Source organism: Anguilla anguilla, chromosome 9 (assembly GCF_013347855.1).
Source record: "Anguilla anguilla isolate fAngAng1 chromosome 9, fAngAng1.pri, whole genome shotgun sequence".
NCBI classification, from domain to species: domain Eukaryota; kingdom Metazoa; phylum Chordata; class Actinopteri; order Anguilliformes; family Anguillidae; genus Anguilla; species Anguilla anguilla.
Window position 1 is genome coordinate 32,869,305 of NC_049209.1, and position 230,000 is coordinate 33,099,304.

The following is a 230,000-nucleotide window of genomic DNA, read 5'->3' on the forward strand; positions in this document are numbered from 1 at the left end:
AAGATGGTGAGAGGCGGACATGTGAGCGCTCTATCGATCAGCAGGGGTCACTGTTGTTCGATGGGATGCGGTCATCCTGGCCAACTGAAGCCCTCCCACCCCTGGGTGACGTTAAGAGTCAATTGTGCAACGCAAGGCACAGTTAGCACTGAAAGGGCCCGATTCCATATCAGTGTGGGGGGCCGAACCATGAACTACAACAGGGCCTTATCAGGATGATGACATCTCCCTCTCCTATCACTGCAGAATGTTTAAACACTCCTGATGGGTCGTTAGGCTTGATACACCCTGACGGTTTGAGTGTCCATGGACCAATCGGATTAAGGGAAAGTCTGCCTAAAATCCCCCCCGTACAATCAAAAATGTTTACGTACCTGCTGTTCATCCCATTACATCACAGCGTGACTGTTTTCCTGTAAAAATCCCTGTGTCAAGTTTCAAGAGGACAGCCCAGTTCAGTGACCGTGTCACAGTGTGTATGGGACCATTTCCTGGATATTGGAGCATGCAACAAGGAATTAACCATCTGCAGGGCTAGTTAAGTGAGCACTGGACCAGACAGGATATTAAACGGTCGCTGAAGCCAGGCGCACTTCCCGGCCCGTTACTCTCCGCTTTTCCGGGGCTGTTGGGTCATGTGGTTTCCCCGGATGAGAACGCCAGGCTGCTTTTAAACCGGAACGTTCCGCAGACACTTTGAGGTGTCATCAGGCTCGCCTCAGAAAGAGGGCGACGGAGAGGAAGACGGAGAGATAGAGACGGGACAGACTTCAGGACAGCGACCCAGAGCGGTGAGACCACCCGATTCAATTTCCTTTGTGACCTCAGCAAAAGCCTCACAGAGCGCTGTTCTTCTGGAACCCCTGCTATTTCTCACCGTCGTGCCTCCGATTCGAGACTGCGGATTGTGTCCCTGGCACTACAGCTTCACAAAACCCCTCACTCCTGGAGGGGTAGTGCAATCACAGGGGATTACACGCTACTTTGTGTCCCAAGTAACCCCACCCACCCCCCCCCCCCCCCCAGTGTTCACTGGAAGGGGCAATCATGGGTTTGTTTTTAAGACAAAACAAAAAAACTCCAGTGCACCTTGTACAGTGATGCTATGCCTCCAGATGTTGTACGCATGGATACGCTGTTACTTGATTATTTTTCAAAAGCAATCATTTGGTCAAAACCATTTCCTGACGCACGCATTTCCTGAGATGGCCGTGCTCAAGGAAAGAAGTGCCTCCCTATATCACCAGAACGACATGGGGAGAGAGAGGCAAATTACTGCATGAGGGAAAAAATACCTCAAAGCGAAAAGCAAATCGACAGGACTGAAAATGGTCTGTGCAATTCCATTTTGCAGGGGAGGGGGAAAAATGGCAAAATGGTCTTCATATCACTTTCGCTAGCTACCCTCAGACACCCCAGATCTATTGAAAACGTGGCCAGTTGTCCTCAAAAGGGGAATGTCAGCTCGGCAATTTACCTTCCCTCTCAGAGGCCTCTCAGTCTCTGTCCGTTACGACGCCTCGTCCGTAAATTTGGGTTCGAAAAAATACAGTTTGACAAGAAATAACTGCCATGAACCGTAGGTCCAATTTCCATCTGTAAGTAGCTTGGTAAACGATAGGCATGAAGTAACACAGGCAGACCCCCGGGTAGCTCCATCTATACCACATCACCCGGGCCGCTTACGAACCGAGAACGCTCCATATAAAAACTGACTTTATATGTTCATAACTTTGAATAAACATTAATAAATCAATCTTCTCATGTGTATGGTCTCTGGAGGCATAGCACTACAGAGCAAGCTGCTGCATTAAGTGCATTTTTCTGCTTTAAGCCACAAACTCGCTAATGCCTCTATGCTGTGAACCAGCAACTCATCATAAACTTCTGAAATAAATAAAACGTCCTTCATCGCTGACAAAAAAAAAACCCATCAGGGCCAATCAAAAACATACAACAAACATTTAATAATATCAACTCCAGAAAACGAACCATCCCTTTAATTCTGTGGTTTTACTGGCCACAATTTCCATCTCATGCAGTCGTGGCTCATTTTAGTCATTGAAAAGCGACGATCCTCGACGGGCAGAGTGGTCTGTTCTCAGGCCAATGACAAAAAAGGGAAGAAGGCATCCAGTGTACTACTGCGGATCATGGGGGAACACACAGTGGCATATGCCACAGTGAACCGAAAGGTAGGGTTTTCAGATGCCTGGTCTTGGAGTGGAATATATGGTTTTCCAATTATTTGTACAGGTCCAGTTAGTGGTCCCAACTGGACAATATAATGTCCGATCTGAGTAACTGATTGAAAAAATGACCGTTACTTTGAAATTAATTCTTATCTCAACCACCCTCCCCAGTCCGCTCCACCATCGCTCCCACCCCGTTCGCCATTAGGTTTCCAGCTGTGCACGTTGTCCGGTTTTGAATTCTGAACCTGGCAACCCCACCTAATGGCGGCCTGACATTTCAGACGTGCCGCAGCTTCACCTTCACGCGACATGGCGCCCGGACCGCGCGCGGCTTCCTGAAAGCCAGCGAAAGGGCCACGACCGCCACCGAGGCGTGCGGCCGATGGCGGGAACGACAGCCATCTGGCTTCTGGAACGCGGTACATTTACGCTGCGCGTGTGAATAACTCCTGCCTGCGCATCTGCCATGACACAGCTCCTGGAGACGGCCCGACTGCCTCAGCAGCCCAGAGCCCAGTACCGGAGCTCTGGGACGCAAGGCTTCACGAACCCCCAAACGGGCCGTCGTGTGTCATCTGGGCACACGCCTGGAAATCGGCAATTACATTTCCCCCGGACACACGGCAAGGCTATTACAAGTAGCAGGAAGGACACAAGATGATTCACACGCACACAAAACCACGTACATGCCAGAGACTGTAAAAAATGGTAGGCCTACATGCACGCACGCGTACAAACACACGCGCGCGGACGCAATATATATAACAGAGCCCTGTCAGCTCCTCCTCCTCCTCCCAGCCCTGAGACGGAGAGGCGATGACGGAAGAAGGCGGCAGACAGTTTTTTTTGTTTTTTTTTCATACCCTCGTTATTCAGACAGAACAATTTTTGGGGTTTCGCTTGACAACCAGACTTCGTTTTCGAAGCAAACATGCCGCGGCAACTGAGTTGCAGTTCCATCCAAGACAAAGAAAATGGACGCAGGAAGTTCTGCGCACATTCTGAGAATATTCTTCTGAACCGAGGCCAAAGCTGCCTGCAAAACGGTTCCCAGAAGGCCGGTGATTCGGCCGTTCCACTGGCATATGAGATTAACATCACAAAGTACAATCTATCGACTGTGATTTGACAAAAATACCTCAATGTAGGAAAACCTGTTTTTGCATTCAGGAAAATAAAATTCCAAGGTTCGCATTATTATATTAACGGTTTGTATCAAACGGCTATTTTTCTCTGACCAAATGCACTGTTGTAATATTTCAAGTACAGTTGTTTCGACAATTCCAGACATCAGGTTAAGGCATAATATCAAGACCAGGAGGGTCAGCTAAACCAGTTTGATCACTCACTACAGCTAGACTAGAGGTGCACAACTCTTTTCCTGGAGGGCTGGGGTATGCACTGGTTTTTGTTCCAACCAATTATTCTGGTGTCAATACACAAGCTTCCTGAAACGGCAGTTGACGACTATCAAAAATTTCTGATTGAGTCTTGTCCAGAGTGACGTACACAGCTAAAGTTCTTCACATGCAATCCGGGAATATACCATTGTGCGTCACTGCTGACCTTAAAGCAATGACACATCTCCGATAACAAAGACAACTTTATCTGATGCTTTTAGCAGCAACGACCAGCAGAGTTCCTGAGTAGTTTCATTCTTGGACGGTTTTAAGGCTCAAAATTTTGCTTAAGCGGTTCTGGTTAGGAACGTTGCTCAATGACAGTTGCTCAGCTGGGAATGGAACCCACAACCTTGTGGACACAAGATCAGTTCTGTAGCCTCTATGCTTGATTAGTATGTAACCATATCCAATGTAAGATAAATCAGGCACTTTTTCATCATTGTTAGATAGCTGGATTTATGCCAGAACAAAGGAAAAAACAGGGCAGTTTTCTGAAGCAAAATGAAAAACTTTCCAGTAAAATAGCATGTCCACATGAGAACCACGCTGAGATCATACATGCTTTTCAGCTTAGACCAGCCTTTGTCAGCAAGTACATTTTTTTTTTTTTTTTTTACACTGAAGTCATTCAAGTTCAGAGCCAAGGCCTGAAAGCTACAACGGGCGTGGTCCCACCCCCAGCTCCCTCAGATCCATTTAGAGCAAGAAAACAACAGCTGTAACCCAGGTAGTTCAGATAGAGGCTCTTCTGTGTTCAGCACATAGATGCAGAAAATGAGGCTGTTTGTAGGACAGCGGTCCCTCAGGACAGGGGGGGATGGAGATGTCTGCTAGGCCAATGGAATGCTACCGTTAGAATGATTCTGCAGGGCGCTCTACAGGCTCTCCTTAAAGGCCCTGTATATCACCGTGGGGGGGGAGGATCATTCCAGGGCAGGCTGCAGCGAATACACTGAAGCTTCATTTAAAGACTGTAAACAGCAGTTTAAGGAAAGGGATTCCTACTAACCACAGGCCCAGGTGAGGTAACCAAGGAGTGCAAAATTGCTGTTTTTGCTCTATGTAACGATAATGTTAACATAACAATACAATTATTCCTCACTGTCATGTTCAGTAATATGCTTTCATAATAATGCTTATATTTAAGCTAATAATAATCGCGCGTCATTTTCTCTAATTTATTACAAGCCGATTTGTCCTTGCATTTTCTAGAGTACTCTTTACTGGAGTATTTTTTTGTGCCTAAAGCCTATTTTACTGCAGCAGAACCGCTTAAGGTATTATTTCAATTACATTCTTTTTCTAAATGTTTAAGACAAACAAAAAGAATAATCTTTTAAAATAATAATAATATGGCAAGTACATACCTTATATTTAAAATTTTTATGCATTTATTAAAGCTGGATATTTTACTGAATCACTACTGTACCCAAGCACACAACCACAGCACTCTACTGGGAAGTCGAACCCGCAACCGCCAAGTCCACTCAGTTAAGTGTGCGACTCGGGGTGTTTCTGGGAACACCCAAGGAGACCAAGCCTCAGGCTTTTGGCCGAGAGAAAACAGAGCTTTTAATTTTCCTTTCAGATCCAGTTCTTAGTAAAAACAAGACAAAAGCGGGCTGTGGAATGGAGTAGAGCCACACAGCGAGGAGAGAGACAGAGAGAGAGAGAGGGAGAGGGAAGGGAGGGAGAGAGAGAGAGAGAGAAAGACAGCGATGAAGAGAGACGGCACAGGAGGGAAGAGAGAAGGAGGGAAGGAGGGAGAGGGCCGTCTCGTTCGTTTCTGACTCCACTCGTGAATATGGGCGCAATGTGGGCAGGGGAGGAGGAGGAGGATTATTCTGCTCAGCTTTCAGAAATCCGACAGAGAATTCCTTAATTCAGCAAAGCATCGAGAGCGAGACTCATTCCGCTCCGCCAGACAGACAGCAGGATGGGGGGGGGGGCTGCCAAGTGGAAAAATTCCACTTGAAAGCCACGGGGTCGGGGGACAAGTATCGTACCCTTTCTTAATATTTCGGAAGGAAAACAAAGGCGAGTGAGGTTTGTTCTGCAGAAGGAGGTGAAATATTTATACAGTCATAATTCCACTAGACCCACAAACCTTGTGCGTACAGCAGAAACAGCACAACCCACACAGGATGAAACCGGGAGACAGGGAGAGGAAATGCGTGTTTGGGACTGGTAGGTGCCCGGAGGATGTGTTTAATAAACTAAAGCACATTTGTGAGAAAGAAAACTTTGCTCCACTTAAAGAGATACATATGTTGCTGCCCTCAACTCAGAGAATTCTGGGAGGGGAGGGCAGGGCTAGTCTATCCATATAATAGTCCACACAGCGCAAGCCCCTCATAAGCATAACGGATGTAGGAGTAACCCCAAATTTATAATGATAAAAACGAACTCATTCCTTTTCAAATGCTATTTAAATACACAATATACAGCGTACTCCATTTTGTAAAAATTACTTTGACTTTCAAATGTTATTTAAATACCCCGCACACACCGTATTCCATTTCTAAAAACTATGTAATGCTCAGTCAAAACATGAAATATTCATAGCATGAACAGCTAATAATGACATGTAATTAATCTTTCCTTTTCAACGTAATTATCTAATAAAGGTCATTTTAGCTTAAAACGCGTGTATCCTCTTGCCTACCCGACATCTAACGGCCGTTAGGTAAGCAAGATAACGAGAAACAAGTGTTCTTCAATACGGCAGTTGAAGAACGTGGCCTGCTTCAACTGCACGCTACTCCTAAAGTGAACCAAAGCAAAGCCCCGGAGGACCTGGCGGATACAATTAGCCCGTGTTCAGACGCTTCATTGAATTACAGTCCACGTGCTATGAATTCTCTTTCATACAAATTGACCAAAGTCTGTTTTGCTATACAGTACGGGGTTAACTGCTGGTTCTTGTTGAAAACTCTTGGACTGAACCTCCCAGAATACCATCTGGGAAATGTTTTGTGACTTTTTTAAATGCATCCCAACTCACATGGATAGGAATGGGTTTTCGTTATTTAGCCAATTACCCTGGGGCATTACAAAATGTTCGGATTAAAATTTGGGATTTATATAAAGTGTAATTTGACCACAACACCAAGGGACCCCGCCCCCTCACTCTGTGATAATAGCCATGGATCTTTTATGACTGAGCACGGGTCAGGAACTCAGTCTAACATCTCACCCATTTAAAAACATCCCATGTCTGCCAAGATGGAATCAGTAAATTTGGGAATATTTCAGGGGGGGGGGGGGGGGTTGATCAGCTGTTTCAAAGCTCCCCTGGCAGCCAGGTGCTTGGATACAAGTTTATCCTGAACTGGGAGACAGGCCAAGCGACTCGTTGCACATGGAAAATTGTGTGAGAATGTTAGCCGTGTTTTACTGCACTGCACAAGGGCTTCCACAAAACACGTAAACAATGCAATATGAACAGGGACCACAGCCATGTATCATATTATAGGGGTAGAGCAGCCTAGCCCTCCTCCCAGAATTCTCTGGGTTGAGGGCAGCAAGAAGAGGCAGGAAGTCCACCCAAGAGCTCGCACATTTCTGCCATAGAAAAGTCATCAAAGACAGAGTGAGCGGGAAGGGGCGGCACAAGTACTCCCCAGATCAGGGGCGGGTAATTCCGGTCCCGGAAGGCCGGTGCGTGTGCAGGTTTCTGTTTCCACCAATTACCCCGGCTAAATGAGCTAATTGGCGGTATACACAAACACTGGTTCACTCGTACATCAGACCACAGCTAACATTTCCAATGGGGACAAGAACAGTATTTGGCTGTCATTCATACGCTCATCAAGAAAGGTAACAAAAATGTCAGATGGCGTAAATGTTAGGGATGATTCAGTAATCAAAGCCTGAAGCTGGCATGAAAACCAGAAACGGATTCAGTCCTCGCTGCTCATCTCTGCTCCAGATGAAGTGGTTTGAGTCGGTTCAGGTCTTACTAGAAACAGGTTAGCCAGCAACAGAAGGCCAAACAAACCTGTCCCCCATAATGGCTCCAACATCCCTGCATTGCTGTGCCATGCTACACGACAACTTGTCACTTCCTGGAGGATATATGACACCTCAGGTCACTTCCTGGAGGATACATGCTCAAAACACCCATTTTCACGGCCAACATATTTAGCCAAGATTTTGTTGCGTTTGTGAACCTGTAAGATGGGAAGTTTCTCAGCGTCACGACACAGCCTAAGGGATTAAGACGTAATGCACAGAAGAAGGAGCCGACGTTTAGCGAGTCCCCTCTCCATTGTCACCCTCTTTAACAATCTGTCAAGTCTTAGTGACAATTTGCCGTCTGAAACTGGCAGTTTCTGTGAGCTGTGGGTGCAGTCATCCATGTTGTTATCACAACAAAGGCAGCGGATGAAAACCATCACTATGCCCGGTATCTGTTGTACTCATCAACAGCAACCAAATTAACCCACGGCATATTGAACATACTATTTAACATCTGAAAACACACACACACACACACACACGTACAGAGCTGTGTCAACTTGATTGTCTCTGCAGCAACCTCCCATCTAAACACTTTTATTCTGTTACAGAAGGACCTCTGTACCTAAAACAGGGGAATGAGCATCCATATGGGTTTATAGACCTAGAATAGTCTCGCAATGCGCACTTTCAAACTGGTGTAATGACAGCAATTCTGCTGAGTCATGTTGCGTTTTGCTTGCTCGCTTGCACACATAGTCACACGCACACTTGCACACACGCCAAATCCAACAACCAAACTTAATATCGTTCCTAAAATTTGACTGCAGGTAACAGCTACCGTCCCGGTCCCTAGGAGCCCATACTGGCCGCGTCCTGACAGCACTGCGGATGCTCATCTTCTGCACGGGATAGGCCACTCGGGTCCCGTTTCGGCTCCCTCTGTCATCCGCACGTTTTTATTTCTCTCTAACAACCGCGTCTGCGTTCGCCTTCAGAGCGCTCCGGAGACTTCAGAACGACGCTTTTAGCAGCCTGGAGCCAATTTGCGGCGGGCATTTTCGGGAGGGATCACAACTGTCTAACGAGCATGTCAGGAAACGGCACCCTTAACCCAGTCACATGCAGCCTCCCTTTTCCCCGTTCTGTACGGCGCTAAAATCAGGAGTGTGCAAAGACAGCGAAATGCCGGCCTGTGAAAAAAATCTCTAAACATTTTACTGCACCCTTTGGTTCTGTTGCTCAAGTCTTCATTCACTTAAGCCTGTTTTATGGCTCTGTCAACTCTCCAAAAACCTTTCTGGAACAATCCATCATTCTTCCACATAACATCTCAGCTGAGCATTTTTTCACTTGTAAGGACCCCACCCTTCCAGCTGGATCTGTTTATAAACCAAGTATGAAACCCAATGTAACATATTTCCCCTAATTTCTTCCCCCCCTCCTGTGCTTTCCACCGCATAACAGGTGTCCAGATGAACCTGAGCAGTGGACGCTTGTTTAAAAAAAGTCAACTGAGCGGAGTGCTCAGCAACCGTGACTAAGGGCAAAGTCACACATCCTCCAACAAGATCACCTGTCATCGTGCTTGCCTCCCACAATCGGCCACTAGTGGGCGTGTTTTCCATTTTTAAAACAGTCCTCCTTAAATGTATATCTTCCGGTCGCTCCGCCCACTTGCCTCACATTGCCAACTATCCCAGCATGCCTTGCGGACACAAAAATTCCCAATGAATTGAATGGAGGCGATTACAAAGTCGCTTCTTTTCTTTTGCCATTTTTCTCCCATTTTCTTCCCGATTTAGTCGTTATACCAATTCTGCGTGTGAATCACGGTCCTGCTCGATGTGCTATCCTCTGTCTGGGGATGGTTTAGACTACCACATGCCTCCTCCGATACACGTGGAGTCACCAGCCGCTTCTTTTCACCTGACAGCGAGGAGTTTCACTGGGAGAGCGTAACGTGTGCGGAGGTTCACCCTATCGCCCCCAGATCCCCTCCCTGTTGAACAGGCACCCCGACCAACTCATACCCTCACCGGCTTCCCATCCGCGAACACTGCCAATTGTGTTCGTAGGAACGTCTGACCAAGCCGGAAGTACCGCTGCCGGGGATTGAACCCGGGTCTCCGCGGTGGTAGGCGAGCGCTTATAACAAAGTCACTTCTTGTCGGAGGATGTGTGGCTTCACCCGAACAGGTCCCATGCAGGGCAGTCCCTGGCTGGCCTACTGCTGCTTTCAGGCTACTACAATGCACACACTCCTGAGGACCCCATGCCACCCTTCACCGCTAAGAAAAAGCATCTCTCTACCTCCCCGTCACGTGCCACCATAGCTGATTAACGCTCAGCCCCACCGTTGCGTTTCCTTGCTTAATTTAGCACCTCTCAGCCGTTCATTATGAAAAATGCTGCTGTAGCTCGAAGAAAAAGCACAGAACAGGGCAACAAAACTAGAGCAGCATCTTGAATAGTGATGTGCGATATGGAGATTTAGGGCCAATGTCAAATAACCATACTGTGCGGAGGATTTACATTGCCATGCAAATGCAAAACAAAATATTTCTATTTGTCTATTTTAATTATTAAGCAGAGAGCTTCCGAGTCAGTACAGCATTGCTCATGAGTTTACCTGACGTAAAAGATACATTGAAAATAATAATCATTACTATGAGTAAGCTACTTTTTGAACATGACATTTTCATTTACAGAATCAACATCAAATTAATTTTACGTAGTACGTCTTGTCATCTTATCGACCGATCACACTGGCCATACTGTTTGCATCTGGATGATCCCAATGCTCCTTTTTAACCACTCTTGGTCTATATGGATACACCACTCAATACTAGGGTGCAGCCCTAGTCTTGAATCTATTTTTGCAATTAGCAGGTTTATGTGACACAAGTCAGACTTCACAGATAATCAAATTAGACGTATCCCATAAGGAGCAACACACCTCCCTCGCAGCTAAAATGTCAGATAGTGTAAATGTTAGGGATGAGTCAGTAATTAAAGCCTGAAGTTGGCTGAAAACCAGAAACGGACTCAGCCCTCACTCAGACACCAACATTGGGTTTACTCCAAGTATTATCATCTTAGGGAAAGACGCATTCGGTAAACTTAATTAATTAATTTTAATAACCACATAAATAACTGGGGGTTGGGGGAAGACTAATCTAGCACCATACTGCATTTAATTCATAGCCATCTATTCACCTTTGTTTTAATACAGCATTGAGTGTTTTATTTATTCTTTATGAGCACATTTCCTGACGGTGATTTTGTGGGTTTAATTGAATCCAGCCCAGCCCTAATCTCTTTAGGCTCTTAGAAAAAGAAGGCTGATGTAAGGATTTGAGTAATGGCTTTAAAATTTTAAAAGGGATTAATAAGGTAGACCAGCAAGACCACTTAAAGCTTAAATTCTATGAACAGAGGGGCACAGGTGTAAATTTGTTTAAAATTGATTTTTCGCTGGCACCAGAAAAGTAGGTCTGGTGCTTCCGGTGAAGAGATTTAATTTGCCAGGATCTGTACCGTCGGGAGTCCCTGGGATTCTGCCAGATCGGTCTAGATAGAGACAGACTCACTGAACATAACCGAAAAATAAACCAATAAAAAGCACGGCCCACTGGTTCATATCACTAATATCTCTCAGAAGGGGCTTGCGTCAATTTCTAGGTGGGAGGTCAGCAACCAACGGCTTTCTTACCTTCAAAATGTTCTTCCTTGGGAGCAGCAATAGCCTCTGAGCTTTATTTTCCCCACATTACAATAATAGCGAGAGACAGTGAGTCACCATATGCAAAGTCAGGCTGACCGTATGCTGTGCTTACATACAACAGACCTCTTCAGCATTGCCTTTCGAATGCTTTAGAAACTACACTACACAAGCATTTTCGACAGCCAACCGCCATCCGCCCACGAGCGCAGCGACGCAAGTGGACGACGCGGAAGCAAGCGGGGGCCACCGACGCTCTCGGCCTACGCAGTCAAGCGCCGCCGTCGTGGACGTGCGCGAAGGGGACGAGCTTATCGGCAGACGCACTCAAATGTTTAACCGAGCAGACGACCCCGGCGTTATTCGCGCGGCCTTGTTGAGACGGCTCCCACGTCTCGCCTCATCTGAGAGACGGATGGGCTGCCATTCGCCATTTATCAGGGGCGCGGAGAGACTGAAAGCTCGAGAGAGAGAGGGAGAGGAGAGGAGAGAGAGGGAGTGGGAGACATGGGAAGAGGGAGGGAGAGGAGAGAGAGAGGGAGACAGAGAGGAGGGAGAGAGAGAGTGGGAGACAGAGGAAGAGGGAGGGAGAGGAGAGAGTGAGTGGGAGACGGAGAGGAGAGAGAGGGAGATGGCAGGAGGGAGAGAGTGGGAGGGAAAGGTGATCTTCACTGTCTGATACACAAGGCAGTGGCAGATCCTTATCCAGCATAAGCTCAACGACCAGTCTAGCACAGGTGCAGTGACCACAGTCTAGCACAGGCGCAGTGACCACAGTCTAGCACAGGCGCAGTGATCGCAGTCTAGCACAGGCGCAGTGACCACAGTCTAGCACAGGCGCAGTGATCGCAGTCTAGCACAGGCGCAGTGACCGCAGTCTAGCACAGGCGCAGTGATCACAGTCTAGCACAGGCTCAGTGACCACAGTCAACAACAGGCTCAGTGACAATAGATAAGCACAGGCATGGAGCTCACACTCTAGCACAGGCTGTGACCACACACTAGCACAGGCTCAGTAATCACAGTCCAGCACAGGCTCGGTGGCCAGAACTTAACACAGTCTCATGACCACATGACCCTCAACAAGGCACTGTGTGCCCTTTAAAGCAAACACAACAGCTACAGTAACACAAACTTCATGCTGCCTACAATGAGAGTGGAAACCATGGGAAGCCACCCTCTCTCTGCGTTATGACCAATAATAAGATGGAAAAGGCTGCTGGCTTCTGAGGAGCTCTTACCTCCCTTCAGTCAGGGACGGAGGCTCTTCTGGGCTGTAGGAGCTGATCTGAGGGCAGTGGTGCTGCTCCTAACAGCGGAAACAGTTCCTTCTTCCGGGCACAAACATGTCCCCCTCAAATCTCCCACAGATCTGGTTCAAACCTTGAGAAACCTGCAGTTATCCTGCAAATATAACAGAGAGAGACAGAGATAGAGAGATTAAAACTCAATTCAACCATAAAACAGGGAGGAATCGGCACTATACTGACCTTCTCTACCACAAAATCGGACCACAGGTGAAAGCACCAGATAATATACAGCCAATATACAGATTTCCGTTCCATCGACAGAAAAGACTGCAAGATGCGAAAAGATTATTTTGTGTGAGGATGTCCTTAATGGAGTATAAACATACATTCGTCTTACACATTAATACCAGCAAAAGTACACTTGCCTAATTACCCTGAACAGGGGAGTGAAAGTTAATTCCCGGAGGGCCGGCAAATGTGCAGGTTTTTGTTCCAGCCAATTACACTGGCTTAATTGGCCCAGTTATTTCATTAGCTGCATACACTTACACTGATTCATTTTCCAAAAATTCACTGAAGGTAAACATTTGAGTTCCTCCTTCAGATTACAAAGATAGTACGATATGTATACACACATACACACATACACACACACACACATATATTATTCTAGAACATAGAACAAAATATGTCTGAAATAACTCACAAAAAGCAGTATGCACCTGACAATATTTTTTTTTTAAAAAGAAATAAAAAATGGGCCAGAGAAAGCTAGTGGCTAGAGGAGACAGGCTTTGTTCTGTTCGCAGCCTTTGGCAGAAAGGTCCCGGTGGCTCAGACTCAACAGGTGACCTTTTCACACCCTGATCTCTCCGGGCTCCCTGCATCGCTGATCTCCACGCTGAAGACACACACTCACTCGGCCCACGGACAGGTACGGCACAGCAGCGACCTGCTATGTCACAGTGCTAGGTCAGCATTGCCGCACAACAGGGATGGGCTAACATCCAGTAATACCACGGTAGTAACACTAGGGAATATTTAAAAAAAACACCATAAAAACCATTAACACACCATTAATGTACATGTGTTAAGCTTTGCATTAAATGGCATGTCTTTGCACAGCGATACCACAGCTTTTAAAAAGCAGCAGGAACTGTTTTATTGCACCTCGCGCCCAAGCTAATTAATTCCAATATTTTACAAAGATTCCAAGTAATGAGGGATGCCAGTTTACCAAGGGCAGTTCTCACCTGCAATTCAGTCTTCCCTCAGCAATAGGGCGCTAGAGCCGTCTTGTCAGCCAATTAGCACATTGCCCCTCCCTGCTAATCTACATAAATTGCTTGCCAATTAAGCACAGGTGATGACTGACAGCGATGCTCCCAACACTGTCTGACACTTTTAAATTGGACGCAATTGATTTACCTTCCAGGACAAATAAAACGCGCAGAACACAATTGTCTGTGCCATCTGTTGACTTGTCTGCAAGCATCTATTCTTGTGAGTCATCAGCCCGAGGCACACACTTCTCTAGTTGTTTTTCTGGGAATTTTTACTTGTCTATTTAGAAACGCATGTAATTTAGGACCGCCATCTTTCTCAAGAGGAATGTTTGCATTCAAAAACTCATCGGCCAAATATTGGACATTTGTCTGCTGCTCAATTTTTCCCCACAGAAGATTCCCCCTTGTTGTTTATTTGGGATGTTTTGATGCAATTGTCGGTCTATTGTTTTTTCTGCGGCAGCATGGATTCATTGCAAACTTTGCAAAATAAATTGACTCCATCAGAATGGAGTACACCAGATGTGGGTAAACATTAGGTAACCTTAGGTAAGGTGAGTACTGCTCCGTCTGTTACAGCAAGATGGACAGGAGAACGAATGCAACCGTGCACTTCTGTAATTAGCTAAAACAAGTTTCACCACTTTAAGCCTGTGCAATTAACCACAACTACTATTCATTAGGAGACCCCTTAATTAGAGACATCCTACTGTACACCATTTTAAATAGGCTAGCTATCGGGGCACCGTGTATTCCAGGTAAGTTTTGAAAGCCTTAAAAAGTATGACTTTGGTGACTAAGCACTTAGCCAAGCACTCTGAAAAATTGGATGCAAAGACCTTCAGTGGCAATGGCTTCTGGCCTTCCATGTCCTTTAAGGACACATCGCTACCCCTGTTTGCTGTCCGGTAAAGATGCTATATGAAGGCTACACATGGTAGGCTTGCTACTTTGTCTCTAAAATGCAGTTCACAGAGAGATTGCCTTTTGAACAGGGACATCATAAAATTGCCGTCCAAGCGCTAAATTGAGCGATTGTCAATATCAATTATTCCGTCAACAAGCTTATTTTCTCATTTCTTTGCTCACAAGAATGGGCAATGCAGGAACCGCGTGTCAGCTTTCTCAAGCTGCATTTTCTCATACCGATTTTCTTTATTTTCCAAACCAGTTTTTTAAAGGGAGATGAATCAACACCGGCCCTTTTTACCCAATCAAGCTCAACTCCGTATTGCACTTGACAGGTTTTGGACCAGAGAGTGAAAACACGCTTTTACAGATTTAGCTCTGGCTGCACATGACTCCAACCTGCAGAGGATCCCACTTGCACGGATCCAAACGGTACTTTTCAAACAGGCACATTACTGAGGTCTTTTCATGTCTGTCTTACTGCGTGGGTGTGTGTGTGTGTGTGCACGCGTGTGTGCGCGTAAATTAGAATCAATACAAATAAATGCATTTTAACGTAATGTAATGTCTTATAATGAAATAATAATGTAATGTTTTAATTTATTTTTCTCATGTGGATGCTAAATTTGTAAATGGATAACTACAGGCAAAACGTTTCAATAAATGATACAAGCTCGCACCCCTAACATTTACGACAGGTAAATGGCTTTTAGAAGAGTGTCACGGTCCGGATTTGAACCTGAACTTTATGGTGACAAATCTGACTCCTTACCCATGACCATGTGCTGTGTACGAACAGATGGGTTTGCAGCTTGATTACGTTCACAACTGTAAGCGTGGCAGGGATTTTGTACGGCAGTATACTTACAATCGACTGCAAGACAACCACTTACCAGAAAGTACACAAATAAAACACCACCAATCACCTGTTGGCATTTGCACAGAACAGTGTGAAGGCAGCTCTAAGCGAAAGGGGAACACTTAGAGGTTAATCAGTTCTTAAAGTGTGATAATGAAACCCCCCCCCCCCACCTCAACACCACCAGAACACAACAGACGCTCGTGCTGAGGTTGCTTCCTCTTCCCAAGTTCACGGAAAAGTGTCACCCGCTTCGCTGGTGCCATTTTTATTCAGTGTGAGAGAGCCGGGGAGGGGGGGGGGGGAACGGGGGGTAAGGAAATAAAGTTGCTAAATTCCGCATTGCCTCGGGGGTCCGGGGGTCTGTGCACAAGGCCGGAAATATAAAGTAAGAAATGAGCTTTATGAAACATTTATGGCGCTCAGCTGAAGGCCATTCTCCATGTTACATTTTCTTCACTAAATTAAAACATTCCCGCCATTATATTCCCCTCTCGGATGGTTCTGGAAGAGTACTCAAAGGCCTCAAAGCCAGTGAAGAGAGTACATTACTGAGAACAGTCCGCGGTGTTTGTTTGCGTTCGCTCGCCGCGGTGCACATACAGAGAGCAGGTCAGAAGCCAGCTCAATATGTGGAGATGAATGGTCCTCACAGATTATAGAACAACAGTAGCCTGTTCTGCTCAAGATGATTTTGGGGAATGTTAAATCTGCGCTCCTCTGGGTATAGCTGGGCAGGCTGTACCAGACTGCTGGTCCTCTAGGCTGTCTGAGCCGGGTTTATGAGATCTAATCACAGTCCTCACAGCGCTGTGGTGAACACCATATGACGCCGCAATGATGCGCACACACACACACATACACATACACACACACACACACACACACACACACACACACACACACACACACACACACGCGGTATACAGACACAAACACACAGATGCACAAACACACAGACACATGCAAGCTTGCATGTGTGGTCATACAAGCACACAGACAAGCGATGTTCATGACGGGATAGAATCAACATCAAATGCCCGTTAAAGATGACTATTCAATAATTAGACCTGTTAACAATGTTTATTTAATACATCTACTTCAACTTAAAATTGGTTTTGAGTTGTTAACACAAGACAGAAAATGCCTCATTACCTAAAAAAGTACAGCAAGCGTAAGTATTAAAAGCTTATCTCAGGCATGAGTAGGCTTATGCTATGAAAAGCTATTTCAATGACATTTCTCAAAGCCATCTGAGAAGATTGACGGTAAGTCATCTACAAATGACAAATAGCTGTGGGAAGGCTTTCTCCCATAATAGCAGATCTGCTTGAATCCTCCGGTATAATAGAAAGTTTTGGATATGAAGAAAAATATTTACCTTACAGCAAGTTATTATCTCTTTGTTTGATAAGTACTCCCTCATGTACTCACACATGGCACACATCCAGGATCAGTTCAGATGGTGCCAACACAACAGAACTGCATACGCAAGCAGCAGTGTGCATCGCAAGCTCCTGAAAAGCAGGAGAAGGGGGTTGGGCTGGGTGCATGAACAAAGATTACCCCCCAATATTATTCTGTTGTATTGGGTGATACAGTCAGTGTCCCCTACAAAAAAAAAAACCCTAAAAAACATTTTCTGTTTGTTGCCCCCCCCCCCCCCCCGCCACAAAGTTGAAATGTGGCCTATGTCCTTGGCTGGGTGTGGGCTTGTGAATGGACAAAAAAATTCTCCATGTTTCAGAAGTCATGGAGCCTGAAGAACTGCCCACAATCCACACTCCAGTGGTTCCAGCTCTTAACAGGAGACACAGAGGGGGAATGGAGACGTCCCCTGTCTACTATGTCACTGCTAACAACCAAGAGTTTCCTCTCACACAAGTCAGCAGTGTGGAGCAGTACCACAGCGACTTCCCACCAACCGCTTTACCCCAAACACGGCCTTCTCCCTTTACTCTGGCGAGCAAGTCTTTCGGTTTCAGCGCACTTTGTATCGGCAGTACAAACCTTGTGGGAGCTCACGGACAAAGAAAGGGACAGTTTCCCTGTCTGTAGCTCTGATGGAGAGTCCTGCTGTGGGTCACCCGGGACCATGCGACTCCAGCCTAGGCCCCGGCACGGTGACTTTACTCTACCTATAGGCCAGACTGCATCACGGTCACATGGGTGCACAAACCAAGATGAACCAATCACAGTCCTCCATGATGAGCGGTCTGACTGACCCTGAATGAAAATGAACCCTCGGCTGCCTATTCCCGTAAATCAGAATCAGATTAAAGTCCGAACTGAAGCCGTTGTGCGAGATGCCGTGGCGAAGAGCTTGCGGGTTTTTGAATATCGCCAGGCCTGTGCGGTCCGGCTCGCACAGTCCGACTGAATTAATTTACCCTCGGCTAATCTCGTCCCAGCTCTGCGGCCACCTGCGCTTTCGTTCGATTGGTCCAAAAAACACGGTCTCCCCCCCCAAAGGGGCCGCAGGAAACACAAACAAACGAGACTAAAACCCAACCAGTCGCGTTTAGCCAACACACCTGTTTGGGGGTCATTCAAAAAGATATGTTAAATCACATTCTGCATTTAGCAGACACTCTTATCCACAGCACCAAAGCTGACATCTGGATGTGTGTGTTTTCCTTGAAATGACACTCCATTATATATAAGCCACTGAAACATAGGAAAGCTTAATAAGGAACACACCATGTTTTTAATAAGAAACAACATTTTTTCACAAAACATAAGAAATGCGCACGCACACACACGCACACGCACACGTAAAGACAGGTATCCACACACACACACAAAGACAGGTACCCACACACATACACAACCTCACGCATACACACATGCCCGTGAACACAGACGAACGCGTCAGAAATGCGCTTGCTCGCGCGCAGTAAGAAATGCAGCTCCACCCGCAGGGGATCTGCAGCGGCGTGCATGTTGTCCGTGCAGCCTCGCCGAATCACAGGGGGGCTGCTCAGAAACCCAAGAACACAGAATGAAAGGAACAGGAGGTCTTATTCAAATGACCCTCTCTCTCTCATTAGCATGTAGCTGATGCTCTGCCACCCGCTCAAGGCAAAGACAACCATTTAGAAGCTGACCCCAATAACCCCCCCCCCCCTCCGCCTACAGCAGTCAGTGCATGAGACACAAGCTCATCTGTACCCCCCCCCCCCCCCCCAACCCCACCCTCAATGCCTCCTAACCTCAGGAGTGTTACTGACTGTTTGTGTGTGTGTGTGTGTGTGTGTAATGCCAGAGGTGCCAGAAGCCACAGGCAAAGTGGAATCTATAATAATATTATTCAGGACATATAGCAGACTATGGAAAACAACAACTCATTACTGCATGGGTTCTTTTTGTTTCAGTATGTTTTATCGCATTCATTTATAACAGTGTGTGTGTGTGTGTGTGTGTGTGTGTGTGCACGCGCACGCAAAACCTCCCGCTGTAATTCACCTACAAGCCCAGGGGTTAAACCGTAATCTCTCCTTTTCTCTCTCTCTCTGACCTCTGTCTCTCTCCAGCCCTCCTCTCTCCCCCAGACACCCACCCTTCCTCCTTTCATCTCCAATATGCACACACAAGGCACAAGGGGCACTCAAAAAAACAAATTAAATTTGGGACATCGGGTGAAGCCACTGCCAGAGGTAGCAGAAGCCACATGGGAAATGGAATCTGCAACATATTATGCAGGACTTAAAAAACAAGACTATGGAAACAGAAACTCATAACTGCACGGGTTCTCTTTGTTTCAGCACGTTTGTATCGAATTCCGTTATGATAGTCTACTGTTCTTGCGGACAAGATCATAATTTGCTCCAAGCTCCATGAATATGGATAAAATGCACCTCATAGAGTTATGTAATGAAAGCCTTATCTGCAGCAATACCATTAGAAGACGCGCCAACGTATGACACGTGCACGGCTCAGGACCCGTGGAGTGAGTCCTGTTTGGCGAGTACCCACAGCGCGAACGTGCGTGTGTGCGTGCTCGCTTTTCCCCCCCGCCTCTGGGGAGGAAGCACATTTACAGGGGCTTCACCCCAATACCCGAAGCAGTTCACGGTTGTACCTCGATGTTGGGGTGGGCTGTGGCATTACCCGTGAAAATAAGGACGGCCTGCTGCTGGTGTCCCGTGACACAAACAATATCGACCCGCGTCACTGTCACTAAGCGCGCAAGTGAAGAGACAAGAATTCCACACAATCAAAAGAGTACTGGCAGAGGCATGGTGGCTAGGCTAGCTGAACAGCGCGGGCGGGCGCACAAATACGGTTAAAAGACTAAGAGGATCGCACTAATGATGACAACGCGTCTTCTCCGAGCAGTTTTAACGCAAACTACAACTGCTTCCGGTTGACTTCCAAGCGTTCCCTGCCGGAAAGCTTTCTTTAAATATCCACAAACGCTTCTATCCTAAAAAGAGGAGTTTGCTTTGTTTTCGCCCAACGCGCCTCTGTTAGAGAGTGATAAGGCGAGGCAGTGTGGCCCTTTTGCAGACCGCACTTATTTTCCCCACTTGGCACGCTCGGCCACATGTTCTCCGGAGAAAGAATGAAAAACGACAGCGCGGCCAAAAAACACAGCGTGCGCTTTCAGCAAAACTAACCGAATAAATAAATAAATATAGCTGTGAGCAGCAAGCCAAGGATCCAAGCATAAAGGTCTTTATATGCAAAAAAAAAATAAAATCTACAAAGTCATTTAGCTATTTTTTTTTTGTTTTACTGTAATTATGCACGCAACTACAGTTAAATAAAGTTTATGGTTTATATGTCACAGTTTGGAAATAAAGAAAACAATTCTAGAGGTTTCGCTGGCCTTTTTTGTTAGACCTCTTATACCTCAAGATATTATCATGCCAATAAACTATGATATTTTTATTTAATAAGTTTCATTTTAAACACACTGTTTTGAAAAAAATGTATTGGTCAAGTAGTCATGACAGATTGACAGTGCACAACTGACAACTGTAGTTTCCTGTTCCTGCATCACTTTTTTTTAAAAAAGCATGCATGGAGATACAAGGCTTTTTAGAGATGCTTTCAGATTCTACAGACAATCCAGATGTTCAGCTCCATATTCTAAACAGCGAAAACTAAAACATTTCCGATGTTGACGCATCTTATGAATATTCATGAGGAGATGTGCTCACGGCCAAAACCGTGACAAAGCGGATGTTCTATCCTTGAACATGGATTTCACAAACAATCATAAGCAGTCATATAGCACCTGAAACTGCTACCAGCCGGAACCTCCAGTACTTAGGAAACAGAAGACAGCAAGAACGCAGCAGTCAAACAATCTGGTTCATCTAAAAAACCAGTGCAGTTCGTCACATAAATAAATAAATAAATAAATCAGACGGAAGGCCGCAATCGATGCTTGCGACTGCGGGTAATGTGTGTAGGTTCGTTCTGGCATTAGGTATGGGCGGCTCGTTTCTCCCACTGAAGTCGGACCTAACGCACTAGCACCGTCGTGCCCCGCGAGGCAAATTTCAATTTCCATTTTGATTGAAATTCTCATTTACCGGCACGCTGAAGAGGCTGCACGCCGAGCCAAGGTGGACTGCTGGAGCCGTTTAAACAGCAAAGTTCAGTCAACAGAACCGGGGGCACACGGGCGGCAGCGAGTTCAAGGTAAATTTCACAGGCCGACACAAGAAAGAATCTCTTGACTCTGTTATAAATGCATGGAATAATTTGCCTGGATTTGTAGTGGAGAAGGAGACGGGGACCCTGGGACCTAACTCTGCGCCAGGTTTTCTCTGGATGAAAGGTAAATGAGTACTTGCAGACACAGTTAAGTCTGAACGTTCTCGTCGAGGTTCTTTGTTCTGATCAGAGTCCCTTTGCAGCCGCAGTAGCAAAAAAAGCAGGCTTCAGAGATGGAAGAAAGGTCATGCTGACTGCTAAACACTTTCTGTCCAGCAGGGGCAGCAGAAAGAGATGGAGAGCACAGCAGAACTACTCCTATACCAAACCCTTCTTCAGCTCACACCAGTCTGGACTTGCCTTTAAACCTGGGTCCAACAACCCCTACAAGCGGACAAACACCAAAATACACTTACTTTCCAAATCTCTCAGGGGGGGGGAAATGAAAATTCATAGCCAGGCTACCTTCCACTTTATCAGCAACGACAAGCTACAGGGCTCCAGACTAACTTCTTACATCGGTTGCACTGGTGCACCTAACTTTTTCATTTAGGTGCACCAGCACATAATTTAGGTGCACCCAAAATTTTTCACCGCGCCTTTTGGCACCACAATAATACATTTTAAGCGTTACCTTTTTCGTCAGTTCCCATACACATTGGTAATTTCTTAATACACTATGTAAATGATTGTAATCAGGAATAAAGGTGCAGATAAATGTTTTTTCTTTATTTAGGCTAAATCACAGCACAAACAAGAAATCGCAATAACCTCAATTGTTTAAAAAATAAACTTAAAAAGTGCTGATGTTTAAAGTGCTTGACAAACTCAAACTTATTTGAGTTTGATAAATAAATCAAACTCAAATAACTCAAAAAAAAGTGAGCTGCTCCCGGAGGAGTACATGGCGCGGTTTCACACATACATGCCTTATTTTTTTCCCCACCCACATTCAGTGAAGAAGAATATCAGGGTCAGAGCCAGTCAGAGACAGAGTAGGGGTGGGTCTTTGCAGAATGCGGGTGGGAAAAATAAAAAACGCTACACATATACACACACTGTACTACGACGGAGTATTAGGGCCACACTGAAGGGGGGGGGGGGGAATTCTGAGATTTCGAGAATAAGGTCGTAATATTACGAAAAAAAGTCATCTTATTACAAGAATAAAGTTGTAATTTTACGAGAAAAAAATCATAATATTACGAGAATAAAATCGTAAAATTTCGAGGAAAAGATAATGTGGTGCTGATGTGCCAAAAGATTAAGTATTTTGTTATTTGTGAAACCTATACTAAAGTATAACTTCACAAGATGCTCCACCTTCCTCATTTTAACGCAGGCGACTTTTTTCTCGTAATATTACAACCTTATTCTCAAAATCTCAGAATTTTTTTGCCCTCAATGTGGCCCTAATACTCGTAACACACAGAGACAGACCTGCTAAATGTCAGGCACACCGGTGCGACCAATGAAAATGTTTAATCGCACTTGACAGATTTTTGGTCACATGTGCGACCAAAATGGTCGCACTCTGGAGCCTTGAGCTAGGACCTCTCTTCCATTCAATGGTGTCAAGCTACCATGTTAAATGGAATCCTGAGTGGGGTGGGAACCTCGATAAATTAGCTTTAACGCTACCTACTGTTAAGTTCCACACGACGACAGTTACAATTTAAGGCAGGGTTCTTTTATAGAAGGCACTAAATCAAAGAGTGCTTGGAAAACGAAAACCTGGGGTGTCACCACGGACCCAATCAGCTTGAAGCTTGACATTATGCAAAGCAAGAAACAGCAAGTAGGATTTTGGAAAACAGATATAAAAGCTACCATGTAGGAAAAAAGAACTGTGCTGTTAACAACGGTAGCAGGTAGAACATTGTTCCCTCAAGCCAGGTCTGAGTTGCTTCAGTGTACGTGTAGCTGTATAAATGGGTACGGTGTTATAAAAAGCCCCTCTGGACCATCTGCTTACTGCCTGTAATAAACAAAGTGTAAAAGGAGGTTAATTAATGTTATAAAATATATAAAAGAAGGTTAATTCATATAAGAATACAATCTTCAGACTCAATATTTCAATGGCTATGTCCAGGTCTGGGATCCACACTACAAGAAAGACAGGATCACATATTGTGAACACATGAAGCCAGACTTAGGCTAACAAACAAATTAAATGTGATTAAGGAAATATGGATGATATTTTTCATTTTTAGAAAGGATAACTTCAGCTACAGAAGATACATCTATCTTTTCCCCTGAAATAAAAGCAACAAGAAACGCACAAGAGGAAATCTAGAAAGCACTTTTTTTATTTTTTAAAACCAAAAACAGAACATTAAGTTCTACTCTGAAGACCACATAGATGAAAATCAACAAGCCAGCGTAATTTATGGTGCATGTAAATATTATACTCAGTACTGGCATTGGGGTCTGTTGGCTTTTAACTAGTCCGGTATCGGCTGTAGTGGGAGGAGGAGGGAGGGCGTGCCGGAACAACCGGTCCGAAAGACGTGCCAGCGGCACAGACGGAGAGCCCGGCGCTGACCCGGCTGCTTCCGGAACGCTCTCCCCTGCGCGGAAAACCCAGAGGATGCGCTGCAGGTCCAATCCGACAGCAGCACAGATTAGTCTGGATCCAAGACTGGGTGTGAGGCTAACAAGCTAATTCTAGGTCTGGTCTGGTCTGGTCTTCCCCCATTGCTCTCACTGAAGCCAAACCGGTTTTATCACCACAGTAAAACCAGATGGATAAAGACCAAACAACAGTGCAGGATTATCATAATAAAGGTACTATGATCTGATGACAGTAATAATACTCACAACACAATTTGTCAGCTACAGCTTCAGAAACTAAGCGCATGCCGCTTTCATCACATCGAACGTAACTTCATAAGCCAAGAGATAAGCTAAGAATACAGCCGCTGCGGCATGAGACAGCGAGAGAGAGAGAGAGAGAGAGAGAGAGAGAGAGAGAGACAATGTGGCCATTACCACACTGTTAATTGCATTGTTGTCGTTACCACAATGTTGTTTGTATTTCATATTGTTTGTATTCCTATTCCTGTTTCTGTGTGTACGCTTTGGCAATAAGTACAAATGTATTTCATGCCAATAAAGCATTTTGAATTTGAATTTGAGACAATGAGAGAGGAAGAGAGCGGCAGAGAGAGAGACGGCAAAAAAAGAAAGAGAGAAAGTGAGGAAGGAAGTGAAAATACGAGAAAGTGAGAGACTCAGTAAGAAAGAGAGAGAGAGAGACAGCAAGTGAGAGAGAGAAGGAAAGAGAGCGAGAGAGAGAGGGCAGAAAAAAAAGACCTGACAGACAGTGTGAAAGTTTGCTTGGTGGTCTTCTTGGAAGAGCTGATCGATGTGGTCAGCCAGGTCTTCTGGCAGTTGACCTCGCATAGATGACAAACGGCGTTGCAGTTATGCAGAATTTGGCACTACGCTCTACGTGTGCAAGAGAGAGAGAACAAGAGAGGGAGGGGGAAGAAGGAACAGAGATGCATTTTTGGCCAGAATTCAGAGCACGCACCCTACACAGGCATGTCATCAGAAAAGGGATGGGATCAAATCCCCTCCGCCTCCTCAAACCCTCCGTGACACCTCCACCAGCTCCATCACGTCGTGACATTTCACCCCACAGCACCCTTTTCACCCCGATATTGTACCACCCACGACCACAGCAGAAAATTGGAGCCTTGAACTTTTACAGTGAGGGCGCAAGAGGGGACGAAGGACATAAAATGGCTGGCCGCAGGCGAGCAAGTGTAACGACCTTTTGCGACCTCTTCAATTTGCGTGAGGAAAGTCCATTTGCCTTAAACCCAAAAGTAACAAGTGTTAATAAAAGCAATCCGCATTTCAAAAGAGCAAATCAAAGCAGGTTACAAACCCAAAAAGTCCACAGGGCCATAAAACTTTAAAAGATTAGCAGGTAAAAACAACAGCTGCTTCTCGTTTTGCGGTGGGGACACTGGATGTAAAAATACTCGACAGGGTAACGGATATCGAAACTTAATCATGCAGGTCTAAGACGGAAAGGTAGGCTTAAACGAGGAAATCAGATGCTTACGGTCCACTGAGAGAGACGGGGAGCACTGAGCGGCGAAATTCATACGAGCGTCACATCCGCTCACAACACGCAGCGCTCGCAGTTACTGATAACGATCCTAAGAGCAACGGCACTCACTACAGTATCAGATTGCATCCAGGGCTTGGAGTGATCAGGTACCAGGTCTGAGAAACAGGACCTTGCTGGTCTTACATTTCGCCACTGACAAGCACTTTATTTAAGAGTGAACTTAAGTGCACTCCGAGACCAGGAGGGTCGTGTGCAAATAGAAGCAACAGAAATTAAACAGAAGACAGAAAATACGAGGCACAGAAAAAAAGGCGCCTTCCACCTCCGAACGCATCGACTCGAGAAGAGGGGAGAGCACAATTCTCTCTCCATTGAATAAAAAAACAGCGGGGTGTCGTCCCCCCCCCCTCCCCCTGAGGATTTTATTAGCAAACAGTCGCTCCAGTGTGGGTTCCCAGGACATGGGGAACAATGGAAGGACTTCAGTGGAATGGGACGTTCAGAGAGGCTCGCCGCGAGCCAACACCTTCAGCCCTCTGGCAGAGAGAGCCGCCGCTGGCACCACAAGAGTTATCTTTATTTCACAGCGAAAAAACGGTGTGCCAGATTAAAGCGTCCCCTGCCTTGCCCCCCGCCCCCCTCCAGTCCCTCGTCCCCACTCCCGCCACCCCCCAAACCCTGCGCACAGATCAGAGGACGAGGTAACTCAATCCCAGAAGTTCTTCTGTTGGAATGCAAAAGCCAAGCAAATGCAAGATTTGAAATTACCACAACAGAGGAAAAACCCGTCGAGAGTGAAGTAGTTCTGAAATTCGGATGCAAACATAAAACACAAAGTTCAAAGAGAGAACTAAAATCCAGATTTTCTCTGCTCTCACTCACCCATCCCCCCCCCCCCCCCCCCACTCAGTTTTTCAGAAACTCCCAGAGTCCCTTGTTTGTGACGTCATCTCCAAGCCGCTTACAGGAAAGGTTGCATGCTGTGCTGTCGGTTGTTCTCCAGCTACCAAGAACACAGATGGCTGAAAGAACCTTTTTTCTTAACATTCATTTAATTCAGGAAACGTTCCAAATATTTCCCTTGAATATATTTTCAGCCAGGGGTGTACCTTGTGAGCTACAGTAAATTAAATTGCATTCATTACATTAAATTAATTTACCAGACTCTTTTATCTGACTTACAATGTCGGAGAGCATAAGTGCATTCACCTGATTCGTGGAAGTAATGGTGCCAGACCTGGTGAACAACATACCCCTGACCAGAGGGTACAAGTTTAACCTCACTAAAGCACTTGATGCAAATGAACTACACAAAGCAAGAACCAAAACACAGAACCTGAATAGATACAGTTAACATCTACCCAAAAAGAAAAAACAATACAAAAAAAAAGAACAACCTGAACTAGTACAAAAGGTTGGAGTGTTAGTGGATGAGGACGGGAGGGGAACCGAAATGGAGTCAGAAGATACACAATGATTCTTCTGTCCTGACCACCGTGGGAAGTTCATTCCACCACACCAGGGCCAGTACAGACAGGAATCGTGACTGGGAGAAACCGACCAAGCGGGAGGTGAGGTGCGGGTGGTGGGGGAAGTAGTTGCCTTGAGGTTGTGGAACAGAGGGATCTGACCCCGGGTGTAGGGTTCGAAGTTTGAGCGGAGGTGTGGCAGAGCCGCTCTATTAACTGCCCCGGGGGCTAGTGCCGAGGTTTTAAACTTCATGTGAGAAACAGAAACAAACAGCCGCTGAGGTAAGATGAGGAGGGGTGTAACACGAGCACGCCGGGGAAAATTGCGGGCGAGTCGCGCGGCTGCATTTTGCATTAGCTACAGGGGTTTAGCGGCACAGGCAGGGATACAGGGAACTTCAGTGGCCCTGGCGCGAGAGCACCGGGAGTCTGGACTAGGAGATGTGTAGAGTAGGTGGTGAGGAAGAGGCTGGATAGGTTAGTATCTGCACTCCCGACACACTGCCGCTGTAATGGACAAAGGACAAAGAAGGTCAAATATCTAAGGTTACCTCTAGGCTTCCTGCAGTAAAGTACTCTGAGTTAGCTCACCTACAGCATCACACGGCTGACTGGCGAGGACTTGGTGCGAATGAAAAGCATTTCAGTTTTCGCCAGGTCGAGCTGTAGGCTGCATGATTCAATTTGACAAGCGAGCTCAGATCTGCAAGGAGATCTGTGTCAAATGGAGGAAAGAAGTAAAAGTTGAGTCTTTTCTTTCAATTACCAGTAGTGATCATTAGATCAATTCCCACATCAACATTTGAATGATAAATGGACTGCATTTATATAGCCCTTTATCCAAAGTGCTTTACAATTGATGCCTCTCATTCACCCATTCACCCATTCACACACACAGTCACACTCACACACCAACGGTGAAAGGTTGCCATGCAAGGTACCAATCAGCTTGTTGGGAGCAATCAGGGGTTAGGTGTCTTGTTAGGTGTCTCAGGGACTCGCCCAGGGCGGGGGATCGACCCGGCAACCCTCCGACTGCTCTTACCTCCTGAGCTATGTCGCCCTTGTTAAGATCAGTTAAGAACACTCTAATCACATATTTGTTAAATATCCAACTACCTAATACCTAAATATCCAAATATCCAATATCCAGAAGATAGAAAATGGAAATGAACCGAAACTGTGTGTTGGCCAGTGGCTGACAGGGTGGGGGCTGGGGGGACAGGAGACCTGTTCACAGTGAGACAGACCCCACAGAGGGGCCAGACAGCCGGAGTTTCCTCTGCACTATCTGTCAGACTCCCCAAGTTAATTTGCAGGCCACCGTGTGCTAAGTCAATCGGTCAGCCGTACCCTCCAAATCCTCCCTGTGCTTAAACAACCCATTTAATCTAATCCCACTTGCAGAAGGAGCCCAGTGCTAAACAATCCTCCCGGACTGGCTGCACGCAATTACTGGAGAAGGAGAACCACGCTGGTTTCCTCATTCATTCGAACTGTGTCTTCATTTAACCATTTGCCTGGCAGATGCACTTATGTGGACCGACTTAAAGGACGCGTATTTGAAATCATTCATCCCCACATTTGCACATTTTACCACTGTAAATCTGGCCTGTTACCATGATCAAAGGTAGAGGCCTTGGAAAATTTCCCTCGTGGAGGATCTACAGAGCACGCACTCCGTCTCGCTCTCACTCCCCCTCCGCCCTCCCCACCCCCCCATACATTTCTGATGTCAAATCAAACGAGAACCCCCGTGTATCTTTTAATCACACCAACCTTTACCGACAAGCGTGTGTTTGCCGAGAACCCCTGCTAGCAACCACTAACCCTTAGCAGGTTTTTTATTTTTATTTTTTTAAATTTTAAGTCAGCGTTCATTACTATCAATTACCAGTAGTGATTGTTACATCAGCATTAGTATGATCAGTTAAGGACTTATTTGTGACCTCTTTGTGGCACATTCCAGAAGTCTTGCACAGCATCTTTTAACTTTACCTGTGTAACAGGCTAATACTGCACTGGCTCAGAGTCAAGAGAGCCAAGACTCTAACACCTGGTGCATAAAGGATCTATGAACAGATCACCGCATTGCAATTGCATAGTAATAATGAAACATTTACAAGAACGCTCACCAAAAAGAAACTCATCCATCTTTTTTCCCCTTCCCTCTTTCCTTCTCTCCTCATCGCTCTTCTTCTCCGTGCCAAACCTTGAGTGGAATTCTGAATGTAGAATTGCAGGATGAGAGGTGAGCATGCCCGCGGTTTCAGGCCACGCCCACTGCTTGTCGTTTCCTAGAGACAGAGTTCTCTGATGGGCGTGTGGGAGACAACGGCGTTTAAAGGGGAAGTGGGAAGTCGCTCATGCATACTGTACTTTACGCAAATGTCTGGCCTTTTTTTTTTTTTTTTGAACAATGATTCTGTTCCCATTGGTCAATTTGCAGCTTGTCCAGGTCTGCTAAGGAGAGGACGCGGGAGGTTGTAGGGTCTATGGCTTTGCAAAGTCGTCTGGGTCCGATCCCGCTCAAGAGACAGACTTAACCCGGCACGGCAAGCGAGCATCAGTACGTGCGGCCGGCGGTGGAACGAAAAACCGCAAGACGCAGCACATCGGGACGTCCCCACTCTCTCACGTACAGGGGCAGGGAGAGGAGCAGCAGCCAATCACAGCAGAATAGGCTTTTTCTAAAACGACGACATTGAAAAAAGGTTCCAGGATCCATCGTGCCTCGCGAATGTGCTATAGCGCTTAATCAAAAGGGAGCGATCACCCTCCTCCTGACAAACTGTGCAAGGAAAACACGCCAGGGTGAGACGATATCGTCTGAGTGCAGCCCATTTATTCGGGAGACGCTCAAGATTCTGACACAACCTCCGGCTCCACTTTCAGACTGAACGATTCTGACAATCGGCCTGCGCAGTAATGTCCCCCAGTGTTCTGCAAAATCAATCTGCGGGATGGGCGGAGAGAGGGGAAAATATCCGAAAGTATTTGATCAAATAAATGCGAACTCAATTGAATGTGCGTCCAGAGGCCTTTATCGTCGAGCGAAGGAGAAATGAAGAGTATGATAAAACAGTAACAAAGGCGCAGCTTGTTTCTCCGCCCTTAATGTCCTGAGCCCAGGGCGAGGGATTTTATGCAGGGTCAAGAGGTCAAGTTCACAGTGTTCCTTCGCATTGCAAACACATAAACAGGCATCTGCAGTCAGCCTTCTTGGGAAAATGCATGACAGCGCAAGCTAGCCTCTCTTTCAAAAGCTCAATTTGTTTACCACCTGAGGGGGTGCTAAACTTCGCAAGCGCTAGCCCCAAATCTTAGTAATGGAATTTTTCCAACCAACATACCCCTAAACCACCACTAGCCTCTTCATTCCTAGCATTAAAAAAGCATCCAAAGTGAATTCCTACGCAGCTGAATCACTGCAACAGATTTCCAGTTGAAGGGAAACCAAACAAATAAGCTAAAACCGAAACAATGCAGGTGAACAGTTTTAAACATTCCAGGGAGCTAAATTTAGTTTAAGTAAAAGGACAGAAAACTTTGCAACAATTAAGACTTTAAAAGAATCATTATTGCCTGTTTTCTGACCTCAGAGGAATATGAAGTAGGCACATATGACAGATTATTTGTGTTGTGTCAGAGACTAGTGGCGTTCGCACTGCTCCATTTCTGAAATTGTGGGGGGGGGGGGGGGTTGGGCAAGAGCACAAGCCCCACCAATTTACCACCAATTTTGTGGTAAGCAATACTCCACCATCAAGAGCGGTCCTCATTGCTCGGCAAACAAACCTGATGTAGCCTAATACTTCAGGTGCACCGGGATTGAAACAACTCTATTTCACAAACACCGATGAACAATTTTGGACCTACAGGCCTCCCTTGTTTCCTGACAAGGCAACCCGTCTGAGAAATTTCACACTGAGTCGTCCGACGGACAGCTGCACGGAGGAATATTTGAACTGGAGAGCGTCGCGTGAAAGTTTAAAACCTTTTCACAAGTGACCGAAGATGTCTCTCCACTGAAGAGATACACACACTGAATGTACAAAGGGTTCTATTACAGACCACAGATTATTTCCCCAAATAAGGTTTGGCCTTTCCATAGGTCCAGCCGTGTGTCACCTGACATAGCAGCATGACGGCACCTGTTCGTCAAACACAAGGGATGAAAATGGCACTCCTAAAACATAGCAGTTTGAGCACTTCTAGTCTTCCTAGAAGCAGGTTGCTTAAAATGCCTGTTGGAGTCTTCCACTCAGTACACTGTCCTGCATCCAGTTAGATGTAGGGCCTAGTTAGATGTAGAATGGCTCAAACTGTTTTTTTGTTTTTTCTGTGCCAACTACAAGATGCACCATCTGCAAATATGCATATATATATTTGCATATAACTATGGCAACCATACCATGCTAAAGCCCTAAAACAAAAGTTCAAACTCTTTTAAGTTGAAGCTTGTGTCTGCAGGGCACTGGTATTTTCATTAAATCAGTCTCCAGAATGAATGTGCATGAATGTGAATGTGTAATCCATTTTTACCATCTGAGTTTCTTCCAGAACTACATGTGGACTTTCGGTGGCTATTGTGCCTAAATATACATACACTCTTTTTCTCACCTGATGTTGTGGTGGCCATCAGATATGCCTTCCTCTTTTAAATGTATGTCTGGATTCCACAGTTCTGCCAAATTCATCCACACTTCACATTTCACAGGGCCTAAGCACCACAGTGTGGGCCATGTAGGCTTTTGTTCCAACCAATTAGCTGAGCTTTACAGATCCAATTAGTTAATCAGCCCTTTAAGTTTATTTACACATGTGCATTTCTCTTAAATAACTGCACTGCCGTACCAGAGTAGAGGGTGCATGGGCAATATTCAACTGTAATTATCATTCTGCCTGAATTTTCAAAAGGTCAACGCAAGTAGGCAAACAATATGCTTCAAAAAAAATAGACTGGCTACAGAGTCCACACACCTTGTTTTCAAGACCTACATTGGCAGCGGATTGTGAATAAACCACAAAACTCTGCAGACTATGTGGCTCTCCATGACTGGAGTTTGAGTTGCCTGTGCAAGGAGCACTTTCTGGGAGAAAAAATTAAATAAAATCTAAAAAATACTTTACCGCATGTCATAACTGCTTGCTAGCTAGTGAACAAACATTGGTATAGTGAAAAGACTGCTAGCACACTGTACCTCACTTCAAAAAAAATAGCTAGCATTACCCATCCTGCAGTCTAAACACGTAGCCTACACCAATACAGCCAGACCTAGCTAGGCTACTGCTAGTTACCTGCCTTCACTTTCTTATGACACTATAGACTTTCACTCTCCTAAATGCACTAGTTAATGGTTTAGTAACTAGTTAGCAAGCCAATGCATGGCTAGTTAGCTTTTTCTTTTTTAAAGACAAAAATGTTTATCTACATAGCTGGCTACTTTGTGAGCCAACTAAATTACATTTAAACAAGACATAACATTACTGCCTTCCAGCTGAATACATGAATGTATCAGCAAGCTAGCAGTACATCTACAAACTCAAATATTTCTGCATTCTGTATCTTATCCTTTTTAGTCCTAATCCATTGAGACCTACACAGGTCAGATTTAGGTCTGCCGGCCAGGCTGAGATGAGCCAGTCAGTGTTCACATTTTGCATATCCATGTCTAGGAAAACTATCCATTTGAAGAAAGGCACTAATACCTTTAGCTCCTTTCCTGAAGTAAAATTTTCCTCTCTGGATATTGATGGGACCACCATGCATGTCTGTGTTATTGTTGAGTAGTGAAATTATATTATTTGGATAATTAAGCTAAGTCAAACTGTTTTATACTTCAGAATTTAATAAACTGCACATCTATACCAGAGTTCTGAAACAGTGGTCCTGGAGGGCCAAAGGTTCTGTTCGTTTTTTCACTTTATAAATCAGTAACCAATCAATTCAGATCAAACCAATAAAATCCGGTGAGGTTATTGTGTTATCAGTTGTGATATACCTGATCAGCATATTTGAACACTTAAGTGCTAAATAAAATTGAGAACCAGCACACTCATTATGGCAGTGGTAAACAACCCTGTTCCTGGAGATCTACCATCCTGTAGGTTTTCAGTCCAACCCTAACAAAGCAGACCTCAACAGCTTGACATCTCGTTGAGCTGCTAATTAGTAGATTCAGGTGAGCCAAATTAGTGATGACATTAAAATCAACGGGATGGTAGATCTCCAGTAACAGGGTTGGTTACCACTGCTGTGTGCCAACAATCCTAGGGTTGAGGTAATGATGACAACACCAGAAAACTTAAATTTGCCAAGATAATGTTTTGTGCTCCAGGCTGCAGGAATGCCTATTTTTTCCTCAAAGGATGATTTTATAAATGCTTGTCCATTGCAACCAAAGTGTGGTGAGCATTCTAAACCAAAATGGCTGCTATACATCACCATGATGGAAGTGTAGTGATGTCATATTTCAATTAAAATGTGTTTTCACACAACTGTATCCAATATTATTACTATTTATCAGCGGCACACACTAATTTCTACCAAGTTAAAAGATTTAATGTTGTCAATAGTCTTTGCTAATAACGATTTCAAAATGGTAGGTTTACAAACATGTGGAAAGACTCGTCCAAGAACACTGACCTGTCTTGGCCCGCATCATGAAACGTTACCTGCGTAAGAGGCGCCTGCGTGCTCAGAACCACTTGGGAGCCAAAACTTCAACTCTAACCCCTGGTGTATAACGGATCTATATATACATCCATATCTATATTTACATGCACAGTACTATTTAGCTGACATCGAACTCATCATCATGTTCACTTCAAACGTAAACTTGAATGTCCATTTTGACTACGCAGAAAATTGTGCATTGCTTGTCAGGGTCAGGGCAGTGATATTTATTTCAGTGCAAATCACCCAGCTTTGAAGTAACTCAGCTACTAAATATGCATTTTGATAAGATACAAATAGCCAGTCCCTGTTTCAATTCCAGCCAAGCAAGCAAGCGTTATCAGATTTTCTAATGAATACAGTCTGCAGACAAGGCTTAAGATTTTAGTTTATCTAACCAGCTTAAGAATTGTAGCCACTTGGTCAAATAAAGGGTGCACTCGTTGTATTTGTCTATTGATCGTTGTCGAGTTTGTTTGTAAATACATGTTGTAAGTTCAGTGTTAAAGGGAATAGCAGGCTATGTATGATACAAACAAGTTATTGCTAAATTGAGAACTTTTCCAGGACCAGCGAGGCTCATTAACAAAACCCACGCAAGACCAGCACGACTGATTTGCAAGCACTATGAATAATATAAAAGCTATTCAGTCGGGTCTAGTTTTCCACAATTAAATCACATTTACTAGCTAGCCGGCTAACTAGCTAACTCAATTCACTGATGATAGCGCCAATCGCATGTGCTGTACATTTGCCGAGTTAGCAAGTCGCTAATGCTCTCAAAAACAAAGCATGTTATGGTTAGCTATACGGCTAAAGAGCTATACTGCTTGCCATGACAGTTTAAAAGACCATTGCTCCAATAACTGTTTGCGATCTAGGATATTGTGCCGTTAAATCTACACCTATCCAAGACGGTTGTTTTTCCTGGAGTAATCTCTTAAGAGATCCTTGCGTGGGTCTGTTTGACTTAGACCAAGACTAAGAGACCCCGCTGTCTTTTTTGCTGGAGCCAGCCAGCCAACCATGTCGGGCCGAACCTAGGTTTCTCTGCGAGCGTAGAAAAACGATACTGGGTTTTTGTAACGCCGAGTCGTGCATGCAGTCTCTTCCCACGAATACAGCCAGCCAGCAAACAATCCAGGCTACATTCACGCCCGTTCAAATAACCAAACCAATTTCTTACCCACTTGGAAGGCTTTTGAGAAAATCACGGCCCCACAGTTCTCCTCCAATGTAAGACTTTTTAACGCAATGTCCAATGCTGCAAGACCGCTCTCAAACAGAGGCGTCCCGGTTCCGTGATGCGTGGACTGGTTTTGTAGGAGAATGGGTGAGAGGTTTGGCTGTCTCTTGCTTGCCGCTGCAGCGCTTTACTTTTGCAGGCATGATGGTCGGTAGAGGGCGCGAGAGTACCCAGAATTTACCATTCATTTTTGTGCGGCCGGTTATGGAGAATGTTTCCTTGGCACCGCCCTCTCCTCCTCTATGCAATGCGATTCTGATAGATAGATAGATAGATGGATGGATAGATAGATAGATAGATAGATAGATAGATAGATAGATAGATAGATAGATAGAACATTTCATTTAAAAAGGCGAGGCATCACAGAACAACGTGCTCTATTTGTAGCCTACTGATGTAGGCATTCCAGCTCCGACTATTTTTTGGTTTGTTAATCCTTTTTATGTAATGTCCTTTTTCTCTAAATCTAAATATGTACACTTGCATGTTTTTTTTCCAATAACACAACAATGTCTCTGATCGATTTGTTCTGATTTTTCAGCCCAATGACGGACTGGTTTATTGGGATTGACACTTCTTTGGTCCCCATGTTGAGAGACAACAGCAACAAATGCAAATTCCACACCTAGAATTAACTCTAGAACTTTTGTTTGCTGTCTCTAGCCGAGAAATAGCTGAGAAGCCCACTGCCCCATTACTTTTACTTCCCTAAAATGAAGGGACTATGCATGAAAAGGGCTGTAATTCCTACACAGATAACCAATATGGATGTAAGCATCCTCAAATTAAAGCTCTGCACTTTAACATTATATTCATAGTTTTATTTCAAACCCAAGTTGCTGGATTACAAAGCCAAAACAACAAAAATGGTGTCACTGTCTCAATACTTTTGCATTTAATTATCCACGCATATTTATAACTATAATGCGCTCGTGCATGTAAACTTTTTTATTTCTGAATAATTTACCATGTGACGGAGTACATTTCTCATGCAAAGTGGGGTGCAGATGGCCCTTTCATTTAATGCCATGTACTCATGACTTTTTAAAAGACCAAGAGCAATAGACCATATAAGTTCACCGGTCTGGACGTAATGTGAAACAGAAGACCCTACAGTCCCTGCCTCACAGAATCCAGTCCTCAAAAACCAAGTCACATCCTCTTCATAAGCTGTGATAGCTAGAGATGGGCTGTCCTCAATGCTTTCTGACACTTGTGGGCCAGGCACTTCGATGACTCTTTATGAGCTTCCAGAGCAATTTCCTTGTCCCAAGTAAATATCTATCTCTGTAAATGGATCATTTGTAAAGCAAATTATTGGATACCCTGGATATCCCTGGGTGCAAAAACGGAGATATGTTTTAATAGATGTATACAGTGTGGAGTGAAGAACAGAAGCCTAGTGCTTCCGGTAATCAATTTCTCCACTGTAATAAGGGAGTCCTTTACAATCATTGGCTATTTTCCATGTGGCCCTAATGAGCACAGCGATGAGGCAGAGGAGAGTCAGGAGCAAGTAGTGCAGTCGATCACCCGGGTCCATTCAAGGGAACATTGCTGGTGGTTTGTTGGGTGGGCAGTACTACCCCCCCCCCCCACCCCCCCCCCCCCCCCCCCCCCCCCCCCCCACAAAACCCCCCCTTGTAATGACCTCTGAAAAATGCTGGAGTTCTTCTACTTCCTAACCCTGATGTTGTCATCCTGTAGAGCATTCCAGGTCCAACCAATCAGGAGGCTAGACTCTCCTCAGAAAGACATCACCCAAGTGCTGTCCTCCATTCAGTCTTGCAGTCTTTGTCAGTGTGTTATGTGTGATGGATTGGCAACCTTTCCAGGGTGTATTCCTGCATCTCACCCAATGCATGTTGGGATAGGCTCCAGCACCCCAGTCGACCCTGACCAGGATAGGTGGGTATAGATAATGGATGGATGGAAAATCCAGCATATATATATTGCAGACATAAATAGGGCAGATTAAATACAATAACCATATATTTTCCATGGATGGATGCGTAATGGATGCGGGGAAAAAAACATTAAGTCATAGCTTATATTCAAAGTAGAGGAAGGTCACTCATACTATTTATGCTTAGCACATTTATGATAAACAAATATCATATCCCTAATAAAATAATGCTTTAACACATTTTATATTCTCCACCCTGTTATATTCACCAGATTGAGAAATAGCACTCTCTTGGAGAGGGTAAAGAGGATGAGTCACAGATATTGGCAGGCCAGTTTTTAAAAAATGAAAAATGCTTTTACCAGAGACCTGTGTGTGTATGTGTGTGTGCGTGTGAGCGTTTATGTATGTATGTATGTATGTATGTATGTGTGTGCGTGTATGTGTGTGCGTGTGTGTGTGTGTGTATGTGTGTGTGTGTGTGTGTGCATGTGTGTGTGTGTGTGTGTGTGTGTGTGTGTATGTGTGTGGAGATGGGGTTAATTTTAATGAGAAACGCATAAGCGTTATTGATTCACAGCATGATGACTTAAACTGCATTATCCGGCTGTCTCCTGAGTAACTCATAGAGCAGGTCTGACGAACTGCCCGGCACTACAAATGGGTTTCCATGATTGATCATCAGCACCTTTAAAAGCTGTTTGAGAGCCAGGCTGACATGGTCTCTAAACCAAACCACAGCACAGGGAATAACAAATAACTCCACGGGTGAATGCTCATGTAATTGAAGACGTGAAGTTGTGAATTAACCGGAGAATCTGTGAGAGGAACCTCTTTTTGTTATTTTCTCTCTTTCTTTCTTCCACTTCAAATGAATGTGCCTGACCGCACTCATGTGACTCCAAATGTCACTGATTTGATTAAGACAGTGAACTGAAGGCAGACCTGCATCATGTGACAATAGTGTCCTTTTAAGACAGCAGATTCTCAGGACCGGGGTTGCCAAAGTCTAGTAATTGCATGCATTCGTGTGGCACTGAAATGTGCTCCACGCATCTTCTAAAATCCCTTCCATTTTGTTTTAAATTCCTCTGTCTGGCAACCTTGCACAGTGCCCAGGCCTTGTTACCTCCTGTGGTCACATGACGTAGATTCACAAAATGCAGCTATGAGGCAGTGTTGGGATAACTCCTTCTTCAATGTAAGAAAACTCACCCCCTGGCCCCCACAGTGTTGGGATAACTCCTTCTTCAATGTAAGAAAACTCCCCCCCCCCCCCCTTCCAAAATAGAAAGGGGGGGTGTTCCTCAACGGCTTCATAGTTTTCTTTGTTGTAAAGATTGCAAGCTGTGCTTCAGAGACCTCTCGCGTTGTGGAGGAAGAAGAGGCCGTGGTAATGCAGCACCACATTTAATGAGGCAAGTCGATATCGGATGTAACACTGTGGTTAGAGCCCTTGGCCGGGGAGTGCTGGTTTTGACAGGCTTCTGTTTGCCCTTGAGGAACAAGTCCTACTGTTTTCAGCCAGAAGGTTCTGGAAGCATTGAACTGTGTAAAGTGGACGCAGCCTTCACCATTGTAAGGTGCCGCGAAAGTGACACTTGTACCAGTACCTTCGTAGAATTTTTTTTCTGTCATGCCACCTGTCTTTTTAGCCTTGACCATTCAGTTGGGCAGAGGAAGAGGTGAAACAGGAGCAGCTGAGAAGGGGAGGAGGGGTGGAGGGGTGGCGGGGTGGGGGGAGCAGCATAGGAGCAAGTCTTGTAAACCAAAAGGTTCTGACTTGAGGTTCAGTGCACATTGTACTCTCAAGGTACTCAACCTGAATTATTTAAGTAGATATACAGCCGTACAAGTAATCAAGATGGAAAGAAAAAAGGATTAAATTATATCAAATTGCCTGGAAAAGGAAATAATGCGCATGATGAGTGGGTGGGTTTTGATATTATTTCACAAGGCAAACTTTCAGTTTGAAAGTTTGAGAACTGCAAAGGAGAATGTGGCCACTGGTGGACTTAGAAGTGATTGGAAGGGACATGTGGGCGTGGTCATCCACACAGAGGTTATGTTTGCAGATTTTACCCGACCCTGGTCCAGGCGCCACACTGTCTGCTTTTCAGGCCCGGATTGGCCATTGGGTTGTTCGGTATGAGTTCCAATGGGCTGGCCCATTCCAATCCAAAGCGGGCCATTGGTCTGGAAATTTAATTTTTAAAATACTACATATTACCTGGCATGGGCTGGCCCTCATCATCCCAACAATTTTATTTGGGCCTAAGTTTGATTCAGGCTGCATCTCTCTCTGTGTCTCCTTGCTCTGAAAGGATATGTATATATATGGAATACCTATTAGAAATATTCATTTAAAAATAGAAGACATTGAGGAGTGGGTGGCAAAGGAAAATGGATGGAGAGATGGTGGTGGAAGATGTGTGCGACTGTTCAGTTTTGTTTATGAAAAATATTTGTACTCTTGTTTGTTTCCACATGATAATAAACAAAAGCACAAATAATAATATGTCCTTCAAAGATATCCTTTTACAGGAATGGAAAATGCTGCAGTATATTGTAAATCTACGGACAGTTTGGAAATTACAATGGTAAATATATTCCACGGCAATGTTAACAAAAAAGAATAATTTCCAGATGTGCTCATTGCTGCAATCTTTGCTACAAATCCAGGAGCATATGTTCCATTAGAACACGTGCTATCAGTGCTGCTTCGCTTCACAACACAGTCCAAAAGCTGAGCTTGGACAGGCATGATTCAGAGAACACAAGTCATGTGCAGCTTGAGCCAGCTAACTGTGGGTGCCTGATTGACCAGTAGGGGTCACTGGTGATCAGGGGGACATGATGACCTATTCTCTTATTTACATGTTCTTAAACAGTTCTTAATTAGTTGAGTGCTTATACTGTAGGTCCCAATAATTTGAGGCCTGAAAAATGATGAGAAAGACGATGAGTTGCTCATACAATGCTGTTGGTGAGCTGAAAATTGGTGGGGCTGCAAGCTTTCCTTTAAAATGATCATTGGTCTCAACCAGCTTCCATTAATTTTTCTTGATTGAAGTGTGCCAACGATCTGACAAATCAATTGACAAGTAACGCACAGCTTCTTCACTTTGTGTTATTAAATGAAAAAGATACACCACTCTGTTAACTACTGCGTTAGCTTTCAGCAAAACCAGCAATAACAAAACCTGTGCTTCAGGATGTTTAAAATCTGTGCATCTTTACCATGAATATTCTCTGAGTGTGAGCACGGAAAAGGAAGAGGTCTACATGTATCCACGGACAACGTTGATAAAATGTGCGCAATTACTCGCAAAATGGCCTAATTGAGGTGAGCTGGCTATATCTGATGGTTTTGAGTATTTTGTCAATTAATCGTCGTATTGATAATCTAGGAAAATGACTGAGAACAGGTCGAGACCAATAATCAGTTTCAGAGGAAGTTTCCAGCCCCACCAATTTTCAGCTCACCAACTGCCACTATGCTCTTTGACAAGCATGCCTATCTCAGATTTCTTCTGCAAAGAACTAACAGCACCTAGCTGTCAGATGATATCAAACTGAGATGAGTGTTCAGCTAACCGCTCAGTCACACCTAACAGCGAGCTAACAGTGCCTGTACAGGGAAACTGGGATCAGATAAAACCTCTTTTCAGCCTGGCAAGGATTTAGGAGATCCGTGATCCACAGTGTCTGAAAATCACAAATATCTGAAGAACAGAAGCTGATCCTTCCACTCATTTCTGGAACCCCTTCGCAGAGGGAATGAAATGAGTCCAGGTCTGTTTAGACAATGAATGTATCCAGACAAAATGGAAGAAAAATGAAACTGTAGTTTTCTATTACATTAATGAATAATGAAAGATAAATTTGCCGATGGGTAATATGTGGTAATGGATAATATTTTACAGGAAAGGTTTTTTTAAATTCTATTTCATCACACTGTTCTAATATTTGTTCCACTGCCTTAATATCTGTAACTCGACAGCATTGTAAATGAGGATCGTTCCTCAGTGTTTCTCGAGATGAAATAAATGTTGAATGAATTAATGAATATGTACAATATGAATCAAAAGAATAATGAGATGGAGTTTTGTATGCGCTGGAACAGGAATGCAGAACTATGCCTTTCATTTGGATCCTGACAGTCGAAAGCACATGTCCAAGCTAAGAAAACCAAAAACACCAGCATATTTTCCCTTTGGTGAATCCATATAATTTCTTTGTAAATTCACTACTAAGTGTACTTATGCAAGCAGTGCAAGCCTACCCATATTTCAAATGAAATAAGAGCAGATGATGGTTGTATATTTATTCAAAATGAATTCCTGTCATATCCTGTCAGGCTACCTCCATTCTTCCAAAAGAAAAAACACGGAGCTGTCTGTCATCATCACATAACCTTGGGGGAGGAGCATTAACGAGGCTGACAGATGGTAGAATTACTGATTAATGCTGAAAGACAGCATTAGCGAGTGTTACATAACCTTGAAAGTGTTGCACCAGGATATCTCTTTGCTTAAGAGGTAGCATATCTCAAACGGATTTCCTTATTAGGAACATTATCTCTTGAATTGTAATTACATTAATGGACTCCCCTTTGTTTTGCTCAAGCAAATTTGGAATATCATATTGTATTAGTAGACCCATCTCATCCCTACTAAAAAAATATTCTCAGTCAGTTTGGGAGAGAGTGGACACGCATACACTAATCTCTAAAGAGGGCACTGCCAGCAGCTGTTGGTCCTTTTCACTGTGCAGCCACTGGCTGAGCCATGCAATCATTTGGTTGGAGGAACATGCTCCACGTGCAGCTGTCGCAGGTGCAGGACAGGCACCTGATAGGCTGAAACATAATGAGGAGGAGGAGAAACCCACAAACTGGGCGATGCAATGAGTGCTTACGAGACGCCACATGGCGTAGATTTGGATATCGAGCCATGGGACACATTCATCTCCGGACGAGACATCTTAGCAGGACGGAGCACCTGGCAGCACCTTACATCCATTCCATTTCCTGTTTCATGTGTCAATTTCCACGGTGCACTTTGTTACAGTTCCATTGTTTAGATAGCTGGATTTAGCAAAAGGTGATCAATCCATTTATTGATTCATTATGTGCATTCTAACTGACTGTAACCTTACGAGCACAAAAGATAAGATCGTTCCAGCATTCTAGTGAGGGAGGACACAAGAGTGCTGTACCTACAAGGGAAACTCCGAACACCATATATCACTATAGTCATGCTGCCGCAAGATCGCTCGAAACAAACAATACGGCAAAGATAAATCATCCTCACTTTTCACAAGCAGCTGAGCAACGGCAGACTAAAATATTCCTAACTTTCTGAAGCACCGGCTCATTAACATACTTGTGTGGACATGCCATGCGATGCCTTCATGTTTGATCACATGCCTTGTGATTGATTGGCTTGCCGGCATCGCCATGTCAAGATTATATTTAGTCTGCCTTCGGAATGTTTAGACTGCATTATTATTCCCTCTGGGGATGCTGGGAGTGCGGGTGATCTAAATCCCACATCTCCACCTCATCCATCATCCCCTTCCTGAGTTCCCAGATTCCCGTGCCATAAACCTGAAGAGAAAGAAGCCAGTCCATAACCCACATACTCTGTCATTCCATCATTTAAACCTTTGAATAGCAGGATTTTTTGGAATGTTTTTTTTTTTCTTCCAAATTCCAAGTTGGTGTTCTAGAACTCCATTGCTTTTGATTCCCAGATGTGATTGTTACATCAGCATTAGAATGTTCAGTTAAGAACATTTTTATCACATATTTGTGAACTTCCACTTTAAAGGGTTAAAATAGGCATTGAGTAAGGTCCAGGGTGAAAGGCAAGCAGGTGGATGAAGGACTGGGAGAGAAAGGCTCACATCGTATGACAAATCGAAGGCACAGGATCGAGCTCACATCAGAGCTTTAGCAATTCTGTCTGAATTGAATTACTGCTGGTCCATGTTGCTGTACTTTTTCTCCTCTTCCAGGGCGCCATCTTCTGCAAGGTGACAAACAGACGTATGGAATCTCAATCTCATCTGTTTCTAACACTGCCCAGGGATGTTTGGCCTGGAGGGGGGTGTAATTGTAATCAGCACAGCTAATCACAGACAAACTGATCAAGGCCTGATCCACATAAAGGAAAGAAATCCAGCAGTAATGTGTTGTTTAATTCCCTCACCCTACTGGAGTACACACACACACACGCAGGCACACATGCACACACACACACACAGATGTATGCATGAACACACACACATACTGCACCTTCTTGCCAAGTATTAGGCTTGCCCAGTACTAATCCTTAAGTTTGTTTCACAATCAAATTTAGGTTTTGATGTGGTATAAAAAGCAGTCCTGTGGGGACCTCAGGTGTTGGCTGATAGGAAGCTCTCTCTCTCAAAAACATTTAATGGAAACAGGTTGATTGGCTTATTTGGGATGGGAAGAGCCCTATTGAATAGTCTAATGAAAGAGCTGCGATCATTTTCAACCACTTTCTCAAAAGGCACTACTTTAGTAGTTGAATTTCAATGGCATCAAAGCACTGGGCTGCCCAACCTCCACCATCCCCCTCCACACACACGGACTCATGCATGCGCGCACACACACACACACACGGGCTGGCTTTACTTTAAAAGATTTCTAGAGAATGTACAAGATATGCATGATAGAGAGCAAATACCAAATGGCCTCTGCTCTAATTCTGCCTGTGTGCTGTCTTTTCATAATTCCTGCAATGGAGAAACATGAGTTCATCAGTTGAATGTATAGGCCTTTCAGAAACTGAACAGGAGGAGGCTACATATTAAGCTAAACACAGAATAATAAATATTTCAATTTCAAACTAACTCCTCAAATGGACATTTGTTTGCAAATACCTATAATTCACATCTATATTGATTTAACTCTAAAACAATACACACATCCATTCCAGGATGTTCCTCTCTGCTGGAAAGAGGTTTGCGATTTTCGAAAGCACTGCTCATAAACTGGCGATTGTCCTTTTGTTTGTTTTTGTGAAAAAAAAAAATCAAATGAGTAAATGAGGTAATTAAACGAATAATTCCCTAAGCAGATTGTCATCACTGAACACCGTTGGTGGGCGGTCCTCTACATTTCTTTGTGTTGCATTCTGGGAATCAAGCAGATCTTCGCGGAAGAGGTGCATTTTGGGAGGACTTAATTGAAGAAAATGGCGACGTCTTTAGGAGCTAACACGTACAACAGGCAGAACTGGGAAGACGCGGTATGTTTGAAAATAATTTTATTTGTTTCGAATAAACGGCATAAGCTGACTATGAACTTATTAGTTAATAGATATGAATTATTAACTATTATCGTGGGAACTTGATACCTAGTTGGCTAGCAGAGGTAATGAGACGGGGAATGTAGCTAACGTTACGCTGTGCATGCTTCCGAGCTTACACAGAAAGAAAACATTAGCCACATAAACGTTTGAATGTCAACTCATACGTTAGATGGCTAGTTAACTAACTTACTCATGAATTGGTTTGTATCACATCATATTTAGCTATGTAGCCATTCTCTTTCATGGGCGACGTTATGATATTAGTCTGATAGCAGAGCTAGCTACCCGGTATAGCTAGGTAGCCACCCGTAGCTTTTTTGCTACGTATGATAACGTTAAATAACGTTAGCCAGTTAGACTCGCCGAAAAACAATGGTCTGGGTCTGGTTAGTCTAACTATATTCACTGTTCCATCAATGAAGGTTGAGCAGCGGTGGCACATCGAGTAAATGAGCGAAACGAAGTTCCGTTGATGGCTCATCCCTTGCGTTTTAACATCAGATAAGTCTAGCTAAGTAGCCTATCTACGTTAGCGAGTTATGTGCGAATCCATAGCAAGGTAATTATTTGTGAATTGAGACAAACTAAATGTAAATACGCTCGATCTAAAATTTAACGGTTGCTAAATTTACTAACTTTGTGTCTTAGTTACCATGGTAGTATATTATTAGCTGAGCTAACTGTTAATGCATAATCTTAATGCATTTAAATCATTGGACTCATAAACAGGGGACTTATTGCATGTGTAACGTCATGGAAAAGATTAGGAATTCAGAATATATATTATAACGTATGATATAATTTAGTTTTAATTAGTTAGCCAATACTAGCTATGGATTATCCTAAGTGAGAACGCCATGTTACCGATAGCTGTGTTGGTAACGTTCCATCAACGTAGTTGAAGTGCAAAAATAACAAACGAGGAATCTCCAGCCTGTTTTACATTACACGCAAGACACAAAAAAATTGTTTAGTTCCAATGTCAATGCCACGGAATAGAATTGCTGACGCAGTTCTGACAGGTGATTCTGTGGATGCCAGACATATGTTTGGTGTCAAGGTTACCGGACCTAAAACCTTGGGCCTCTTGCAGCTTCTCTATGGCGTCCAGCGTTGCCTGGCGTTTGGTATGGGATGCGCTGCCATGCCCATGGATGTTTTTATATCGCATCACGTCGTCGTTCTCGGACTGAGCTAAAGACCCCTGCTCTTTCTGCTCTTTTCCGAAGTTTATTACAGCATAACAGGCCAAAGCAATGCACACATTTCATTGTATTTACTGCATTACTTAACACTTAAAGTAAAAGTTTTAACTCTCCGCAGAAAGGGCAGATGGAGTAAAACAGAATTGATCAGTGGCTTGATCAGTGATTACTGGCTACAGTGCTAACTAGGCAACATCGCCACTAGTTAATGTCTGTAGAAACTGACCCTGGATCATAAACTGGGTTTTAACGTCACTATTAAGAGAACATAATTGCAAAAATTGTGTCAGAAATAATTGTGCAGCAATCCAGGTAAATGCATACCTACAGAAGTAAAATTGATCTAAAGACGAGTGGGCTGGTTTTGACTGTAGATGAGTATAGGTGCCTAAATGCAAGACTGCATAAGCTTTCAGATATTCAGCCTGAGATGCTTTGTAGTACCCTGGTATTAAATGAATAGAAATGAATCCTCAAACTCGGCCATCATCTCTCCCTCTGCAGGACTTCCCCATCCTTTGTCAGACCTGTCTGGGGGAGAACCCCTACATCCGCATGGTAAGTGGGCAACTCCCAATCAACAACCCTTAAGCCCCTCCCACAGTGAGATCCATATTTATTTAAAGTAGTAAAACAAACTGGAGTTGGTCACACTGTAGGAAGAAAAATAAATAAATAACTGACTCAAGTCTGAATGTGAGATGCTGATTGTAACTCAGTGATGACGATAACTTGAATGAGAAAATTGATAGAATTGGTCTTGCCACAGAGAACCAAATGACCTGGAATGATTAACAGCTGTTCTTTGGAGTACTTTATAGATGCTGTGATTACCACTCATTAACAAGCCTTTTGTTTGTTTGTGTTTATTCTAGACCAAAGAGAAGTATGGCAAGGAATGCAAGGTAAGGAAATTTCCGAACTGGAACATGATTTTATTTTATGATTGGGCCGTGTGGCTGTTTCCATGTTTGTTTGGGCTGTGTGGCTGTTTCCCTTTTTGTTTGGGCCGTGTGGCTGTTTCCCTCTTTGTTTGGGCCATGTGGCTGTTTCCATGTTTGTTTGGGCTGTGTGGCTGTTTCTCTGTTTGGGCTGTGTGGCCGTTTCCCCTGTTTGTTTGGGCTGTGTGGCCATTTCCCTGTTTGTTTGGGCTGTGTGGCTGTTTCCCTGATTGTTTTGGCTGTGTGGCTGTTATCCCCATTTGTTTGGGCTGTGTGGCTGTTATCCCCATTTGTTTTGGCTGTGTGGCCGTTTCCCTGATTGTTTTGGCTGTGTGGCTGTTATCCCCATTTGTTTGGGCTGTGTGGCTGTTATCCCCATTTGTTTGGGCTGTGTGGCTGTTATCCCCATTTGTTTGGGCTGTATGGCTGCTTTCCTGTTTGTTGAAGGTACTCCAGAGGTGTAACGTAGCTGTCGCGGTCTGTTGCAGATCTGCGCGCGGCCCTTCACGGTGTTTCGCTGGTGCCCGGGCGTGCGGATGCGCTTTAAGAAGACTGAGGTATGCCAGACCTGCAGCAAGATGAAGAACGTTTGCCAGACGTGTCTGCTGGATCTGGAGTATGGTGGGTCTCCCTCTCTCTCTTCCTTCCCTTTCTCTTCATTGCATATGGTACCTCTGGGCACCTGTTTACCTGATATAGGGGGCACTGCTCTCATCACTAAACCTATTTCCAATGTTTCTTTCTTTTCCATTTATAGCTTTAACAGTGATATGTGTACACAATGTTTTGTGTATTCAGGTAGTGGCAAATAATATGGAAACTTTTGTGTAAATGGCCACGCAACGTACATTGGAAACAGGAGCTCCCACACAGATTTGGTTACTGACTTAATTAAGCTCTTGGCATCCCAGCATACTCTGAGTCGTGTATAAAAACGCTGTGCTGGTTTGGTTGGCGGTAATTCTAGCAAGCGCGGCTGGAGAATGAGACCTCTGTGACTTTGATAGAGGGTTGATTCTCCGGCCGCGTTTAGCAGGAGCTTCAGCGATGGAAAGCGGCTCGACTCGCTGATGCCTCATAGTTGTGACGTCCGTGCATTAGTTTGAGCTCCGAGGCTAAACGTTCAAGCATCCGTAGGTCCAGTTGATGGAAAATTTCATCGAGAACCGTCCGTCAAGAACGAGCAGTCAAAGCCAACTAGCATGTTTGTGAGTTGTGTTTTCACGTGTACTTTATGATGTGATGATTTTAAAGTATGCAGTGATGTGTTTTTTCCCCTCCCCCCTCAGGCCTGCCGATTCAAGTCCGCGACACAGGGCTGTCAATCAAAGACGACATGCCCAAATCGGACGTGAACAAGGAGTACTACACCCAGAACATGGAGCGGGAGGTAGTATTTTCGGAGGGTCTTAACCCCCACTTTAGCGGGATGCTCCTCGTCACCGCCTCAGCGCGGCTTTGCTAGCGCTCATTAAACGGTTATTTCGCGCCAGGCTTTCGCGTGGGTGTCAATCCCCCCCCATTTTTCAGAGAGCTCATGTGAGAGTTTACACAGCAGCTGTCACCAGTAAGGACAGCTGGGTGCAGTCTGCTAAAAATACATGTCCAGTTTGTCCAACACGTTCCCACCATGCTACACCCCCCCCTGGGAGGGAAGGGGGGGGGGGCAGGGGGTGTTTGACCACCGCATTAGTAGGTATTGTTTTGTATTAGGGGTGGTGATGGAGTAGTCTCTTTCTCTATGGGTATGCAAATCTTCAAATTGGTTTGTGCCTTTTAAGAAAGTAATCCTTCCCCTTTGGCTGGTGCCAAGGTAGCAGTACTGAAGATTAACATGGTTTATGTCATTGGTTATTGGCAGGGTTACTTGTTGGCTTGAAATCTGCTGGTGTTTCCCTTTCAGAAATGTTAATTGTCGAAATATAGGAAGGTAAATTATAGTTCTGGGCAGTGTGGTTTGGTAGTTCATTTTGACTGACAGTCACGATCAGTATAATATGAGCATAAGATGTCAACAGAAACCCTTAGCACAGTGGTTCCCAGCCTTGTTGCTGGAGATCTACAGTCCTGTAGGTTTTCTTTTCAACCCTAATTTGGCACACCTGACTGCAGTGCTTAGCAGCTCAGTGAGATCTCAGTGAGATCTGTTGAATGGGGTGTGCCAAATTAATTTTGTTAAGGTTGGAGTGAAATATCTACAGGATGGTAGCTCTCCAGGAACAGGATTGGGAACCTCTGCCACAGAAGATGCAGGCTTTTTTCTGATAGCATTATAAACCTGAAGCAGGGGCTGTGGGCTGGGCTAACCTCTGTGCGGGGGTGGGGCCAGATGACTGACACACGCTCCGTCTCCGCCCCCGCCTCAGCTCCAGAGCTCGGACGGGACGCGGCAGGTGGGGCTCCTGGGCAAGGTCCCGGGCTCCAGCGACATGCTGCTGAAGCTGGCGCGGACCACGCCCTACTACAAGAGGAACCGCCCCCACATCTGCTCCTTCTGGGTAAAGGGCGAGTGCAAGAGGGGCGAGGAGTGCCCCTACAGGTGAGCCAGCTGCCACGGCGTACCCGGCCCACAATGCAATAGCCAGGGTCGTGTTCCTCACTGCACACAAGAAACGCCTGCTAGCCTAATTAGGGAGCTACGAGATTGTGTATCATGATGTTATGTTGATGATTTTTGCTTACGTACCCAAGAAACAATTTACGTGGCCTCAAGAAAAAATTTGCAAACCAAAAAGCCTGAAACTATAATCAACTTGCCATTTACACAGTGCGCAAAAAAAAAAGTACTATTGACTGTTCTAGGGTATTGGTTGACTTTTCCAATGGAGGACAAATTTGGACGACTGCTTAAAATAATTATTTGGCCATGCACGCACACAACGTACAAACTTTACTTCTTAACAGGTGCATCAGAAACCCTTTGACATTACAGTAGTTCTGTTATACTTGCGTAATTACAAAGCTATATGCATTTTGTAAGGGTGTGTTTTGTCTTAGTGATTTGATGCACTATGCCAGGCTTCTGTCCTCCCATTCATAGATACAGCATGTGTAGGCTTGACAAACGTACTCACATTGTCATTAGTTCAGGGACGTCAGACGAGATTCCCCAAAGGCTTGATGCAAATGCTCATATTCATAAGACTAATTACCCGGGGCTTCATTAATTAGCTGTGGAAAAAAAGTGTGCCGATTCATTTCCCCAGATCTTTTTGCAGTGAAATATGTTGGTACAAATACAGCATGTAATGTTATCAGATGATGCTAAGCAAAGATATTTGGGTCAATGAAGAAATCAAGAGCTACTTTTGATGGGGAGTGATTGGGTGGGTGGCAAGCATACAAACCAGCCCGTTTAGAAATTTAATTTGACATTCCTGCCTTAACCATCTGAAGAGGTTTTTTGTTTTTTTCAGTCCGTGTTCTAGAACTCCATTGCTTGCAGTTTCCAGTAGTGATTGTTAAATCAGCATTAGAATGTTCAGTTAAGAACATTCTAATGACATATTTTTGACTCATGACCTCACCAATCCTTATTCAATTTATTTGGTCATCCCGTGGAATTTTCTACAACTTTCCACAACACACAGTCTGCTCCACCCCACCACACACACACACACCACTCTCCAGTTCACTTTTACATTTCTGTTTCAGTTCTGTACTTTTTCTGAGGCCTTTATGCATCTTCGCAAAATAAATTCCATTCATTTGTCCCAGTACGTCAGTGACAAACATAAATCCCTTAGTCGCTCCCGTACCCTGCTTAATTTGGGCTTGAATTAATGATGTTTATTTTTAAAAACGGTCTTCAGGCACTTTTTTTTTCAAAAGGTGTGCATCTTGCCACTCATAAGAATGAGTGTTCCAGTCTGGCAGGACATTGTTTCCTGTTGAATAATGTTTGTGTCCCGTTAATCGCAGTTGGAGAGCATATAAATCAAAGAGCCTCTCAGTTGTAGCCTAATTGAATCTGGCAGCTTTTGCTGGATGTGCTCCAGCCTTGCATTGTGTTCTCCTGACGATTAATTATGGCAGGCCCAGTGAGGAGTTATTGCGTGTCCTCGATGTCCAATTTGCGGTTTTCCTCTAGTTTCCCGTCTTTCATGGCGTGTTCGACATTTTGTTGTACTACTTGAACGATGCATCTTTGCTATCGAAGATTTGCATTTTGCTAGTCATAAATTTTGAGCCGCCAGCTGCACTTTAATTGTACTTGTTACAGCAGAAACCTTCCCAGGTGCACAACAGTGCCGACTAGTGGCACCAGGGTCAGAGAACTAGTCAGCTTTCAGCCCACTCGTGGCCTTAAGTTTGGGATGTTGCAATTAAAGCAGCACAAGTTCACCAGTGAAGTAGCAACAGTGTGTTGTGTTAGTCTGCATTTGCATATATACTCACATTACTAGTTCACTAGTTACATACACTTCTTTTCTCTAGTTTGCTAGTAAAGCCAATGTGTTAACTATTTAGGTCACCACATCCATTAGTAAACTAGTTGTACTAAGTGGACTAGTTTACACAAACCATGATTTACTATTTAACTGGTAAGAATTCTGATATAACAAGTACAATACAGGTGCAATTAGTGGCTCAAAATGAATGACTGTGCAAATCCTTGGTATCAAAAAGGCTTTGTTCAACTAGTAAAACAAAATGTCAAACTTGAAAAACAGCCAGTGGGAAACCGCAAAATGTCAAACGTGAAAAACAGCCAGTGGGAAACCGCAAAATGTCAAACGTGAAAAATGCACATCAAGGATATGCAATAAATCCTCATTCAGCTTCCCATTATTAATGCTTCCTGGTTGACTTGCAGTACCATTGAAAGCACACCAGATGGGGCTGTTGTACCTTTTTCACAACATTCCTATTGTGATGACCGTAGCCAAGAAGGTCGTCATCCAGCGCTGGGTACCTCCCTATGATACCTCCTCACATGATATCACTGAAACTGGTTGTAGTGTTTGTTAGATATTTAGTTCCCCCCTCCCTGAAGTAGTTTGTGTGACTATATGTTTAACTTCTGCTTTGCTATTTTTACACATTAATGCTTTTATGAAATGCACAAATGTATCATGCCTTTCATGGTCAAGTAATTCACTCTGTATGAGAGCACTGGCTAAATAAGTAAATGTAGTGGTAGAGTTCAGGGTACTAGCAGTCAGTATGTCACCGTGTCCTTGTGTCTGACCTTCACAGGCACGAGAAGCCCACTGATCCGGACGACCCGCTGGCCGACCAGAACATCAAGGACCGGTACTACGGCATAAACGACCCGGTCGCCGACAAGCTGCTGAAGAGGGCCTCCACCATGCCCCGCCTGGACCCCCCCGAGGACAAGTCCATCACCACGCTGTACGTGGGCGGGCTGGGGGACAGCATCACCGAGTCCGACCTCAGGTGAGGAGAGGGGAAAGGGGGGGGGGGGAGTGGTCGTCCTGTGAATTTGGGGGCATTCACAGTGTGTGAGTGCAGCCCCTGGTTGGGTATCAAACCCTGATTGTGTCTGTAGTTGTTCTTCTCTCATTCCACACCAGGCTCTGGTTTACTTGTGGAGTTGAAGAGCAGTGAGACACAGTGAAATATTCAGTGTTAAATAAACTCTCACGGAGTATATACGGTCTGTATTGGACTCGTATGTACTCTGTAGGAGTTGAACTAACACTACATATGTTTCTGTGGACAAGCCTATGGTTATGACTGGGAATGCAGAACTGGCAGAAAAATACTAAAATCTGGGTTTGTAATTAATCTATGTATAAATGTGTTGGAGGTCTCGATGCGGTCCCAGCACTTTGTGATTTGAACCAGGAGGGTACGTAGCACATGATTGAACTGAGGGAAATCCACCAATCAGCTTCTCACTCTGCAGCTACTGGCTGCTATTCATAAGACCTGGAATGACTCAAACTGCCATTCGTTTTACAGGCTTTTTACATGGTACCTTGCATCTACAATATAAGGTGGATGTGTAGTTAAGGTTTTTTATAGTAAGCTGGCTATTGCTTCCAATTATTAAATAATAGAAAGGAGATATAATGATAAATTATTATATACAAGAAAATACAACAGTTTGTGATGTACCTATTTGATGTTCATCATAGATGGTCGGCGCTAAAATTAGTGACACATGACTGCGGTGTGCTGACTCGACCCGTTTCCCCCCCCTACAGGAACCACTTTTACCAGTTTGGGGAGATCCGCACCACCACCATCGTGCAGCGGCAGCAGTGCGCCTTCATCCAGTTCGCCACGCGCCAGGCCGCTGAGCTCGCCGCAGAGAAGTCCTTCAACAAGCTCATCATCAGCGGCCGCAGGCTCACCGTCAAGTGGGGGAGGTGAGCGGCTCCTCGTGCCCGTGTCCCGTCCGTGTGTTCCGTCTGTCTGTGCGTGCGTGCATCCCGTCCGTGTGTGTCTAATCCATATGTCCTGTCTGTCCGTCTGTGCGTCCCGTCTCTGCATCCCTGTGTAATGCTATATTTCCTGTTTGTGTAGAAGACTGCATGATTTGCAGCCTGCAGGATTTTTTGTTTGTGTAAAAGGGTGTAGAGTGTACTATACTGACTGGGGTGTGCAGAAGGGCTGTTTGTTGACTGACAGTCCAACTGGGAGGGGCTGCACGTTGATTGACAGTCTGACAGGGAGGGGCTGTATGTTGATTGACAGTGGGCAGGCACGGTGGCATAGTGGTTAGCACTGTTGCCTCGCAAGAAGGAGGTTCCGGGTTCGAATCCGGGTCTGACTGGATCCTCTCTCCGTGGAGTTTGCATGTTCTCCCCGTGTTCGTGTGGGTTTACTCCGGGTACTCCGGTTACCTCCCACTCTCAAAGACATGCATGTTAGGTGCGCTCCTGCAGTTGCCCTTGACCAAGGCACTGGCCTCAGAACTGGAGTTGGTCCCTGGGTGCTGCACTGTGGCTGCCCACTGCTCCTAAGTAACTAGGGTGGGTCAAATGCAGAGGACAAATTACCCCACGGGGCTCAGTAAAAAAGTATATCTTATCTTATAGTCTGACTGGGCGGGGCTGTATGTTAATTGACAGTGAATGGGTGGGGATGCATGTTGATTGACAGTGAGTGGGCAGGGCTGTATATTGATTAACAGTCGGACTGGGAGGGGGCTGTATGTTGATTGACAGTCTGACTACAACCTCTGTTCCCACAGATCTCAGGCTGCGCGGGGTAAGGAGAGAGACAGAGACGGGGTCACCGACACGGGACTCAAACTGGACCCTGTGCCTGGCCTGCCAGGAGGTATGTGTGTGTGCGTGCGCGTGCGTGCATCTGTGTGTGCGCGCGCAAGAGTGTGTGCAAGTTATGGATTCGCTCCATGTGGCCTGTATCTCACCTCTTAATTGTGCCTCCCCCTGCCCCTCCCCCCAGCTCTGCCGCCGCCCCCCGTATCAGAAGAGGAAGCCCCGGCCAACTACTTCAACCTGGGTCCCAGCACCTCCCCTGCAATCATGAATATCGGCCTGCCCCCTCCACCTGGGGTAGCCCCACCTCCACCACCAGGTAAATACACCACGCCCTAGATTCTCCTATACTGGGTCTCTCATCATCATCATCTCTGCTACCTGAGAACAGTAGGCTCTGGTTGCTAACAGGAGTTTGTGGTGCTGTATTAGAGTGCAGAATAATCATGACCCTTAGTCAAATTGTTATGTTTCCATTTCACTGGAGATTATGTTAAATTTTAAGAACATGGATCACAGTCTCTGGTAGGTCTGTGCAGTCTGTGGTTTCACCCTGAGCTTAGAAGGTGAAATGCAAAATGGATTAGTCCAAAAAAAACATTCTGCAGTCATAGTCAGACTAAAAGATGGCAGTGCTTACTACGTCAGGGTTTCTGTTTTGATCATACACAAATGAGCAGAAGCTCAGTTTTGGGCAGAAAATCACCTGTCATTTTCAAGTGTGATATACTGTAGGTAGACTTTCAGCACCAGAACAGTTCTTCAGGGATGAGTGAGGTCTCATGAACCAATTAACAAGCAGGTCTCTCCACCAGTCACTAGTTTGAGCCAATTAAAATTGTCCATTTGCGTTCTGTTATGCAGGTTTCGGACATCCCATGTTCCATTCCATGGGTCCCATGGGAACCGCTCCGCCCCCTCCCATGGCCATGAGACCTCCGGGCCACATCCACTACCCTTCCCAGGATCCTCAGCGCATGGGCGCCCACGCCAGCCGGCACGGCGGGTCCTAATCTGGCAGGCGCGCCGTGCGCTTCCCGCGTTCAGACTGCCGATTTACATTTTATCCCTTTTTCTTTTTTTGTATACCGTAATAAAAAAAGTGGAACGAGACTGAGTGAAGCATTGTTGTAAAATTAGCTGAAATGATTTTTTTGCCCCCAAATAATTGTCCTTTTCAAAAAACTTGAGAAATTGTTTTTGTCTTTCAGGCAGGAAAGATACCCAAACTGCCATGCACACCATTAACTGTTATTGATATGAAGGCTCACTCATATCAGGAAATAGTCTCTGAAGACAGTACGTGGTAGAGTTCTTTGCTCCACAGAAAGGGCTCATTAATATATTTCACGCACACACACCCGACACTCACACACTCACACACACGCACACATGTATGGAGCTGTACAACTGAGATGTTATTCTTCAAATTTTCTGGAGGATAATGAGTATCCATACAATGTTTTAGCTCTGTTGAGAGGTGTTGATGAGAATGTGAACTTCGACCACGGAAGGTGACATCACACCCAAGAGCTTGAATCGGAATGCAGTTCTTCCCGTACCTGGGGACCGTTGGTCTTTAGCCTGCCGAGTGAACTGTCTGCATTGTGTGGCTGTAGTTCCAAACCTGGAACCTTCCAGACCTAAGTTGTATTTGCCACTTGTGTGTGTGTGCAGCTTCAGCGTTTGGACTCTGCAGTGGGAGGAAACGGCTTTACAGTGTAGTGTACACATTCAGCGAAACTGTAAAGATCATGTTTTATTTCTTAATGAGGGAAAGCAGTCTTAGGAGCTAACACACTTGTATGATCTGTTTTTCTTTTATCCATTTTGACAAATTGTACCCTTTTTTTCTTTTTTTTATAAAATCAAGAATTTTATATGTTGTCCTTATTAAACATCCTTACCATCTTTTATTTTGTTGTCTTTTTTTGGGGTTGGTCTCATTTGGCCAAATCGGCAGATGTTTTTTTTTTGTTGATTAGTGTTAAGGTTGATTCCCTTCGGTAGGAGAACCTCGCATGATGTTGCATCAAAGAAATATCAGTATCAAATGGACCCGGAAGCCATAATGTGACTTCATAGGTGGGCTGAGAGTTGACCAGCCTATGGACTGCACCAGAAGGTTAGCCCTTCATTGTATTTTGGGCACATTTTAAGTATTTTTTAATTTATTTTTAAAATCCCCATTAAGTCATTAATGTTTTTCCTTATTTACTCCCCACCTTCCCCTTGCTTAAATTTTTTTGAATTTTTCATTATTATTATTTTAAACTCAATAAATATGCCATTAAATTGAAGCCAGGTAGCAGTATACATTTTGTCTATACACTAGACCCTGTGGGGACTTCACCACATGCCAGGCTGTACTGTTAATGGCTGAAACCTGATGAACTTTAAGATCAATTAAAAAAAATACAATTTTTAATCATGGTGATTTCAACTACATGTATAATGCAGTCTCCATTTAATGTGGGTGAACTAAGATGTTACTTAGGGGTGGGGTGAGTAGGATCAAATTAGCAGCACACTTGTACCTTTTGACCTTCCTGTATAACTAAAGTGGGAGTCCTATATTTAAATCTACATACTTGATTACCGCCCATGGCACTGTGACGTGCACAGCATGTAAATATACGTTTTGGCTTTTATTTGAATTTAATTATTGAAATGGTGTTTTAATGACCTTTTTAGAATAAAAGGAAGTGTTTTGTAATGTAATTATGGTTAATGATAATTGGATTATTCCTTATTTGGAGTATCAGAGCGCAGTTGCAGAATAGTGGATCGTTAGTTTTGTGGATGCTGGTGGTCTTCTGATGTACGTCTGTGTTCTATGCATATCAACTTGAATAAGGCCTTTTAAATCAACTAAACATTACTGCTGTATCATTCTTTGGCTTTATGTTTCCCTTGCGATGAGTGAAGCAATCTGTAGGGATTCAGTCTATTGTTTTTTTTAGTTTTTTTTTATTTTTATCTTTGAGTGCATTCATAAATAATTTTTCCACTGGCTACCAACATGGTTACTCTCATGAGCTGTGCTGTGTTCCGAACAAATACTTGCAAACTAAGCACTTTTGCACATGAAAGTACAGTCGGTACTCTCAAATATACTGATGAGTACATGTGCAAGTATGCGAGTGCAGTATAAACAAATTTGGTTATATTTGGAAGGCATTTTACATGTCATGCTGCTATTAACAGTAAACTGTGTAGGTCAGGTATGTATATTAAACTCAGACATGTTTATTAAACTCTCTAATGTATTTCAAAATCAACCTTCAATATTCTTGTTGATTAAAAACTCAACTTTTTTTCTCTTTTTTTTTGCTTAGTATTTAGGTGTCAGGAAAATACTTGCGTAATAACTTCTGTACAATCAATTATTTGTTACTGCTCTCCTTTTCCTGAATTTGTATAACCTTTTAGCAGGGACTTCTGGGGACTTTACACTGCAATGCATGCTGTGGGTTTCCATCCTCCAAAATTCACAAGAAATAATCTGGGGACATTGTACATTTGCACTCACGTACAAATTTTTTAAACATTACCTGATATGTCAGCCTGAAGCGTCCATGGTTCTAAGAATTCTGGGTAGTATGCAAGTATGCGCTTTGGAACACAGCTGGCGATTTGCATCGTGAACGGAAAAAGGAAAGCAGGGGGTGCGTTCTTCGTTCAGTCTTTTTGGGGACCGCTTCCCTATCACAACTCAGGGGATTCGCCCCACCCTTGGGGGGCGCGGTTGAAGTCAGGGCGGTGGCACATGCGATTCCAGGCCGGGTTCGACTCTTCGTGGACCTCCATGAGCTGGAACCCGGGCGTTCTCATGTTCCCTCCAAAAGGTGTCGGGGCTCTGGGAAAAAATGGAAGGTAGCCCAGTTCAACTAAACAAATGATTGAATTGCCATTGCCTAGAAACTGCAGACTGGTTTCAGATGGTATATTTACTGCCATTACCAGGCTTTGTAAATATAAATGAATCTGATTTACTTGTCTCAACCTGCCTATCTATAATATTTCATTTATAGACCTCCTATCCATTACTTAAAATTATTCTCTTATTCAAAGTGATTTGAAAAACTACGATATTTACCAGTCGTAAAAATCCTGTCTTTTTTCATTTTTTTGCAATAAAAGTTTGCATCCAGCTCAAGAACTGACAAGTCTGCCTCACATAGATTAGCAAGTGACACGTCACGTGATTGACTTTAACACATAATGTGTCTGGCTGGAAAAAGTACAAATTCTAAAATGTACCTTCTCAGTACAAACATGATTATGTTAACAACGACCTAAGACACTGCTATATATGATGTCAATTTATGCCTGAAGTTTGCTATCAGTACCCCATTAGAATGGATGGATTGGATCTGACTACAAGTAAACAGAACACAAGCTGTGGTATAGAGATGCCATTTAGCTGAGTGAAGCCCAATGTTATAAGATTACAGGTCAGTGCATATGCTGTACTGATTATTATTATCATTAATATTAATATTATTACGCAGAAACCAAAAATATCCCTGAAATTGCCTGATCGTAAGAGTTTTACCAGTACTGTCCCATTCGTACATAGTTTATGCTCTTCCAATATTACATCGGTGGAGCGTCTGACAAAATGTTTTTCTCATATCTGGCAGGCAGGGGCGTATTACGTGAACGTTTTAAAATGGAAACAGGACTGAACTGAACATATGCCTGCAGAAGATCGCAGGCGCGGTGGCCGAATGGGACGGAAGCTGAGCCAAAATTCCCAACTTTATGACGTGTGCACGTCAGAAGAGCAGAAAAAATACAGCGGACCATTCAAGCTGAACTCCTCGTTTATTAAACGAAACGTTTGACCTGCTACAGAATGTTCTGACTATTGAATAGTGAAAGAATAGCTTGTATCTATAGTGTGGACCTGGGCATGAAGCTTGGGGTTACAGTAATAAATCCACCGATATGCTGTGGTGGGCTCTTTGTGGGGGAGAATCGAACGTCAGCCCTGCCTGTCTGAATTGGAAAAGAGGCGTGCCAGGCTTGAGGGTGTCTTCTTTCCCCACCCAGGGAGCAGATGGTCCCAAGGCCCTGTGGCACGCCAGAACCGGCTGGGTTTCACAAGAAGGGCAAGGGGGAAACTCGACCCAGCGATCCAGCAGTCTGGGACGTGGAGTGGCCATTTTTTTATTGAGTGCTCATTTCTTTTAAATTAGACTGATTACCGCTCCTTGGGTGTGTAATGTCACCGTACACTGTAAGGATTGGAACTCCCCATAGCCTATTTCAGGTCCCATGGGGGAGATGGAGGGGGGTGTTGGGGGTCCCAGAATAACACTGAAAGCTAACTGCTGCATGTTCTGCCTGAGGACTTTAAAGTTGGGGTTATACAAGGAAAGGACTTGTATAGCCCCCCCCCCCATCCCCACCTGTGTAATGAGGGTATAATCTATGACAGATTTACAGATCAAAGGAGGTATGTGGCACCCAAGTATCAATCCACTTGGCTCATATTACCTGTTGTTTTCATGGAAGCCTGACTGGTTCAGAACTTTATATTGCAGTTCAGGGCAAAGGAAAAGATGTATTATTTGATTCTGAATTTCTTTCCAGCTTCTGCTTCTGCTAACTCATTTTAGCAAGACCAATCATTTATGTTACCTGCCGTATTAGCTAGAGTTATTGGTAAGCTAGCAAATGACAGCTAAAGGGACTGACCTGTTGAAGCACTTGTAGGTGACTTTGCGGGGAGCTTCAGGGAGTTGGATGTTCACGGTCGTCACAATGTTCTCGCGGTCACTCCAGCTCTTCTGCCACGGGCAGTGGTAGGACTTTGGGATCACGGTGACGTTGAACCTCTCATGGGGGACCTCCTTCAGAGGCCCTGAGTAGCCTGAGAGGAAGGAAATCTTCCAGGTCAAAGGTCATGTAGATGATTTACAACCATGTCCACTAAAGGAAAAACAGTGTGCATTAAAATGGCAAAATTGAGTCCTTGCTTTATTTGTTGTTAGAATCAGTACAACAACCCGATCATTGTTAACCTGATCCCTTTGTCGTCCCTTTGTTAGCATGCGCTGGCACGCGGCTGCCGTCTCCATGGTTACCTGGAGCCAGGACATCGGGGCTCCCTTTCTTGGCCATGCTTTGTTGCAGGGATGCCAGCATGCCAGTCTTCCCACCCGGTCCGGAGAAGTTCTTCATTTGGAAGTTATCTGATTGGAAGTTATCCGCTTGGAAGTTGTGCTTCCCGTCCTGCATCCCGTCTGTGTGTGATTGGCCCTGGGCTGTCTCTCCTGCCTGTCCTGTCTGGGTAGGCAATTTTAAAAATTGGATTATTCATTTGTATATATTTTTTTTTCTTTTAATTTGAACAGTCCTGGTTTTCTTCTAAAACCACCATTTTGAGAGAGACCAGGCCATGAGAGAAGTGTGTCAACATTAATGTTGCATGCAGATTATTCCAATTCCAAGCCTAAACCCAAAGGATAAGAAACTAGTAAATCTTAAAAATAAAAAAAGAAACCCACCAGGTTCTTATTTCTGGTCATTACGTGGTCGTCTGGTTGAGTCAACACAGAATGTTCTCACGAGGCCACTGGAATGTTCTGTCAATGTTATAGCATTGGCACTACGATGGCGGCGATATTGTGAGAACGTTTTGTGTTAGCTAGGGAAGCAGCTCGATGTGTTGCACTGGTCTTGTTAAATGGTTCAGGAAGCTCAAATGACAGAGACTACTTTGACAGAGATTCATGTGGAATGAAAGTGAGGATAAGATCTGATGAAAAGAAAGTGGGTGAGTGACTGACATGGCCCCCAGGTTTCGACGAGCTGCCCGCGTTCTCCAGGGTGAACCTGTTCGCTCTCTTCTGTCTCTCGTGATACATGAGCGAAGCCCTGTTAGCCTTCAGCTCCAGTTCCTCCATCATCACATCTTTTGGCACGCTGATCTTCCGGCCCAGGTCCAGATGCACTGAGACAGACAGACACACGCACACATACACACACACACATATGCGCATGCACACGCACACACCCACACACACACACACACATGCACAAACAAACAAACACACACACGCACGGACACACCCACGCACACACACACACACACACACATGCACACAAACCCATACACACCAGTAAATACTCACAACACTTTGGCAACAAGACTCTTAATTAATATTTCATTATATTTCAATATTTAATATTTCAATGAGAATAGGAAACGAATCCAATAACTTAATTACTTGACTATATCTAATCACCCATGCAGCTAATACAGCCCTCTCAGAATGAGAGTCCAAACCTTGGCTCAGTCACAATAACCTACAGCAGCATTAGGGTTGGTTAGGAAGAAGGTGTTTCTGGCGAGCAGTCATGTTTTAAGGGTTCACTTCCTTGTTCTGTTAGCCCTGCTAGTCACATTTTAAAATTAGTTTTGCCCACACACCCATCTGAAATCAGATTTCGATATGTGGTTCAGCTTAATAGTCTTCAGCAGATGGTTTATATATAGACTGATTGTAAGTGTTTTTTGTTTGGTGTAGGCAGCGACATACTCCCACGGCCACTCCAGGAACACACAAAAAATTCAGAGAAAGGGGCAGGCAGTCAACAGAAAAACTCTGCCCCAAATGTTGCTTTTAATGACTGACCCTTTGACAAGCAGTAAACAAAAAGAAAATAATAATAAAATAAATAAAAAATATATACATATAGCGCTTACACTCCCTCCAACAAATCACCAAACTGTATAAGCTATGAGATGTTCTAGTTTGCCGTCATGGTATTACACAGTATCCCCCAATCCTAATGCCATGATCCCAATGCCATTTCTAAAACATAATATTAATATAATTTCAACAATAAGTGTTTTTTTAGACTGATTACAACAGTAAATTAGTAATGAATGTAAACACAATTAGTTGATAGGTAGTGATTTATTATTTTACTGATAAAGAAATAAATTTTTATATAATGTGTGAAACATAGTAAAACAAATATGGAAGGATGCCTTTACATGTTTTATTTCAGGCACATTCCTGTGTTTATCCTGTGACAATTCTAAAAGGGTGTCAAATCCAGCACAATGTCATAAAACCAAAGCTGAACTGATTGAACTGATTAGCAGTACAGATAAACACATAAAATGGAGGCAGCTGAGGTTCAGCTTTCAAGGATAGGTGCACATGGGATGAGTGAGTTCATTTTTAGAGTTTCACAAGTAAAAACAGGTCTAGTACACCTGTTGAGGTGAATACAAAATAGTCGTACCTTCCTGAAGGTCTCCGTTCATTTCCACGGCCTGCAGTTGTCTGTTCTTGGCCCGGTCACGATATGTTAGATGAATCATCTTCTGTCACCTGTTTGGGAGTTTATTAAAGAAAAATCACTGACTATGCACGCAACACTTGCCTTGTACCCATTCTGTGTGTACATGTTCAGTGCTATGCAAGGGTTATGCAAGTAGAAAAAAATATTAGACTACATTAAAGGTTGAGGGTTTATGATGAGAGTAAATACTGAGAAACAATATTAGCCTCTGTGATTCTAAAATGGTACTCACTTATAAGCGCACAGGCACAGCTAAGACGTTAATTGTTACTAAATTATTTATCAGAGGCTCAAATGATGAGCTGAATCCAGAAAGAAAAAAAGCCTCAAAAACTATAGAATACCAAAGCAAACGCTTTGTGTGAAATCTGCAATGGTGTAATGTTGCTCTTAGTGTTAGGAATTATGAGAATATTACTATGATAAAAGCTAATGTTGCTTTTATGCCATGAGGAGTACATTGATATGCTCAGGTTATTATTATTATTTTTTTATTTGGTGTCCAAAGGGATCATGTTGATTTCCCTTCCTAATTTGGACTGTCAAATTGACGGCACAGTGAAGACATGTGGTGTCACCAGCCTGCTTCGTTACACTCTGAAGCCCACAGCCAAGCTCACACTGATTTGGAGGAAGACATTTCGTATGCAGTAGCTTTGGCATGCTGATTGACCAGTGGGGGTCACCAGAGAGCACGGAAATGCGGACACCTAACCATCTGAACCCTCCCGTAGCTTGGACAATGCAACTGGCAATTGTCCATCACCCTGTGGGGCTACCAGCTATAGTCGACTCTGGCATCCATCCGCCACAGCCTACAGCCTTAACCGCTATGAGCCACCCAGCAGCCCCAAGGTTAGTACTAATGAGCGTAATCATAATTTTACTGTCCTATGTACTTGCTAAAGCTTTGACCAATGCTACACACTTCAATATAATAATCTTATATAATAAGTGCTTTTCATACAAGCATCCCAGAATAGATTTTCTAATTCAAATATATATGTTTTAACAATCAAATATATATATATATATATATATATATATATATATATATTTATATATCATATATATTCCCTATATATATATGTATATATAGGCCTATATGTATATATCTAGGCCTGATGCTGTGTCCCTTTTATTCCAGAGTTTTTGCTCTGTGCTCATGATATTGTGGTCTGAGTGATATGTGACCTACACAGCTCTGTGTGAAAAGTTCATTATCACACGGGAGTTCCAGCTGTACGAGTTTCCTCTATGTCTGCTCTATAACACCAAATCCTCTTTATAGTGAAACTGTACACGTATCTGCATGCGAAAGTAGCAAGGGGGTGATCCCAGCCAGTCTGTTTAATTCTGATACCTAGGGTGGGCGTGAGCTATATGAAGAAGGGACAAAACACTTGTGCCTTAAATAAAATAAAACAGCCAAAAATGACTACAACATTTAACATAAGTTAAAAAAAAGAAACAGGAGTTTTCAGACTTACTCTGGGAGGGTCAATTTTGAGGGTCCTGGGTCAGATCAAACGGTGTCCCGTCCTGTTTGGGTGAAGGGTCCTGTCTGCCCCTGTACTCCTCTCAAGGAGGTCTCTAACTTGGGTGTCTGAGATCAACAGAGCAGGATAAGAGATCAGGCTCCTCCAGGTTAGGTCAGCTGCTTATTTTAGTCAAGCCCGGGGTCTGCTCTGCCTTGGGGTAATGGACTGGAATTTACACCCTCTCCCTCTCCTGCTCTGGCAGTAAAACTACGACTGAAGGATCTGTGCTCGTATCGCCTGGAAGGACATGACGGTCTCTCTGTGTATAAAGCCCAGAGTCAACTGTATAAATGCCTTTATACCAAGCCAAACATTTATATTCCTTTATATCAAGTCAACCATAATTATTCATTTCTGTCAAGTCAAACATATGTATTCCTTGATATCAAATCAACCATATATATTCATTACTGTCAGGACAAACATATATTCATTGATATGAAGTCAAACATATATATTCCTTTGTATCAAGTCAACCATATATACTTATTAAGATCAAGTCAGACATATGTATATATTCCTTTATATCAAATCAATCATATATATTCACTGATATCAAATTAAACATATATTTATTCCTGTATTTCAAGTCAACTATATATATATTCCTTAAAATCAAGTCAACCATATATATTCATTCATATAAAGTCAAACATATATATTCCTTTCTTTGTTTTCCTTCAAGCCTGGATTGCCCAATCACAGTCATATGTCATATTATTCCATTCTCTGTACTCTGAGAAGGTATGAGTGAAACCTTAGATATTTAGTGCATGTGATACCTATAATTTGAGTGCGTGTAAAAAAAATACTGTGTCATATGTGTCATGGCAACACTCTGGGTGGATGTAACATTATACCAATACTCTGACTGTAATACTAATACTCAGGAATATAATACTGATTTTCTCAGAGGATGTGTCGTTGACTCTAGTTGGATGTGGTATTGATACTCTATTCCATTCATTTTATTTTATCAGGAAAACCTAAATAAGATCAAAATGTCTTTGACAAGTAGGATCTGATACACTCTCAGAAAAAAAGGTACCATTCAGTACCGAGAAAGGTACAATCGCTTGTCACTGTGGCAGTACCCCTTGAAGGTACAGAACTGTACCTTTACCAGAAAAAAATATACCATTCAGTACCTAGATCATCACTTGTCACTAGTACCTTTAGAAGTACAGTTTTGTACTTGTACAGAATTTGTACCCTTGTGTACCTTTATTTCTGAGAGTGTATCAAATACATATACAATATGTAATTTTCATGTCATGTTGAGATTTTCTTGTTGATTGCTCCTCATTGCAAGAAGGTCATTCTACTGATGCTCTAAGATCGTCCAGACTATTGTTTAGGTCCACATGTGTATTGGGAGATAATAAATGTGTATTTCTCAGTCGATTTCTTGAGCAAGTGTGAATCGAACAGAGCTCTTGTTCATTGCAAATTCCTTGATTTCCATTTGCCGGCATTTTCTTTCAATTTTCTCAAGACATCATTTTGACCAGTCAAAACAGAATTACAAATATCTTCAATTATAATTTGGTATGTGTGAATGATGATATCTGTGATGTCATTATAGATTATAGATGATTTTGACTAGTCAAAATGTATTCGCAAATATCTGGAATTATCCTTCTTACCAATCAGATTCTTACTGCAGATATCTTGATTTATCATTCGGACTGGTCTCATTGTAATTATGACTTATCGAAATGCATTTGTAGATAGTATAAAATGTAATTATGGATAGTCCTGTTCCAAATACCTTATGTTTCTGTTTCTACATTAAAATGGAATCAAGATGCAAGGAACAGAAAGAACTATAGAGCTTTTAATTGTTCGTACATAGAAACAGACAACACATTATACAGTTACATCATATCATACAGACTATACTAATTTACTTCAGTCTCACAGACACTGAAAGTCAGAGGTGTCCAATTCGATCAACATTTCGTCCTTAACTGGCTAACAACTAAATTCCAATTATTTTTTATTAATTTCCCTAAACACAGTTTGGCAAGTCCAGAAATCGCTGAAATTACTTTGCCAAAGTTTTAATTTAGGACTTTTCATTTTAAGTCAAGGTGAAGGAAAAAATGAGATTTTATCTTGATCTTAGAAATTATGGTCACTCAATTCGTTTGCAGGGATCATAAAATATGTAACTGAGGGCTTGGCTTTTGAATAAAAATAATAATAATGACTTTTCAATAGTATATTTACAACAAAGTAATAAAAGGTAAACAGAATTTGTAAAAAAAAAAATTGAAGAGGGGCTTTTGCAGAATGGAGCTTTAGGTTGCTTTTTTTGCATTTACAATGTTGCAGGAAATCCAATTCATGCCATCCTGTAAAGCGAAATGAAAAATAATTAAAAAATGAGCCAATCAACCAAACATCTCACCAACCAAATATATTAACGACAATTTGTACTGTAACAAATTAACAATCAACAGTTTGCACTGTAAGGAAAGGTCAATTAGACAAATACACAGCTATACCAATAACATTATCTAAGAGGAAATCCAAGGAAAGAAAGAGAAATAAGAAAGGATATCTAAAGGGGTTAAGGGGGAGCCATGATGCAGTCTGAAGAGGTGGGCGCTTAGTCTGCATCCAGCAGAATACGGGCAGCATCTCTGCTGTTCTAACTGCATTCCTCATTCCACCTCTGGATGGGAGGGTGGGTGGGTGGGTTGTGGGGACAACAGATAGGAAGAGTGTCCTGGGGGGTGGGAGGGGGTGAGTGTGGTGCAGATTGAGAGGTTTGGTAGATGTGTAGAGCCTGATGACCCTTTGGAGGTATAATAGAGCGGTCCCTTTATCTGCCTGATTCACTAGCAGTAGCACCACAATTTCCAATTTGATGTGCCGATATAGGCAGCCAGCTGAGGAGGGAGATTAGAATGGGACAATTTCTGCGGTTTTGTTTTTGATCTCATTACAAAATTGCTACGCTGCGAGCAGGGTTCAAACCTGCGCGGGGAGACCCCATTGGATTTCAAGTCCAACGCCTTAACCACTCGGCCATCGCAGCTCATGCTATTCCCTGGATAATACAAGCTGGATATTCTTTTGTGGCATTTCAAAACCTGTGTGAAAAGTGTCACCAGAGAGACTGGCAACACACACCATACATGCGACAGACACGTGTAGATTGGGACTGTACTGTGACTGCATTCTTGGATAGTCTCAATATGTTACATTGAGAATGACCTGGCAATCTCTTTTTCTTTCTCAGCAAAAGACCAGAGACCCGGGATCTTTGCAAAGCTGCTTTTCCCTTTGTAAGAAGCGCTGTACAAACAAAATTGAATTGAACTGAACTGGGCATTCATTGCAACAAGGCTTCAGCAGTCAATGGAAGTGGAAGCTTTGGGACCTCTAGAGGTTATCTGTGGCATGGGTCCTTCTTTGAGCGACCAAATGATTGACATGTAATAATCTGATATCATGATACCATGTGGCCAGCTCCCAAAAAGAGTTTTCAGAATGCTATTTCCCCCCACAGACTAGACTTTTTGATTATTCCTGAGAAAAAGGGTCACAAGAATTACACAATTTGTTACTTTTTCATATTCCAAAATGTAAAAAATATACAGTATGCTTTACTAGGTAAAAGTATAAGAAGTGGCCCAATCATGTGGGATAGTAATGAAATGAAATATCATTCAAGAGGCTATTTATTTGTACTGAGGGAAAAAGTGTTATTTTCAGTTGTTTGGTTTTAGTTATATAACTGATATTTATGGCTTTTTAGTTATTATTTTTAGCTGTCATTGAACAGTAAAATTTAACTTGAAATTAGCCTTACTAAAATGGCCAAGATTAATGGACTGATGTGTTCAAATGGCTATGAACTTTGAAATAGAGATTTCAGGCTACCTCTTTCAGTGGAGGAAAATTCAGGAAATTCCTGCCTAACTGCTTGTGTTGCTGTAAGCCACATAATCATTTGTGTGTTAATAGTGCCTTTCCCAATGTTAACTGACTGCAGGTGAAGTGCGGGGAAGGAGAAGCACAGGTCCACTGAATTTCAAATTTCCATATTTCCAAAAAGGTGCCTGAACCTAGCACAATCCCAGTGACATCACTCAAACCGACAGGCATTACCAGCACAGAATGCTCATGTAAATTTTTAGGCTGCCACTGTTCTGACACAGAATATTCCCATTGCAAGCAGCGAGCAGCAAGCCCCTATATATAACTCATGCCATGGAGTCCCTAACACTGAGCAACAGCAATTCAAATAGCTGCGTTTTATTTTTATTTATATATGTGTATATATATATATATATATATATATATATATATATATATATATATATATATATAGTATTGTAATCCATGCTCAGTAATAAAAAGGAAAAAAGCCAAAACAACAACAACATAATAATAATAATAATAATAATAATAATAATAATAATAATGCCCACCTGCACGCCCTCCCCTGACAGTGCCGAGCAGGCCTGGATCTGCCATTTGCGGTCCCGGTACGTGTGCAGGTTCAGTCCCTCGGCAATCTCACTGGCCGGTGACGCCGTGGCGAGGTCCTGCTTATTGGCAAAGATGAGCACGGGCACGCCCTTCATGTTCTCCTCGTCAATCAGCTCCGAGAGCTCCTGTGATTGGTCAAACAGTGGGGAAAGAGCACTGAAATAAAACATGCTTTCTTGGAGAATCCTAGAAGAAGAAATGAATGCTGTGCCACTTAAGTGCCTTAATTTCATTAACAACGTTTTGACTTCAGGTCTACATCAGGGTGTATTTTTAATACAGTTGCTTGACTCTTGAAGCTTTAATCACTTGTTTGAACCAGAAAACCTTGCTCTTAAAACAACATGTTTGTTTTGAATCAGTGGAATTGATTGAGGTCACTAAATCAAGTACAAATTCTAAAGAAAGTAGAAATGGAAAATTCCAAGCCTGCTAAATTCAATGGAATTAATGAGCTGAGGTGATAAAACAAACACAAATATTTATCGAAAGAAACGAATTGTCACTGATGGGTATCTCTTACCAGCCCTGTCTCTTCAAAACGCTTTTTGTCAGCACTGTCTATGACGTAGATCTGAAAGGAAGAGCAATTTCATTTGGGTTTTCCTTTAGCACGCTGATGAACTGACAATTTTAACACATAGAAATTCAGCTGACTCACCAACAAATCAGTGTTCTCCAAGTATTTCTTCCAGAACATCCGGATCTTTCTCTGTCCCCCAATATCCCACACATTCAATTTCATACCATAGGAGGTCACACTTTTTATGTTGAAGCCCTGTAAGAGCAAGAAATAACAAATGAACTAATGATGAACTAAAATCAAAAAAAGAGGAGGAAGATGTTGCCAAACTGAAAAAAAATCTCGTAGTAAGTACTGTGCAGATATATTGGAAACGAACTGAATTTGAATTAATTTCCTGAATTGAATTGGACCTGGTACGCACTTTCTCAATATGACAACCTTGGTCTCCTCCTTAATGACACATTCATTGAAATTTTGTCCTACATTATGTTGTGACCTACACAATCCTATTTGGAAGTAACACATTTTATACCTGAATGTGGTCATTTTCTTTCTTGTGTCCCAATTTCCTTGTTTCCAAATCAACAGAGAATACTAAAATGCTCAGCAACTGATTTCACATTTTAAATCCTTCCCTATTTTTAGTTGTCTTGCTGGTACCTCCTGTTTCCCTGATCTTAGTGTGTTAAGTAATCTTCAACCCAGGGATTACAGTCCCTGCACTGAACTCACTATTATTAGTGCAGAACCCCACCCCTCCTTCCTAGGGAAATGATGAGTCTGAACTGAGTGGTGTGCATGTTAATACAGTGGTGACATAGCCTTGCACACAAATGCCTGTCATGTGATTTAAGGTTATATCGATTTTATAGAACATTTCTAGACTCAGACCTTATATACATGATTAAATTCACATTTTAATACAATGTTGGCATAGCCTTGTGTGAAAATTCCAGTCATGTGATTTAAGGTTATGTTGCATTTATAGAACATTTCTAGACAATGGTCATATACACAATTAGTTAATAAACAAGTAAATGCTTTATTAGAAATACATTAGATACTGATACAATGTTAAAACATTTCCAGATCCCAGTTGAATTTTCAATCAACCAGGTTAATAAACAAAATTAAATCATGTTGAAAAAAAATTATGTTCTGCAATATTGCTCAAAAATGTTTTTTCAGAAAAATGTTTCCTTTACAGGAAATTATTTTTATAATATGTGTAAGTGATAAGTTACAGGAAAATATTCATACTGAAAAGGTCTTTACATTTTTTTTAAATCCCTTTTTTCACTCAATTTAATTCAATTCATATTTAAACAAATTATAATACCTAATTTCAGTTGAGCTGCACTAGTGCAGTGCAGTTCCTATGATTCAAGTGCATATTATGTAAGGCAAGAGGATGTAGGTGAGGTGCAGGCAGGAAATGTAAATGAAATGGCAGTGGGTTTTACATTTTAATAATGATGTTGAGCCAGGATTACATTTTTCATTCACGCTTTTACACAGTACTTCGATTTCTTTTTATGGCTGGCAGTGTCATGATGACACATATGGTCGTTAATCTCAGTGACAGAAAAAACATGAAGTAATTTTGGTCTTGGAAAGGAAATACACAGTCCCACCATTGTGATTTAGAACATAAAGCCCTGAGACATGCTACAAAATATATCAAATGAGACACCCAGAGTTGTGTGCCTCTTTAGTATCAGGCCTTCAACTGCCCGGTCACAGGCAAAAAAAAAAGCAAAAAAAAGAGCTCTTGAACATGGCCTCCATAATGGCCCTTCAGGCTATGACCTTTGAACCTTTCAACTGGACTGTGATTGGCTGATAAAAAAAATCTGGCCATGTTGTCACTTCTTTGCTCATTAGATGCTCTCATTTATGGCACTTTACATTTTGTCTGTTCATTTACTGAAACATTATATTCTCTAAAACAAGGCTTAGGGACTTCTGCAAGAACACAACAACAGTGACTTGACCCACACACCCAGGACTGAACTTCAAAAATGCAATGTAATATTCTTTTGAGAAATATATTAGCTTTTATCATTGAAATGTTATTCTTTTTGTGATGGAAATTCTGCAAGAACATTCTATTTAGTTCTTCATTTTGGTCCTAGATCTTAGTTTTGCATTCCCACTGAAAACAGGGACTGAATCTGAAACAAGCATGATTCAATGACAGCAACGTGGGGGCAGTGTAACATGCTTACTGTTGGAACTGCTATCTCAGTGAATTAGCTATCATGAGAGTGATTCACTAAGTGAGCCAGTTAGTGAATAGCCAGTCACTCTCTTTCCTCTTTTTCCCCCATTTATCACAGAGCAAAACCTCTTTTTTCATGTTCTGAGTGTATGGACGCATCTGCTGTCTGTCCTGGCCCCTCGCTGGTGGAATGACCTCCCTGTGGCAGTCAGAACAGCAGAGAATCTGACTACCTTCAAAAGCAGACTAAAGACTCATCTCTTCAGGCTGCACCTCTCCCCACCCCTCCATAGCCTATAGTTTAGCTCAATGTACCTAGTTAGGCTAATACGATCATGTTAGTTTTTATTTGGCAGGATTGTTTTTATCTGATTCTGATTAGGCAAATGTGATTTCAGTGCTAGTTTGTAATTGGCAGGATTGTTTGTTTGCTGAACAGGTTACCCTACAGGGTTGGAGTCCTGATCTATGTGGTCACTTCTGGCACTACGATCTTTACTTCACTCTAGTGTGTTTCTTTTGCACCTCTGCACCTTGAACTAATGCACTTGTTGTACGTCGCTCTGGATAAGAGCGTCTGCTAAATGCCTGTAATGTAATGTAATATGGGACACTGTAATTTTATAAAGTTCCTTCTCCAATCACAACCAAAAAAAGAAAACAGCTAAGCAAAGGAACAAAAAAATTGGATTGTTCTACTTTTGCGAGCTGTTGTGACTTTATAATCCACACAAAGTGGCCCACTTATTTAAGCTTGTTGAAGCTTTGTGTGCACGTGCTGGTCTCTTTAATCATGGCTCTGGTAGCCAGATATGCTCTCTCTCTCTCTCTCTCTCTCTCTCTCTCTCTCTCTCGCTCTCTCTCTCTCTCTCTCTCTCTCTCTCTCTCTCTCTCTAAAAGCTTGTTTTGCTGACATGGTTGCCTTATTGGCTGGCATTATGACACAGTGGATTTGGCACACAGATAGCTACAAGTTCAAATCACAGGTGTGACTAAAGCTATTGCACCCTTTAACAAATATTCCGAAATGGAATCTTCATCCATTGCAAAACGGTATAAAAGGACAGCAAATGAAAATGTAAAAAATTCCCAGGGTAAATGCTAGTACATAATAACTGCTAATATATAATAAGTGCTATGATAGTATGGCATTACATTAGCGTTTGGACCTCACCTGTGTTGGCGTGATTGTGTTGACATCTTCCGAGGCAAGCCTCTTCAGGAGGGTTGTTTTGCCAGCATTGTCCAGGCCCAGAAGCACTATCCTTAATTCCCGTTCTGTAGTCCCCTTCAGCTTCTGAATGACTGAAAACAAACCCTGAGACAAACATAACAGGTCCGTTGATAAAGAGCTTTAGAAAAGGAGACCAGACCATTCACCCCACTGAAGCTTCTAACTTTTTTGACTGTTTAGAGCAAAGCGCGTCAAACTCAAGTCCTGGAGTTTTGCCGTGTCTGAGCGACTTACACAACATTTTCACATAGCATTTACATTGAATCCATTTATACAGCTGGATGCAATGTAAATGCTATGGATCTTTTCTCTCCACCACTGATACTGCTGACATGTATCAGAAAATATATCAACCACAGCCAGCATGCGTATGAGTGTACTGAAAAATAAGTAATATATTCCATATATGTATATAGAAATTATTTTTGCTGAGAATTCTATGTTTCACATCCACAAATTCATTTGTTGTGTTGTCGTTAAAATCCCTCTCACAGACAAATAAAAAAAAAGAAATGTTACATTAATTCACCCAGAGGATCAAACCCCTGTACAGTGACGCTGTCGATTATTATCAATTTATATCCATGTACACATTCTCTCTCTGGTATGAATAAGACATTTGGTGCCCATTCGCACAGCTCATTAATGTAATGAGATTAATGGGAACAAAGCAATCCCAGGCATTTACATCTGTACAATGTGCAAATATAACTGACAGAACAACACCTTCTGAAATAACTGCATGCTTTAAATACTTTTGCAAGCCCTCATTAGACCCTGAGAATTAACTTCTGAAAATGTAAAATGACAAATCTTTGGAGACATTTATAACGACAGTCACCCTTCTGTGCTGCCTAAAAGAAAGCTATTTCTCAGAAAATCAGGCTTTTCAGGGATGAAGATGTGAAACGGGCACTTAAATCCCATATCACATCTTCCCCCCTACGCCCCCCCCCCCTCCCCTGGCACATACCTTTTGAACCTCTCCCATTGTGAGCAGTGTTCTCTCAGAGGCAGAAAGAGAGACGTGGCTTCATTCTGCAGCGAGCCCCACAGGTGAGTTTGTTCTCCAGGACAGCCCCCCCTCCCTCCCCCTCCCACGGTGTAGGCTCCTCGCTCTTCTACTCCCCGGTGCCACCTGTCCCGAGCACCATGACGAACGCGGCGGGGTCCTGTCCCATGTCATCTCCTCTGGAGGATTAGGAGTCCACAATTAGCCTCCCTTCTTCCTTCCCCCTTCCCTCACCCCTCCCCCCCTCAAACCCCCCCCCCCCCCCCAAACCCCCCAAATGCTCCCCCCTGACCCGCTGCTGTCTTAAAGACTTACCTGGATTATCCCTTTGCCACCTGTCAGAGAGGGAACCACAGAAGCTGACTGACACCGTGCCACACACCCACAAAGATGAACTCCTTCACCTGCTCTGCTCTTCCTTTTAACTACTTTTCTTGAGATTCCCAGTGTACAGATCATTAACAGGGGGGGGGAAACAGCCTTGTGCACTAGTGTGCTTCTTCAATGCATGTCCTTGTTTTAAAAATCTCAAAATCTGCATTATTAATCAAAATCAATATCTATTTAAAGCGTACAACTTGTCATTAGAACATTCTTATTTTCTTCCCTCATTTTCACCCATGTGTCACAGTACAAAGGTACATTTTGTCTTCAGTTATAAAAACTCCAACTGATCAACAAAATTTTCCAACCGCCGTGAACAACATTAAGTGGTGTACCCTATCTGCTTGGAACATGCTAGGCTTGTCACTGCGGAACACAAACCTGAATTTTTATATCTATATTCAGTATTTCTTTCACATGTTATACATTGCCATTGTGGCATGTTAGGTATATAACCTGTAATGTCTTGTTGGGTATCTGGGCAGGCTAGTCTTGCATGGGGATTATGTTATTCAGACCCATCTGGTGACAGCAGCTGTCATTTGCGTGACCTGTGGCTGTTGCTGTCAGCTGCACAACTTTACTGCTAATGACCACGTCTTATCACCTCTCACCTGCACACTAACCACACCTTACCACCTCTCTCACCTGTACACTGACCACACCTTAGCACCTCTCTCACCTGTACACTGACCACACCTTATCACCTCTTTGACCTGAACACTGACCACAGCTTCTCACCCCTCTCACCTGCACGCTGACCACACCTTATCACCTCTCACACCTACACACTGACCACACCTTATCACCACTCTCACCTGTACACTGACCACACCTTATCACCCCACTCACCAGCACACTGACCACACTTTATCGCCTCTCTGACTTCCACACTGACCACACCTTACTACTTCCCTCACCTGCACACTGACCAGGTGGGGAGGGTGTGAGCAGCCTGTCATAATCACCAGTATTTCTGTGTCAAAGGCATGCTTGTCTACTTGGTCAGTGTTGTCAGTAGCTGGGTTTACATGGAGCCTAATATTCCGATTAAAATTGGTTTAAAAGCCCAAGCAGAATGAAGATGCTCCATCTAAACACCTTAATCAGAATAAACAGGCCCAAACCAATTGAAATTTCAATCGGTTGCAGAGGGGTAGTTTAAACCTTTTCATAAACCGATCAAAAGAAAAATTGTACCATGTAAACGATGAAACTGATTATTTTCTGGCTGCGTTCTTTCAGCGCATGCCCACCGTCTTGACGTAAATGCATGGTGACGTACGTTTGTCTCTACTGAATCAAACACGTGATGTATTCATCACTTTTGCGCATGTCATACAGCTGTTCCGATTGAATGCGTCGGCGCATGTAAACACCAGACTGTATTAGATCACATCCCATGTAAACAGTTGACCCGAAATCTTCAATCGGAATGATTTCAATCAGAATGAAAAAAAGTACACATGTAACCGCAGCTACTGAAAGTGGAAAATACACATAAGAAATGTGTGTTTGTAGCTAAGACCACATGGTGGCAGTAGTGTGCAACTTGTCACTGAGCACTTGTTTACATACCAGTCCTGATATATCTTGCCTCTCACAACTCACATTCACACAATATAGTATGGCACGTGGTCAAAAGGGGCAGAGCTTAGATAGGAGAAACATGGCCGTACAGTGATGGAACTGGAAGCTTTTTTGCAACGACAGTGATGGTTTCATTTATTAATTGCATTATTTTTTCATGGTTTACCTGTTTTTTGCAAAGTGATAAGGTATCTGGAGTAGAATATTATGCTGTGAACAGCTGAATGTCCTACTGCGATTATAATGTTGATGTCACAATCACTACTGGTAATTGAAATCAATGCAATTCTAGAACACTGACTTTTTACATTTTTTAATAATGTTCCAAAAACCTCCTCTTCTAAGGGTTCATTCCTGACAATCCTGCCCTGGTGGTTTAGAACACATGCCTGCAAACTGCACGCAAGGTTAAGCTCCCTCGGCCAGAGGCGCAAGGCAATTTCCCATTCAAAACATCCAGTATCCCCTGCTGCACCTACACAGGCATGTCAAAGGATTGAGATGAAGTTAAGGACCATTTGCTAAGATTAGATCAAAATGCATGCATGTCTTTCAAATATCAAACAAATCCCAAAAACAAAACAAGAAAAAAAAACTATTTTCGTTTCCCTCTGTCTGACAGAACATATGAGGCTCAGCTGACATCAGTCCCGGAAGCCCTGCAGTCAGTGCACTGCTCGTATCTGCCTCCAGTACTATTTTTACATCCGCAGCCCTGTCTGTGACAAACACAGCCATTTGAAAGCATGGCTTTCAACACAAATCTGAAGTGGGGAGTAAATAACTTTGAATTTACAGTTCCCTGACTTCCAGACAGCTCAAGGGCTTCATAAATTTAACTCACCATCTTGCTGTTTATATCAGAGGAGAAGCTTTTTCAAGTCTTTCCGCTAAGCTCTGTTGACACAGAAATTGAATTTCAGTAATAATGATCCTGCTCTTGATGTAGCAATTAAATGAGGTTATTGATTTATAATAAAATTGGATTAAAATTAGGATTGGATTAAAACAACTTTGGTTTATTTATTTTTTAAATTGTTAAAGGGCCAATGACATGCAGTTTTCAAACAGGTAAAAAAAAAATCAAAATTATTTTAAACCTATCACTGCAATTTGTTTACTTCATTGATCACACAGATCCTTATGAGATCCTGTAAATCCACTCATCCATTTTGTCTTAATAGAAATAAATGTAGTTTCATGAATAGGAAATTGCTAAGTCTGAATTTCTTGGGGACATTATTGACTGGCACCCCGTGGCAGACAGGCCATACAGCAGCAATAAACACAGAGCTCCACAAATTCTTAGCAGACTAAATCTTAAACCATCATCTTATCAATTCTCACAACCCTTCAAAAAAGGGGTGGGAGCAGTTACATAGCGGAATATGAATATGTTTTAATTGTTATTTTTGTAAAGTATTGGCTTGGGACATTAAATATTTACGTCACCTCATTTGTGCTAAAGGAAAGGCACATTGACTTTGCCTTGAAGGCAAAGTGGCATTCCGTTCTTAAAAAAAACACTTTGGCAAGTCTCTGGCTGCTGCACCTCCATTAATGCTGAATGGCTTTCTAATGGGGCCTACTGAGAGTTAGAGACTCTCTAACTCTCTGTTCTGTTCATCAGTGGGAGATAAAACCGCAGGACAAACAAACATTTGGCTCTTAGACGGATTTGAAAACATGGGCGATGGCACAAATGAATAACCCTCGAATATTGCAGAGCTGCATTGGAGGTGCAATTTCCTCACTAATGAACAATCAATGCTGCTCTGAAAGAAAATTTAATAACTAAAAGTAATTTGCAACCAAAGTTTATCTCAAGAACAAAAATTAAAAAAAAAACATTAAAAAAATTCCTCCTTGCTTTGACTCACGTTAATGGTGAGCACTTCCTCTTAATGGGGAGCCATCTGTATCTTAGCAACTGACCACCTTCCAACCAAAGTACTGTAGGGAGACTTTTCATGAGAATAGATGTGCTTGAGGGAGTTCAGAACATTATTTATCAGTAAATCAGCCATCCACGTTTCATTCATTTGATATAGCACTTTGGGGTAAAGCAAACACTTCAGAGAGTAAAGCATTGTTTTAAATTATAGCTAAGCTCGTAAGTTATGAGCCTAGAGAAAGAGGCTAGCCATAGCGCTTTGGCAACAGAAATGAAATTACTTGTGTGATGCAAGCAGAAGCAACGAGATGTCCAAGTCAGACAACTTAATGAGACCCCTCAGCACCTCACTTCCTCTTTTGAGTTTGCATGTTTGTGCAGATCCAGGGTAAAGTCTTTAAGAGGGTACGGGAGCAGTGTAGATGTTGTTCCACAAATTGATGGCCATAGCCATCTGCACAACACCAAGGGGCTGACAGGACTAGGCTGAAAATTAAAGCTTTCATATGTAAATAGACATATATACTACATGGTCAAAAGAATGTGGACACCCCGTCTAATTACTAGGTTTGGCTACTTCAGCCACACCCTTGGCTAACAGGTGCATTAAATAAAGCATACAGCCATGCAATCTCCATAGACAAACATTGGCAGCAGAATGGGTTGTATTGAATAGCTCAGCGATTTTCTACGTGGCACTGTTATATTTTACCATGCTATAGCTTCCCCGGTCAACTGTATAGTAAGTGCTGTTATAGTGAAGTGGAAACATCTAGGAGCAACAACAGCTCAGCCGTGAAGCGGTAGGCCATACAGGCTCACAGAATGGGATCGTAATGTATGCAAAAATCGTTTGGATCAGTTGGAGTTTTTCTGTCCGTGGCTGCAACATTCACTATCGAATTCCAAACTGCCTCTGGAGGTAATGTCAGCACAAGAACTGTTTGTCAGGAGCTTGATGAAATGGGTTCCCATGGCCAAGCAGCCGCACACAAGCCTAAGATCACCATACGCAATGGCTAGTGTCAACTGGATTGGTGTAAAGCACATCACTGCTTCTCATCCACTTGTTACGGGAGTGCCGCAGGGATCTGTACTGGGTCCTCTGCTGTTCTCCTTATACACCAGATCTCTTGGTTCAGTCATTAATTCACATGGTTTTTCCTATCATTGTTATGCAGATGACACACAACTCTTCTTTTCTTTCCCCCCTTCGGCCACACAGGTCAATGATAAGATCTCTTCCTGCCTGGCTGACACTCCACCTGGATGGCCAGCCACCATCTGAAGCTCAACCTCACCAAAACTGTGCTGCTCTTCTTCCCGTACAAGACCTCCTTGCTTCGTGAACTCTCAATCACGGTTGATGGCACCACAGTGACTGCCTCTCACTCTGCCAAGAGCTTGGGGGCGGTCCTGGATGACCAACTGGACCTCAAGGAGCACATCAAGGCAACATCAAGGTCCTGCAGATTCCTCCTATACAACATCAGGAGGATTCGACCATACCTGACGATGCACTCCACCCAGCTGCTCGTCCAGGCTACGGTGACCTCTCGCCTTGATTACTGCAACTCTCTCCTTGCAAACCTGCCAGCTTGTGCCATACAGCCACTACAGATGATTCAGAATGCCGCTGCCCGGCTCATCTACAACCTCCCCAAATTCTCCCACGTCACTCCTCTGCTGCGATCACTTCACTGGCTACCGGTCGCTGCCAGGATCCGATTCAAAGCCCTGACCCTTGCCTACACTGCCACCAACAGGACAGCCCCCATCTACTTGCAGGACATGACTCAATTCTATGTGCCTGCTCGACCACTCCGCTCTGCGGCAGCAGGGCGTCTTGTAACCCCTCCCACCCGCCCAAAGGGATCACAGAGCTTCTCCACCCTAGCTCCCCAGTGGTGGAACGAACTCCCCGTCCCTCTCCGAACCTCCCCCTCACTATCCATCTTCCGCCGTGGCCTGAAGACTCATCTCTTCAGACTATACCTAGAATAATCACCACCATGCTGCGTGTATATATATATTTAAAAAAAAAACAAAAAAAAAAAACAAACCCTTTTTCCTGTCACTTGTTACATGTTGCCCCATCCCTGCACTTCTTGGTAAATTGTATTTGTCCTAATACTGTAGCTTATTCTTCTGCCTAGTTTGGCTTTGCAGATGTTAGACCAGGATAGTGTTCATTGTTCTCGGCTAGAAATAGCTGTACAAAATAAGTAATTGTACCTTACTGAACCCGTGTTCAGCAGTTGTCTACGATCATGAAAATGCACTTCTTGTACGTCGCTTTGGATAAAAGCGTCTGCCAAATGAATGTAATGAACATCACCATTGGACTCTGGAGCAGTGGATACATGTTCTCTGGAGTGATGAATCACGCTTCACTATCTGGCAGTCTGAAAGACAAATCTGGGTTTGGCGAATGCCAGGAGAACGCTACCTGCCCAAATGCATAATGCCAACTGTGAAACTTGGTGGAGGAGGAATAATGGTCTGGGGCTGTTTTTCATGGTTTGGGCTAGGCCCCTTAGTTTCAGTGGAGGGCAATCTTAGTGTTACAGCATACAAGAACTTTCAAGAGAATTGTGTGCTTCCAACAGTTTTAGAAAGGCCGTTTCCTGTTTCAGCATGACAAAAAAAAAAAGAAAAAAAGTGAAGTCCATAAAGAAATGGCTTGCTGAGTTTGGCGTGGATAATCTTGACTGACCTGCATAGAGCCCTGACCTCAATCCCATCAAAAATCTTTGAGATGAACTGGAACAGCGACTGCGAGCCAGGCCTTACCGCCCGACATAAATGTCCGACATCACTAATGGTCTTGTGGCTGAATGGAAGGGAATCCCTGCAGCCAAGTTACAAAATCTAGTGGAAAGCCTTCCCAGGAGAGTGGGTGCTGTTATAGCAGCAAAGTGGGGACCAACTCCATATTAATGCCCACGGTTTTGGAACGAAATGTTCAACAAGCCTCAATGGGTGTGATGTTCGGGTGTCCACACACATTTGGCCATGCAGTGTATATTAAGCTTTTATAAATATCATAGAACATCTTAGCTGCTAATAGACCGGAGTGCTGTGACTGAGTCATCCTCAGAATTAGTTTTTTCACAGAACTGAGTCCGCTGTCAGATCGTTGGAGACTTCTCGAGTGATTACCTGTGAGTCACATTTTGCTGACGCACATGCTCTCCCCTGTAAGAGCTGCTCTCACTTTTAACGTGACCTGCGATGCACCAATTCTTTGTCCTCTTGCTTTCCACCCCAGCTTTGCTAAGCTAGGTGAGTCACAAGAAACTCTTTTGAAAAGAAAAAAACAAAAACAAAAACAAAAAAAAAAACACCTACGACTTGATTTGAATACCACACTCTTAACTACAAAAGGATGCACTGCTATAAGAGCCACGGTTGTTGAAAACCATGTAAACTAGTCTCCTTTTGATGTACTGTCAACCTTTGAAATCATTTAAGCATTCAAACCTTTCATGGGCAGGAGGGTTCAAATAAACAACTGCCTAATAAAGGGTTCACAACTGAAGGAGTTTGCGGTTTGTTTAACTTGCCTTTTAGACAGACACATGAATTCACTTTCCTAGTTGCATTACCCTATTTACTATATACATACCTTTGACTGTGTCACTTGTAATGAGCATTGAGCTGGAAAAGGAAAATTTCAATTTTATTTTATATTTAATGGACAATAAAGTTTTCTATTCTATTCTATTCTATTCTATTCTATTCTATTCTATATATACAGTATATATATGTATATATATATATATATATATATATGCTTTATATGTAGCCATACTGTAGATAGTATGTAACTAAGTATAATTGTCATATATTGGTTTTTTCTCAGAGTGCATCACATGGCATGGACTGGGAAGAACAGTGATATTTACCTCGAATGAATAACTTTGAGAGACTGCGTAAGGAACAATCTCTGTAGACAGAGAAAATCCAACATTGAGCTATTTTTTGTGTGATTCTTCTATTGAGAGGACACAAAAGCATAAACATATATTTTTTTAAAAAGCATGTTTTTCAGTGAACAAAAATGGATAATTTCCTTCTTTATGCCAGGAAACAAGTCTAATTATCCTTTAATTATGCTCTTACTCTATTATCCTACATTCTTTGTGACATTTCACTTACAGCTGGCTCAGATTTTGTTATTGAGAATGCAGAGCTGTTGCTTTTCTACTCACATTTGTGAGTGACAGACAAGTTCTCATTATGTTGTGCCTTATGATGGTGTGTCTTTCAGATGCAATTAGCCATACCAATAAATGATTCAAATTTGCATTTTACAATTTGCATTTAAGTTATGTTGCAGACATCTTTAGTCATACAGACTTACAATAGTGTATTTAACACAGTGAACAAACTAGAGATTACAATAATTACACAAATGTTCACACCTCGAGACCTGGGCTTTGAATTAAAAGTAGACAAGAGTTCATTTTTATATTTTATATAGAAACGCTGGGGGGTCGCCTGAATATAAAGGTTCTCAGACATTTGCAGAAGGCAGCCAGTGAATCAGCCTTCCTGTCTGACTGGGGGAGGTCAAAACACCATCAGGGGAGGAGGGCAGAGAAAGGGCCAAGACGGCTGCTGGGTGTTCAAAGAGATGAGACAGCCAGCCGGCGAGAGGAGGCCAAAGCGAGAATTCTGATTGGCGTGTACAGTATGATGTAACCATTTGTCTGAAGAAAGAAAGGGACAGTGCCATCATTTTTGTCACGGTACGGGGGTTAGGACCCAGGCGCAGAGTGGGAAAAAACACGAAACTCAAAAATGTAGATACAAATAAAGACTTTACTTACAAAACAAAAAAGAACAAACAAAAGGCCACAAGGGTCAATTCCAAAAGAAAACTAAAAAAAAAAAAAAGACAGAGAACACGTAAAGGAACTCAAAACACTGAAAACAAGCAAAACCAGAAACTCTTAAACTCTTAAAAAAGCATAGCAGAACAGGGAACAGAAACAGTACGGGCAGAACACAGACAGGGCAGAACACAGGCAAGTCCAAATGCAGGCAGGAAGAACACAGCCAGACGGAATGCAAGGCAAGGCAGAACACAAGAACACAAGCAGACAGAAACACAAATGAACGCAAGGAACCAGCACCCAAGTTAGGGAACAAATAATTAAAATAGATAAGGGTAACAAGACACAGGTGAACTCAAAGAACAATCAAACCAGAAAGGGAGGGGATAACAAGACACAGGTGGGAACAATAATAGAATAATGAAAACCAATAATACCATTAACACAGGGAGGGAGAACGAACTGAAACACAAAACTGAAGTGCTGACATCTGGCGGCCAAAAGGTGAAAAGCAGAAACAGAAAATACAGAACCATGACAATTTACAGCTTTCGAATTGAATGTAGGCAGCCAACCGGAAACCAATGAAGTTTCAAAATAATGAGGCATGAACAAATTTAGGCTGGCCGAAGACCAGGGAGGTAGCCACACGTTCTGCAACAAGGCTGTTTTTCTTTGTCCAGCAGTTACAGTAGCCCTGATGAGAGAATAGGAGAACCTGTACAAGTAGCTCTGTGGCCTCTTGGGTGAGGAAGGGGTGCATTATTCTAATGTTGTGAAGGGACAAACTGGAGGATGGGCTGATTGCTGTGATGTGTCCTAAAAGCTCAGCTGGTAATCCACGGTTACGAAAGGTCTTAGCTCTAGGTTCATTTTTCAAAACAACTTTAAAGTTTTAAAAGGGTAGAGTTCACACTTTGGAGGTTTGGAGGTTGACAGTTGAGAGCAGCTGGTTAGAGAAGTGATATATGACAAGAAAATGTGACTGAAAATGTACTGAAAACTATATTGCCATCATAGGACACATCCCATGGAAACAGTTCTTATTGTATGTCAGGAGAGATTTTCGGTGCCATGTCACTTGATGTTTCTTTACAAACATATTATCTTTTTTTTACCTAAGAACCACACAAAAAATATTTTTTTGAAAATATCAAGGAGAAAATGCCTCATATAGACTTTACATAAATCACGAACATTTGCCTCGGTTCAGTTGATTCATACCTCTGGTAAAGATTCCTGAATAATCTATTGGAGACTGGGTGTGGTAAGGTGTTGAAATGAAGAGGTCAATGTAGAAAATGGATACCAAATGCCTCCAACATCTAATTTCTATCAAATTTCCATAATTTCAAATCTATATTTGTCTCCAATGACAAGGTCAATGATAACATAGTAAAAGTAGTCAGAAGAGACACAGACAAGGATCTGAAAACCTTGTTCTGTGCTGCTGTGGTTGCTCCTACATCCTACTGCCAAATGTTACCTCTCGAGTTGCTGAGAAAAGAACGGCTGGTATTCTCTCTTCTTCAAAACCAGATGAACTGAGGTTCACACTTTACAGCTACGTGTGTTGGGAAATGATGTGAACGATATCACGGATGCTACATTCGGTCTGCATTCGATCTCTTTCGGCTTGGAAAGAAGATCTAGAGAGAGATGCCATGATGAATGCCCACGGCTGATGAGAGATGTCCTAACCTGCACTGAAGACTGAGAGGGAGAATGGAGGATATGACATCTTCATCAGATCCTCACTGACTCTCGTGAAGGTGAGTGTGTTGCCTTCTGTTTGCTTGATCTGTTCATCCAGGTACCACTCAATCCAATCATAACCTTTAGGTTTTGCTAGGATGCATGAATCAAATGAAAGGGCAAGAAAGCAAAGGAAAGAATGGGCTGAATACATCTATTAAATATGCTTACAAGAGTTTAGTTAGTTTAGCAAATAATCACTTTAAACATGGACTGAAAAAATATGAAAAAATATCATGGGAAATTTTCAAAGATGATTCAAAAGAAAAGCCTCCTGGATGCCAGGAAAAGTCAGTCTGAAAGAACAATAACAGTCTGAGACTAGAGGAGGAACTAAGCACTGTTTCTCAAAATGTATTGTTTGTATCGTCTATGGTTCATATTCTCACATGCAGATGTAAGTAAACATAATTGGAGCTTTAGAGTACAGCGAGCTAGGTGCCTGGGTGGAAAAGAAGTATAAGCAATCTTAGAGCCCAGATTATCATTTGAGTAAATGTTTTTAAATCAAAGAAGAAATGAGGACAAGTAATACACGAGTGCACAGCCCACACAAGTTCCTCTTGTGGCATGTTGCTAAGGCTGCTTCCTGTTCAGACAGGAAGTGCCAGCAGACACAAGTTTCTAGAAGAGAATGTTGTAATGTGTCATTCTTTTGCAATATTTTCAATGCTGTGAGTTGTTTGGGATTTTCGGATTCTGTTGATATTGGAGCCACGTTCAGGAACTCTCAAAACCTTGGAGTGCGCATTGGTCACGGGGTGAGTGTCAGTTTAGTTGTTGTAGTTTAGTTGGTACTGCGTACCATCTTATTTGTCTCATTTTGCAAAGAAAATAAGTACACTGCAACCCGGTTGGTGGAAACGCTCACATATTCTACCATTCACCCAACAGGAACTTCAGTTAAAGATGGAAAACCATCATTGCAGATTTTGCTTTTACGTCAAATTATTTACAGATGTAATTATTAAATAATTCAGTGTAACTGTATTTAAAGCATGACTGTTTCTGACCATTTCATATTTTACCAATGTAATTGTCTCCTTGGGGCTGCTACACACCTTTCATAGATATCTACTCACTTTGCGTGACATACATTATTGTATCTCAAAGTGACTAGATATTAACTGATTGAATTGTTTGTCACTTCCTTAGCAGTTGTCACCAAACTACCACTTCATTCAGAACTACTGGCTACTTTTCAGTAATGATAGCTGGAGTGGGATTTGGGGTAGGACTATTCAACATTTGACCTTCTAATGCACAACAATTTCATAAAGCTATTTTTTGTGTAAGACAATAACCTATTTAATACAATTGCTTTATGGCTTTTAATGTTTCGGACTCCACTGAGAACTGAAAATAGTTTCTAAGAAGAATGGGTGTGGTTTCATCACAGCATTCAAAGGCACGGCAGGAGCATGTCAAAGTAGTTTCTTATGGAGTCAAATCATTGCCAAAATGAGGAAATATGAATTTCTAATGCGCATTTCCCTACTTGTATTCTTGAATGGACAATTTGAATTTGTCCTTTGCAGTACATGGTTTGTACTTTAAGTATACAAACCTTAGATTTATATTTTTTAAAAAGCACATTTTTTTCCAATTCATTTTCAAGTATTCAAATGCAGGTACTGGAAACTGGCACATTTGTCACTTCTGTCCAGAATGGATAGGTTGAAAAAGAAATAAACAAAACCTCATGCCACCAATCACCGTGCCGAAAGGTTTGTGGTAGTGTCATAGTGTTGTAATATTCCATGGTCCGATATATTTTACTGAAACCAAATGGTAATGTTTTCATAACTATCTTAATAAGATAATTAAGTATTGGTTTGAAGTTGCATTATAAATGAGTGAAAATGACAAGCCCTGGATGATGGTAAATCCAGCCTTTGCTTTGTATCTATTTTGCTATGCAGAAATCCTTTGAATCTCCAGAACCTGGCCATTGCTTCAATATAAATTACCTATGGCCAGACCTTTCATTCTTTGCTATATCTCATTGCATCTTTTCATTACATTGTAGGTATTTAGCAGACACTCTTATCAACTCGATCGAGCGACTTACACAACTCTTGCATAGCATTTACATTGCATCCATTTATACAGTTGGATGTATACTGAAGTATAGTATACATCTGTGGAACTCACCTGCATCCTGGTACTCAGACTCCAGCCTGTCACATCCCGAAGTCTCACTTTTGTGAGATGGAGCGTGCTCAGATCTGTTTTTGGTTTCCCTTCGGTTAAGGCAATTTCTCCCCTGCTCTAGAGTTGTATGATATAGTGAACATAGCGCATGTGCTAATTTCCACTATCAGCTCACTGAAGATTGGTGTACGCAAACATGCTCATCTCTGTAGTTGTTATTCCTTTGTTATTCCCTGTCAGAATACAGGGCATGCGGTTGTTCCCTGCACTTGGAACTGTACTTCTTTCTAGGGTTTTCGACATAGGCTACTTGTTCCTGGTTATGGTTATACACTTTGTTGTACGTCGCTCTGGATAAGAGCGTCTGCCAAATGCCTGTAATGTAAAGTAATGTCAGAGGTGGAAAATTCAGGTTCAGGAGGTTCGCCCCAGTATTTTATCCCAATGGCCTGGATTGGCACAATTCTTCAGCTCGGAGGTAGCAGTAATTAGTGAAATCAGTTGGTTGAGTTGATGGGTGGAAGAAATGCATGGCAGAACTTTTACCCTCCGCTAGACCTTCCACTTCTGTTCACTGTCCCAGCATGGACTCTCCTTTGTGCCATTTTTTATTCTGCTTGTCAGCAATAAAAATGTTTGTTTCAGGACTTACCGTCATGCTGATAGATTAATCCAATAAAACTGGGATTAGATGGAAGAAAGGATTTTCATCACTGACTGCTTTTAGGGGAGTATGGTGTCCTTGCTTGCACAGTGGAAGGTAGTTAATTAATGTGTACACTAAGCGAAACTGTACATGTTAGATGCTTGCATTGCAAAGTGACAAGCTGAGCTCCTGGTGAATCTTTGGCCCAGTGAAAGTAGGTTATGCAGAGATGTTCCGAAAACAAAAGCCGAAGATACAGTTTGAATTAGGCAGACACAAAATACCACCAAGAACTGGCTTGCTTTATAAATATTTATCCTTCCTGTTCTTTATCACGTGAATGTATATCTGCTATTCACAATTTGTGGTTCATGCACACGTTCGCTATCTGTTCACACTTCTGTATATAAATCTTGTGTGTCATTAACCTAATCTGATGAACATTTAATTTAGGTAGGTAGGTGGGTGGGGGATGGGGGGGGGGGGGGGGGGGAGGGTTCATGAAGGGCTTTAAAAAGAAAAACCCTGGGCTTGAAAAGCATTCATTTCCTGAATGCTGACCCCTGAGCCTTGGTTTAGGGTGGCTTGAGCGTTCTGCTCTATTCCTTTCCACCCCTGCTTCTCTAATTAGAGTTTGTCACCTTGTTTGGGTTAATGGTCTGTAGGCATGCAGAATTCACTCTGCCTACAGACCCCTTCCGCGCTGATTGGTTCAGAGTTCGGCAGGCGTGTTGATTGCGTTAACTGCGGCACCTGTTACTTAAGGTGTGGGTTCACAGAAAGATGGTGCTTTAGTGTCATCTACACACAAGAGCCGGTACTGGTAACCCAACAGTGCTTTTCAGCGCTTTGTACCTTACATAAAATTCACGTCCAAGAATTATGCCCATAGGCGTTAATAATCTCTTGCGTGAAAATTATACAAGCGAGGTATCTGGTTTAGCACGTCCATGACTCCTTTCGTCAGGATTATCACGGGGTAGAGAGTTAGGAGGAGATCAGTTCTGCGAGTTGTGCAGTTAGTCCTACGGAGGTTTTTGAGTGTAGTGCCCAGAGGTTGGGTCTGCATCAGCTCCCTCCGTTGGGCTATTGTTTATTTTATTTTTGTTCTGAGTTTTGGAGAACCTATCTACTCCTCACCCTTGGTAGGGAGTCCTCCCTTTGAGGTTCCCTTATTTAGTTGGGATATTCCCGTGGAGTGGTAATCGTTTCTGTTCGTTTATCTTTACCCTTCCTCGATCTCGGAAGAGATTTTGTGGCGTGCTCAGTTTTTAGTGAGACGCTTTATTAAGATCCCTGTTCAGTTGCGCTTGGTCTCCGTCTCCCAACCCTTACACCCTGACCCCAGACATGCTTGGTAAACGTACACTTTACCATATTTGTAATGGATCTTCTCTTTCTTTTTGTTCTGGCAGGTCCTGGCAGTGTCCGACGGTGGTAAGATTGGCATTTTAATGACCCTTTAAATTATATAAAAATTGAGGTGCACACAAAATAGTTAATTGATAGAATAGTTTCATTATTATTATTATTATTATTATTATTATTATTAATAATAATAATAATAATAATAATAATAATAATAAAAAAGATTGTTATTATTTTTTTATTTAAAAAAAAAAAAAAAAAATCTTTATTTTATAGTGCTGTGAATGAAATATTCATCCTTTCTGAGCTGAATGGAATAAGTTTAAAGGACGATAGTGAAAATGCATTGACGTTAGATGTCCCTGATTGCTACGTGTCAGACTACGTGCGCTCAATGTGAAACCTTTTAGGATGTGGTCAGCCTGCTGCTGGATGATCTAAACGTTAATGTAGCAGCAACTTCCTTTCGGTTTGGCCTGAGATCACAACACACCAAAAAAGTACACGAAAAAAGGGGACTGTAATTTTTTAAAAATTCCATCATTTACAGTAACCCCAGGGACAAATTTTACGTTTTAAAGTTTAAGTACACTGCCCCACTTCTGTTTGCAGTTCAAGATGAACAATATAAAACTTTGACTTTAACCGTTAAGTTGGTTTCACTTCTCCACCACCTAAAAAAGGCATGAATGGTGTTTTCACAGTTCCTATACACAAAATGTTCCCTGTGCGGCATTCGCCGAAAGGTCTTAGCTTCCTTCTCATTCTGACAGCTTCCTCTTCACTTTTTAAGCACACCCATGGTGCATTCTGGGATAGCATGAGGGTGGCAAGCTAGTGTGTTATGGGCTATTTTCTCTCTTATTTTTGGTAATGATCTTCAGAGCTGAGGCTCTACCCAAGCTCTGCTTCACGCATTCATTCCACCAAGAACATATACATGCTAGATCAGGTAAGAGAGGTTAAGTTGGGAGATATTCGATAGAACTGCTATTTTGTCACATTCTTAACTGAGGACTTTAAACCTTACTATTAATCAGTTTTATTTTCAAATTACCTTTCCTTAATTTCTGCAGTCACTGACCTTGTGGTGATTTAAGTGCTCAAACCTGAGAACAAGGCACCAAAAAAGCTAACAAGCAAGGGCTTGCAGTTTTGAATGTGCAGTTTGCTACTGTAAAATGCTGCCCAGGAAGAGCTTGCTGAGTTCATGTTACCTGGCAGCCTGTCATCCTCTTTGTTATCAGTTTACTGTGGTGTGCTAAGCTGAGAACAGAAGTGTATGGACAACTAATATTTCCTGCCAGTTAATATTGCAGCCTGACAAGCATGAGGTTTGTCTAGTACTGTATGTGCACTCTCAAAACAGATGTGTTAAAAAAAAAATCCACAATGAGTCATTTTTTAACACCTCCATGTCTAGTTTAGGACAGCAAATTTTGTGTTATTGTCAGCACAGTCTGTGTTAAGTCTCCCTCTTTGCTGAAGATAACACAAAAGCAGCAACACAAAAAGTGAGTTGGATATTAGCACATCCGTTCTGTGAGCATATCGTGTGTCTGAGATTCCTGTTGGTTTGCGTGTTGAACTTCCGCGTGGCAGTAGCGTCACACGCGTGTTTCGCGTCTCACTTGTGCAGAGCTGAACATGATCACGTCAGAGGACCACGGCAGCTGCCACAGTTTAGACAGTAGCCCCCACCCACACGACTGTCAACACTCCGCTGCGGGGAAGGTGGCCAGCTGGGCCGTGAGCTTCGAGAAGCTTCTGAAGGACCCCACTGGTGTCTGTTACTTTGAGGTGAGCCGACCTTCCACCTTAGCCTCCCCCCTTGACCTTTCACTTTTTTGTGGCATGATGGTAAAAGAGAAGACGAATGAGCAAGATTTATTACTCGTACTAACTAAAACAAAAACAAACAAAAAAAGTTAATTTTATTCAATTGGCATGTGTGCATCACACAAATGTTTTTTTATAATGATATAATAACATTATCAGACCTTATTGTACACTGTTTTTAATCACCTGTAGATTTACAATTTGGTGAAGACAGAAGTTTATTTCCCCTTTAGGGATAATACATTCTTAGTCGACTGGTTATCCTTTGTTATCATTTAATCCATTTACACCGATGGATAGTGTTATTGACATCCCAAGACAAAAGTTTTTATATATATTTTTTAAATTAAGAAGGGGTTAAGTGACATGGTTAATAAATAAAATTGGTGGGAGAGGAGTAAATTCAGCAGGACTGGGTGAAACATTTTAGCAAAGCCCTAACACCAAGCCCAGGACAAAGTTATGCTAAACTGATTTAAAAAGGGACAAATAATAAAATTCCTGTTCTTGACTCACCCAGTCAAAGCCTAGGCTTAAATCCAGGATAAAATCAATGGCGCAATATAAAGATTACAGTCCATAATCAATCTCCAAAGTAGTACGTGTCAGAACAGAATGTGCAAGGATGGCAATGCACTAAAACCTTTTCCACCATGCATTTGTCTTCAAAGGTCAGCTCGGGTCAGGCTACTGGGATGACCGGTGAACTGGCTAGCTAGTCTTTTTTTGTGTGGGTGGGGCTAAAAGTGTGATTTCATTGCAGGCTTTCCTGAAGTCAGAAGTCAGCGCTGAGAACATCCTATTCTGGCGGGCATGTGAGAAGTTCAGCCAGATACAAGCTCATCAGAAAGAGGAGGTATGCTGCATAATATTGATGGTAATGAAGAAGATGATGATGATGATGCCGATGCCGATGATGACAACGATATTGTGACAGTGTTGAGTGCATAAAGCTCTTGCTTAATTATGCATAGTCAACTCTAAAAAAAAAAAAAAAAAAAAAAAAAAAAAAAAAAAAAAAATGGTACCGTGATACCAATGGTTTCTATTTATTTGTCTGTTGTTTCTCAGCTATCCAGAGAAGCTCGATCCATCTTTGACAACTACCTCTCAGACAGTGCCTTCCATGCCGTCAACATCGATGAGACAGCTCGCATAACTGAGAGTGACCTACAAACTCCCACACCAGACATGTTTCATAAGGCTCAGCAACAGGTAATGCAAAACAGACAGACATACAGGCTGGCAGGCCGGCAGGTGGGCAGGCAGGCAGAAAGCCAGGCAGGCAGACAGATAGACATGCTCCATTCAGTGGCTGTACAGACATACAGATAAACATGATAAAATGGTTCAATTGCAGTGTGATGTTATGGTTTAAGCAATTAAACTGTATTTATGGTGACAACTTTTTTTTCAGTTTAGTAGATTATAACTAAGAAAAATTACTGAGATAATTACTATAATTACTTTTAATGAAAATGAATGAAATTTTTAAGAAATTTGTGAAATATATGTTTTAATTTATTGAAAATAATTATTGTTAAGAATTAAGAATGAGTATTGTACCAAGAACAGGGCTTTTAGTTGATATTGATTTGTTGTGTGTCTAGTGTTCTGTGAGTAAATGTATAATTTTTTCCAGGAAGGATCCCATAATTTCTAACTCTGTAAGAAATATGGTAGAGTAATTCCATGCATTAATAGCTCTGCATGAAGCAATAATTTAAAATGTCTGTGTTACATTTTCCTTTGACTTCTCTCCTGCAGATTTTCAAATTGATGAAGTTTGACAGCTACACTCGGTTCAAACGCTCCCAGCTCTTCCAGAAATGCATGCTTGCTGAAATGGAGGCTCGGCCATTACCAGGGCTTGGTCCCCGGTCCACAAACTTCGGGGCACTGCAGAACACCGGCTCTGACTGCAGCTTCAGCAGTGAACGCCAGGTGATGCATCTACACCAAGAAATACGGTACACACGGTGCACCAGGATTCAATTCAATTCAATTTTATTTGTATAGCGCTTTTAACAAAGGAGTGGCAAGGAAAAACTCCCTGACTGATAACAGGAAGAAACCTTGAGCAGAACCGGACTCAGAGGGGGAACCCATCTGCCGCGGGCAGGCACTGGTTAGTTATGGAAAGTCAATAGTGGCAGGAGGCAGGGGTGCCGAGCTGGTCTAGCTGGTCTCAGGATAAAACCATAGAAAAAGTTCACCTCCCATTTGAGCAGCCCATTAAAGTGTGAGAGAAGGCCGACACACATGCATGCAAAGACTTAACTTTAAAGAAGGAAGTGACACGTTAACACAAAAGAACTAAAGCATAAAGCAGGAAGTGACATGTATACACAAAGACTAAAACATAAAAAGGAGGGGCCTCATCCTACACAAAGACTTGGGGCACATTCAGTCTGAAAATGGTGTGCACCGTTTTGCTATGGTTTCCGGGTTGAACGACATGTTTCCTCGAAACGGTGTGAAACGGTGTGCAACGGGCTTTGAGGTACGTTTTCTCACTTGGTGGGCGTCAGAGGTGTTACCCAATCAGCAGCGACGTGTATATAAACCCCGCTGTTTTAAAAAGGCAGTGCACTGTGGATCCAACTGAAGTCCTTTACAAATGCATCCACTGCAGCTTGGTGTATGCAACAATTGAATAGGTTAGAAGACATGTTTGTCGTATAGTATTTTTTTATAGTATTAAACACGTATTTAAACCAATTTCATCAGGCTTCGAAAATTCTTCGAAAATAACGCGAAGAATGGCCTTCTCAGCTGCCATAGTTGCAATGCTTGCGTAACACAACAGGATGTTCAACGCACCACCGTTTCCGTTTAAATAAACGTTTTGCTACGTTTTGTCGGGGCTGAACGCGCCCTTGGGTTTAACAAAGAAGGTGACCTCGGTACAAACAGACTTAAGTGTAAAGAAGGAAATGACACATCCACAGACACTTAATTGTAAAGGAGGAGGTGGAATGTTGTGAAGCAGGTCCTGCTGATAACATAATCTGAGGAGCCAATCATAATGACGAATTATGCAGAGGGCACTGAGCCTGCAATCAAACTGAATGGTGGATGAAGGGGAACAATGTGACTCTTTCTTCCGGAGATGTGTAATCAGCATAGCCTGTGTGTGTACGAGTGTGTGTCGTGGTTTAGATTCTGGGTGTGTGTATGTGTTCATGAGTGTGTATCGTGGGGTGGATTTCTGTGTGTGTGTATGTGTGTGTCTGTGTGTTTATGAGTGTGTGTCATAGTGTGAATATGTGTGTGTGTGTCTAAGTGAGTGTTTACATTGTGTGCATTTGTATTTGTCTACGCAAGAATAAGGTAAAGCTTGGAAAGTGTTCACATCTAGAAATGGAGGCAGAGAGGAGAAGAGGTCAGGAGAGCAGAGCGGTGTGGGACAGAGGTGACCAGCAGAGAAGATCATGGGAAGGTGTGTGATTAAAGGCCTGAAGCAGGGCAAATGGCACCAGAGTTAGGCTCCCTACCTGCCCAGTCCTTATCAAAGCAGGCTTTCAGGCTGCACTCATGACTATATGGTTTTCTGTTCTGTAATTTTTTTAATTCTATCGGTAAATATAAATGGTTAAATAAGCTTGTACTTAGAAGCAATCGGGTGTAATTTATGACATTATCTTTATAATGATTCTATATTTTTTAGTAGCCTGCTAACTGTAATTTCTTTTGCTGCAGCCAAGCTGTCTGAACGGTGCATGGTCTCAGGGGGCCAGCGTGTAAACTCGGCCATGCAGGTGAGGGACCCTTGCTTTGGGGATTGGGCAGGGAGGTTTTGGGCCTTGTGAACCCCCTGTTTCACGGCATAGTGGTGGCACTCCTTCATTGGACAGGAGGAGGGACAGGGTCTGAGCGATGGAGGCTTTTTTAAGGGCAGAGGTGGAAAATCCAGGTTCAAAAGTAAAAGTCCTCCCAGTACTTTGATCCAGTCACCTGGATTCAATAGCACAGAGGCAGAACTAATTAGTGAAGTCAGCTGGGTGGAAACACATGGCAGGACTTTTACTTTCTGAGCCATGGACTTTCCACATGGACTTAACACCATCAGTGAGTGTAATCCTCACAGATTCAAGGGCTTTGAGTGCCTTTTGTAACCCCAGTAACAGAGCTGCTATGCTTAATGAACTGTTGAGATGGTTCTGAACTTTTGACTGACTCCTCCCTTCACTGTGGTTTGGTTATGAGCACCTTTATCAGGCAGGTCATAAAACAGCTCTCTCTCTCTCCTCTCCCCCATGGAAGAGCATGGTGTCCGGCCCCAGGGATTCAGAACAGGGGCGTGTCGCGATTAGGCAGACGGAGAAGTACTGCTGCGTGTACCTCCCCGACGGGACGGCCTCTCTGGCCCCCGCCCGCCCCGGCGTCACCATCAGGGACATGCTGAGGGTGCTTTGCCAAAAGAGGGGGTTTGACCTCTGTGACATCACCCTCTACCTGCAGGGCAAGGACAAGGTGCATCTCACACGTCCGCTCTAGGTGTCCTGGACCAGGGGCATCACTGGACCCCCTTCACCTCCTCTTTTACCCCTCAGATCCTACTCTTTGCATTTCCAGTATTCATTTGACACTTCTGTCTATAGATCATTTCAAAGACCCAAGCAACACTCTTACATCTGTGCATGTGAGGCTTGCTCTGTTCCTAATAAACTTCCAGCATGGCTTCACTTTTAAATACCCACTAGTCTGAGATTAAAGATGACAAGCACTTCTTTTTTAATTCTTCCCAATATTGAACAGCAATCACACTTCATTACTGGTAAGGTTTAAATGATCTCAGTCACATAAGAACACCAAGAGCAAATAACATCGTAACTACAGGCACTAAAACACAGTAGACAGTAACACTGTAGACATTTAAATATCAAAGTTGGTAAAAACTCAGTAATAAAATAACTGAATGTAATATGAAGTGCAAGAACACTTGGCATAATGTTACAGTAAAATAATTTTACAGGAAACCAGAGCTAGCTTTAATAATATAAATAAAGGAAGTCCTATAGCTGCACTTTTATTTATTTATGAATTTATTGGCTGGATCGCAACAGCGGGGCCAGCGCTACAAACGTGAATGAATGAAGTTACACCATTGGTCGGCCGGTCCAGCCATATACTAGGTTTTGACCTGGTCTCACAGTAACCGGGGGGTTAGAAACTGTCTGTGGAGGTGGTGTTTCAGCAGCCAGGCAGGTCATTCCACCACCAGGGGACTGGGGAAGGAGGTGGAAGAGTCTGCCTGGTCCTGGGTCAGGGTTTATCTCCATTGAGTCTTCATCCCCACTGTCTCTCTGCAGCAGCCACTGTCCCTGGATCAGGACAGCAGTGTGCTGAGGGAGCAGCAGGTCCTCCTGGAGCTCCGCGTCACCTTTGCGTAAGTCTCTGGGGCTGCGTCCGAGGGCCTTCTGCGTTTGAGCCTGCCCTACTCTCTCTGTCCTGGTCGTTTAGACAGAGAGAGGTTCCCTTACTTCTCACTTGGGTGTGTGGGGAAAAGATGGGAGATTAGCGGGGGCATTGCCTGGGGGTGGTATGTGTCTCAGAGTGTAGTCTGGCCTTCACAGGGCGGAGACGGCTTAAATGGTTTGTTTGCTCCCTCCCTCTCCATCGTAGCCAAAGATACAAAATGGCTGCCATGGAGTAGATGGGTGCAGCTTATTTGTTCTGATTAAGGTGAGCTTTCACAGAAAAGTGCTTTAAGATTGTGAAAAGTGCCATTTAATTCTTGTTTAATTCATGTTTAACTTTATTAAGACTGGCTCATGTGGTGATGCTGATGATGATGAATTTACCTCATCCGTTAGCTCTAATTGGCGAAGTAAAAAAGGTAATATAGTTCATTATATGATGTGTGTTTCAGTGTGGAGATTGCCTTCATGGAGAGCAGAGTGAGAATTGTGGTGAAGTCCAGCAAGAGTCTGCAGGAGGCGCTGTCCATGGTGCTGCAGAAGCATGACCTTCGACCCCAGGATGTCGTGCTAACCGTGGTGAGTGACGATGAGACACGCCCATTCCCTTCTGTCTCTGGCACAGTGGCTCCCAAACTCAGCCCTGGGGTCTTGGGGTACCACTTTTAATTTGTCATGGCGTGCATAGCTCTTTCTGACATAATGTGGCTACTGTAAATAATCCCTCTAGACATGAAAAGCACCTAATTGATTAAAAAAAAGAACTGTGGTTGAAATGAGAACTAGCATTCACAGTGGTACCCCAGTACTGAGTTAGAGAACCACTGCTATATCCCCACCCTCTGCCGTACCATATCTAATTTGTTGCATCACCCGCCTGCACTATTGAATTTGTCCATGAGTTATACGCTAATCTCTTTTTCTACAGACTGTAACAGTACTCATAATGTTCTCCTAAGTCACGACAGCTACCTGTGTTGTACCCACAGGGGAGGAGATCTACAGAATGCAACAAAAAAAGGGACCTATGTCTGGCGTGTACCTCATATAATATATGTACCTTATATAATGTCTGTACAAAATTGCTCAACAGAATTACTGTGAGGTAGAATTGATATAATAAAAATGTATTTTGTGGCTGCCCTTATTCAGGGAGGCAGACATAGTGTGCATCGTGTGCATTATATTTTCTTTTTTTCTATTGTCATTTTACCGCTATTTTCTCCAAATTTGGAAAGGCCCATTTAAATGCATCGCTGCAGCCTCCTCTGTCAGTCTGGGGAGAGCATGGATAAGTACGCGCTCTCCTCAGACACGTGTGATATCAGCCGCTCAAAGCTCACCGACGCCGAGCAGGAGGCAGCGCGAGCGCTTGACTGATGCCCGCGGTCCGCCATGGACTGAGACGCTCAGACGCGCGTGTCACCGCCAATTGAAATTCCTCGCTCCTGGAGCGACGCCACAGCCAATTACGCGCTGTTTTGCTGCGCTGCCTGCCAGGCTGGGAAATCTGCACGGTCTGGATTTGACACCGAGTCGTGGGGCCTAGCCACACAGTAGAACACAGCCCTAATGAGGATGAGCCAACCAGCAGACCCTTCTTGCACATTTACAGTGAACGGCTTTACTGGATACTGGAGAAGTTCAATGCTGTCTAGGCAGACACTGCTAGCTTCTAGCTTACTCATTGTAAAAAAGAAAGAGAAAGAAAAGAAGAAAAAGAAAGAAAAGACAGGAGTAAATTACATGAAAAAAGAAACAATCATTGAAAGAGCCACTTCCAACAGGTACTTCACAGATTTAGATTTTCTGAAAAGACAGACAGATTGATTTCCCATTTCCAAATGATGGAAGCTCAGAATTGTTCTTTTTCACAAGACCATCAAGATGCAGGAAAAATATATAAACATAGTAGCCAAGAAAGAAAAATAAATTTGGGAAACATACACTTCACCAGTCTGGCAGACAGCACATTGAAAGTATAGTAATTTATATCCATTGAATGGCAGTAGACACAAGTGGTTAATGCAGATGTGTGTCATATGCACTTCCTGTTTATAGAGTGGCTGCATGGAGCCGTTGAAAATGGACATGCTGGTTTTCCCTCTGGCGAACAAGACGCTGCTTCTGGACAGAGTGAAAGGCCAGTATGCCGCCTGAGATTCCTAGCTTTCATGCATGCAAGATTGTACCAACCACCTACAGTACCACCTACCCAAACAGCCAACCAATGGCTTTCTGGACACCCCACACTCGAAGAATTAATCAATAAATAAATAAGAAAGTAGAGGATGTTAATGTGCCAGAAACCAATTAGAACCAGGACAGCTACGCAGTAGCACCACAAATACAGTATATCTGGTCAGAGATATACTTCACTGCTTTAAAATGGCAAGAGAAGACTGATTTTGTTGCGGACAGGTGATCTAATATCGACCCACAGATAAAATGAACATTATCGTTTTCAATATCACCCAATATCACTATGTACTGCTTATAAGAAAAGTACTACGAAGACCTACTTCAAGTAAAATGTCAACACAAATATAATTATTAATTATTTAATATAAACAATTTATTTTCTTTCATTTGATTACCTGATGAAAACAGTGGAAGAAAAGTTCATATTTTTTATGCCTAGATACAACTTCACATTAAACATATTAAATGACTCAAAAGTTGCTTTCTTATAACTTCTTCTTTCATACGTCTTTTATAAAAGTTCCAATTGCACAAACTATCTAATGCTGAATAGTTTCCACACCTGTCGCCCATCCCAGGTGAACTCCCCCACAGTGGCAGTCCTCCGGGCAGTGTTCCCGGCTCCACCTTCCAGGTGAGTAACCCATTCGTAAAGTAAACGTTTGCGTCATATCGAGATGTATGAGGTAAGCACGCTGTGCCACCATGTCAGAGGCGGAACGTTCCCACTTTTTTCAGTGCAAATGATGTTTTTTTTGTCCCCCACCCAGCGTAGAGGAGCGATTACCTCAGAAACTGCAGAGGGCCTTCAGCCAATCGGAACCCGAGCCAGACCTCACAGGGCGAGAATTACTGCGGCGAGGAAAACCTATGACAGGGATGGTGGGTGTTTCTGAGGGAAACGTACGCGTCCAACTCAGATATCTGTGTAACAGTGCTATGCAAATTAGATTGAACTCAATTGGCTATTTGTGCTTTTTTCCCCACATGCATGACTTATGACATCACTGAAATATACTATAGATAGTCTTGCTTTTGTTTCAGTTCTGACATGTACTGTGGTTAAATTGAAACGGCTTAATGAAGAGGAAAAAGGATTCTCTAACTCTCTCTCCCTCTCTCTCTCTCTCTCCTTTTCTGCCTCCCTCCCTCTCCCTTCTCTCTCTCTCTGTCTCTCACCCTCTCTCTCTCCTCCTGCCTTTCTCTCTCTCTCTCTCTCTCTCTCTCTCCCATGCTCTCTATCACCCTCTCTCTCTCTCTCAGCGCTCGCTGCCCTGCTCTCCAGGGCGCAGTGGTGCAGTATGGATGACCAGCGGTCGTTACTGAGGAAGGAGCATCTGGTGATGCCCAGCTTCTTGGAGCTGCCCCCAGCGGCAGGCGAGGAGGAAACAGAGGAGGCACAGGGGGAGAACAGGGGGAGCGAGGAGCCCAGTCCCACCTCCGCCAGCCCCCCTACACCCTCAGGGGCCCCCGCGCTGTCAGAAGAAGAGGGAGCAGTGGGCATGGCTGCTCCCGACAGAATGGACTCAGATGCTCAAAGCCTCTCCCCTTTGTCTCGGCCTGACGGATCCTTCTTCTGCTCAGACTTATCTCGAGAAACAGTGGTGTGAGTGTGTGACTGGGGGTGAGTGTGTGAGTGTGTGACCGGGGGTGAGTGTGTGAGTGTGTGATTAGGTGTGAGTGTGTGACTGGGGGTGAGTGTGTGAGTGTGTGACTGGGGGAGAGTGTGTGAACGTGTGACTTGGGGTGAGTGTGTGAGTGTGTGACTGTGGATCAGTGTGTGAGTGTGTGACTGGGGTGAGTGTGTGAGTGTGTGATTAGGGGTGAGTGTGTGACTGTGGATCAGTGTGTGAGTGTGTGACTGGGGGTGAGTGTGTGAGTGTGTGATTAGGGGTGAGTGTGTGAGTGTGTGACTGGGGGTGAGTGTGTGAGTGTGTGATTAGGGGTGAGTGTGTGACTGTGGATCAGTGTGTGAGTGTGTGACTGGGGGTGAGTGTGTGAGTGTGTGACTGGGGGTGAGTGTGTGAGTGTGTGACTGGGGGTGAGTGTGTGAGTGTGTGACTGAGGGTCAGTGTGTGAGTGTGTGACTGGGGGTGAGTGTGTGAGTGTGTGACTGTGGATCAGTGTGTGAGTGTGTGACTGGGGTGAGTGTGTGAGTGTGTGATTAGGGGTGAGTGTGTGACTGTGGATCAGTGTGTGAGTGTGTGACTGGGGGTGAGTGTGTGAGTGTGTGATTAGGGGTGAGTGTGTGAGTGTGTGACTGGGGGTGAGTGTGTGAATGTGTGATTAGGGGTGAGTGTGTGACTGTGGATCAGTGTGTGAGTGTGTGACTGGGGGTGAGTGTGTGAGTGTGTGACTGGGGGTGAGTGTGTGAGTGTGTGACTGAGGGTCAGTGTGTGAGTGTGTGACTGGGGGTGAGTGTGTGAGTGTGTGATTAGGGGTGAGGGTGTGAGTATGTGACTGCGAGTGAGTGTATGACTGGGGGTGAGTGTGTGAACGTGTGTGATTAGGGGTGAGTGTGTGACTGTGGATCAGTGTGTGAGTGTGTGACTGGGGGTGAGTGTGTGAGTGTGTGACTGGGGGTGAGTGTGTGAGTGTGTGACTGGGGGTGAGTGTGTGAGTGTGTGACTGAGGGTCAGTGTGTGAGTGTGTGACTGGGGGTGAGTGTGTGAGTGTGTGACTGTGGATCAGTGTGTGAGTGTGTGACTGGGGTGAGTGTGTGAGTGTGTGATTAGGGGTGAGTGTGTGACTGTGGATCAGTGTGTGAGTGTGTGACTGGGGGTGAGTGTGTGAGTGTGTGATTAGGGGTGAGTGTGTGAGTGTGTGACTGGGGGTGAGTGTGTGAATGTGTGATTAGGGGTGAGTGTGTGACTGTGGATCAGTGTGTGAGTGTGTGACTGGGGGTGAGTGTGTGAGTGTGTGACTGGGGGTGAGTGTGTGAGTGTGTGACTGAGGGTCAGTGTGTGAGTGTGTGACTGGGGGTGAGTGTGTGAGTGTGTGATTAGGGGTGAGGGTGTGAGTATGTGACTGCGAGTGAGTGTATGACTGGGGGTGAGTGTGTGAACGTGTGACTGGGGGTGAGTGTGTGAACGTGTGACTGGGGGTGAGTGTGTGACTGTGGATCAGTGTGTGAGTGTGTGACGGGGTGAGTGTGATTAGGGGTGAGGGTGTGAGTATGTGACTGGGGGTGAGTGTGTGACTGTGGATCAGTGTGTGAGTGTGTGACTGCGAGTGAGTATGTGACTGAGGGTGAGTGTGTGAGTGTGTGACTGCGAGTGAGTATGTGACTGAGGGTGAGTGTGTGAGTGTGTGACTGGGGGTGAGTGTGTGAGTGTGTGACTGCAGGTAAGTGTGTGACCGGGGGTGAGCATATGAGTGTGTGACTGTGTGAGCATGTAAATGAGTGAGGATGTGAGTATCAAGGTGGGTGTGTTTGAGTAAGTTTGTAAGTGTGTGTGCATGGGAGGTTTAGCTTGTGAGTGCTTGTGAAAGTGTGTGACTGTGAGAGTGTGCAAGGGTGTGGACATGCAGGTGTCAGCATTTGAGCTTGTTTAAGAGTGTTTGCATGTGCACATCGTGTAGTGCTTGAATGTTTCTTGTGTGGGGAATCATGCATTGATAAAACTGTGATTACAGATTTTATGATGTTGAACAACAGCCTGTATTATGAAATATATATTGTGATTACCTGGATTATTGTATTTATTCTAAACTGATCCCTATGCTTCAGAATTGTCCTTTTAAATAGGGATGTATCATGTTTATATATAGCATTAATACATGCTTTGTGTCATGCAGAAATATATTTTTGAATGTTATCCGTTTCAGTAAAAGACTAAAGAAGACATGAACGCTCAGATCTCTCAGTTTCTTCCTAATTCCTTCCCTATTTGGCGGTTGAATATTAAACAATGCAGACAAAACCTGATGAAACGGTATGAAAACAGTATTTCCATAAACACATCCCTCAACTAGTTTTCGGGGCTGTTATTGAGGTGGAGGAATTCACCAGGCTGGCCTGGGTGAGACAGGAAGTGAGCGGATTTGGGGAGGGTGATCATTACCAGTGAAACTGAGAAGGGAGCTCTGTGGCATGGGGCTCTCTGACATGCAGGAATTTGCCTGCGCTGTGAAGTCTTGAGAGGGAGAGAGAGAGAGAAGGGGGAGAGGGAGACAGACAGAGAGAGAGAGAGAAAGCGAGAGAGAGAATTATCCTTGATAATTATAGGATGCATGACTTGCTGTAACATGCATTTTAATAATTGTCAAATAAACTAAACTAAAAGGGGGAGAGGGAGACAGAGAGAGAGAGAGAGCGGGGAGGGAGAGAGAGAAGGGGGAGAGGGAGACCAAGAGAGAGCAGGGAGAGAGAGAGAGAAGGGGGAGAGCTGACTGTCTCTGGTTGCATCATGACTGTAAGCACATTGTCTGTCAGAGCTGGGACAGAGGCACCAGGGTTTACAGTCCGGTGGCACTGAGGGGCAGAACATAGCAGCCAGCACTGTGCCTTTCACATACAGGTGGGGAGCCCAGAGGCCCAGCACTGCAGCCAGGTAAGACCACTGCACGCATCTTGTTTACAGTAAAGACAATTACAGGCAATAATAATAATAATAATAATGATAATAATGATAATAATAATAATTATTATTATATTATTATTGTTGTTGTTCTTGTTGTTAGTAGTATTTATATTACTGTTATTATTAGTAGTAGTAGTATTTGTTATTTTTTATATCCATATTTTGAAAAATGTTACACATTAATTTTTAAATACCTTTGACTGTGTTTTGATTGCCTGGTGTTTGGGGTGGATGGACAAAGCAACCTTGCTCATTTTTAATCATATTTGTGAATGTATCAATCTCAAAGCAATGTGCTCCCCTTGTGGTATATGGAGTTCTGCTTTGTGAGTGATGTGCAGACCTTGATAGTGTTCACTCCATCTCACACAACTGAGCGAATGGCGGCCGTATCTTTGGGGGATTGAAATTTGCATTTATTCATTTATTTTGACTTACAATCTCATTGCTACGATTCACTAACTGAGGAGACCTATGTTGGGAGCCAAAGCAGGCGGTTCTGTTTATTAGGAAAAAATTCACAAGGTTTGCGCGGGTCTTCTGAAATGACTTTGAGTGATTAACGCAGGTAATGGTTTGTGGTATAATTGATTAAAGAATATTTTTAAAACTCTGTCACACAAAGTGAAAACAACATATCAATGGCTATGAAAGGCAAATGAGAACAGGAAAGACAAAAAATAAATGCAGTCAAGATAAAAAAAGATTGCTTTGTTGTTGAATGGTATGAGTCAGAAATCCTAGTGTGCTCAGATGTCCGTTGACTCATCACTCTTTTTTTAACAGAGTAAAACTCCCTGTGATAATTTTTCCTTCAGCTCTATGCTGTCTCCTTTAAACTTCTTAGTTGAAATTAAATTCAGAAGAGCTTATTAATTACATACAGTGTCCAGTCATGCAGTGGGGGATGGGGGACTGCAAAATAATCTCACACACTGCCATAACCAGTGCCAATAAGTACAGAAAACACACACACACACACACACACATGCACACACACAGGAGCGCATATATGCACATCCACCCAGCCCCCCACACACACACACACACACACATCATTAGGTGTGAGTGTGACATAATAGGTGAAGAACAGAAATGACTCATTGCTGGACCCTTCAGCAACAAAGACAGCTACATCCCTGCAGTGTGGAACACTAACTTTCACAGTGCAATGACACGGTTACTATGCAACACTGAAAGCCTTGATGCTGATGCAGTGTTCTAGAACATTGGACACTGGGGAAACTGAACCAGCTTCACTGTATTTATTCACTTAAGAGTCATATAGAGCACAAGCTCACACTGAGGTTTCAGCAGTTGATACAAGAGAACGTAGGCAAGCACAAACTCTCCTACAACACCCCCCCCCCCCCCACCCCAAACAATTTGTCGACCTGTGTGGCTACAAGGCTGATCGATGTCGAATCATGATGTGACCACTTTTCTACCTATAATAGACAAATGTTTGTACTCATCGAATTATCAACTTCAAAAATAAAAACTTTCATTTCAGCCCAACTAATTGATATGTCATAACGACTTCCATGACTGACGTCTATCTGACGTCAAAATGTTTGGTGGGTAATTTTCACTCTGCAGCCCACAAGCTGGCAAAGACATGAGTCAAAGGACACTTCAGCAAGCAGGCCACAGATGCCCAAATGACCTGCAGGGGGTTGCTAGAGAGCAATGAGACACAGATCCCAGCTGACTGCAGCCCTGGAGACGCTTCCGCCCACTATGTGTCACCCTGTGGGGCTACTGGCCCCAGTCAGCCCTGGAGACGCTTCTGCCCACTACGTGTCACCCTGTGGGGCTACTGACCCCAGTCAGCACTGGAGACGCTTCCGGCCACTATGTGTCACCCTGTGGGGCTACTGACCCCAGTCAGCACTGGAGACGCTTCCGCCCACTATGTGTCACCCTGTGGGGCTACTGGCCCCAGTCAGCCCTGGAGACGCTTCTGCCCACTACGTGTCACCCTGTGGGGCTACTGACCCCAGTCAGCACTGGAGACGCTTCCGGCCACTATGTGTCACCCTGTGGGGCTACAGGCCCCAGTCAGCCCTGGAGACGCTTCCGCCCACTACATGTCACCCTGTGGGGCTACTGGCCACAGTCAGCACTGGAGACGCTTCCGCCCACTATGTGTCACCCTGTGGGGCTACTTGCCACAGTCAGCACTGGAGACGCTTCCGCCCACTATGTGTCACCCTGTGGGGCTACTGGCCACAGTCAGCACTGGCACGGTCCTGATTTGTTCCCAGACAGCGGAGCCCATTCACACACCAGAACACTGCCTAAACAGGAAGAGCCACCCGCCAAACCTCACAGTTTCTCTGTCTGTCATCGATACGACGCCTTTAAGAGTAAACAGAAAGTCACGGAATGGAACAGAATTTTGAACTGGCCTTTTCAGGATGTAGCCCGGCAGTTGTGTTCATAGAGAATTTTTAGTTTGCGACTATGTTAATTTAAAAAATGCTGGCAGCCCTGCAGGGATGGCGTACAATTGGCATCGCGTCACCCAAGGATTCAGTCGGCGTGGATAGTAGTGTTCATTGCTCGAGTGACCCGATAACCATTCAGGCACCCGTGGTTCGCTCTCTGTGCATGCGTAGGATTGGGTCTCCTTCACCCCTGCTATACGCATGAGCAGCTTATGATTTGCATATAGGAATACACCGCACCAATACTGATAGTAATTCAACCCTAATTATCACTACTCTATAATTACACTTGATTTTAATAGAGTACCAGCTCCAGTCTTATCTCACTGTCCCAGAATACTTCACTGTATGTCCAGTTAACCAGCCACCAATAGATGGGTTTATTAAATGCAGTGAATGTATGGGTTAACTGACACACTTCATTCATCTGGTAGAAGTTAGAGGGAAAAGGAGGTGGCCATGAAAGTAAGATGTGGATCATCACAGGCTAACAGGCTCATGTGACACATGCTATTGTTTTTTCTTTGTCCGGAGAGGTTGCTGTTGCCAGTGTTTCTACATCTCCAAGCTGTGGTTCAGTGTATTGGAACACGGCTGCAAATTCAAGATTCCAGATATGGAGACGGGGTCAGATAAGGTCAGCAAAAAAATGTACCTCTAAAGAGAGACTAAAGTAGTGTATTTTTAATAAGCAGTGGGTGTCATTATTTTATACATTTTTAGCTAATGAAAAAAAAACAGGCATGTGAATTAAAATAATTTGGCCATTACATTGAAAGAGATATACATTCATTGTATTTCATTTAGGATGAAACCTAAAATTCAATAATGCTACTTTAAGAATATGTTTAAGACAGAGCATGAATGAATGCAGTTTCTGAGATCTTTTGATCTGTACACCATTGGAAAAAAAATGTATTATGTATTTTGTATTTGCAAAAAGAAATATTAAGTATGCTCTTATAACCTATAAGATATGTGATGTTCCAATTGGCAATTCCACTTTAATTAACCTGTATACCTGTGGTGATGTTTTACAGTTTGGGCATCCTTTGTAACGTTGTCATCTGCATATGACATAATTTCACTGATGAACACAGTCTTTACTTTCATCCTAACTGAAAAATGTTCATGGCTAAACTTTCGGGCATGGCTACCTAGATTTTATCAGCATAGAGAGCTCAGTTCCTCTTTAGTAATGGCCTTCGGAATTGTGTGAGCATGGGATTCTGACTTTGTGGTCAGACTGAAGGACATCACCAGTGATGTCAGAACATCACCATGGTGATTCCCAGCTCAGTATGGCAGTGATGTCAGTTTTGATTAAGCTAACCCCTCTTGTGTTTATACCTCAGTGCCCCTCCCTCTCCCCTCAGAAGAAAGTGGTGAAAAACAGGTCCATGTCAACTGGGGAAATCCAGCAAGCCAAAAAGGTACCAAAACATCTGTCTCTCACAAAAATGCCCCTGTATGGTCAGATAAACCCCATCTTCACAAATTTCAAACATGACATTTTGAACATTTTAATATGAACTTTCAGTGCAGTAAAATCCTGCATATCCTACTCTGATTATCCAATGGCATTTGGCTATTACTGATTGCAAAGCTTGCCGTTATCTGTCTTTTCAGATGACACACCTCCAATTCCAACAGAACTTGATGTGTGGAATTATAGTGACTTCATATTTATCACTGGGTGACCAGTACCCCCTAGTGTTGTGCTTTGAAATAGCACAAGGATGAGATATATCCCAGCTTGCAGGAGCTTTTGAATTCATTGTTAAGAATATTGATTAGTCAGCTAATTGATTAATTTATTAACCAATTTCACGTTCTAGGCCTTCCACACACCTCAGACGTCTCTTCCTGTGAAGTCAGACATGGAGAGCCTGAAGGTATGTGCATCTGGCATATTTTTACCTGAGGGGGCCTGTGTGAATGTTCCTTCCCTGTCTGCATGATCTGGCTCCAGATCCGCCGTTCTAAGCTGTGCGAGGAGACTCGGTGTTGAAAGCCCATCTGAATTCGAAGCAGCTCTCTTTTCACTTTCGTTCATTTTTGCCATTTGCGTTCATTAATTTTCGGTTTTGTGGCACAGCTTAAGAACCAGAGATTTCTAAGCCATATGAAGGCTCCAAATTCCCTAAATTTGTGAGCGAATAGAGTCATAGATTAACCAGTTCAACATAGTGATACCTCCAGTCACCGTACAGGCTTTTTTGTATTGTAACAGTTTAAAACGGCACTTAGAGCAGCAGGTGAAGGTCGGAATCGTGCTCAAGAAACAGGATTTGGAGATCACAAGTTACTGTGGTGTATCAATGTATAAATGTCAATATAAAATCCACACTACATGTTTTCTTGCACAGTGTCATCTGTAATACAAATTAAAAGCAGAAGAATGCAGAATAATGTAAATTCTACACTAATCTTATTGGTGATTCTAATATGCTGATTTCCAGAGGTGAAGAGTCTAAGGGTCAAAGTAAAAGTCCTGTCATGTGTTTCTTCCACTCGTGAACTCAGCCAGATAATTTCAGTATTTAGTTGAAGTTTAGTTTCACTCCTGGCTGAAGAATTGTTCTAATTAGCAAAAATCCAGGTGATTGTAACAAAAATGGCAGGAAGGATTTTTACTTCCTGATCCTGGATTTTCCACCTCTGCTAATTTTCCAGGAAACTCCAGTGGGCTCAGACACACCGTCCTCATTCTCTGAGGAGCTGAAATGAAGCATACGGGCTGAATCTGTGCCAGGTTCCCCAGTCTGACAAGAGTTCCTAGGCTTTCTGCTGGTGGAGGAGTATGTGGGAGGATCTCCAGGTGGATATTGGAATTTCAATATATGATTATGGTCGGCGTCTTTTATGTTTGTGTTTAATTAAAAGGAAAATGTGTTCGTTCAGAAGAGGTTTCCCATACACTAACCTTCACTTGAGCAGAATTCCTTTCCCTTTTTGTTTCACAGTTCAGCTGTAAAGTTTACCCATTGTTTTTTTTCTGAGATAGGGGTGCCACTCTTGAAGACTAAACCAAAAAAGCTGATTTAATATTAAGCAAACAATTGACATGATTGGGCACTCTTATTTATACAAGGCATTTAGTCTTGCTCTAAGCCCAGGATTGTCTTTCACTCACTTTTACTCACCTAGTTCCTCCCTGCCTGTAACCGTTACTAAATGATAATAACTTCAATATTACTAAACACTTTTTGATTGGCTGAACCTGCAACCAATGGGAGACATTCCTCAACTCATTCTGTCACAATTGCAACCAACAGACATTCAGAAGCATTCATGAACACACAAAAAGAAGCACACACAACAGCAAAGACTGTCCTAATTTGAACTGAACGTAAACAAGTTGTAATGTAATCTCACAGGAAATAGATACCTAATCTCTCTGTGTCTCTCTACTTCTCAGTGAATGTTATATTTAATTGTAAAAGAGACAGGTAATTAATTATGATTCCTGAGCATCAGAGGGCGGAGGATCTGGGGTTATGGATCCCTCAAAGAAATCGTTGATTATGTAATGATCAATGTTACGCCGCACCGGCCAATATCAGATTGTCTACAGAGCACTAAATGGCATACTGTAACAATCAATATCACAATACACAGTAACCTAATGCCCCTCTGTATCAGATTTGTCAACAGACAGGCACTAGGATTTTAATGAATTTATTTGGTGTTCGATGTTTTTAAAATCATCATAAAGAATGCTTACAAACACAAACTAAAAATTTGAATGTCACTGTGCTCAAACTTTTCTCTTGTTTCCTCATTTCTGAAAACAATGATAAGTGCTATGTTCCTGAATGTGTTGATTATTCTTGATTCTTGATTACTTATGTTTGAGGGGGTAAATATTGTTTTATGTTCTGGGATATTTGCTTGCAGTAATATTTAGCTGTGATAAAAAAATATTTTTTTGATTTTCTCTCTGGTGCCTGTGTGAACTCTATCCATCCACAGCATGGCTTAAAATTCTTGGAAACCCATGGGCATGTTAAATCATGGAAAAGGTGCGGTTTGGATGGTTATAAATTGCCTGAATTCACAGTCTCATGTCCCTAAGTCTACTGAATCACTATTTAGGGCCCGTCTTCATTTTTGTCCCCATTTATGCAAGTGGAAGCAGCACGGCTCCCCCTGCTGTTAACACTGCACTACTGCAAGAAATAACATTGCTCAGCCTGGTACATTTCAGCTTAACAGCAGACAAAAGCCACACGAAACAACCGAGCGGAGAAGCTTGCCACTTTAGATAAGGAGACGTAATGCCTTAGCAGCCAGAGGGAGTTAATCTTTTCTTTTGTAATTAGAGATAAAGTCCTCACCCACGCACCCCCGCCCCCCTCACCCATACCACCACAAAAGTTGGCCAGACAACTGTTATACTTTGAGTCAGTCAATCTCGGGAATTTAATGGTTCACCATCCCTCCTGATATATTGAGGCTTGAGTGGATTTTCCTCAGCCTGAAACCACAGCCACCCACCTGGAGGGGATTGGGGGCATGTTTTGACTCGGATCCAACGCATGATCCCCTGTGTTTTGGGATAGTGCCCTGGGGGTGAGGTATATATAAATACAATGAGACTGGCCAGCTGTACAGCACATGATAATAGTTCCTCATCCCTCACTGTGTGTGTGTATGCGTGTGTGTGTGTGTGGGTGTGTATGTCTGCCTGTGTGTGTGTGCGTGTGCGCGTGTGTGTGTGCGTATGTGTGCCTGAGTGTGTGTGTGTGTTAATGCACGCCCGTGTCTATGCTTGTGTGCTGTGTGTGTACATACAGGTGTGTGCAAGTAAATGAGCATGTTTGTATGTGAGTGTGTGTATGTGTGTGCATGTCTATACTTGTGTGCATGGAAGTGTGCATGTGTGTGTGTGTGTGAGAGAGAGAGAGAGAGAGTGACTATGAGCAATAATGTGCCAGCTGACCTCGCAGGGTCCAGAGACTCTTAAGTGTTCTGCTTCATTTCACATACCCGCCACGCTGCAGAACCTCTCCTCAAAATGACTGTCATTCCAACGAGGTGAGAGCAAATAGAATAACACTTACTGGTGAGGTCATTATTCTTGAATCAGATTTTAAAATATCTGCAGAAAAAAAGAACACAAATACGGGAGACAGCAACATGAAAAAGTAGATAATGAGAACTATAAGACAGCAAAGAAAAACGTTGCACATGCAGTAATGTCAACAAAAGCATCTGCAGCACCCTACTGTAAGACTACTCACTGAAGCCTGAAACACTAGCACATCAACCATGCCTAGCAGATAAACCATGCCTGCCACCCAGATAGTTTTAAGTCAACTTATCATTAGGATAATGCAGGTTATATGCATTGGCGACAACTCGTCACTGATAGGCATAGCACTCAGTTATAGAATAGCAGCTGGGAGTGCGTGATCAAAGAATTATTTCAAATGAAGAGACTTGATTAACAGTACAACAGACTTCCCTGGCCAGGCCAAATACTGATCAAATCACACTATTTTGAATAGACATTTCTATTACCAGCTTCAGAAAACAATGTATGAAAAAAAAGTTTATTTAAAGACATTCAGTCCGGGGTTCAGGCTAACTAACTGAATTCAGAATACGTTTCACGTATTTCTGACGACTGCCATTCCTGCCGATAAACATAATTTTTCATCAGCTTCGAGAGACCTTCCTTTTGTGCTTCTTACACTACCGTCATTAAGAAATGCAGCAATGTGACAAGCAAACGGCCACATTTCAACACGTGCGGGGAAAGTTGTGTTCCATGGACATATCAAAGGTATATTTTGGCAAGAAATTACTAACAACTAAAAGTGGGCACGGGTAAGAGTACTGCAAAGCCACCCTTCCACACCATATAATACGAAGAGACGGATTCAAGTTACTTCAGCTTCAAAACAAGGAGAGGAATATAACACGTAAATGTAAAACAATGTGAAATCAAGTTATTTAAATCAGTATGACTGACAACACTAAATCTGTGGAGATGAATGAAAACACAATGAGGAGTAGACAAATTAGAGTTTAACTGGAAACCTACAGCGAACCTGTCTTGGAAATCGAGAAGAGCAACTTAACATTAGTGAAAAGATTTAAGAACAATTGTATTGTTAAAGTCAATATGACAATATTGCCCCAAAAACCTGCCGTGACCCGGATTCGAACCGGGGTTGCTGCGGCCACAACGCAGAGTACTAACCACTATACGATCACGGCATGCCAGCAGTGGGTGCACATGAGCCAGCAGTTTCCTCCGCATCCCTCCTTGTGATGGTTCCTGATCTCCCAGCATGAGGGGTGATTTGAAATGTTATGAACAAACAGTACCTCCAAAACAAAGCAACCCGCTGAATTTTCACACTTGTCATGAAAGCTATATTCCAACCAAATGTCAAGAGACTATTTGAAGTTATAAATCTGCATGTGAATACCAATTACACAAGCTAAGAAGAAACCATTCAACCATCATACTAAGTGTACCAATAGCAGGCCAGCATGGTTAGAACTAGGCATTCACACCCGATCCTACTAATTACCAGCTCAAAGAGATCACTTGCTGTTGAATGAGGTGTGATTTTTTTGGCTTGGATTGAAAACCTACAAGCCAGCAGATCTCCAGGAACAGGTTTGGGTACAACTATCCTAACTGTTTTTGAAATGTGTGACCCATTCCTTTGAGTAGAGCAGCCCAGCTCTGTTGTTGGAAATCTACTATCCTGAAGGTTTCCACTCAAACCCAAGGAACTCTCACCTCATTCGACAGCAAACAACCTCATTCACCTGCTAATTAGCACAGCCAGGTGTGCCAAATTACAGTTGAATTGAAAACCTACAGGAGGGTAGATCTCCAGAAACAGGGATGGGCAGCCCCGCCTTTGAGCAAAGGCAGCAGTTCATTCCTCCAGGCTTTCCGAGTTCAAAATTCACATTCCCATACCGGGAGTCGAACCCGGGCCGCCTGGGTGAAAACCAGGAATCCTAACCGCTAGACCATATGGGAAAGCTGCACCATGCATGTCTTGGAAAACAAGAAGATCAACATAACAGCAGTGAAAGAATTTAAGTCAATGAGACAGGAAAATCAAACAAAACTTAACTGTAAGAGGTTAGTTTTGCCCCCAAAAACCTGCCGTGACCCGGATTCGAACCGGGGTTGCTGCGGCCACAACGCAGAGTACTAACCACTATACGATCACGGCATGCCAGCAGTGGGTGCACATGAGCCAGCGGTTTCCTCCGCATCCCTCCTTGTGATGGTTCCTGATCTCACAGCATGAGGGGTGATTTGAAATGTTATGAACAAACAGTACCTCCAAAACAAAGCAACCCGCTGAATTTTCACACTTGTCATGAAAGCTATATTCCAACCAAATGTCAAGAGACTATTTGAAGTTATAAATCTGCATGTGAATACCAATTACACAAGCTAAGAAGAAACCATTCAACCATCATACTAAGTGTACCAATAGCAGGCCAGCATGGTTAGAACTAGGCATTCACACCCGATCCTACTAATTACCAGCTCAAAGAGATCACTTGCTGTTGAATGAGGTGTGATTTTTTTGGCTTGGATTGAAAACCTACAAGCCAGCAGATCTCCAGGAACAGGTTTGGGTACAACTATCCTAACTGTTTTTGAAATGCGTGACCCATTCCTTTGAGTAGAGCAGCCCAGCTCTGTTGTTGGAAATCTACCATCCTGAAGGTTTCCACTCAAACCCAAAGAACTCTCACCTCATTTGACAGCAAACAACCTCATTCACCTGCTAATTAGCACAGCCAGGTGTGCCAAATTACAGTTGAATTGAAAACCTACAGGAGGGTAGATCTCCAGAAACAGGGATGGGCAGCCCCGCCTTTGAGCAAAGGCAGCAGTTCATTCCTCCAGGCTTTCCGAGTTCAAAATTCACATTCCCATACCGGGAGTCGAACCCGGGCCGCCTGGGTGAAAACCAGGAATCCTAACCGCTAGACCATATGGGAAAGCTGCACCATGCATGTCTTGGAAAACAAGAAGATCAACATAACAGCAGTGAAAGAATTTAAGTCAATGAGACAGGAAAATCAAACAAAACTTAACTGTAAGAGGTTAGTTTTGCCCCCAAAAACCTGCCGTGACCCGGATTCGAACCGGGGTTGCTGCGGCCACAACGCAGAGTACTAACCACTATACGATCACGGCATGCCAGCAGTGGGTGCACATGAGCCAGCGGTTTCCTCCGCATCCCTCCTTGTGATGGTTCCTGATCTCACAGCATGAGGAGTGATTTGAAAATGTTATGAACAAACAGTACCTCCAGAAAAAAGCAACCCGCTGAATTTTCACACTTGTCATGAAAGCTACATTCCAATCAAGTGGCAAGCGACTATTTGAAGTTATAAATCTGCATGTGAATACCAATTACACAAGCTAAGAAGAAACCATTCAACCATCATACTAAGTGTACCAATAGCAGGCCAGCATGGTTAGAACTAGGCATTCACACCCGATCCTACTAATTACCAGCTCAAAGAGATCACTTGCTGTTGAATGAGGTGTGATTTTTCTGGCTTGGATTGAAAACCTACAAGCCAGCAGATCTCCAGGAACAGGTTTGGGTACAACTATCCTAACTGTTTTTGAAATGTGTGACCCATTCCTTTGAGTAGAGCAGCCTAGCTCTGTTGTTGGAAATCTACCATCCTGAAGGTTTCCACTCAAACCCAAAGAACTCTCACCTCATTTGACAGCAAACAACCTCATTCACCTGCTAATTAGCACAGCCAGGTGTGCCAAATTACAGTTGAATTGAAAACCTACAGGAGGGTAGATCTCCAGAAACAGGGATGGGCAGCCCCGCCTTTGAGCAAAGGCAGCAGTTCATTCCTCCAGGCTTTCCGAGTTCAAAATTCACATTCCCATACCGGGAGTCGAACCCGGGCCGCCTGGGTGAAAACCAGGAATCCTAACCGCTAGACCATATGGGAAAGCTGCACCATGCATGTCTTGGAAAACAAGAAGATCAACATTACAGCAGTGAAAGAATTTAAGTCAATGTGACAGGAAAATCAAACAAAACTTAACTGTAAGAGGTTAGTTTTGCCCCCAAAAACCTGCCGTGACCCGGATTCGAACCGGGGTTGCTGCGGCCACAACGCAGAGTACTAACCACTATACGATCACGGCATGCCAGCAGTGGGTGCAGATGAGCCAGCGGTTTCCTCCGCATCCCTCCTTGTGATGGTTCCTGATCTCACAGCATGAGGGGTGATTTGAAAATGTTATGAACAAAGTAATTTCAGGTTTGGTACTTAGCACTTCCACTGATTCAATATAGCATTCAGATTGACACTGCTATGTGCTGCCCATTGCTATGTGCTGCCCAACCTGACTCTGTAACTCAAAAGTAGAGGCCTTGAACATTTTGTTCCTGCCTATTGTTGATGCTAACGATAACATGCTCTGTTCTCTGAGTTCTAACCCTCATTACAGCACAACTACCTTTGTATGAACAGATTTTTTTCTTGCTACCAGTAGGTTCTATGTGAGTAATGCAAATAAGTCAAATGTTGCAGGATGGAGATTACTGCCATACACGTGGATGGTAAATCAGCTCCTTTCTGAACAGGATGCAATAATTTTCAATTTATGTATTATGAGGCGTTTTGAATAGCAAACATCATATCAATAAAATTAGCCACGGTTCAAGATTTCACCAGCGCCAGGTTTCCCATTCTCAGATGAGTGAGTAGGTGTCAGAGAATGCACTGCTGTCCGGTAAAAAACTGGATTAATATAACTAGTAGTCAAGATTATTATTGTGTATATATTTAGTTAATATTTTAGCATCTTCTAAATAGTTTCCCTCTTGCAGTTTATGTGTGCCAGAATTCATTTATGAAATACCTAACTGCCTGGCATGCAGGAACTGTGGCTTGTTAATTAGTACTGAGGCTCCAGCATGTATAAAAGCTCACCAACACCCAATGGGTTTTGACAAACTGTGAAACATGGTGCTAAGGATGCCGAGCGACAGTGAAAACCGGTGAAACACGGTAAGATGGCTCCACTTGTAGCCGTGACTCAGCAGCCGTTGCTTTCAGCGAGGGGTCGATGGTTGGTTTGATTGACACACATGAAATCCGCCTATATCTCTGCCATTTATCTGTAACTTCCTCTTCTGGCTCTGCGTTCCAGTAATTCCCTCTTTAAATGTCCTGTTGTAAGTGAGTATTAAGGTCTATTCAAGCATCTTGCGGTTCTTTATTCTTGCCCTTCGCTGTAAGGTAATTTAAATTGGAGAAAGGCGGAGTTTCACCGGAAAGTCAAAGGACCACTATGCTCTGCATCTGCGATTTCCCCAGATGATGAAGCGGAGAAAATGTCTGCTTGCTGCATGAAACGGTCTTTAAACACTCTTTTATTGCGAGAATGAGCATAAAAAAATGTGGGGAGAAAGTGTTTTGATCAGCTATTCAAAAGAAACGCTTTGCGAAAACTTTCCTTTTGACAGGAGCTTTCCCTTAATTACCACTGTAAGTGCCGTTTCCAGCAGCCACTCATGACAAATTTAGACATTTTTTGATATTTTGCCTTTCAAAGACATCACAAAATCTTTTCCCATGCAGTGAAATGTTCAGCAATAAATAAACTCACAAGTAGCCTGCACCAAATAGTTGAATTTACATTGAATATTTTACTGTGCGCTCTTCCACAGTGAAGGATGCCAGAAATAATTAATAGCTGGCACTCAAAAAAGCCATTCTACAGTATTGCATTCCTTCCACCCATCTGTGACACAGTGAATAAAATCTCAAGAAGAACTCATTTCATTTCAACTGAAAATTACCGTCATTATTATATCATGGTGCATTAACCTGGGGGGTGGAATGGTGATAAAGTGCAGCTTTCAGTGCAATACCTCTGCTCCCTATCAGGGCTTTGTTCCAGCGTGGTCATGTCATCCTGTCCAATCAGCATCAGCATTCATGGAGAGGAACCAATAACTGAGGGTAATGTTCATCAGGCCATATTTCTATACACTATGCTAATGAAAATGAGGTATGGTCGGAGCTGTGGGTCTACAGATGCATTCATATTCATAATGAATGAGAAAGCAACCGCATGAAAGGCAGAGTTAATTTAGTCTTCCTGTAAAAATGCTGCATGTACTTCGAGTCTCAAAAAAGATGGCAGAGATCATTGTATTAACCTAAAGCCTGGTTGTCTTTGAGTAAAGGAATACGTTATGTTTTGAGTGTATGTGCGCTGCGCAGAATATTAGCAGACCTTCTGATCTTTTAAATGATGGGCTTTTTAACCATGTGGCTCACCCTGTTCGTTTCAGTAACTATCCGACAAATACAAATCCACATGCCACAGAGATTCAAGAATCCCTGTGATTCGTCACCACACTTAATCTTTTTAAAATATGATGCAGGTGCATAGCAAGGCCAGGTTAATTTTCCTTGGTTTACTCATGATGGCACCTGTGTTCTCAGATGGGAGTTCCCAAGGTGCCACGCCCTATCAGCACCCAGGGCCGGGAGCAATGGGTAGCAGAGAACTGGGGTCTTTCTCCACTCTGGACCTCATCAGCAGCTGTGAGGGGTGCAAGACTGAGACCCAGTCCCCGAAAACCTGTGGGGTGCAGAGTATGCCCAATGCACCAGGTGAGTACAAGATGGCGAGGTGAAATAAAGGCCCTTTTCTATTTCAACAACAAACAAAAAAACTCTGATAAATTAACTGGAATAAAAGAAAACATAATGCTTTTGTGAATGTCACACCCTAGTTTGAAGATAAGGAAAATTGAATGCCAACTCCCCCCCCCCCCCCCCCCCCCCCTTCCATTTGTTTTTTTTGGAGAGATGGAAAATTCAGGTCCAGAAAGTAAAAGTCCTCCCCAGTATTTTGTTCCAATCAGCTGGATTTGCATATGAGTGTACTTCTTCAGCCAGGAGGCAAAACTAATTAGTGAAATCAGCTGGCTGGAGTTCATGGGTGGAGGAAACACATGGCAGCACGTTTACTGTCTGTACCCATGAGATTTCCGCCTCTGGTATTCAGCTATTCTGCACGGTCTCTCTTCAGTGCCCACGAGAGACGGGAGGTGGAGGGTGATGTCACTCTTCATTAACGTCTCCAAAGTTCCCGTACTCCTCCTCCTTCTCTACACGTTTGTCTGTTCCCTGGACGTTCTCAGCTCAGCTTTCCAGTTGGCTGGTGGTGAGTGTCCCGGCTGTGAGGTCACTCAGTCACATCTGTTATTTCTGCCTAGCTTATAAATGCACATCCAAACATAATGACAGAGTCTGGGTAAATACACTATAGCCACTGAGGAGAAATAGGACCTCTAAACAACCGTTTCTTCCAAATGTGCAGTTTGCACATTAGCAAAGTTAACAGTTTGACTACCACAAAAGTCTTCCAAAGGCACTCAGCTCCTATATAAATTAACCCAATAAAGAATATTTTGTCTAACATTAACTTACTTGATGCTTGGCACAAGTCAATAAATTGCAGTGTGGAAGACAGTGTGTGCATTTACTGTTTTCTTTGACTATACTGCAGTAGAGTTTAATTATTAAATCAAATGGAAAATGTCAGAGACCCTAGTAGGGGTTTAAACATCAAAGACCACTAAAATCTATGGCAGTGTGTGCAACTATTTGGTCAATCCACGTTGTTCTAGTTTGAGCGGAGCTCAGTAACAAGATGGTCTAAACCCAACCTGTTAGATAAGCTTCAGTAATTCATGCTGGTCATGCCGCCTATCAATAGGCAAGGTGGCGGGAGACATCTTCAAGGACAATGCCATCCTGTCCAGTCCAGTAGCAGGGCTGGTGGTTGGTATCCTAGTGACGGTCCTGGTCCAGAGCTCCAGCACCTCAACGTCGATTGTCGTCAGTCTGGTGTCCTCTGGATGTGAGTCTGAAACAAACCTCTGCCGGTGACTTCCTCTTTTCGTAACCTGCACTCCTGAAAAAGGACTCCTCTTTCCTGTTAGGTACAGTGACAAAGAAAGATTCAGTACAAACTGGGAGTATACATCAGTAAAGTGTACCCTGATTGTTAAGAAAGAGTAATTATCGTTTGATTTCTAAATGATGCCATGTTTTTGCCATTCCCTGAAATTTGTAAAAATGTTGTAAAAATGTCAGTGAAGAAGACAGCCTGAAAGATCATTAAAGAAAATGACTGACTAAATTAATTTTGAATGTTTTTTTATGTTACAACATTTCTTGTTGCAATACCAGCCTGCCCACACAATAACCAGCTCTGTAAAATTAAATCTGGGCCTGAATGTGGAATTTTTTGAGCTGATTTCATTCCCAGTGCTGGACGTGAATTCTGCTGTCCCAATAATTATGGGCTCCAACATTGGGACATCCGTCACCAACACCATTGTGGCTCTAATGCAAGCGGGAGAGCGAGACGAGTTCAGACGGTGAGTTTGATTCTAAGGTAAAGGCATCTGGTGTTGGCAGAGCGTAATGCTTCCTTCACTTGCATAACTTGTACACTGGATATGCTGTTATATTTTAGCCAAATTTCCTAAATCTGCCTAAATTGATTTGGTTTCCTGGGTGAAGGTATCTGCTAACAGTGTAAAATTCAGGTTCAGAAAGTAAAAGTCCTCCCCAGTATTTAGGTTTTGCTAATTAGCACAATTCTTCAGCCAGGAGGTAGAGCTAATTATTGAAATCAGCTGGCTGAGTTCATGGATGGAAGAAAGACATGGCAGAGCTTTTACTTTCTGATGCCTGGATGTTCCACCTCTGTTGAGCACATAATGGAAGTGAGTGAGCTGAGCACTGTCATGCCTAAACTCACCCAGCTGTAGAGACAACAGCGGCGTGACTTTCCGTCAAGTAAGGACGCCGTTGGCGTTGAGACGCCTCATGACGGACGATGCATCATGGCATAAATGTCGTCGAATCACACAGGGCCTTTGCCGGGGCAACGGTGCATGACTGCTTCAACTGGCTTTCGGTCCTGGTGCTGCTGCCCTTGGAGGCGGCCACTGGCCTGCTTGGCCGCCTGGCTCGGGCTGTGGTCAGGAGCTTCCGCATCCGGGGTGGGAAAGACGCCCCAGACCTGCTGAAGGTCATCACCGAACCGTTCACCAGGCTCATCATCCAGGTAGGCAGAGTGTCCAGGTGTGCAGGAGTATGTGAGAGTGTAGTGCGGTGGTTCCAATCCTTGATACTCATGAAATGCTTGGGTATTACTGATGATAATATAGCTTAAGAGGGTAAATAATGCCCCTGAACGTGAAAAGCACCTAATTAAGAAAATTAAAATTCTGGGATCGCAACACTGGTTGGAACAAAAACCCAGCATCCACAGGGGACCACGGTTGGGAAGTGCTGGTGTAGTGTGTAGTAGTTAGATTGGGCTTATAATCTTTGTTGTGAAGGTTGTGAAGGTTTGGTTCCCAGGTTGAGCACTGCTGTTGTTACCTTGCTCTATGGGGGTTCAGGCCTGGTTTCCTCCCAATTTTCCTTCTGTTTCTCTGTAAAGCGTCTTTGTGACAGCTCTCTGTAAAAAGCGTCATACAACATAAATTTAATTGCACTGTATGATTAATCGAGGTACTTAACCTGAAGTGTATCCATGCAAAAGCTGTGGAAGTTGCTCTGGAGACAGAAAAGTGTCTGCTAAATGCTTGTAATGCATTGTAATGCAATGAGTCTGTGCCTGGGCCCACTATAGGTTTTTCTGTGGGGGGCTTTTTTTTTTTTTTTGCTGAAAGCGTCCTTTTCCTCCTCTTTTGCTGAGTCTTTGCTTGGTCCTCCTCTGTGGTAAATCCGAAGTGCCTCTGTACAGCTGCAAATCTTATATGGCTCTGCTTCCGCTAAAAACCTTCCATCGCTCTTCCTCTTCGACAAATAATCTCCTTAGCATCATTTGTTTTGCCTGTGCCGTTGTGTGAACTGTCCTCGTTGAATTGTCCTCGTAATGCAAAACAAAATTACGTAAAAAAAAACCATAAATAACAAAAAAATATTATCTAATCTTATTTAATCCTATCTCTCTGCATCTTCGTCTGAAAATCTCATCTTGCTCCTTGTAATATACAAGTCTTGTCACTTACTCTTCAGCAGTAAATGTCCTCCTGCTCCTCTTCATCAATATTTTTCATTGTAATGCAATGGAAGAATGGATTATTCTTTCTTTATTCTTGTTTATTATAATTGGATTTTCCAGCAGTAGAAAACAATTCTGACACTGTTGTGCACATAAGTCTCCAAGATGCACTTTTCAAAAGGGTTCACACTATTTTACCCTTAATGGCAGTCTGCTGTAATTCAATTTTCAGTCCATCGCTGAGTGACAGATGAGATATCAGACTATGAAAGATAAAGCAAACATGAACCTTTCCTTATGGGAAAATGATAAATGTGGATTGTAGCTCTGTGCAATCTTGTTTATTCCAAGTTTGCAAACACCTTACATTTTGGCTCTCGCATTTCATAAGTGTCAGGCGCAGGTGCGGGAGTGGACCCAAACGCAGAGTAAAACAGAAAGTCCAAAACTGGGAAAACAAGACTTTAATAAACTAACAGGGAACAAAGGGACTTGCAGGGTGAAACAAACAAACAACGAAAATCTTCAAACAATTTACAAAAAACAAAAATACAAAAACCCAAAAACAAAGGAAAACAGGGCAGGCAGGGCACAGGCAGGCAAACAGGTAAACGGGCAGAAGCAGGTACAAACCAGGTGCAAGGCAAGGCAAGGCAAGGCAAGGCAAGGCAAGGCAAGGCAAAGCAAGGCAAAGCAAAGCAAAGCAAAGCAAAGCAAAGCAAAGCAAAGCAAAGCAAAGCAAAGCAAAGCAAAGCAAAGCAAAGCAAAGCAAAGCAAAGCAAAGCAAAGCAAAGCAAAGCAAAGCAAAGCAAAGCAAAGCAAAGCAAAGCAAAGCAAAGCAAAGCAAAGCAAAGCAAAGCAAAGCAAAGCAAAGCAAAGCAAAGCAAAGGTTCCAGCACCTGAGTCTGGGGAGAGGGCGATTTAAATAGAGAGACGCAGACGAGACACAGGAGGGCACGATGAACAATCAAGCCACAGAGAGGGAGGGGAACACGAGACAAAATGCAACTAATAATTGGATAATCAAAAACAATAAAACAATTAACTGAACAGAAAACCGAGGTGCCGCCATCTGGCGGCCCAACAGGGAAACATAGCATCTCTTATTTCCTGCTAAATTTTCACCAGATTATAGTTAAATGTAATTAATGAAAATATTGAAGAAGAGTGTTTGTTAAACTATGAAAAATAGGAAAATTATCCTACACAATGATGATAAAAATACAAGGGCTATTCAATTAGTCTTTGTCTCTATAGCTACGTTTAGACATTATCTGGCATACCTCTATATGTGCTTTGAATTAGCCATGAAACAAAATGCTTGTTTTTTCACCCAATGTATAAACATAAAAAAAACACATGGAAGATAAATTTGCATGTAGTGTTCAGATTCATTTACAGTTATTTTTTAAGTGACCTGTGTGTGGGTGTGCAGTTCACATTTCTTTGTATTCAAGTACTTTCCTCTGAAAATGAAAGGTCATTTAGAGGTCATTTGTGAGGAAGAGTGTGGCCAGGCAAAAACAGATCAGATTTGGAAATTAATTGGGCCAGACACGTTACAGCCTAAATAAAGCCTGTGATGATTTGTGTTGCTAAGTGCAGAGGATGGACTTGGGTTCTTTATATCTATCACCATGACTCCATGCTCTGTATGGGTTTGTACGTTCTTATGTCATTTCCTGTCCAAATTTTGTGCTCTTTTTCCAAGCTGGACAAGTCAATCATCACAGCCATTGCTACGGGAGACGAAATCATGCGAAACCAGAGTCTGATCAAAGTGTGGTGCAAGACCAGTCTGATCACAGTAAGGGAGGTTTGTGTGTTTGTGTGTGTGCATTTGGGTATTGATACTAATGCCTGTATGTATGTTTTTTAAAAAGCATTAGTTCATGGTATTTGGTATTCAACAATAAAACCTTTCAATTCCAAACCCAACTGCCTGGTATGTGGAATCACAGATTCTCTGTGCCAAAAGAAAAATTGTTCTTTTTCGGTTAGCCAAACACCTGTGCGAATGAATGTATAACTTATAGATGCTAGTAAAATATCATCTATAATATCACCTGCCCTTATAATAAAATCTTTTTTTCCTTTTTCTATCAATGTGTTCTCTCTGTCTAACCGGAACCCAAAGTGAGCATGTGATTTCCCCAGTAGACGTCTGTACTCCTTTCCTGGTTCTTTGCTACTGTTGTTCAATGGGGGCTGTATTATGACACCAAATTTTATTCAGTTAGTTTGTTTAGAATATTTTTATAGTCATATAATATAAGTTCATTGTTATAGTCCTAATAGATTCAATACCGATGTATGTACATGGAGAAAGACATGGATTGTATATGGCTCCCTTCCTCCCCAGTCCTCAGTGAACATTTCTGTTGATGGTCCTGAAAACTGCACCACTGCATACGACTGCTGGCAAGAGGGTGGCAGCGTTTGGACCGCACAGAACCTGACCCATCAAGTCAACATCCAAAAATGTACAGTAGGTCAATCCACTCCCTACTGCTGTACAGTTAGCACACTGAAACAGAATTCATTGGGATTAGGAAAGGCCATTATGGAGCATGCAAAACAATGTAAATCTCAAATTTAAGTTTAATTAAGGTCAACTTGATGGATTGATGATCACATTAAAATGATGTGGATTTAACATTATTAATCAAAAATATTACATTAATTCAGCTAATTATCTAAGTTCAATTTAAATTGTCACATACAGTATGTTTATTGTAGTAATATAACCAAAATCAACTTGATTTGTTTTTATCAGACTCAACGACATCAATCTGAATGGCGTCATCCTTTTCATACAGCTGAAATTTAAAAAAGATAGCTCAAGCTATGCAGCTTGCCGAAGGATACAGTGGGTAGTGTTAAGCCTTAGCATTTTCAAGCCCAGTGCCCTCAAACCTCTGACTTCCCCCCACCCTCCCCCACCTCTGCTCCCCCCGCTCGCAGGTAGCCACCTGTTCGTGGACTCCCCTATGTCAGACCTGGCGGTGGGGCTCCTCTTGCTCGGCACCTCCCTGCTGACCCTCTGCTCCTGCCTGGTGCTGCTTGTCAAGCTGCTGAACTCCCTCCTCAAGGGTCAGGTGGCAAAGGTCATCCAGAAGTTCATCAACACAGGTGAGCCAATCAATGCAGGGAGTCTCTGTTGTTTGGGGAACCATTCAGTCAAGGGTTTCCCCAAAACCTTTTCATCTCAAAGTGACCTAGAATTACCAGCCCTGGGGTAGCGTCCCAGTTTGGGAACTCCTGCCCCGTTTAACACAAACAAGGCAGGATGAACCAGAAATACTGTGACAGTTTTGTTAGCCAGCAGCAGCACACTTGCAAATACTGCACTGACAGACAAAACAAATACTGCACTGACAGACAAAACAAATACTGCACTGACACACAAAACAAATACTGCACTGACACACAAAACGAATTACTGCATTACAGCTATAATGTATTATTACTGCTAATTTTACAACTACTAGTTACACAGTGTAAAGTAATGGTTCTCCCTGGTTCACAACCACGTCATTTGACTGGAATGGAACTGAAAACTTCACAGAATAATACAGAAACACCATGCCAAGAGAAAGTACAGATTCCAAAGGTAGTAAGCGCATACACACCACATAAATACAGCAAACAAGCAGATCATAACAAAAACAATTTAAATCATTCTCCAACTGTACAAACATGTATAAAATATGAAGTCATGCTCCAAATAAATGCCTGTGAATAAAGTACAGCTACAAGCCCTACTATTACTACTAATTATTATAAATAATAAATGAAATGAAATGGCAGTCCTGCTAAGCTGTCTGAAAGTTGCTAGGCTATATGAATGTCCCAGATGTTTTATTTTATTGCCTTCTATATACACAGACTACAGGTTTTACATGATGTTCATTGTGTTCTATAACCAATTAATATGCCTTATCAGCTGCTTTATATAACCTCTATATTACTTTCTCCCCCCCCCCCCCCCAGACTTCTCTTACCCCTTTGGCTGGCTGGCGGGGTACTTGGCCATTCTGGTGGGGGCTGGGATGACCTTTGTAGTCCAGAGCAGCTCAGTTTTCACCTCTGCCATCACTCCCCTGATTGGTGAGTCGCTGGGACTCCGCCCTTGACTCCGCCCCCATGGACAATCTCCTCCAGGTCAGGCAGAGCGGTCAGTGCGAGAGGAACCTGGCCTAATTCTCATTCTCCTCCTGTCCCTAAAAGGCATAAGAGGAGGAGGATGGCTGGAGTTTGACTTTTACTCTACTTTCCGGATTTTTTTTTTTGAATGGACAGTCAGACATTATTATTTAACTCATGGACTGGACTGAGGGGAAGGGCATGAAGGGAAAAATTCCATAACTCAATTGAGGTCACAGTCACAGTCATTTTAGACATGAACCTGAAAGACCTGTTTAGTCATTTATTTTAAATTTGGAGGGGGGGGGGGGGGGGGGCTGAGTTAAGTGTCTGTCCAGGGCTGAGGTGTCAATGGGTTCATTTAAAACAAGGACACCAAAACAAGGACACTTTTTTTAAAGTGTGAAATGCAGGCAGTGATAAGAGGACGGCCAAGGAAGTCTCTCACCTGAGTAGTCATTCTGGAACCTTCTACTCACCTGTGCGATGAGGACAGCATTAATGGCACTCCCAGCATCCCGCTGGGCTTAACAGTAATTAAGCGCGAGGAAGCCGCACTCAGGCGCCCGCTGCGCCAGCTCTCATCACCGAAAGAGGGAGAGGCGTCTCTCTCGTGAGTAATGGGGACATCGCATTGCCCCATTTTCATATTAATGTATGAATGAGGGATTCTGGAAATGGCCAGGGACCTCATTTTCCATGTCACCTATTCGCAGCGCTCGGCTGTGGTCCAGACAGAAGCTTCTCTGGGGGCTTTTGCTCTCTCTCCCAGACCACAGGCTCCCTGGCCCGCATGGAACAGACACAGGGTTTTTCTGTTCACTCAAATCCAACAGTATCGGCACACTTTGCCCACATTAACATTGTGGTTGGTGTTTTACAAATATAGGATAGTTTTTTTGGATAGTTTTGCATGATTTACAAGCAATTCCATTTGTAGCTGATTCCTAGTGACATGATGGCATCCAACAGCTGACTTCACAGTCATATTTGAGTTATAAAAACAGGCGAGCAGCTCAGCTTGTTAATGAATAATTAAGCATTCAGCAGGATAAGGTCAGGCACGTTCTCTGCTTACCCTATTTTTAGGTTACGCCTGCCACTGCTACAATTCTTAAGCAGTTACTACCACACATCATGAAACGGTACTGCTAGTGACTGTGTGGAAGTTTCCCTCACGATGAGCCTAAACTGCTGTGCCCCATCTGCTTTTAGGTATCGGTGTAATCAGCATCGAGCGGGCCTACCCCCTCACTCTGGGGTCCAACATCGGCACGACCACCACCGCCATCCTCGCTGCCCTGGCCAGCCCCGGGGAGAAGCTGGCTCCCGCGTTCCAGGTGCCCCAGCTGTTCCTCGCAATTACATTTAAATCACAAATAACTGCCGTGGGATTGTCACAATCATAATAAGGATTTTGAGGCACAGAGGGAGATGTCAGTCAGCAGGATATTTCACACATTTTAACACACACACAAAAGAAGAGGCTTTTGCAGTGACCTGTGCTTGAAGTGTCCGAGTGTCTAATTCAATCAGTCACCCACACATTCAATTTATCATCCGCTCACTCACTGAACAGCTGCCCACCAAGGTAAATGCAGTTCCTACATTCCACCACTAGAGGGAAAAGAGCCCAGGAAGCTCACAGCTGTGCTTAATGCAGCCTTTCCGCTCATCAAAACCACTCCTCATTTGAAACTTCTGGGATTATAGTAATGGGATTATACTTGGCTGCTAATTTTGATTGGGCACTTCAGATGCATATATAGATAGAACTGTAATTACGAGAAAAGGCTTATTTTTTATATTCTACTTGCTATGATGTGTAAATGTGAAAGGAAAAATTGCATAATAGGGTTTTGTGACTGTTAGTCATAACCAGATGTGTCACTGTAGCAAGCATGTGAGCAGACACAAATTTTTTTCTAAAAAATAATGAAATTTAACTTTTTATTTTATTACTTTACATTATATTGGTTATGCTTATGTTTAATTGCAAGGGAAAGCCAGTTGACTTTACAACTTGTTTAGGTGGTATTCACCTACAAGGGCAACCTCTTCATTGATATTTATTTTATCCAGTGACACGATGCATTTTCACTGTGGGAATGTTAACTCTCCCATCCTCCAGGTGGCACTGTGCCACTTCTTCTTCAACATCCTGGGCATCCTGCTGTGGTACCCGGTGCCGGCGACGCGACTCCCGATCCGCATGGCGAAGGCGCTGGGTGAGCGGACGGCCCGGTACCGCTGGTTCGCCGTGCTCTACCTGCTGGTTTGCTTCCTGCTGCTCCCGTCCGTGGTGTTCGGCCTGTCCGCGCTGGGCTGGCGGGCCACGGCGGGCGTGGGGGCGCCCTGCGGCGCCGCCCTGCTGTTCGTCCTGGCCGTGAACTGGCTGCAGTCCCGCAGGCCCCGCCTCCTCCCCCGCCGGCTGCGCACCTGGGACTTCCTGCCTCTCTGGGCGCGCTCCCTCCGGCCACTCGACGCCCTCATTGCCAGGGCGACGCTGAAATGCCACGCCTGCACGGATGACCCCTGCCCTTCCCCCAGCACGCCTCAGCGCACCCCAGAATTGACCGTGACCCAAATCAAGCCCCACTCGCCTTGTGATAACGCCGCTTCCTCTTACCTGGACGAGAGCCCTGCCTCCTGCTCACCAGACAAAAGCGTTCGCCTTTAATATGGGGTCATCCTGTTACTTAGTGATATTACGACATACAGTTTTTTTATTTTAGCTTTTGGTCCTTATGTGCAGTGAATGTTTTGTGTGTTGTGTAGTGCAACTTTCCCTTAGAATGTTCTACTTTCAGCAGAGTTTGTACTGCACTAGCGTGTGTTGCCCTGGGAACCGTAGCCCTGGTGAACATACAACAAACAAAAACATTTTCTATAAAACAAAAGCAATCGTGTGATGGCGCTTCACATCACTTCCCATTATTTTACATGACATTTATATGTAAAGTTCCAGAGCCACTCATAACAAAAGAACAGATGTGCATCCACCAAAGTTATATGAGTAACAGTGCTAAAGCTAACACTTATACCGATGAGTGCCAGACCTATGATTGTAAATGCAACATCAATGAAACCCTATGGGTAAGCAACCATATGCCAATAAGTGTAAAGCATGTTTTACAATCCTGAATCCTAAAATAACAGGTGGCCTCTAAAGACAGGTGGGCTGTTGTGTGAAAATGTTTGGGGAAAGTTTTGTGGCTGCATCCTGCACCATTATAAAGTGGGCCTTGGAGACAAACACGATCAGAAACACAAATGCACAACAACAACAAAAAGGTCTCTGCTGAGTGCTTGTTTCTCTGATCTCATCCACTGGAAAAAAACTAGATGGAGCAGTGGGATCCTTTTTTAGGGTTTTCACACAGCTGTGCGTAGCCATGGGCTAAGAGCACCCTATAATGTTCATAACTGCAAGCTAAAGGGCCTCTGAGCCCCAGGCTTAGCTTTGTTCCACACCTACATCCTCTGAAAGAGGAGAGCGCTAGCCCTAGTCTGCGGCTATCCTTTCCCATGCAGCTTCAGAGCAGGCTTAACTCCAAAGAGAATGCGTAACTCAGGAGATGATTGATAGCTTTGTCGGTTCGCGCAGAGGTGAAGAAAGGTGGTGTGAATGTTTCGCACGTGTACCCCGAAGGGCTGTGCTGGACAAACACGACACGTGGCCAGTGCGTGCCCTGCCGTGTGACAACAGACGTGTTCGGAATAATTATTTTCGACGGTGTGTGCACGGGTCTTGCATGTCATGCTTTTTGCAGGTAACAGACGCTTTCGAGCAGAGATTGTGTATGTGTACGAAAACACTCTCCCTTTTGTAAAACATTTTCCCAGAACACAGGCCTGATAATATACAAATTAAAGTGCAAGACAAATATAGAAGTGCATCATAAACGCTCTAGAATATCAAGATACAAGTTACATGAAGGTCATACGAGATTGAGGGTAACCATGTGCGGGAGTAGAAAGAAAGTTTGCGACAAGGATGGGATTCTAACCCATGCGTGCAGAGCACAATAGATTAGCAGTCCATCGCCTTAACCACTCGGCCACCTCGTCACAATAAACTGCTGCGTGAAACAATTGGGTCTGGAAAGGCAGTATTGCAATACTATTGCACATGATATACCATATCATACACATCAGAATACAAGTAAAATGTACAGTCCATCCAAAAACCTGACAGCATGACAACATACAGCTTCCTATGTGGTATCAGCATTTGGCTGCTTGAAAAAGGTCTGCCGGTCTTTTTATCTGTTTTGTATTATCAGCAATGATTTCTCTATTTTCAACAGTTTGTCACAAGTGCACGTCATGCATATCATGCTTTTTGCAGGTAAAACACACTTTCGTGCACAGATTGTGTGTGCGTACGAAAACACTCAATTTTCCCTTTGTAAATATTAGCCCAGGGCTAAGATTAAAAATGTGCAGTGTCAAAAACCCTTTAGATACCCACAAGGAAGTAAAAACATAATAATAATAAAAGAGCTCTATATTATGCAACAGTCAGAAATGTATGCTCTATATTACAAAATAAATATATTTATTAATTCCCCTTAGTTATTTGGTACAGTGTTTTTTTATCTGTTTTCACGAATATGTAAAACATATGTGCTCTATTTGTACAATATACAAACCTGCCAATGTACTGACTACTTTATGGAACATCGATGTAAGGAACATTGTACCTCACTTCAGCTTAACACATTAATCATGCAAATCATGTCATTCATAATTTACTGATGTCATACATGTAACTGCTTCTATACAATTTATAAATGTAATATCTAAACACACCAATACATTGAAAAAGTGTTATAGCATAGGCTATTATAAATACCCTTAACAGGAACTGTAAGTCTTATTAAAATGATTTTTTTTTTTTTGAAAAACACGCAAAATGCATAACTTGCAGTCCAATGTTTTAAAAACTCTAAATCAAAACAACTTTTAAATACAAGCACACTCTGCCACAATCAAAGGAAATTCTAGAAGAGACAAGAAAAAAGTTGTTTGAGATAAGAAAAAAGTGGTGTAGCCATCAAGCAAAAATCAGGCAAATCCAAGACTTCATTTCACATCTGAAGTTTATTCAGCTGGCTCCTCGAATAACCTGACCCTGTCTCTTTCATTACATTTTATTTGAAGTCCCATTCTCACATAGTGCTAGATTGCAAATGATTACATAAATAGAGATCCATTTTTTAACTGATCAAATTATGGAGTGAAGCGAATCAATTGGCTCCTAATTGCTTTTCAAATGATAATGGACCAAACCGACATTGTGTTAACACATTGCAGGTATGACATATTACCATTTTCTTTAGCTTTGAATAATTAAACAAATGGTTAGGTTATATGGCTGTGTCCACACTTTCACAGATTTTCACCAATTAGGAGCGTGTTGATTCACCTTAGTCTTTAATTTGATCAGTTGAAAAAATACCACTCTTCATGTAATCATTTACAGTACAGCACACCGTGAATGTTGGACTTTCGTTCTTTATGGTATGCATCACTATTTCTGACATGTCTAAAATTTCTGGATGAATGATCTGTGGCTCCAAGGAATAATTCTGATTTGATTCCCTACTTCTTGGTAACATATGCAGGAATACCTCCAACACACAATTGAGATGTCTCTCAACCCCAATTTTATTGAAGGTGAACTCCAATTGTTTTGCTTCTGGCTCTAAAGTAGGGAGCCTGGAATGGGATTACATTGTGAGAGCACTTATTGAGGGTAATCATGGGGAGGAGCAGAAGGAATGTCTCTCGACAAGGATGGGATTCGAACCCACGCGTGCAGAGCACAATGGATTAGCAGTCCATCGCCTTAACCACTCGGCCACCTCGTCATATTTTCTCTTCTATTTTCCTTTCAAATTGACAGCAAACTTGCCTTTATACTGTGTGGAGATTCTTATATACCTCATCATGTTTTGAAAGAGGGACCATGTCAAACTTTGCATGTGGTCTAGTAGTCAGGATTTCAGATTTTTACCCATGGTGCCCTGCGTTCAACTGCCTGCATATAAATTGTCAATGTTAGAGCCGGCTGTATGATCTAATCACTAGTGGAGGAAGAAGCAGTGATTGTCCAAGAGCCCCATAGGCTGGGTGCTGTGATCGTATAGTGGTTAGTACTCTGCGTTGTGGCTGCAGCAACCCCGGTTCGAATCCGGGTCACAGCAAGTTTTTGCTAGCAAGTCTCAGCTGTGTTGTGTGTCTCCTTTTCAAAATTCTGATTCATTCAATTTCTCTGACACTTTTCAGAAGTGTTGTATTGTTTTCCAAGGCAGAACATCTGCAGCTTTTTCATATGGTCTAGCGTCGTTAGGATTCCCTGTCTTCACCCTTACGTCCCGGGATTGACTCCTGGTATGGGAAGAAGGAATTTCTCAATCAAAACAATCAGAGGAATAATCTGCTGTCTCGGCTCAAAGGAATGGGTCAGAATGGATTCCTTCAGGACTTGGTGATGGACTGCTAATTCTGTGAACTGCTACGTTAATGGACTGCTAATTTCTTGTTCTCTGTGTTCGTGGGTCTGAATCCTATCCTCATCAGAATGCTTTTGTCTCTTCCTGCTCTGAGATACTATCAATCTAATACAGTGGTTTTTAAATTTGGTCTTGGGGACACATTACATTACATTACATTACAGGCATTTGGCAGACGCTCTTATCCAGAGCGACGTACAACAAAGTGTATAACCATAACCAGGAACAAGTATGACGAAACCCCTAGAGAGAAGTACCGGTCCAAGTACAGGGAACAACTGCATAGTTCAACTTGGACCCTGATGGTTAAACTGATTAACACTAACAACGAGAACGGCAACAACGCAATCTATGGAAAAATAAAAATAAATAAAAATACAAGTAGTCATTAAGACAGTTGATGTGCCTAAGGCACCTATGAAAAAGACTGCCTAGTTACAACCCTAAGTTTAGTCATTTACAGGGGGGAAGGGAGGGATGGGGAGAGGTGCAGCCTGAAGAGGTGGGTCTTCAGTCGTCGTTTGAAATGGGTCACAGTCTCAGCTGTTCTGACCTCCACAGGGAGGTCATTCCACCATCGTGGGGCCAGAACAGACAGGAGACGTGTTCTGGAAGTGCAGGTGCGAAGAGGGGGAGGTGCTAGGCGTCCTGAGGTAGCAGAACGGAGGGATCTGGCTGGCATGTAGGGTTTGAATATCTTGTGGAGGTATGCTGGGGCTGATCCCTTGACTGCCTGGTATGCTAGGACCAATGTTTTAAATTTGATGCGAGCTATAACAGGCAGCCAGTGGAGGGTAGTGAGCAGGGGAGTTACGTGGGAGTGTCTGGGGAGGTTGAAGACCAGACGAGCCGCAGCATTCTGAATGAGCTGCAGGGGTCTGGTGGCAGATGCCGGTAGTCCAGCCAGAAGAGAGTTGCAGTAGTCCAGGCGGGATAGAACCATTGCTTGGACAAGGAGCTGGGTTGAGTAGGTGGTGAGAAAGGGGCGGATTCTGCGGATGTTGTATAGGAAAAATCTGCATGCCCGGGTTACTGCTGCAATGTTGTTGGAGAGGGACAGCCTGTTGTCCATCATCACTCCGAGATTCTTGGCGCAGGGTGATGATGTCACTACGGTGTCCCCTAAGGAAATGGAAAAGTCGAGGAGGGGAGAGGATAGAGCAGGAATAAAGATTAGCTCCGTCTTTCCCGGGTTGAGCTTCAGGTGGTGATTGTCCATCCAGCTCTGAAAGTCCCTCAGGCAAGCGGAGATGCGGGCAGGGACCTGTGTGTCCGATGGGGAGAAGGAGAGAAAGAGTTGCGTGTCGTCGGCATAGGAGTGATAGGACAAGCTATGGGCAGATATTACAGGGCCAAGGGATCTGGTGTACATGGAGAAGAGAAGGGGACCAAGGACTGAGCCCTGGGGAACTCCGGTGGTGAGGGGACGGGGTGGTGATACCTTACCCGCCCAGGCAACCTGGAAGGAACGGTCAGAGAGGTAAGACTCAATCCAGTCAAGGACTGTGCCGCGGATCCCTGTTGCTGCCAGGGAGGACAGGAGGGTAGAGTGGTTCACAGTGTCAAATGCAGCGGAGAGGTCTAGAAGAATCAGGACAGAGGAGAGGGAGGCTGCTCGTGCGGCATGGAGTGACTCACTGACCGAGAGGAGTGCAGTCTCGGTCGAGTGGCCAGGCCTGAAGCCACACTACCTGTGACAGGACACCTGTGAACGCAGATTTTTTTGGTTCAAACTGCAATCACATAGTTTTAACAAGCTGTTAATTTGTCTTAATTACACTTTTCCTGCTTGGAGGAATTATTTATTCTTCATGGTATGCATCACCTTACGTCCCGGGATTGACTCCTGGTATGGGAAGAAGGAATTTTTCAATCAAAACAATCAGAGGAATAATCTGCTGTCTCGGCTCAAAGGAATGGGTCAGAATGGATTCCTTCAGGACTTGGTGATGGACTGCTAATTCTGTGAACTGCTACGTTAATGGACTGCTAATTTCTTGTTCCTTGTGTTCGTGGGTCTGAATCCTATACTCATCAGAATGCTTTTGTCTCTGTCTGCTCTGAGATACTATCAATCTAATACAGTGGTTTTTAAATTTGGTCTTGGGGACACCTGTGAACGCAGATTTTTTTGGTTCAAACTGCAATCACATAGTTTTAACAAGCTGTTAATTTGTCTTAATTACACTTTTCCTGCTTGGAGGAAATATTTATTCTTCATGGTATGCATCACTATTTCTGACGTGTCAAAAATTTCTGGATGAATGATCTGTGGCTCCAAGGAATAAGTCTGATTGGATTCCCTACTTCTTGGTAACATATGCAGGAATACCTCCAACACACAATTGAGATGTCTCTCAACCCCAATTTTATTGAAGGTGAACTCCAATTGTTTTGCTTCTGGCTCTAAAGTAGGGAGCCTGGAATGGGATTACATTGTGAGAGCACTTATTGAGGGTAATCATGGGGAGGAGCAGAAGGAATGTCTCTCGACGAGGATGGGATTCGAACCCACACGTGCAGAGCACAATGGATTAGCAGTCCATCGCCTTAACCACTCGGCCACCTCGTCATATTTCCCTTGTATTTTCCTTTCAAATTGACAGCAAACTTGCCTTTATACTGTGTGGAGATTCTTATATACCTCTTCATGTTTTGAAAGAGGGACCATGTCAAACTTTGCATGTGGTCTAGTAGTCACGATTTCAGATTTTTACCCATGGTGCCCTGCGTTCAACTGCCTGCATATAAATTGTCGATGTTAGAGCCGGCTGTATGATCTAATCACTAGTGGAGGAAGAAGCAGTGATTGTCCAAGAGCCCCATAGGCTGGGTGCTGTGATCGTATAGTGGTTAGTACTCTGCGTTGTGGCCGCAGCAACCCCGGTTCGAATCCGGGTCACAGCAAGTTTTTGCTATCAAGTCTCAGCTGTGTTGTGTGTCTCCTTTTCAAAATTCTGATTCATTCAATTTCTCTGACACTTTTCAGAAGTGTTGTATTGTTTTCCAAGGCAGAACATCTGCAGCTTTTTCATATGGTCTAGCGTCGTTAGGATTCCCTGTCTTTACCCTTACGTCCCGGGATTGACTCCTGGTATGGGAAGAAGGAATTTTTCAATCAAAACAATCAGAGGAATAATCTGCTGTCTCGGCTCAAAGGAATGGGTCAGAATGGATTCCTTCAGGACTTGGTGATGGACTGCTAATTCTGTGAACTGCTACGTTAATGGACTGCTAATTTCTTGTTCTCTGTGTTCGTGGGTCTGAATCCTATACTCATCAGAATGCTTTTGTCTCTGTCTGCTCTGAGATACTATCAATCTAATACAGTGGTTTTTAAATTTGGTCTTGGGGACACCTGTGAACGCAGATTTTTTTGGTTCAAACTGCAATCACATAGTTTTAACAAGCTGTTAATTTGTCTTAATTACACTTTTCCTGCTTGGAGGAATTATTTATTCTTCATGGTATGCATCACTATTTCTGACGTGTCTAAAATTTCTGGATGAATGATCTGTGGCTCCAAGGAATAATTCTGATTGGATTCCCTACTTCTTGGTAACATATGCAGGAATACCTCCAACACACAATTGAGATGTCTCTCAACCCCAATTTTATTGCAGGTGAACTCCAATTGTTTTGCTTCTGGCTCTAAAGTAGGGAGCCTGGAATGGGATTACATTGTGAGAGCACTTATTGAGGGTAATCATGGGGAGGAGCAGAAGGAATGTCTCTCGACGAGGATGGGATTCGAACCCACGCGTGCAGAGCACAATGGATTAGCAGTCCATCGCCTTAACCACTCGGCCACCTCGTCATATTTTCTCTTCTATTTTCCTTTCAAATTGACAGCAAACTTGCCTTTATACTGTGTAGAGATTCTTATATACCTCATCATGTTTTGAAAGAGGGACCATGTCAAACTTTGCATGTGGTCTAGTAGTCAGGATTTCAGATGTTTACCCATGGTGCCCTGCGTTCAACTGCCTGCATATAAATTGTCAATGTTAGAGCCGGCTGTATGATCTAATCACTAGTGGAGGAAGAAGCAGTGATTGTCCAAGAGCCCCATAGGCTGGGTGCTGTGATCGTATAGTGGTTAGTACTCTGCGTTGTGGCCGCAGCAACCCCGGTTCGAATCCGGGTCACAGCAAGTTTTTGCTAGCAAGTCTCAGCTGTGTTGTGTGTCGTTAGGATTCCCTGTCTTCACCCTTATGTCCCGGTGTTGACTCCTGGTATGGGAAAAAGGAATTTTTACAATAAAAACAATCAGAGGAATAATCTGCTGTCTCAGCTCAAAGGAATGGGTCAGAATGGATTCCTTCACGATTTGGTGATGGACTGCTAATTCTGCAAACTGCTAGGGTGATGGACTGCTAATTCCTTGTCCTCTATATGCGTGGGTTTGAATCCTGTCCTCCTCAGAAAGCTTCTGTCTCTTCCTGCTCTGAGTTACCATCAATCTAATACAGTGGTTTTTAAATTTGGTCTTGGGGACCCCTGTGAACGCAAATTTTTTGGTTCCAACTGCAGTCACATAGTTTTGAACAAGCTGTTAAAGGGGAATTGCACTTTATAACACTTCTGGGCTCGTTTTCACACCCACCCGGAATTTTGTGTGCATCCCAGACGGTTTTTAGGTTGCTTGCTTCAATATTTAGATATTTGTAGATTTTTGATTCCCGTGTGAGCAACCCCCCCCGCCCCCCGCCATCCAATGGGAGCCCATTCAACATCAAACTCCACGTTAGACTCATTGTAAACACATGTCCCTGCTTCTCATGACTGATATTGTCCTTCTAATGAATTTGTCGCCCTTCCGAAAGTGTCTGAGGAAGAAGGAGATTTTGTTTTTGATCATGGGATTGTTGTTCCCTATCGATTCGAGCCGGAATACACAGAAGAAGAGCTGGCTAATTTGCAGGCTGATTTGGGGTGTGAAATGGGCCAAACCGACATTGTGTTAACACATTGCAGGTATGACATATTACCGTTTTCTTTGTCTTTGAATACTTACCCAAATGGTTAGTTTATATGGCTGTGTCCACACTTTCACTGACTTTCGCCAATTAGGAGCCTGTTGATTCACCTCAGTCTTTAATTTGATTGGTTAAACATGTAATTATTTGCAATACAGCACATTGTGAATGTGGGACTTTATTCTTTATGGCATTCTTTGCTATTTCTGACATGTTTGTAGCATTTCTGAATGAATGATCTGTGGCTCAAAGAAATGGGTCTGATTGGATTCCCTACTTCATGGTAACATATGCAGAAATACCTTCCAACACAATTTACATGTCTATCAACCCCAATTTTACTGAAGGTGAACTGCAACTACACGCTGAACTAATTGTTTTGCTTCTGACTCTAAAGTTGGGAGCCTGGAATGGGATTTCTTTGTAAGAGCAGTAATTGATGGTAATCCTGGGGAAGAGCAGAAGAAATGTCTCTCGACGAGGATGGGATTCGAACCCACGCGTGCAGAGCACAATGGATTAGCAGTCCATCGCCTTAACCACTCGGCCACCTCGTCATATTTTTGTCTGTATTTTCCTTTCAAATTGACAGCAAACTTGCCTTTATACTGTGTGGAGATTCTTATATACCTCTTCATGTTTTGAAAGGGGGATCATGTCAAACTTTGCATGTGGTCTAATAGTCAGGATTTCAGATTTTTACCCATGGTGCCCTGCGTTCAACTGCCTGCATATAAATTGTCGATGTTAGAGCCGGCTGTATGATCTAATCACTAGTGGAGGAAGAAGCAGTGATTGTCCAAGAGCCCCATAGGCTGGGTGCTGTGATCGTATAGTGGTTAGTACTCTGCGTTGTGGCCGCAGCAACCCCGGTTCGAATCCGGGTCGCAGCAAGTTTTTGCTAGCAAGTCTCAGCTGTGTTGTGTGTCTCCTTTTCAAAATTCTGATTCATTCAATTTCTCTGACACTTTTCAGAAGTGTTGTATTGTTTTCCAAGGCAGAACATCTGCAGCTTTTTCATATGGTCTAGCGTCGTTAGGATTCCCTGTCTTTACCCTTACGTCCCGGGATTGACTCCTGGTATGGGAAGAAGGAATTTCTCAATCAAAACAATCAGAGGAATAATCTGCTGTCTCGGCTCAAAGGAATGGGTCAGAATGGATTCCTTCAGGACTTGGTGATGGACTGCTAATTCTGTGAACTGCTACGTTAATGGACTGCTAATTTCTTGTTCTCTGTGTTCGTGGGTCTGAATCCTATCCTCATCAGAATGCTTTTGTCTCTTCCTGCTCTGAGATACTATCAATCTAATACAGTGGTTTTTAAATTTGGTCTTGGGGACACATTACATTACAGTACATTACAGGCATTTGGCAGACGCTCTTATCCAGAGCGACGTACAACAAAGTGTATAACCATAACCAGGAACAAGTATGACGAAACCCCTAGAGAGAAGTACCGGTCCAAGTACAGGGAACAACCGCATAGTTCAACTTGGACCCTGATGGTTAAACTGATTAACACTAACAACGAGAACGGCAACAACGCAATCTATGGAAAAATAAAAATAAATAAAAATACAAGTAGTCATTAAGACAGTTGATGTGCCTAAGGCACCTATGAAAAAGACTGCCTAGTTACAACCCTAAGTTTAGTCATTTACAGGGGGGAAGGGAGGGATGGGGAGAGGTGCAGCCTGAAGAGGTGGGTCTTCAGTCGTCGTTTGAAATGGGTCACAGTCTCAGCTGTTCTGACCTCCACAGGGAGGTCATTCCACCATCGTGGGGCCAGAACAGACAGGAGACGTGTTCTGGAAGTGCAGGTGCGAAGAGGGGGAGGTGCTAGGCGTCCTGAGGTAGCAGAACGAAGCGATCTGGCTGGCATGTAGGGTTTGAATATCTTGTGGAGGTATGCTGGGGCTGATCCCTTGACTGCCTGGTATGCTAGGACCAATGTTTTAAATTTGATGCGAGCTATAACAGGCAGCCAGTGGAGGGTAGTGAGCAGGGGAGTTACGTGGGAGTGTCTGGGGAGGTTGAAGACCAGACGAGCCGCAGCATTCTGAATGAGCTGCAGGGGTCTGGTGGCAGATGCCGGTAGTCCAGCCAGAAGAGAGTTGCAGTAGTCCAGGCGGGATAGAACCATTGCTTGGACAAGGAGCTGGGTTGAGTAGGTGGTGAGAAAGGGGCGGATTCTGCGGATGTTGTATAGGAAAAATCTGCATGCCCGGGTTACTGCTGCAATGTTGTTGGAGAGGGACAGCCTGTTGTCCATCATCACTCCGAGATTCTTGGCGCAGGGTGATGATGTCACTACGGTGTCCCCTAAGGAAATGGAAAAGTCGAGGAGGGGAGAGGATAGAGCAGGAATAAAGATTAGCTCCGTCTTTCCCGGGTTGAGCTTCAGGTGGTGATTGTCCATCCAGCTCTGAATGTCCCTCAGGCAAGCGGAGATGCGGGCAGGGACCTGTGTGTCCGATGGGGAGAAGGAGAGAAAGAGTTGCGTGTCGTCGGCATAGGAGTGATAGGACAAGCCATGGGCAGATATTACAGGGCCAAGGGATCTGGTGTACATGGAGAAGAGAAGGGGACCAAGGACTGAGCCCTGGGGAACTCCGGTGGTGAGGGGACGGGGTGGTGATACCTTACCCGCCCAGGCAACCTGGAAGGAACGGTCAGAGAGGTAAGACTCAATCCAGTCAAGGACTGTGCCGCGGATCCCTGTTGCTGCCAGGGAGGACAGGAGGGTAGAGTGGTTCACAGTGTCAAATGCAGCGGAGAGGTCTAGAAGAATCAGGACAGAGGAGAGGGAGGCTGCTCGTGCGGTATGGAGTGACTCACTGACCGAGAGGAGTGCAGTCTCGGTCGAGTGGCCAGGCCTGAAGCCACACTACCTGTGACAGGACACCTGTGAACGCAGATTTTTTTGGTTCAAACTGCAATCACATAGTTTTAACAAGCTGTTAATTTGTCTTAATTACACTTTTCCTGCTTGGAGGAATTATTTATTCTTCATGGTATGCATCACTATTTCTGACGTGTCAAAAATTTCTGGATGAATGATCTGTGGCTCCAAGGAATAAGTCTGATTGGATTCCCTACTTCTTGGTAACATATGCAGGAATACCTCCAACACACAATTGAGATGTCTCTCAACCCCAATTTTATTGAAGGTGAACTCCAATTGTTTTGCTTCTCGCTCTAAAGTAGGGAGCCTGGAATGGGATTACATTGTGAGAGCACTTATTGAGGGTAATCATGGGGAGGAGCAGAAGGAATGTCTCTCGACGAGGATGGGATTCGAACCCACACGTGCAGAGCACAATGGATTAGCAGTCCATCGCCTTAACCACTCGGCCACCTCGTCATATTTCCCTTGTATTTTCCTTTCAAATTGACAGCAAACTTGCCTTTATACTGTGTGGAGATTCTTATATACCTCTTCATGTTTTGAAAGAGGGACCATGTCAAACTTTGCATGTGGTCTAGTAGTCACGATTTCAGATTTTTACCCATGGTGCCCTGCGTTCAACTGCCTGCATATAAATTGTCGATGTTAGAGCCGGCTGTATGATCTAATCACTAGTGGAGGAAGAAGCAGTGATTGTCCAAGAGCCCCATAGGCTGGGTGCTGTGATCGTATAGTGGTTAGTACTCTGCGTTGTGGCCGCAGCAACACCGGTTCGAATCCGGGTCACAGCAAGTTTTTGCTAGCAAGTCTCAGCTGTGTTGTGTGTCTCCTTTTCAAAATTCTGATTCATTCAATTTCTCTGACACTTTTCAGAAGTGTTGTATTGTTTTCCAAGGCAGAACATCTGCAGCTTTTTCATATGGTCTAGCGTCGTTAGGATTCCCTGTCTTTACCCTTACGTCCCGGGATTGACTCCTGGTATGGGAAGAAGGAATTTTTCAATCAAAACAATCAGAGGAATAATCTGCTGTCTCGGCTCAAAGGAATGGGTCAGAATGGATTCCTTCAGGACTTGGTGATGGACTGCTAATTCTGTGAACTGCTACGTTAATGGACTGCTAATTTCTTGTTCTCTGTGTTCGTGGGTCTGAATCCTATACTCATCAGAATGCTTTTGTCTCTGTCTGCTCTGAGATACTATCAATCTAATACAGTGGTTTTTAAATTTGGTCTTGGGGACACCTGTGAACGCAGATTTTTTTGGTTCAAACTGCAATCACATAGTTTTAACAAGCTGTTAATTTGTCTTAATTACACTTTTCCTGCTTGGAGGAATTATTTATTCTTCATGGTATGCATCACTATTTCTGACGTGTCTAAAATTTCTGGATGAATGATCTGTGGCTCCAAGGAATAATTCTGATTGGATTCCCTACTTCTTGGTAACATATGCAGGAATACCTCCAACACACAATTGAGATGTCTCTCAACCCCAATTTTATTGCAGGTGAACTCCAATTGTTTTGCTTCTGGCTCTAAAGTAGGGAGCCTGGAATGGGATTACATTGTGAGAGCACTTATTGAGGGTAATCATGGGGAGGAGCAGAAGGAATGTCTCTCGACGAGGATGGGATTCGAACCCACGCGTGCAGAGCACAATGGATTAGCAGTCCATCGCCTTAACCACTCGGCCACCTCGTCATATTTTCTCTTCTATTTTCCTTTCAAATTGACAGCAAACTTGCCTTTATACTGTGTAGAGATTCTTATATACCTCATCATGTTTTGAAAGAGGGACCATGTCAAACTTTGCATGTGGTCTAGTAGTCAGGATTTCAGATGTTTACCCATGGTGCCCTGCGTTCAACTGCCTGCATATAAATTGTCAATGTTAGAGCCGGCTGTATGATCTAATCACTAGTGGAGGAAGAAGCAGTGATTGTCCAAGAGCCCCATAGGCTGGGTGCTGTGATCGTATAGTGGTTAGTACTCTGCGTTGTGGCCGCAGCAACCCCGGTTCGAATCCGGGTCACAGCAAGTTTTTGCTAGCAAGTCTCAGCTGTGTTGTGTGTCGTTAGGATTCCCTGTCTTCACCCTTATGTCCCGGTGTTGACTCCTGGTATGGGAAAAAGGAATTTTTACAATAAAAACAATCAGAGGAATAATCTGCTGTCTCAGCTCAAAGGAATGGGTCAGAATGGATTCCTTCACGATTTGGTGATGGACTGCTAATTCTGCAAACTGCTAGGGTGATGGACTGCTAATTCCTTGTCCTCTATATGCGTGGGTTTGAATCCTGTCCTCCTCAGAAAGCTTCTGTCTCTTCCTGCTCTGAGTTACCATCAATCTAATACAGTGGTTTTTAAATTTGGTCTTGGGGACCCCTGTGAACGCAAATTTTTTGGTTCCAACTGCAGTCGCATAGTTTTGAACAAGCTGTTAAAGGGGAATTGCACTTTATAACACTTCTGGGCTCGTTTTCACACCCACCCGGAATTTTGTGTGCATCCCAGACGGTTTTTAGGTTGCTTGCTTCAATATTTAGATATTTGTAGATTTTTGATTCCCGTGTGAGCAACCCCCCCCGCCCCCCGCCATCCAATGGGAGCCCATTCAACATCAAACTCCACGTTAGACTCATTGTAAACACATGTCCCTGCTTCTCATGACTGATATTGTCCTTCTAATGAATTTGTCGCCCTTCCGAAAGTGTCTGAGGAAGAAGGAGATTTTGTTTTTGATCATGGGATTGTTGTTCCCTATCGATTCGAGCCGGAATACACAGAAGAAGAGCTGGCTAATTTGCAGGCTGATTTGGGGTGTGAAATGGGCCAAACCGACATTGTGTTAACACATTGCAGGTATGACATATTACCGTTTTCTTTGTCTTTGAATACTTACCCAAATGGTTAGTTTATATGGCTGTGTCCACACTTTCACTGACTTTCGCCAATTAGGAGCCTGTTGATTCACCTCAGTCTTTAATTTGATTGGTTAAACATGTAATTATTTGCAATACAGCACATTGTGAATGTGGGACTTTATTCTTTATGGCATTCTTTGCTATTTCTGACATGTTTGTAGCATTTCTGAATGAATGATCTGTGGCTCAAAGAAATGGGTCTGATTGGATTCCCTACTTCATGGTAACATATGCAGAAATACCTTCCAACACAATTTACATGTCTATCAACCCCAATTTTACTGAAGGTGAACTGCAACTACACGCTGAACTAATTGTTTTGCTTCTGACTCTAAAGTTGGGAGCCTGGAATGGGATTTCTTTGTAAGAGCAGTAATTGATGGTAATCCTGGGGAAGAGCAGAAGAAATGTCTCTCGACGAGGATGGGATTCGAACCCACGCGTGCAGAGCACAATGGATTAGCAGTCCATCGCCTTAACCACTCGGCCACCTCGTCATATTTTTGTCTGTATTTTCCTTTCAAATTGACAGCAAACTTGCCTTTATACTGTGTGGAGATTCTTATATACCTCTTCATGTTTTGAAAGGGGGATCATGTCAAACTTTGCATGTGGTCTAATAGTCAGGATTTCAGATTTTTACCCATGGTGCCCTGCGTTCAACTGCCTGCATATAAATTGTCGATGTTAGAGCCGGCTGTATGATCTAATCACTAGTGGAGGAAGAAGCAGTGATTGTCCAAGAGCCCCATAGGCTGGGTGCTGTGATCGTATAGTGGTTAGTACTCTGCGTTGTGGCCGCAGCAACCCCGGTTCGAATCCGGGTCGCAGCAAGTTTTTGCTAGCAAGTCTCAGCTGTGTTGTGTGTCTCCTTTTCAAAATTCTGATTCATTCAATTTCTCTGACACTTTTCAGAAGTGTTGTATTGTTTTCCAAGGCAGAACATCTGCAGCTTTTTCATATGGTCTAGCGTCGTTAGGATTCCCTGTCTTTACCCTTACGTCCCGGGATTGACTCCTGGTATGGGAAGAAGGAATTTCTCAATCAAAACAATCAGAGGAATAATCTGCTGTCTCGGCTCAAAGGAATGGGTCAGAATGGATTCCTTCAGGACTTGGTGATGGACTGCTAATTCTGTGAACTGCTACGTTAATGGACTGCTAATTTCTTGTTCTCTGTGTTCGTGGGTCTGAATCCTATCCTCATCAGAATGCTTTTGTCTCTTCCTGCTCTGAGATACTATCAATCTAATACAGTGGTTTTTAAATTTGGTCTTGGGGACACATTACATTACAGTACATTACAGGCATTTGGCAGACGCTCTTATCCAGAGCGACGTACAACAAAGTGTATAACCATAACCAGGAACAAGTATGACGAAACCCCTAGAGAGAAGTACCGGTCCAAGTACAGGGAACAACCGCATAGTTCAACTTGGACCCTGATGGTTAAACTGATTAACACTAACAACGAGAACGGCAACAACGCAATCTATGGAAAAATAAAAATAAATAAAAATACAAGTAGTCATTAAGACAGTTGATGTGCCTAAGGCACCTATGAAAAAGACTGCCTAGTTACAACCCTAAGTTTAGTCATTTACAGGGGGGAAGGGAGGGATGGGGAGAGGTGCAGCCTGAAGAGGTGGGTCTTCAGTCGTCGTTTGAAATGGGTCACAGTCTCAGCTGTTCTGACCTCCACAGGGAGGTCATTCCACCATCGTGGGGCCAGAACAGACAGGAGACGTGTTCTGGAAGTGCAGGTGCGAAGAGGGGGAGGTGCTAGGCGTCCTGAGGTAGCAGAACGAAGCGATCTGGCTGGCATGTAGGGTTTGAATATCTTGTGGAGGTATGCTGGGGCTGATCCCTTGACTGCCTGGTATGCTAGGACCAATGTTTTAAATTTGATGCGAGCTATAACAGGCAGCCAGTGGAGGGTAGTGAGCAGGGGAGTTACGTGGGAGTGTCTGGGGAGGTTGAAGACCAGACGAGCCGCAGCATTCTGAATGAGCTGCAGGGGTCTGGTGGCAGATGCCGGTAGTCCAGCCAGAAGAGAGTTGCAGTAGTCCAGGCGGGATAGAACCATTGCTTGGACAAGGAGCTGGGTTGAGTAGGTGGTGAGAAAGGGGCGGATTCTGCGGATGTTGTATAGGAAAAATCTGCATGCCCGGGTTACTGCTGCAATGTTGTTGGAGAGGGACAGCCTGTTGTCCATCATCACTCCGAGATTCTTGGCGCAGGGTGATGATGTCACTACGGTGTCCCCTAAGGAAATGGAAAAGTCGAGGAGGGGAGAGGATAGAGCAGGAATAAAGATTAGCTCCGTCTTTCCCGGGTTGAGCTTCAGGTGGTGATTGTCCATCCAGCTCTGAATGTCCCTCAGGCAAGCGGAGATGCGGGCAGGGACCTGTGTGTCCGATGGGGAGAAGGAGAGAAAGAGTTGCGTGTCGTCGGCATAGGAGTGATAGGACAAGCCATGGGCAGATATTACAGGGCCAAGGGATCTGGTGTACATGGAGAAGAGAAGGGGACCAAGGACTGAGCCCTGGGGAACTCCGGTGGTGAGGGGACGGGGTGGTGATACCTTACCCGCCCAGGCAACCTGGAAGGAACGGTCAGAGAGGTAAGACTCAATCCAGTCAAGGACTGTGCCGCGGATCCCTGTTGCTGCCAGGGAGGACAGGAGGGTAGAGTGGTTCACAGTGTCAAATGCAGCGGAGAGGTCTAGAAGAATCAGGACAGAGGAGAGGGAGGCTGCTCGTGCGGTATGGAGTGACTCACTGACCGAGAGGAGTGCAGTCTCGGTCGAGTGGCCAGGCCTGAAGCCACACTACCTGTGACAGGACACCTGTGAACGCAGATTTTTTTGGTTCAAACTGCAATCACATAGTTTTAACAAGCTGTTAATTTGTCTTAATTACACTTTTCCTGCTTGGAGGAATTATTTATTCTTCATGGTATGCATCACTATTTCTGACGTGTCAAAAATTTCTGGATGAATGATCTGTGGCTCCAAGGAATAAGTCTGATTGGATTCCCTACTTCTTGGTAACATATGCAGGAATACCTCCAACACACAATTGAGATGTCTCTCAACCCCAATTTTATTGAAGGTGAACTCCAATTGTTTTGCTTCTCGCTCTAAAGTAGGGAGCCTGGAATGGGATTACATTGTGAGAGCACTTATTGAGGGTAATCATGGGGAGGAGCAGAAGGAATGTCTCTCGACGAGGATGGGATTCGAACCCACACGTGCAGAGCACAATGGATTAGCAGTCCATCGCCTTAACCACTCGGCCACCTCGTCATATTTCCCTTGTATTTTCCTTTCAAATTGACAGCAAACTTGCCTTTATACTGTGTGGAGATTCTTATATACCTCTTCATGTTTTGAAAGAGGGACCATGTCAAACTTTGCATGTGGTCTAGTAGTCACGATTTCAGATTTTTACCCATGGTGCCCTGCGTTCAACTGCCTGCATATAAATTGTCGATGTTAGAGCCGGCTGTATGATCTAATCACTAGTGGAGGAAGAAGCAGTGATTGTCCAAGAGCCCCATAGGCTGGGTGCTGTGATCGTATAGTGGTTAGTACTCTGCGTTGTGGCCGCAGCAACCCCGGTTCGAATCCGGGTCACAGCAAGTTTTTGCTAGCAAGTCTCAGCTGTGTTGTGTGTCTCCTTTTCAAAATTCTGATTCATTCAATTTCTCTGACACTTTTCAGAAGTGTTGTATTGTTTTCCAAGGCAGAACATCTGCAGCTTTTTCATATGGTCTAGCGTCGTTAGGATTCACTGTCTTTACCCTTACGTCCCGGGATTGACTCCTGGTATGGGAAGAAGGAATTTTTCAATCAAAACAATCAGAGGAATAATCTGCTGTCTCGGCTCAAAGGAATGGGTCAGAATGGATTCCTTCAGGATTTGGTGATGGACTGCTAATTCTGTGAACTGCTACGTTAATGGACTGCTAATTTCTTGTTCTCTGTGTTCGTGGGTCTGAATCCTATCCTCATCAGAATGCTTTTGTCTCTTCCTGCTCTGAGATACTATCAATCTAATACAGTGGTTTTTAAATTTGGTCTTGGGGACACCTGTGAACGCAGATTTTTTTGGTTCAAACTGCAATCACATAGTTTTAACAAGCTGTTAATTTGTCTTAATTACACTTTTCCTGCTTGGAGGAATTATTTATTCTTCATGGTATGCATCACTATTTCTGACGTGTCTAAAATTTCTGGATGAATGATCTGTGGCTCCAAGGAATAATTCTGATTGGATTCCCTACTTCTTGGTAACATATGCAGGAATACCTCCAACACACAATTGAGATGTCTCTCAACCCCAATTTTATTGAAGGTGAACTCCAATTGTTTTGCTTCTGGCTCTAAAGTAGGGAGCCTGGAATGGGATTACATTGTGAGAGCACTTATTGAGGGTAATCATGGGGAGGAGCAGAAGGAATGTCTCTCGACGAGGATGGGATTCGAACCCACGCGTGCAGAGCACAATGGATTAGCAGTCCATCGCCTTAACCACTCGGCCACCTCGTCATATTTTCTCTTCTATTTTCCTTTCAAATTGACAGCAAACTTGCCTTTATACTGTGTGGAGATTCTTATATACCTCTTCATGTTTTGAAAGAGGGACCATGTCAAACTTTGCATGTGGTCTAGTAGTCAGGATTTCAGATTTTTACCCATGGTGCCCTGTGTTCAACTGCCTGCATATAAATTGTCGATGTTAGAGCCGGCTGTATGATCTAATCACTAGTGGAGGAAGAAGCAGTGATTGTCCAAGAGCCCCATAGGCTGGGTGCTGTGATCGTATAGTGGTTAGTACTCTGCGTTGTGGCCGCAGCAACCCCGGTTCGAATCCGGGTCACAGCAAGTTTTTGCTAGCAAGTCTCAGCTGTGTTGTGTGTCGTTAGGATTCCCTGTCTTCACCCTTATGTCCCGGTGTTGACTCCTGGTATGGGAAAAAGGAATTTTTACAATAAAAACAATCAGAGGAATAATCTGCTGTCTCAGCTCAAAGGAATGGGTCAGAATGGATTCCTTCACGATTTGGTGATGGACTGCTAATTCTGCAAACTGCTAGGGTGATGGACTGCTAATTCCTTGTCCTCTATATGCGTGGGTTTGAATCCTGTCCTCCTCAGAAAGCTTCTGTCTCTTCCTGCTCTGAGTTACCATCAATCTAATACAGTGGTTTTTAAATTTGGTCTTGGGGACCCCTGTGAACGCAAATTTTTTGGTTCCAACTGCAGTCACATAGTTTTGAACAAGCTGTTAAAGGGGAATTGCACTTTATAACACTTCTGGGCTCGTTTTCACACCCACCCGGAATTTTGTGTGCATCCCAGACGGTTTTTAGGTTGCTTGCTTCAATATTTAGATATTTGTAGATTTTTGATTCCCGTGTGAGCAACCCCCCCCGCCCCCCGCCATCCAATGGGAGCCCATTCAACATCAAACTCCACGTTAGACTCATTGTAAACACATGTCCCTGCTTCTCATGACTGATATTGTCCTTCTAATGAATTTGTCGCCCTTCCGAAAGTGTCTGAGGAAGAAGGAGATTTTGTTTTTGATCATGGGATTGTTGTTCCCTATCGATTCGAGCCGGAATACACAGAAGAAGAGCTGGCTAATTTGCAGGCTGATTTGGGGTGTGAAATGGGCCAAACCGACATTGTGTTAACACATTGCAGGTATGACATATTACCGTTTTCTTTGTCTTTGAATACTTACCCAAATGGTTAGTTTATATGGCTGTGTCCACACTTTCACTGACTTTCGCCAATTAGGAGCCTGTTGATTCACCTCAGTCTTTAATTTGATTGGTTAAACATGTAATTATTTGCAATACAGCACATTGTGAATGTGGGACTTTATTCTTTATGGCATTCTTTGCTATTTCTGACATGTTTGTAGCATTTCTGAATGAATGATCTGTGGCTCAAAGAAATGGGTCTGATTGGATTCCCTACTTCATGGTAACATATGCAGAAATACCTTCCAACACAATTTACATGTCTATCAACCCCAATTTTACTGAAGGTGAACTGCAACTACACGCTGAACTAATTGTTTTGCTTCTGACTCTAAAGTTGGGAGCCTGGAATGGGATTTCTTTGTAAGAGCAGTAATTGATGGTAATCCTGGGGAAGAGCAGAAGAAATGTCTCTCGACGAGGATGGGATTCGAACCCACGCGTGCAGAGCACAATGGATTAGCAGTCCATCGCCTTAACCACTCGGCCACCTCGTCATATTTTTGTCTGTATTTTCCTTTCAAATTGACAGCAAACTTGCCTTTATACTGTGTGGAGATTCTTATATACCTCATCATGTTTTGAAAGAGGGACCATGTCAAACTTTGCATGTGGTCTAGTAGTCAGGATTTCAGATGTTTACCCATGGTGCCCTGCGTTCAACTGCCTGCATATAAATTGTCAATGTTAGAGCCGGCTGTATGATCTAATCACTAGTGGAGGAAGAAGCAGTGATTGTCCAAGAGCCCCATAGGCTGGGTGCTGTGATCGTATAGTGGTTAGTACTCTGCGTTGTGGCCGCAGCAACCCCGGTTCGAATCCGGGTCACAGCAAGTTTTTGCTAGCAAGTCTCAGCTGTGTTGTGTGTCGTTAGGATTCCCTGTCTTCACCCTTATGTCCCGGTGTTGACTCCTGGTATGGGAAAAAGGAATTTTTACAATAAAAACAATCAGAGGAATAATCTGCTGTCTCAGCTCAAAGGAATGGGTCAGAATGGATTCCTTCACGATTTGGTGATGGACTGCTAATTCTGCAAACTGCTAGGGTGATGGACTGCTAATTCCTTGTCCTCTATATGCGTGGGTTTGAATCCTGTCCTCCTCAGAAAGCTTCTGTCTCTTCCTGCTCTGAGTTACCATCAATCTAATACAGTGGTTTTTAAATTTGGTCTTGGGGACCCCTGTGAACGCAAATTTTTTGGTTCCAACTGCAGTCACATAGTTTTGAACAAGCTGTTAAAGGGGAATTGCACTTTATAACACTTCTGGGCTCGTTTTCACACCCACCCGGAATTTTGTGTGCATCCCAGACGGTTTTTAGGTTGCTTGCTTCAATATTTAGATATTTGTAGATTTTTGATTCCCGTGTGAGCAACCCCCCCCCGCCCCCCGCCATCCAATGGGAGCCCATTCAACATCAAACTCCACGTTAGACTCATTGTAAACACATGTCCCTGCTTCTCATGACTGATATTGTCCTTCTAATGAATTTGTCGCCCTTCCGAAAGTGTCTGAGGAAGAAGGAGATTTTGTTTTTGATCATGGGATTGTTGTTCCCTATCGATTCGAGCCGGAATACACAGAAGAAGAGCTGGCTAATTTGCAGGCTGATTTGGGGTGTGAAATGGGCCAAACCGACATTGTGTTAACACATTGCAGGTATGACATATTACCGTTTTCTTTGTTCATTGAATACTTACCCAAATGGTTAGTTTATATGGCTGTGTCCACACTTTCACTGACTTTCGCCAATTAGGAGCCTGTTGATTCACCTCAGTCTTTAATTTGATTGGTTAAACATGTAATTATTTGCAATACAGCACATTGTGAATGTGGGACTTTATTCTTTATGGCATTCTTTGCTATTTCTGACATGTTTGTAGCATTTCTGAATGAATGATCTGTGGCTCAAAGAAATGGGTCTGATTAGATTCCCTACTTCATGGTAACATATGCAGAAATACCTTCCAACACAATTTACATGTCTATCAACCCCAATTTTACTGAAGGTGAACTGCAACTACACGCTGAACTAATTGTTTTGCTTCTGACTCTAAAGTTGGGAGCCTGGAATGGGATTTCTTTGTAAGAGCAGTAATTGATGGTAATCCTGGGGAAGAGCAGAAGAAATGTCTCTCGACGAGGATGGGATTCGAACCCACGCGTGCAGAGCACAATGGATTAGCAGTCCATCGCCTTAACCACTCGGCCACCTCGTCATATTTTTGTCTGTATTTTCCTTTCAAATTGACAGCAAACTTGCCTTTATACTGTGTGGAGATTCTTATATACCTCTTCATGTTTTGAAAGGGGGATCATGTCAAACTTTGCATGTGGTCTAATAGTCAGGATTTCAGATTTTTACCCATGGTGCCCTGCGTTCAACTGCCTGCATATAAATTGTCGATGTTAGAGCCGGCTGTATGATCTAATCACTAGTGAAGGAAGAAGCAGTGATTGTCCAAGAGCCCCACAGGCTAGGTGCTGTGATCGTATAGCGGTTAGTACTCTGCGTTGTGGCCGCAGCAACCCCAGTTCAAATCCGAGTCACAGCAAGTTTTTGCTAGCAAGTCTCATCTGTGTTGTCTGTCTCCTTTTCAAAATTCTGATTCATTCAATTTTTCGGACACTTTTCAGAAGTGTTGTATTGTTTTCCAAGGCAGAACATCTGCAGCTTTTTCATATGGTCTAGCGTCGTTAGTATTCCCTGTCTTCACCCTTACGTCCCGGGATTGACTCCTGGTATGGGAAGAAGGAATTTCTCAATCAAAACAATCAGAGGAATAATCTGCTGTCTCGGCTCAAAGGAATGGGTCAGAATGGATTCCTTCAGGATTTGGTGATGGACTGCTAATTCTGTGAACTGCTACGTTAATGGACTGCTAATTTCTTGTTCTCTGTGTTCGTGGGTCTGAATCCTATCCTCATCAGAATGCTTTTGTCTCTTCCTGCTCTGAGATACTATCAATCTAATACAGTGGTTTTTAAATTTGGTCTTGGGGACACCTGTGAACGCAGATTTTTTTGGTTCAAACTGCAATCACATAGTTTTAACAAGCTGTTAATTTGTCTTAATTACACTTTTCCTGCTTGGAGGAATTATTTATTCTTCATGGTATGCATCACTATTTCTGACGTGCCTAAAATTTCTGAATGAATGATCTGTGGCTCCAAGGAATAATTCTGATTGGATTCCCTACTTCTTGGTAACATATGCAGGAATACCTCCAACACACAATTGAGATGTCTATCAACCCCAATTTTATTGAAGATGAACTCCAACTTTTTGCTGAATTCCAATAATTTTGCTTCTGGCTCTAAAGTGGGGAGCCTGGAATGGGATTTCTTTGTGGGAGCACTTAGGCCGCATTTACACTGCCAGGTAAAAGTGACCCAATTCCGATTTTTTACTCACATGTGGCACAGATCGGATATGTATTATGAACGTCTAAGCAGGAAAAAAGCACATGGAATCAGATATTCTCAGATCCGTTTCAGGCCTCAATCATATGTGGAAATAAATTTGATATGAATCGCATATCTGCCAATCTATCTATATCTGTCATCTATGTGGACAGAATGGATATTCCCGGTCATAGCGATTTGCACGTCATTGAAAATGCGACGATCTTATACTTTTACGCATTTTAATGATGTATAACGTAACTTTCACATGCACAACTGGCTACACTCCGCTGAAATGAAACGGCGAAAGTGAAATGGAGGACGAAGACTTAAGCCAGTGCATACTTGCCGAGGTTACCTGTCTTTTAAGCCTTTGGGGCGAAGCGTTGGTGCAGGCCAAAATAAATGGTTTGTACCGAAACAAATCAGTTTATGAAGAAATTTCAGCCGCGATGGGAGAGCGAGGTTCTAAATGCTCGTGGCTACAGTGTCAGCGCAAAATCGAAATACAAGGAGGTCAAAGACCACAACAGCAAGAGTGGCAATGGTCGTATTACATGCCCCTTCTACGACCAAATGGAAGCCATTTTTAGGTGACAAACCTAGCTGCTGACCACCTGAGATAGTAGATAGTTCCCAACAAGAAGCAGCATCGTCAGTGACAGTGACAGTGGACGGGGAGGACACGGAGTGTGATAACATTACTGGTAAGGAAGAACTAAAGTTATTGCTGACATTAACTAAATTAGCTGGTATTTTTTCTAGACTAACGTTTAACTATTGCCAGATTAATAAAAGTGATGTGATATTATCAATAACGTTAGTGTTAGCCTATTTGTTTAGAAACAAGGTAGCTAGCTAGCTAGCCTAGCTATCATCATTACTAAGCATGATGACATCACATACCTAACATAACGTGGCTAGTTAGCTGGGTAACGTAAGGTAATTTATAATTTGGTGATGGCTACAGTCTTAATAATATGCTACCGCAATTCAACAGGCTATATTACAAATTTGTTTTTGTTATTATAGTCTGTATAGTTCAATAATATTAGTCCTACTTGTTGAGGGTAATTTTGAATACCTTTAGTTCATATCAGTCACTTTTTATGTTACAAGACAACATTTGCCTTTAACCAGATGAGCTTCCTGACACACCAGAGACCACCTCATCTAGTGAGAAAACCGCCTCATCTAGTGAGAAAACCACCTCATCCAGTGTGAACACCAAAGAGGCAACTTCAAGGGCCTCAACACCAACACCTGGCACACACACCAACAGGAGCGTAGTGGAACCGGTACGATTTCATAATGTTGTAATAGTCATCGTTCTTCAGAAAATATTATGTCCTTTTTACAAATAGTTATTTCAGTCGTTCAAGGTATTGTACATCCTTTCACACAAAATTGTTAATAGAACAAGATAGCTAGAATGATAGGGGTGCACATTGCAGTAATCCATAAACAAAAGTAATTAAGTAAATCATAAACAAATTGCTCACTATGTATAGAAATTAATTATGCCTTTCTACAGGTGCATCTACAGCACGCAGGAAGCGGAAAAACAAAATGGAATCCACAGTGGAGGTGTTTGGCCCGAAGATGAAAGAATCCCTCTCCCAGACAGATGAAACCGAGCTTCATCTTAAATTGCAATCAGCCCAGCATGCCCATGAGTTAAGGATGATGACCCTGTTTACGCAGTTCCTTGCAGGAAGACAATCTCACCAGCCTGAGATGCCACCCCTTCACCAGGGCCATACCACCCAGTCAAGCTCATACCTGGATCATGTCCACCCTCCTTGGTTTGGTCAAGATTATGCCCGCCCTGCTCCCTTTCACCAGGATCATGCCCGCCCTCCACCCTTTCACCAGGATCATGTCTGCCCTCCACCCTTTCACCAGGACCAGACACGCCCCATTCCAAATGATGCCCACCTTTTACCAGGATTATGCTTCTGCTGGTCCCTCTCACCATTCACACCTTCCATTCTTTCAAAAGGATCATACACACCTCCTTCCTCCCTTTGGCCATGATACCCAATCTTCACCCTTTCACCAGGCCCACATCCACTCTCAGCCAATCACTCCTGTCCAGCCAAAGCCAAGCAGCCCCCAGCTGCCATCTGAGGATGACTAGTCCAATTATACTCATAAGAAGATGATAGGTATAACCCCCCCCCCCCCCCCCCCCGCCTAATTCAATATTGTTCAGGATTAATATTCAGACAATAGTTTATGTAGGCTACATTTAAGGTGAGCCCTGTTTTCTCATGTTAACATTGTAATGTTGTACACCTTGTAGGTAGGGGTGGGTGATATGACCGCTATCACCTTTTAAGAAAAAATAATATTCAAGCAATTTAAAGTTCAGAATAGCCTAGTTTTTACATTAAGTGGGAACACTGGAAGGTGTTAGTGGCCTACATGCATTAGGGTTTTCTCCTGTTAATTAGAGGAGTTAGGTTAGCCTAGTCTTATTGTCAGACCCTCTTTAGCCACATTATATCAGAAACAGCTAAGCATGCCATGAGGAAGAAAAGTCCCATTTTCACATAGTGCTAGATTACAAATTATTTCATAGAGAGGTCCATTTTTTAACTGAGCAAATTAAGGAGTGAGGTGAATCAATTGGCTCCTAATTGCTTTACAAATGATGATGGGCCAAATCTATTGAAAAGCAATTCATTGTGTTAACACATTGCAGGTGTGACATATTACCATTTTCTTTGTCTTTGAATACTAACCAAATGGTTCATTTATATGGCATAAGAAATGTCTCTCGACAAGGATGGGATTCAAACCCACGCATGCAGAACACAATGGATTAGCAGTCCATCACCTTAACCACTCAGCCACCTCATCACATACTTTCTAGTATTTTCCTTTCAAATTGACAGCAAACTTGCCTTCATACTGTGGGGAGATTCTTATATACCTCTTCATGTTTTGAAAGGGGGACCATGTCAAACTTTGCATGTGGTCTAGTAGTCAGGATTTCAGATTTTTACCCATGGTGCCCTGCGTTCAACTGCCTGCATATAAATTGTCGATGTTTGAGCCGGCTGTATGAGCTAATCACTAGTGGAGGAAGAAGCAGCGCATGTCCAAGAGGCCCATAGGCTGGGTGCTGTGATCGTATAGTGGTTAGTACTCTGCGTTGTGGCCGCAGCAATCCCGGTTCGAATCCGGGTCATAGCAAGTCTCAGCTGTGTCGTGTGTCTCCTTTTCAAAATTCTGATTCATTCAATTTTTCAGACACTTTTCAGAAGTGTTGTATTGTTTTCCAAGGCAGAACATCTGCAGCTTTTTCATATGGTCCAGTGTCGTTAGGATTCCCTGTCTTCACCCTTATGTCCCGGGATTGACTCCTGGTATGAGAAGAAGGAATTTTTGCAATCAAAACAATCAGAGGAATAATCTGCTGTCTGGGCTCAAAGGAATGGGTCAGAATGGATTCCTTCAGGACTTGGTGATGGACTGCTAATTCTGTGAACTGCTACGTTAATGGACTGCTAATTCCTTGTTCTCTGTGAACGTGGGTCTGAATCCTGTCCGCATCAGAATGCTTTTGTCTCTTCCTCTTTTGAGTTATCATCAATCTAATCCAGTGGTTTTTAAATTTCGTCTTGGGGACCCCTGTGAACGCGAATTTTTTTGTTCCAACTGAAGTCACATAGTTTTAACAGGCTGTTAATTTGTCTTAATTACACTTTTCCTATTTGTAGGAATTATTTACCCTCTTTAGCCACATTATATCAGAAACAGCTAAGCATGCCACGAGGAAGAAAACCTTCCAACACACAATTGAGATGTCTGTCAACCCCAATTTTATTGAAGGTGTACTGCAACTATATGGTGAACTAATTGTTTTCCTTCTGGCTCTAAAGTGGAGAGCCTGGAATGGGATTTCTTAGTAAGAGCAGTTATTGATGGTAATCTTGGAGAAGAAGAAATGTTTCCCGACGAGGATGGGATACGAACCCACGCGTGCAGAGCACACTGGATTAGCAGTCCATCGCCTTAACCACTCGGCCACCTCGTCACATTTTTACTTGTATTTTCCTTTAATATTGACAGCAAACTCAGGACGCCTAGCACCTCCCCCTCTTCGCACCTGCACTTCCAGAACACGTCTCCTGTCTGTTCTGGCCCCACGATGGTGGAATGACCTCCCTGTGGAGGTCAGAACAGCTGAGACACTGACCCATTTCAAACGACGACTGAAGACTCACCTCTTCAGGCTGCACCTCTCCCCATCCCTCCCTACCCCCCTGTAATTGACTGTAAGCTTAGGGTTGTAACTAGGCAGCTGTTTCGTAGGTGACTTAGGTGCATTAACTGTCTTAACTACTGCTTGTATTTTTTCCATAGACTGTGTTGTTGCCGTTCTCGTTGTTTAGTGTTAATCAGTTTAACCTTCAGGGTCCCAGTTGAACTATGCGGTTGTTCCCTGCACTTGGACCGGTACTTCTCTCTAGGGGTTTCGTCATACTTGTTCCTGGTTATGGTTATACACTTTGTTGTACGTCGCTCTGGATAAGAGCATCTTCCAAATGCCTGTAATGTAATGCAATGTAACTTGCCTTTATACTGTGTGGAGATTCTTATGTACGTCTTCATGTTTTGAAAGAGGGACCATGTCAAAATTTGCATGTGGTCTAGCAGTCAGGATTTCAGATTTTTACCTGAGGTGTCCTACATTCAACTGCCTGCTTTGATATGGTCGAGGTTTGAGCCAGCTGTGCGATCTAGTCTCTAGAGGAAGAGGATGCACTGCAAGTCAGAGAGCCTCACAGGCAGTGTGTTGTTATTGTATAGTGGTTAGTACTCTGCCCTGTGGCCTCAGTGACCCCTGGTCCGAATCCGGGCCGCAGCCAGTTTTTGAGAGCAAGTCACATCACATATCACATTGATATTAAAAAAAAACAAAAACCTTTTCAGAACCTTTTCCGGCAGAACATCTGCAGCTTTTTCACATGGTCTAGCATCATTGAAATTCCTGGTCTTCACCCTTATGGATTAGCAGGCCATCGCCTTAACTACTCGGCAACCCCGTCAAACACGTTCGATTTATTATTCCTGTCTGGTCTGGAAAGTATTGCAACACTCTTGCACATATGTTTTGTTCTGGTTCTAAGAAATGAGCTCTTTGAAATGATATACACTCACCGGCCACTTCATTAGGTGACAGGAGTGGCACCCGGTGTGGTCTTCTGCTGCTGTAGCCCATCTGTTTCAAGGTTTGACATGTTGTGCATTCAGAGATGCTCTTCTGCATACCTCGGTTGTAACGTGTGGTTATTTGAGTTACTGTTGCCATTCTATCAGCTCGAACCAGTCTGGCCATTCTCCTCTGACCTCTGCCATCAACAAGCCTTTTCGCCCAGAGAATTACCACTCACTGGATATTTTCTCTTTTTCGGATAATTCTCTGTAAACTCTAGAGATGGTTGTGCATGAAAATCCCAGTAGATCAGCAGTTTCTGAAATACTCAAACCAGCCCATCTGGCACCAACAACATGCCACGTTCAAAGTCACTTAAATCACCTTTCTTCCCCATTCTGATGCTTGGTTTGAACTTCGGCAGATTTTCTTGATCATGTCTACATGCCTAAATGCATTGAGTTGCTCCCACGTGATTGGCTGATTAGATATTTGCGTTAACGGGTGCAGTTTGCAGTTGAACAGGTGTACCAAATGAAGTGGCCGGTGAGTGTAGCATAGAGCAAAGTAGACATTTCTGTGATTCAAAAGATCAGCACCAGCAGCTTTCCCATATGGTCTAGCGGTTAGGATTCCTGGTTTTCACCCAGGCGGCCCGGGTTCGACTGATTGCTTTTCGAATTAAACTCAATATCCTCTGCCTGTAGACAACTGAAAATCCTCAGCTGTGTCATAATGGTCACTGATGGTCATGTTCATGTTGTCGGTGAGTCTGATCAGGCCCCACAGTGGTGGTCACCATCACACTATCTTGTTGCTGAGCCAGAAAGATAAATTTTGCAGTGAATGACTAATGAAATTTTCAACTTGAGCTCTTTGAGGTTGTGCAAGATTAGCAGTTTTCTCCAAAAATGGCCTTCCCTTTCTGTGAAACTTACATTGCATACATATGCATCCCAGAGGATTTAATTAATCTTGCATTGGGTTTAACAAATCTGCAAGATTTATGCAAGCTTTCTGTACGTGTAGGGAATTGATATTGGAGAAGGCCTGTTTTCTCTGTGGGTGCAGACAGGGTGAGAGGCTATGTCTAGGCAGGACCTTTCAGATGCTACAAATGGTGCAACAGGTTAAAGTAGCATTTTAAAGCAAGCAGTTTTTCTTCACCATCCTTTCAGAAACAACGGTAGAACAGACTGTTCCGAACCTTTTAACCTCAAGCCTCCCTAAAGTGACAATCTTGCAGTAGGTGTTGTAGTCTGTATTAGTATCTGTTTGCTGTTAGTGTTTATTTTATGTTTCTGTAAGTTTATTATTTTTCACATCCTCCGTCCCAGTATTTTCATTCTCCCGGTCACTTGTCTCCCCAGTGCCGTCTCTGTGTCTGTGTTCCCTGAGCTGCTTCACTCCCCTGTATTTGCGTGAATTCACTATTCGGGTGGTTCCGGGTTTTCGGGGTTTCCCCCCTTCTTTCCAGTCTCGTTTTACTTACTTCCTGCTTATATCTAGTTTTACTAACTTCTACTAATCCTTACTAACTTATAGATTGTAAAGTACTAACCTCATTAATATACTAACATGTTAATATTACTAATGGATTAACAAACACTAGTTTTGGGTTTTTGATAGTTTAAATCACTATACTAATACATTAACCATTCTCCCCTTTTCCATGCTGCGCTGTAGCTCCGCCCCTTTTCTTTCAAGTCTGCCCTAACGCTGAGTTCTGCAATTGCCTGCACCTGTCTCTTGCTCTAACTGCACCTCTCTCTCTCTGCACGTGTTTTACCTGCTAAACCCAGGCCGTCTGTTATCATTGTTGTCTATGTGATTCCAGTTCGCGTTTTGTCAGTCCCCTGTCATTTAATTAGTTATCCTAATGTTCTTCACCTGGATGTTGTTTGTTACTCCGCCCTCACTCACGTAACCCCTCCTTGATTGTTACCTTCCCCAGTGTATAAATGTCAGTCTTTTCCACCAGCTCCCTGTCAGAACGTTGATCGTATTCACTGTGCCGATGTTTTGTAAGCCTTTGTTTATCGAGATTCCTGAGACGCCTTTTCTGTACGACTTCGAGTTTGCCTGCCCCTTTTGTTTGATTGCTTTCTGGTTTGACCTTCGCTTTGTTTTGACTTCTCTTTTGCCTGCTCCTTTGTACCTTCGCCTATCTGATCTCCTGGTTTTTGATTTTTTGCCCGTTTACCACTATTCTTTTGGAAACTCGATTTTGTACCGTCCTATCTCTGATTACCTGGCTTTGAACTTTGGACTGAATAAAGACAAGGTTTTTTGGATTTCACTGGTCTGCGTTTGGGTCCTTGCACAGAACATTTCAGTAGGGTCTATCAATTAAATGGTCAACTTTTCACATCTTCCTACAATACCCACTTTAGAGGCTGTAATACTGTGGCTATTTGACACAACAGTACACGAATGCATGCACATGCCTAGTTATTTCATCTTTTGGATTTTTATCATGAATTATGGAAAAGGAAAGTAAACTTTCATAAAATATAGCATTCTTAACAATTGATTTTGCCGAAGACCCACTTTTGGGAAACCTAGCTGTAAAACACGATCCACTTTCTGGAATAAGGAGATTTCTCCTTCATCCTTCAGTATGGTTCTCCTGTTATTCATATTATAAGCATGATTTCATGATCAATATACTGTAACAACAACCCTTGGTACCTTCTAAAAGCTGTAAGATGCCAGTACTACAAGAACACTTTGTGGTACCATGAGGCCAGCAGTTCATTCAGTGACTAGACAGCCTCCAGTATGGGCTCTTTAAAATATTCTCCCTTGTCTCCAGCTTTCAAAAGGGGGGGCTGTCTAATGCCAAACAGGAGAATGAGTTGAAAACAGGGTTTGAATTACGGAGGAGCCAGGGGCAGCTCAGCCTCCCTGAAGGTAACCTGAGCTCCCCTGAAAAAGACCTGAGGCCCCCTGGTTCGAACATCGCAGACTCCCTGGTAACAGATAGGAAGGAACCTTGGAAGGAACCAGACTCAAGGAGGGAATCCATTCTCCTCTCGTCGGCTCTGTAGGTTAAAATGACCGACACGGTCAGTCAGTCAATGTTCAGTGTTCATCAAATTAGTGACTAGCTAAGTGATAGACCATGAGGTGGCAGCTAGCTAAGCTAAGTGATAGACCATGATGGGTGGGGCCGGGTAGCGATGGTGGGGAGTGGCAGGCGGCAATGAAAGTGGGCAGGGTGGGGGTGGCGACGAAAGAGGAGGCCGCAGCGGTGGGGGGGTCCAGCCAAATACATTCTTGGGATTCGGGGCAAGAGCCCCGCCGTCAGCATGGGGAAGAATATTGAAATGGCCATTAGGGAACGTGTAGGCGAACAACAGGGAGTATAATAAAGTAACAGGGGCACGAATTGGGGGATTAAATGTGGCCCCGCTAAGAGTAATCTAAAACTGCATAGGTACTAGAACAGGGATTGAGAACCCATGCAGGCATGAGAGGGAGACAACCATACCCGCCTATCAAGAGCCAGCCCCAGCCCATGTAAAGTGGGGTAACAGCTGATTGGCAGGTGACAGTAAGGAAAGGATGCCACCCCCAAAATACTCTATGGCTATAGGCTTCTCCGACCTTGTTTCCAGAATACTTTGTAGCCTATGAACTCTTTTCTTTTTTCTCAGTCTTTTCAATTATCCTGCAATCACACCTTTCTTCCCAATGGTATTTTGGTCATTTTATGGTTTATTGGTTCAAAATTATTTTTCTTAATCTAGGCTGTATAGACATTGGATAATATTATATGATGGTTGGTTTTGAACTGGAATATCTTATTAAAGATAAAAAAAGTATAAATATGAATCCCCCCCTCCCCACAGAAGACTTTTGTCTTTAGCATACGATTAAAAAGATTATGCGGAATAGCAAATCAAACTGATTTAAAGCTCCCAACAAGCACATATTCAAATATACTTCCCAGGCCTTGCCGATCCCTCTAACATAGGGTAATCTCTCTAAGTGTCTCCATAGTGATTTTTTTCATGTTTAGTTGAAAACAAAAACAAAAAAACAAAAAAAAAAAAAACACATCGATTCAAGTTCCTTTTTTGTTGTCTAACAGTAAAGTTCATTGTTTATGGAACTTATAAAAACACACTGATATGAGCACAGCAAAGTCTGTAGGTTTATTAAATAACATTTTTTAGCCAATAAGACAAGCTGAACAGTTCCAGTTGCTTTCAGCCATAAAAGACAATAAGAAAAAAATACGTATTTTTATGATGACCAAAAAAAGAATCGAAATTACAAAAAAAAAAAACTTTTTGAAAAATTAAATTTTGCATGCCACTGATTTTCAACATACCCATCCATAATTTATATCCACAGCAGATAATAAAAGCTTTGTTAAAAAAATAATAATTAAAAAAATCAAATGGAAAGGATATCATGCCATGGGATGAGGCGGCCGAGTGGTTAAGGCGTTGGACTGCTAATCCGTTGTGCTCTGCACGTGTGGGTTCGAATCCCATCCTCGTCGAAAACCTTCCTTATACTTCCAATCTCGTATGGCCTTCATGTATTTTCATCTTCTCATGCGTTCATGTTGCATTTCTATCTTCATCTGAGGGGCAGCAGTGTAGTGCAATAGGTAAGGAACAGGTTTGATTCCCAGGAATACACTGCCATAGTACTCTTGACGTGCATTGCTTCAGAATATGTCCAGCTGTATAAATGAATGCAATGTAAGAGTTGTGTAAGTCATCCTGGATAAGAGGGTCTACTAAATGCCAGTAATGTAATGAGCTGTTGTGTCTGGTGGTGTGAAATGGGCATGTAGCATATCCTTGGGCGGCAGGGAGGATGAAGTAATGCATTAAAAAATTTCAGGACTGTAAATATCAAAATATTTTTAAACTGTATATATTCTGGAAAAGATTTGCCCATGTCAAAAAAAAAAACCCCAGTCAAGATATGAAGATATATCCACATATCTTTTCTTTTCACCCAGCGGCAGTCTTTTAAAATTGTCTGTATCCATTGAAATCCTGCCAGGGTTTATATCTGATCTCCTCTGCTGAAAAGCTCAGTATGGGAACAGCATGCTCGTGTTCAAAGAGAATGAAACTTTAAATACATTAATCATGGGATGAAAGCTTTTATTTTTTTATTTTTGGAGAGACATCACATCCCTGATATCAGCTCAGCTCGCAAATGATTTGTGCTACTTGAAGGCCGCTATACTGGTGAGGCACTGTGCGTCATGTACTGAGGACAACTGAGCACTGAGTCAACACAGCTTCTCCATTCTTATTCTGACTCCATTTTTTATTTTATTGCTTTTCACAGAAAATAACAACAAAAGCCGCGTTTCCACCAAAATTACCCGGAACTTTCAGTCCCAGGAACTACTTTACCAGGAACTAAAAGGTTCCTTCAGCCAATGGTTGTCTGCGTTTCCACCGGGGTCTAAAGTCCCGCGAAGATTAGGCAAATTAGCCCACTGACGTATGAAAAAGCGGCGTTGTCGTCGGTCCATCTGTCATATGATTTCTTCTGTAGCCCCATACTACCACCGAAGTAGCCTACATTATTTTCTAATAACCGGGACAGCCCGGAGGGGTTTATTCCACTTATATACAACGGGTTACCAACAATGACTATATATGGTTACTGTTGTATTTATAGATTTTTATTGATTTAATCACATGTAATTGAAATATTCTTCTGCAGCCGTTTGGGCATATTTTACCGCTGTCAAGCAAAACTGTTGTTGGTAGTTGAACTTGGACCGTTATGCAACAAATAGGATACAACAGGCTAATAGTCAGATTGTAACTGTTTTATATATCCTCTCAAACACATTCATTATGTTTTTTATGCGAACATTCGCTTTCATGTCTTGACATCCGAAGCGACAGAATGCATTCACATTTCCAATATAGGCTAACTGGCAACAACAGCAGAAAACATGCACACGTTGTAAACAATTTGCTGTTTGATTACTTTCTCATCGTCAATTCCATATAGGCTAATCGCAAAATGACAAGAATAGAACGAAAACTCGGACTTGCGTGAAAATTTAAATTAGTAGTGGTACAGCCACCGTTTGTTTTCCTTCGAAGTTACTGCTAGCCGAGCAGCGAAGTGTGCCCTCCAGATGCGAACCATGCACCATAAATTAGTCCATAGTCTTCCTGGTCTTTCTGTGGAATTGAAGAATGGCAGAGTAAAATTACGGCAGTCTGAAAAAGCTAAAGGTACGATTACTAAAATTAACCTGTTATTTTACCCTGACAAAAAGTGCGGAAGGTGATTTCCAGTTTGCTTTTACTGTATCACCAATGTGAATTACGCAGAACTACCACATACCTCACATAACTGTATCAAACGTTTTGAGTCAATTACAACGGGCTAAGAAAATCCGGAAGAAAATATTCAGCAACCGAATTAATCCGTTTGAATGTTTTAGTACGTAATATGCTGTCCCAGCACGAATGCTTAGCATTTTATAAAACGAATACTAAAGCAAGAAAAGAACAGAAGAGCACACGTTATAATTCCAAGACGTTGGCAGGCTATAACCAAAAGTAGGCTACTGCGCCGCATAACATACAAGTTTGATTTGAAGTTATTATGAAAATAAATTGGTTTGCGCCTGCATATTTTCAAACATGGCGCCTGAAAATAGACACAAAAAAATCCCGTGAGTACTCGACCAATCAGAAATGTTTAGCGCTGCAAGCTCCACCCAAAAGGTTCCTGTACTTTCGGAAAGTACTACCCTCCGAGCAGGAACCTTTTGGGGGGTAAAACAAAGCCCCCAGAACTAAATTTAGACCCTAGTTCCTGCGGTGGAAACGCACTGAGTTCCTCAAAAGGTTCCTAGTTCCGGGGTATAGTTCCTGCGGTGGAAATGCGGCTAAAAAAACACACAAAAAAAATCTCAATTCTCTCATGCTTGAAGTTTTTCTTTTTACTCTTTAACTTAGTGTAAGATCAACTGTGATTAGAACGTTCTTTCTGAACCGAACATTCTATTAATGATGTAACAACCACTACTGGTAACTGTGAAGCAATGGAGTTCTAGTTCTAGTTCTGGAGTTCTTGAGTGACTGAGAATTTTGAGAAACCATGAAAAAACTACTCTAAAACAGTTGTTAAACAGGTTGTTGTTATGTTGTTTTAATGAATTGAAATCTTTCATAAAGGATTTTGAAATAAGTACTTTCCCTGAAATGTGACTGTGATTGGTTATTACAGCAAGTATTACTAGAAATGACTGTATAGCTCAGTGGAATCGGAGGAAGGGTAAAAAGAAGTGATGGCTTCACACATATTTTCAGTGGAAGTTGCAGGGATATCATGGGCCTCTAACTAATGATTAGACATTTCAACTTGGGGGAAGACTAAAGTTAATATCACCTTTATTGGAAATGATAACAGTACCCACATATCAATGACCCCATTTCATGTGACAAATCTGACACATTTCTAATAGTTTCCATATTTTTCAACCAAACAGCTCTTCATCAGAATGAGTATATGGGTATATTATAGCATACAGAGTAAGGAGCTTACTCATATCTACTGAAATTATGTGAGGAAAAAATATTTAGATTTTCTCTCTCCATTACATAATAATTGATTATTTACTAATATAACACATAGGAACAAAGAAAGAAGGACACGTCTTCCTTAGAAAACCTTGCTAAATCAAACAATTATTATTATCATTCACTTGGCAACATGACTGAAAATTCAATAAAAACATCAAAAAGCAGCATTCAAACAGGCTTATTGCTGTGCTCACAGTACCCTTTCGGCTTCCTTTGATTCCCATGAATTATGAATATACAGATAGAGCTCTTGAAGACTTTGTTTACTGCTGTATCAAAAGAGTGATCATTGCAGTCTGACCACATAATCCTCCTCTACCTGCAATAAATCAGAAGCACAGGGAAACAACTGATAAGCACATCAGCAAATAAAAAATAAAAACAAACTGCATAAACCAAAAAAATAAAGACAAGCCTGCTTGATTTAAGACTGATTCTTACTCCAACCCACTGAGAGGGAAATAGGGAAAGGTGATGAATAAAGAATGAAAGAATAGACATACTACAGAGACCGCATGACTAAAGAGGAACACAGAGCCCCTCTCTACAATGCAAAATGTGCCCCCACACCGATGTTCCGATGATGGATGTCCAGCGCTGGAGGGGGTTGCTCTGAATCCTGAATCCTGCCTTGCTGCAGAGCTCTCGGACCACAGCCAGTGGCAGGAAGTTTGCAGCTGGCTACGGGCCAACCAGACATTGTCTGGTTACATAATCTGCTGGTCTACCTTGAAATGAGGGCAATAAGGTGTAACATGTTTATAAATGAAATCGTTCTGTGTTAGTTTTTAGGAATGGGAAAAATTTTCTACAGAAACCCTGACAGGCAAGGTGGTTATTATTATTATTATTTTTGCAGTCAACATCAGCCAAGAGATAAATAAAAAAAAATTGGTTTCTTTCATGAATTTGTTTTAGGCTATGCACATCCTGCTCCAATTCTAGTACTAAATCATACATGGAGGCCCTGAAAAGTAAGGTTAATTTTTCCCCCCGCCTTTCCTTTTAGGGCTTCCATCGTTTGCACTCCACAGCTTTCAGATTAAGACAAAGCAGATGCAATTAGTGGAACTCTCTTTAACAGGCCACTAAATACACCTGCACCTGCAATTACTAGGGTAAACCTTTTCAACCATTCTGATCCTAATCCTAACACTCTAGCAAGATCACTTCCAGTACCAATAGCTACCTAATACTACCCCCACCACCACTACTATCACTGTCAGCACTACTTCCTTTACCAGTAGTTATACCACTACTTTCTGCAATTCAAGTACTTAATATACTTAATGGAAAGAATGCACAAATTTTTTTTTCAAAAAAGGAGAAGACAGTCAGCTATTCAGACAGGGTTTTAGTCAGACACAAACACACCCCAATCCGTGCGGGTAAATTGCATATGGCTAAAGTCAGATGCTCTATGGCCTGTACCACGCATACGGTTTTATAGATGCTTGATCCTTTGGTGGAGTTTCTTCAGGAACTCGGTATCTAGTTAATAAATTCTCTTTATCTCTTATTGTCAGAGTCTTTATTCTCACCATGCCCTCGAAAAGCTAATTCCTGTCATCCCAGCAAAGAAGCTGCATCGATCAGATATTTCAGAACGGCCATATTCTCCCTCACCATTTTGCTGTGCTTCGTTTGCCACACTGAGCCAAGTGCCTTGGTCTTTTTGCATGCTCAATCTGTTTTATGTTTCTGCCGAGCGTTTGATTCATGCACCCAAAAGACAGCAGCAGGCCTTGTCCTGAATGTACAAAGCTTTGCTGTGTGGAAATTTCCTCTTACGTGAGAATTCTAAAGTTAGAAATTCTACGAAGGGTGGAAATTGACTCCTACTCCAAAAAGTAAGAACAAGAGCTATTTATAAATATTCTTTAGCTTTTAAAGTACTCCTGACCTGCCATATACAGATGGGTGACAAAGTAAAGGAAAAACATAACATAAAGTGTCTCACTTTTTTCCACATCTCTGTAAACCAGTGCCTATTGTTTTTGCAGCATTGCACTCGCAGATGTGCATTAGTCTTTGTAATGAGGGGTTTATGAAGTGCAACCCTGCTATATGTAGTTGTTTTTCCGTTTTTCATTACTTATTGCACGAGCATCACGCTCACTGAATGTGTGCTTTCGACCACAATTTCCAACCCTAACACCCATATAAACCATATATTATATTAGAACAATCATAAAACAGCCATTAGTCTATAGCATTGTACCTGCACAATACTGGAATTATACCTGTATGCTCCATGATTATTATTATGCCTATACAGCACAGCAGTATCATTACATACACTGCTATTATACCTGAGTGGGGCTACAGCATTATATCTGTTCATTACTGTTTTTCCTCAGTTGCACCACCATATTAGTATACTTGTACAGAACAGTATCATTATCTAAACCATTGCCACTACATGAACAAGTTCTATAATGTATCCAACCAGCAAGCTAAAAGGTTTCTGAAACTGACATCAAAATGATTAAAACAAGTTGGTATTATAGTTGGCAAATATGTATATGCGGTAGGTACCTCACATTAGATGACAGCTGCATAATTGTATGCAATTTCATTGGAAAACCTGTCTTCCAGGAAGGGGGACTGTAAGACATAAGATAGATGGCAAATATAAGGTAAAATGATTGCAACAACCGCATGAAACGCTGTTTGCGTTTACATACATCTACAAGAAAAAAATGTGACATTAAAAAAAATCAATTAATTTTTTGCTTCCCTTGCCTCCTCTAAGCAGCCCCACAGTTACACTAATAAAAAGAACCCCGACAGAGCAATAAATCAAAATAAAAGGGGGTTTGTCGAGCCTTTAGCCTGCACAGCCTTAATGCCAGAATAAGGGTGGATTCCATTGGGGCTGTTCACATATTATTTAACCCCTGGGAGGAGTGTGGTTGATAATGCATTCACTGACACGGAACCTCCTTCATCAGTGCATTCACTGTTAGGAAACAAGCTCCCCTTTCAGATCATCAATAAATGTGCTTCCGAACACGACTGTGCATACCAGTAACACCGAGAAGCAGTCCAGTAAGCTGTACAGTCTCAATCAACCATACTGAAAGGCTTCAGACAGCAAAGACTCAGGCATCAAAGCAATCTGTGCTAATTAGTTTAAAAAATAGATTTTTTTCATGGTACAGTGACTTTGATAAAGCAGTGTGATACTGGTGACACCCCTGGGAGGAACATAATAGCTGGTCACAGAGAGCATTGGAAATTTCCCTTTTTTTCAGGCAATATATTTGCAGAGTGCCATGCTCCTGTTCAGGTCGTTCAGTCTAAACACCCTCCTGTTCCGATGGTTCATACCCTGAACATCACCTCCTTTTCACACACTGGTTCTAAATACAGATTTTCATGCGTATTGCACCTTCTATCCAGCCACCAATTACAGTGAAGTGGCCGCAGCTGGCTAGCTTAATTGATACTGATGTGGGCTTTGCACAGGTGAGAGCTATTTGGGTTCACTGTGGCCATGACGTCGCTCTCCATGGTGCTGAACCAACTGAACCACTGCACTGCATCTGACATGGGGTATGAGGAGTGGGGTGTGATTTTTTGGGTAGTGCTTACTGTGCAGGGAAAGGGTTTGGCATAGTCCTCCCCTCCCCTTGCCACCCATATGCTTTGAGTACAATAACTGGACTCATTGTGGAGAAAATATGTTTTGCTTTCATTTGCTATTATTCTGTGCTGTGTTGCATTAAAATCAAGCATTTCAGAGTAGTTTATGGTTATTCCCTAAAATAATTTGGTAACTCTCGAATAAGGTTAAGGGGTTTAATGAAAGAGAATGAATGTGTTTAGAAAGCAAAAGTGATGCCAAAGCCATTGTAATGCTGTGACTAATAGACTAATGGTGCAGCAACACATTTTTCAGTCTTGCTTGTTAATTCATCTAATTTTTTTTTTTCGAATTGTCATTTGTTTTGTAGCATTTAAAGGAATTAACTGACCCATCTATAAGTATATGTGCAGTACTGTAATTCATACTTAGCAAAAACATAATTTGTTTTGTTTATTGTTTTATTAAAGTTAATTCATGTAACCTTATTTATTAATGACACGATATTACACGCACACACACACACACACACACATTGTATCAATTTTAACTAAACTGATTTTGCAGCATACCAAACACAAACGTTATATCTGTTGATTAAAATGATGATCCAAGCCCGTTATATGCAATTATGTTCAATTATCAAACCTATAGCAGCAAGACATAGTGTAACTATAGAACTGATACTAGATAACAGCTTTACAATTTCAACTGATATTCAATTAAATGCTCATATTCATGTACAATATAGAGCTGAAACATTCCTTAAATATATACATTCATGAAATAGCTGCCAGACAAATGAGCTCCCAGTGCTTTTGGAAGCTATGGATGAATAGCACGCGCTGTTCACGCAACACAGTCGCAAGCTTAGAGGAAATCCCATTCCGTTATTCGATTCACCCCGGGCTAGTGTGTGGTTCCCTCTGTCAATCACAAATCAAAATTGGCCCACAGCAGGAATTATATCCTGTTTCTGATTAGCAGATCTCTCTGCCATTCTGAAACATAATAACAGGAAAGCCTTCACAACCGCTCGCTGGAGCTATATGATGAACTGTATGCGCATTGGCTACAAACAGAAACAACCGTGGCTGGCTGCGAGTATTCTTGTCGATTAAAAATGACAGAGCTACGCCTGTGGTGAGACCTCGTAGTCTATTTGATTAATATTTTCTCCTGCGTTGTTAATTTTGTACTGTTTTCCCTCATGTGTCTTAATCAGTAATATTAAGTGGATTTTAACTATGCAGAAAAATCATTGGCAATATGCAGCCATACAGCATAGCATATCTCGGTGGGCAATTGTGGGTATAATTACAATCCTGATTAAAACCCACAGATGCCTCTCTTTATGACAACCAGACTTCCTGGTACTTGGATTTTAACATGGATTTTAACATTTACTACATGACATTTTAAGAAACCCGAAGCAGCATTTCTTCCATTAATTTGTGGAAGTGGCATTTTAGAGCTGTTTTTTTCTTCTTCTCATTTTTACTGTGTTGGTCGTGGAAATGTCCACATTTCATATCTGTGCACAATATGTGCTTATTAAACCAGTCGAGTGAGATTAAAACAGGCAGCAAACACAAGTTAGAAATATATAAGATTTAATAACATAAGATTTAAGACAATTGCAAGTAGTTAATACATATACTACATATAATAATACATAGCATTTTTACAAGAACTAATGTACAGTATATAAAAGTGATTATTGGGCGTAAAGAAAAAGCCAGAACCTGAATAGTCAGCCATCTCATGCTTAGTTAATGATAAAGGTAAAGGCAAAGTGCTGTCTCACGTTTATTTTTGCCGTCCAACAGATCTTCACAAGCTTCTCAAACTTTTGCCATTTTATTTTGTTTCTTACCTGCGTACGCTTAATGGAACACATGCTCGAGGTTTGTGGGCATACAGCGCAGGTGTCAGATAGGGACAGTGCATTAGTATGTAAGGGATATATACTGTAAATCTTCCGAACAACAAAAACACAAATAGTCCAGGCTTATGCTATGACTGCGTGTTCCTTTAGAAACTCATTCTTCTGCAGCATCGTCTTGGGAGTGCTGCCTTGGACCGCAGTGGAACGGCAAAAATGCAGGTCTGCAAGAAATTGTGTTTCATCCACCTCATTTTTTTCTTTACCGAATGAGTTCATGGAACTCCTATCTTCTTCTCAATGCTATCGTGGGACAGAAAAAAAGCACACCAGGTTCACATTTACAAAAACGTTTGCACATTTTCAGGCATGACTTCCCCTGCTCAGTAACTCAGGGCACAGAATTGTCACACAAATTCCCCACTCTAAGGCTCAGAGACTCACTCAAATTGATTTTCAGTGTCATTAACTCCTATTTTTCTGTAAGTCTATTATCGTAATTCTAAGCAAATTCCTATTCAGAATGACTTGAATTAGCTTTAGCAGTGACTTACTTGAAAGTTGAGAAAGACAACACCAATCAAAGGAACAACATAGTATACCTTTATAATACACACCCTGCAGTTAACACACACACACCCTGCTGTTAACATGCACACGCCCTGCTGTTAACACACACACACCCTGCTGTTAACACACACACACATGCCCTGCTGTTAACACACACACGCCCTGCTGTTAACACACACACACATGCCCTGCTGTTAACACACACACGCCCTGCTGTTAACATGCATATGCCCTGCTGTTAACATGCACATGCCCTGCTGTTAACACACACACGCCCTGCTGTTAACACACACACACATGCCCTGCTGTTAACACACACACGCCCTGCTGTTAACATGCATATGCCCTGCTGTTAACACCCATTCTTTGAAAACAGGAAGCTGTTCACATTGGTCAGTAAGATGGAGCTGCTCATCCCCAACCCCTCATCACAGCCAGAATCAACAACAAATGTAAAGGAAATATTTTTTTTTTAAATCACAAAAAGGAAATTCATGAAAATGACTAGCTGAATCGCAGTAGCTGTCAGAATCTTATTGTTGCATTCACTCACGTACTTTCTTGTAGGTGGTAAAGTGGGATTGACTAAAATATCCAAATATTTCTGGCCAGGTTCCATGAAATTTCTTCTGAGAAATGAAAGCAATATCCTTGGTTGTGTCATGTCAAATACTGTATGAATGGCTCAATCATAAAGACATTCCCACACAAAAAACACATTACAACTTCAATAAAATAAAATAAATGATTGACTAAATTTATTGAAGGCTGATGTATTGTGACAGTGTGCTACAAGATCTTTACTGACAATTTATGGGATTTGAAACATCATGAAACATCAAGGGAAAAAGGGGCATAGTGTGAATATCTTCATAAAAAATGAAAATGTTAATTTAGTTCTCAATAATTTTATTTTTTATATATTTTTTAAATTGCTCTGTGCCCTTTATCTGTAACAGTTCTTTGAGATATGCTCCCTTTTGTTGGCTGTGTCAGGGGTGCTATGATGTAACTATTATATAAACATAACAAATATCACACCTTGCACAATTGCCCTATAAGTAGCCATAGTAACAGCACTCTGCACCTAGATGTTCTCATTTATTCCAAGTGTATTACCAAGTCTGTCCATCTAAATACCACCTGCAGTTTTAATTTCAATTCTTGATTGCAACTAATGTGGTCCCATTAACTTTCATTACTTGATGACACATAAGTGAGAGAGATGACATTAAACTAAATGATTATGTTTAAGAGAGAACAGACACTGGATTGAACTTCATACCAATGCTTTTTAAATTTATAAATATAGATTTAAAAAAAACATATTCTTTTTTTTTGCTGTTCATAATAAGAATGTCTGTCTGTTCATAGTCAGCCAATCAAATGTCAAGGAGGGAGGGTTTTCATTGGGAGAGACTAGAAGCGAGTCTTGTGGAAGATCAAGTGCCTGCAGACAGCCTGCACCAGATGAATGCAAAATGTCCTGTTTACTCCTCTGATGCAATGACTGCATGGCTCAACCACTGGGCTGATTAGGAGAACAGAAGCATCTGGCCTGGAGCATGCTCTTTTGCTCTTTTCCAAACCGAAGGACGATGCTGGAGGGGCATTTGACGTGGTATTTCACTCTTTGAAGAGTAGGTCTTTTGGATTTTTTTCCCCCTCAAAAGTCAATGTTCTAGAACTGTATTGCTTTTACTTCCCAGTACTGATTGTGACATCAGCATTAGAATGTTAAGTTAAGAACATTCTAATCACATATTTGTGAAGGGTTAAGCTGTATGAGCCAATACCTGCTATGCTAATGTTTGGTACCGGAATGTTCATAAGACGATATGTATTGGTAAATGGGTATGAAAGTCAGCATGCGTGTGATGTAGTCCATTGAGGTTCACATGAATAAAGCAATATTCAGAATCTGAATTGTTAAAGTTTAAAAGTTTAAGCATTTGTCAGACGCTTTGATCCAAAGTGACCTATACAGATTCTCCCTTTTATTAGTTTCTCTTTTATGCGTACGCGCCTGGGGGCCTCAAGATAAAAGATAAACGCAGAATGCTCTCAAAATCTGTGCTTCCAGGGAGTTCAAGTGTATGAAGGAACTGACACAAGTTTGCCCTGTTAATACAGAATTCGCTTCATGAAATAAGGAAAAACACAGCAGGGCTGATTGGTATGTTTTCTGCGAATAATACACTTTTTTTCCACACCGTACTGCAGACCTTACAGAATCGCTTCTCTGTGAGGCTAGCTATGCAGAGAAAATGGGGCTCAAGAGGCACTTTGTTGCTCGTTTGAAATGATTACATGTTCAATACCTGGCAGCTCGGAAAACTGAAATGAAAGCAAGCATTCTGGTGATAAAAATGGTGTGCACTGGGTTGCATTCTGTCCGTACTGTTAAATGAACTGGTTCCCAAATGACTTTACCACAGAAACGCGTAATCCACAGAAATGGCTTATGAACTTTTTTTTCGCTTAAATCATGTAAATTTAAAATCATCTACGCAAATTACACACATACATTTTTTTTTACATATTTTCAGCAAAGGCATTCACCATGAATGTAGATTAGGCCTTATAGTTACAGACTCAGACCTCAGTTTAAGCATCTCATCAGCCAGTTATTAGTGCGCAGCAGCAGTGCAGTACACACACACGCACACACGCACACACGCACACATGCACGCATGCACGCACACACACGCACACACACACATATGCACACACACACATGCAGACACACACACACACACGCACGCACGCAAGCACACACACACACACGCACACACACACATGCACACACACACACACATATGCAGACACACACACACGCACACACATACAGCATATATAATCTACCCCTCTTGTTTTGTGTGTTTGTAAGTGGAGATAACTAATCCTCCCCCTATAGCACTTTACAGCTCAATGTCTGTACACACAGCTGAAGATATCGATTTCACAGAAACGTGCCTGTAAGTAGTGGAAAACTCAGTTCAGCAAATGTACTATTTGTAATTAGGCAAAAATAAATTAATAAAATCCTTAACTTAAACAAAAGCTTAAAGAAATGTGAGGACTGTTCTTCACTGAAACTAATTTCTTCATTTCTTTTATTTCAACATCCCTGAAATGCTAATGGGGCCCAATACAATAGTCAAAAGGAAAGAAGTATTCCCAACAAATTATGCATTTTATTTAAAAGAGGGTCAAAAGGTGGGTGCTAACTGAGCTTCTTAAAAGTTATTTAGAACTGAATTTATTCAATCTAAAAAATATTGACTAGCAAATTTATTTCAGGAATAAATCTGCTAGTAAATTCAGTCGTATGTGGGGCAAAAATGTTCTGTTTCAGTCTGTGAAAAAGTAATGATTTTGGGTACATTGCTTTTTTACATTCTTTATTTTTTAATGACACCAGATGCTGACTTTGAATTTCATGGTGTGAGCAAGGACAGATTAATCGAAAGGATTGAAGCGATATCCATTACACAATTTCAAGCACAGAAAAAAGATGTGGACTCAGCAACAGATGCATCAGAAATTCAATTATTCATTTACTTACCGATATCCTAAAGATGTGCATCAATAGATCAATGTAGCTATAAATCCTATAGAAGCATGTCTTGGAATACAGTGCATTGCTTCGACTTATTGGGACGTCTGCAGTATAACGGTTCTGTTTCTGATATTTCAACCTCCATTAGCTTGCCAGGAAAATGTACAGTTTGTGTTCAGTTACTGTTCCGGTCTTGTTTTGGTCAGAAGATAGTGGGGCTACTGCCAAGGAGACATTGAGTATAATGATAGCATTGTTGAAATTTGTCATAATCCCTCCTCGCCACCAGAGAGAGACAAAGATTTGATTTTGCACTCATTATTGCACCAATTATGTAATCATCATTTTCACCAGTTTGTCAGTATATTTAAAATGTTCCATCATGCTGTAAGTCTTGTACTCTTGTGCATTTGTGGTTGCTTGTGTGTATTGTCTAGGGTCTCTTGATATTTTCTTTTATATTGTCTTTGTTTCATTACCCATGCTTAAATCACCGCTTCACCATTTCCCCTGCATCCTGTGTTTGCATCTCTTCACTTAGGTCCACACCTCAGTCCCATGTAACCATGTAATGCATGCTCTAATGAGATTAAGAAATCACATTGTGATTTTGCGGCAGTGTAGTATAATGGGTTAGGAGTTCGTCTTGTAACCTAAAGGTCACAGGTTCGATTCCCTGCTAGGCCACTGCCATTGTACCCTTGAGCAAGCTACTTAACCTGCATTGCTTCAGTATATATCCAGCTGTATAATTGGATACAATGTAAATGCTATGTAAAATGTTGTGTAAGTCACTCTGGATAAGAGCTTCTGCTAAATGCCTGTAATGTAATGTAATGATTACACTATGAATCAGAAGCAAAATCAGAGAAAGCTCCTTTAATGTAAGTATATGATTCCATTGATTCCATTGAAGTTGGTATAAATTTCACACATCATATCATTAAGGCTATACTCATAATGAGAAAAGGTGCCAACGCACTGCATGTATGGTCAGACAATGTTGTCTAGCGAAAATATTTATCATAAAATCAGATTGTGCAGAAAGACAAAGTGCATGTGAGAAATGCTAGACAAATCTAGAGCAAACGTTTCAGCTACAACATGCATTCAGTACAAGATTATAACCACTTCATAGTTTAGAATGATCAATTCCTGATACATTTGTATTTCAAAAGTTCTACTGTGCTTGCATATCAATAGTAGCCTTTATTTTGCCAATTGTTTTGCTATAAAAATACTTAGTTTGGGTTTATGACAAGTAATCAAACCAGTCGTAATGGAGATCTCATCAGAAGATGTCTTCAGCTTTGCGAACGACATGGCTCTATTTAAGTCACCACTATTTTTGACCCATTGTGAGAAACAGATTGATTTTACTTTTCATTTTATCTAACCCTGTCGACTTTCTCTGCCCATATCCCATCATATTCCTATTGTGAATCTGACAGTAAAGGTCCTCAGTTTCTAGGTCAAGATGAGAGATGCACCCATGCTATTTTTCCTTGGCAGATTCTGATAGAGTTGCCTACTGTCTAAAAGAATTGGCCAATATTGAGACACAATGCCGATGTTTTTGTTTTTTAAAAGAAAAAATATGCAGTTGTTTCAAATATGCAGTGCATATTCACACCATGATACAATCAGTATATCATGCAATACCACTCCCCATTTTACCAACACCACCAGCAATTCCTCATGTGCAGATACCCTCCCCTAGCATTTCTATAGCGTATTTCCCTATGCACCATCTGCCAGCTCTCTAAGCTGTTAAAATGTATACAAATTAATTATTTACAATCTCTTTATGCTGCCAGCAAAAAAAAAAAAACATAAATAAGGGAAAATGGACACTCACAAATGCACACACCAATTGTCGAAAATAAATAGCATTGTTGCATCCAACAATACCAAAGCTTGTCAAGATGGCGTGCTATAGGCGCGTGAAACAAGTGGCTAAGCTTTCACGGTCCTGATCAAAAAAGGAGGCAGTGTCTTTCAACCCAGTCCAATTTAGAGACAGTCTTGATTATGCGGTTCTCCACTGTTCACTAAATAAGTGTTCCCCTTGCCCACAAATGCTTTAAAAGTAAAGGTTTGTGAATTGGCAATTGGCTGATATTACCAGCGAGAAAAAAAAAATCTTTTGTTCTAAGAGGCTATTCCATTAGCTGTAAAGCCATGAAGACACATCAGTTATAAATAAAATGTTGGTCAGACTGCGCCAGTGTGTGAATTCTTTATGACATTTTACGGCAGTATTATGAAATAGTAAAGTTTTACTTTAAGCTGTGTATCATCATCATTATTTATATATGCACATTTTTCCCTTACACTCCTTGTATTCCTGTCTTTAAATGCAGCCCTACATGGCCTGTACCAGGGCTGCCCGACTATGTTCCTGGAGATCTACAATCCTGTAGGTCTTCACTCCTACTCTTAGAGTGCTCTTTTACACAGTTGAGCTTCTCACTGACTGCAAGGAGGGCCATCTCTGCTGAGTGGCCAGCCCTGAAGCCAGACTGGCGAGAATCTAGGACACCATTTTGTGAGGGAAAAGGAGAGTTGGTTGAAAATGGCACATTCAAGAACTTTGACATCACAATTTTACCTTTCTGTCAACGGCAGAAATGCTCGTGCCGTAGCAGGAATGAAATTTTTAAAGCCATTTTCACATAATGGAATTTAAATTGGAAAATTACACTAATTCACAGATCTGAGCTACAAGTACTAAGGGCCGGGCCGGCCCGACAGTGTCACTGCCAAGTAGCATCACTGCAGTCTTAGCTGTAATCTTCTGCCTTGATGCTTCAGCGACTGAGACGCCATTCATATCTCTTCATGAGAACAGCGTCACGTCTGCATACAAGAATCTTCCTGTTCCATTTCCTCTAGTTAACCGAGTTCGGCTCTGCCAGTGCAGCTGTGTGGCTTCAAATTACTGATGGCACCAAATAAATGAGGGAAATTAATTTTTATATTACAGTGCAGAATTTCAACCGCCACTCCTACAAAGACTATTCACTCACATTTTTCTGAGCTTCAGTTCTGCTTACATTAGCATGAGTAATGCAGTAAAAATGCACAAAATTAAATCCCATTGAGTCAACGATTACCCATTAAAACACACTTTAAAAAATATTTTAAATATTTCAGAATTGTGATTGACAGGTGCTTTAAAGAACTAGCTCTTCTACACAACAGCAGTTAGAAAACAGCCACGTGTTCTTCTTAGGTCATATATGCACATTCAAATAAAAAGCACTTGACATAATTGTTCATCTTGAACTAATGTGATTCATATGGTGAATTAGGTTTGCTTGACACATTTGCTTTTCTGATAAGAGGCATAATAGTATTTTTTTGCCCCTACAAATCACCCCACCCCCGAAGCATCAGAACATTTTTACTGTAAAATAATAGATCATTCCAGATGTAAAACTGCATTGCATAACAGGTCATGATACCTAAAAGTATATCTAAAACCACTGAAAATTGTTGAGAGTTTAGAAATGTGATCTCTGTGATCATTGCCACAATAATGAAGCATATTACCATACTCATATACTGTGCTGTATTCATGGTTGCCAGATTTGGCAGATGTTACTAATTTATGCGGTTGTTAAACAACTGGGATGTAACCTTCAGTGTAAATATGTATTTGAGACAGTGGAATATTTAAAAAGGAGGTATGGAAAATGAAGTCTAGAAAATGTACATGGGATTTGTCATCGTTGGCCTTCCAGAGTCTTAAATTTAACCAATATCTGTATTCAAAAGCCTTTTCTTGACTGAATATCATTTGTAAGGCAAAATGTAATGGATATGAATATTTCCAAATGGGTCACACTTGCAGATGTTCCAAATCCATGTTTACAAACATGTTTGCCGGGATTTTACACCTGTCATATTTTGTTTGAGATTGATACTCCTGTCCAAATCACTCATTTGGATTTCATTTGACAGGAGTATTAATCAGCTTGTTTTGATTTATGGAAGAAATTTCTCCTGAGGGCATACAACCAAAGTGTAAGGAGGTTATTATGGTTACCTTGGTGGATGTAGTTGCATTTTCCTGTTTTTTTTTCCGTTTCCTTTGTAGATTACAACAACTTTGAACTACCAGTATTGTGAAGTGTGTATTGTAATGTACCTATAATTGCACAGTTTTTTTTTGTTACTTAACGCAAGCACTGATCTGGTGTCTTTGCGTCGTGATGTCTAAAAAAAGGTGGTATTAAGACAGTAACAGTCCATTGGCTGTTCATCGCTTCCAATGTGTTCAGAATGTTTCTTTTTCCAAAAAACTCAAACTGTGCGTTTGGCGCAATTCTGGCAAATGCTCTTGGCATTTCAGTGTCATGACAATGGGTGTGAAATTAGCAACAATTCAATTACCTTGGCGGAAAGGCTATAGCTACAGAGCACAGCAGGCTGGCTATTCCTTATAAAGGACCTGATAAGGGCTGTGAGAAAAGTGATTATCAGCCCCAGCTGTGCATGGAGCGATGATCAGCCTTAGCTGTGCATGACTGCAGGTGAAGCTGCTACATAGTCTTCAGTCCCCCATGGTTTCCGCAAACAGGGGAAACTCAAACTACAGAAAATGAGGAGCAGAAGCCCTTCCTTCTCATCCCCAATACCTCCCTGCATAACACTATCCCACTAACAAAACACAGCAGTACTTAGGCCCTTCACAACAATGAAACAACAGCCAGGATTAATGTAAATGGTAAATGAACTGCATTTATATAGCGCTTTTATTCGAAGTGCTTTACAATTGATGCCTCTCATTTACCCATTCATACACACCGGTGAAAGGCTGCCATGCAAGGTACCAATCAGCTCGTTGGGAGCAATTAGGGTTAGGTGTCTTGCTCAGGGACACATCGACACGCACAGGGCGGGGGATGGAACCAGCAACCCTTCGACTACCAGACTTACCTCCTGAGCTATGTCGAGTGAATGTGAGTGCCTGCATTTTCTATGTACACATGATATCCATCTCAGCACCCAGCATGATACAGGACACATTAAATAGAGACATCTCTTTAACCTGGACCTGAAAACTGAGTATGTAGCAGATCGGCGGTCAAAATACATAGCAGGGATACCCACACCTGGTCCTTGAGGCCGGGAGTGCTGCTGGATTTCTTTTCTGCCCGATAGATAATTGATCAATTACAGCGACGGATTGGCCAGAGATTGAACTCACCAGGTGGCCAGATGCAGTCCAGAGGGGTAAGATTGGAAACCTTGAGGGCCCTCATATATCGACTACCACACAACTGGGGGGCTTTTCCATCAGAAGTAGTTATTTGCAGTCTTTGGCCTCCCGTGGGCATTAGGAGTTATTTTTTCCAGAGCCGGCCATTGGGAAACACACAATACAAGTTTTATTGTTATGAACCCTTATTTATAGAGGGTAGGTTTACTGAGCGCACATGCTCTTTTACAGCAAAGCCCTGTTAACACCCCTCAAGTTACCATAATCTGCATGTCTTGTTCGATTGTGGGGGAAAACCCATGCAGACACAGGGAGAACGTGCAAACAGAACGTCCACACAGAAAAGCCCAGGCCGGGATTCGAACCCAGGACCTTCTTACTGTGAAATGACGGTTCATGTGATTCATGTTGGATCACTTTAGGGACACAACACCATTGTTGTTTAGGGCCACCAAAATCCTAGGCCCCTGCCCTGAGTTTTTTTTATTGCCACACAGCATAGCCCCCACCACCAGGGATTTTGGGCCCCATGAAAAGATCTTACATTGGGCCTCACCACCACAGGCCACCCCATAACTGCGCAATTACAGCACTATTATTTTGAGGGCCCCTGTCAGGGCTCTTGGAACTACACCCCCCACCCCACCCCCCTATACAGTACACTCTACTACCACAGTGCAGGTCTGGTCAAGTTACATTCATTATATATATATATATATATATATACATATATTTTTTTTTTTTTTTTTTTTTTTTTCTTCTTTCTGTTATAAGTTTTGCAAATTGCACTAAATGTCTGTCCAATTTACGTTATGTGCTGGAACCACGTTGACCCCACACCTCGTGGCATGGCCGCTGCAGAGCGAGCACCGGGTGCCAGACTGTCAGATGACAGGTGGTGGAGGGGAAAGACGGTAGTTTTCTCTTTCAGGTCCAGTGCATGCTATTGTGTTCTTATCTCGAGCGTTTTGTCAAAGTGCCTGGGACAAAAGCTCTCCGGCTTTCTCATGCATACCCAATGAATTCTAAGAGAAAGGAAGACGGAAGCCGAAATAACAGGATTTGAAGCAGAGATAAAAGAGGCGGCAGCGGCATTCCAGGAGATTGAAACATTTAAAATTCAACTGGTATCAACAACATGTTTGACCATTAATTTTAGGACTTATTATTTGCAACATCAGAAGCACTTTTTTTTTAAGGGGGGACGGGCGTGTCTGTCTTTTCCAACAGACAAACAATGGGTAATTACAGTAAAGCTGCTTTTTTACGGTACAGCAAATTAAATCAATCCCACAATGCAACTGCAGCCACAACAATGCCTCATTTGTTGCGGAAATGAAAAACATGCTGAGTTGGGGTGGGGACGGGGAGGTGGGAGTCATAAATCATGCATTTGGTGATAAGACGAAACTGTCGCAGAAAGCAATTTTTTATCGGGTACATAGCGATAGCAGTCTCTTCTCTCTTTGCCCTGTTTAGAGGAGACCGATTTGGGGAGGATGGTCCTTGACTGGGCTGGTGCCTCGTCCAAAGCAGGAGGTGAGTGGTAGCAGTGGGGTTCCGGGAGGGTTGAGGGTGGGGGGACAGGGAAACAGCAGTGGCGGGTAACAGAAAAAGGAAATATATTCTAAAAAGAGTATAGTAACGACAGCTAAACACAAAGTTTTTATTCCTGTGCTCGTGGGCAAAAGGTAGAAATGTGTTCTTTTACACCTGGTGAGTCAGCCCTGACACCCAGTCAGTCTGTCAACCCCCCTCCCCTCCAGCCCCCCCGCCAACCCACCTCCCACACAAATGGAGTGGGTGACTGCCTGAATTGCAGATACTTTTGATGCGCATTCACTGTCAGGGTCAGCATCCTTACAATGTATGGCCACAGAATAGCTGGGCTCACATGTACAGGAAGCGTACATGTGCTCAGTGGGTTTGTCTTTATCAGTATAAAGCCATTCGTGCTGCCACTCCAGTCCAGAAAGAGCATAAGACGTGCTGCAATTTATACAATTTATAAAACTCGAAGTGGTAGACAATGTCAACAAACAGACATTTCTCCTCTCAGTATTGCTCCCACTGTGGTTACTAATGGGTAGGTGGAGCCAGGTCTTTTTTCCCTGCGGGTAACTATGTACCAATTTGTTTTCGATCGAAGAGGACGTCTGAGGTTTACTTCCAGAGCCTCTGTAAACATTCTGCACAACTGAATGTCACTTAAAATGATTGATCTTCAGTTCTGTTTTTCTGTTTAATTCCTCATTTGTTATGGGCAGCCTCTCGTCTGTAATATACTCACAATATACAAACAAGCATAGTTCAAACCGTTGGACAAGTTCAAACCATTGGAACATGATCAAACTTTAAGTCTTAGGCCACCATTACAGTACATATATAGTATTTACAGTGTGTATATCTATCTATCCATCTCTCTCTCTCTCTCTCTTTCTCTCTCTCTCTCTCTCTCTCTCTATATATATATATATATATACACTCACCGGCCACTTCATTAGGTGACAGGAGTGGCACCCGGTGTGGTCTTTTGCTGCTGTAGCCCATCTGCTTCAAGGTTTGACGTGGTGTGCATTCAGAGATGCTCTTCTGCGTACCTCAGGTGTAATGATTGGTTATTTGAGTTACTGTTGCCTTTCTATCAGCTTGAACCAGGCTGGCCATTCTCCTCTGACCTCTGCTATCAACAAGGCATTTTCGCCCAGAGAACTGCCGCTCACTGGATATTTTCAGTTTTTCGGACCATTCTCTGTAAACCCTAGAAATGGTTGTGTGTGAAAATCCCAGTAGGTCAGCAGTTTCTGAAATACTCAAACCAGCCCGTGCCACATTCAAAGTCACTTAAATCACCTTTCTTCCCCATTCTGATGCTTGGTTGGTACTTCAGCAGATCGTCTTGACCATGTCTACATGCCTAAATGCATTGAGTTGCTGCCACGTGATTGGCTGATTAGATATTTGCATTAACGGGTGCTGTTTGCAGTTGAACAGGTGTACCTAATGACGTGGCCGATGAGTGTATATGCTGTATGTATGTCTCACTGGCTCTCAATGTTAGTTTTATTTGGACATTGACAGTTGACATAAACACCCTACATTCTCAGTTGTGTAAACTGCTCTGGGAATGTTTGGCAAATACATCTGACTTGTGTGGGAGGAGCCGTGAACGAGAATGAAGTTGAAGTCAAGAGTGCCAGAGAACAAAGACAGCCAACAAGCATGCACTGTTTTTTAAAATAATACTTGAGCGGGTCTTGAATTAATAACACCTTTACTACCTGTAAAATGAATGGCTGTAACCCTGGTATATACCATGAGAATATGCACTTATTGTATGTCACTTTGGATAAAAGTGCCTGCCAAATAAATGTAATGTAATGTAATGGAAAGAATACATAGATTGCGTGATCTGCTAACAAGACCTGACAGTTATGCAAGTTTCGTATGCTATATTTCCAAAGATAACCTGTTGCTGCAAGCTGTGCAATGCTGGTATACACCACATATGCTTATGACAATGATTACAGGGTGTTTATTCAAATTATTATAATTGCAATAAACATAATGTGTGGACACGCACATACACACATAAACACAACTAAACACAGATATAGATACATATATTACAAACACAGACACTCACGCACAACATGCATACAAATACTGGCATACACAAACTCAGGGAAAGGCATTAAGGATTCAGCTGTCGTAAAGCCCCAGTCACTGTAATGACATTGACAGGAACCATAATTGTAAAATATGTTAATAACTGAAGTCCCATTGAATGGACCTAATCACACCACAATGACAGCATTAAAAAACGACCTTGGACGATGATGATAGCTGCCTTAAAGATCACGTTCAGAGCATTTTTCCCCATGGTAAATTACATCTGGCCAAGCACTGCTATTCAAAACAAAAATGACACAAAGACAAATGATGATATAATGTTTGAGGGAAATTGATTGCCATGTAGTGTATACTGAAAATTTTGTTAGAAAATGCTACATTGTTATTGTTTATTTTGTTTATTTTTATTATCATAACCACTGTTTATGTGCTCCAGGCTCGATTGGAGTGGGGTGGGTTGTGGGGGGAGTGGGGGGGGGGGGAGGGGGCATGGGTTTTCTGATGACCAGAATGTACAGGAAAAGGAAAGGAACGGAAAATAATTGTTCAGGGGTTCAAGAACAGTGAAGGACTCAGGATGGCTCAGCAGGGTTGGTAGAGGCGCTGACCGTACGCCCAGACTGGGCCCCATGGTCACTGGTCCACGTTAAGGTCCGCACCAGCGGTCCAAAGGTACGCAAGAAGCAGCATTACCTCTTCCCAGTGACACCCCCTGCGCAAGCAGGCTATCAGTTCTCATTCCTGGGAGACACACCTCTCCACTATTCAGTGTTGTCCAGTGCCAGCTCTCTCCTACAGGACCGTGCAGACTGTAGGCTAGACAATATTGACTCACATCTGGGTGCATTGGGGAAGTGTATGGGCCTCATTCGCAGTGTTTCTGGCACTTGTTAGGCACAGTTGGTGATTCCGTATTGGGCTGAATGAAACATACGCTTCAATTAGTACAATGCCAATTACGAACAGGGTAGTAAATGTAAGCAAGCTGATACTTCGCCCCTAGATGGCGGTAGAGGGCCCCTTCCGGAATCTGCTGCTAGAAGTGCTCCTGTGGCAAATATATTCCTTTAAAGCTTTACTGCAGAACCATTCTTGCACATCATCACTGTTGCACAGGCAGTTGCATTTAAGCAGAATAGTGTCCCATCAAAGTTTTTGTTCTTGTTCACGACTGTGTGCAGAGGTGTCCATGGGTCTGATAAGCCCATGGGTCAGAAGGTCTAAGTCTTGCAATGTGCTTCTTCCACCCATGAACTCTGCCAACTTACTTCACTAATTAGTTCTACTGTAACTCCTCGCTAAAGAATTGTGCTAATTAGCAAATCCAGGTGATTTGAACAAAACCCTTGGGAGGACTTTTACTTTCCGAACCCGGATTGTCCACCACTATTTGTATTTCACAGTCTGGTAGCCAGTAATGGTGGCTGTACATGGATATGAAAATATCTGCATTGGTTGTGCGTGTGTGTGTGTGTGTGTGTGTGTGTGTGTTATGCTTAATGCTTGCTGCTATTATTTTCCTTGGTTTATATTTGTGTCTCTTCCAATCTCCTGCTTGCAATACAATGAGGGTATGCCATTAAATGATAGGCCTCATTCTATGCCCTCATTCTAGCCAAATAAATAAAGAAAGAATGAAACAAACAGATTACATAACACACTTATGATCCTTCCTCCGCAGTGATGGAATCACTACTGTAATTAAAACTTCTCCACAAAACATCACATTGCACACACATGCACATGTACACCTGCAAATGCATTCACACTGACTGACAAAAACACAAAGGTACACATGTACACAAATGCACACATACTGTACAAAACCAATTATAAAAAATATATGCAGAGTTTTAGTGTGACAAACTAAGCAATGCATTGCCACCATTTCTAGCTGTGCACACTGCAGATCAGTGCACACACACACACACACACACACACATACTACAAAAACAAAAACGGGAACAGTGAGGTGTGCTGCATTGTAAAAATATTCACATTCACAACTTTCTACTGTTTCAGGGGTTTTGTTTCACTGTTGGTGTTTGTAGGTTCCCTGTGTCAGATTTCAGCACATCCCTGCACAGGCCAATCCTGGCCTTCCCTGCATGAGCATGCTCAGAGGCCGTTACAGCCCCTGTCATAAGTTTGTTTAAATTTGTCTCTGCTGCGTCTGTTTTTCCTCTTTCTAGTTCGTTGGCCGTTTCCGTGTCCGGGTACTCTGCTCGAAAAAACCGCCATTTTCCACTTACCAGAGGATGCTACCTCTTTGAACTCGGGGTTGGTGCGTTGTATATAGTGACTGCATATTCATCACAATTTTTGTTTTATTCAAATTCCCATCTGGCCCTTCTGGTTTGTTGGCTGATTAGATCTTGTGTATGACCACTGACTTGTTCCCTTCAACTCTGATTTTTGACTTTTTTGACCCTTTGTTTAGCCCGTGATTTTGTGCACCTGACCATTCGCTCTCATATTCAATTCCAATTCTCGCCAAGCCACCTTTTTATTATTGTGATTTTATCTCTATTCTGTTGTGGTATGTTGACAATGATGTCAATATATCACAATAAAGGGGCATCAAAGTCAAAGTCACCCCAGACTTGACGTTTCCAGGACAAAAACCATTAACGTTTGCATTATCCCAGCATGTCCAAGGATGATTTGATCCATATGTGCCCCCCCCCCACCCCCCCCGATTTTATAGTTCAGAGTCAACAGGGATTCTCACGTCTTGTTTGTTTTTTAATTGCGTGATTTACAAACTGGTAAAGGGCAGAACAGATGTTGCCTTTGTAGTAGGCTGATAGAGGAAGCCATTAGATTAAAAAAAAGATGTGGTGAGGGACGCATGGATTTATGTGTCTCAAATTTACCCCACATAGAGCCCGCCATCTGTGGTGTCCACCCATGCATTAAAAAAACCAATGTATTCCTGGTGTGAATTGTTTGAAAATGGCAATGTCATGCTTAGAATCCCAAGTTAGTGAGGCAGCTTCCAAATTACATTTACCTACACGACTCAAAATTCCTTTTATTCTCTCAACCACAGAAGCCCTTGTCATCTGAAATTTAATCAGGCAAAGAAAATATTTGTCTCAAATCTTTCTTTTTATTTTGTCTCATTGGTTTGGGACTTGTGTGGTTGGATCAAATAATCCTTTAGAGAGAGAGTTCTATTTATTTGATCGTTGGTTCAGAAATGGCTGCTTCCAGTGCCTATCAGTCTGTTACTTACTGTTTGTAAGTAGCTTACACTTCCTTCCTGTCGGCTCTCATCTCTGGAAAGATAAACAGCTTGGGACAAACAGAAAGGGAGAGCACAGGAGTAATCAAAGCTGTCTGCCTCTTTTTTAATCTCCAGGGCTTGTGAATGATTACTGTAATTGAAAAAAAAAATCTGTTTTCCACACATTCAAAATTTTGGAATGTCACTCACCCTGCATAACAGTATGTTATTGAGGGCATTGTTTTCTTCTTGTTTCTTTGTGAAGCAAAGGAAAAGCGCTTGGCCTTTGATGACAAAACTAACATTTATTTCAGCTTTCTCAACTAGAGAGCTATTCAAACCTCATCATGTTTAAATGATTAATTCTGTGCACAATGTGTGCACACGTATAATTTTTCCCCTTGTTGTAGCTTATTGGCAGGTTTTTTTATACCATGGGTAACAAACAGTAATGGAAAGCTTAAAGTTAACTTTTATATTTCCCACATATTCTGAAAGACCACAATGAATCGGTTGATTGTATTACGTCTGAATTATTTATTTGTTCAATGGATGCCCTTGTCCACAAGTCCTCACACTAATTATGTTTACACACACACACAAACACTCACACACACACAAAGTAAATACATATATGCTCTAAATATTGCACAATTAAACAGACTTCAAAGAGCATACTAAATGCAACATGACTGTCTGAAGCTCAACCTGTGAAAGACAAAAAGACAGAACTCCTGTTCATCCTCAAAGGGTGCCCCATGGATCAAGGCTTCACTCACTCACTCCATAGAGTCTCCCTCTCTCCCAGCTGAAAACGTTGGTGTGACCCTGGATCACCAAGCTGAGATTTTTGGGGTGGGACACACTGCAGGAACCACATCATCCTGCAGGTTCTCCCTTCACAACATCTGGACTCGTCCAAAAGTCTACTCAGCTACCCACCCAAATGCTTGTAATTCCTCGTCTAGACTATTTCAATGCCATGCTGGCAAGCTGACCAGCCTCAATCATCGGACCACTGCAACCGTTGGCTGCCTGCAATCAATTCAAGCCACTCACCATGGTATGGAAAGCTGTAATTGCTATGGCCCGTCCTATCTTCGTACCATGATTACACCATATACTCAAGCCAGGACTCTCTGTTCAGTATCCTCTCACCAGCTGGCCGTCCCATCTCTTCAAGCACCCAGCAGCTGCTACTCAAGGTCTTGGCAATTCTCTCCGCTCCTCCTCCTCCCGATGGTGTAATGGCCATCCCCAATCTGCCTGGCTGTCTTCTGCACTGTCTGAACACCCACATTTTCAGGCTATTCCTCTGTGTTTCCATATAAAAATGCAAAAACAAACCCTTCTCTCCATTTAATTCACAAGTCTTGACATATGCACCTTGATGATATTTCATTTTTACTTTTTTTTGTAATTTTGCTATGTCTAGATGCTTACCATGATAAAAAAAAAGCTTTCGTACGTCGGGCCTTATAATAAGCACTTTATTGAGTAAAAGTGTCCAAATGACTAAATATTAAATTGGACAGTAAAGTTGAGATACTGCAGAGGTAGGCAAATGTGAAGGTGCAGTGGAGCAGATGCTGATGAGCTGAGTGTTGCACACTGCCCCCTTTATGCCAGAGTTCAAATAAATAAATAAATAAATAAATAAATAAATACCGCTACTTTGATTAAAACAAAGCCTAATTTTTCAATGCAGTTTAACAATTTAACTTTCACTGCACACTACTGAGATACCATTCTCTCTCTCTCTTTCTATCTCTGTTTTTCTCTCTATATATCTGTCTATCTATATATATATATATATCTATTGCAGATACATTTAAATTTGATCACCATGGAATCCTGCAATATTAAAGACTAGAACCTGCATGTTTTAGAAACATGATTTCTCCAAGCATAATACTGGATGAAGGGGGCGGGGTTGGGGTTGGGGAGTGCTAATACATAAATGCCTAGGAGTGATTATTACCACCACGAAGAACTGTTTTAACAGAGCTGCAGCTGTCTCTGTTACAAAGGAGGTATATTTCAGAATAAGTGCCTATTCAATTTCATGGCCTGTCTTAAAGTATCACAATCATAAAACGAAGTGGATGTCAACTGTTCACCAATTCTATATTTGACATTTTTAAATGGACTCTCATATATTATTTTCAAAATAATCACATGAAGGTTTACAACCAAGTAGATTTTTCAAGCATCAATTTGTATGTCGTATAGGACAATGAATTATGAGTCTTGCTCTCAGTCAACAATAAGCCATTATTTTGATTCAGTCATGTGTGTTTTAATGATAATCTAGATGCAGCAGAGCTTTGGTGATCTGAATTACACTAGTTTATAAAAATGCATTTTTGATAAAGCAAATAAATAACTTAAAGTATCTTCTGCTTGACAGGTGCAATTTGCTGGAGGCAGACTCCAATAAAAAATGAATTCAAGCAGCAAACAGCTTTTTAAAAATATTATTTAACCCCATTATCTTATTCTGTGTTTAGTACGACAGTATTGTCACGAGACGAGATAAACATACGCGTGACTAAGTTAACAAAATGTGAATAGGATATTGCATGATCTTAACGCCACACTGAATTATTAAAAATGTTTTTTCACTCTTCGTTGTTAAGGCTGCAGGCTAGTATCTACGTTCCGGTTGGAATTAATTTGGGGCCCAGTTGGGGTGGTTTGCCTTCTTACCATATCGGAAAAACAATGCCCCAGTGCTGTCATGTGGGCGGGCTTTCAGAACCATGGATAGCGATTCAATTATGTGGTTGTTGAATGGACGGATGAGCAGCGATAATATAGTTAGTTTTGACCACAAGAAGCGCTGCTAGTAATCAGTATTAATTGATGTTGTTCTTGTTGTTGTTGTTCTACTATCTAATCTCAGCTCATTTCACACCCATTTGTCAATGCCGCAAAAATGCAGAAGACGCTGCCCTGCGACCCCGAATATCGGTCCTATTTGATTCTGATACGAACTTTTATTTTCAGAGCAATTCAAAACAAATAAAATCCTGACAAGATGCATGAATACAGAACTGAATGGCAAATACAAGTAAATCGTAATATAAAAAGACTATACATTGCACTTTAAATGCCTCGTCTATTCACAAAATGGACACATTTAACTGCCTAATCTTGAATTTACATAGATCACAATAAGATGCTGCATCCAGGGTATACCGGCCATTAAGGAATGTAAACAGCAGCACACTGTGGGACAAAAAAAAAAAAAAAAACCCGCGGATATTAAATTAACATGTGGGGAATTCTTCTCCAGTAGGCTAGACCAATGATGAACAGCCACATCATTGCATTTCACAATTCGAAGCAAGTATAGGCAACCCCGCCCCTCACATTCCAAAATGCATTGCTTGACTGCACGCGTATTTCATTTATACTAGCTTTATATTCATATCAAAGGCACTGATTTCCATACCCTGTAATGTGAAAACCATCATTCCATTCATTCCTGTCTAATAGCCAAAGCATATGCGTGACTCAAAGTGACTCAAGTGATTTGCCTGAAATATAAATCGTGGAATCTGTAGGCTATGTAATGATCGGTTGCCTCACATTACAGGGTGCGAGCCTCACATTATAGGATGCGATAGAAATTAAAACCTTTCCGAGTCAGACCGACGACGATATTATACGCACATGATGCCTCGCTACTTCATCACGCCCGCATGTATTTCTGCGGTCAATATATGAGCAGTGTGGGTGGGTTGTAGGTAAATCAAATTTACTCAAATAGTATATTACCTAGAACCAATATTTTTTTAATAAAATATTTGTACAAAATATGTTCCTAATGTTTCGTCTTCCTTGCTTGCTCTATATTAGAACAAATTCCAGGATGATAATAGGCTATAGGCAATAAGAGCTCATTTTGGCGTTGCAATGTCCAAAAACTTATTTTTCAACTTACTTCCGATATACGAAAATGATACACATTTCTTGGGCTCTCTTATTCAGTGAAACTTACATAATTGCATACAAAAAGGGTTATGGGATAGCTACACAATGTTAAACCACGATCCCTTTTAATTCACGTACAACTAGATCGTTCTGTATCGTTATGTATCGCACCAGTAAAACGGCCATTTAATCACTGATCGTGATTTTTTAAAAATTCACGCCGCAGTTTGATTTTTGTATGGAACATCAGTCGCGAGGTGAGAAATAAACGAGGTTATGTTTACTGCACACTTTTTAATCGTTAAGATCGGCCTACTGTAACTTTGCTTTAAAATCCTTTAATGTCCTACGGTAAACATGTAGACTGTAAAAACGCACCATTTTCACAATGCCATACTAAACATTAACTAGCTGTATAATTTCAACAGCGTCACCGTTTAGGCGTGCAAAACATGAATTGCGCATACATTTAAATGCATATAATTTCAAACTTATTTACATACCTAAATGTACAGATGAATGGAAATAACAACTGACACAACTAAGTAGGAATCGAACCCGAAGCACAAAATTAACTCATGCGCGTCTCCCAGTCCTGCATAGGATTTTCTTAAATGCTTTTCGAAAATCCCTGTTGAAAATTGTGTAAATTATGGGATTTACTGAGCTGTTACAGTAACCAATCCAAAAGAAAAGGTTGAATAACGCGTCTGGGATTGTGCAATTTTCCCTACATATGGCATGCAGACTGTAAGTGAAGAAGAACGGGAACCAACAGAGCACGAAGACCCCCATCACAACCGCGAGAACGAAAGTGAAACGCTTCTCCCTCATCTGCGCCACTTTAGACCTGGAAATTGACTGTTGTCGTTTCGTAATTTGTTCCTGAAAGAGTTGTGATGCCCGACTGGAAGCCCAGGAAAGGCGACAGGTCCGTTTGGCGCAGTAATTGGCGCCCTCCGTTTGGTTCCTTTTGGAGAACCGAGAGTTCCCAATTTTGTTGTCGGAGGGTATGCTCTCCTCCAGATCGATGTCGTCCAGTTCCTCTTGTCGGTGATTGCTGCCTGAACTGTGGCTGCTCGGGCTCTCCATGTCTGACTTGTTCTTTCGCACGAAACAAGTTTCAGACTGAGATGGCTGTCTCTCCAGCCCGTTTCTGGCCACAAACACTGTCGCAGCGCGCTGTTTGGCCACCCTGTATATTTTACAGTACACCAGAATCATTATTACACACGGGGCAAAGAATGAGACCAAGCATGAGGAAAGAATGTACCAGGTCTCGTTATTGAGCAAACATTCCCACTCATCATGTTTAGTCATAACCAGAGGCGGAAAAGAGATAACTGCTGATATGACCCACACCACTGCGATCATCGCCTTGATTCGTCTGGGCGTTCTTTTTAAGTTATAGCTCACCGCTTTTGTCACAGACCAATACCTGTCCAGGCTGATGGCACAGAGGTGGACAATGGAGGAAGTGCAAAATAGAACATCCAGAGCGAGGTACAAAGCGCACCATGTGCTCCCGAAGTACCAGTATCCCATGATTTCGTTGGCAAGGGAGAAAGGAATGACCAGCGTGGCCACGAGGATGTCTGCGGACGCCAGGGAAACCAAAAATAGGTTCTGAGGCGCCCGGAGCGCCCTGCTGGTGAAGACGGCCACCACGACCAGCACATTCCCCACGATGGTCACTACGATGATCACGATGACCACCAGAATAATGAATACCGCGGCAGTTTGGAAGTGAGGAGGGGGTCTAGCTGCGCTCGTTCCATTTGCATTCTCTGAGTAGTTCTGCCCCTGCGAGGTAAGAGTCAGTTGGGTTCCATTCATTCTGCACGCATTTTGTTTTCTTTAAGCCTCATTTTCCTTGTACATCCATGCAACAGCTCACAAGTGCTAAAAGTTGAAAGTACTGCAAATTGAAAAGGTGCAATTGTAGCAATTCCATCAGCCGCGTCAGGTCCCCCATGACATAATTTGATTTTTTTAATTACTATAATCGAACACTCTCGAAGACAATGGTATTCGTGCAAAATAAAAAATAAAAAATCTTTCTTAATGATGCTGTCCTCGCAATGACCGAGATAAGATCCACCATACGCACAGAGTTTAATTACTTTTTCCGAGTTATGAAAAGCTAAAACATTCCAGGCTTCCAGGCGCCATTCCGAGAATCAGACTGTTATGTTTCAGCTTTTACTTGGTTCCTTTTCACTTGCTTATTTTATTTTTTATTTGTCCACGACGCGTACAGTTGTTGCACACTGAGCACACTGGTGCTGAAGGCTTGGCATCATTCCGAGAGAGAGAGAGAGAGAGAGAGAGAGAATTGCAGTGACACGCTAGTGAATTGCCTATCACAGTTCATGTTCATGCGAGGATAGTTCGCATGGAAAAAGAATTTCAGATAGACATGAATGATTATTTAGAGCCTATGTATGTTGAGATTAGAAGAATTTAAACTTAGGTTAAGCTGATTGTAAATCAGGTTAAAAGACCCTTTGTGACAGCAGAAATCTGATTCATGTCACAATAATTAATTAATGTTATGTCAAGTTCATAAGAAGTGAAATAATATAATTACAAATGTAATAAGCAGTACCATGTCATGACATACACTACATGTCCAGTAACTTGTGTATGTATGCGGGTGTGTGTGTGTGCATGCGTGCGTGTGTGCCTGTGTGTGTGTGTGTGTGTGTGTGTGCATGCATGCATGTGGTCCTGTGTGTGTGTGTGTGTGTGTGTGTGCGTGTGTGCCTGTGTGTGAGTGTGTGTCTGAGCAGCAGGGAATTGGTGCTATGATCCTGTTTTAATGAAAGCTGTGTGGTTTTAATTCCTCTTTATGATGAGGATGATCAAACACAGTGAAAGAGCTTGCGGGCATGCTCTGTGCCCCAGAGTCACTGATCTCAACGATCTGCACATACAAATACCAATCCCTTTACATCCGTTTTAACTTTCTCTTTTCTGTAGCTCTTTCTTTGGAACATTCAGCTTCCCTGCAGCTTTGTCTCTCTCCTCCTCCATTTATCTCAGTGGTTTCCAACCCTGGTCCAGGAGATCCACCATGCTGTAGGTTTTCATTCCAACCCTAATGAATCGCATCTCATTTACCAGCTCAGATCCCCATTGAGCTGCTAATTAGTAGAATCAGGTGTGCCAAATTAGGGTTGGAATGAAAACCTAAAGGATGGTAGATCTCCAGGAACAGGGTTTGGAACCACCGATCTATCACCTCCTCCAGACATAGCCACCTAGGAGAAAATTTTCCCCTTGCGCCATTCTTGCCTGAGGACGGTTATGTGACACATTCTGTGCATCCACCAGATGGTCCGTTCCTGCACTGCTCCAGCCCTCGGTGCTTCGTTATTAGTTTCTGGTGCTAGTTGATTAATATTCATGGAGTGGGCCCATGGATATAACATCGATTGACACAGTATTGTCCTTGGTCATGGCCCGCCGTGGATATTTATCAGATTCACAAATAAGAAAGTTTTGGCTCTGATTGTTGAGAAAAAAGCATTTTTAAATTAAGAATGCAGAGCAGAGTGTCCAGTTGGTCTGTCAAATCTGTGGTTGTGCTTTCATGTCATGAAGACAGCTGCAATAAGCAGCATATTATCCTCCCAAATATAAAAAGGCAACACTTTACAATAAAGTCACATGACTTGGCATTAACTAATGTAGTTGTTAACATGAATTAATGATGTTCAGATACACTATTGACCTCATTGAAAAGTGTTGCCAAAAAAAGAAAAAATACCACACCTACCCAACATACTGTCATTGACTAGACAATCCCCCTTCTCTCATTTCACTCCTTATGAATACCATTTTTTGTAAAATAATTGCAAATGCATTATCTTTTCACTAGTTTTTCAAGAATGTGCAGAACATCTGAAGAAGAGATTTCCTTTAACTAGAGAGTATACAGTAATTTCCATTAGGCAGATCAAAAGGGAAATGTGAATATTTAGAGAACAGGAAATGAACACAGACAGAATACATCTGAGAGCACTCATCTTATATACATTTCTCTCTCTCTCTCTCTCTCTCTCTCTCTCTCTCTTGCTGATTCTGATGGATAACTGGCTTAGACTGATTACCATTTGCCAAGTTAAAATATGACTAACATTTTAAGAGTATATAGCATGCGGCTGTCTCTATTATATAGGAGGTACAGTAAATCGGAATGTAGTTATTATTATGGTATATGCTTATTGTGTAGCAAATTGGTTTCAATTCAAAATTGTAACCAATTTTGACAAAATTACTAATATGATGGCAAAAAGTTAATCATCTCTACAGACTCCCGGGAGCCACTTGTGGCACGCGCAAAACACTGATTTATTCTGCCCGTACATAGCCAGGAACAGGGTCATTTCAGCCCCTACCAGCATAAAATAATGTTTCCCAAATAACTGTCAGGCGAGTTCCTGTTTGGCCTGTTTGAGCCTGCTAACCACTTTCACTGACTGACCCACCTAATGGTGAGCAATGCACCATATGATTGCTTTATTGTTCCAACTGACTGGTTGCCTGAAGACTCAGCTGTTGTGTAGAGGGTGGTTGCAGAGAGAAAGAGGGGGAGAACAGGGTGAAGAGTGGGTAAAAAAAAGGATCACATTACAAGTACAGCGGCATAAAATAATATCAATTTCTCGAGCTCACTGAAACAGAACAAACCCAATTCCCTGCTTAAGCCATCTAATTTATGAACATGTACCTAGGGCTGTGCTGTAAAACCAGAGGGTTTTCTCTGACAACCACACCAAACACAATGAAATCTTCCATGATGTGAGCTGAGTGATTTGATGCGTGCTTAATATGGGGACAATGTTTTGGCTTTTCTGTGTTCATTGCAGTGGAGCCATACTTTAATCTTTTTCTTCTTTTCAGATGTGTTTTGCTTTGTCATGGTAGTTACAGTCAGCTCTTATTTGGGTATGGGTCCTCAAAGAAGTCAAAAATGTTTTGAGTATGATAGAATAACTGTTTTCTACCTCAAATACCTTTTGAATACACGTTAGACACCCTCTTTCTGGATACAAATCTACATGAGAATGTGTGCCATCTTGTGGAATCTGACTCTCATTACAACCAACATTTTTATAGCTGTTTTATAGCTTTTAAGTTTTATAGCTGACACCCTGATCCAATCAAATGCACATTGTGTCATATCAATTTTATATAATAGACTTAACATGCTTGGAAACCTCTTAAATTTGAATTGCCAATAGTTCTCAAAACTTGTGCGTCACAAATCCATGACTCATAATATCAAAGTGCTGAAGATAAGGACCTCATCCCAGTTAATCTATCAACTGCCATTTAATCGGACACAAGCATGATGATTTATATTCATTAGCATTTATTATTTGAGGACCAGAGTGACAGTTTTTGTCAAGCCTGGAATATAAATTAAGTGGGAGGTTTTATGCAGCTAGATTGCACTTTGTGTTCAAAATTCTTGACGGCTTTTTGATATTATTGACCCGATTGAACCATGTTTTAATTTTCAGTAGATTAGGGTTGTATATGGAATCAAGTTTTATGCCTTTTTGATCATATGAATAAATGCAGCAATTTAAATAAATGAGTTAATAAATATTGGACTTATTCGACAATTAAATAATACTCAAGTCATTATGCTGAAATAGTGTTTCATCAAAACCCTTCTCACAATAACATTGTTGCATTTAATATCATTAAATTATTTCAAAACAACACATATTGTTTCAAAATGGCTTTGTTTTTAACTCATTTCATAATAGTACTTCGGCAAATAGTACATTTGCAGGTAGCTTTTTCCTCCTTTTCCTTTTTGTTGTGTCATGGCAACATTTTAAATTATATAATGATACTTTTATTTCATAATAGAACTTTTATTTCAAGGCGTGGTCATCATGTGTCAGTCGACACGATCACTGGCTGCTCACACATTGGCCAGGGCTGATTTTATGCAGCTGTGCTGGGTGTATTGTCTAAAACCACAGACCCTGAATAAATCCTAATATACCCTGAATCGTGATCTGCAGCTGTATACCGAGTGCCTGATATGGTTTTGCGTGGCTCAAACAGGAATATTTGCAGTGATTCATGCCTCTGTTAAATCATAATTTGAATCTTTCAGGCGCACCCATACCTTTTTTCTTTGGTCTTTTTGTGTCTTTAAGTGTCTGCCTTGTGTAATTGTCCTGGGGAATAAAGATTTTAAAAAATTAAGATTAAAGTTAAAAAAAGATATGAAGATAATTTGTAAATAAATCTGTTCATCACTCCTTTCACACTTACTCATAGAGGCTTAATTGTATTGTTTCACATTAATGAACACATCATAATTAGTTCCTAATTGCATAATTAGCCTTGTGTCTGTGCTAATTAAGTGCTGAAATTAAGAATGATATTAGCAATAAAATTAAGAATGAAGAATGACAGCCCAGGGGAATAAGTCTATGACTATTGATGACTATTTAATTGACTATTTCTCCTGTCCCTGAACATGAGCAACAACATGTGTGTTTACTGAAATAGATTTTTCCTTTGCAAGGTGTCAAACCCAACTTGACTTCTGTACCAGCAAGGTGGTGCCAGGTGGCAGTTTGAAATGAGAAATGCCCTGAATCACCACTTGATAGATCTGACACATTTACTTGATAGATCTGGCACTTTTACTTTTATGTCACTTTTATTACTTGCCCCAGGTAAACAAGCTAGTGCTGTTGTTAAACCATATTGTCAAGCTCGGAGGCTGTCCAGTAATTAGTGTAGAGCAATGGTCGAGACTAGCCAGAGGGTTATTATCTGTGAAAATTGTCATTGTTCCAGAGTCTTCATTCCCTCTTCACTGCCATGGGAGATGTAGTGCACCCAGGGTAACATCAGGTCATCTGAGTGACTATAACCTTCTGCCACTGGCTGCTTGATCACTGGTCTCCGAACACATACCTGCACTTATTACCTCCCAGACCCCTGCGATTACACAGCATAAAATCCCCACGGAGGAAATCCTTCAGTCTGTTCTTCAGAGGTTATTGTGTGTGTGTTTTTTCTCCCAGCAATTTCCACAAACAGCTGCTTTATCCTCATGGCAACCTCAGCTTACTCATGACTTCACACTCCATCACCACCCGCCCAGAACCTGGTCTAAGACTACAAACAGCCTCTTTGAGTTCATCAGAAAAACAGGGAGGACAGTGGGAACAGAAGTAGAGGAACAAATCTGAAGAGCTGTTAAATTTCTCATAATTAGGTTACAATACTCCCTCCCTGAGTGGTTAAAACATAAATCATGAATTTGTACATTTGTGATTTTAAGATTTGTGTGTCCTGTATATTAGTCACAGTCCATGGACAGCGATGTGGCATGGTAATCAAGGAACAGGCTTGTGACCAAAACAATTGTACAGGAGGTTCTCAGTAACACCAAACATTACACACAGTAAAATATTCAGTGTTAAATTAATTCTTACAGAGTGTATATGGTCCCTACTGGACTCGTATGTACTCAGGTCCTGGACATATTACTGCACAGTTGTGAAATACCGTGTTATTCTTTTTCAATTCAAATGTAAGAAACATTCTTATTGTGAGAAGATGTGAGAAGATTTTTGGACATAGTGGGACAGTGGTTCAGTGGGGAGGCAGAACTTGGTCCAGGGGAGGAACTCTGCAGTCCTAATTGTCAAAACTCTTGTTTCTTTAGACAGAAATGCATCCCCAGAAGACACAATTACTGCACTGTCCCATGGGAGCCACCAACCTTATTATATTCTACCAACTTTCACTGAAACATGAAATTAACTATGGCTTAAAGCTGTGCAGCTGTACAGATAGATCTCTTTTATTTATATGAATCGATTTTTTGTTTATATTTCATATTTTTTCCCTTAGTTCAACACCTGAAATATATAGTCAAGCTCTTGGATGCTGTGAGGCCAAAAGTTTTGAGAATGATAAACTCGACACTGATTACAGGAATATTTCTGTTAAGGAAATTCTCTGTTGGTTGATTTTGGCTTGCTGTGGTGCAAGACCGAGCAGGACAGAGATTAATCTGAGTCGTCATGATGTCTGGCGGCACTTCTGTGGCATAGGTCCCGTTTTTCCATGGACAAAAATCCAGGCTGGCAATTTGACTTCCTATTAGGGTAATTTTTTCAGGAAATTGAGTTCATTCTTCAGCGAACAGGGGAAATTGGTTGCCAGCTAGAATGTGGACTGAGATATAGAAGTAAGAAGTTTAATTTGCAATAGGTTTGATTTTAGAAGCTATTATAGAGAGATTAACAGCTAAAACCTTGCTTTAGCTACCATTCCTGCTAGTGCTAAACCAACAGGAAGTCCTGGGGGGATTGCCTTATGTGTATATTGCATTTCCACAATTATTTGTGTCTGATTTTACTTTCCAAATAAAGTTTTTCAGCAGGGGTGAAGAGAGAGATAACTATTAAAATCCTTAATGGAATTAAGGAAATAGACAGCTACCTTGGACCCCCAACTATTTCAATAGTTGTAGTTTGTTGTATCTGTAATTTAAAGTAAAACACTTTCATAACAGCATACCAGTGTGTGATAGACCATACATGGTGTGACTATAAATAGGTTTTTGTTTTTTGTGTGCTGGTCGTACGTTTCAGCTTTTTTTGTGTCAGCTGAGTTTGATGATGCATGGCCAGAACCTCAAATGTGCCGGCAGTGCCCTCTCGTCCTCCAGAGACCTCACAGGAACGCTTTGTGAATGCGATGAGTATTTAGTTTTTTGTGAAGCGTTAAGGGAGATATTTGGCCCAGATTGGGACTGTGACCAGGTGCATTCGTGACCTCTGAGCACAGCTATGACAGCCAGGGACAAACGATCGCTGTTACTTTGCTCCGTGCCGCATTGTCCCTGTGTCGTATCGGGGAGATGGTGGCGTTTCACGCATGGACATTCCCATTCATGCACATGCATGCTTGCATGAACACACACGCACGCGCAGAGACGTGCCCACATACACGCAGGGCTGGGCACACACAACTGTGTGCACAAATGCACTCACAGGCATGCGCATATACATTCATCCTCAGGCCAGTAGTGTGTACGTGTGCGTGCTTTCATGCATGTGTGTGTACTTGCATACTGACCACAAGACCACAAGACTTAATGCCACCTTTTATTGCTCAAGAATCATCTCTAGTTGCTGTGAACTCCAGCCAGTGTAGCACTGTGTGGCACGTGACACTTTTCTTGGTCAGCAGCTTTAAGTTTGTCTGTTATTCACGCATACGTATAGAAAGGCTCTATTCCAATGTCGTGTGTGACCTCTAATAGCATCCAATCCATTCTTCAATATTGAAGCCTCACCGTAAACAAGGAACTCCATATGCATGATTATTAAGTTATCAGGGGTGAATTCAGGGGGGGAGGTGCATACTGGAAAATTATACACACATGATGAAGTTCAATAAGTATGAGTAGTACTTTAGTGAAGAGCTTTAAGCAACACATCCTTCAGCATTTATTCGCTACTACATCTTAGCATTCAAATCTTCAAGGATTCAAGTCAAAATCTTAGACCTCTTAAAAACATGTTTCTGGTCTGCAGACACGTTTACACAACATAAGTCAAAAGGAAGTGCTGAGAAAATCTTCACCCCTGAACTCAATTTGCTTAATATGTTTTAATTTTGAAGCTGAACACAGAATAGCTATGAAAATATGCATGTAGCCTGGAATGAGGAAATGGCCAATTATTTGGCTCATTCAATTGGCTCAGGATTACATCAGCAGCAAATGGAGGCAAAAATCTTATCTTTAATCATTAAGGTTCTGTGAATTATCAAGCAGGCACTAGACTACCAGAATACTAATATTGTCCATACTGTGCTTTTCTCTTTGCTCTTTCAAACTGTGATCGAAAGACGAAAATCCCCACCTGGCTATCTGAGATTAAAAGTAGTGCTGATAAGAGGGAATTTTAGAAAAATAAGAATAGATTTTTATGCTCTCCTTTCATCTACCCGATATCTCTCTTCTTTTGAGCCACATCACTCCACTGTGATTGTTCAATTTTTTCCTCTCCATTTACCCCAAAGTCCTGAGAAGAAAAAATAGCCTCTTTTCTCGAAATGAGTAGTGTTTGTAACTTTGAGTCACAGTCTAGGCATGAATCATATTTTCTTACTTACCACACCTGGTGAGTTTGTGATAAAAATGTGTGCTTAAATGAAAGAAATATTTTTTCCGTTGTCATAAAGTCAAGGACAAAATGCCACAGCAATTAGATTAAATGTTCTATTGTGTTTTTTTTTCTGATATTTTCAGTGTGTTCTAATATTTTAAGTTTTATTCTTTCAGATAAAGTGCCCTGAAACAGTTTGATAAACTATGTGTTTAAGCTCATTCCCAGACTGTATGATGGACTGGATCTTATTTTCTCAATATTTCGGGGCAGCAGTGTAGTAATACTTTTAGAACTGTCTTTGCAACTCCAAAACTGCAGGCTTAAATTTCAAGCGAGACACTGACATTGTACCCTTGGTAAAAGTACTTAAACTGAATTGCTTCAGTAAATATCTTCCTGTGAAAGTGGATAGTTTGTAGGAAAATTAAAGGTATATAATTCACTCTGAAAAAAGGAAACTCCTATTTTTCACATAAGGAAAGGCTCAAGGACAATTTTTTCCCGCATCATCTTTTTTATCAAGCTGGAACTTAAATACATATCTCAAAATGCACCTGCATTCTATTAACTGGGGGGTAAACTATCAAAATAATATAAGACACCAAAAATCACACACTGACTGACACAAGTAGACTATACTGAGAAGGGGTAATTTTTCCACACACACACACACGCGCACGCACGCACGTGCGCACACACACACACACACTCACATACACACGTATAGAATGAAAGTGAACAAATTCAAACATTACATTACATTTGCTTGGCAGATGCTTTCATCCAAAGTAACATATAATAAATGTATACTGAAGGTCATTTGAACAACTAAAAAACACAGGTCCAAAAAAGTACAATACTCATTATGCAACAGTCATCCATAGCCATGAACACATTTCTGTTCTGTTCTGTTCACACAGTAAGCATAGGCTAGGTCAGAAAGTTATGGTAAATCAAACAAGGAGGCATGACGATGAGCTACATAAAAATAACAAAGTGCAATATAATGGAGATACAAGTGTAACATGAAAACAAACACCAGATGCTAAAAGACCAAATCCAAGGCTGGCACACTTTGAATTTTTTTATGTTTTTTTTTTGGGCGATTTTCCCTCTCTTATCTCTGTTCCTTGCAGAACAGACCCTCTGGAGTAGCCGAAACTTCTGTCCAATCTGAGAAACCGTGGAGACTAAAACCACAGATGGATGGCAGTGTACAGAGAAAAACAGAAAGGACTAAGTGAAAAAAGAGAAGATTCCATCAGCAAACAGCTTTAGAAAACCATACTTTCAGTTTGAAGAATGCCATGCCCAACGGAATGTAACATTTGCAACCCTTGTTTGTTTTATATCTCTACACACTTCCATAGAACATTAGGCCTGCAAATGGAATGGGGGGGGGGGCGGGGGGTTGTATGTCTGAACCCCTTATGGTGTAAGATTACAAACATGTGATTAGAATGTCCTTAACTGAACATTCTATTGCTGTTGTAACACTCACTGCTGGTAACTGAAAGCAATGGTGTTCTAGAACACTGACTTAGAATGTTTAAATAAAAAAAAAACATTCTTAAAAATCTACTCATGAAAGGGTTAAGCATCAAATCTCCACATCCAAGAAAAACATTGCCTTTTTTGCCCTGATTTATTGGCATGTGTGTGTGCAGCTACAGGGAGAATGGAGGCTGTCTTGTGCCCTTTGCACAGAAAATCGGGCACTGCATCCTTGCACTATGGGGAATGGGGAGGGATCAGTTTCTCAGCTCCACTGAAAGGGCTCAGTGTGCCATGAGGGAAGGGGAATGAGAAATCCACAAGATAAAGGCCACACCATCCAGCACACATCTTTCACAGCAGCAGCCCAGGCTGTCTGGAGGGTCCCAGTGGAGTAAGACTGCGAGTAACCACTAAGGATGTATTACAATGTGTTGTGTGTGTTTGTGTGTGTGCGTGTGTGTGTTTGTATGTGTGTATACGTGTGTGTGTGTGTGTGTGTGTGTTTGTATGAGTGTGTATGTGTGATTGTGTGCTTGTGTGAGCAGATAGTACAAACATGCAAGTGCAAGCACACAATAATGAAAACTAAACAATGCGTACAGGGAACTACCTCACGGACTGCCTGTGAGCTGTTCTGTGAACAATTCAGTAGAGGAGTAAAAATAGTCGCTGCTCGTCGTGTCATTTGTTTTGTTTACGCGTTTTGGTCGAACACTGCCAAACCACACATGCATTTTCAGCCAAAGCAAGTTATTTAGAGAAAACCTACAATCCCTGCAAATGGGCATCATTCACACTGCTTATGGTCTTGGATTAATTGGATGCAATTAACCTCCCCCCCAAAAAATAAAAAATTGCATGAATCAAAGCATCTTCCTTATCATACTTTGTTCTACCCAAGGCTACTCATCTCAGTACAAGTCCTATTTTGAGTAATAATTGCTAAAAATAGCTTTTTTGCAAATTTGTTTTATTATCAGATACTCTTGCTAACATCCTTTTTGATGTGAATGTGTGATTTGTGGATTTTTTTCCAGTTATTGTAGTCTGATTGACACATATATGATCAGGATGGACCCTGCAGCATTTCACACATGGACATTCAGATTGTGATTACACAAACATGTACATATTTTCACAGACTTGCTCACACAGACGCGCACATGACTGCACATATGTTAGTACATGCTCGCAGACACACATGGATGCACACACATAACTCTTTATAGCAAAAATACACCCATGCAGGGATAAACACACATCCTCCATTGAAGTTGATAAGTCTCCCCAGACACTCCCATATCACCCCACTGCTCACTACCCTCAACTGGCTGCCTGCTATGGCTAGCATCAAATTCAAAACATTGGTCCTAGCATATCAGGGAGTCAAGGGATCAGCCCCAGCATACCTCCATAAGATCTTCAAACCCTACATGCCAGCCAGACCCCTCTGTTCTGCTACCTCAGGATGCCTGGCACCTCCTCCTCTTCGCACTTGCGCTTCCCGGTCACGTCTCTTGTCTGTTCTGGCTCCATGATGGTGGAATGACCTTCCCGTGGAGGTCAGAACAGCTGAGACCATGATCACCTTCAAGTGACGACTGAAGACCCACCTCTCCCCACCCCTCCCTACCTCCCTGCAGTCTCTAATTGGCTATGTAAGCTTAGGTATGTAGCTAGGTAAGCTGTTTATTTTAGTTTATTTTAATTATTGCACTCATGCCTACTTGTTTAATTATTGCCTGTATTATTTTCATAGACTGCTTTGTTGCTGCTTTTGTTTGTGTCCAACAGATTAACCTACAGGGTCCAAGTTAAACTACGCGGTCGCCCCCTGCACTTGGAACTGTACTTCCCTCTAGGGTTTTCAAGACACTTGTCCCTGGTTACGATTATACACTTTGTTGTACGTCCCTCTGAATAAGAGCGTCTGCCAAATGCCTGTAATGTAATGTAATAAGTTGAAGTCAAAGTGAAGTTGACTCTAGGTAAAGATGAGCAAAAAGGCCACTTAAATTAACAACACTGGTAATTAACTGTATTTTATGGTCTGTAAATTATAACTGGGAGTACTCACTTGGAGTAAACAGTAGACCTAGTAATTTTATTTCCCAAAAACAGGTGTTAAAATCCCCCAATTTTCAGGACCCTTGCTTTATAAGGATTACACAGTTGAGACCCACATCAATTTTGGCCACACCAGTAGGCATCAGAAGAAGGATGCCTATGTTGAAAGGGGCATCATACGTACAATTAAATATGGTGGAGCTCTTATGTTACAGAGGAATTTTGCATCTACTGGTTCTGGGGCTCTTGCTAATGTCAATTGAATTGTCAAATTCGAAAAGGACTAAAACATTTTGGCAAATAACATGGTAGCACCCCTCAGGATGTTCAGAAAAGTTTTCTGAGAACTTGCTTCATCACTTGAAGGTTGCAGGCTTGAATCCCTTAGTGAGGTTCCTCGAGTCTGATTGTTTCGGACAACTTCAAATGTACAACATCTGGAAGCATAACATCACTGCAAAAGCTGGTCTGTGCTTACTTCAAGTGTATTGTCTTGCTTTAAACCTCCAGGTGCCTCTAGTCCAGCCACAATAAAGTTGAAACGTGATCAGAAAGCTTCTCTCAGTATCTAAAATATCCTTTGCACACAAAATCTTTCTGAGCCAATCAAAAACATGCACTAAAACTAAATAAATATCAGAAAACTCCAGAATGTGAACTATCTTTAAATGTTGTGCTACATTTCCCTCTGCTGGACATCTTGTTTCATTGCAACACTGCACTCACTGAAAAGCCATCCAAAAATGATCCCAGGTGGCCTGAAACACTTCCAGGTGAAACAGTTATGTCCCGGGCCTGGGTCCCTCCCTCAACTGCATGTCTACCACTTGGTTCTCCCAGCTGGGTGAGAGTACATAAATGTGAGTGTGCTTACACAAGTATGTTGTGGGATACCTTGCACACACACCATAGCACTAGATGGATAGTTTTCCGCTCCAGCTCTTGTATGTCCTTTGAAGCCTAGGGGGTCTGCCAGGAGACCTCTAAGGTCCAGGGTGGCATGGTGATGTCTCTTTTTGGGACCAGGAAGTAGTGGGAATAGAATCCGATTTGCTGGCCATTCTGATCCTGCTCCCACACTGAACACTTTGAAAGGAGGAAAGAAGTTTCTCTTCCATAATCACAGCAGACAGCTGTAATATTGAAGCCGATAACCCAGTGCAATCACAGCAGGTATCCAAGGGTCCGATGTGTGCGGGTGCTCCAGGCTGTGGTGTTGGGTGCAGTGGCAGTGGATCAGGCTCCAAGGCCTGTCAATAGCATAAGGACAGTGTCTGGACTGCAACAGCTGTGGTGTTTTCCCTGAATGCAGGCACACACTTTCAGGTAAGCCCCCATAGTTTCTGAGATAGAATATGGTCACTTACATATCATAGTTCCTCCAAGATCTTCTGGGCTATTTCAAAACAAACTCAAAATTGACTTACAAAAGAAGCCCCAGCAGATGGAAATAATTTTATTCTACATGGAATAATCCAGGGAGTAATCAAACCCAGGAGGTATAGCATTCAAGGCTGTGTTCAACAGCATGCATCAGCATCCTGTATTCATGTACTTGTCAGTATGTGCTCCTCGGAATACTGGTGAGCTTGTCATCACCTGTTTGTGAACTTTGACCTTTATGATTATTGAGTACATTTATCAAACCTGATGATGCATTTGAAGCCAATGGTATCTCTTGTAACATCTGTACTGAATATGCTGAGATATTTGTTAACTAATACAATCTGCATAACATAACTTTTCACTACTTTCTTTTTTTAAACAAATTTGTCTATGTATGTCGCTATGGTTTTTTGGGATGTTTTTTCCAGGACAGAACTCCATTGCTTTCAGTTACCAGTAGTACTTATTACATCAGCATTAGAATGTTCATAAAATTGTAATCACATATTTGTGAAGGGTTAAGAGGGTATTGGGCCATCACTGTTTTAATTGACCTACAGTAGCTGTTGTCACAATTGGTTACCAGCAGTAAAATGAGCTGTAGTTGCTTACAAGTTTTGGCAAGCACTTCAAATGAATGTCCATACTGCATACATCAAAGTCCTGGACTATGCACTTTAACCCATTATTGCATTTTGCTGATGACGTCTTTCCCTCTGATTATATGTTGGCATCATCTTAGACATAGATGCTTGTGAAATATCAGTATGATGAGCTGTCTTATTCAGTAAAACTCCCACTAAATTTTCCCCTGCGTTCACCTTTTTTTCAAAATCACTGAGGTCTGCTTTTGCAGTCATGCATGATAATTATAGACCAACAGGCCCATGCATCATTTTACATGACCCAGTGTCTGCAGGGATGTTACCTGTCACACATGTTTTTTCAACCAGGTTGCTTCTAAGTCAAATGTGGTCTACCATTTGGTCAAGCAAACAGCTGGTTAGCTCCAACTGTGTCAAATGGCTGAGCCACAATCTAATCTTTGATTTATGTGAATCTGAGGCTTAAAGGTTTTGTGAAATACATTTACGACAGCTATTCAGGTAGGAAACTAACCACAGGGTAAAAACATGATTGGAAGTAGTTTCAGACCACGTAAGCTGCCTAAAATAAATAAATAAATAAATAAATAAATAAATAAATAAAAATGTTAGTGTAGTATTGTAGTATAATTTGTTTTTCTAGATAAGAATGTATTCTTAAAGAAAATCCGATCATACTCAACCAGTTAACTTGTTTTAACAAAGGTGACGTGGTAGTATGGTTAGGCATGACATAAGGATATAGCTTTCACTTTTCTCCATGACAAATGTTTTAATCTGTGTATTTTAGGGTTGACACGAAATAAAGTTGTCATCTTTGTATCTGTGTATAATCTTATTTGTACACATGACGAAGCAAGCAAAATTATTATTATTAGTAGGCTAGTAGTAATAGCATTGTTTTTTTTAAATATTATTGTTATTGTTATAAATGTATTTATTGTACAGCATTATTAATATTATATGTATATTTTATTATTATTATTATTATTATTATTATTATTATTATTATTTTATTATGTGCAGAGCACAGAATTTAAATCAACTGTGAATCTCGTGCTTGAGTTTATGCATATGTAAATTCACACTCACAAGTGTGCCACTGGTATTGAGCGCTCACAGTGCGGAGGCGTTTTAAGAACGAGAGGTCCAATGATTCCACTCGTCACCATATCAGCCAATGAGAGCAAGCCTTGTTACCACAAGCCAAAAATCCCACGACCGCCATGATGCTTGTTTGCTCTCGATGTTAAACAGCAGAGGATACATAGTGAATCACAAACAAAGGAAGCACGCAGTCGTCTTCGTCAACTGGTATGCGTTTGCAGGTAAATATAAATATATTGTTGTACACAAATGTATGTGCAAAGTCGTGTGTTGTAACACGCTTTCTTTCTTCTTTGTGATGTCAGCAACGACGGCTAGATAGCTAGCTTGCTAGTAGCAAGCTAACAAAATCTACAACTAGCACAACTATGCTAGTTGGCGAGCTAGATTTACAGCGAACAATTAGTGTAATTTTCGCTTACTCTTAGTCAGTTAGCAACCATTTTCTGTCGTGAAAACGGTTAGCTATCTAATATACGTCAACTGTTGGACCCACGTTTTAGAATTAAAGGACAATTCTATCTTGCTGAGAATTGGTCGGTTAGCTACCTGTGGTGCTAACGTTATTGTTTCGTCGTTGGTTGGTTGGCTAGCTAAAATAAGCGACCCAAATGTCGAGGTAGCTAGCGTAACAAGGCTCCCAAGTTATTACGAGCGCAATATTTTTAAGTATCACTTGAAGTCGAGTTAACTGGTAGGCCAGGCGGATTGTGTCCTTAATTTAGCTAGACTAGCTAACAAGCCAACGTTCCTCGCTACCCAACTATTGTTCGTTTAGTTGGCTCAGTCTAGCTACTACATTAGCTCACAGTAGTAAAGTTAACTTCAATTGATTATGGGAGTGTGGTTAGTAGGTATTTAGCTAGCTAACGTACAGTGATTGTTTCGGTTACGAGTCGCATATTTGTTGCTAACCGAAGTTAGCGTAGTTTCTCATTTTAGTATGCATCGCCCCATATATGTGTATAGTTAAGTAATTTGGACCAGTAACCTGAACGCCAGTTTACCTAGCTAACTAGCTAGAATACAATTAACCAAACGAAGAATTCGCTCGGAAGTGTGACGTCATAGAATTGACTAACTAGGTAACATTCGCTCGCTAACTTAAATGAAAGCTGAAGCAGTGTTTTCGGTCATTGATGTGAAAAATTAAACGTTATGCGTTTATTTGCATATAGTTTGTTTCTCCATATGTACGGTGCATATCTGATGTGTGTGCTTGTCTAAGTAACATTGGGCTTGCGTAACATAGCTAACTGCTCGTGTTCTGAGCGGGTTCCAAGGGCTTGAACTGTCACTTTTTTGACTCCGCGAATTAGGATAGCAAACGTTATAATACATTGCCTCAGCTTTTCAACGAGCAGATAGTTGGCTTTGTACTGCCTTGTATATGGATTCATGTGTGGGCTATAGGACTGTGATGTTTATACTATACCATCTGAGGGCTTCCCGTTCCGCGGCCTATTTAATTACAGCCATTTTAATTCGTATTATGATGACGGTAAGATCGCCTGATATATCGGCGGAGGAAATTAAATGCTGGATTGACTGACAGGTGAGTCGTCCAGTAATACCAAAATACCGTTCTGTAGTTGGTTGGTGCTCTGCTATTCAAACACAGTAATTTGCAGTACCACATAAATTGTCTTGTGCTTGTTTATTTAGCTACCTTTATTATGCCAATACCATGGTTATGACCCCATATATTCTGCCAGCGTTTAATCGTGAACGTATGCATTGGATGACGCACGTTTTGTTTTTATAGCTCGGCCACAAGGACTGCGCTTTAACACGTGCTATAATTCCGTATTAAAATCTGCTCTGTTGAATTGCTTAGGATTTCAATGGATGAATAGAGCTTTCGTCTTTGCTCTTTCAGTTTATTGTCAGTGGTTTGACATTCTGGTTCAGATACACTTGCAAATAGCTGCCCAGCAGGCAAGATAGTGAATGGTGTGTGTTTGCGTGGCTTGAAACGCGCTTGGTTTCCGGCATTATTGAAATGATGGATGATGGAAAAATTCAGTGAAATGCTTGGGTTTTGAGTGATGTGAATTGTAAGTTCAGTGTTGCCTTACAGTTTTTCATTATGTAAGGAAGCTTTGAAAGTACTGGTACTCCTTACCAAATTAAATGACGTGTTGCAAAATAAGTATGCTAACCTTGCCTTAATTCAGGAATTTATAGTTCTTCACACTTAGTTTTATGAAGTTTTTAAAGGTGTTTTACACGTTTTGTATAATCTCAGCCGACTGCAGTTTAATGTTTTTTTTTGTTGTAATATAATCTATCTCAATTCTTTGCATTGTTGTCTCTTTGGAGTTGGACCTTTTCAGTGAAGGATGGGCTTTATTCATTTTAATGGGACTTGAGATTTTTGTGCTCGTATTGTTAGTCCGTACAGATGTGTAGGTTATTAGTTTAGTGCCTTTTGTTATTTCAAGCCCATGTGCACTCTGCAGTGGAATGTGAATTTGCAGACCTTTTCCCCAGGAAAACGTGGTGAGGGTATTTGGCATTTGTTATGTGGTTTGGTTTGGCTGTTATAAAGCCAATGCAAGGGCTAAAACGAGCAGACTCACTGTGCCAGTGCTTGTTTTGAGAGATGATGATATTATTATTATTATTAAGAAGAAGAATAAACACATGATCCCATCAAAGGTGTGTCTTAGTATTTCCAGGTGTGAAAAGCTAAAGATTAGTACATGTGAAAAAATCTGCAAAAGCCTATTAAGTGTACATGGTAGCGATGTGCTTGTGTGTAGTGTTGAAGTGTAGGCTTTCAAGGCAATGCTAGCAGGGTTCCCCCCAGGAAAATGGTTAGTGGATGGGGAAGTGCCTCAGAGGGTAAGCAGCGGCGGTGTGAAGTGGTGAGCCGCGGTATTCACATGGCACAGCCTGCACCTGACCTGGTGAAAACATGGCTGCACGGTGCCAATTCTGTTAAATGGTGCCTTTGTGCCTTTTTCCCCTTCCATGGAGATCTGCAGCAGAGGTGTTATTGATTTTTCTCTGATGTTCATGTGGGAATGCTTCTGAATTCAGAGGTGCTGCACCCCTGCTGTTAATGCCTGGGGAAAGCCCTGGCTAGAGAATGCTCATAGAGATTTTGTTTAGATAATTTCCTGAAAAAACTGTCTGTTAAATTTTTGTGCACAGTGCTGTGCAAAAGCAGGGGTATGAACGGAGTGGTTTGAAACCTGAAATACGAAGTCATCCCAAAAAAGTGGATGCAGTTGATTTTGGTGAACACCCTGTTGTGAAACTGTAGAATTTATCTGGTAGATTAGCGAAATGCTTTTGGCACAGATTAGCACATTTGTTTGTGATGCGAGTGCTTGTTCTTTAACTGAAAAGAAATAACCAAAAATATAAAAATGTTGCATCTGGAAGAATGGGAATGGTTATAATAATAACAACAATAATAATGTTATTACAATTTGTAAGTGATATTTATATAGCTATATTGACCCCCTAACATTTGACAATGACTCCCTTAACTAGTAGTAGGGGCCAGTTTAGCCCCCTCTAAATGAATCCCAGTACCTGTTAAAACTGCATTGAAATCTCAAATAAGCCTTTGCTGAACATTTTGTAACGTGCTTATGTTCCCTGGCCAGTCGTGTAATTAAGCTTTCCGGCCTTCTGTTACGAACATCAGGTCTGTGTCTTAACAAACACAGAGATTATTTTACTCTGTTACGCAGTTTGGACTGAACAGTAGATTGGGTGTAGAAGATTATTGCCTCTCAGCAACGTTCTCTGACCTCACAGAAGGGACTGTGGTTACCGTGACAACTTCAGTGTAAGCTAGCCGAACAGAATGCGAGGGCTTGTTACCTTTCCTTCCTGAATGGGAGGAGACTGTAAGTGAAGATGCTGGGGTTTCCCCCTTCAATCGCCGAATAAAATGTACTCCCGGTCTACGTGTGTAGTGTAGGGGCATTCTGGAACTCTTGGATCCTTGGTGTTCTTCTGTGTGACGTGACTACCCAGCAAAGCCTTGCCTATGCTGTAGCATAGCTACTGCTGTTTCTGCCAGAGCCAGTGCCTCTGAAACCACGCATTTCTGCAGAACGCTTGAAGTTCTGTGTCCCTTGCCCTCAAAGCCAAAATATTCCATGTTAGAATGTAACCGTTATTTTGATGCATCTTGCGTATATTCACTTGTGGGCATTCCTGTGGACTGGAACCTGAGGTCAGTAAGGAGGGAAAACAGAAGTGTTAAATATGAAACACTGTGGGAGCTTGAAGCCAGGGAAATACAGAAGCAGTCTTTGCCTACGGAGTCTGTGTGATATGCAAAGTACATATCAGTAAATAAAATGGGAGACCTGCACTGATGAAATAAATATGGTTGAGTCCTGAGAATAAGGCCTTGATAGCAAGAAAAAAAAAAGAAAAGCTAGCGCTCTTTAAAAAAATTAATGAAAAAAGCAGTGCAGATATTAAAGATTTGTGTGTTGGTCATCATTTGCACCATTACTCCAGACGTATATGTTTGCAAACAGCGTGGGGACGTAGTGGTGTTCTGTCTTTCCAGTAAATCAACCGGAGAGCAATTTTAATGGCCAAGATTGGTGCTGAACAGCGGGGAAGACTGGGCTGCTTACGTCTAGTGAATGTGTGCCGGGCCGCATTTTTCAGCTGGATTAATCGGTGCGCTCTTAGAGCTCTGCTTGCTTTTTGGCTGCTGGATGAATCGGCTGCAGTGAGCTTTTGTGGTCTGTGTGTAGCAGTCACTGTTGCAGCGGTAAGACCTCAGTCCAGTCCCGTTTTGCTCTGGGGGATGTTTCAAACACTTGTTATCTGCTGGTAAATGATCACGCTGCTTGTTTTTGTGTGGTGTGCGTTTGTGTAAGTGATACATGACAGAAGCTCCAGTGGTTAGAAGTTAACTGTGATAGCAAAGCAGCAAGGCCCTGCATGGTAGCCAGTGCTAGCCACGGTAGCGAAGGTTACTGAGCTCTGTCATAAGAAATTGACTTTTCATAGAAAAAAACGTTCCTAAAGCCTTATCCAGTTCTTAAAGCTTCATAAGCAAAGATCCACATTCAAAGGTCCATTTGTACTGTATTTCAGACGAGCTAATGTTTATTGTTAAAAACTATCAAATGGAATAAGAGGATAATACAGGATATTTGCAATTATTTTTTTCTTGTTGTTAATGTTAATATTAATGCTGCTCATTCAGATATATTCTAACGTTTTTAAATGAATAAGTTCAGATTCTATTTTTATATCTGGGTGGCAGCCCTTATTCCTGATGATTGTATTAATGTAAGTTGTAGGTTGAAGGGAGAAAAAAAAACGCAAAGAAATGATTTTGTGTTTTCGGTGAATTTAAGATAGACAGGTCTTTTTACGAGGACACCACATTCCGAGCGGTGTTAACGCTCGGTTTGTGATGAAAGTTTTCCCCCTTCGTCCACAGTATCACAGGGATGCCCAAGGAAAAATATGACCCGCCAGACCCCAGGCGGATGTACACCATAATGTCCACTGAAGAGGCAGCCAACGGGAAGAAATCGTACTGGGCGGAGCTCGAGATCAGCGGTGAGTCTGATTGGTGGCTGAGGCCGAGGCTAAGGCTAGTGCTGAGAAGTGTGTACGCATTTAAAAACGGTCCTGCTGAATGATCTGCAGGATACTCAACGGCTACTTCAAGCGTATATTAGTGACACATAAGATATTATGATGTTTTAGCATAGGCCCACATCACTGTGGCTTGTGAATGATGTTAAAACATTATCTCAGCATTGTGCAGGTAACCATCTTTGATTCTGCCAGCTGGAAGTAACTTTCAGCCCTTTAGTGCTTGGGCGATAGATTGGCTAAAGAGTCACTCTACCATATTTCCATGGTCAAAAAGAGACTTCAAATACCTGCAGGCACAGCGGTCCTCAAAGCCTGGATTCTGACATTCCTGGTTTAGAGGGTTTTTTTTTTTTGTAATGGCACCAAGGAACTTGAAGACAATTGAAGACATTTGCCTGAGCTGAAAACTTCAGTGCTTACACTGTACTGTAAAATCTCTTTTTAAATCTCTTTAATTTTTAGGGAGCTTAGCTTTTATTTGTCATGTCTGTGCGACAGATGCAATGTGCTATAATGCTTATGTTTGTTCAGAATCTGCTTTGTTGCTTAGTTAGCTGAATAAGACCCAGCGCTGCCTGGTGTTGTTTTCCTTCATTTGAAGTGTTCTCTTGAGAATCTGCTTATGGTCCTCCTCGCTGCTGTTTGTTTGAATGCTGAATTTTTTTCCCGCTCTTCCCTTTCCTGTTCCAGGTAAAGTGCGGAGTCTGAGCACGGCATTGTGGTCCCTCACCCACCTCACAGCACTGCACATCAGCGACAACTCTCTGTCCCGCATCCCGCCCGACATCGCCAAATTACACAATCTGGTGTACCTCGACCTTTCGTCCAATAAGATCAGGAGCCTGCCGGCCGAGCTTGGCAACATGGTGTCTCTCAGGTGAGAACTACATCTCCCATGATTCCTCACAACACTCGCAGAAGCCCAGGGTTGTCCACAGAGAATCATTGACTCTTTTTTTTTTTTTTTTTGTGCTGGTAAGTAATGAACTGAAATGTTCTGCTCTGATTTCAGGGAACTGCTTTTAAATAACAACCAGCTGCGGGTTCTGCCTTTCGAACTGGGAAAGCTCTTCCAGTTACAGACACTGGGACTAAAAGGTGCGTGTCACTTGTAAGCTCACTCATTATCATGAGATGATTTTATAATTATAAATTATTTTTTAATTTTTTACTTTGCATTTAGCTTGCTTTTTTATATTGCCAGTTCTGCCTGTTCTTTGTTTATGTGTACTCAAGTATTTTGATATTAACCCTTTAAGGTGCGAGATCACAAATTTGTGATTAGAATGTGATTAACTGAACATTCTAATGCTGATGAAACAACCATTGGTAAGCGCCAGTTCTAGAACACTGACAAAGGTTTAAACTGAATATTGAAGTATTCTTAGTACGTCACGAGTCGCATCCCTCTATTAAAGCAAGTATGGAGTCATGTGAAATGTACGTCCTACTTGATTGGCCCAGTGTATTTCTGTCTCTCAGTAATCACAGACATGAATGTTATATCTGGACGGAAGAAAGCGGTACTAGTATTGTCTGAAAGGATTGTTGGAAAAAATGTAACAATGGACTCTGATGAGGGCAATTATTTGATTGTTCTTCACAAGCAATGTAAAAAACTTAACTAATGTAGTTAGTGGGAAGATTCACCTGTCCATTACGTGGCTTATTTTGGTTACTTTGATTACCATGTTTGAGAAAGATAAATGGCTTTATTTCAGGTCCATGTAAATGGATGATTCAGAAAATGTAGTATGGATTAAGACCAGTATTCAAAATTCTGTGTTCTTATGTAGGTTTTTCTGTTGTTGATTTAATTAAGCCTGGAGGGGATTATCCGTTTGTGTGTGTGTGTGTGTTTGTATCTGTCCGCAGCTAATCTCGCATACTACTGGGCTGATCAGCCTAAAGCCGGGCACCCACCACACGCGTATCGACCGCGAGCGCACTACGCGCGTAACTGAAGCGTAGTTGAAGTACTGTTATTACAACGGCAGCGGGCGACGTCGTCTCCACCAGATGCGAACGCGTAGTTTTTCGCTTCTGTTCTATTTTTTCGGCTTGTCGCGCGGCACGATGGCCTGTTTATACACAGAAATATGCTCTAAAATGCTAGGTATACATGTTCTGATTTATATTTCATCCTTATATTACTGGGGGTGTGTCCCTAGTTACCTCCCAAATATTTTATAAGCAGCTAAAAAAATAGGCTACAAGCCTTTTCGTTTTGTAAAAATAAATAAATAAATAACTGGAACCTGGGGAAAAGGCAAACTTAGTTTCGCTGTGTTATTTTGCGGAGGGGGTGGGGTAAATTTGAAAATACACCACAGAAAGACGTAGCCTATTGAATGACGTAGAAATGAATGCACCGAGCAGCGGTTTGTTAGTTTGAGTGTTGGAAGGTAGTTTTTAACCAACCATTGCTCAGCCTATTTGACTTCTCCGATGTCTTCGTTCGCCGTGCTTTCAAAAAGGGCTTGTTAATAAAAATCAGATAATCCACAGATCTTTAAAAAAATCAGATTATTTAGTGGTCTTGCCGATGAAAATGCACGTATTTTACAAATGAAGTTGTAAGCAAGCCTTTATTGCACTTGTACTTCAAAGCTTCCGGTGTTCATGGCGTTGTGGTGTTCATATCCCTTCAAGATTAAACTGTTACTGTCTTTTTCATGATTAGCTGATTTTACTAAATCTGATCCTATAAATGTTTTGACGTGAATGACAAGACAACACGGGAATTCCCAATGGTTGATTACGGATTATTTATTATTATTATGATACATATTCTTCATGAAATTGGCACGCTTGTTAACCAAGCAAATAAATTAATACAGTTTGAGATTGATTGTTATGCAGGCTACGTTGCGATTTAAGTTTATGGTAATTCTTGAAAGCGTTTACTTTCTCACGTATTTACGAGTTAACGAAATATTACCAAATTAACAAACTGAAAAAGGTCTCTCACCAAAGTATTCACTTAACCCATAATCAACAGTCGTGAACAAACGTGAAATACACGATGTAATCCCACTGCAGACTGCGAGAGCTACTAGAATATAGAGCTTTAAGCAAGCCTTTGCGCGACACAAACGGAACCAGTGGAGACATGCTACGCGCCGCTTCGCCGTGCTGTTACGCGACGCTTACGCGACGCGTGCGGTGGGTGCCCGGCGTAATACTTGTTGTGCATGCTGGCAGCAGGCCAAGGACCTGGATTCTCAAATATTTTGCAAATCGGTCAACGACAAGTATTTTATTTGAATTCATTTCCATCATTGTCCATTGAAATACATTGAGTTCTAAGAACTCCTCACTCCTCCTAACTGGCCGGTAGGGGCCGCAAGTGCTCAACAATTCCGTTTGGAATGAAAGACCAGCGGTGTAAAATGTCAATTTCAACGTTAAAATGCCAACAAAATAATCCGCCAACTAACGGCGTATGTTAATGTTTGAATCTCTGGCAATTATTTTGTTGGCATTTTCACGTTGAAATTGATATTTTACATCGCTGGTCTTTTAGAATTGTTCCTGTCCAGATTGTTCCTGTCCAGATTTGCAACGAAGGTGCCAGACTAACATCAACGTTAGCTCTGTCTAACACATCGTGGCTGATATGAATGAAATTAGCTAACATGTCACCACCTTTAGCGTTACTTCACTGAATCGGCTTTTTTGGGATTTTCAGTGGCACATGGTAAAAACCTGTAATATTGTATTTGTCTGGTTGCATTGATTGTGTAACCTCTATTGTTCCATCAGCAAAGTTAACACGCCTGGCGGAGACCTGCACTCTACTGAGTGCACTCTTCTAGTTACTTAAGAGATGCTTCTATTGATAGGGAATTATTGCTGTTCTTTACTTTCAAGCCGTTGTAGTGTTTTAGAGCTGGACTGCGTGGGTGTGGATGTAGATGATGTGCACAGTCGGTGGTAGTAAAGATGAAGAACTCTCTCTGCAGGAAACCCTCTAGCACAAGAAATCGTGAACCTGTACCAGGAACCTGACGGAACCCGTCGACTGCTCAACTACCTGCTGGACAACCTGGCGGGCACCAACAAACGCAGTGAGTGCATCTCCCTCTGCCTGAAGCACCGCCGTTTGTGTTTGGCTTGGGTTTGTAATTGTTTGTGCCTAACCCCCCCACCTCCACCCCAGCCTCCACAGAGCAGCCCCCTCCCCGGAACTGGATCATACTGCAGGAAGCCGACCGGACACGGCCGGCAGGTGAGACCCAATTCCCCAGCTTTTTGCTATTTTCACAGTTTATTTCACCAACCGCTGCTCACCATACAAAAGGAACATACCTATTCAGTGTAAGGCAGGGCTGCCCAACCTGTTCGTACAGATCTACCATCCTGACTGTTTTCATTTCAACCCCAATTTGACACACCTGATTCTACTAATCTACCTTGCTAGGGGTGGAGTGAAAACCCGCAGGATGGTAGATCTCCAGGAGCAGGGTTGGGCAGCCCTGCTGTCAGGGTTCAGGAACGGTTGGAACAAAGAAGAATCATTGTGCAAGGCTACTCTAACCTGCATTTCTTCAGCCAAATACTGCAATAATTAGAAAAATTGAACGCTCTGTCCCTCATGATAAGATGAGAACAAGTCAATCATGTGGCAGCATTAACTGGACCCCCCCTTCCTCTCCCCCCCCGGCAGCTCTGTTCTCAGTGATGTGCTACAACGTGCTCTGCGACAAGTACGCCACGCGCCAGCTCTACGGCTACTGCCCGTCCTGGGCCCTCAATTGGGAGTACAGGAAGAAGTCCATCATGCAGGAGATCCTCAGCTGCAACGCCGACATCATCAGCCTGCAGGTGAGAGGGAGGGAAGAGCGGGCGTTGGGTGGGCGGAGCTCGGCCTGTCGCCCGCGGCTGCGTTTTGTTGCGTTTAGGTGAAAATCGCTGTCGTGCTGTGGGTTTACTTTTACATTCATTTGTAGTCCTGTCCCCACAACTTTGGCTTTATGACTTCATGAAACGTTTGTCGCTTGCAGGAGGTGGAGACGGAGCAGTACTATCATTACTTCATGGTGGAGCTGAAGGAGCACGGGTACGAGGGGTTCTTCAGCCCCAAGTCCCGGGCCAGGACCATGTCCGAGTCGGACCGCAAGCACGTGGACGGCTGTGCGGTGTTCTTTAAGACCGAAAAGTGGGTGGACCGGCGCAGTCGCTACACCGTTTCTTCTAATGTGCGCTGGTTTTCCAAGTCTGCATCAGACTTTGAAAACTGTACTTTCCAAAGTAAAATATACATTCAATTTTTAACACTTGTAAACTTCAGGCACTCTAGCACATAGCAGAGATTAGTGAAAAACCTTAACAGGAAGTGAATTAAAAACGCTTAACTGGTTTCGAACACACAATGTCTTCCTCATACATTGTGTGTTTGGCATGAATAGAGGGCGTGGTTCTTTTCCGTTTTTTAATTGACATTCGCCATATATTTTTTCGAAGGTGGAAGTCACTTATTTTGTGTGTGCGTGCATGTAGATGTGTGTGTACGACTGCATATAATTACTGAGGGAGGTCAGGAAATGTAACTTAACTCGTAAAGCGAGCAGGGAACATCCTGACCTGGTGTTGAGTTCTCTGTAAGCAGGCGCTGTTCTGTAATGGCACGAATGCTTCGCTTTAACAGCAGCCCCCTTCCTGGGGTCCCCACATTAACCCTCGGCTGTCGGTGCCCGCAGGTTCAGCATGGTGCAGAAGCACACGGTGGAGTTTAACCAGCTGGCCATGGCCAACTCGGAGGGCTCGGAGGCCATGCTGAACCGAGTCATGACCAAGGACAACATCGGCGTGGCCGTCCTGCTGGAGCTGCGTAAGGAGGTGATGGAGCAGTGCGGTGAGTACAGGCGTGTACGCGCACACGCATGAACACGCGCATGCATGCACGTGCACACACGCACACACACGTGCACGCACAGACGCGCACACACACGTGCACACACACACACACACGCACGCACACACACACGTGCACACACATACGCACACACACACGTGCACATGCACACACACACGCACCCAAAAATGCGTGTATGCGCGTGCACCCAAATACACAGGGAATGTCTCGCACATCCACACATTTCCATCTTGAGGGAACCGCCATGGTAATCTTGGTCCACATGCTTGATGAAGTTTTCTGAAATTTATGCATTTAAAAAATTTCACAGGCCATTAAGGCCTGTGTGTGCCCCAAGTGCATAATTTTACTAGTGTTTTATTGTGCCCTACCTGCAGTGACACAGGGCTTTGAATAAAAGGCTTGAATATTAAAGAAAGTGATGAGAACGTCTTTCAGCAACATATGCAAAACTGCAAGTATCATGTAAAATGGGCCATGATGGGCCAGTGGACCACGTTCTCCATTACGGCTCTAGAGGATTTTCCCTTGCCTCTCTCCAGTGGGGAAGTCTGTGCCCAGCATGGAAAAGCAGCTGGTCCTGGTGGCCAACGCGCACATGCACTGGGACCCCGAGTACTCGGACGTGAAGCTGGTGCAGACCATGATGTTCCTGTCTGAGGTGAAGAACATCGTGGAGAAGGCCACGCGCAGCCTCAAGCTGTCCTCCATCTCCGGGGAGACCAACGGCATCCCGCTGGTGCTGTGCGCCGACCTCAACTCGCTGCCCGACTCCGGTGAGCGCATGGGGGGGAGGGAGCCTGGCGTATTCATTCTGTCATTGGTGTTGGACATCAACGAGTCGCTGCTATACGATGCTTGCTAATTAGAGCCAATATCAAATCCAAAATTAACATTGAACAAGTTGTTCTGCTGAGCTAGCCAACATTGGTCTGCTTGAGTTTGCTGTCTAGTTAACTAGAGATGCATCTGGGATGGGAATTGACCGGTGATCATCCTTAAGAAGCTGGCTTGATATCTCTAAAAGTAACTAATGGTTATAGTGGTGTTATTTTGTAAATTATCGGGTAAGTCAAACATTCATTGAAGCAAGGAAGCTACTTGCTTGTAGAGTGTTGTGCAGGTTTAACAGTGTCAGTAATGCGCCATCTGTCAGTACTTCCATGCTGTGCGGTGTGCTCAAGGTTTAGTTTCTGCTTGAAAGTCTGGATTTGAGAACGCAGCTGCAAGCGCTGCTCGATACAGCTCAAAATGGCAAGCGACAGCACGTCAATGTGTCCTAGAGTAAAATGAGCGTAGTGGATGACCGGCGCCTGTCCATGTGTCTGTCCGCAGGCGTGGTGGAGTACCTGAGCACGGGTGGGGTGGACTGCACGCACAAGGACTTCAAGGAGCTGCGCTACATCGACAGCCTGACAAACTTCAACTGCAACGGGAAGAACAGCACGTCCAACGGCCGCATCACCCATGCTTTCAAGCTCAAGAGCGCCTACGATAATGGCCTCATGCCTTACACCAACTACACCTTCGACTTCAAGGTGAGCTCCATAAGGGCCTATTACTTACACCAACTACACCTTCGACTTCAAGGTGAGGTCTATAAGGGCCTATTACCTTACGCCAACTACACCTTCGACTTCAAGGTGAGGTCTATAAGGGCCTATTACCTTACGCCAACTACACCTTCGACTTCAAGGTGAGGTCTATAAGGGCCTCTTACCTTACACTAACTACACCTTCGACTTCAAGGTGAGCTCCATAAGGGCCTCATGCCTTACACCATCTACACCTTCGACTTCAAGGTGAGCTCCATAAGGGCCTATTACTTACACCAACTACACCTTCGACTTCAATGTGAGCTCGCCTGCTTCCGCGCCCCTCGACCTCTGACCCCGGTCGCTTCGGCTGGGCGGAGTTTGGCGGGAACGTAGAATGCCTGAAGAGACCAATCGGAATCAAGCATTAAATAAAGCCATGTAATATTGTAGGATGACGTAACAGCGCTCTGGTCAGTTTTAACCGCATTTTTCTCGTCGTTTCAGGGTGTCATTGACTACATTTTCTACTCCCAGCCTCTGCTCAATGTTTTGGGCGTCCTGGGGCCCCTGGATCCCCAGTGGCTTCATGAGAACAATATCAGCGGCTGCCCACACCCCCACGTCCCCTCCGATCACTTCTCTTTGTTTGCACAACTGGAGCTGGCCCTGCCCTACCCGCCGCCGCTCAACGGGATCCACCTGCCCAGCCGCAGGTAGTCCTCCGAGCCACCGGGGGGAGTCGCTGCTCACAGCTCCGCTCAGTTTTGTAAACTTCAGAAGAAACCCAAAATCTGTACTCATCTTGAGTAATACACCAGACGAGTGGGATATGGCCAACAGATTTTTTTTTCTTTTTTTTTTTCTTTCTTTTTTTCTTTTCCTAAATGTTTTCACAGATTTTAATTTGAACAAATGCTGAAGTCAATCTTTGTAAAAATGCCGACCATCTTTTCAGACATAATGTAACGTCCCACTCCCCGGCTTCATTCGTGTTGCTATGCCGTAAAGGACCACGGCGATGATCAGGTAGTACCTCTGTAGCCGTCTGGATACGTGCAGTCGTCACGCCTAGAGTCTGTAGTAAGTTTTAAAACAAAGAGAAAATGTCGTTTGTTCATGGGAGAACCCGTCGTGCAGAAATCCAGTTAAGAGAAAGAAATCTTGTTCGTCTAGAAGCCAAACAAGCTTGAGTTCCCAGAGTAAAAACAAACATTAATAAATTAATGGCTGTAACCCGTACGGCTGCTTTGGCCTATATTCCCAAGGTGGTTTGAGTGCACCCCCCCCCCCCCTGGTTTAGCCCCATCCTGTGTGATGCTATGTTTTCTGTGGGAGACTTTTTTGCTGTAGGAGGGAGCAGGCCCGACTGGCTGGTGCGTTTTTTTAACAAGTTCTCCTGGTGCTATACGAGCCCTGTCCACCAGCGTTGCACTCTACCAATTGGTGCTGACCGCACTGGGCCGTCTCCTGCAAGCAAAGGGTTAATGACATCAGCCACAGGGCACACACCATCACACAGTGCATCCCGGCCCCAGCGGTCATATTAAAGAGAAGACTTCAGATTAGCTTTGTTTTGTGGGCAGACATCATCGCCGTGGTCCCCCGTTCCATTTTATCGTGACGTATTTTTCCAAGTTTCCCTTTAAGGCGGGATGAGGTGAACGGCTGCACGTAGCCGCGGCACGCTGCCACAGAGCCGCCACCTTCAGGTAAAAAAAAAAAACGCAGCGGGACGTGGGCCAGGCGTGCGTCCGTCTGCGCTGAGCCGCGCTAACGCTACGTCAGCGGGTTCAGCGCTCAGACGGTCACCGCGGTTACGGGTGAACAGATGTCATCTCAGCCTTTTTTACTACAGGGAGGGGGGCTCTTTTGGGCACCAGCACACACACGTACACACACGGACATGCACACACACGCATACACGCACGGACACGCACACACACACGCACGCAGATTTGTAGCACTGTTTCAGAGGCCAGTAGTGTCCTTCCCTGGCCATAACTGCACCCTCCTCTCCAGGGGCTTTTCCTACAGATGTTTGTATAACGTTGACGTAGCTGAAGTTTGGATTCCGCCTTTACATGATTGTATATGAACCACAGAAGACCTGATCTGTGTGGCATTTTTGTACTAAGAATTATGATCAGATTTAGAGACAAAAAAAAAAGATTGTATTGTAAACTAAGGTGACATTTGTATCTGTTTTAAGGTGTTTAAAAATGTATATATGAAAGACCAGCTTGTACTAGAGTTAAAAACAGAGGATGTTTCTGGGTTCTCACCTCTGCTCTCTTCTCAGTGACTATTTCTAGGTGTACTGCTGTTTTTTTTTTGTTTTTAATTAATGAAGACTTTGCACTCCAAATTCGGATTCGGACTAAACCAAATTTGTCTCAAGAATCTTCTTTACCATAAAGAAGTTTGTCTTGGGTAACTGGCTCAAATGCACGGCTAGAGATGGTCTTGTGAGACTGACCAGAAAGCGACTGTTCTCACGCCCCTCGGGCTGCAGAGAGCTCACGTATCGCCGCCCTGGTGGTGACGAGGAGGAAAGAACAGCTGTGCAAGCTCATTCGCACCACAGTGGGAACTGCAGCACGTGAACAGGCCAATACCCAAACCGCCTCTGAGTATGTGTAGTGTGTGTTTATATATATATATATATATATATATATATATATATATATATATATATACACACACACACACTAGAAATATGCAGTGTGTATGTCTATATATGTACACACGCAGTTAAAGCATTTGTGGATGTTTTATTAGAGGTCTTTTTTATGGGTTGTAGGAATATTTCTGTCTTTTTTGTTGAACTCACAATCAGGTAATGTGCGACAGAGTTTGGCCTTTTTCTTTTTTTAAAAAGCTGCTTAACCTGGTCCCTGCTCACGTCTCTGCAGTGCTCTCGTTCTGATATGTTTCCCTGTCTTCTGTTTTAATAACACCATATTAAATGTGCGCGACGCTGCAGTGTCCCTTAGAGCCCCGCCCCTCGTGGTGTCATTATAAAAATCACTGTACGGAGCCCCGCCCCCCTCCCCCCGCCGTTATCTCAGGCTGTTCTTCTCTCAGTAGTTTAGTTTGGATCTGTGTCCTTTTCTACGGCTGTATCCTCCGCTCTGCGTAGTGCCATCTAATGCTTACCGCCAGAAAGCCAAGTGTAAAGATGGAAGCCCTCCTCTTGCCACAACCGCGTTAAGAGATGTTTTTTAGGGGGGTGGGGTGGGAAAGCAAAGGGGGCCATTTTCCCTCTTTCCGGGTGTGTTCCTGCTCCCCCCGTGGGCCAGAAGTGGTGTGGTCCAAGCTTGTCATTTTAATGATGTTCTCTGAGGACCACATCGGTCCTGTACAATCATCCATTGAGAGGGGAAAAAGAGAAAAAAAACATGAAATGTGTAAATTTTTCAGTGTGCTAAGAATATTCCATGGAAGCTGTTCTTTGCTCAATTTTCATGTTTTTTTTTTGTTTTACTTATTTTAAATGAAATTGATTGACAAGCACTTAAAGTAGATCACCAGTGCAGCTACCCTCTGGAAAAGGAATCTTATATAAAACCCTCTTTTTAAAACTGTGCTTTTGCCATTGTGCAAAAGTGAATTTTAATCTTTTTTATTGTTACTCTGCGTAAAGAGGAAAATGGGGGAAGCGGTGGATCTGTCATCCTCGTCCAGGACCTGTTTTTTTCTCTGCTTTTTTCTTTCTTTTTTTTGTTTGTTTGGAACAAAAGTAAAACGTGGGGACTATTATGTTGAATTGCGAATAGTGTTGTAGTATGTTGGAAAAAATAGCTTTTTTTTGTAAAGTGTGAATAAAAGTTGTATCTCTTGTTTCCTTTCTTTAAAACAAATTGTGTTGTTCCTGTGTATGTATGTGTGACCAAGTATCCAATAGTACTTTCTTTTCACTGTTCCCCCCCCCTCCCCTTATATACTCAAACCAAAAGATTTTTTTTCCCCCAGAAAAATGTTAGCATCTGGTATTAAAGAGGTGTGTGATAGCTAGCTTTGATTGTACAGAAGCCATCTTTTAACATTTATTTTAGGGAGAAGGATAGTTGCAAGTGTTTACAAAATCAGATTTAAAAAAAAATGTATATAGCGGTAAATACAGTTGGCTTATTTTGAAAGTTGCGTTTAGGCTAGCGGGCTGTGTATCTGTCAGCAGGCACTGCGGCCCTTCTGTTAACGTGGTGTGATAATGGTGATGGGACAGGTCTCAAAGACCCCATTGTGGGCGGGGCCTTATCGGGTTGCTTTTTGCACCAAACGCGATCCCTGGTTTAAAGTGCACGAAGGCTCCGCCCCCTTTTTTATTTGGGTTTCATGCAGTCTTTCTTTCCCGCCGCTGTGTGCAGTGAGCGGCAGGGGCCGCAGGTCCTGTTCCACTGAAAGGCCGTTGTGCACCTCTCGCTGCCTCTCGTGCTGTTCGGCGGGGGTTAGCCTCGTTTAGCGCTCGCGTGCACGGGCCGCCTCCTCGGACCTCGCTTTATTAATCTGAAATTTGTGCAAGTGTTAAAGGTGCGAGAGCGTTAAAGTTACCCGCGCTCGGGAAACGGAGGGAGTTCACGCCAGGACCGAGTCAAAACCCGCCTTCCATCTCTGCTAGCGCCAACCCCGCGGCTGAGCTCTACCTGCAGTAGGGCTCAGCACAGTCCTCCTAAAAGAAGCACGCGTAAAAAAAAAAAAAATCGTGGTTTTCTTTTCAGTTTTAATTTTTTAAAAATAATGGCTTAGAGCAGGAGTGGGATACCCAGGCCCTGGTGGGTGGGGGGACCCTGTGCTTCAGCATTTCTCTGCAAATTCTGCTGTTATTTCATTGGTCCAGTCGCTTATGTACACATATGTTTTGGCTAAGCGTTAAGCTCACGATTGATAGCTGAAGGGTACTGCTGCGGGGCGTTTTTTTACTGTGGCCTAATCGAAGACCGAACCAGTTTTGACTGCAAGCTACTCGAGCTGGGTTTAGTAGTAAGAAAAGACCTGAATTCACACCCAACCCTCCATGAACCTGGTTCCCCACTCCTGTCGTACAGGTTTAGTCTAATTCTGCAGTCTCTGTTTTCACCATGGGCTACTGTAGAATCTCAGCAATAATACATTGGGGGGGGGGGCGGAAAACTTAAACCTGTACATCACGAAACCATTCCTTCTTCTTTGGAAAAAAAAAAAAACGTTATTTTAGTATAGGTGATGTGTTCAAGTTGTGCAACTGAGTTCCACAAGTTTTTAATATTCTCTCCACTCCCTCGGTCATGTTCTCTTCCCATCTACACTTCCATCAACTATATACTAAAACTATATATATTACCATTTCCTGCCATTTTGCTCATAGTGGTAGTCATGCAGGTTTTAGCTTGGTGGGGTTGATATACATACAGAGGCATATTTGTCACTATGTAATGCACTGGACCAACTCTTGTTTACCATTCATGGAATACCAGCAAAGCACTTGCACAAAGTTTTAAAAAAAGAATGTTACATAAAGTGTATGTATAAAATAAAATAAAAATATATCTATAAATATATAAAAGGCAGCTGTTTTTAACAAAAAATGAAGAACTGTAGAGCCCTAATGGTAAACGAGGCATTTTAAAATTAATGTCACCCCTTCTGTCTACTTCTTTATTCTCTGTAAGTAATGCTTATTAACAGGGTCGGCTTGTTTTCCTTTACAACTCTGTATCTTTCCTACTTTCAATGGTTGAACATAATAAAACTAATAATCATTCTGTACCTCCTTCTGTCCCTGTGTGTTCTGTCTGTTGACTGGAAACACACGGCAGACTTTCTTGATGCAATGGGCAACAGGTTGTTGATCGCACGCATGCCAGCAAAGACAAATTCAGAAATTTTATTTTATTACTTTTTAATTACCACAGCTGTATGCTTGCCTGCAATCGACCGCATTCTCTACCTGTTGTAACAATTCTTTTGTGGAGTACCGTACAAATAGTTTTATTTCATAAATATTATAAAGCCCCCCCCCTTAAGCTAACAGAGCCAGTTTGTTTCATTTACTCAGGTTTAAGACCCAAGAAAAGAGATGTAATGAATTCTCACTGACTCTATGCTACCATGACTTGGAGATTCTCAACTCCATGTCAGGAAAGCCTTCATTAAAGTAGTTACATGCTTTAGCAATGCACATGCACAGGTGCTCCCTCACCTTTTATGACTGTTTGGCTTAACTGCGTATGGCTTGATGACGGTTCGATTAGGACCTGAGATGGCATTGCATATATCCATGCAGTCACACATCTTAATCAAATTGTGGACCAGTACAATAGTGTTTCACTGGTCATGTCCGAAGCACTTGAAGAAATGTGGAACACCATTTTCAGCCTTCTCAATGGGTCAATTGTTAGCAAAATATGTATTTTTTTAAAAACACGTTTGATGTAGATCAAATATGTGCTTAGGTATTGTATGAAAAAAAAACAAAAGGCAAAAACACAATGAGTTGGCAAAATACGACAGACATTTTTTAAATAAATATTAAAAATAAAGTTCTGATTCATATGTACAGATATTGCACATCAAGCATTCTTTTTTTCAGATCTTGCAAAGTTAATATCAACATAAAGGGCAGTGAGAAATAGCTTGCCTTTAGAGCAGATTTAGCTAAATGTTCAACAAAACAATGTAGAAAACTACATTGAATGATAAGATCTTGAATACTTTGGAGAAGGAACTTCATAAATTAGTGTAGTCAGAAAATTCACACTACACATTAAAAACCACCTAAGTGCTGACTATATGGGGTGGTATTTGGAGAGCCAGGTGGTTAACGCATGGAACCCTGACTAAACCACAACCAAATTTATATTGCACCAAAGCATTAAACGACCCAAACATTCCTGTACCTCTTTTAGGGTTGCAGTTTATTTTCTTTTATTTTCTATACAAATATAATCCTATATATTACTTTGTATGATTTTTTTACGGAAAGGAAAAAAACCCAACATCAAATTTGCTCTTAGGTGGAGGTAAATAAATTATGAGCACGATTTTGGATGAGGAGAAAGTTAGAGGAAAATGGCGGCAAGCAAACTTCTGAACAAGGACCTGAATTTTTCAGCACCAATAAACTTCCGGTTGCAATTAGGGATACCCATTGGCTGCCGATTCATTTTTCATCAACACCACTCCATCCTCCACCTCCCCCTTGTGTCTCGCAAGCCACTGCTGGACTGAAAAGTTGTGTCGTCACGAAAGAAACCACCGGAATGTCCGTCCAACGCTCACTTTTACCCCATTCCTCTTAGGAGCAAGTCCCTCCTCTGCTTCTCAGCGAGGAGCTCCTGAATCCTCCTGTTCCGCGTTCTTTCGCCAGACCGCTGCCTCTTCCTGGCAGTAAGCTGGTTCTGGGAGACCTTTTTGTCCACCAATGTTATTTTATACGGCCCGTTGACGGAGTTCTTCTCTCCGACCTCCCCTTTACTGCTAGGAACGCTGCTGGCGGCGGTGGTCTCCATGACAAGCATTTGCTTGGTCACGACAGGAGAGGTTGTGGGTGAAGTGTTCCCGGTGGTCACGGCAGAGGTGGATTGGGATTCGTGCTTTACTTCAACCCAAGCGGACGTGGTAGGGATGAGGACTGCTTTGTGGTCACCAGTGAAGGAGGCACCGGGCACTGTGACATCATCGCTGATGCCAGCAGCCTTCGTCACTGATGTCTCTTTGGTGGTCATTGCAGTGGTGGTCATTGTGCCTGTGGTAAATATAACCTCACTGAGGGCTGCAGTAGGCCTAAGAGTCGTGGTAATGGGAGACATGGTAAAAGAAGGGTACTTTCCGGTTGTATTTCTGGTAGCTGAGCTTTGCTTCTTGGTTGTTTGGGTAGGAGCTTTGGTATACTTTCCGTTTGTGTGACCTATGTCTGTCGTGTAGTTCCTGTTTGAATAAATTAAATCTTTGGTATATTTCCTATTTAGAAGACGCATGTTTGTTGTATAGGTTCTGTTTGAGTGAATTACATCTTTGATATATTCCCTGATTATATGATGTATGTCTGTGGTATAGTTCCTGTTTGAGCGAATTACATCTTTAGTATATTTCCTGTTTATACGACGTCTGCCTTTGGTATAATTCCTGTTTGAATAATTTATATCTTTAGCATATTTTCTGTTTATGTAACGTATGTTTGTTGTATAGTTCCTGTTTGAATTAATTATATCTGTGTTATACTTCCTGTTTTTATGACTTATGTGTCTGGTATAGTTCCTGTCTGAGTGATGTTTTTCTGTGCTATACTCCCTGGTTGATTGAGTAAGAGCTGTGGTATACTTCCTGGTTGTGTGGGTGGGAGCTGTGGTATACTGCTTGGTTGTATAGGTAGAATCTGTGGTATACTCCCTGGTTGAATGGGTAGGAGCTGTGGTATACTCCCTGGTTGAATGGTTAGGAGCTGTGGTATACTCCCTGGTTGAATGGTTAGGAGCTGTGGTATACTCCCTGGTTGAATGGGTAGGAGCTGTGGTATACTCCCTGGTTGAATGGGTAGGAGCTGTGGTATACTCCCTGGTTGAATGGATAGAAGCTGTGGTATACTCCCTGGTTGAATGGGTAGAAGCTGTGGTATACTCCCTGGTTGAATGGGTAGAATCTGTGGTATACTCCCTGGTTGTATAGGTAGAATCTGTGGTATACTCCCTGGTTGAATGGGTAGGAGCTGTGTTATACCGCCTGGTTGAATGGGTAGGAGCTGTGGTATACTCCCTGGTTGAATGGGTAGGAGCTGTGGTATACTCCCTGGTTGAATGGGTAGAAGCTGTGGTATTTTCCCTGGTTGAATGGGTAGAAGCTGTGGTATTTTCCCTGGTTGAATGGGTAGGAGCTGTGCTATATTCCCTGGTTGAATGAGTAAGACCTGTAGTATTGTCATCGTAGTCGGTGGGAACGGGGCTGGCTGTGTGGTTGGCCGTGTCACATGTCTTGCAGCACATCTGCCTGAAGCTGGGGAAGGAGCAGTGCTTGTTTAGGGCCTCCATGCGGCAGAGAAGGGACTTATCCCCTCGACAGCGCGGGCCTGTAGGATGAGAGAACACAGACACTGAGAAACACACTGGGCATGTGCAGTAAGAGGCTCAGTGTGAGACACACTGGGCATGTGCAGTAAGAGGCTCAGTGTGAGACACACACTGGGCATGTGCAGTAAGAGGCTCTGTGTGAGACACACACTGGGCACGTGCAGTAAGAGGCCCTGTGTGAGACACACACTGGGCACGTGCAGTAAGAGGCTCTGTGTGAGAAACACACTGGGCACGTGCAGTAAGAGGCTCAGTGTGAGACACACACTGGGCATGTGCAGTAAGAGGCTCTGTGTGAGACACACACTGGGCATGTGCAGTAAGAGGCTCTGTGTGAGAAACACACTGGGCATGTGCAGTAAGAGGCTCTGTAGGTGCGCAGAGCTGCCTTCAGTTCACACGGTAAAGCACAGAGCGAAAGAGGCGGCCATTAAGGGAAGGGCAAGCAGCAGAAGGAGGGTTTAGACGACAGAGAGCAGAACATGTAGCTAACAGTGGAAATGTATTTTAAAAACACTGTGTTTTATTTATCTGGGAATCGCCACGTGAAAGTAAAATATTGCAATGCAACAAGCTAGTTCTGTAGAAGACTATTTTGTCAACCAATTATTATTATTTTTTTTTGTTTTGTTTACTGAAAGTTTGAAAGATGTTTGAAACCTAAAAAGGAGCAAACAAAAAAAAATCTTGTTGAAACCTTTGTCGATACCAAATAACATCAGTTTTAATAAGAAGTATGACAAGAGTCAACCTCGCAGCCACAGAATATACTGATTTAAATGTAGTTGACACTGCAGTCACATATAATAATTATGTGCAGTTATTACCAAGAAAAATTGTCGTTTCTGGTTCATTTTTATTAACCCAACCACCTTATCCAGGGTGTATTATCAAACTTACGTTTACAAACCTGGATATTTACTGATGTCATTCATATTACTTGCTCATGGGGAGAGAAGTTCCTTAAGACAGTTTTCCAAACTTTTCCCAAAACCTTTCCCCCACAGACCATTAAAAAACATTAGGATCTGGGTGAGCCATGTGTACACTACTAAAATACCAAAACAGCATGAGTGATTGCTGAGAAATAAAAACCATATTACATAATTGCTGTATTGCGTCCCCTCCCCTACGATTTCAATCCCAGTATTCCTGAAATAAGCTGTTTTCCTGCAAACCACTAGGGGGCACCATGTATAACACCTGTGGAGTGGAATTTTCAACGTGCAGACCAATTTGAGAACCTCTGCTTTAACCACAGCCCTCCAGAATAGTTCATGTCTCCATGTGTACGGCAATGTGTACCCACAAACCCTCAGCATGGAGTTGTAGTGCATGTAGAGCACACGACATACGGTTTTTCACTGCTTACTTTGTTACGTAATCACAAAAAGTGTCCAAACAATGAGTCAAAATGAGGTCAAGTTTTAAATTTATTGTCCTGTATTAGATTTTTTAAAATTTATTCGTACTTAATGAAAGAAATCATAGCAATGAGATGTCCTCTCTACTCCAATAGATATCCAATTTTGTCCTTGTGAGGAAATATGAGAAAAGAAAGGATACACTGCCATTTTAAATATCTCATTCAAATTCCAATCATTTCATCAGGCTGTCAATGCATATTCATTAATACAACAGATTATCATATTAAATAATTCCATGTCAATGTAAAAAGTAGGATGACAAAAAATGAAGTGTCATATTTAACATGTACAAAATATTAATATCGTCCCTGAATAAAATTAAAGTGCATACAGACGCAAATCACACAAGCTCCTCCACACAACGATTCCCTCACATTGTCCCGCCTCAGGAAAAAGAAGAACATTGATTATTCACCCAAGGAATACAACATGTCTACAACTGCTTTAAAAAAGTAAATAACAGTCGTAAGCATTATCAAATCAACAGTCAGCGACGACATCACATACAGGACTGCACGACAGCGCACGGACCACCCAGCCGGTATATTTCCCAGATCCTGAATAAAGGTTTCATAACTTGGAACAGGGAACAGAAACACGCGACAGTTACAGAAATGAAGTGTCTGAAGAAATCGTAGATATGTCCTATTTCCTGACGCTCCTGTGACCTACCTCTGTCAGATTCAGCATCCGACATCTTAATCGTTTTTATGATTAAATACATCGGATCCACTTTAAAACTGAAATAAAATAGAATGAAAACGCCATGTCCGCAGGTATGCAACATGACATTTAGTCCAGGATAATTCAGTGTTTTTCATTTGCTAATGTTCATGACAAAATAAGTTGAATGAGGTATTGGATGTCCCTTTCTGTCCACCAGAAAACCATGCAAAACTGGAACATGATGTGCAGCCTGTAATACTGCTGCACACACACACACACACGCATACTCACACACACACACACACAACAAACACAACAGATACACACAAAAACACACACGTAACACGCACACAACCAACACACGTGCATACATGTATATGTGACTTGGCACATGGTCAGATAAGTTCCCTCTCTCAAAATACTGTTTTGTATATGAATGGTAAAAGAGCGATCCATTGAAGGGCATAACAGTTTGTTGACCACAAGACGCCCCTCAAAATTTTGCTGCTAAAAATCTGACTTGTTAATCTCCCGACTCAACCATATCTTCATAAATTAAGGCTAGACCCCCCCACCCTTCACCCTCATCCCAAACACAAACATCATTACAAAACTACACATACCAGTCAAGGACGAAAGCCACCATTAGCAGTCCAGTCAAAGGATTAATACAAACAAGCTACAGTGTACTTTGCAATATATGTTGCTATGGTGGTTAATATAAATATAAATAATTCAGCTGCTTTATGCAACATAATAGATAAAGATAACTTTAGATAAAGTGGGACGAGTCATCTGCCATATTTTCAGATTCCTGTCATTCCCTGTTTCACAATATCAATACTTCTGGTATGGTTTTCTTTTTTTGCAGCTGTTATTATTTTTGTATAATATGTCCAAGAAGTAACCAGGAGTATAAAACGGAACACATCCACATTGTGACAAGCTGGCTGTCACAATAAATCATTCCTTTTCATTTATTTTGTTGTTCATATCAGTTTTACATTCCTTCTTCCTGTTTAGCACATCCTGCTCCAGTGGCGCTCGAGACTATTCATC

General features: G+C 42.6%; 9 protein-coding genes, 1 long non-coding RNA gene and 34 other non-coding genes across 50 annotated transcripts in view; 17 read left to right on the forward strand and 27 right to left on the reverse strand.

Annotated features, from left to right (window-relative positions):
• The window catches only part of LOC118236021 (bifunctional heparan sulfate N-deacetylase/N-sulfotransferase 1-like), an 85,582-nt gene extending 50,688 nt beyond the window's left edge, over nt 1–34,894 (reverse strand). Inside the window, exons 1-2 of one of the 2 annotated variants that reach the window (XM_035434015.1) lie at nt 34,672–34,894; nt 12,524–12,686 (exon numbers count right to left, since the gene is read on the reverse strand). The gene's annotated coding sequence lies outside the window, so the exon portion shown is untranslated. The remainder of the gene's footprint in view (nt 1–12,523; nt 12,687–34,671) is intronic. The other variant, XM_035434016.1, reaches the window with a different exon arrangement.
• An 8,894-nt stretch (nt 34,895–43,788) lies between these two features.
• LOC118236324 (pre-mRNA-splicing factor RBM22) lies at nt 43,789–55,241 on the forward strand. Its single transcript, XM_035434594.1, has 11 exons — nt 43,789–43,920; nt 45,693–45,746; nt 46,064–46,093; nt 46,618–46,750; nt 47,419–47,519; nt 48,496–48,668; nt 51,329–51,529; nt 52,303–52,467; nt 53,295–53,383; nt 53,513–53,644; nt 54,190–55,241. The coding sequence occupies exons 1-11, from the start codon at nt 43,867–43,869 to the stop codon at nt 54,336–54,338; spliced, it is 1,281 nt and encodes a 426-aa protein (XP_035290485.1). The 5' UTR covers nt 43,789–43,866; the 3' UTR covers nt 54,339–55,241.
• Nucleotides 55,242–56,539: 1,298 nt separating this feature from the next.
• LOC118236325 (myozenin-3) lies at nt 56,540–63,319 on the reverse strand. The gene is made up of 6 exons (XM_035434595.1): nt 63,144–63,319; nt 61,594–61,682; nt 60,126–60,289; nt 59,421–59,622; nt 59,032–59,206; nt 56,540–57,184 (listed from the first exon to the last, which is right to left on the reverse strand). The coding sequence occupies exons 2-6, from the start codon at nt 61,670–61,672 to the stop codon at nt 57,034–57,036; spliced, it is 771 nt and encodes a 256-aa protein (XP_035290486.1). The 5' UTR covers nt 61,673–61,682; nt 63,144–63,319; the 3' UTR covers nt 56,540–57,033.
• Nucleotides 63,320–65,009: 1,690 nt separating this feature from the next.
• Nucleotides 65,010–72,749, reverse strand: LOC118236326 (ADP-ribosylation factor-like protein 3). Its single transcript, XM_035434596.1, has 6 exons — nt 72,655–72,749; nt 71,622–71,765; nt 68,362–68,478; nt 68,224–68,274; nt 67,640–67,825; nt 65,010–65,551 (listed from the first exon to the last, which is right to left on the reverse strand). Exons 1-6 carry the CDS (start codon nt 72,670–72,672, stop codon nt 65,498–65,500), a joined length of 570 nt encoding a protein of 189 aa, XP_035290487.1. The 5' UTR covers nt 72,673–72,749; the 3' UTR covers nt 65,010–65,497.
• Nucleotides 66,159–66,240, reverse strand: trnas-uga. Its single transcript has one exon. It is a non-coding gene; the product is annotated as a tRNA-Ser (tRNA).
• A 10,160-nt stretch (nt 72,750–82,909) lies between the features above and the next one.
• On the forward strand, nt 82,910–98,471 carry LOC118236543 (regulator of G-protein signaling 14-like). Of its 4 annotated transcripts, none has more exons than XM_035435017.1 (15): nt 82,910–83,174; nt 87,373–87,394; nt 88,965–89,125; nt 89,928–90,020; nt 90,236–90,379; nt 90,932–91,108; nt 92,492–92,606; nt 92,867–92,925; nt 93,431–93,640; nt 94,480–94,556; nt 95,040–95,166; nt 96,649–96,730; nt 97,368–97,423; nt 97,560–97,671; nt 98,053–98,471. In XM_035435017.1, exons 3-15 carry the CDS (start codon nt 88,973–88,975, stop codon nt 98,397–98,399), a joined length of 1,752 nt encoding a protein of 583 aa, XP_035290908.1. In that variant the 5' UTR covers nt 82,910–83,174; nt 87,373–87,394; nt 88,965–88,972; the 3' UTR covers nt 98,400–98,471. The 4 variants fall into 4 exon arrangements, with proteins under 4 accessions (XP_035290908.1, XP_035290906.1, XP_035290909.1 ...); XM_035435015.1 differs by lacking the exon at nt 82,910–83,174 and adding an exon at nt 83,661–83,918; XM_035435018.1 differs by lacking the exon at nt 82,910–83,174 and adding an exon at nt 83,661–83,918 and having other exon boundaries at nt 97,565–97,671; nt 98,053–98,194.
• Nucleotides 98,472–100,052: 1,581 nt separating this feature from the next.
• Nucleotides 100,053–107,762, forward strand: LOC118235163. Its single transcript, XR_004766795.1, has 5 exons — nt 100,053–101,342; nt 104,359–104,459; nt 105,178–105,255; nt 105,661–105,717; nt 106,499–107,762. It is a non-coding gene; the product is annotated as an uncharacterized LOC118235163 (long non-coding RNA).
• A 2,216-nt stretch (nt 107,763–109,978) lies between these two features.
• Nucleotides 109,979–110,050, reverse strand: trnah-gug. The gene has a single exon. It is a non-coding gene; the product is annotated as a tRNA-His (tRNA).
• Nucleotides 110,051–110,762: 712 nt separating this feature from the next.
• On the reverse strand, nt 110,763–110,834 carry trnae-uuc. Its single transcript has one exon. It is a non-coding gene; the product is annotated as a tRNA-Glu (tRNA).
• A 127-nt stretch (nt 110,835–110,961) lies between these two features.
• Nucleotides 110,962–111,033, reverse strand: trnah-gug. The gene has a single exon. It is a non-coding gene; the product is annotated as a tRNA-His (tRNA).
• Nucleotides 111,034–111,745: 712 nt separating this feature from the next.
• On the reverse strand, nt 111,746–111,817 carry trnae-uuc. Its single transcript has one exon. It is a non-coding gene; the product is annotated as a tRNA-Glu (tRNA).
• A 127-nt stretch (nt 111,818–111,944) lies between these two features.
• trnah-gug lies at nt 111,945–112,016 on the reverse strand. Its single transcript has one exon. It is a non-coding gene; the product is annotated as a tRNA-His (tRNA).
• A 713-nt stretch (nt 112,017–112,729) lies between these two features.
• On the reverse strand, nt 112,730–112,801 carry trnae-uuc. The gene has a single exon. It is a non-coding gene; the product is annotated as a tRNA-Glu (tRNA).
• Nucleotides 112,802–112,928: 127 nt separating this feature from the next.
• On the reverse strand, nt 112,929–113,000 carry trnah-gug. The gene has a single exon. It is a non-coding gene; the product is annotated as a tRNA-His (tRNA).
• Nucleotides 113,001–113,812: 812 nt separating this feature from the next.
• On the forward strand, nt 113,813–125,948 carry LOC118235269 (sodium-dependent phosphate transport protein 2A-like). The gene is made up of 13 exons (XM_035432445.1): nt 113,813–113,869; nt 114,752–114,826; nt 115,316–115,486; nt 115,908–116,042; nt 116,598–116,741; nt 117,153–117,264; nt 117,764–117,959; nt 120,619–120,714; nt 121,270–121,390; nt 121,872–122,039; nt 122,901–123,017; nt 124,269–124,393; nt 125,185–125,948. The coding sequence occupies exons 2-13, from the start codon at nt 114,772–114,774 to the stop codon at nt 125,731–125,733; spliced, it is 1,989 nt and encodes a 662-aa protein (XP_035288336.1). The 5' UTR covers nt 113,813–113,869; nt 114,752–114,771; the 3' UTR covers nt 125,734–125,948.
• A 1,094-nt stretch (nt 125,949–127,042) lies between these two features.
• On the reverse strand, nt 127,043–127,124 carry trnas-gcu. Its single transcript has one exon. It is a non-coding gene; the product is annotated as a tRNA-Ser (tRNA).
• A 1,723-nt stretch (nt 127,125–128,847) lies between these two features.
• On the reverse strand, nt 128,848–128,929 carry trnas-gcu. Its single transcript has one exon. It is a non-coding gene; the product is annotated as a tRNA-Ser (tRNA).
• A 264-nt stretch (nt 128,930–129,193) lies between these two features.
• trnah-gug lies at nt 129,194–129,265 on the forward strand. The gene has a single exon. It is a non-coding gene; the product is annotated as a tRNA-His (tRNA).
• Nucleotides 129,266–132,064: 2,799 nt separating this feature from the next.
• Nucleotides 132,065–132,146, reverse strand: trnas-gcu. The gene has a single exon. It is a non-coding gene; the product is annotated as a tRNA-Ser (tRNA).
• A 263-nt stretch (nt 132,147–132,409) lies between these two features.
• On the forward strand, nt 132,410–132,481 carry trnah-gug. The gene has a single exon. It is a non-coding gene; the product is annotated as a tRNA-His (tRNA).
• An 828-nt stretch (nt 132,482–133,309) lies between these two features.
• Nucleotides 133,310–133,391, reverse strand: trnas-gcu. Its single transcript has one exon. It is a non-coding gene; the product is annotated as a tRNA-Ser (tRNA).
• Nucleotides 133,392–133,655: 264 nt separating this feature from the next.
• trnah-gug lies at nt 133,656–133,727 on the forward strand. Its single transcript has one exon. It is a non-coding gene; the product is annotated as a tRNA-His (tRNA).
• Nucleotides 133,728–135,028: 1,301 nt separating this feature from the next.
• On the reverse strand, nt 135,029–135,110 carry trnas-gcu. The gene has a single exon. It is a non-coding gene; the product is annotated as a tRNA-Ser (tRNA).
• A 264-nt stretch (nt 135,111–135,374) lies between these two features.
• trnah-gug lies at nt 135,375–135,446 on the forward strand. Its single transcript has one exon. It is a non-coding gene; the product is annotated as a tRNA-His (tRNA).
• A 2,391-nt stretch (nt 135,447–137,837) lies between these two features.
• On the reverse strand, nt 137,838–137,919 carry trnas-gcu. The gene has a single exon. It is a non-coding gene; the product is annotated as a tRNA-Ser (tRNA).
• A 263-nt stretch (nt 137,920–138,182) lies between these two features.
• Nucleotides 138,183–138,254, forward strand: trnah-gug. Its single transcript has one exon. It is a non-coding gene; the product is annotated as a tRNA-His (tRNA).
• Nucleotides 138,255–139,082: 828 nt separating this feature from the next.
• Nucleotides 139,083–139,164, reverse strand: trnas-gcu. Its single transcript has one exon. It is a non-coding gene; the product is annotated as a tRNA-Ser (tRNA).
• Nucleotides 139,165–139,428: 264 nt separating this feature from the next.
• On the forward strand, nt 139,429–139,500 carry trnah-gug. Its single transcript has one exon. It is a non-coding gene; the product is annotated as a tRNA-His (tRNA).
• A 1,301-nt stretch (nt 139,501–140,801) lies between these two features.
• On the reverse strand, nt 140,802–140,883 carry trnas-gcu. Its single transcript has one exon. It is a non-coding gene; the product is annotated as a tRNA-Ser (tRNA).
• Nucleotides 140,884–141,147: 264 nt separating this feature from the next.
• Nucleotides 141,148–141,219, forward strand: trnah-gug. The gene has a single exon. It is a non-coding gene; the product is annotated as a tRNA-His (tRNA).
• A 2,391-nt stretch (nt 141,220–143,610) lies between these two features.
• Nucleotides 143,611–143,692, reverse strand: trnas-gcu. The gene has a single exon. It is a non-coding gene; the product is annotated as a tRNA-Ser (tRNA).
• Nucleotides 143,693–143,955: 263 nt separating this feature from the next.
• On the forward strand, nt 143,956–144,027 carry trnah-gug. The gene has a single exon. It is a non-coding gene; the product is annotated as a tRNA-His (tRNA).
• Nucleotides 144,028–144,855: 828 nt separating this feature from the next.
• trnas-gcu lies at nt 144,856–144,937 on the reverse strand. Its single transcript has one exon. It is a non-coding gene; the product is annotated as a tRNA-Ser (tRNA).
• A 264-nt stretch (nt 144,938–145,201) lies between these two features.
• trnah-gug lies at nt 145,202–145,273 on the forward strand. Its single transcript has one exon. It is a non-coding gene; the product is annotated as a tRNA-His (tRNA).
• A 1,301-nt stretch (nt 145,274–146,574) lies between these two features.
• On the reverse strand, nt 146,575–146,656 carry trnas-gcu. The gene has a single exon. It is a non-coding gene; the product is annotated as a tRNA-Ser (tRNA).
• Nucleotides 146,657–146,920: 264 nt separating this feature from the next.
• On the forward strand, nt 146,921–146,992 carry trnah-gug. The gene has a single exon. It is a non-coding gene; the product is annotated as a tRNA-His (tRNA).
• A 1,303-nt stretch (nt 146,993–148,295) lies between these two features.
• On the reverse strand, nt 148,296–148,377 carry trnas-gcu. Its single transcript has one exon. It is a non-coding gene; the product is annotated as a tRNA-Ser (tRNA).
• Nucleotides 148,378–152,346: 3,969 nt separating this feature from the next.
• trnas-gcu lies at nt 152,347–152,428 on the reverse strand. Its single transcript has one exon. It is a non-coding gene; the product is annotated as a tRNA-Ser (tRNA).
• Nucleotides 152,429–152,692: 264 nt separating this feature from the next.
• Nucleotides 152,693–152,764, forward strand: trnah-gug. Its single transcript has one exon. It is a non-coding gene; the product is annotated as a tRNA-His (tRNA).
• Nucleotides 152,765–153,526: 762 nt separating this feature from the next.
• Nucleotides 153,527–153,608, reverse strand: trnas-gcu. Its single transcript has one exon. It is a non-coding gene; the product is annotated as a tRNA-Ser (tRNA).
• Nucleotides 153,609–159,161: 5,553 nt separating this feature from the next.
• trnas-gcu lies at nt 159,162–159,243 on the forward strand. The gene has a single exon. It is a non-coding gene; the product is annotated as a tRNA-Ser (tRNA).
• A 28,040-nt stretch (nt 159,244–187,283) lies between these two features.
• On the reverse strand, nt 187,284–190,254 carry LOC118236285 (alpha-2Db adrenergic receptor-like). The gene has a single exon (XM_035434507.1). The coding sequence runs from the start codon at nt 189,790–189,792 to the stop codon at nt 188,533–188,535; it is 1,260 nt and encodes a 419-aa protein (XP_035290398.1). The 5' UTR covers nt 189,793–190,254; the 3' UTR covers nt 187,284–188,532.
• Nucleotides 190,255–204,878: 14,624 nt separating this feature from the next.
• LOC118235730 (CCR4-NOT transcription complex subunit 6-like) lies at nt 204,879–223,552 on the forward strand. Its single transcript, XM_035433444.1, has 12 exons — nt 204,879–205,014; nt 210,228–210,349; nt 211,082–211,268; nt 211,404–211,489; nt 214,357–214,461; nt 214,554–214,622; nt 215,061–215,218; nt 215,398–215,552; nt 216,094–216,248; nt 216,812–217,045; nt 217,605–217,807; nt 218,312–223,552. Exons 2-12 carry the CDS (start codon nt 210,238–210,240, stop codon nt 218,522–218,524), a joined length of 1,677 nt encoding a protein of 558 aa, XP_035289335.1. The 5' UTR covers nt 204,879–205,014; nt 210,228–210,237; the 3' UTR covers nt 218,525–223,552.
• A 108-nt stretch (nt 223,553–223,660) lies between these two features.
• The window catches only part of LOC118235729 (A disintegrin and metalloproteinase with thrombospondin motifs 2-like), a 66,651-nt gene continuing 60,311 nt past the window's right edge, over nt 223,661–230,000 (reverse strand). For 2 of the 3 annotated variants that reach the window (XM_035433441.1, XM_035433442.1), the window contains one exon: nt 223,661–226,847. In XM_035433441.1, the coding sequence (XP_035289332.1) occupies nt 225,067–226,847 (1,781 nt within the window). In that variant the 3' untranslated portion in view covers nt 223,661–225,066. Of the gene's footprint in view, nt 226,848–228,263 lie in introns of those variants that run through there. The other variant, XM_035433443.1, reaches the window with a different exon arrangement.

Excerpts from the sequence above, each read along its gene's own strand:
- LOC118236324 (XM_035434594.1), top strand. The coding sequence starts at position 43,867 with ATGGCGACGTCTTTAGGAGCTAACACGTACAACAGGCAGAACTGGGAA. Across the intron at positions 45,747-46,063 it reads AGAACCCCTACATCCGCATG|ACCAAAGAGAAGTATGGCAA; the intron begins GTAAGTGGGCAA and ends TGTTTATTCTAG. Across the intron at positions 53,384-53,512 it reads TGTGCCTGGCCTGCCAGGAG|CTCTGCCGCCGCCCCCCGTA; the intron begins GTATGTGTGTGT and ends CCCTCCCCCCAG.
- LOC118236325 (XM_035434595.1), bottom strand. The coding sequence starts at position 61,672 with ATGATTCATCTAACATATCGTGACCGGGCCAAGAACAGACAACTGCAG. Across the intron at positions 60,290-61,593 it reads GAACGGAGACCTTCAGGAAG|TGCATCTGGACCTGGGCCGG; the intron begins GTACGACTATTT and ends TGTCTGTCTCAG. Across the intron at positions 59,623-60,125 it reads CGTCGAAACCTGGGGGCCAT|ACAGGACAGGCAGGAGAGAC; the intron begins GTCAGTCACTCA and ends TTGCCTACCCAG.
- LOC118236326 (XM_035434596.1), bottom strand. Across the intron at positions 68,275-68,361 it reads TGGAGAACACTGATTTGTTG|ATCTACGTCATAGACAGTGC; the intron begins GTGAGTCAGCTG and ends TCTTCCTTTCAG. Across the intron at positions 65,552-67,639 it reads TGTCAGGGGAGGGCGTGCAG|GATGGCATGAATTGGATTTC; the intron begins GTGGGCATTATT and ends TTCGCTTTACAG.
- LOC118236543 (XM_035435015.1), top strand. The coding sequence starts at position 83,676 with ATGAGGACAAGTAATACACGAGTGCACAGCCCACACAAGTTCCTCTTG. Across the intron at positions 83,919-87,372 it reads GAGTGCGCATTGGTCACGGG|GTCCTGGCAGTGTCCGACGG; the intron begins GTGAGTGTCAGT and ends TTGTTCTGGCAG. Across the intron at positions 96,731-97,367 it reads GCTTCTGGACAGAGTGAAAG|GTGAACTCCCCCACAGTGGC; the intron begins GCCAGTATGCCG and ends CGCCCATCCCAG.
- LOC118235269 (XM_035432445.1), top strand. The coding sequence starts at position 114,772 with ATGTCATCCTGTCCAATCAGCATCAGCATTCATGGAGAGGAACCAATA. Across the intron at positions 114,827-115,315 it reads AGAGGAACCAATAACTGAGG|ATGGGAGTTCCCAAGGTGCC; the intron begins GTAATGTTCATC and ends CTGTGTTCTCAG. Across the intron at positions 117,265-117,763 it reads GAGCGAGACGAGTTCAGACG|GGCCTTTGCCGGGGCAACGG; the intron begins GTGAGTTTGATT and ends CGAATCACACAG.
- LOC118236285 (XM_035434507.1), bottom strand. The coding sequence starts at position 189,792 with ATGAATGGAACCCAACTGACTCTTACCTCGCAGGGGCAGAACTACTCA.
- LOC118235730 (XM_035433444.1), top strand. The coding sequence starts at position 210,238 with ATGCCCAAGGAAAAATATGACCCGCCAGACCCCAGGCGGATGTACACC. Across the intron at positions 211,269-211,403 it reads GGCAACATGGTGTCTCTCAG|GGAACTGCTTTTAAATAACA; the intron begins GTGAGAACTACA and ends CTCTGATTTCAG. Across the intron at positions 215,553-216,093 it reads GTGTTCTTTAAGACCGAAAA|GTTCAGCATGGTGCAGAAGC; the intron begins GTGGGTGGACCG and ends CGGTGCCCGCAG.